General features: G+C 43.8%; 5 protein-coding genes and 1 long non-coding RNA gene across 30 annotated transcripts; 3 read left to right on the top strand and 3 right to left on the bottom strand.

The window, feature by feature from the left end:
* The first annotated feature begins 28,161 nt into the window (after positions 1-28,161).
* Positions 28,162-78,733, top strand: DNAAF4 (dynein axonemal assembly factor 4). Of its 6 annotated transcripts, none has more exons than XM_006112495.3 (10): positions 28,186-28,887; positions 34,601-34,686; positions 59,945-60,092; positions 63,834-63,967; positions 66,066-66,309; positions 67,143-67,288; positions 71,901-72,010; positions 73,602-73,755; positions 76,379-76,484; positions 78,120-78,733. In XM_006112495.3, exons 1-10 carry the CDS (start codon positions 28,839-28,841, stop codon positions 78,227-78,229), a joined length of 1,287 nt encoding a protein of 428 aa, XP_006112557.1. In that variant the 5' UTR covers positions 28,186-28,838; the 3' UTR covers positions 78,230-78,733. The 6 variants fall into 6 exon arrangements, 5 of the variants coding, with proteins under 5 accessions (XP_006112557.1, XP_075753408.1, XP_075753409.1 ...); XM_075897293.1 differs by lacking the exon at positions 28,186-28,887 and adding an exon at positions 59,821-59,852 and having other exon boundaries at positions 34,615-34,686; XM_006112497.4 differs by lacking the exons at positions 28,186-28,887; positions 34,601-34,686 and adding exons at positions 58,387-58,503; positions 59,821-59,852.
* Positions 78,734-88,000: 9,267 nt separating this feature from the next.
* Positions 88,001-93,124, bottom strand: PIERCE2 (piercer of microtubule wall 2). 3 transcript variants are annotated; one of them, XM_075897291.1, is made up of 2 exons: positions 92,989-93,124; positions 88,001-88,506 (listed from the first exon to the last, which is right to left on the bottom strand). In XM_075897291.1, exon 2 carries the CDS (start codon positions 88,495-88,497, stop codon positions 88,144-88,146), a length of 354 nt encoding a protein of 117 aa, XP_075753406.1. In that variant the 5' UTR covers positions 88,498-88,506; positions 92,989-93,124; the 3' UTR covers positions 88,001-88,143. The 3 variants fall into 3 exon arrangements, with proteins under 3 accessions (XP_075753406.1, XP_075753404.1, XP_075753405.1); XM_075897289.1 differs by lacking the exon at positions 92,989-93,124 and adding an exon at positions 92,817-92,969; XM_075897290.1 differs by lacking the exon at positions 92,989-93,124 and adding an exon at positions 92,758-92,956.
* On the top strand, positions 93,109-191,677 carry CCPG1 (cell cycle progression 1). Of its 11 annotated transcripts, none has more exons than XM_075897278.1 (12): positions 93,109-93,243; positions 126,342-126,412; positions 139,118-139,235; positions 141,879-141,958; positions 142,160-142,367; positions 146,212-146,307; positions 163,130-163,384; positions 165,091-165,102; positions 168,623-168,744; positions 170,165-171,570; positions 173,287-173,378; positions 191,431-191,677. In XM_075897278.1, the coding sequence occupies exons 2-12, from the start codon at positions 126,353-126,355 to the stop codon at positions 191,523-191,525; spliced, it is 2,544 nt and encodes an 847-aa protein (XP_075753393.1). In that variant the 5' UTR covers positions 93,109-93,243; positions 126,342-126,352; the 3' UTR covers positions 191,526-191,677. The 11 variants fall into 11 exon arrangements, with proteins under 11 accessions (XP_075753393.1, XP_075753389.1, XP_075753397.1 ...); XM_075897274.1 differs by having other exon boundaries at positions 168,623-168,750; XM_075897282.1 differs by lacking the exon at positions 191,431-191,677 and adding an exon at positions 173,914-174,036 and having other exon boundaries at positions 168,623-168,750.
* On the bottom strand, positions 174,025-190,129 carry PIGB (phosphatidylinositol glycan anchor biosynthesis class B). Its single transcript, XM_075897286.1, has 12 exons — positions 189,947-190,129; positions 188,346-188,479; positions 187,266-187,385; positions 186,276-186,380; positions 185,947-186,077; positions 184,030-184,170; positions 183,803-183,854; positions 182,281-182,492; positions 178,805-178,869; positions 176,106-176,316; positions 175,177-175,354; positions 174,025-174,576 (listed from the first exon to the last, which is right to left on the bottom strand). The coding sequence occupies exons 1-12, from the start codon at positions 190,071-190,073 to the stop codon at positions 174,457-174,459; spliced, it is 1,596 nt and encodes a 531-aa protein (XP_075753401.1). The 5' UTR covers positions 190,074-190,129; the 3' UTR covers positions 174,025-174,456.
* Positions 191,678-194,366: 2,689 nt separating the features above from the next.
* On the top strand, positions 194,367-285,675 carry RAB27A (RAB27A, member RAS oncogene family). 7 transcript variants are annotated; one of them, XM_025178258.2, is made up of 8 exons: positions 194,373-194,599; positions 233,771-233,891; positions 263,459-263,632; positions 266,700-266,785; positions 267,992-268,095; positions 274,264-274,387; positions 283,997-284,089; positions 285,158-285,675. In XM_025178258.2, exons 3-8 carry the CDS (start codon positions 263,480-263,482, stop codon positions 285,213-285,215), a joined length of 618 nt encoding a protein of 205 aa, XP_025034043.1. In that variant the 5' UTR covers positions 194,373-194,599; positions 233,771-233,891; positions 263,459-263,479; the 3' UTR covers positions 285,216-285,675. The 7 variants fall into 7 exon arrangements, with proteins under 7 accessions (XP_006112826.1, XP_006112827.1, XP_025034043.1 ...); XM_006112762.4 differs by adding an exon at positions 195,182-195,413 and having other exon boundaries at positions 194,405-194,599; positions 283,997-285,675; XM_006112764.4 differs by lacking the exon at positions 233,771-233,891 and adding an exon at positions 195,182-195,413 and having other exon boundaries at positions 194,367-194,599; positions 283,997-285,675.
* LOC112543662 (uncharacterized) lies at positions 195,903-230,758 on the bottom strand. 2 transcript variants are annotated; one of them, XR_012895784.1, is made up of 6 exons: positions 230,635-230,758; positions 230,316-230,391; positions 204,248-204,302; positions 200,162-200,253; positions 196,431-196,611; positions 195,903-196,034 (listed from the first exon to the last, which is right to left on the bottom strand). It is a non-coding gene; the product is annotated as an uncharacterized LOC112543662 (long non-coding RNA). The 2 variants fall into 2 exon arrangements; XR_003086875.2 differs by lacking the exon at positions 204,248-204,302.
* Positions 285,676-288,358: the final 2,683 nt, after the last annotated feature.

Here is a 288,358-nt window from a genome sequence, read left to right as displayed (position 1 = left end):
TATGAGACAGATGGGAGCTGGGGTGCCATGGAGGGGATACTCGGGAGGGGGCACAGGGAGCTAAAGAGGGGACCCGGGGAGGCTAGGGGAAGACTATGGGAGGAAGAGCAGCCTGGCTGGGGAAGGGAGACAGACAGGGAAGGGGCTGTACAAAAGAAGATGGGGGAGATACAATGGCAGCTCCCCCACCTAATGGGGCAGGAGGAGGATGGGGATGGATGACTGGTGTTAGCATTTGGGGCCCTAGCTCCTATGCCCTGACAAAATTTCAAAGGTTGCTAAATAGGATGCCCCACATGCCCCCTGCCCTTGTGGGTGCCCTTCCCTGCGCCCCTCCCTCTGCAGGTCCCAGTCGCCACTAAGAGAGGGGCTGCCCACCCAGCAGCCAGAGGGAAATTCTTTCTGTGAATTTTTTTTAGTTTTGTAGATATCTGCAAACTGCGATCCATTACGGACTGGTATTTTATTTGCATATTCACTATTTGTATAATGAACATGTCAATATGTAAATACAATGCAAATGCAAATGCAAATACAAGTACTGGTCCGACAAAAGTGTGTGAATGGGTTTGTTGGTCCGCGGTATAAAAAAGGTTGGGAACCACTGTCTTCGGTGGATCAGTGGAACACTTGCATCTCTAGGGCTTTCCATCAAGCTACTTTCACCAACACTAATATTTTAATGTACTAGAAGACAAAAGGGATTCTTTGTCTGTACGTATAGTTTGTAAGGGCTCAGGCTATGAGAAAAATAAGGTGCAAAATCTCCTTTTGTTGTCCACAATAAAACTGTGTAAGTACAGAAGTCTGGCTTCTTGTTGGCCTTTTTTTTTTCAGACTGAGCACAGTTGTGTGCTATGTGTGCCATAACATTTCATTCTTCTTCAAGTGATGTCACCGTGTTGGTGTCGGGCTCATCCTGGCACCACGGATTGGGGACTTGTGAAGCAGTCATTGGGCGGGCTGTGCATGCACGAGTGGAGGGGCATTCCTCCCTTTGAAGTAGTGCACGCCACCCACTTTCCCCTCAGTTCCTTCTTCGCTACCCTCAGCTACAGACGGAGCTCAAGCCTCTTCTCAGTGCGCTCTGCATAACAAACAAGAAGATGGGATTAGATAGCTCTTAACTACTCAGGGCTTCTTCCTCTCTTTCTTTATACATAAACGAAAGAAAAAGGCCACTGGTGGTGTTTACCTCTGTTCAGTGGCAAGCTGCATCAGCCACAGCAAACCAGAACAACAACAACAAAAGACGAACAAACCAGCTGACAAAAACAACGAGCCAGCTTGGTCCACACAATTTGTGAGACATAGTCACTCTTGCAGAGTCATGCCAGGCTCTCCTCAGGACAAGAGATGTGGAAAATGCCAGAATTCTATGCCAGCCTCTGATGCCCACAGCAAATGCATATGTTGTTTGGGGGACACACATGTACCACAAAAATGTGTCCATTGCCGCAGCTTGACAGCGAGAGCTCACAAGGAAAGAGAGGCTGCAGTCCACACTCTGTCTATTGACAAAGCCCTTGATTCCTCGCCCCCCCCCCCCCCCCCCCAAGCTATAAAGGCGGCAATAAGGGCTTGAGCACAAAATCTCCTCAGGGCAACCCCTCCAGCCCTTTACCTCAGAAAGCACGGTCAGAAATCAGACCTTCAGCAGCCCACTCTCTTCCCCCAAGAATCAGTAAAGGGAATGAACCGGGCACCTCGGGCATGGGGAAATCGCAAGCCTCCTCTTTGACAGGTTCAAAAGCATGCTCCAAGCAGGCAGTGAAACCAGCTGCCCAGTCATCAAAAAGGGCACCTGCTAAGGGCCCCAGTGTAACAGAGGCACCAATGATATTAATGGCACTTGAAGTGCTGCGAGTGCACTCAGTATCCCTGGCACAGAGGAAAAATGAGGAAGAACGTCTCTTGCACAAAAGGGTTTTTTTGTGCAAAAAGGCCCCATCTACATAACGCTTTACACAAGGCTCATACACAGGACAAAGACCACAAACACCTTGATGTCTTTGGGAGGAAGATGTACTCCTCCTCAACCCTGCAGCTTCGCATAGCCAACTACATGGCACTACTTGAGAATCACAATTTCGATAAGTATGCCAAATTAACAGAGCTCATGCATAATATTGCAGAGGACAAACGACCTATCCTCAAAGCAATCATTAAAGAGGGATATACTATATCCCACAAAGCGTTACAGATGGCCCTTGATGCCACAGATATGGCAGCAAGAGCTACTGTGACATCAATAGTAATGAGACGTGCCTAGTGGCTGCAAGCAGCAGGAGTCCCTAAGGACCTCCATGCCAAAGTAGAGGACCTGCCATTCAATAAGGTCAAACTATTTGCAGCAGGTACCAACAAGGCCTTGCACTCTAGCAAAGACCCGTGCACTATCATGCGCACATTGGGGATGTACACTCCACCCTATTGTAGGAAGCGATATACACCTTATTAGAGGCATAGAGATAGACAACAACAGTATCGACCTTTTGAACAGAACCACTTCCGACCAAAAAACCAACATAGAAGAGCCCCAAACAACTGCTCTTCTATGACTCAGGCCTCTAGGCAGCACATGTAAGAATTTGGTCGAGGGTCTGCCCGACCTCCCTTCCACTCCGGTACCTGGCGAGTCCAACATATTTCACCCCTTGTGTCCCTATTATAATCAATGGGCAGCAATCACCACACATCACTGGGTCCTAGAAATCATCACCAGCAGATATTCTATCCCCTTCATGGCAATTCCCCCAACCTCCCCGCCCTCTTTGTCCCTCCTCAGTGACCCCTCTCATTGCTCTGCCAAGAGGTTCAACACCTCAACATAGGAGCTGTAGAACGAGCCCCGGAAAAATTCAAAGGGAGAGGTTTTTATTCAAATTATTTTCTCACTAAGAAGAGATCGGGGGTTGGAGGCCTATCTTGGACCTGAGACACTCTGCCACAGTGGTCTTTGAAAGCTGAGGTGAGATTCTTCCCCTCACTAGCCTATACAGCTCTGCACACGGTTTTGGTGTCAGCTCAATATTCCTGTTTTAATAGTCTCCACCCTTCATTACTTTTCAATGGCTGTCCTCCTTTGTTCACCTAATTTGTCTGTCTCCTTACATACATTTTAGTCTCTTAGGGTACATCTACACTGCAATGTTGTTTTGGAATAACTAGCGTTCTGAAATAACCATGTGAGCATATACACAGCAATTCCGTGATTTTGAAATAATATCGAAATAACGGGCAGCTTATTCTGACTTCTGTAAACCTCATTCCACGAGGAATAACTCCTCTTCTGAAATTGCTATTTTGAAATAGCTGGAGTGTAAACGCTCCCCTGATGCTTTTTCGAAATAGCTCCTCACCAGGGCCATTCTAAGTAATTTCTCCCCAGTGCTTCCTGGGGCTCTTAATCGAGATAGCATGTCTGTGACGGGGCAGGCAGACCACCCGCCCTACCCCGCACTGGGATGGCCTCCGCGGAGAGGGGCGAAGGCCCGGAGGGGGAATTAAGCGGCTGGGGGTGCGCCGCCGAGAGCCGAAAGGGGTGCGCGACCGATAGTCAGCAGCCCGGTCCGGCGCCTCTTGGTGACGTCAGCGGGGGCGCCGGCCGGGACGCTAAAGAGGGTGGGGGCCCAGGCACAGATGTGACATCAGTCCAAGGCGCTGATGAGCGGGAAATCCAAAAGGGCCGCAGCCGCGGCCAGAGGGAGGAGAGTGTTTGGCCCTGGGAGGAACCCCAGGACCTGCCAAGGAGCCCAGACCCCGAGAAGTACAGGCGGCCAGGAAGTCCCCGAGGTGAGGAACAGAGGGTAAGCTTATCCCCACGCTGGGGGAACCAGTAAAGGACCGACCGGGAAGAAGGGACCCAGGGCAGGGCCGCGAACCCCGCGAGTGGAGGGTTTGGGGGATCTTGACCCCCTCCACTGACAGGGGACGCACGTCCCCTTCTTAGGGCCCTGGGTCGGGGCTTGGAGAGAGGGAGGGCCCGAGCCCCCTTCCCGGTCCCCCTGGGATCCGCATAGGCTCGGATTGCGCCTAAGGTACGGGCGATACGCTAGGGCCAGGAGGCCAGCCGTGGAGTAAAGCTCCCAAATAAGACGGTGGTCCACCCGATCTCGGGGTGGCCTTTAAGGGGGACGGTTACAGTGTCCACATTAGGGGAGACTGCCTTGGACTAATTTTGAAGCTTTGCTGTAGTGTGGATGCTCTATTTCAAAATAAACTATTTCAGAATATATCTTCCAGAATAGCTTATTCTGAAATAAGCGTGCAGTGTAAACCTACTCTAAGGCTACGTCTACACTGGCATGAATTTCCGAAAATGCTTTTAACAGAAAAGTTTTCCGTTAAAAGCATTTTCGGAAAAGCACGTCTAGATTGGTAGGATGCTTTTCCGCAAAAGCACTTTTTGCGGAAAAGCGTCCGTGGCCAATCTAGACGCAGTTTTCCACAAAAAAGCCCCAATTGCCTTTTTCGCGATCGGGGCTTTTTTGCGGAAAACAGTACTATGCTGTCTACACTGGCCCTTTTGCGCAAAAGTCTTTCGGAAAAAGACTTTTGCTCAAACGGGAGCAGCATAGTTTTTCCGGAAAAGCACTGATGATTTTACATGAGATCATCAGTGCTTTTCCAGAAATTCAAGCGGCCAGTGTAGACAGCTGGCAAGTTTTTCCGCAAAAGCAGATGATTTTGCGGAAAAGCTTGCCAGTCTAGACACAGCCTAAGTGTATGGAAGGGTGTTACTCCATAACTTTGGTTTGTGCTCTACAGAGGCCCTGGTAAGATCCACACCAATGTTTTCCTCTTGTAATCCTTCCAGGGTTCCCAAGCTGTGATACATGTACTCATGGGTATGTGAAACATCTCTAAGGGGGTTGATTTTATTTACAAATTATTTCATTTCATTTCATGTGAAACTTTAAAACTCCGTGGGAAATTGTTATATACAATACAGTAATTTAGTTCAAGATGTACCTGTGAAAACACAGACACACTGATATACAGAGCCCTCACCTCCAGTCACCATACAGCAGTGGTTCACTTGCCCAGCAACTGTCCAGTTTAACTGAGCTTAGAACTTAGCAAGATTTTTTCAGTTGTATATGTTGCACTACACATCTGTACATAACACTGACATATATGGGCAGATGGCTAAAGAAAAGTTGTGGTAAGAAGAACATGAGCGACTTGGGCAGCTGGTAGGTTTGGAAGAGGGTACATAGGTAGCTGGGAAACCGGGAATAAGAAAATGCATTAAGAGAAGTTTGGTAACCTCTGCTCTATAATCCCACTAGACTCCACTTCACATCCTTTGTCTGCACCTATGGAGCACTCAATGCTGTGAGTCCCTTTGACATAGCTGTTGAGCTCCTGGAGTTATCCAGCAATTATCAGAGCGTGAAGCTTTCAGAAAGAGAGGCTGACATCTCTAATATCCTACTTACTCGGCAGAACACAGGTAAGTGCAAAGGAAGTTTCATCTAGGTCTAGTGTTCAAAGGCAGATCGAGCATGTGCTTAAAATAACTGGTTTAATGTTTAATAGTGATAGAAATGTAGCCGTGTTAGTCTGGGGTAGCTGAAGCAAAATGCAGGACAATGTAGCACTTTAAAGACTAACAAGATGGTTTATTAGATGATGAGCTTTCGTGGGCCAGACCCACTTCCTCAGATCAAATAGTGGAAGAAAATAGTCACAACCATATATATCAAAGGATACAATTAAAAAAATGAACACATATGAAAAGGACAAATCACATTTCAGAACAGGAGGGAGATGCGGGGGGGGGGAAGGAAGGAAGGTAAGTGTCTGTGAATTGATGATATTAGAGGTGGGGAGAGTGGGATGTTTGTGAGCTAATGGTATTAGAGGTGATAATTGGGGAAGCTATCTTGGTAATGGGTAAGATAGTTTGAGTGTTTGTTCATTCCTTCTTGGAGAGTGTCGAATTTTAACATGAATGACAGTTCAGAGGATTCCCTTTCAAGTGCAGATGTAAAAGGTCTTTGTAGCAGAATGCAGGTGGTTAAGTCGTTGAGACAGTGTCCTTTCTGGTTAAAATGGCAAGAAACTGTTTTTTCTTTGTGATCTTGTCTGATATCTGTTTTGTGGGCATTAATCCTTTGGCGAAGTGTCTGAGATGTTTGTTCAGTGTACATAGCAGACGGACACTTTCGGCACATGATAGCATAGATTATATTTCTGGATGCGCAGGAATATGTGTTCTTGATGTAGTTAATTGTTCTGCTTCGGCTCCCCTCAGCGGAGGGCATGGGGGGGGGGGGCTTTAAGCCCTGCAGTCGGTGCTCCAAGCCCATGCCATGCAGGGATCCGCACAAGGACTGCCTCAAGTGCCTTGGAGAAGGCCACCTGACAGATTCCTGCAAAATCTGTAAGTCATTCAAGCCTCAGACCAAGCGAGAGAGAGACTCTAGGCTGAAGTTAATCTTAATAGAGTCCACATTTTGCCCTGCAGCACCGGAGTTGGAGCCGTTGGTGAGGAGTGCTCCTGAGTGGATAGGGGGCTTCGACCATCCAGCAGCACCGAGGCACCGGTCCCAGTCTCTGATGCCAGCAACTTTGAAAAAGTTGAGGAAAGGGAGATCGCCTGCCAGGCATGAACAGGCAGAGCGCCATGGGGCCTTCCCTTCCTCACGCAGATGGCAAAGTCCAACAAGGGCCGGCACCCTAGAGGCCCAAGAACTGCCTGGGGAGGAGGTCATGCAGCCAACTACCCCAGACACTTTTTACGCAGCCCAGGAGTTGATAGAGTTGACAGCCTTGCCGGCTCCGGCACCGCGGGGTACCGTAGAGCGCGAGACCAGAGAGATCGTCAGGACCAGGCTGCTCCCTCCCTCATCCCAGGTACCAATGCACCAGCCTCACGGATCTCTGGCACCAGGGTAGTCGGCACTGGTGCGGGCACACCTGGCACCAGAGGCTACATGCAGCACCGAGTCTTCTAGTACTGGGAACACCAGACATGCCTCCGTCGGCACCCATGATTCACAGGGGTAAACCATCGGCAGCAGGGAAGGGAGGTGGAACAGGCCTCTTTCACGGCACTGCCCTGGTCGGCTTCCGAACGATCACCGGAGTCGGATGGAGAGTCCCAGGCATCCTCCCGCCGTACCGTGGACTCCAGAAGGTCACAGTCCTCAAGGGCCTCGGAGCATCGGCACTGCTCCTGTTCTGGGCACAGGTCCCTCTCACGGCACCGTCAGGGTCACCATGATCAGACTCTGGTGCAATCTTGGCCTCCACAGTGGCAACCTCCACCTCAGTGGCCCTTTTGGACACTGTGAGCCTACCACCAAGCCCAAGGCCCAGACCCCTCCAGCCTGAGGTTGTGGTAACATCGGTGTACTCGACCTGTAGGATGGCTCCCTCAGCAACTCCGCTTACTGGGGGCTTGGGGTCAGAGCCCCGACACAACCCCCCAGGTTCGGTGGGGACTTCGGCTCACCCACCTCCTCGCCCACCTTAGGAAAGGTCCTCAGGTGGCCAGGATGCTAGACCCACTCCTAGAATGGAGGTGGGGGACCACCCAGACCAGGGAGAGTCATCGTCCTCTCCACTGGATGAGGCCTTATCTGACCCCTCCCCAGGCATGCCCACAATGGACATGCGCGCCCACTAGGAGCTACTCAACCGTCTGCCGCAAAACTTAGGGGTTCAGGCTGAGGAGGCCGACCCAATGGTGGATGTCCTTACGACGGATGCCCCAGCTAAAATTGTGCTGCCTCTTAATAAGACGGTAGCAAGGATTACAAAGAATCTGTGGCAAACACCAGCCTCGATACCCCCTACCCAGAAAGTGGTGGAGAGACGGTATTTCATACCTCAAACGGGTCACGAGAATTTGTTCTCTCACCCACCCTCTGGCTCGGCAGTGGTTCAGGTGGCCTGTCAGAGGGAGAGACAAGGGCAGCCTGGCCCCACCCCAAAGAGCAAAGAGCACAAAAAGTTGGACTTGCTGGGGAGGAAAGCGTATGCCACAGCAGGACTGCAGTTGAGGATTACGAATCAGCAGGCAATGCTCAGCAGATACACTTACGACTCCTGGGAGGCGATGGAGAAGTTTAAGGCCCAGCTCCCCCTGAGTTCCCAGCAAGAGTTCGCTGCGCTTAATGAGGAGGGCAAAATAGTGTTAAGGACAGCCCTTCAGGCGGTCCTCGAAGCTGCAGACTCGGTGGCACGGTCGATAGCAACTGGGTTTGTCATGAGGAGGTGTTGGTGGCTGCAGGTCTCGAGCCTCCCACAGGAGGTGCAAGTGACGCTCCAAGACTTGCCCTTTGAAGGTTCAGGGCTCTTTTCAGAGCAGACCGATAGCAGGCTTCATAGTCTGAAGGACTCTAGAGCTACTTTGAAATCACTGGGGATACATACGCCTGTCCCTCAGCACTGCACCCAATTCCAGAGACCTCGGAGAGGCCAACAGCAGGGGCCCCAATAGGACAGCAGGAGGCGACATAGGTCCAATAGGAACAGAGGTTCTAGAAGGTGTCCGCGGCCTAATGCAGATCAGGGCCAGGGTCCCTCTAACAGACCCCAAGGCCCAAGGTCAGGCTTTTGAAGGTGTGCCCAGGGACGGATTACCAGTGCCAGAGTCAGTTAGCCCTTTCTCCTCCAGACTGTCCCTTTTCTACCGTGCTTGGCTCTCCATCACTTCGGACCGGTGGGCCCTGAACACGGTCCAAAGGGGATACTCTATTCCTTTCCTTACCTCCCCACCTTCCCCCAGTCCCTTTTCAGGGACCCTTCTCACGAGATCCTGCTCAGGCAAGAGGTCTCCTCCCTCCTGTCTTTGGGAGCAATAGAAGATGTTCCATTACTGTTCAGGGGCAAGGGTTTCTACTCCTGTTACTTTCTAATCCCAAAGTCAAAAGAGGGCCTTCGTCCCATCCTCGACCTCCAAGGGCTCAATGCCCACAGAAGGAAGTCAAAGTTCAGGATGGTCACGTTAGCTGCCATCATCCCCTCCTTCGAACTCAGAGACTGGTACGTCGCCCTCGACTTCAAGGATGCGTACTTCCACATTTCGATTGCCCCGCACCACAGGAAATTCCTGCGCTTTACGGTGGGCAAGGAACACTTCCACTTTGTAGTCCTTCCATTAGGCCTATCCACAGCCCCCAGGATATTCACCAAGTGCATGGCGGTGGTGGCTGCCTTCTTGAGGTGCAAGGGCCTGCATATACACCTGTACCTAGACAACTGGTTGATCAGGGGCAGGCTGAGGGAAGAGGTTCTTTCTCACATCGGGCTGGCCAGGGACACCTTCTCCAACCTAGGCCTGATCCTTAACGAGGAAAAATCTACTCTCACCCCCACCCAGGTGATAGAGTTTGTGGGGGGGCGAGGCTGGATGCCACCTTGGGCCATGCTTCCCTACCGAGGGATAGATTTCTTGCCATGCAGACCATCATACAGCAGCTCCAGTTGTCCCCAATGACTACAGTGAGGAACTGCCTGAGGCTGCTAGGCCACATGGTGGAGTGTACCTTTGTAGTACAGCACGCCAGGTTGTGCCTATGGCCCTTCCAATCTTGGCTGACCTCAGTGTTCAGACCAGCCCGAGACCACTTGGACAAGGTGCTCTCAATCCCGCAACAGGTTCTGTTGTCCCTGAACTGGTGGCTCTCAGAGGACAGCGTGAGAGGCGGCATCCCATTCACCCAGCCTCCTCCCTCGATTCAGCTGGTGACGGACGCTTCCAACACTGGTTGGGGTGCTCACCTGGGAAGCCTGCAGACACAAGCATGTGGTTGGCGGTGGAGAGAGCACTCCACATAAATGTCAGGGAACTAAGGGCAGCAGCTCTGATGTGCAAGACCTTCATGCCCCATCTGAAGGGACCACATGACGGCGATGCATTACATCAACCGTTGGAGAGGGGGGCTCGTTCCTCTCTCCTGTGCCAAGAGGCTGTAGCCCTATGGGAGATGTGCATCGCACAGGGGGTACATCTGCAAGCGGCTTACCTCCCGGGGCCCTCCAATACCCTGGTGGATCACCTCATCAGAGATTTCCCACCACACGAGTGGTCCCTTGAGGAGGAAGCCCTTTCCCTCTTCCGGAGGTGGGGAACTCCCCAATTGGACCGGTTCATGTCTTGCACAAACAGGAAATGCCCCAAGTTCTGTTTGTATAGGTGTCTGGGTGAGGGTTCACTAGGGGATGCCCTGGTAAGGAGGTGGCCAGCAGGTCTTCTCTACGCCTTCCCTCCCTTCCCTGTGCTGCACGATGTGCTTATGAGGGTCAAGCTGTTCAGGGCATCGCTGATACTGATAGCCATGGCGTGGCCCCGTCAGCACTGGTACACAACCCTAGTGTCCCTATTAGTGGAGGACCCCCTTCCCCTCCCGTTGGACCTGCTGACACAGAAGTTCAATCAGGGTTGGCTCTGCCACCCAAATCTGCAGGCCCTCCACCTGTCAGCCTGGAGAATCAGTGGCTGAGGGGTGGGGAGCTCCTTTGTTCAGACTCGGTCAAACGAGTACTAGTGGAAAGCAAAAAGCCCTCAACCAGGGCATCTTATCAGGCCAAATGGAAGAGGTTTTCTATATGAGCCTCTGGCAAGGGAACGGATCCTGCCAGAGCCCCAATCCCACTCATTCTGGACTTACTTGAGCTCAGGCAACAGGGGTTGTTTACCTCATCTCTCAAAGTGCACCTGGCCGCCATTGCGGCCTTCCATGAGGGGGAAGGGGACAGGTTGGCTTTCGCCCATGATATGGTGAAACGATTCTTAAAGGGGGTAGATAGGTTGTACCCCAGTGGGACTTAAACCTGGTCCTCCAAGGGCTCACTAGACCCCCTTTTGAGCCACTAGTCACGTGCTCTCTATCTCACCTGTTTTGGAAGGTAGCCTTCCTGATCCCCATCACTTCAGCAAGAAGGATGTCTGAATTGAGAGCTCTGTCCTCGGAACCATCATGCCTGCTGATGTCTAGAGACAAGGTGACACTGAGACTGCACCCGGCTTTTCTCCCCAATGTAGTTTCTCCATTTCATATGTCTCAGGAAATTTTTCTCCTGGTGTTTTACCCAAAACCACAAGAAAACGAGACAGAGAGAGCACTCCACACTTCAGATGTCAAGAGAGCTCTAGCATTTTATTTAGAACAAAATGGAACAAAACAGTTTTGTAAGTCCACTCAGCTCTTCGTCTCGGTGGCAGACAGAATGAAGGGTAGTCCAGTGTCAGCACAGTGCCTCTCATCTTGGATTACATCATGTATTAGAACCTGCTATGAGGTCGGGGCACTACAGTCCCACCACTCAAAGCTCATTCTACATGAGCACAGGCCTCTTCGCCAGCCTTCTTAACACGGGTTCCAGTTGCGGATATCTGCAGGGTGGTGACCTGGTCCCCGGTCCACACGTTCACCAACCACTATGCCATTACACAGCAGGCTAGACAGGATGCGGTGGTCACCATGACAGTGCTGCAGTCGGTTTCTTCTAGGGTTTCCCACCCCACCTCTGGAGGAGATTTAGCTTGGAATCACCTTGGAATGGACATAAGCAAGCACTCGAAGAAGAAAAAACGGTTGCTAACCTGTAACTGTTGTTCTTCGAGATGTGTTGCACATGTCCATTCTGAATCCACCCACCCTCCTCTCGTCAGAAGTAGAATGTGAGAAGGAACTGAAGGGGGAGAGGGGCAAAAGGAGTTATATGCGTGGATATATCAGTGCCACTCCAGGGGGCTCTATGGTTGGCCCAACGGGTGCTGCTAAGGGCAAAAAGCTTTTGGAATTTGTGCACGGGGCGCGCACACACCTAGACGGAATGGACATAAGCAACACATCTTGAAGAACAACAGTTACATGTAAGCAACCGTTTTTTATATGCTGCTTTGGTTCCTGCAATACTGATTGAAGAATGGTATGGGAGAGTATTGTACCATGGGTGCAGAGTGTGAGGGACATGGCTGTACTGCCATGGAATCTGTGAAAGAAAATCAATAAATACCTCGGTTAAAGTTTCCAGAGCATCTCTCTGCATGATTCAATTTACCTCTCGGTGTGCATCAGCACCCTTCTTGGACAAAATGTCTTGCTATGCAGGGCTAAGTCAGCTCACAGAAAGTCACCCACCTTTTGTTTGCGTCACTTCTCCTTTCCCACCCCCACTGCACTCCCCAAGCCAGAGTCACTTATCTTGTGTCTCTTCCTGCTCCGCATTGAGTGACTTGAGAACAGTTCCTGGCTGCCTGCCACACTGGGTAACCCTGTTGTGAGCCCCACATCCTTCTCCAGCTCTACCACTTAACCTGGAGGATGAAATTATAGATTAAATCTTTCTGCTGACTCAATGCCTTTGGAAGTATTCACAGGGCTCTTGGCTTTGGAGGTGGGGTCCCCACCCAGAACTGTGTCCTGCTCTTTATAAAAACAACATCTCTCTGGTACAGCACCAGAATGACTGTTTGTCTCCCTCCTGTTTCTGGTATGACTGCCTCAGCTCCTTTACCTTTGCTCTGTACTGCAGTGTGTCCCGATCATACCCCTTCTCACACAAGGATTGAGAATTGTGGCCGTACGTGTCCCAGTTTCTACTGGTCACTCACAGCTGGGACTGCACAGACTCCTCGCACACTGATAAGATCCCAAAACTGGGAATTTTTTGACTTTTGTTCCATTGCAGTGTCAACTCTATCTGGGGCTGTGTCCAGACTCAGGGGTTTTTTCGAAAAAAGTAGTCTTTTTTCGAAAAAACTTCACCTGCGTCCAGACTCAAGCCACGTTCTTTCGAAATTAAATCAAAAGAACGCGGCTTTTCTTTCGATGGCGGTAAACCTCAATTTACGAGGAAGAACGCCTTCTTTCGAAAGTTCCTCTTTCGAAAGAAGGCGTTCTTGAATGTAAATAGGGCTTCTTCGAAAGAGAGCATCCAGACTCACTGGATGCTTTCTTTCGAAAAAGCAAGCCGCTTTTTCGAAAGTTCAACGTGCAGTCTAGACGCTCTCTTTCGAAAGAGGCTTGCAGTCTAGACATAGCCTAGGTTATATTGCCTAAAAGGTGACAAAATTTGTCAGTATACACATGCCCTCAGAGTGAATTCCTTTTCCAAAATAGACTCACTGCAAGATGCTTACTAGCATATACACTGAAATATTATCCTAAATAATTAAAAGTGAACGACGTTTATCAAAACAAATTAACAAAGTACAATTTTAGAGCAGTCGCTTTTTTAACAAATCCTGTTTCTTATCCTTGTTTGCTAGTAAGTGTTGAATAGATCTCTGTGTGATTAATGCAAATGAGTTTGGTTCTATCATAATAATACTCATACCATAAAATTACATTTTGATACTAAGGTTTTGGCCTCAGTTGCTGTTTGTTTGTGGAGCTGCTTCAATTTCACCAACTTTTTTCCCCTCAAAAACATACTAAATGCCAGGCAAATCATATCACTCCTTTGCTGTGGCTACAAAGTTTTTCAGTGCAAAGTAGATACCCTCTTTAAAATCCAGTTGCTGTTCTGGAGTCCTCTATTGGAGTGTGCATGTGACATGCTTGAGGGACCATTCTGTTCTGAAACATGAGATGGGAAACAACTCAAGCTTATTACTTAGTCTTAGGTGATACCAATGAGGAACCATAATAGCTGCTTCAAGCAAAGGGGCACAGGTAGACTTTGAATCCGGAACTCTGGGTTAGGCTGTCTGTGTTGGGGATGTTTGCTTGCTTGTTTTTTATTTTGCTTTGTTTTTTTGCTACACTTACTAGTTTATTCTTTACCAAATGTGTTATGTTCTCTCAGAGGAAGTGAAATGACATGCAGATCCTGGGGGTCTTTGGCTAAGTTGCTTTCCCAGTGCACTCAGCCTGGATTCTTCATCTAGAAGCACTACACTATGTTCATTTACTGGGCATTACATAAATAGAAAAGCCATTTTCTATTTTTGCTTTAATTTGATTGAATTTACTCATCTTTTTGATGAGTATAGTACAGGCAGTCCCCGACTTACGCGGATCCGATTTATGTCGGATCCGCACTTACGAACGGGGCTTTCTCGCCCCGGAGGTCGAGGTGGCGGATTGCTGCCTGCGAGCTCCGGGGCGAGAAAGCCCCGTTCGTAAGCTGTTCCCGGTGCCCCTGGTCTGCTGGAGACTGTCTCCAGCAGACCAGGGGCACCGGGACTGAAGCCGCAGCAGCGCGGGAACCCGCGGCTGCTGCGGCTTCAGTCCCGGTGCCTGTGGTCTGCTGGGGACCGTCCCCAGCAGACCACAGGCACCGGGACTGAAGCCGCAGCCGTGGCGGGGTCCCTCGCCTCTGAGACTTTGCCAGAGACTGTGCCCCCCCCCCCCCCCAGCAGACCAAGCTTTTGTTGTGGACCCTGGGGCAGAGCAGCTGGGGCGCTGCTGATTGGTCCTGCAGCGCTGCTCTGGGCACTACTGGACCAACCCGGCAGCACCCCAGCTGCTCTGCCCCAGGTCCTGATTCAGCCGCTGCTGGTCAGTTTCAGTAGTGGCTGAATCAGGACGCCTGGGGCAGAGCAGCTGGGGTGCTGCTGGGTTGGTCCAGTAGCGCCGAGGAGCGGAGCTACTGGAGCAACCCAGCAGCACCCCAGCTGCTCTGCCCCAGGCGTCCCCAAGTCAGCTGCTGCTGAAACTGACCAGCGCTGACTACAGGAAGCCCGAGGCAGAGTTGCTCTGCCCCAGGCTTCCTGGAATCAGCTGCTGATCAGTTTCAGCAGCAGCTGACTTGGGGTTCTTAAGTTGAATCTGTATGTAAGTCAGAACTGGCGGTCAGTTTCAGCAGTGTCTGAATCTGGACGCCAGTTCCGACTTACATACAGATTCAACTTAAGAACAAACCTACAGTCCCTATCTTGTACGTAACCCGGGGACTGCCTGTATCCCTGTTACCAAGTGCATCCCATGTTCTCAACCCTGGAGCAAAGCCATCAACCAAGACATGAATTTTTGGGGGGGCTATGGTTGCTTGCCCTCTGAATTTTCAGTTTGAGAGCTTGCTCATGTCCATTCAACATAGATGTGTGTGTGCCTGACACGTGCACCGGTGCCAGAAATTATGCAGGCACACACACCCATGTTAAATGGACAGGAGCAACATGTCTTGAAGAACACCAATTACAGAACAGATAACTCTCTTTTCTGTACAGATCCTGCCAGTTGATTTCAGTAACGTAAGTTGGATCACCATCTGACCCTCATTCCTTTGTCAGCAACCTCAACGCCAGATGATTGTCAGCTAGCACAAAGCGCACACACAAGGGATAAGGAGAGCCCCATGTCCAGCCTTTCTTCCAATCCTCATCTGTCCAGTGACACTCCTGGACTTTAAGTAATAGAGGGCCTAGAAAATTGAGAACATGCTCTAAGGGAAAAAAATGGAAAGTTATGTCTACAACAGTGACTGCTGGCTGAATTTAGCATAACTATCCCTTTGGCTTCATAGCAGTGAATTCTCTTTGGCATTGCCCCAGTTCAAGTCCCAGTGGTGTCATTTCCCCACAATAAATTAATTATGTGTGCATTGAAGCATAAAGCAGCTCTGAACAGGATTTATTATTTTATAACTCTTAACAAGGGCATTTGGAACGTCGGAGCTTCAAAAGCACGTGCCTAACTAATTATTAGAAAAATCAGACCCGCCTTTGGAAAAGCCCACAGAGCACTCTTGAGAATACGGACTGAATTAAATAGAAGCCACCTCCTTCTTCATGATAAATGGGAAAAATGGAAAATCTTAAAGAAGATGACAGTTCATTTAGGCTAGGAAAGTATATTTCTTCTATTTCCCCCACCAAGTGTTGCTTGTATGCTATTCATTGCTTTGCTGCAAAACATTTTTTGAGTAGAGAAATTATCAACTATAATAGCTGGCTTCAAAGATTAGAATGATCAGATTTGGGATTAAACACTTGCTAATACTGCTATCATTGTATCATTGGGATTAAACACTGCTAATACTGCTATCATTGTATCGTCTTGATAAACTTAACAACAAATTAAAAATTGCATTTTTCTTTAGACCATCCTTGATGGAGAGATGAAAGGAACATTATGTACTTTGATGACTAGAGAATCTAATTCGGGAATTCATTCACCTATAACTTCTGTGATTCTGGAGGATTTTTAGATGTGGGTGCCTAAAATGTGGCTAATTATTCCATGGCTTGTCTCTTCAATAAGTGGAACCTGACTTTTAGCAGTCCTTGTTTAGTTAGTTTATGTTCATTTAATTTTATGCTATATATTAGATATATTATTTTTTGCTGTTTTAACACTATCAGACAAATTTGCAGCTTGGGATTGTGTGCCTCAACTTGTACTCCTAAGTGTTGGCATTTTAGGCCATGTCTAAACTACAAAGTTTAGTGGATGCAAGTTATGTTGGCATAAACCACCTACAGTTGGTATACCACTTGTACATGTATGTATTTGGCTTTTTGCATCTGTGCAACATGTACTTATCAGGAATGCTTCTGTCAATGCATAGTGAGTTGCACCACAGAAGTGGAGATGTAAAACAAAAGGTTCCCACCCTGGAGGAAAGACTATTTAACCAATGGGAAGCTATCAACCGTTTGTCTTCAGCTGGTCTGGAAAACCCTAAAAGAATACAAAGAGCTAGGGACCCAGGTCAGGATAAAAGAGTCTCTAACCTGAAGATTAGGCCTAGAACAAGAACACTCATTAGGATAAGAATCTGCTTGCAATACGTTTTTAGTGAATTAGCATTAGCTATGTATTTTCTTTTCATTTTAACTTAGTAATTTATTTTGATCTGTCTGTTTTCACTTGCAACCACTTAAATCCAATGGTTTGTGCTTAATACAAACACTTTTGTTTATTACCAGAGCCAGTGTAAATAATTGTTACTAGGAAGGAATAACCAGTGTGCATATCTCTTTTTCTTTGTGTGAGGGAGTGAAGAGAGGAGGGCCTGACATCACATGGGTTAAACAAAGCCATTTGGCCCAGCTAGCCCCACCCTGCTTTACCTGTAGCCAATGCCAGGCCTGGAGGGAGGATAAAAAGAAGGAGCCTGACTCAGTTAGCTGCTGACCAGCAAGGAGACAAGAGTGTGGTTCTGCTGTCTGCTTGACAGGAACCAAAGCCTATCTACTTGGCCAGCCACGGAGCAAGTAAGTCTCCAACCCCACCCTATCCCTCTGGGACAAAGGAGAAAACCTGCTAGACCCCTAGCTAAGGGGAAAAATCTAGATTTTTGGAACCACGCCCCACACTCAAGGACTATACTTCTATAGTGCACCCAGCTAATTCTGTGACCTAACCACTAGGCCACCCCGCTGCCAGGGAGACCCAGCCACACATTAATAGAGGGAAAATATCCTCATGAGCTTTTACATATAGAAAGATGGATTTATTTGAGGTCTTGATCTCTTTGGGGGGTTGGTTTCCTGGGTGCTGTGCCCTACAACTGCATTCTCCCAGAGCTGAAATGGTTCAGTATCTTGTCTGGCTCTGGGGGAGACCAGAGGATCTGGCTCAGCTGGACAGGATGGTGCTGGGGCCCCAGAGAGCAAGAAGGAAGGTGGATGTTAGTGGCATGAGCAGGACACTGGGAAACAATCTCAATACATCTTCCATGACCGCACCCCATCACACTGTTTCGGTACTAGTCAGTGGTAAATAATTTTGAAGCTGGAAAAGAAACAGGGGAGCCTCTTGTCATCCAGTTGTGCAGGGCTGTTGTCCTGTCCATTCTTTACTTCTCCTTTTGCTCACAGTCTGATCCAGCACCAGCTTGGTAGGCTGAATAATCAGAAAAATGCATTTCAAGCATTCTGTAATGTTTGAAATAATGTAATGTTGGTAGGAGCAAGGAGGCATTCTGCTCTCTGCGACCTATGGGCAGTGGAGTTCAGAATTATGACCAGAGCAGTCAGTGTGCTCTGAATATAAATTATTTTATTCCTACATCAATACAGCTTTAATATGCCCCGAACATGAATTTATGGACCATTTTTTGCTTTTTATGCTATTAATTTGTCTCATGTTACAGGTTGTCTAGAAAAATGCATTAAACAATTGGTGATAATTTTTGCCTTGTGAATTGAAATAGGGATGATCACTTCTAAATTATCTTACTAGATTTCAAGACACATGTTGCTTCTGGTTTGTATGTTTACTTATTTGGAGGGCATATCATAGGAATGAAAATGAATGCTTCACACTACACACAATTTTTTTTTCAATGACGAGTGGGAAAGGCAATCTGCTTTTCACTTCTATTCCCTACATATTTAAGCACAGTTTTGTATTAATTGTATATGAATGTTGAAACATAAATGGATGATGTCAGGTTTATGGATTTCTTATTTTTTTAACTTTGTGTTACATAGTTGGTTACTTGAAGTGAAGGATTTTCACAGTTATTTATTTTAATCAGCAGAAATTAATATACATTAAACAGTACTGTAAGCAAAGCATGGAAGCCCTGATTTGTACTACCCATATATAGACCATTCGCCAGAAAATGAGCAAACTGATCTCTGGTAAATACCAGGACTGACTTCCACTTGAAACAAATTGAGCATAGCTTCTATAGGCTTGACAGCAGACACTTCCTGTCAGATAGAACAGGAGAGCGCCTAACTGAACTTCTGTTTCCAATAAGATACAGGATGTAATAGAGCAAGACCAAATCTCCATTGGCGGATGTAAAGCAGTACAAGTTACAGCGCCACTCACAAAGCATAGCAGCGGAAACACTGTTGACTGTCCACACTGTCAGCCACCAGTGCAGTAGCATGGCCACACTTGCAACACTTGCAGCAGCTTCCAGAGTGGTGCACTCTGGACACGCAACACCTCATCCTCTTCTGCTGCTGAGGTTTGTGGGAAGGCAGAGCAGAGACACAGGGCATCCTGGGTGCATTGCTTCATGTCCTAGCAACCGGTGTGCTTCCATCTACATTTGGCATAATCTTTCAACAGCTTTTTGCTGCGCACTCTGCCTCTTCAGTCTGCAGGTCTAGATCCCCAGCTGTTGATGAAAATACTGATAGGTCTCACTAACATGTCCCGAATGGCAGTTGAGTTATTCCAGAATTTGCAAAGTGACAATGAGTCGTCTATGCAGCATACATACAACATGAGATTTCTTGTGGCCTTCACAGAGGAATGCTGCTTTTGGACTCAGGAAACAAGCAGTGAGTGGTGGGTTCACACTATCATGCAAGCCTGGGATGATGAGCAATGTTGCAGAACTTTCAGATGAGGCAAGCCATTCTCATGAGACCGTGTGCTGACCTGGTCCCAACCATGTGGCACAAGGACCCCTGAATGAGAGCTGTCCTGCCGGTGAAGAAGTGTGTAGCGATTGCACTGTGGAAGCTGGCTACTCCAGACAGCTTTCACTCAGTTGCCAGTCAGTTCAGAGTGGAAAGTTGATCGTTGGACTCGTGCTGATGGAAGTGAGCAGGGACATCTATTGTATCCTGCACCAAAGACTATGACTCTGGGCAACGTGTGTGAAATTGTGCAGGACTTTGCATGGATGGGCTTCCCAAACTGCGGTGGGGCGATAGTTGGCATGCAGATTCTGATTCTGGCACCTGACCATCTAGCTCTGAATAACTGATTGTGAGGGGTATTTCTCCATGGTTCTGATGAGTGCTTGTGTTCTTATGGGCACTAATGCAGGGTGGTCGAGAAAGAAGTATGATGGATGCATCTTTCAAAACACAGGCATGTTCAGGAAGCTGCAAAGGGCAACTTTATTCCCAAACCAGAAGAATACTGTGGGGAAAGTGGAAATGCTGATCCGTGGTGATCCTGCCTACCTCTTAAACCATACACAAAGAGCCTTGATAGCAGCAAGGAGTGGTTCAATAACAGGCTGAGCTGAATGACTGTGGAGTGTGCTTTTGGCCATTAGAAAGCCCATTGGTGGTGTTTGTATAGAAAGCTGGACCTCGCTGATAACATCCTTATGGTTATTGCCATGTGCTGTACCCTCCATAATATTTGCAAAGGAAGGTGGTGAAAGTTTAATTCAGGACTGGAGCACTGAGGCCCAGCATGGGGCTATAAAGGTCAGGGATGCCTTGAGGCAGCAATGTGATGCTGAAAGTCAGTAATACATGTTGCCATGCGGGAGGGGGGGAGGTGCAGTGGCTATCTTACTAGGGGGTTACTCTGATTGCTCTACCTACTCTGATTGTAGGTAAGGTCCCATGGGAAGCAAGACTGAAGGGGCTCGTCTACACTGGCCCCTTTTCCGGAAGGGGCATGTTAATTTCACCTATCGTAGTAGGGAAATCCGCGGGGGATTTAAATATCCCCCGCGGCATTTAAATAAAAATGTCCGCCGCTTTTTTCCGGCTTTTAAAAAAGCCGGAAAAGAGCGTCTACACTGGCCCCGATCCTCCGGAAAAAGCGCCCTTTTCCGGAGGCTCTTATTCCTACTTTGAATTCAAAGTAGGAATAAGAGCCTCCGGAAAAGGGCGCTTTTTCCGGAGGATCGGGGCCAGTGAAGACGCTCTTTTCCGGCTTTTTTAAAAGCCGGAAAAAAGCGGCGGACATTTTTATTTAAATGCCGCGGGGGATATTTAAATCCCCCGCGGATTTCCCTACTACGATAGGTGAAATTAACATGCCCCTTCCGGAAAAGGGGCCAGTGTAGACGTAGCCAAGGGGAAAACAACTGAGGAGAGTTGGAAGTATTTCAAAGGGACATTGTTAAAGGCCCAAAAGCAAACAATTCCGCTGTGTAGGAAAGATAGAAAATATGGCAAAAGACCAGCTTGGCTTAACAAGGAGATCTTGCATGATCTCAAAATAAAAAAGGAGTCCTATAAAAAATGGAAACTAGGACAAATAACAAAGGATGAATATAGGCAAGCAACACGGGAATGCAGGGGCAAGATTAGAAAGGCAAAGGCACAAAATGAGATCAAACTAGCTACAGGCATAAAGGGAAACAAGAAGACCTTTTATAAATACATTAGAAGCAAGAGGAAGACCAAGGACAGAGTAGGCCCACTGCTTAGTGAGGAGGGAGAAGCAGTAACAGGAAACTTGGAAATGGCAGAGATGCTCAATGACTTCTTTGTTTCGGTCTTCACCGAGAAGTCTGGAGGTGTGCCTAACGTAGTGAATACAAGCCGAGAGAGGGTAAGTTTAGAAGATAGGATACACAAAGAACAAGTTAAAAATCACTTAGGAAAGTTAGATGTCAGCAAGTCACCAGGTCCTGATGAAATGCATCCCAGGATACTCAAGGAGCTGATAGAGGAGGTATCTGAGCCTTTAGCTATGATTTTTGAAAAATCATGGAAGACAGGGGAGATTCCAGAAGACTGGAAAAGGGCAAATATTGTGCAAATATCTATAAAAAGGGGAATAAGAACAACCCAGGAAACTACAGACTGGTCAGTTTAACGTCTGTCCAAGGGAAGATAATGGAGCAGGTAATTAAGGAAATCATATGCAAACACTTGGAAGGTAATAAAGTGAGAGGGAATAGCCAGCATGGGTTTGTGAAGAACAAGTCATGCCAAACTAATCTGATAGCTTTCTTTGATAGGATAACGAGCCTTGTGGATAAGGAAGAAGCGGTGGATGTCATATACCTAGACTTTAGTAAGGCATTTGATACGGTCTCGCATGATAGTCTTATTGATAAACTAGGCAAATATAACTTAGATAGGGCCACAATAAGGTGGGTGCATAATTGTCTGGATAACCGTAGTCTGCTAAATCCTGCTGGAAAGGGATAACAAGTGGAGTTCCGCAAGGGTCTGTTTTGGGACCCGTACTGTTCAATATTTTCATCAATGATGTAGATATTGGTATAGAGAGTACGCTTATTAAGTTTACAGATGATACCAAACTGGGTGGGGTTGCAACTTCTTTGGAGGATAGGGACATAATTCAAAATGACCTTAGCAAGTTAGAGAAATGGTCAGAGGTAAACAGGATGAGGTTTAATAAAGAGAAATGCAAAGTGCTCCACTTAGGAAGGAACAATCAGTTCCATACATACAAGATGGGAAGCGACTGTCTAGGAAGGAGCATGGCGGAAAGGGATCTAGGGGTCATAGTCCACCACAAGTTGAATATGAGTCAACAGTGTGATGCTGTTGCAAAAAAAGCAAGTATGATTCTAGGTTGTATCAACAGGTGTGTTGTAAGCAAAACTCGTGAAGTCATTCTGCCGCTCTACTCTGCACTAGTTAGGCCTCAGCTGGAGTACTGTGTCCAGTTCTGGGTGCCACATTTCAAGAAAGATGTGGAGAAATTGGAAAGGGTACAGAGAAGAGCGACAAGAATGATTAAAGGTCTAGAGAACATGACCTATGAAGCCAAGCTTCATGAACTGGGCTTGTTTAGTTTGGAAAAAAGAAGATTAAGGGGGGACATGATAGCGGTTTTCAAATATCTAAAAGGGTGTCAGAAGGAGGAAGGAGAAAATTTGTTCCTCTTGGTTTCTGAGGACAGGACAAGGAGTAATGGGCTTAAAGTGCAGCAGAGGAGGTTTAGATTGGACATTAGGAAAAAATTCCTAACTGTCAGGGTGGTCAAATATTGGAATAAATTGCCAAGGGAGGTGGTGGAATCTCCCTCTCTGGAGATATTTAAGAACAGGTTAGATAGACATCTGTCAGGGATGGTGTAGACGGAGCTTGGTCCTGCCTTGAGGGCGGAGGGCTGGACTCGATGACCTCTCGAGGTCCCTTCCAGTCCTATGATTCTATGATTCTATAATGCACTTAGCGCTTTGTTGACCGTAGCTTTGTTGGGTATGCTTGCTTGCTTGCTTTGATATCATGGAATAAAGATTGTTTTAAAACGCGAATTTAATCTATTAAACTCAGAAAACGTAGGACACATGTGAAGCATGAAACATCTGCACTTGGTGGGAGATGGGTGGCTGGGGGAGAGAAGGAGGAGTATGTCATCCAACTCTGAGTAGAATTGACAAGTCGGTGCAGCTCCAGAGCAGCAGCTTGCTTGCTGCACGTTTTGGTTTTTCATCTCCTTCGCTTTACCCCTGCACTGTGGTGCATCCTGGTCATGGCCCCTTTTGGTCATGCATCTTGAGATCTGCCCATAGGTATAATAATTCCTACGATTGGAGCTCAGACAGGACTGGACAGCCTCCTCTTCCCCACATGTTGATGAGGTCCAGCCACCCTGGCATAGCTCCTAGCAGGGGATCTCATGGTGCACGGAGCAGGCATGCTAGCTGGAGTGATGCACTGAGAACACACCACAAGTTGCTGAGCAAACAGGAAGGGGACTTTGAAATTTTAAAAAGAAGGCAAAGGCCAGGTCTGAGGTTTGGTCACCTGGGAGCAGGGCCATTGAGTTCAAATATGAACAGGCATTGTGGGAAGGGTGCCAGAGACAAATCACAATGTTGTACTACACCATGGTTTCCGTTCTAGCGCCCCAGCACTGTATCCAGAGCGCAGCAAGCCCTACGCTTCTTGTTGAGGTGGTTCACCTGGTGTGCAGCAACTGCAGAGTGAGTACGTTCTAAATGCCTTGCCAGTGTGGACACCTTAAAAGTGAAAGAGCTGGAAGCTGCTTTATAGCACAGTAACTTGCCAGTGTAGACTTGGCCCACAACACAAAACTGATGTATCTAGATAATCTGATAGACTCCGATGCAGTTAAGACTGACACACACGATTAAATTTAGTATTGTTCAATGGTAACATTCAGTGGAACTACTCATAACAGTCAAGTTAAATATATGCATGTTTGCAGGACTGGAATTGGAACCTTAATTTATAAAACTATTTTGACTAAAAATAGCCTTGATATAAGAAAAAAAATCTGATTATTTTTCCCAAAGAAACAAACTATTGTGTTTCTCTTCCTCACTTGTTTTCCTGCTTCTTACTCCCCCATTTTCTTTCAATTTTGCCACTGAAAAGGGGGTAATGGTGAGAAAACAACACCCTCCCCAAAACAAATAAAAAACCCACACTTGGTTTTTTGCTTTATCAAAAATCAGAAAACTTCAAACATTTTGACAGTTTTTAATGAAACATTCTTACCATTTTGACTAATTCTGCTCATTTGTCTACTCTAGCATTTTGCCACCTGACAGATGTGATGTATTCATGGTCGTCATTTTCATAAAGGTAATATCCAAGATTTATTCAGAATACTTGGGGGCACCGCTTGGATATAGCTAGCAAAGAGCCTGTAAAAATTAATTGAGCAGTGCTTATACTCAGCAATAATTGAGATGTTTCTAGCAGTTCTCTGCTTAATGTTTGTTAGATCATTTCAAGTGTACTTTAAGCCAAAGAATGGTTCTTGTAAGGCAAGAGAGCCTTGAAGATTCAGAATGTTTGCTTAGTTTATGTGACAGCTCTGTAGCTGGTTGGTAAGTACAAAAATTTATAACGCTGTACTATTTGGTGCATTCTGAGTTCTACAGTAGGCTTAATTTTCAATGTTGTTAGCAAAGAAACTTCTAATCACACTAATAAATATTCTGCATTGGTGGTATTATGAGAGAAAAGTTACTATATAAATCATGGAATTCAAAAGTACAAACATTAAAAGATTGAAGTCATAAAGAAAGAGGTTTTTTTTGTAAGGAGCTGTTATGTCAATAGAATAATGATCTTATAGAATATGGATGACATACTTACTTTTAAATCAAATTTATGTGCACCAAAAATATAAGAGTGGTCATAACTGAATAGGAGTGCTATAAGCATCCATTTATATTTTCTTTTCTTCTTTGTCTCCCCCTGCCCCTTTCTTTTTCAAATGTATGAATGAAATCTTGGCTCTACTGGTCTGTCAGGGTATGTCTACACTGCATTCCTCTTTTGAGAGAGGAATGCAAATGCAGCCGAGCGAAATTGCAAATGAAGCGTGGATTTGAATTTCCCGCGCTTCATTTGCATAATCGCTTCCGGCTGCTATTTCGAAATACCCTATTTTGAGATAAAAAACGCTGTGTAGATGCGGTTATTTTGAAAGAAACCCCTTCTTTTGAAATACTGTAACCCTAAACTCCTTCTTTTGAAATAACCCTTAAGTAAGGGTTATTTCAAAGGAAGGGGTTTCCTTCAAAATAACTGCATCTACACAGCGTTTTTTATCTCAAAATAGGGTATTTCGAAATAGCAGCCGGACGCGATTATGCGAATGAAGCGCGGGAAATTCAAATCCGCGCTTCATTTGCAATTTCGCTTGGCTGCATTTGCTTTCCTCTCTCGAAAGAGGAATACAGTGTAGACATACCCACAGTGACTTCAGTAGAGCCAAGATTTCACCCTTTTCCTTTTCTTTTCTTTTTCTTTTTTTGCATTCCTTTAAATTTCAATAGATTTCTGATTGTATGTATTTTTTCCACTGTGTTTCTACTGTCTTCTTCTTATTCCCTGTTTTTGATGTGAGCCAGGTAGTCAAAGCTCAGGACCCTGGATGGTCTGTGGGAAGTAGAAATGGCTCGAGTCTGGTATTTTCTTTGATTCGGTCTTGTTTGTTTACAAATAATGCACAAAGTCCTGTTTCTCTGAATGCAGAGGAGGAAGCAAGAACCAAAAAAGAAATTTCCTAGATTAGCTTCCCAAGCCTCCTTAGCCAATACCAAACTCAAATCTCTCTAGCTTTTACCAGGGTCAGACTGTGCTTTCTAGCTCAGTGACTCTCTCTTTTCTGTCTGTTCCTGTGCATGCTGCCCACCTATGCGCACACAAACTGTCACGCAGTCTGAACTCTTGACTAGGTTCATTATCTCCTTTAGTCTTCAGTGAGTGGCTTCTGATTAACTAATTCTGACAGTTCTGATAATTGAAGTGAGCATTCACATCCATTCTCAAAAAGGTTTGTGATCATAACAGTCACCAGTACCTCCCTGCATCATACTCTACACCAGGGCTACTCAACTTTGGAAGCCCCGGGGGACACAATGATATTCACAGCACGCGCTGAGGGCTGCAACTTAAGTATGGTTGCATATGCATGCAAATATATGCAACGTCAACACCCTGTACCCCTCTGTTCCAGCCAGCCCATCCGCTTGTGTCTTTCAGTGCTCATCCCACCTGGGAGATGCCTCGCTGTTGGGGAGCGTGTTCCAGTGGAGGCCATGTTCAAAGAATCCCACCCATGGGCCACGTGTTGAGCCCTACATAAACCCAAACAGCACCGCGGGCCACAAATGGGCCATGGGCCAAGTAGTTCTGCTTTACACTCTCAATTTAGCTCCACCCCTTGTCCTGATGGTGCCTAAAACAGTCATACCCAGTATAACTTACACCAAGCAGAAAAAAAGAAACAGTCTGGCAAATTAAAAATAATACAAGATTAACTATATTACATATATGCACTAAGGATGTTAAGTGGCGGGTAATTTGGCTAATCATGTAGTCAATACAATTTGTATTAACTACATGATTAGTCGATAAGGGAAGGCTCTCAGTCCTGATTGGACCGGTTTGGGAGCTTCCTCCGCTGTGGCTCTGCATTTTAAATGTAGTAAGAGCCAGGTTGGCTCTTTTTCCTCTTTTCCTCTTTGCTATTTGTCAGAAACATTCAGCAAACCAATAGGGATCAGTTCTTGCTTCAGATCTGCATGAACTCTAGCAGCTAAGGTCATATCTACATTGCAAAATTACTTCAGTATAAGTAGGTTGTTCAGTGGTAAATAAATGACAAAACTATACAAAACTCAGGAGCAAAATATATCCTCAAGTGTTGAAATGTAATTGCATTTGAAGCCAGGGAACAACAGGTAGCATAGTCAGAAATTTCTAGACAGGAGATCAGTTGGGGTAGTTTATGGTCTGCAATAAACAAAACACTGAGGCTATGTCTACATTGGCAAGATTTTGCGGAAATACTTTTAACGCAAGAGTTTTTGCGTTAAAGTATTTGCGCAAGAGAGCATCTACACTGGCATGTGCTTTTGCGCAAAAGCATCCATGCCAGTGTAGATGCTCTCTTGCGCAAGAAAGCTCCGATGGCCATTTTAGCCATCGGGCTTTCTTGTGCAAGAAATTCATGTTGCCTGTCTACACTGGCCTCTTGCGCAAGAACAGTTGCTCTAGAGGGCTTATTCCTGAGCAGGAGCATCATAATTCTTGCGCAAGAAGCACTGATTTCACACATTAGAACATCAGTGTTCTTGTGCAAGAACTCCCTGCCAGTGTAGACAGGCAGCATGTTTTTGCGCAAAAGTGGCTGCTTTTGCACAAAATCATGCCAATGTAGACACAGCCAAAAAGTGTAACTATCTGTACTAATCTTTGAGCTAGCCATCACTCTGAATCCTTGGATTGTGTGTTTTATCACTTTTTTTCCCTTTTCTTTCAGATTCTAACCTCTTAAAAATGTGACTACACCTGAGGTATTTTTGGAAAGTGCCTAGCACTTTATGGGCATTACTGCAATCCACATAAATAAGATTGTGAGATACAGCACTCTTTATGGCTGGAGTATATAGTGGGTTGTGATATACTGTAGTGAGTGGCTTGTATTGTTGTGTCCTGGCTGTTATTAGATGGAACCAGAATTCTCCTCAGCTATGTAGCACTGGCTGGGACCTATGTTGCTAATTATAAAGGGAGATTTCCCTGAAGTGTACTGTGGACTACGTAATTCTGAGTTTTATCTCTGTTGCTGCAGCAGAATGTGCTACTGTGAAGTCTTAGACCTTGTTTATACTTGAAATGCTACTAGCAGCACAATGCACTGCTGTAGCACTTCAACATGGGTGCTGCCTATGCTAAGAGGGGCAGTTTCTTTATAGGTTAGCCACCTTCCAGAAAGGTTGTAGGTAGGTTTATGAAAAAATTATGTCTATTTAGCACTGTCTATAGTGGGGCTTGTGGATTTTTCCTACACTTTCTGCTGGGTGTTGTAGTTGACTTAATTATCGAGTGTTCCTTTGTTAGGGGGACTTATAGCTGCCCAGCCCTCCAGTTACACACCTGTATTGCTAGTGTGGATGCTTTCTACACCAGTAACCAAGGGATTTTTCCATTGCTTAGTTAACCTCCAGATTTTTCCATCAACCTGCTTACCTCTACTCTGGGAGGTGAAGTTTCCATAGCTGTGGGATGAATTTTTGACACCCCTGGGCCCTCTAGTTATAGCCACCTTTTAAGTGTAGCTCACACCTTCAACCCTATCCTGCAATTGGACTGTGCTGGCTGACCTCAATGTCCACATGGCGGCAGTTTGCCTGCAGCCCGGATTTAAGTGGCTGTGCATTTGCTACAGACGGGTAATGCAAACCACCGGGAAAACTACAGCGGAGTAGCCAGGGCAAAACACTCTCCCGGGCGCTAGAGCCCGTTTAGAAACTGGGTCTCGGAGGGGAGGGAGCGTTTCCCGGACTTCTCCCCAGTCGATCATGGCAGGCCACCGGAGCGGGGGGAGGCCATGGCAGTTCCCGGCCCCACTGCAGGGCTTTGGGCAGGCGTGGGGCTTGTCTCCGCAGAGGGCGCTGTACGCAGCGAAGGGGACGCGCTAGCCTGACAGCCCGGCGGCAGTGGGCGCCGAGCCAGGCAAGGCACATGCCTGCGATATGCAGGGGGCTCGCCCAGCTGCGCGCTCCCAGCCCCCTCGAGCAGCCCCTCGGCCGCCTTGCTCGCAGAAGCAGCCCCCGGGCCGCTGCTGAGCGAAGCGCGCCCCGCGCCTCGCCGATCGGAGGCGGCTCCGGCACCCTCCCGCTCCCAAACTTTGCAAAGTCTGGCAGCTCCCCGTGGCCGGCCCGGCTTGCGGCGGCCGCGGCAGCCGAAGCAGCAGCAGGCGGAGGAGGAGGAGGCGGGGTGCGGGCCAGCCGCCGCCGCAACATCAAAGCGCCTCGATTCCTGCTGCCGTGGGAGCCATGCGCCGCCGTCTGTAATGTCAGCGGAACAGGAGAAGGATCCCATCGCGCTGAAGAGATCCCGAGGTACAGCGGGCCTGGGGGGCGGGAGCTGGGCTGCCCCCCTGGGGGCACTGGAGGGACAGCCGGGGGTCCTGGGCCTAACTCCGCCGAGGAGACATTGCATCCTCCCGCTCGCAGTCAGCCAGAGCGTCCCCCCCCCCGCCGCCGCCCTCTGCCTGCCGCGGGGAGCCGGAGGCAGCGCCTGCATTCCAGGCGTCTGGACTGCCCCTGCTGCATGCGGGCGGGCAGGGCGCTGCTCCAGGCGCGGGGTGGACGCTTGCCCCAGCTCGTGCTACGCCCCCTGGGGCTGGAGTGTCATCTCTGTGGCTGTGGACTTGGTGGGCCGCTTGACGCGTGATGTTGCGATCTGTTTTGTGCGTTGCTCTGGCGCGTTGGTCCGCCTCGGATAGCAGCTCTGCTCATCTGCATTTCCTTGAGCGCCGAGGGAAGGCTGCACGATTAGGCCCCGATCCCGAGAACTGATCTGCAACGGTGGACCCTGCAGTGGATCGGTTTACAGGAACGGAGCCTCAAAGTACAAAAGTTAAGGGGAAAGGATACGGGAGCGTTGTTAACTAGCCCATGTGACACACGTAGTATTTCTAGTCATTTTCTGGATGTGCAATATATTAGTATGCATTGTTAAGTGTGTATAGTACAGCGCATAGGCTGCTCCATGTGCCCGTGGTCAGGCCCCTGCACAGAGAATACATTGTATTTCCAAACTTTGCGTGTTCACTTTCTCACCGTTACTACTAAACTAATCTTTGTTGTGTTTTTTTAAAAATTTGTTGGAAAAGAGAAGAAATATTACCTTATGCTAATAATGGAAGAATTTGTATGGATCTGGTGACGTTTTTGAAGCTCACAGCTCATTGAAATAACTTAAAAAACAACAAATAGTCCTGCAGCACCTTAGAGACTAACAAAAATTGTAAATGGTATGAGCTTTTGTGGGCACAATCCACTTGCTCATATCATTTCTATTTTTTGTTAGTCTCTAAGGTTCTGCAGGACTGTTTGTTATTTTTAAAGGTTTTTTTTTCGTTACAGACTTAACATCACTACCCCTCTAAAACTTCATTGAAATGTATTGGGAAAGTACATCCATCCACTTCTGCCTAATTGCTGCTGCTGCTGCTGTTTGGTTGGAGATCATTTCTTGCTTACCAGAGCAGCAACACATCTTTTTGCATAGTTATGGATGTATCTTTACAATGGCAAAAGACAGACATTTGTTCTGGAATGAAATACTGGAATGTTCAGCATGTCCCTGAAAGGACTGAAAATTGTGGTGAAATAAGGTCAGGAATTCATTGCTTCTTTTCCCTTTACCTCTGGAATTTTTCTAGTGTTCTTGATGTTAGCCTTTTTGGGAGGTGGGGGGAGGACAAGGATTTTGCTGTGTGTATTTCACACACACTTTTACAATTCACTTTTTTCAGTTCTAGCAACACCAGAAGAGCAGTAGATTATGTCACAGAAAGATTGGGATTCCTTAAACTAATTTAAATAATAGGTTCTAATCCTGCAAACCCTGAAGTACACATATAGCTTTATACATATGAGTAGCTAATTGACTTCAGTAGGATACTGCTGAAGGGCATAAAGTTACATAGTTGCATAAATCATTGCCAGATTCGGGCCACGGCAGATGCTCATTGAACCAGTACCATTTCACCCCTGTTTATATTCTTCTGGTTGGTTATTTCTTAATACAAAAAACCCACACCCATACCTAGCTAAGGTACATCTTACCCATCAAGGGGTTTGTCCCCAAAGACTTATTTGTGCTTTAATTCACACAGTGTAAAACACTTGACTGTGCTTACTATGTAAAGCACAAGCAGTAAAATCTTTGTAGAATCAAAGCTTATTTATTTACATACAGAGTTTTAAGCTTCACCTGCCTTGACAAATGGGTGAACTCATTTTTTTTTTCAAAATGTTGAGAGGAGGAGGTAGCTTTCACATGTAACAAGCATATAAAGTCTAAGCCTTTTTTGGGGCGGGTGGGAATAGAAAACTGTGAGTGTCTTTGAACAGAGGATTGTGTTGAAACCATTTTGCAACCTTAACTCCAGTATGTTGCAAAATATCAAAATGGTCAGTGTATTGTTTAATGAAAAGACTGGGTGGTAGATACAAAATGTGATTTTTCTGGTTAGTTTATTATGACTAATTGATAATGACCCTTGTTCACTTTCCTTAGTGGTACATTAGGATTAACATTAATTTTCCTTTTATATATACATTAAATTATTTATAAAATCCAAGAGGAAAAACACATACATTCATAGGCCTAACTTTCATTATTGGCCTCACACAGAGAAAGGTGAGAGCTGTATCAAGCAATCTTGCAAATTAATAAGCATGCAAGTAGCTTTACTTATGTGAGTAGCTCCATTGACTTCTTTGGGACTGCTCACATGAGAGAGGTTGCTCATGTACATGTGTGTCTGTGAGATCAGATCTTTGAGCATGAGTTTTTATTTAACAAACCTCACAGAGCTTTATGAAGTATTTTTGAACTGCTACAGTAAGCTGAGCATTCTCTGGTCACATACTTAACACTCTTCTCTCCTTGTTTTCAGCTGCTGAATTTCAGTAAAAGAGCTAAAATACATTAAATGCTTTCCAGATATTTTTCCATATCCACATTTGCTCTTGTTGACACGAGAATGGGATGTGAACGTGAATGGGAGAATTGTTAGCGTAATTGTGAATGGAAGAGAAGGTGTCAGAGACAGTTTCTGTTAAATTGGGATATATTGGTAAAAATGTTTGAGAACACCTGCTTGACGGAAAACGGAAAAGTTTGAGGAGATAGCTTTATAGTTTATCAAGCTATGATATTTTTGTCTGGAATATTTCTAATTATCCTTTCTTCCTGCAGAATTTGTATTGGAATATTTGGTATTTATAATCTATAGGTGGCTATACTTTATATAGCACCATAAGGGGACAGGGCATTTTACATTATAAACTGTGAAAATTGGACTTCTCCCTGAGTCCCAAAGAATTCTTCTCACTACAAATTTGTTGTGATCTGATGTGGTATGTTAACACTTGAACAAGATAAAAGTTTTCTCCAGCCTGATATTTAATAGGATTTTAATTTACCAGTTTACTTCCAGTTAAAAGGATTTGAGGCAGTCTTCCTCATGTGTAGTAGAACACTTGTCTTCCTTGTGTGTAGTGAAATATTTTACAAATTGTAAATTATATATAATACACACGCAATATGAAATATGAGATGGGATTTTAACTTTGACAGCCAGAGCCAAGAGGAAGTTATTAAAGCAGATACAGAACAGGATTCCTCCATGAGCTGGAAGCAATTTTCCTGAAATCCGTGTTCTAAAGCAGTATGAGTTATCTGAATGGAAATTGTCCCAATGGTGCTTGCTGCCCTCCTAGTGAGGAGACTAAGATGAATTCCCTACTGACTGGCAAAATAGTAACTTTGAAGCTAAGGAATATATTACAAAATTGAAATAACTGGGTGTATTTTAACTTGTATTCACTGGGCCCTAGTCTCCTTTGTGTGGAAACAGCTTTCTGATACTGTGTGTGCAAAGCAGCTGTAAAGCTGGTTCAGCTGCTTGCTGGAGAATTCTGAGTGACAGAGTTGTTGTAATGGTTCCTACAGTGTACCTCTTCCTGGCATAGGGAGCATGTGTGGGGAGAAAGGTGTATTCATATGCCCCAGTAAAACACAATTACCTTCAGATTACTCTTCTAATTTGTGCTAGAGACCTGAATTGGCATGAGAACAGACCATGACTGAGATGGGTGAGGCACAATTTGGACTAAGTCCTCCTTAGCTGGGCTCAAGGATCAGAGCCTTTATTGCTATGGATCAGATTTTCAAATACTTTTAAATCCTTCAGTGGCAGATGAGCAGCTAGTGGGACTTTCAAAAGCACCTAAACAGAAGACAATGGGAATTAGGCAGTTAAGCAGCACTACAGCCTATCTGTAGATACCTAATTGTCTTTTAAAATTTGACCCTGTGTACCTAGAGTAGTTTTTCATTCAGTAATAACATTTTTTTCAGTGCAGCAAAATATTTGTATTTTGCTGGAGTTTACATTTATATCATGGTAAAGTTTTAATGTGAATTTTAAATACAGGGCAACATCATACTTTTCTAAACAAAAATCAAATGATAGTACAAATCTGAGTTCAATTTACATATATTCCATTGTAGGTAGCAGCAAAGAATCATTGCTTATCATAGTGTTTTAGAAAAAATGTAGACGGGTTAGTATCAGAATGATCAAAGATTGGTAGTGTATCTGTTCTGTATGAACGGACTGTATGGCTATGTCTAGACTGGCATGATTTTCCGCAAATGCTTTTAAAGGAAAAGTTTTTCTGTTAAAAGCATTTGTGGAAAAGAGCATCTAGATTAGCACGTATGCTTTTGCGCAAAAGCACTTTTTGCAGAAAAGCGTCTTTGCCAATCTAGATGCGCTTTTGCGCAAGAAAGCCCCGATTGCTATTTTCACGATCGGGGCTTTTTTGAGCAAAACAAATCTGAGCTGTCTACACTGGCCCTTTTGCCCGAACAGGAGCAGCATAGCATTTCTGCAAGAAGCACTGATATCTTACATGAGATCATCAGTGTTCTTGCGGAAATTCAAGCTGCCAGTGTGGACAGCTGGCAAGACTTTCCACAAAAGCAGCTGCTTTTGCAGAAAAACTTCACAGTCTAGACACAGCCTATCTGTATTGATGATTCTACCAGGTTAAAATCTGTCACCTTTGTACTGTCAGTCCATAGCTTTTCAAAGACTCAGAGTTTGGCTTAAGGATTCTTTTCATCCCCAAAATAAATTAAAAATTTCTACCTCTACTATAATGGGGCATTTATCACTCAGATCTCCTCTATCCATCTACAGCTTTACAAGAGATTTAAAAAAAAAGTCATTTACAGGATCCTTTGGAACTTCAGGTGTCTGTCACTTTCTGATGAAAGGTATAGCAGAACTTCAAATGAAGCATTGGATTTTCTTTCTGTTAGTTCAAGTGAAATAAGTGGCTCAAGAAGATAACCATCCCTTGGAAACTGTGATTGTACCAAAATACCTTTTTCTTAAACTGCTACATAAGGCGATATGGCCCTTGCAAAGAATCTCCTCGTGTGGCTCATTGATTATAATGGGATTTTTCTGGGGATGACCTTTTGCATAATTAAGACTTAAATTTATGGGAATTTGGAACTGGCAAGCTGAGAGCCTTGTCTCAACTGCATGCCAGGTTTCCAGGGATTTACATTAATAGAATGCCAGATTTTCATTCATAGACTTGTTTCTGCTTGCCCTTTCCTTAACCACAGACTCTAAATGCATTGGGAGTCCCAGGTTGATGAACATCAAATCTATGTATGTTAAGTGGGAGATGAATCTTAGACAGTTTCTTTTTGATGAGAAAAGAAATCTTAAGCACCAAGTTCTTGATTCAAAACCTAATTAAATTAATGGAAATCTTTCCACTGACTTTAATGGGCTTTGAATCAGGCCTCAGTGTTTTAATGGAAATGGACTCCTGTGGTTGTGTTACAGTGCTCTGTCCCTCCAGGTGTGTTCATTGTGTAGCCTCTGTAATTTCAAGCTAGAATTAGTGATACTTCAATGTTTCTCATTGGCTTTTCTTGGCATGACAAAGGCACACATGAATATAAAATCTTTTTAGAAACAAATGCAGAATTATATTTATTGAAATTTTGTAGGTGGTGACAGTGGATTGGATGGGTTAGGAGGACCAGGAGTTCAACTTGGAAGCCCAGATAAGAAAAAGCGCAAGTCAAATACACAGGTAAATTGCTTCTGGTGTTCTCGATTTTTTTTTTTAATAAATAATGCATTCAGATGTTGCTGACTAATATGACTATTTTTTTCATCTAGAAATATCAATTCTTTATCATGGACATAGATTAGTAGCTTTATAATTAAGTGCTTAGGTGAAATCTTAGATCACAGTCCATTATCTATACTGGTTACTAGTAATTCCTATTCAAGTTCTTTTAATATCAGGAGATTCCCCTTGCAGGATACAAATGGAATATAAAGTCTCTGGTAAAGATGCATAGAATGAACAAGCCGTTCATGCAGTCATGTGGACATGGTTCAGAGGAACAGAATTTAAATCCCAGCCTTCATCTGTTTGGTGTGAATCTTCAGGGTATGAGTGCTAGCTGCTGCCTTCCCTATATATGAAGATTTTTGGAGTAATGGATCCATGCAGTTCATGAACCCATTAGCCACACCTTTAGTGCTTTCCTGTGCAGGGAGCCATGAGGCACACTCAGTACGTTGAATTTACACTGTCTGGCTCTTCTGTCCACTTGAAATGTATGGTTTGTTTCCTGAAATGGGACTTGGAGAGAGTGTGTGGGAAGACTTAGAATTTGGATGCTAATGTAAAACAGCAATATTGTTCATCACTTATAAAATAGAATTGTCCTCTTCTGTGTCCTCTTAGCTGTGTATCTCCAAATATCTGTTCTTAGCTACTTAATGGCAAATAATTAAAATAATCTTATTGATATAGGACCAGTTACCACATTATGATGTGCATGCCCAATTCCCATTGACTTATGTGTCTGTTACTTTTTCTTGTTCACCAACTAGTGGTGAAAACTGCTATTGTAGGCATATACAGTTATTTTCAGGCTTTTGGATCTCTTGGTTGTCTCTACTAATGAAGCTTTCCTTTCATAGCAGAATGACAATTACTATAATGGTGCTGAAGATCAGATTCCTTCCCTTTTGTTACCTTTAATGAGGATGGCAGGGCAACAGAAATCTGGAAAATCATTTTCCCTAGCTTTGGCTACTAAATAGTTAGGGTCAAATTCTGTGCAAACTCTGCATAAGGCAGCTTTCTGGGGGCGAGCAGGCCAGAACTCTTGCTCCCAAACTAGACCAGAACAGGAGTGAATTACAAAGTCACCTTCCACAGTCATTTATGCAGCCTCCCTGTATCTGCTAAACCCACCATTGCTGTGGGGATTTAGATTGTAATTTGTGGGCCTGGTGGCCTTGTTCTCAGCTCATCCACCGTCCTATAAAGTGCTGTTGTGGAGCAGATCTCCCCGGTTTACAGAAAATCGAGAATCCCTCTGAGCAGACTGTCTCCTACCTGTACACCTTGTAGCACAGATACAATAATATTGCTGTAGCCTCCTCAAAAATAGGATGGGGCAAAAGAAAGATTTGCCCTTTCATTTAGCAGATTTAACCTGAGATGAAACTAAGAAAAATTTAAATGGTATTTAAACATGAGCTTTTATGTTTAAATTATGTAATTATTGGGGGAATCCTGCTTTTCTTAAGTAAAAGAAGGAAACAAAACCACACAGTGAACCTTTATAGCAATATGTTGTACTATGTGCAGTTCTTAAAAATAGGGAAATTAGTCTAAATCACTTTAATAGCATCATGAATTTTATTAAATAGCTCTTAAGACAAACTCAGAAAAATACTTTATTATAGCCACAGACCTCAGATGGTTTCACTACAAGATCTGTATACGAGACAGTGGCAGGATTAAACTCCTAATAAAAAGGTGAAAAAAAACAAAGGCAACATTAGGCCTATATACCTGCAAAGGGATCTACTTTTCTGGGGGCTGCCACATCACAAAAACCACTACCATAACTGGTGCTCATATTGGCAGTCATGCAAGAAAGGCCAAGGAGGAATGAACCTGGAGCCTGAACTGTTTTTTTTTTGTTTTTTGTTGGTTTTTTTTCCCTTTCTTTCTGATGAGATTTAAGGCTCACTGGCAGGGTAATGTGGGGAAGCTTTCACTAATTGCTGCTGCCCATGTGGCACCTGATGGAATAAACAAGACTTTGGTGCTACCAATCCAGCTTCTTTATGGTTGAAAGCCCATGTGTATTTGTAAAGTTTACAATAATGCTAATTTAAATGTTATATTCTAAATATTTTCAGGGATCTTCCTTTCCTCCTCCATCTGAATATGCTCCACCGTCAAATCCAAGCTCAGACCACCTTGTAGCTGCTAATCCATTTGATGATAACTATAATACTGTTTCTTATAAACCCCTGCCTTCAGGAAATCCTTATTTTAGCAGTCCTGGTTATCCTGGTTTTGGAGGCTATAACACTTTCAGAATGCCACCTCACATGCTGCCCAGAATGTCCTCTCCATATGGTGGTTCTTACACCCTCAGAAACCAACCACATCCACTTCCTCAGAACCCTGTGGGAATGGGTTTTAATCGACCTCATGCTTTCAACTTTGGTCCACACGATAACACAGGTTTTGGGAATCACCCATCTTATAATAGTGGTCAAATGAGTCAAAATGTCAATATACCCAGTCAGCACTTCAGACCAAATCCTGGTGAGAACTTTGGTCACATTCCTCCACAAAATACTAATCAAATACCGCACCCTGACATGCCTTCTAATTTTGGACCTGGAAGCAATCCAAATTTTAATTCCCAGTTAGAGTCAAACCACTCTTTTGTTCCACCACCAAACACCTACAATCAAACAAAGCCATCAGCACAGAAGCAAGACTTCGGACAAGGTGCAAGCAAAACTTCCAACCAGAATACCACAACACATCAGCATCACCACAGAACAGATGACATCATGAACCAAGGTAGTGCCGACTTAAAAAGTGTTAATCGAAACAGTGTAGTAAATCAAGAGAGCAACCATTCTAATAATGCAGATAACACTAACAGTCATGCTAATGGGACTCAGAACAAGTCCCGTCAGCCTAGAGGTACAGCTGAAGGATGCAGCTCTGAAAAGAGTAGCAAACCATCTCTCCATCCCAGTCGTCATGGTCATTCATCCTCTGAGCCAGTCTATCCGTGTGGAATTTGTACACATGAAGTTAATGATGACCAGGATGCCATCTTGTGTGAAGCTTCTTGTCAAAAATGGTTTCATCGGATCTGTACAGGTATGACTGAGTCTGCTTATGGTCTCCTCACTGCAGAAGCATCTGCAGTATGGGGATGTGATACTTGCATGGCTGAAAAGGATGTCCAGTTGATGCGTACTAGGGAGACAGCAGGGCCACCTGCATTGAATACTGATGGATAATAACATCTATTGATGCAGTATTGAAATGCATACTACAGAAGTGTAGCTGTTAATGGTGTACTTCATTTTCTATAGACAATCAAGTTTTTTCTTTTTTTCTTTTCTTTTGGTACTTTATCTTCACTAATGAAATTCCATATGTTTTTCTTTGGTTTATCTCTGTGAGTATTTAAACTTTGATCAGAAACACAGTGTTTGATAATCCAAAACATGACTGGTACTTGTTTGATAACAAGCAAGTTTTGCATTCAAATTAATTTCTGGCATCAATAATTCCAGAACATATGCCTTGATGAATACAGGCTGCAGCTAGTGCTGAACCTTGATGGTACTATACATTGGAAGCATTAGTTATTGTAATGTTCTATGAATGTCCATTTTTATTTTGAGGGAGATGGAGGAAGTGGCATAGAAAGAGGAGTACTAATGAACTTTATTTTAAGATGAACACTAAGGATTTAGATATTTTTTCTTTTTCATATGAAACATCATTGTGTTTAATTGTTTTAGTATTTGTGATGTTTACACATCAAAATACGGAGGCAAATATTTAAAAGCCGAGAACTGTAGTTTTGTGTTATTAAAATTCAGTATTTTAATAAAATATGTCATAGCATTACATTTAAAAACATTAAAATGACATCAAGCACTCAGATGTTAGAAAATGCTAGAATTTGGTTCTTATCTCATGTTTCCTCCTAGGTGTCAGGGCACCATGGGCGGCTGGTGCAGCTCCCAAACCCCACCTACAGCCCCACCTCCTCTGCTGAGGTCCCACCCCCCACCATAGGGAGGGGAGGAAGCAGAGCAGCGTGCCGAGCATGTGCCTCCCCACCACGAGGAGGGGGAGAGAGGAGAGGAGGCGAGTGCATGTACCTCTGTCTCCCCAGTCTGCAGAGCACCGGGGAGGGAGGAGGCTGTGCATGCCCCAGCTTTCCTGACCCCCGGAGCACTGGGGAGGTAAGAGGCCATGCAGCCCTTGTCCCTGAAGCACTGGGGAAGATGAGTGCTGGGGGCAGCAACACTATGGGTATGTCTACACTACCCCGCTAGTTCGAACTAGCAGGGGTAATGTAGTCACCCGCAGTTGCAAATGAAGCCCGGGATTTGAATTTCCCGGGCTTCATTTGCATGAAGCCGGCCGGCGCCATTTTTAAATGCCGGCTAGTTCGGACTCCGTGCCGCGTGTAGCCGCGCGGCACGGAGTCCGAACTAGCTGGCATTTAAAAATGGCGCCGGCCGGCTTCATGCAAATGAAGCCCGGGAAATTCAAATCCCGGGCTTCATTTGCAACTGCGGGTGACTACATTACCCCCGCTAGTTCGAACTAGCGGGGTAGTGTAGACATACCCTAAGTGCCCATGCCTACAACAGGTGTTCTTGGGGGTGAGGTGTAAGCAGGGCCATGCCTGGTGATCTGGGAAGGCAGAGCCTTCCCCCACATAGACTACTGGATGCTCATACAGGGCACCAGATGGCAGAGCATTAACAGCACTAGAGAAACTATATCCCTGCCCTCAGATTTACTGAACTTGTGTGAACTCTGACTTTTTTTTCCTGTGTATTGTAATTTGGCCAAACTTGGGTGAATTTTTATAGGGCTTGGAAAAATGTTGATCCACCTACCAAATTTCAAGTATCTGCTCCAAAGCATGGGACATGCTAGAGCTTCTTAACTTAAATATATAGAGAGAGTATCTTGAGCTTTCATGGGTAAAACCCACTTTCTCCCATGAGCTTCAGTCTAAGGAAGTGGGTTTTGCCCATAAAAGCTTATGATCATTCATTCATTCATTATCTCTCTCTCTCTCTCTCTTTCTTATATATATAATTTGTTAATCTCTAAGGTGCCTCTGAGACTTTGAAATGTTTGTCCTAATCTTGTTCTTGGAAACAGTTAAACTGAATTTTCCAGACACCCGGCATGAAAAATACAGTTAAAGTTTGGCAAAGTTACAACTGAAAATGAGACTTTATAATGAAAAGTGTTGGGCAGCCTTAATAAGAAGTTGGGCTACTAGATCTGCTTATTATATTTACCCTTATGTTAATGAGTTATATTAATAAATCATTAAAACCAAACCGCACTTATTAAACATGATAGAATAGATGCTAGTCATTTTGCTTAATGCACTACTTGACGACTCTCATACTGTATTGATAAGGATGTCATAAGAATCTAAATAGAATAGAAACATAAAAGTCACTTTGTGACACATCATCATTCTATTAATTAATTTTGAATTGTTTATTAATTCATTAGGTTACAAGGTTTCCCTACTGAGTGTGTATTATTGAGGTTCTACTGTAATTGTGCTTCTAAACATTATTTGGAAATGTGTTTTTCTTTTGGTGTACGTGTACAGCTCCACTTCAATGTTATAGGTTATGTATGAGAATAAAGGGTTAGCTATAGCTTGCTTACATTATTAAAGGACTTTCTGCAGTCTGGGGAATGGTGCCTAGAGATGATGGTACTCTCTCACACATTTTGCATCTCTTCCCTAGCAATTTATTAGTGGCGCAAAGCAGAATTTGGGCCTGTTTTTTCAACATTACTAGTTCAATACTAAGGCCAAACTTCAGTTTTGCTTTTGCTGGTTTGGTGACTTACTATAGTAATCTCTGCTAAAGTAATGTCTTCAAGAATTTTATTTGTGACTTACACCTTTTCTGTAGTATTGAGGTAGAATTAAAAACAAAACCTTGTTCAGATAGCATAGGTTCTTCTTTGAGTGCTTGCTCATGTCCATTCCACTTAGGTGTGTGTGCACTGATTGTCGGAGAGTTTTCCCTTAGCGGTACCCATCGGGGCAGCTGGGGAGCCCCCTAGACTGGCACCGCTATATTGGTGCATATACCCCCACTGGCCCTCCACCCCCTCAGTTCCTTCTTACCGCTCATGATGGTTGTTAGAGCTCCTTGCTTGCTTGCAAGAGTGATCTCAAAGGTATCCACAAGCCTTTAGAGTAGGTAATGGGTCCTCCTTTTGAGCCATTGGCAATGCGATCCCTTCTGCATCTTTCCTGGAAGGTGTCCTTCCTGGTGGCTATTACTTCTGCCAGGTGAGTGCTGGAACTGATGGGCCTATCGGTGTACTCCCTGTACATGGTCTTTTTTAAAGATAGGATCAGGTTGCGCTCCCACCCTGTTTTTTTGTCTAAGGTGATTTCTTCCATGTTCACCAGGACATTTTTCTTCCTGTTTTTTACTCTAAGCCCCACAGCTCTGGGCCAGAACAGGCTTTACACATGCTTGATGTGAGATGTGCTCTAGCTTTTTATTTAGAGAGGACCAGGCCCTTGCGTAAATCCCTTCTATTGTTTGTGTCTGTAGCAGACACACTGGGCTGGCCCTTTATTCTATTTCATCCTGGATCACAGCTTGTATCAAAGCATGCTATGAGCCGGTGCAGGTTCTGGCTCATTCCACGAGAGCCCAGGCATCTTCCACAGCCTTTGCAGCCCAGGTGCCTGTCATAGAGATTTGCAGGGAAGCTACCTGGTTTTTGGTGCACACCTTTGCAAACCATTATGCCATTACGCAGCATGCTAGGGAGGATGCTTCCGTGAGCAGGGCTCCTGGGATTTTAGCTTTGGTGTCACCTAAGTGGAATGGACATGAGAAGCACTCGAAGAAAAATGGTTACTTACTTTCATAAATGTTGTTCAAGATGTGTTGTTCATGTCTGTTCCACATCCCACCCGCCTCCTCTGCGTCAGAGCATTCCGGCAAGAAGGAAGTGAGGGGGTGGAGCGCCAGTGGGGATAGATATGCACCAATATAGCGGTGCCACTCCAGGGGGCTCCCCTCCTGGCCTGATGGGTACCACTAAGGGAAAACTCTCCAACAATCCATGCACACGGTGCGCGCGCGCACCTAAGTGGAGTAGACATGAGCAACACATCTCAAAGAACAACCGTTACAAAAGTAAGTAACCGTTTTTTCCTGTGGGCCATGTTCTGTTCTCTGTTGCACCAGTGCAAATTGGGATTTACACTGATGTAACTGAAATCAGAGTTCCGTCCAGTGACCGAGAAATCCACCAGAGGCCTAGGGATGTTGTTTTCATTGCTAGTTTGTAATGATGTGGGTTCTTCTAGATTCCTAATATGGATAAAAGATTGCACTGTTTGTCCTTACAAATCCACTGAATATTTTACAGTCTGGTGCAGAATAGGGATGTGAACGAGTAACTGGTTACACAGTAAGTATCAGCCTTACTGGGTGAGGCATACCAGATACTGGTTAATTGGTACAAGTTGGACCTCCCTGGTCCGGAATTCTCAGGATGTAACTGCTCCCGGATGAGAGATTTTTCTGGACTAGGGGAGGTCAATTCAGGCCTCCTGCTGCTGACCACCCAACCCCCGCTGGTCTCTCCCCGCAGGCCAGCTGAACCATGCGCCAGCTCCTGGCCGCCCCCCCCCCCTTGCAGCCCAGCTGAGCTGCATGCTGGCTCCCAGGCCCCCACACCCTTGCAGGGTGCAGGGACACTCTGATCCTGGAACATCCATGGTCATGCCAGACCACAAATGTTGCCGAACCAGAAAGTCCTGGATTTTAGAGGTGCAACCTGTATCCTGGAGCACCCCCTGCTTGCTGTGTGAGGAGGGCTGCTCCAGCCTCACTGGGGTCAGGAGCTACCCTCCCCCCCATGTGGGGAGGAGCTGGGAGCAGCAGCTGGACCCCCTCCGCCCCCCCAATGCACAGGTTGGCTGGCTCCTGCTGCCGCCCTTTCCCTGGGGCTGGGAGTGAGTGGGAGTGAGACGGTTTGCAATTGGTTAACTGGCTAAACTAGGAATGGACAATTTTTTTTTAGCACTAGGAGCTGCTGAGCAACAAAAAAAAAAGCAGTTGGGGGCTGCATGTAAGTGAGAAGCAACAACAACAAAAAACCCCTTGCTGATGTGGCCCCTGGCTGAAAAGGAGAAAGAGAGTCCCCACATTCCCCTCACACACCAGAGCCTGGGGGGCAGACTGGTAAACCTTGTGTGCTCCAGCCCCACAGTGGAGGAGCTGGAGTGCCAGCATGGGTTCCGCAATGCTGGTGGTGGAGCTCTGAGCCTAAAGGTCTGGATCCAGGCAAGCCGGGGCCACATCCAGGTCCCGGGTGGGCATTGGGTTCCCCACCCTGGTTAAATCTTAACATCCCTAGTCCAAAAGTCAGATACTATGTTTAAAACTGCCATATAGTTTCTTGCAACCTGTGTTCCCTCTCTACCAATTCCAGTATTCAGATTAGCTACAGGCTTACAACATCAGTTGTCAAAATTTTTCAATAGGAATGTAACCAAATGTGTTAACTCATTAGCATATGGAGTGGGTGGGCATGGGGTGAAAAATGTTTAATCCTACAATAAACTTCAAATGCCTTCAAAGTACCAGAATTGAATAGCTTTCATAGCATTGATATTGATATGGTCTCAGTATTTCTGAACTCTGTTTACAGAGAGCAGTTTTTGTGTGGACTGTGTTAGCTAATAGTATTTCAAGTATGTATGAGAAAAAGAACAATCATGTTTATTAGTAGGGTAGTAGGAATGACATCTGCTTAAAATTAGAACCATGCTAGTTATGGGATTAGGAGGGTTGATTTGTATATCTGATTGCTGTAATACTCTACATGAAACTTGTATTGAGCTATCATGTTATTCTTTCAATGTTAGTGTTTTAGGTTGTACGGGTGCTTCACACCAAAATATTGTAAGGATTTTGTAAATCTACAAACCTGAGATTTATGGAGAAGCAGATCAATCCCATTTGCTTTATAAAAAGACTCAGAATGCTGCTTCTTGATTGATTTCTTAGTAGTATGGCTGCCCAAGTTTTCAATTTTTAATCCCAGATGAAATAATTGGAAACTTAATTAAATAGTAATGCTGACAAACTTATTTTTACATTAGATCATTTTAAATCTGCAACTATTTTATGTACCTATTTAATATTTTAATAGTGAGTTGTAATTAGTGGTGGAATAAGAGGCACTGCTGTTTATTGGTTAGAGAGCTATGAGTGTCTAAAATCCTATCTCTTATTCCTACCATGCACTACTTGCCCCTTTTCTAATTATCTTTGTAACCTTAGACAAATCAGTTAAGTAAACTGAGGCACAGGTTATTATCTTTTTGGGATTAATACTGACTTCATAGGGTATTGAGAGGCTCAATATTTGCAATCTTCAGAAGTGCCAAGTATTATAAAATATTTAGTGTGTTTAAAACAAAAGTGTATTTTTAACAGCTGTTCAAAGAATGTACTTTGCTGTCTGTATAAATTTCTGCTTGTGCCCCAATCCTGCAAACACTTTTACACATGTACTTCATTTTAAGCAGATGAATAGCCTTAATGAAGTCAGTGAAATTCTGTGCATAAAGTTAGGAATACTTCAGAAGACTGATTGCATAATTATGGCCTTCATTTGGACTTAACTAGATATTCTTAAATGTATTTTCTTGGTTTGGGATGTTTACAAAATCAGTGGTGTTGAAATGTAGCACCTTTTTCATTTTCTTTATTCCAACTTAATAGAAATTAATAACTTCTGAATAAAATAGCTGTATTTCCCATTTATATATAATATTGCCTGCCTACAAGTATCTGTGACATTTTATAAAAATGCTTCTTATGTTGTATGTGACTTAAAATGACTGTTTCATATTAAAACTAGTCTTTCCTTATGTACTGCTTATATATACCTGTTTTGGGATATCAGTTCAGTACTTTTATACAATCTTGAATGTGTTCCACATTGGTGACATGTATTTTTGCAGCAACTTTTTTGTTTTGATTATAAATTAAAGCATGTCTGAAGTAATACATGCATTAGTTCTGTGTTGTGTGGCAAAGTTAATGTATGTAATTCAAATTGGAAAAAAGTGTCCAAACTTTGTCCAACATTAACCCTATAGCAAGGGATTAAATTACTATGTAATAAAAATTATTTCATATCATGATGTGTTTTAAATTACTCTATGAAGTTTGTGAAATATTACAGTTTGGATTGGTAGCTGGCCTGGTATTCTTGAATAGAATGAGATAGGATAGATGATAGCAATTCATGATAACTAATACAATACATTTCCAGACACAACATTTATGTACAATGTGTCTGATCTTTATATTTGTTTCTATAAGTGGTTTTGCTTAGTTTCACAGTATATCACCAACAAATGAGTACACATTTGATTGCCTATAACTATCTGAAAATTATATTACATTTTTCTATATGGTTAAAAATAATTTCATTGATTTCCCTTTGGACATGGATATGCAAATGCAGGATATTGCAGACATCAGTGCATTTTAAATTTATTTTTATAATGGTCAAATTCCACTTTGTGTTTGAGGATTGGCTATCTTGTACTAGATTTCCTCTTTAAAATCAGAGTGAATTAAGCATACTGAAAAGCAGAACTCTAAAATAAGGCAATATAATACCATGTACTACATTTAGCTTATGATTGTTTTCTCATTTGCACAAACTAGTATATTTTTCTCAAAGGCTCATGTTTTTATGTGAAAATAAAGGTTTGATTTTGGGCTTTTAGAGTCTGATCTTATCAAGTGCCAGGTATCATCATTTCTTATTAACTTAATATTAAATTAAGGGAGTTCAGCATCTCTCTTCCCTTAGCATAGAAGTATTAATGTGGGTCCAGATACACAGCCCTGCACAGACACCTGCAGAAATGACTAATCCACACAGCATAAGAATTACTTCTTTTCACATGTTTGAGGGTACGGGACATTATAGATTTCTATTACTTATTGACACATGCTGTAAGTCTTTGAATGATTATGGATTCAACTCCATATTCTCCTCCTTCAAAGGAGTGTTCTGTGCACTCTGATTCATGAATTGCTGTGCCCAAGATAACTGAGGGGAAAATGTTGTTAGAGGGGAGAGAAAGATAATGCTGTGACTTAAGTTCCACTGAGAGAATTTTTACATTCCTTTTGCATTTTTTGTCACCAAACTAGATTATTTTGGTTTAGGAGAAATATAATTTAAGCATATGTGTATGTTGTCTTAAATTTATGAAGAATGAAAGAAAAAATCAACTATGCCTTTTATATTCCCAACCATTCACCTTCTCTGGTATACCTTGAGTGTCAGACAAAGATCATTTTCAAACCTGTTTAATAGGCAGAGGGCAATTGTACTTCTCATCCCTTTTGTGTTTAATCTTTATCTTTCATAGGATTGGACTCTTCAGGTTCTAAAATATAAATTATAGCTGTGGATTTTTCAAATGTTCTATATAATCCCTTCTTGTTATTTGCATGTCTAGAATTCATAGTGGGTACTGCATTTCATCATGGCCTTTTGATTTTTTTTTTTTTGTCCATTCACATTTTTTCTGTAGTATAAAGTTGATGTAACATAAGGAAGTTATTTTACTGCTGCTATCTAGACAATACATAATATGAAATGATTAATAATTAACATTTTTTGTTTAAAAATGTCATAACTCTGCCATTGTCTAGTGGTAGGTATATTGTGTTTTATGAGTTTATAGGTCTAGCGTTGGTAGAAATTGTATATGGCAGGTTTTCACATCCTGCATGTAACATTGTTGCATTTCTGGTGTTCAGTTTCAGTTTATTTCAAGATAAAGCTAATTTCTGAGATGGAAATGCCTGTTTTAATGCAGAGAATGCATCTTGTCTTGCAATTATATTAAGATGAATTTAGTTAAAACTCAAGCAGGGAACAGAATGAAATTTCACTGTTCTGAGAAGGAACTCTGGTACAGTGTCTGCTGTGGGTGTTCGGCTAATGTGACAACCTATAGAGTGTGCAGTATGTCCTCTGCAGTCAGGCCCCTCCCTATCCTTGCTTCTTTAGGAGAGCCTACTCTTCTATTGGGGCAAAAGCCCAAAGTAGCCCTGGAGCAGAAGCTGCAATACTGGAAGGCTTCTTGCAATCTTGCCCTTTTTGCCTGCCGCATAGGAGTCAGATATTTGTGGAGCTCTGTGAACATGTGAAGTGCTAACAGTTATTATTTAATTTATAAAGTTCTTTTATACTCTTTGGGTCATTATATAATATAAAGGAATAAAAACATAGTAAGTATATGATTTAATTATGTTCAAAAGTTCAGTGCTATGGACCCATATTTAAAGCCAAGAAAGCATTATTTACAATAGAGATCTATTCTGGAAAATAGATCCCATGAGAGAAGCAGAGGTGAATCTCTGAAAGACGGGGGCATCCAGTGAAATTTAGAGACCAAATTTAAAATCAGTATTTTTCCCCATTAGATATTGAGGCTAAGAAATTAAATATGTTCAGAAAATGATGGATGTTTATATTAATAACTACCAGAAGATCGCAGAATTGCTTAAAAATATACTACAGGTTCCACCTCTAAAATCTGGGATTCTCTGGTCTGTGGTCATGCCAGATGTTCCAGGATCAGAGAGTCCAGGCACTTTGCAGGGGATGGGGACCAGAAGCTGGCACACGGTTCAGCTGGGCTGCAAGGGGGATCCAGGAACCGGAGCATGGTTCAGTTGGACTGTGCATGGGCGGAGAGAAGGTGGGGTACCAAGAGCTGGCACATGACTCAATTGGGCTGTGTGGGGAGCCGGGGAGCCTGGTGGGGAGGATGGCACAGAGAGGAGAGTGGCAGCAGGGGGCCTGAAATGACCTCCCCAGGTTCAAAAGAATCCTTCATCTGGGGCCAGTCAGGTCCTGAGGGTGCTGAACCAGGGAGGTCCAACCTGTATAAGAATTTTGGAAAGGATATAAACACTCATACTTCAGAGCAAAAGCTAGTCTGTTTGGAGATAAATTTTCCTTTTGGGTACAGTATACCTTGACTGTACTTCAGTTTCTTTTTCATTCTTCTGAAGCTGCTAGCAAACACCATTATCAGAAACAAAATACTAGACTAGATGGACCACTAGGTTGGTACCATATGGTAAGTTTTGTAAGGTTTTGTTTCCTATATAAATCATCATAGCAACAGCTCGATCATCTGCAGAATTAAGCCAGAGATGTGGAACGGCTAAACAAAAGGCAGTATCCATGTACGTGTGCCAGTACGTGGCTCATGAAAGAGGTGTGAAATACAGCCCATTTCCACTCTCTGTTAAAGAGCCTACAAATGAGAATTAGCATGCCTTAAAAAAAATCAATATTTACTTGGATACTAGTATAAATAATACAGTTTAGTTTTTGCTTAAATTAAGAGTCCTAGCTCACAAGTAAACATCAGAATTTTAGATATTTTTCTTAAGTAATACATGGAACTGATTGGTGTAACAAAAGAAGTAGATGTAACTATATTTATAGCTTGCTCTAGATCAGTGGTCACCAACCAGTAGATCAGGATCTACCGGTAAATCTTGGAGCCTCTGTCAGGTGATCCTAACTGGTTTGGCCAGGAAGCTATCAAGCGCTGGCACTTCAGTTGCCCCTTCCCCCACTGTCATGCTGCTCCTGCTCTGAGCCTTGGAGCTGCCTCCCTGGGAGTCTCTTGCTTCCTGTGCTGGGAGAAGAGGAGGGCGCTGATGTCAGGTGTCCATTCTCTCCACACTTCTGGACCCTAACTTCGCACAGAGAGAAGGGGATGGTGGGAGCTTGGCAATGCTAATCTGTCTCACTCACATGCTGTGTGCATGTTTGTCACTCTCACAAACACACAGACTGCGTCTACACTGGCATGATTTTGCGCAAATACTTTTAACGGAAAAGTTTTTCCGTTAAAAGTATTTGCGCAAGAGAGCGTCTATACTGGCATGTGCCTTTTCGCAAAAGATTTGCTTTTGCGCAAAAGCATCCATGCCACTGTAGACTCTCTCTTGCGTAAGAAATTGATGTTACCTGTCCACATTGACCTCTTGCGCAAGAAAACTTGTGCAAGAGGACTTATCCCTGAGCGGGAGTGTCAGAGTATTTGCGCAAGAAGCACAGATTTCATACAGTAGAACATCAGTGTTCCTGCGCAAATTCTCGCGGCCAGTGTAGACAGGCGGCAAGATTTTGCACAAAAGCGGCCGCTTTTGCGCAAAATCTTGCCAGTGTAGACACAGCCACAGTGTCCTTCACTCTCATCTCCCGACCCAACACATACATGGGTTGTGGTTGTTACTATTATTGCTTGCAAAGTGCCTTATTTTTGGGCTTTGACTAGTCTGTGCATTTCATAATTTTCATTTCTCTCTTATGCTGAAATGTAATTCTTTGAGTAGTGAGTTCGAAAATGCCTAACCTGTTGTGGCTGGAGTAATTATCCCTGTGGTAATTGCTGCTCCTGGAAGTGGCTGGCATTTTGCTGCGGGCCCTGAGAGAAGCAGAGCCGGGGGTCCTTGACTGCAAACTGCTCCTGAAGCTCCCATTGATACATAATGGGGAACTGTGGCCAGTAGAAGCTGTGGGCTCAGTGCCTGTAGATGACGGGCCACCACATGGTACCATGGAGCCATTGCTGTGTAAGCCAGATGCTTTGAGAAGTGGTGCAGGGCCAGGGCAGGAGTAAGCCTTCCTCAACTCCATTGCTCCACCACCCGGAAGCTGTCTCAGTTAAATAATACTCAGCCAGAGCCTGCTTCCTGAACCTGTCCCAGCCCTGAACCACCTTCTACACCCAACTTCCTGCCCCAGATGTGAGTCCCCCAGCACCCAAACTCCTTCCCAGAGCTTGCACCCAAACCCCTTTTGGACCCCAATTTCCCTGCCGTGGGCTAAGCCCGGAGCCCCTCCCACACTCCTTGGCCCAAGACCAGAGCCTACACCCCTACCCCAGCCTGGTGAAAGTGAGGATGGGAGAGGAAGGGGAATGGAGTGAGCAGGGGAGTCCTTGGAAAAGAATTGGAGTAGGGGCAGGGCCTCAAAGAAGGGGTGGGAAGGAAGTGGGGCAAGGATAGTTGGATTTGAGGTACCTCTTACATTGCACTTAAATTGAAAAAGTGATCTTGTGGTTAAAAAGGTTGGAGACCACTTACCTAGAAATTGTAGTTCCAGCATATTCTTTGTAGGTGAAGAATAAATAACGAGCAGTTTGTCAGTATTACAATCAAAATGAAAGTATCATTTAATTTTTTTTAAACCAAAGAAAACGTCTTAACCTAAGCAGAAAACCAGGGCTTAGCATAGGTTTAGGACTAATTTCCTCCATGAGTGAACCCTCCAACTTCATGGGAAAAGTGAATACAGCTTGGTTCTGGATAGGTATGTTTTATTTTTTTATATATATTTAAATGTAATAAAAAGACTCCTGATCCCTAGCATTTAATTAGTAGTACAGGCAGGCCCCCCCCCCCCCCCAGCAGACCAGGGAGATGCGCAGCAAAGCCGTGGAGGACCCGGGTGGCGGCACCGCGGCATGTCTCAGTCCCGCCACCCACGTCTCCATGGTCTGCTGGGGTGGGGTGGCGCAGCTAGTGCACTCCCCCCCTCCCCCCCCAGCAGACCAGGCTTTTCTCGAGGACGCCTGTGATAGAGCAGCTGGGGCGCTGCCGGTTGGTCCCCAGCTGCTCTGCCCCAGGTGTCGTCAAGTCAGCCGCTGCTGAAACTGACCAGCGGCTGACTACAGGACACCTGGGGTAGAGCAGCTGGGGCGCTGCCGGGTAGGTCCCCGCAGCACCGCACCTCGGCGCTGCGGGGACCTACCCGGCAGCGCCCCAGCTGCTCTGTTCCAGGTGTCCAGATTCAGCTGCTGTTGAAACTGATCAGCGGCTGATTCCAGGAAGCCAGGGGCAGAGAAACTCTGCCTCGGGCTTCCTGTAGTCAGCCGCTGGTCAGTTTCAGCAGCAGCTGAATCTGGACGCCAGTTCCGACTTAAGTACGAACCTACAGTCACTATCTTGTAAGTAACCCGGGGACTGCCTGTACATCAAAAATCCCAGAAGCATTAAAACAATCATTTAAACAGGAATTCTACCAGCTAATCACGTTAAGGAAAAGGTGAAAAGATTTTTAAGTTATCTGCAGATTTATTTATCGTATACTTCTGTAGCATCTGAACCTCAAATTAATGCATTATATTCACTATACTCCTGTGTGGTTGGGAAATATTTTCATTCCCTTTTAAAAAGATGGGGAACTGAGGCACAGAAATATTCAAGATCCAGACCACCTCCCACTGAAGTCAATGGCAAAACTCACATTTAATTACTGCATGTTCATGCCTAAGTCACTTCTCGAAGATTATACGGGATACAGTTTTTCAAGTGCCTAAATCCTGTTTTTCAAAAGTGATTTTGGAGAGTAAGTTATATTGACCTTTCAGCGAAGATTTTTCCTTGGACATTTTAAGAGCCAGAAAATTTAACTCTGATCCCAGTCCCCTGCTTTTTCCATATAAGCAACTGCTTATGTAGCCAGAGGTGAATGAGAGGGACCACAGAAAAATCTCTATTCATATATGGTTTATGATCTGAAGAAGTTTTAGAATCCCTGCTATTCCTAATTATATATGGATAAATAAAGTACTTAACTCTCATACACCACTTATTCTTTGAACAATTCTTTGAAAATGTAAATTACATGACTGATAACTGAAAACAAAATCTGGTGTCCTTCATGAACACTAAATTAACTTTTTAAAAAAAATCTGTGTGTGTAAGGTTGAACTCAATTTCTCTAGGTCACATTCGAACAGGTAAGTCAAAGTAAGACTTCTTGGTTCTTTTGGATTTTTGCAACTAGCCCCAGTGAACTATATATTTCTGAACAACTAAAAACTCTTTTGGATTGTAGAAAATTTATATTGTGTGAGCTTCACCCTAATATGTTTGGCCTGACTTTCAAGGGAGATGGATCAGAAGCAGGTTCTATTTAGTTATTCTGCTTTTTAGACTTTGTGAGCATATAGATCTATTATTGTTTGTCTGATGGAGGAGGTCAAACAGAAATCCTCAAACAATCTCCTGAGTTTGAGAGTGAATCCACATAGACTATACTTCTCATTCCGGATACTGGCTTAAATAGTTTGTCTAACTACTCTTTAGATTAGTGATAGAAATGTAGCCGTGTTAGTCTGGGGTAGTTGAAGCAAAATGCAGGACAATGTAGCACTTTAAAGACTAACAAGATGGTTTATTAGATGATGAGCTTTCGTGGGCCAGACCCACTTCCTCAGATCAAATAGTGGAAGAAAGTAGTCACTACTTTCTTCCACTATTTGATCTGAGGAAGTGGGTCTGGCCCATGAAAGCTCATCATCTAATAAACCATCTTGTTAGTCTTTAAAGTGCTACATTGTCCTGCATTTTACTCTTTAGATGACATCTGGACTTTCCAGTGTATCCCTATTAAACCTATGAGCAGCCTTACCAGGTTTTTTTCCCCCCAGAATTTCTAAAACTACTAGCAGTTTGTTATGGAAATGTAAGTTGGATAACAAGAGCTGCATTCCTTTCTCTGCTGCTTTAAGTGTGAGTGATGAAAAGCAGAACTGTGTGCCTGACCTTAGATCTTGGTAAGTAAATGAACCAATATTTGCAGTAGGATTTTATGTCAGTTAACCTTTGCTATAGCAGTATAAAAATACCTAAAAATAGTACTTAAAATTGCATTTATTTCCCATACAATAATATTTTGAGGATCAGGGAAAGTAAATTTTCATTATTTAATATAATTATTTACAGACCATATAATAGAGTGGGCCCATTCCCCAAACTTTTTTATAATCTAACAGCTACGGTCTAGATCTTGCAATTTCTTATACAGTGGAAATTTGTTAAGAACAACACAAGAGTTGTAAACTTAGTGATCAACCACACACCTCATTTGAAATTGCTGCAATCAGACAGCAGCATAGGAAAAAAATGCAAATTCAGTGCAAGATTGTGCGAAACATGAACTACTAAAATATTAAAGGTTTTAATTTTTTTGACAAGGCAAAGTTTTGTTTGTTTTTCATTTAAAGATGGATAAAAGCATTTTTGTTTTTCAGTAGTAAAGTTTCAAATTTGTATTAAGTCAATATTCAGTTTTAAACTTTTAAAAACAACCATAAGTGTTCAGAGTTATGCATATGGCCCTACCAAATTCACAGTCCATTTTGGTCAATTACATGATCACAGAGTTTTTAATATTGTAAATGTCACAATTTTAGCTATTTAAATCTGAAATTCTCAGTGTAGAAATTATAGGGGTCCTGATCCAAAAAGGAATTTTGTGTGGGGTAGTCACTATGTTATTGTGTATGAGGGATTGCAGTACTGCTACGCTTACTTTTGCACTGCTTCTGGGGTGGTGCTGCCTTGAGAGCGGTGGCTGATGGACAGGAGCTCAGCTCCAAACATAGTGCAGAAGTAAGGATGGTTTAGTATGGTATTCTGTGCTGCTGCTGCCTTCGGAGCTGAGCACTTGGCCAACAGCTCCCTCCTCTTGGCTGCCCAACTGTGAAGACCGTGCAGAAGTAAGGATGGCAGTACCATGAGTCCTCTAAATTAATCTTGCGAGACCCTACAACTCCCTTTTGGGTCCAGACCCCCACTTTGAGCAACACCAATTTCCCCCAGGAAATCTGTATAGGTCACACAAAAGACCAGACTATTACAAGGAGAGACCAGATTTCATGGTCCATGACATGTTTTTCATAACAGTGAATTTGGTAGGGCCCTATTATGAACAACCTCCATTCCGAAGTGTGTTTAATACTCTTATACTATACTTAGATGCATCTCTGCATCAACTCAGAGCTCAAATGCAGTTAAAAGAACTCTGCCCCGCAAAATCAGTTGCAGTATAAGAGTCTTTGAAAGGCCTTAGTCTTGCAACAGGCTTTCACAGGCATGGGAACCTCTAGGGAGCCCATTGCAGGATTCACAAAGTTAGCAGGAGCACGATTCACTTAATTTAAGCTCTGATTCTGGAAACAGTTTTTCATTATACACTCATGATTGGTTTTGAAAAGCTACTAATATCACTTAATTGCATCTTAGCAGTTTGCCTCAAGTTAAAATGTATACAAATCCTGGAAAATACACAATTTTTAACTAGTAATTCAAAATTATTTACTCCAGTTTTTGAGTGTGAGTGTGAGACAGACAGACAGACCAAAACCACAAAGTAATAGTGGCCCTGATTCTCTGTTCCTGAATTTTTTGGGGCTCCTTTGTGCGTCATGGCTGGTTTAACTGGTTTATTCTTAGACTCCCTATGGTTGCTTATGGGCCTTGCTCAGCTGAAAATAGTCAGAGCACTGTGTGCTCATCTCAGCCACCCCCCCCCATTCTCCAGCATGTTGGAAAATGCAAAGGGGAGGAGGTAATACAGTGGTGCTGTCTAGGCTTTGTGCCGAGCTGGAAATTGAAAATGAGGGAATTCCTTGTGGGCCAGTCTCACCAACAGTAGTGCAGAGGGGCCCTCAGCAGAGCAGAGCAGAGCATCTGGTCCTCCGCTTTTCACATTTTTTCCAAGGCTGCCTCTTAGGTGCACATCTGGCTGAGATGAGACAGGACTTTAAGGTTTCGTCAACTTCCATGTGACAATAGTTGGTCTGAACTTTTTTGAAATACTGTGGGTCCAAACTAGGGATGCAGGTGACTACTTAAGTAATTGACTACTTGATAAGCCTAGGCTTACTGGGAAGTTGAGTCACTACTTGACTATTTGCTCCCCCCCTTGCCGCCTCTGTATCAGAGGCAGCGGGGAGAAGCAAGAGCCCGTGCTAAGGGAGCCAGATAAAAAACCCTTTCCCTCCAGCACCGTCTTCATGGTGGCAGGTGGACGGGTGACAGGAGACAGAGGCGAAGTGGTCCAGGACCAGGTGCAAGCCAGAACTGCTCAGAGATGGCTTGAACCTGGTCCGGGACCTACCCCTGCTGCTGCTCTGCACTTTAAATGTAGTAAGAGCTGGGCGGCTCTTACTACATTTAAAATGCAGAGGCGCAGCGGTCTGAGACCTAGCACAAGGTGGGACTGGGACCTACCCGAGCTGCAGCTCTACAGTTTAAATGTAATAAGAGCTAGGCTGCCTGCATGCCTCGCTTCTACTACATTTAAACTGCAGAGCTGCAGTGAGGTCCCTTGTTGACTAATTGTGTATTCTATACAAATTGTGGTTACTTGCTTCTTACATCCTTAGTCCAAAAGCCACTTCCAGTTGCTGTCTCCGAAGGAGAATGAAGGGATGGGCTTTCTGCAGTCATCTGTGACTTTTCAGAGCATGAGAGAAGGTCTGTCCCCAGTTTGAAAGAGAAGGGGTCTCCTACAGCAGCAGGTGAGAGGCCTGCTGGGAATGGCCTGGAACACTATCCAGGAGGTTTGAGGACAGGTATATTCCCAGAGGTCATATCTGTGGGCAGTCAAGCCAGCCTGCACAGGGTTTCTGCCCTGATGCTGGATTGGAGTTGAGGTGCTGAAGTAGTAAGGTTGCCAGGCATCCATTTTTTTTAACAAGAACACCTGGTTGAAAAGGGACCTTAGTGGCTCTGGTCAGCATCACTGACTGGGCTGTTAAAAGTCTGACAGCAATGCTGTTGGCTAAGGCAAACTACTCCCTACCTCGTCAATCACAGCATCCTTTAGGGTTGATCCCTGCAGCCAGCTGGCAGGGTGGATTGCCCCTCTTTGATCCAGCCCAGCTGGAGTGCGGTGCAGCTTTGCGAGCAGCAGCTTTCAGCCTTCTGAGGCTGTGCCACAAAGGGCAGCCACCCGGTCAGCTGGCCACAGCTTTCAACCCAGGTGGCTGCCCCTTGTTTGCTCCAGCCCAGCTGGCTATGGCATTCAGCCAGCTGAGGCTGTGCCACGTTCCAGCTGGGCTTGATCAAAGAGGGGCAGCTGCGCAGGCGGCTCTTTATTAACTTGCCTGGTTGGGAGAGGCACGCGTGCATATCTGCTCTTGCCTCCTGCTCTGGGAGGGGGCTGGGTGGCTGGAACATGTGCAAACTGGGGATAGGCCTAGGCTGTGTTATTCCAGCAGGCTGTGTGTGGGTTCAGAGAGCCCTTTCCCCAGTGCCCCACTGCTGGCCCAGCTGAAACCTATTCTGGGCAGCTCCAGGCTCTGCCTGCCCCAGCCCCCTGCCCTGCAGCTGCTGCCTATAGGCAAAGAGCTGGGTTGGGCAGGGAAGAGACTGCCCCCTCCCCCTCTTCATCCCAGTGCTGCTCCTCAGAGGCTGAGAGTTCCAGCGCTGCTGTCCTGCCAGTGAGTGCGTTGGGGGCACAGGAATGTGTGTGTGTGTGTGTGTGTGTGTGTGTGTGTGTGTGTGTGTGTGTGTGTGTGTGTGTGTGAGAGAAGGAGGATGCTGGGGAAGGATAGGATGGGGCCTGGGGCGATTTAGGGGATCAGGCTATGGCAGGATGGGATAGGACAGGTTGCAGTGAGGGTCATGAGGTGATGCAGGGGATCGGGCTGAGAGGAGGGAGGCTGGAGCAAAGGGAAGATTTGAAGGGGGATATAATTTTTGCTTTGCAGAAGCTGCACTTTCCTTTACTCCCCAGTTCCTTGCCTCCTTCCCCAACTAGCTATTTGGCTGCACTCTCACCCTTTCACTTTTTCTGTGTTACTGCCCCCAACCCCCTGCTGCCCCCAACTCCCTCTTGTACCCCCATCCCATACCTCTCCTGCTGCTAATCTCCCTTCCAGACCCTGCATCCCACCTTCTGCCAAGATCCTGCATCCCTATCCCACTCAATGGCAGGCCTGTCCCACACACTGAGCCCTTCATTTTTGTTCCTACTCGATAGCCTAAGGGGGTCCACAAAATCCACTAACTCGGGAATCCCAGAAAAGTAAATCTGACCTAGGGGAAGCCATGAACCTCAATCCTTCTTATTCCTTCCCCTCCCCCTGTGCGGGCTGAAGTACCAGCAGAGTGAAGAGTCTCTGTTGGGGTCCACATCCGTGAGGGTTGGGAGGTTTTGGGAGTGTCTTGTTTCTCACCTTGGCCCCTGACCCCAAAAAAGTTCCCCTCACCTGCCACAAACAAAATATTGAAACCTTTTGTGTTACACATAGGCTATGTCTACACTCTCAGCTTCTTGCAGAGTAATATGCAAATGAGGCTAAACAAGGAATATCGCCAAGCCTCATTTGCATACCTAATGAGCCACCATTTTTTTTCAGAAGAGGCTCTTGCACAAGGAGGAGAATCTACACTGCCCCTTCTTGCGCAAGAAAAACCCTTTTGCTCAATGCGTTCTTCCTGAAAAGTAATAGGTGTAATGGCATTGCGCAAGAAAAACCCTCTTGCGCAAGAAGGGGCAGTGTAGGTATGCAAATGAGGCTTGGCACTATTCCACACTTAGCCTTATTTGCATATTATTTGGGCAAGAAGCTGTGAGTGTAGACATAGCCTATGCCTAACACAAAGGCTACGTCTACACTGGCCCCTTTTCCGGAAGGGGCATGTAAATTTCACTAGTCGTCGTAGGGAAATCCGCGGGGGATTTAAATATCCCCCGCGGCATTTAAATAAAAATGTCCGCCGCTTTTTTCCGGCTTTTAAAAAAGCCGGAAAAGAGCGTCTAGACTGGCCCCGATCCTCCGGAAAAAGTGCCCTTTTCCGGAGGCTCTTATTCCTACTTCAAACTTTGAAGTAGGAATAAGAGCCTCCGGAAAAGGGCACTTTTTCCGGAGGATCGGGGCCAGTCTAGACGCTCTTTTCCGGCTTTTTTAAAAGCCGGAAAAAAGCGGCGGACATTTTTATTTAAATGCCGCGGGGGATATTTAAATCCCCCGCGGATTTCCCTACGACGACTGCTGAAATTTACATGCCCCTTCCGGAAAAGGGGCCAGTGTAGACGTAGCCAAAAGGTTTCAATATTTTGTTTGTGGCAGGTGAGGGGAACTTTTTTGGGGTCAGGGGCCAAGGTGAGAAACAAAACAACTCCTCAACCCTCAGGATGTGGACCCCAACAGAGCACTAGCAAAGTGCTCAGGTGTAATTATGTAATTAATGGTGTGTTTCCATTAGCAATGGGTATCGGTGGAGAGGGTGGGACCTCCGGAAAGGAAGAGAGTCTCAGGGAAGGGATGGGGTAGAGCCTGGCTTGCTCTGATATTTAAAAAGTGATCTTAGGTGTAAAAAGGTTGGAGACCACTGACTTCAGGTCTCTTCCAAACCTAATTTTTTTATGAGGTGTTTCTGCCCCCAGCCCTTCAGACGTCCCGTGATGGCTCTCGGCTCCTTCCACGGTCCCCTGAGGTGGATGCGTGAGCACTCTCACTGCTAGCCGTAGGGGATTCCCCACAGACTACGAATCCCAGCATTCAATGTTTCTCTACGGGCGGGATAGCCTAAAGTCCCAGCATGCAATGCTTCCCTGCCTAGGCTGCGCTCCTGCGCCGCGCGCTCCTCCCGTTTTACGAAGCAGCCCACCCCCCCACCCCCACGTAGACAGGCGAGTGGGGGCCGCGCCGCCTGGCTCCAGACCCGGAAGTGCTAGGGGGAGGGCAGTGGGAAATCTAAGCCCTCCCCTAGCAACCGCTACAGTGCGCCCTTCGCGACGGCAGCGGCCATGCCGGTCTGGGTGCGGGATTACAGCTGGCGGCAGACGGACTCTGCTGTTTTCCTCTCCCTGCCGATGCGGGGCGTCCGGGTCACCCAGGCAAACATCTTTTGCACTGACCAGTATCTGAAGGTGGGGCGGCCTCTGTCCATCTCCCCCGCTCCCAGCCTGAGCAGAGCCCTACGCTGTCTTCCCTGCTCTCCTCGCCTGGGGGCGGTGCTAAAGGGGTCCCTAGCTCCTGCGGACCTCCCTGTGGGTCATTTTGTGCAAGAGGCAGCGCCCCTGCCGCTTCCCCTCCTCCACCCGCTAGAAATCCTTCTTCCCGTGTCCTTTTCATGCTCGTCCGTGTCCGTTTTCCGTTTGCGGCTTTGAGGGTGGCAGCAAGTTTCTTTTCCCGTGACAAGAAAATAAAATACAACACATTTTAATCAATGCAGTCATTATAGGGGACGTGCACATCCAAACTAAAATTGTATTAAACTAGATCTTTGTCTAAAAATAATTGGCAGTGCCTTGTGTGAGACGCTGCAGAGTGGTTTTTGCACAGTTACACTTTTTGTAAGCACGGTAAATGTAATGGAAATTGTAAAGCTGCAACTAGTGTTGCAAAGTAACATATTTTATTGCTACTTTGGGGGGTTGGTTAATCCCATAAGTAATTTGCATTATCACTGCAGCTCTATGTCTCAATGTTTGGCATTTTACACTGTATGAACTTTTATAAATGTTAATTTTATTTTGTTTTTAATGAGAGTCCAAGATGTTGTAAATTATATATTTTACAGCATATTACAATACAATTAGTAGAGTCTCTTACTAGCTGTTAAGATTTTCATGGTTTATTTTGATAAAGCAAAAAACAAGAAAAGGTTTGGTAGCACTTTATAGACTAACAAAACATGTAGATTATATTATGAGCTTTCATGGGCACAGTCCTCTTCTTCAGATGACCGGAGTTCTGAGTTTAGGATTTGCAGACCCAAAATTAATAGGGAAGAAGGGAGCAGGGGGGAGGAAAAAGAGAAGGGGGAAGGAAACAAGGAGCAGAAGGAATAAAAATATCAAAGGGAAAAACAAGTAGGCAGAGCTGGTGCCATAAGCACCTGGAAAATTGGATATTGAAAAGGAAGCAGATTAGTATCAAAGGGAATTAACACAAGAATCCACATTGAGAGCTGTTGGCACCTTCATTGAATGTTAGGTTGGTAATGTCCCAGCCATCCATTGTCCTGATTGAGGAGATGATGATCACAGTGAGAACTGAATTTGTAGATGAATTGTAATTCCAATGCCTCACTGTGTATTTGACTAATAGAACTGGTTTGTGACAAGACAGCCACCTGGAGATCTTTTAAAGAGTGATTAGGTAGATTGAAGTGTTCCCAAATAGGTTTCTGTGTGTTCCTTTTACAGATATCTGATTTGTTGTCCATTGATTCTTTCCCGTAGGGACTGTCCGGTTTGTCCAATATATATAGTAGGTGGGGATTTATTATTTAGTCACAATCTTATTAAACATTTTATTTAACAAAACACTTTTAAAATTAGTATATTTTCTATTTATATTTTATAGGTAAATGCTCCTCCATTTTTATTTGAAGCTATTCTGTATGCGCCTGTTGATGACACTAGTAGTACAGCAAAGATCAGAAATGAGACCATTTTCTTCACTTTATATAAAAAAGAAATGGCTATGTGGGACTCCCTGGTTATGGAAAATGGTAAGTTGTCTACTGTGGAACATAGACTGACTATTTAAAAAGCAAGCAAAAACATATCAAACCCTTTTCCCACAAGAATTCTTGGGCACACAGAATCATAGAGCTGTAAGAGACCTCAGGAGGTCATCAGGTACAGCCTCCTGCCCAAGGCAGGACCAATCCCAAGTAAATCAACCCAGCCAGAGCTTTGTCAAGCTGAGACTTAAAAGCCTTGAGGGATGGAGATTCTACCACCTCTCTAGGTAACCCATTCCAGTGCTTCACCACCCTCCTAGTGAAATAGTTTTTCTTAATATCTAACCTAGACCTCTCCCAGTGCAACTTGAGATCATTGCTCCTTGTTTTGCCATCCGTCACTATTGTGAACAGCCTTTCTCCGGCCTCTTTGGAACCTCCCTTTTGGAAGTTGAAGGCTGTTATCAAATCCCCCCTCACTCTTCTCTTCTGCAGACTAAACAAACCCAAATCCCTCAATCTCTCCTCCTAGGTCATGCACTCCAGCCCCCTAATGATTTTAGTCACCCTTCTCTGGACCCTCTCCAATGCATCCACATCCTTTCTATAGTGGGGGGCCCAGAACTGGATACAATACTCCAGATGTGGCCTCATCAGAGCCGAATAAAGGGGAATAGTCACTTCTCTAGATCTGCTGGCAATCTCCTCCTAATGTAACCTAATATGCCATTAGCCTCCTTGGCTACAAGGGCACACTGTTGACTCATATCCAGCTTCTCATCCACTGTAATCCCCAGGTCCTGTTCTGCAGAACTGCTACTTAGCCATTCAGTCCCCTGCCTGTAACAATGCTTGGGATTCTTCACTTGTCCTTGTTGAACCTCATCAGATTTCTTTTGGCCCAATCCTCTAATCTGTTTAGGTCACTCTGGACCTTATCTCTGCCTTCCAGCATATCTGCCTCTCCCCCTAGTTTAGTGTAATCTGTGAACTTGCTGAGGGTGCAATTCATCCCTTCATCCATGTCATTAATAAAGATGTTGAACAAAACCGGTCCTAGAACAGATTCTTGGGGCACTCCACTAGAAACTGACCTCCAACCTGACATTGAGCCGTTGATCACTACTTGTTGGGCTCAATAGTCTAGCCAGCTTTCTATCCATTTTACAGTCCATTTATCCACTTGATACTCCCTTAACTTGCTGGCAAGAATATTGTGGGAGACCATATCAAAAGCTTTGCAAAAGTCAAGGTATATCACATCCATTGACTTTCCCACATACACAGAGCCAGTACGTCATCATAGATGCTAATCAGATTTGTCAGGCATGACATGAAGTAGAACATTGTAGTTTTTTCTTTGTGACAAAGCTCATGTATTTCTTTCCTCTCCAACATCAATCCCAATTTGAACAGAGTAAAATCAAAAACACACACCAACGAGTATTAACCTAGAAAAATCAAAATTCAAAGAACTTTAGCTCTGCCCCACTAGCACTGCCTTGAGAAGAACCAGAAACTTAAGGTTACTTCCAAATGTAATGACATATTTTATTGGATTGATTTATTGTTAATGCTAGAGACTGATTCCTCACTGACATTTCAGCGAAAGTGCACCTTTCATTTTTATCACAAATTCTAATAGCTTTGGGCTTATTCAGAACCATTTGAACTCCACAGAAGTATATAAACTTGTTTGCTTTTGGAACAAAGAAAAGAGGACTTTCTGCACTGATCTCCAAATATTTGTGTCCAAGTAGTAAAAGTATTGTTGGATATTTCTGCTTTACTGTATTTGTAATTGCCATAAATAGTCCATATCTACACATGCAAAGACCAGGAATGACAGTGGCATGCATATGGGCCTTGGGAAGGCAAAGGATCACATTTGGTGTTTGAAATACAGGCAGTCCCCGGGTTACGTACAAGATAGGGACTGTAGGTTTGTTCTTAAGTTGAATTTGTACGTAAGTCGGAACTGGCGTCCAGATTCAGCCGCTGCTGAAGCTGACCAGCGGCTGACTACAGGAAGCCCAAGGCAGAGCTTCTCTGCCCCGGGCTTCCTGGAATCAGCCGCTGATCAGTTTCAAGAGCAGCTGAATCTGGACGCCTGGGACAGAGCAGCTGGGGTGCTGCTGGGTAGGTCCCCGCAGTGCCGCACCTCGGCACTGCGGGGACCAACCCGGCAGTACCCCAGCTGCTCTACCCCAGGTGCCCCCAAGTCAGCTGCTCCTGAAACTGATCAGCGGCTGATTCCAGGAAGCCTGGGGCAGAGCAACTCTGCCTTGGGCTTCCTGTAGTCAGCCGCTGGTCAGTTTCAGCAGCGGCTGACTTGGAGACGCCTGGGGCAGAGCAGCTGGGGTGCTGCTGGGTTGGACCAGTAGCGCCGCTCCTCAGCACTACTGGACCAACCCAGCAGCACCCCAGCTGCTCTGCCCCAGGTGTCCTGATTCAGCCGCTGCTGAAACTGACCAGCAGTGGCTGAATCAGGACGCCTGGGGCAGAGCAGCTGGGGTGCTGCCGGGTTGGTCCAGTAGCGCCGAGGAGCAGCGCTGCGGGACCAACCAGCAGCGCCCCAGCTGCTCTACCACAGGCGTCCGTGAGAAAAGCCTGGTCTGCTGGGGGGTGGGGTGGGGCACACTAGCTGCGCCCCTCTCCCCCCCCCCCAGCAGACCAGGGAGACGCGGGCAGTGGGACCGAGACACGCCGTGGATTTGACCGCCGGCGTCCTCCGCGGCTTTGCTCCGTGTCTCCCTGGTCTGCTGGGGGGGAGCCCCCAGCAGACCAGGGAGACGCGGAGCAAAGCCGCAGAGGACCCGGGCGGCGGGACCGCGGTGCGTCTGGGCGGTCCTGCCGCCCGGGTCCTCCGCGGCTTTGCTCCGCGTCTCCCAGGGAGGCGTGGAGCAGCTTTTCTCGCCCCGGAGGACGCGGGCGGCGGGACCACGGCGTGTCTGGGTGGTCCCGCCGCCCGCGTCCTCCGGGGCAAGAAAAGCCCCGTTCGTAACCCGGGGACTGCCTGTACACGTATAAAGCTAATATTCTAGGGTATGTCTACGCTGCCACCCTAGTTCGAACTAGGGTGGCTAATGTAGGCATTCAAACTTGCAAATGAAGTCCGGAATTAAAATATCCCAGGCTTCGTTTGCATGTTTCCGGGTATTTTTAAATGCCCGTAGTTCGAACTACCTGCCTGTGCCTACACGCGGCATGGACTAGATAGTTTGAATTAAAGCTCTTAATTCGAACTACCGTTAAACCTCCCTGCAGGAGGAATAATGGTAGTTCGAATTAGGAGCTTTAATTTGAACTACCTAGTCCATGCCGCGTATATTGTGGGCAGGTAGTTCGAAGTACGGGCATTTAAAAATGGCACCCGCCCAGGAATATGCAAGTGAACCCCAGGATATTTTAATCCCGGGCTTCATTTGCCAGTTCAAATGCCTACGTTAGCCACCCTAGTTCGAACTAGGGTGGCAGTGTAGACATATCGCTAGAGATAACTTTAGACTTAATGAAAGTAACTCTGAGTTTGCATTACAATTATGTATGACAATGAAAATAAATTAAATTTTGTTATACAGTAGTTGCTTTCGGTGTCCTTATACTGTGCAATGTTTTTGTTAGCAAGCTCTGTTGCTAACAAGAAAAAGGAAAAAAAAAACCCAGATCTAAGGATTATAGGTCTTGTAAAACCTTGTTCAGATACAATGAGAGAATTTTTGTTTCCCTCTACACAAAATAACACATGTACCTCAGTCTTAAATTTCTCAAATGATGATCTTTCAGCTGACAAGGAGAAAATGCAGAGAATAAGAGAGAATGCTGTCATAAAAGCCCAAGAGAAGGCAAATGAGGAGGAAAAATCAAAAGCGGTTACAAAACAAGAACATAAAAAATATGCTCTGGAGGCTACAATGAAGGTAAATTTATATGCAACTCTACAGAAATTAAATACAAGAAATATAATATCTTAAACAGTAGCCAATCAGTCTGACAGGATACATTTAAAAACAACAAATGGTCTGGTAGCTCTTTATAGTCTAACAAAACAAGTAGATGGTGTCATGAGCTTTCGTGGGCACAGCCCACTTCTTCAGATCTCTGGTCATCTGAAGAAGTGGGCTATGCCCTCGAAAGCTTGTGATACCATCTACATGTTTTGCTAGCACTTTATAGGCTATCAGACCATTTGTTATTGTTTAAGTGTATCCTGTACTGACTAACTTGACTACCTGAAGCAATCTGACAGGCTTAGGGTTAAATATTCTGTTCAATAATAAAAAATACTACTTTAGAAAAGATATTGTTAAAGTGAGGAGAGTTTGTATAACTGTTGATTCCTCCTTTACTAGTTCTTTGGGTATATACATTGCTAGGTCTGGAACAACATGGAGGAAAAAACTTGTGTACAGAAAAATTAGGACTGTCAGCATATTAATTATAAATTGATTTTTTATGAGATCAGGCAGATGTTGGTATCTAAAAGGAGATTAGGATTGCAATTACTTGTCACAAACGAGAAGGATTATGTAATGTAGAATTTTATAAATATTTTATTCACATTCATTCTGGAATAGCAAATTTGTGGTATACAGGTTTCGCATTAACGCTCCTCTTTAGTCATCTATGTCTGTCCTACAATGTTTCTGCTCACAAAAATGGCAACTTATATGTGTGTGTTTGTATCAAATCGCTCTTTGGCATACCATGACCATGTTAAATTTTAGTGTTGCTTATTCATAAAATGAAATAGGACTGTGTTATTGGCTTTCCCTCTACAGAATAATCCCATATAAATATTTTAAGCAAGTAGATGGTGTCATGGATTCACAGGCCAGAAGGATCCATTCTGATAATCTGTTCTGAGATCCTGTATAACTTGGGGTATAGAAGTTCTCTAAAATAATTCCTAGAACAAATTAGAAAAACATCTAATCTTGATTTTAAATGATGGAGAATCCACCCTGATCCTTGGTAAATTGTTTCAATGGTTACTTACCCTCACTATCAAAACTTTATAGCTTTTAAAAGTACAATACACAAATCTTAGAGCTTTCCAGATTGCATATGCAGGAATCACTTTCAGTGTTGAGAAAACGGAGCCATTTCTTGAGTAAATTGTGGCAGGTACTCTATGGGCAGCTAAATTTAAAGAGAAATGGGAAATGAATAATATATTCAAATAAAACTATATCTTTTTGTAGCTCAAAATTTCCCTGAGATACTGAGCTGAACTATGGTAGGATATAGGAGCTAAAGAATCCCTTTCTCTTTTGAATAGTAACAAAGGATCTTTTGTAACCAGAAGTGGATCAGAGATTACATCAAAAGGATGAACCAGCTCTAGTAGCAATGTATTCCTAAATATCCAGTTGCAGGAGTGGTCCATTACTGAATCAGAGAAAAGAGTGTTACATGCTAAGCTTCTATATGTTCTTTGGTAGTTTTCTACCAAGTACTATAAAGCAGTGCAAAGAAAAATTTAGTTTCTTCAGAATAAGAATATGCAAAGAGCACCACGCTTTCCTATGTTTTCTAAGCCTACCCTGCTGGTAGTGATATTAAAATAGATTCAAACATTTATTTTTCTAGCTCTTGAGTTATTTTAAATGCTAATATAGAAGCCCTTTTCCAAAAATTTTTCTAGAATCCCTCAACTCAATATATAATGTCATATTAATAATGCTGTTGTATAGAATTGAGAAGGTCTGTATGAACTGTTATGTAGCACTTTAAAGACTATCAAGATGGTTTATTAGGTGATGAGCTTTAGTGGGCCAGACCCACTTCCTCAGATCAATTCGCGGAAGATCTGAGAAAGTGGGTCTGGCTCACGAAAGCTCATCACCTAATAAACCATCTTATTAGTCTTTAAAGTGCTACATAGTTCTGTCTTTTGTTTCAGCGAGACCAGACTAACATGGCTGCATCTCTATCACTATTTTATATGAACTGTTGTTCCTCTTTTACTCATTTTCACCAAACATCACATGTTCTGATAGTTCTGCATTCAAACAGCTAGAAGAAACAGAGAGAAAAAGAATTGAAAATTTGAAAGAAGAGGAGCGAAAGAAGGTCACTGAGGAGTTAGAGATATGGAAAGAAAAGCAGAGGAATGTGGAGAAGCAAAGAAGGATACAAAGAAAAGAGGAAATATGTCAAGAAAGGAAACACATAGAGGAGAAGAAAAAGCAAGAAATAAATAAAACAAAAATTCTAAATGTGGGAATTTCCAAGACTAGAAGTACATCTACAAGAAGTGGTATTTCTGGAATAAAGTTTTTACCTTTTCTTTATCATCTAGATCCTATATTGTTAATTAAAAATTCAATTCTTAAACCTTTTTAGGCATTTCTGATATCTTCTACTTCCATATATAGGTACTGTTCTGAATTGGTTACTCTGCTTTTAGACTCCAGTTGGTTTAGTCTCTTGTTTACTTGCTGTCAAGGTGCTAAGTTACACATAAGGGCAGATTTTGGTTCTTAGCTCTTTTTTACCCTTTTCTTTTCTTTCGAGGCCTTCAACAGAATGCTGTCTTTCTGATGAGAGGAGTAGGAGGTGGCATGATTCTTCATTACAAATAATATATTTTATTAGTGATTCTATGCACGCCTAAACTGCACAAGTATTGGATTAAAACAAACTTCTTTCTCATGGAATATAGCTATAAAGTTCCTAACACAAACTGAAGTGCCCCAAAACATTACATGATATTCAGTGTAAAAATAAAGTGATGTGGTGATTCTGCATGTTATACCATTCAGTGTAACCCTATTTTCCAAACCCCAAATCTATAACTGTATCTGAAATTCACGTGAAAACCAAAGCTGACTTACATGAAACTCAGATTTTACAAAGTGCCATCCTTTGTACATCCTACAGGAATTTTACATACTGTGAGTTTACTTGTGTATGACAATATAACCAGCTTTCATGAATCAGTATATTTAAATCTTTTTAGAGCTGTTTCTTCAGAATATAAAACTTGCAATGTATTTCTACTTTATAAATTCTAAATTTACTTGAAAGTATGGTAAAAGAAAAAATGAAAAATAAATTTACTTTTTTTGTTATTTAATTTTATCTTTGCAGCTGGTAGGTCTGGAAATATATTTTCTGAGAAGTTAGAAGAAGAATGTGTCCCTGCTCCTCGAACTGCTGGAACTATTAAAATTAATTTCACATCTCGGATGTTTCCTACAGCTCTCAGAGAATCCCGAGTAGCTGAAGAGGAAGAGGTAAGGATAGTTTCTCATTTTGCAGGGTACTGTTACTATACTTAGAGGTGCTTGTTGTGCTATTCATTCATGTGACTAACTGTAGTCTATGGGATTGAATCTTCTATTGCTTTACTAAATTAAGCAGGGAAGCTCATATTTTGCTAGTCATATTGTTGGAAATAGAAGTTACAATGTGGTGGTCTTATTTCTGATATGAGACAGATGCAACATTATCAAAGTTCCTATTTCATGAAGTTGGATGTACAGGCAGTCCCCGAGTTACGCGGATCCGACTTATGTCGGATCCGCAGTTACGAACGGGGCACTTCCTCTCCCTGGTCTCGAGCAGACCAGGGAGAGGAAGCAAAGCGGCGGCGGAACGCACAGCCAGCTGACAGCCCAGACGCGTCTGGGCTGTCAGCTGGCCGCGCGTTCTGCCGCTCTGCTCTGCTCCGCTCTGCTCCCCCTCCCCCTGGTCTGCAAACCATGGGGGGGGGGAAGCAGAGCGGAGCACGCGGCCAGCTGACAGCCCAGACGTGTCTGGGCTGTCAGCTGGCCGCGCGTTCCGCCGCTCTGCTCTACTCTGCTCCCCCTCCCCCTGGTCTGCAGACCTGGGGGACGGGGAGCAGAGCAGAGCAAAGCCGCGGAGCCCGAGGGCAGCAGGATAGCCACGGTGCGTCTGGGCTGTCCTGCTGCCCGCGTGTTCCGCCGCTTTGCTCCCCGTCCCCCTGGTCTGAAGACCAGGGGGACGGGGAGCAAAGCAGAGCAAAGCCACGGAGCCCGAGGGCAGCAGGATAGCCACGGCGCGTCTGGGCTGTCCCGCTGCCCCCGTGCTCCGCGGCTTTGCTCCGGACGCCTGTGGTACAGCAGCTGGGGCGCTGCCGGTTGGTCCCGTAGCGCCGCTCTGGGTGCCACTGGACCAACCCAGCAGCACCCCAGCTGCTCTGCCCCAGGTGTCCCCTAGTCAGCAGCTGCTGAAAATGACCAGTGGCTGACTACAGGAAGCCCCTGCCCCGGGCTTCCTGGAATCAGCCGCTGATCAGTTTCAGCAGCAGCTGACTTGGGGATGCCTGGGGTTCTTAAGTTGAATCTGTATGTAAGTCAGAACTGGCGTCCAGATTCAGCCACTGTTGAAACTGATCAGTTTCAGCAGCGGCTGAATCTGGACGCCAGTTCCGACTTACATACAGATTCAACTTAAGAACAAACCTACAGTCCCTATCTTGTATGTAACCCGGGGACTGCCTGTACTTCTAATTTATTTTCCTTTATTGAAATTAGTTTAAACTAGAGATATTGTGAATAATTGAATTAGTCACTTCTAATTTAAAGGAGATATAAGTATATTCTCTTCTTTGCTTGTGTAGTTATGGTAATTCAACTTTAACTTAAGATAGCTATATTCCTTATTATCCATTTCCTGTGGTTGTAGAATGCTGAGAGTTGCTTTGTTCCTTCCTGACATCCTTCGTACATGTCAGGAATAGGGGAACCTTTTTTGGGTTGGGGGCTGTTGACCCACAGAAAATTCAGTCTGAGGCTAGGGGCTGCAGAGAGCTGGCAGGGGTATGTTTGTTTGGAATGCCAGTGTGGGCTCCCCAATGCTGGGGGAGGCTGTAAGCCTCAGGGACCAGATTCAGGCAACCCAGGGGCCGCATCTGGCCCTCGGGCCTTAGGTTCATCACTCCTAGTATGTGTTTTGAAACTTGTTGTATAAATGCTAGGTTTGTATTTCCTATGGATTTCCTGGTGAATAAGTACAGCTTGCTAAGTTAATTTGAAAAGTAAACTATTCTACATCACTGGCCAATTTTCCCCATCACCTCTGCAAATTAAAACTTTGGTTGTATTTCATAATATGAGCATTATGGCAGGGAAGGCAGGACTATAAATTGAAGTGAGTGATTGAAATAATTGATATTACATTTTGGTCTGAAAAACAGTCACATCACAGGCTATCCAATAAGTTTCTGGACTGCATTGGAGACAAGTTTCTGTTTCAGAAGGTTGAAAAAGCTACCAGAGGAGAAGCTGTTCTGGATTTGATTTTAACAAATAGGGAGGAACTAGTTGAGAACTTGAAAGTGGAAGACAGTATGGGGGACAGTGATCATGAAATAATAGAGTTCATGATCTTAAGGAAAGGTAGAAGGGAGACCAGCACAATTGAGGTAATGGATTTCAGGAAGGCAGATTTTGATAAGCTCAGAGAACTTGTACGTAAGGTCCCATGGGAAGCAAGACTGAAGGGAAAAACAACTGAGGAGAGTTGGAAGTATTTCAAAGGGACGTTGTTAAGGGCCCAAAAGCAAACAATTCCGCTGTGTAGGAAAGATAGAAAATACGGCAAAAGACCAGCTTGGCTTAACAAGGAGATCTTGCATGATCTCAAAATAAAAAAGGAGTCCTATAAAAAATGGAAACTAGGACAAATAATAAAGGATGAATATAGGCAAGCAACACGGGAATGCAGAGGCAAGATTAGAAAGGCAAAGGCACAAAATGAGATCAAACTAGCTACAGGCATAAAGGGAAACAAGAAGACCTTTTATAAATACATTAGAAGCAAGAGGAAGACCAAGGACAGGGTAGGCCCACTGCTCAGTGAGGAGGGAGAAGCAGTAACAGGAAACTTGGAAATGGCAGAGACGCTCAATGACTTCTTTGTTTCGGTCTTCACCGAGAAGTCTGGAGGTGTGCCTAACGTAGTGAATACAAGCAGAGAGAGGGTAAGTTTAGAAGATAGGATACACAAAGAACAAGTTAAAAATCACTTAGGAAAGTTAGATGTCAGCAAGTCACCAGGTCCTGATGAAATGCATCCCAGGATACTCAAGGAGCTGATAGAGGAGGTATCTGAGCCTTTAGCTATGAACTTTGAAAAATCATGGAAGACAGGAAAGATTCCGGAAGACTGGAAAAGGGCAAATATTGTGCAAATATCTATAAAAAGGGGAATAAGAACAGCCCAGGAAACTACAGACGGGTCAGTTTAACGTCTGTCCCAGGGAAGATAATGGAGCAGGTAATTAAGGAAATCATATGCAAACACTTGGAAGGTAATAAAGTGATAGGGAATAGCCAGCATGGGTTTGTGAAGAACAAGTCATGCCAAACTAATCTGATAGCTTTCTTTGATAGGATAACAAGCCTTGTGGATAAGGGAGAAGCGGTGGATGTCATATACTAAAGTCTTTTAGTAAGGCATTTGATACGGTCTCGCATGATATTTTTATTGATAAACTAGGCAAATATAACTTAGATAGGGCCAAGATAAGGTGAGTGCATAATTGGCTGGATAACCGTAGTCAGAAAGTTGTTGTTAACGGTGCTAAATCCTGCTGGAAAGGGATAACAAGTGGAGTTCCGCAAGGGTCTGTTTTGGGACCCGTACTGTTCAATATCTTCATCAATGATGTAGATATTGGGATAGAGAGTACACTTATTAAGTTTGCAGATGATACCAAACTGGGTGGGGTTGCAACTTCTTTGGAGGATAGGGACATAATTCAAAACGACCTTAACAAGTTAGAGAAATGGTCAGAGGTAAACAGGATGAGGTTTAATAAAGAGAAATGCAAAGTACTCCACTTAGGAAGGAACAATCAGTTCCATACATACAAGATGGGAAGCGACTGTCTAGGAAGGAGCATGGCGGAAAGGGATCTAAGGGTCATAGTGGACCACAAGTTGAATATGAGTCAACAGTGTGATGCTGTTGCAAAAAAAGCAAATATGATTCTAGGTTGTATCAACAGGTGTGTTGTAAGCAAAACTCGTGAAGTCATTCTGCCGCTCTACTCCGCACTAGTTAGGCCTCAGCTGGAGTACTGTGTCCAGTTCTGGGCGCCACATTTCAAGAAAGATGTGGAGAAATTGGAAAGGGTACAGAGAAGAGCGACAAGAATGATTAAAGGTCTAGAGAACATGACCTATGAAGCCAGGCTTCATGAACTGGGCTTGTTTAGTTTGGAAAAAAGAAGATTAAGGGGGGACATGATAGCAGTTTTCAAATATCTAAAAGGGTGTCACAAGGAGGAAGGAGAAAATTTGTTCCTCTTGGTTTCTGAGGACAGGACAAGGAGTAATGGGCTTAAAGTGCAGCAGGGGAGGTTTAGATTGGACATTAGGAAAAAATTCCTAACTGTCAGGGTGGTCAAATATTGGAATAAATTGCCAAGGGAGGTGGTGGAATCTCCCTCTCTGGAGATATTTAAGAACAGGTTAGATAGACATCTGTCAGGGATGGTGTAGATGGAGCTTGGTCCTGCTTTGAGGGCGGGGGGCTGGACTCGATGATCTCTCGAGGTCCCTTCCAGTCCTATGATTCTATGATTACTTGAAATTATATTTTGAAAAGAAACATATAACTGTACCACGTTATTGTAGCCACCTATGAACTATAATGATAGCCCTATTAAATTCATGGTATTGCAGAAATTGTGGCTCTAATGGTATTTGTCTTCCACCACTGTTTTGGCACCAGGAGCCCCACTATACACTAGGGATGTTAAAGATTGTGTAATATGGTGACTGTGTAACTGCTAAAAATCTGAGTTACGCAGGCTGTGGGCTCTGTAGTATAAAGCTTTGAAAAATGCTAACATTTTGCACATGTATCTTATCACAGTGGCTGCATAAGCAAGCAGAGGCTCGTAGAGCAATGAATGCTAATTTTTCTGAGCTGAAGGATTTAAATGAGGAGGAGAAGAATCCAGACTGGTTGAAGGACAAAGGAAAGTGAGTGAGACTCATTTCAACATATGCTTATAACCATATATCAGAAACATAATTCGTGAATGCATTAATTTTAGGATATTAAATGCTGATTCTGTTTTTTAGTGTAGAAAACTTTGTTTGTATTTTACCCTTTCGGGCAGAATTTTATTTTCTGTATTTGTTTTACCTGGATAATTTACAAATAATGAATACACTCCATCTTTGAGTTCTAGGAAAAAATGGCTCAAAGTGAAAGTATGGCCGAAGGGATAAGTGTATTTGGCTGGACTTGGAAGAATGTCCTGCCACTGGCCTGTGAGGTCACTGTCTTGCTTAGGCAAATCGCTTCCTTCCCTGCGTCAAATCAGAATAACAGTGCTGTCTTCCTTTGTAAAATTCTGTGATCTAGGGATAAAATGTGCTATATAACAAGTAGGTGGTATATTAACATTATTATGAGAAGCTCAGTCTACTTTATTCAAGAGAAGGTTAAGAATAGGGATGTCAATGTGTAGATGGCTACAGAATTAACTGATAAGCCTGGGCTTATTGGTGAATCCTGTTGACTACTCATACTTCCCATACACTGCTGCTGTATCAGAGGCAGCAAGGGGAGGGCAGGAGCCAGTGCCCAAGAGGAGCTGGTACACATGGGGAGCCAGCTTTCAAGCTGGCTCCCCACACATATCGGCTCCTGCAGAGCTGCCTCCCCACACTCCTGCTGTCTTCCCCAGAGGCAGCAGAGGAGGACAGGCAGGAGCCGGCTTAAAAGCGGCTCCCCTTGAGCACCAGTTCTGTTTGTCCTCCTCCCCCCCCCCCCAATCTCCAGCTCTGCTGCCTTGCAGGGGAGGCTGCTAAGGAGCAGCCTTTGTCTATGGTGGGCCCAGGCTTGCCACAGGCAGAGGCTGCTCCATGAGATGCCAATGCAGCCTTTGTCCATGGGGAGCTCGGGCCCCACGCTGCTGCCTCTGTACAAGAGGCAGCAGTGCAGGGTGGCAAAGGTCTCCTTCCTGGCATCCTTTATATATGCCAGCCTCACCCCAGGGGCTATTAAATAGTAATGTAACTATTACAATACGATGAGATTACACAACTATTCAATTACATGCTATTTAAAGTCTACTAGAACCTACATGGGGAAAGGGATTCTTAATAGCAAATGGCTCTTCAATCATGCCAAAAAAAATCCAGTGGTTAGAAGCTGAAGCAGACAGACTTTGACTAGAGGTAAACTGCAAATTTTAACAGAGGGTAATTAATTATTGGAACAATATACTTAGTGGTGTGTTGGGTTGTCCGTAAGTTGAAGTCTTTAAATCAAGACTGGGTATCTCTGTAAAAGATATGATAAAGCTCAAATATAAGTTATCAGCTTGATGCATGAATTATTGGGAGTTTATGGCCTCTGTTTTTCAGGAGTTTATACTTAGTAATCATTATTTCTTAGAAGTGTGACATTAAATTGTCTGCACTATGTCTTTGGAAATATCTTGTTTTTCAGTACTAAAGTCTTAAATTTCTCAACTTGTTTGAAATTGTTAGTTTAGTGCAAGTTGTTTATAATAGGCATGTTTCCCCTTGTTTTAAAATGTACTTTTTGTTATGTTTTCAGCAAAATGTTTGCAACAGGAAACTATCTTGCAGCTATAAATGCCTATAACCTGGCAATTCTGTTAAATAATAAGATTCCAGTTTTATATCTTAATCGTGCTGCTTGCCACCTTAAATTGAGAAATTTGCACAAGACCATTGAAGATTCATCTAAGGTAAAAATATATTACTCATAAAGTAGATTATTGTAACCATCTCCTTAAAACATGGATTTGATATTAAATCAGCATATAGCTAACTTTTCTGTCAAGCAATGTATGTAAATAGTTATGCGCACACTAATTTAAATACTTGGACAATGATATGTCAATATTTTGGATTGTTCAACCCCTATGATAGATAAAAATGACTATTAAATGGTTGGATTAAAGGAGGAATGATTGGCTAATGATGGTTTCAAAATTTTATGTTTATTCAGTATAATCACACAAGTTGGGACTTGATCGATACAGTAACTCTATTTTTAATAAAAGAATAGTGCCTTTCAAGAAAAGAACATAAACAGTTATACAGTAAAGCCTCACATAATGTTCTCCCACTTAGCATTCTTCTGATGTTACATCCCTACTCCATTAGAGAATATGCTTCATTTGAAGTTTAAATAAGGAAAAGTTTTATTTAATTGTTCCCATAGCACAAGAACTAGGGGTTACCAAAGGAAATTAATAGGTAGCAGGCTTAAAACAAACAAAAGGAAGCATTTCTTCACCCAGTGCACAGTCAGCCTGTGGAACTTCTTGCCACAGGATGTTGTGAAGACCAGGACTTTAATAGGATTCAAAAAAGAACTAGATAAATTCATGGAGGTTAGGTCCATCAATGCTTATTAGCCAGGATGGGTTGGAATGGTGTCCCTAGCCTCTGTTTGTCAGAGGCTGGGAATGGGGTGACAGGGGAGGGAACACTTGATGATTTCCTGTTCTGTTCATTCCCTTTGAGGCACCTGGCACTGGCCACTGTCGCAAGACTAGATACTTGGCTAGATGGACCTTTGGTCTGACCCAGTATGGCTGTTCTTATGTTCCTAAATTCTTCAATTATGCAATGCTCCCTTATAATTGTATTGTCCACTGCTTGTAGACTTCTCCAGAATAGCAGGGACTTGGTACGGGAGCATTGCACAGTTTGTAACAGAGGGGTGCTAGTAACCCACCCCCATCAGCTCCACTATAGCCCGAATGAATACTGGCTGCCAGCGGACCCTCATAGATCAGCGCCTTCCACTTCCCTCCTTCCCCGACTCTTGCTGCAGCCATAGCGACATGAGGGTGCATGTGCCCCAAATGCCATGGGTAGGAGGGGCAAGGGGCCAGACAGGGGAACTAGCAGGAGCCCACCTCCCCTCCTGACACTCAAAGGTAGAGGCAGGGTGAGCAGAGCAACAGTCCCACCTTGCTGTGCTCCTCCCAGCTTGCTGTGCTCCTCGAGGTGTCACTCAGTGGAGGAGTGGGACAACATGGCTTATCTAGTACAGTGAACTGGGGGCCGGGTTGCTCTGCTTGCTGTACTGGTAAGTGTGGGGGTGGACCCCTGATGCTGGCCTCCCAGTCCCATTATTCCCCATGGTTGCATTGCTTGGAGGAGGGAGAAGGGGCAGGCAGAGGTAGAGTCTGGAGTGGGTTGTCCCGGTCTTTCCTCCCCTCCCCTTTACCAGTTGCTCCTAGTTGCAGTAATTAATAGTTACACAGAGTTCAGGAGGCTGGGAAGGGAGGACACAAGTGCTCTGGGAAAGAGGTGGAGTAGGGGTGGGATGAGGCAAGCCTGGGATGGAGTAGGGACAGGGGTTGAGCATTCCATGGTAAAGTCAACAGCAGAGCCTGTTTTTGTGAGGGAATCTGTTGATAACTTCCTAGCCTTGCCTGCTTCGGTTATCTGCAGTGGGCTGTGTCTGTGGCTACATCTAGACTGCAAACTTCTTTCGGAAGAAGCTTTTCCGGAAGAGATGTTCCAGAAAAGCTTATTTCGAAAGAACGCGTCCACACAGCAAAAGTGCAATGAAAAAGGGTCAGAGGGTGGAAGGCTGGGGTTGGCTATGGCTGGGGAGAGGTTGGGGTGTGTGGAGAGGCTGGGGCTGGCTGCAGCCTGGTGCGGGGGAGGTCAGGCGGTGGAGAGGCTGGGGTTGGCTGCGGCCGGGGGGAGGTTGGGATGTGTGGAGAGGCGGGGCTGGCTGCGGCCAGGGGGGAGGGTGGTTGGGCTGAGAGTCCAGGGCTGGCTGCGGCTGGGGGCATGGAAATAGGGAGGCTGAGAGGCTGGGGCTGGTGTGGCCCTGGCCCTTCTCTCCTTGGTGGCCAGGGCGCGGGGGAAAAGTTGGGCCTGCCTTCCCCGAGAGACAAGGTGGCTGGCAAGAGTAGCCAACATGTATGGATATTTTAGAAAAAATGAGCCATAAAAATCACTGTTTTGAGTTAAGTACTCCATGAGGTTCCAAATGTTTTTCCTAATGCCTGTAATAATCAGAGAAATATTTTGTGTGTAGCATAATTAGTAATCTTGGCTTATGATAATGGAATATATTTGCTGCTTGCAAACTATCATTAATGCATTATATACCACTCTAAGATCCAGACTCCCTATTGTGGTATAATTTGCATTTCTAAAACTACGCTTAAATTTTCACACCTGCAAACAAATTATGTATGTAAATCTTAGTGGTTATACCACAAACCAGGAAATTAAATGAGAATGAAATTTTTTTGTGGGTGCAGTTGTACCTGTAAATGGGAAGTTGTGCCACAGAAAATCTGACCCTAAATATTTTGGGTATATTTATTTGTAAAGGCGCTAGAATTACTGATACCACCTGTTCCAGACAATGCTGATGCTAGAGTGAAAGCTTACGTGAGGCGTGGGACAGCATTTTGTCAGCTGGAATTGTATACTGAAGGTAAGAATTTAGATTTTTGAATCTGCAAATGTTTTTCAGTTTTGGGGCCATGTTTACAGAAATTGTTTTTATTGTTGAAATCTCTCTCTCTCAATTTTTTGTCCCTGCAGGACAATAGAGTGATGTCATCACATCACTCTGTGGCCCACGGCCCCCTCAACTGCCCTGCCTCCAGCCTCCCCCCTTTCACCAGTGCCATGGAGTGGGAGCTGCGGGGCCTCCCACCCTGGAACTCCATCAGGGTAGGAGCTGTGATGCTTCTCCTTCCCCCTTTGCGGGGGCGGGGGAGCTACAAGGCCTCCCCCCCCTCTGGGGGGGAGTGGAGCCATGAGGCCTTCCTCCCTCCTACGGGGGTGGGGCCAGGAACCATGCAACTTCCTCCCTCCTCCTGGGGTAGCTGGTGATGTGAGGCTTGCCCCTTCCCTGGTGCTGCGGAGAAGGAGGAGGAGCTGTGTGCCCTCTCTCCTTCTCCCTCCCAAGGGGGCTGGGAGCCACACAGCCTCCCCCCTCCTTGCATCTCCAGCCCTGTCACGCACCCCCTCGGCCGAGAACCCTCACTCCCCAGCCTGCTCACTCATACCCCCCAAACCTGAGATCCCACACTCCCAGCCCCCTCATTCACCCCTTCCACTGAGACCCTGACTTCCAACCTGCTCCTGCATCCTCCCCTAGTCTTACATCCACCCCGTCCAGACACCTATTCCCACCCTGCTCCTGGCCAGACACCCTGCTCCCACCTTGCTCTTGTACCCTCCCACTGGCCAGACACCTACCCCCAGAGAGAGGGGGGTTGGCGAGCATAGCAAGCAGGGGGCACAGCACCCTAGTATATGTGTAATATGAAAAGCCATTACAATTATATATCCCCAAAAGTGAAAAATCTTAAACTCTCAAAGTTTTTCAAAGATAAAAAATTTTCACTGTTTTTTCATGAAGTCATCAACAAGATGTCTTTTTAAAACATTATTTTTATTCTGAAATGTGTAAATTTTTGACAGGTGAAATATTTTTTCCTGTATTTTTTAGAACATCTATAATGACTGTTCACCCACCAACCAGTATAATATACCATACTTCTCTCACAAGGCAAAGTTAAAAATGAGAGAGAAGCTATGAGGCAAAATTTTTAAAATGCTGCTATTTAAACTCTTATTCTTTCTCCTCTACTCTGGCCATGTCATCTCCTTTTGAATTGCTTAGTGACTTTTCTCATATAGTTATATATCCAGTTTTAGATTATATAAACCTTTTTATCACTTACATCTGTTTTATAATTTCCTCATTCCCCTTTGCATTCATTATATCTTTTCAAACTACTCTATTCACAGGTCGTAGCTTTTTCCACGTTAGCAATTCTGTCCTTAAAACTTTTTTCAGAGTGTGTGAAAATAACACACCTCGGCCAGCATATGTTTCACTGACAAAAGTGCTGGTCTAGACATTGCTATGTTGGCAGTAGAGCCTTTCCTGCAGACATAGCTAATGCTTCTTTTTGAGGATGCTTTAATTATGCTGGAAAATAACTCTCTCCCACCAGCAAAGAGCAGCTGCACAAGAAACCTTACAGCAGCACAGTATGTAAAGTAACTATTATTGTATATAGGATTAATAATCTTCTTGCTGTATTAATATTAGGTCTCCAGGATTATGAAGCTGCTCTCAAGATTGATCCTACAAATAAAACTTTAGAACAAGATGCTGAGAAGATTCAGCATATAATTCATGGAACTGAACAAGCTTCTTAACAAAGGCTAGAATCAGCCTGGTGGTGTATTTCTTAGGCTGGAATCAGGAATTTCAAATTCTGCCTGAGCCACTAGACATTTTGTTGCTGCACTCATCCCAACAATTGGGTAAAAGAGAAGATATTCCTCATAACTACTATAACTTGAGTAAAAAGATGAGAGAAAGAGAAGTAAATAATATTCATTTTATTTTCTTACCTGTTTTCCAAAATTGTCATTTGTTTTCTTCGTGTAACTAAACAAATGTAGTCTCAAGGATTTTTAAAACACTCTGTGGTTGTGCTTTGTCAACATTATTAATCGCGTTCATAGTTCTGCTACTCAGGTTAAAGTACTAATGTAGAAAGAAATAGCTGTCAGAACTGTTGTGAAATCAGAAAACATCCAGTTAGAACTATTTCACACAGGACTACAAATTACATAGTGTTCACATTGTATATGAATGTACCAGATAATCTTAAAACATTTTCTTAAAAAACGGGGACTAAAACATTTATATATGAATTCTGTGGCCTTGATTTTTTTTCAGTTACTCAGCATTAGCAGCTCCTATCTAAGTCAAAGTTTTCAGAGCTTGGTGCCTCTCAAAATCAGGTTAGGTATTTAAATATTTAACCTTGATATACAACGAGTGGTGCTATGGCACCTAAGAACTAACCACAATTCATATATTTTGGTTAGTCCCTAAGGTGCCACAGGACCACACGTTTCTAAAGTTACAGACTAACATGAGATTTTTTAACTTTTATATAGGGGCTTAATATCAGGCACACAACTTGGGAAATCTTGGTCTGAGAGGGTTATATAATTTTTATAAAATGCAGTAAAATATGAGTATTAAGTAATGTATATTAAATGTTTGTAACCCATTCAAAAAGATTTGACACACATTGATTGAACTGACCAAACAGTTATGATGCAATTGTTATTTTGTCGGCAGTAATGCTTTTTAAATGGAAAAAATCAAGCCTGCTGTTGGCTAAACACATCTGTATAACTTGTATTTCATAATGACACTGAATTTTGTCAAAGTGTCCAATTAGTAGTGTTGCCAGGTGTCCGGTATTGAACTGGACAGCTCGGTATTTGTGCCTTCTGTCCGGTAAAAAAATTCAGAAATTTTTCTGGTTTTCCTGAGGCTTGGCTCGGGCACCCGATAGAAGGTTGCTTGGGATATCCAGGGATGGAAGGAAGGGGGAGGGAGCGGCCTGGAAATTAAAGTGGTCTTTTTCCTTTTTCCTTTTTCCTTTTTCCTTTTCTTTTCTCTTTTCTCTTTTCTCTTTTCTTTTCTTTTCTTTTCTTTTCTTTTCTTTTCTTTTCTTTTCTTTTCTTTTCTTTTCTTTTCTTTTCTTTTCTTTTCTTTTCTTTTCTTTTCTTTTCTTTTCTTTTTTTCCTCAACAGAAATTTCTGGTGAGTTTTTTTGGGTTCAGTATTTTTTGTGAACCATCTTGCATCCCTACCAATTAATGGATCACTTAAACCTGCCAGAATCTTTAAATACATCTACACAGCAATTAAGCACCTCTGGCTGGCTTGGATCAGCTGATTTGGGCTTGCAGGGCTTAAGCTACATGGCTCTAAATTGCTGTTTAGACATTTGGGCATGAGTTGGAGCTTGGATTTTGGGAGGAGATGAGTACATGTAGATGTGTTGGGGAGAGCAGGATAGGAGCTTGACTAGCCCTGTTTGAAACTAGAGTGCACCCACAAAATATGACTACCTCCCCCAACAAAGCTAAGTTGGGCAGTCCTAAAAATGAGGAAAAGAGGAGAAACTGAGAATCAGGAACCAGTTGTGGATCCCTGATTCTTCTTCAGCCCCAGAGCAGGCAAGTGCAGCATGCAGGCTGCCTCAGTTCGTGCCAACTGGCTATGGTTCCTATGGACTACACCTTAGCTGGATATAGTGACAGTACATTGTGCTCCAGTTACTTTCTCCCTGCTCCTGAGATGCTCCTTCCCACTCCAGCATGCTGCTGCAAGGGAAGCACTGAAGCAGGTTACATTTATTCTATGCCTCTTAGGGACTCTCCACTGCCTGGAGAATCCCTAGAGGATATGTGAATGGTTTTTGCTCCCTTTATGGCAGTGGTGGGCAATCTGCAGCCCATGGGATGCATGCTGCTCATCAGGATTCTTTGTGTGGCCCATGAGGCTTTTGGTTTATCATTGCCCATGCAGGGTTGCCAGATTCTGCTGTTTTCCATCTGCATAGGTTTTTTTTCCTACCAGTGTTACTAAAGTGACACGTATAAAGTGAAGTGTGCTGATCGTACATATAATTGATTGTAAGAGCCGTGCACTGACTCTGCATCTAATCAAAGCACTCCTACGGTTCAATTGGCACACCTAGGAAATTGAAGGTATGAAAAGTGTGGTTAGCAAAACTATCCTATTCCAGGAGCCTGTCTTGGTTACAACAATCTTGCGGCCCACTGAGATGGAGGGCCATTCATGTGGCCCACTCACACTAGCTTAGGTTGCCCATCACTGCTTTATGCCATATGTATTGCTCAAATGGAATGGGACATGGCGGAGACTTTGCCCCCAAAGTACTGATCGTGGCCCTAGACGTTTTTAGAAATAAAGGTTGGCCCTTATGCTGAAAAAAACTGGACCTCACTAGATTAATTAATGAGAAATGGGATATGGTTACACTTCTCTTAAACTTTTTATAGTTCTTTCTGAGTTTGTTTGGCATTGAGGGTGAACAGCTATGATGCAACACTTGATCTCATTCTGAATTTCTTTATTTGATTACAAATTTGTTCCTGATGTGACAATTTGTAAATAATTACTAAAACAGGGAACTTCTAGAGATGTTATGTCTTTGTATTCATGGTTGCTAAGCATGTAGCAAAAACCTTTTTATTATTATTATTATTATTTTTAGTATTTTAATGCTCAGTCAGCTTTGCAGCTGTAGTTTGCATTTGTGCACTGAATGAATGTAGAGAGCAAGCACTGTGGGAATTTTACACTAAAGGGCCCTGTACTTATTACCAGTCAGTAGACACTATACCATAATCTCTTTAAGTCTGATGAGGCACCTGTGCATGCTGTGACGTAGTGGGGGTATTTGCTGGGCTGTGGTGACCTCTGCTGTCCGGAGCAAGACCCATCAGGGAAAACCTTATTATGCAAAGGTACCATACCGGTTGAACCAGCTACCCCCCCTGGGGAGAAACAAAGGGAGGTGGAATGCTGCCCTGGCTGGGGGCAGGGCTGGGAGAGGTAGAGTTAGTTCCTGTCTGGAAAGCAGGGGAGAAGGAGCTGGGGAGGGTGGCTGGGACTCCCCTATCTCAAGGGGGGCACTGAGGCCTCTTAGCCCCAGTTCCTGTAACCAGATTACATCTGTGCTATGCTGTATCCTGGAGGAGCAATAAACCACCCTCAATTCCACTGGCTGGTGGAGTCTGTTTGTGCCATTTCGGGGTGCAGGAGATGGGGGGACCCCCAACGCGCCGTCACACATGCTTCCAAGTATTCCATCTGTTTGTCATCCCTAATGCAGGGATCTGAGTAGGGATGTAATAGTGAAGTTGATTAACCGATAAACAAAAGCTTATAGGTTAATAGTATATATTAGATGCCTTTCTCCCTTTCCCCCAGCAGTAAATTTTTAAGCAGGCTGGCCAGCAGCCTGGCTTAGTGCTGGCTTGCGACGGGTCCGGGACCTACGTCTGCTGTGGCTCTGCATTTAAAGTGTATTAGGAGCCGGACAGGCAAACAGTTTTAGGAGTGGGCAATAATTTTTGATTGGGGGGGGGCACTCCAAGAATTTGGTAAGTAGTTGAGGGCCACATTCTTCCATTATATTAATGGAGGACGTGTGGAGGTCTGGGAGGGAGGTTGGGTGCAGAAGGGCACTTGAGGTATGGGATCTGGGAAGGAGTTTGGATGAAGTAGGGGATCATGACCTAGGGCAATGGACTGGGGTGAAGAGGGGGTGCAGGGCCTGGGAGGGGGTTGTGACCTGGGGCAGGAGTGCAGGAGGGGGTGCAGGGATTTGGGCTGTGACCAGGGATAGTGGATTGGGGTGCAAAGTCTGAGAGGGGGTTGTAGGAGGGGATGCGGTGTCTGGAAAGGTGTATGGCGGCTGGAGCAGAAGGTTTGGATTACAGTGGGTAGGGGGCAAAGGGTTGGAGAAGGGAGGAGAGGGGCTGGAGTGCCAGAGGTAGTCTCCCAGCTAGAGCCTATCTGGCTCCCAGCCAGCAGCCCAGCAGTTTTCTTAGCCAGGGTCCCTGCCTTCCAGCACCTGTATGTGCTCAGGAGAGCTGCATAAGCCATGTTTATTGTTCTGAACTGAACTCTGGGAGCTCAGGGAAGGAGAGAGGAGGGGCACTTCACATGCTGCCTATCCTGAAAACATGCAACCGCTATTGGTGGAAACCAGCGAATGGGAGCTACTGGTGGTGAAGGCAGCATGAGACGCCTGTCTCCCCTCTTTCCAGGCTCTCAATGTTCAGAAACACACACATAGCCCTGCATCTGGCTTTCCTGAGTGCTGAACAGGGGCAGGGCAGGCAGAGAGCTGACTGAGGCTCTTGCAACCAGATCTGGCCCACAGAGCATCTTTTGCCCAGTCCTGGAGTAGAGGCTGGAGCCGGCTTCTCCATTTATAGCAGCAGCAGTAGCTGCTGCTTCTGCTCCTTTGAGAGGGCAAGTGCCCCTCCCCCACTTCCCTAGCCAATCAGCTGAGCTCCCTGCCTGCGTGGGGAAGTCTGAACCACTGCACGCCCATGTGGACACACAGCTCACAGGGAACCTTAGAGAACTCCCCCTTAAAATGGTAATACTTGAAAAAGCACAGCACTCTGCCTCTAACCCGGGCACCCAACTGCCTGAAAAATAGAAATCTGATAAAGGGAAAACATCCCCAAAGAAGTGTGCTTTCTTTCTACCTCATAAATCATAGTCCTTAAGCAGCGCATTACTGTGAAGTCAGCACTGAGAGTTGAGGCTGCGCTGCATCTCAGCATGTATGTCGTGCCAGGCGTCTCTGGCACCCAGTGTGGTACCACGAAACAGAGTTTGCAGAATCCCCGTACTGAAACTACAGGCCTTAATGTGTCTGCTTTGAGACGCTGAGTACCCATTATGGCACCGGACAAACAAAAGGCCAAGTCAGCAGCACCGAGAATATATCTCTTGGCACCACAACCTTCAGTAGCACTGGACCGTGGTACCGTCAACCCAGCTGCCACTGCCACAACCATAACTGCACCACAACAGTTAGCGGAATTGATGGATTTGCAGACATAGGCGCCACCTTTGGACATGAGCAAAACATCTCAAGAAAATAAGAGTTATGAAAGGTAAGTAGTCATTTTTTCAAAAAATATTATCTGCCTGAAGTTTTATTCTATGTGGTTTTTCTCTGAGCTTTCTGTATTATGCAGTGAATTCTTTATTCCAAACCATGCCCACTGCGGGCAGACGCTGCTTCGCAGTAGTCTCTCCTTCCCTCCCACCACTATCTCTGATAGATGCAGCAAGGGGGCAGAGGAGCGAGTAATCAGGTATTCCTCTCGACTATCCAATAAGTTTAGGATTGTCGGATAGTTGAGTAGTTGATTACTCGCTTATGTCCCTAGTACCTATAGATTAAAACTTTTGTCTCACATGCAGATCTCAATTGTTTTGAACGTTCATCTCAAAGATGCGTCCTTTCAGGCCAATTTCTGTTGCATTTAGATCTTTAATGCACAAGAAGTGTTGTTTAACACTGTGATGGATAGGTAGAGTGCTGGCCCGCACTTGGTGACTAAAACATTAAACTTGACGAACCAGGAGGCTCGAAAGATTGTCTAGGGGTGGCATTTGTGGCAAGGGACTGGGGCCGCGAAGGAGGAAAGCCTGAACTTAAATGTACTTAACCAATTCCAAACTTTATTGACTACAATCTGTTGATATTAAATCATTATCTCTGATTTGTTTAAGACAATGTAGCATGCAAATAAAGAAAACATTAAAGAAAGTCAATACAACAATAATAAAAACTCTTCCTACAGCCAATCCCTCTATGGTTATCTTGGAACAGTCGATAGAATTAGTTATTAGTCTGCCTATTCACTTAACAACCCCTCAATTCTACTCCTACTTCTTATTTAGACCGAGGTGTGGTGCCATTATACAATATGGTTAATACAATACAACTAACTATTGCTAAGCTGATAAATAATATATGAAGCAATACTTACAAACCCAGTGACAATTATGATACACAGACAAAAAACAACGTGTAGCATGCTCTGGATTTGTACACCCCTTTCGTGATTCAGTGGGTGGGAGGTGGCCTTGGATGATCAACCCCTTAGCCAGGCTGGATGATACGTGCCTTGTATATTGATACGGAACCTCTCCAAGCTTAGGGCTTAGGGTGTTTTATACTATAATTTGATATCCAGTATCATATTAGGGTTCATTCCTTTGACATGACATCTGCCTCAGGGCCTTGTGATCAGTGCCTGATGCAGACATGACTGTCACACGTGAAAGCTAGCTATGTTTTTTCTTTCCCTGTTCCAGGTGCTTGTTAACTGGTGTATATGACAGCTCATTTCCCTATTCCTATCTTGTCCTGTTGTTAGTGCTCGTGTACGTGACAGCTCGTTTTCCTACTCTTATCTTCCTGGCCTGGGTGCTTGCCAAGTTAAGTTCCGTTTGCTGAGAACTGTGCCGAGCACCCATGGGACGTTAAGTTCTGTCTCTGGGTCTGCCTCAGTGGCCTATGTTTTCTTTTGAGGGGGCCTTAGTGTGGCAGTATGGGCAATACGCGTGAGGCCATGGTCAAAAGGACCTGCTCCATGAGAAAACTCAGGTAGGGGATGTTGGCAGGAAGCAAGGAAAGCCCAAGAGAAAAATGGTTGAAATTTAAATTGAATAGATATACCTGCCTACTGTTCCTTTGTGTGAGTTTTAAGCCAGGAGCAGGGGGAAGCAAGATGAATTAAATCAAGCAGTTACCATGCCTACAAGGAATACTGGACATGGAAATGGACTGGGCCTGGAAGTACGGAACAGTACGGATCGTGAGTAAATAGAGAAATGTATATTTAGTCACGATCGGGGTATTTTTGTTTGTTGTTTGGTTAAACTTCTGTGTGCTAAGTCCATGTGCCTCCCCCCATTCATTAGATCTAAGCTGCACCCAGAGATATTGTTTCTCTGTATTTTACTTTTGTTTTTTACTCAGTTGCTCTGTAACACCTTGCAACCAAGTATTCTTTATTAAGTACTAGCTGGACTTACCCGGCATTGCTCGGGAAACCAGAGGAACAAAATTTAGAAAATTTAGGAAAGGAGGAGACCGTGGGGGCTGATGGCTCCTGGCCCACACCTGACCTTCTGAGAGCAGCAGGACCCTTTTCCCCCCAGGACCGAGCAGCCAGCCCCCAGGAGAACAGTACACAGTCATGCGGCCAGTAGCAAAGGGACTTCTCCTTGCAAGGTTGGCTCAGGGATCCACCTGCCTGCCTTGGCAAGCAAAAGCTCAGAGCTCACATCTAACCCCGATGGCTGGAACCAGACACAGAAGAGCCCCACTCACAGTACGAGCGACGAAGAGTCCTGTGGCACCTTATAGACTAACTGAAGTGTAGGAGCATAAGCTTTCGTGGGCAAAGATCCACTTCGTCAGATGCAAACATCTACAGTACGCACAGCAGCCTGCTGGCTTCACAGCAGTGTAACGCATTGAGGGTTTAACCCGGCCCCTGCGCTGCAGCAGACACACGGATTCCTTCTGCTTGGATAAGCCCAGCGAGCTGAGCAGAAAGGTTGGCTGGCTTTGGTTTTGGTTTCCGGAGGGGAGGGAGGTGGCAGGTGGGGCGTGACCCTGGGTGGAGGGGAGGTTACACGTGGGAGGGGCACCTCAGCTCGCGCCCGGGGCTGCAAGTGCTGCGGGGGGCAGGGTGGGTGCCCGAGCCGTTGTGCGCATGTGGATGGGGGCACTGCATGCTGGCGAGGGGAGTGGTATGGGTAAAGAGGGTCAGTTATGTAAACTCGCAGGTGGGAGGGGGCAGATCCCAGGAGGCCACACGTGGGAGGGGCACCCCAGCTTGCACCTGGGACCGCAGGTGCCATGGGGGGCAGGGCAGGACCCTGATCGGGTCCAAAAGTACCTTAAAACCTTCTCCGAGAGGAAAGGTTATCCCATGCAAAGTTTGGTTGCAGTAGCTCTTATAGGGTATGTCTAGACTACATGGCTCCGTCAGAAGAGTCGTGTAGATGATTTTACTAGACATAGGGAAATGAAGCCTATTTCACGAGGCATACCAGGGCAGTGGACAAAGGCTTCCCTAGTTGACCACGGCACGTCCAAACTACCGCGCTGTGCTGCCAAACAGCTGATCAGCATAGCGCGGTGGCCATTTTGATGTAAATGAAGTGGCGATTATTTAAATCGCTGCTTCATTTCTCTGTCTAATAAACTCATCTACAAGTCTCTGTCGACGGAGCCATGTAGTTTAGACATAACCATAGTGTCCAAGTTATTAGCGCACAAACTTACATTCTCTTTTATATATTAGACTAGCCAATTAGCCCGTCATAAGATGGGATTTTCAGGTCTCTCCTCCACGTCGGTCTTCTCTCCTGAACTTCCGGTCTCTCACTCACTCTCTCTCTCCTCCTCCTGCCTCCTTCCCCCCAGTTCTCCTACTGCCTCTCTCTCTGTCTCTCTCTTTCTCTTCTCCCCATCCTGCCTCTTACTCGGGACCGTGGAGCCCAAACGGCTGTTTTGGGCTCCACGCTTCCCATGCTGCATGGGGAGCACGGAGCCCAAACAGTCGCTTGCGCCACTTGCTCCCACGCGGCTGCCTGGCTGAGTGGCACAGAAGTCAGCCGAGCACCACGGCGAGAGGCGAAGGGGGGCAGGGCGGTGATGTTCACGACCAGGGGGCGGGGCCTGGAGCCGCTGTCATGCCACATGTCACCGTCCTGCCCTCCTTCGCCTCCCACCGTGATGCTCTGCTGACTTCTGCACCACTCAGCTGGGCTGCCGCGGGGCAGCAAGCGGCTGATTGGGCTCCCCCGTGGCGGCCCGGGTGAGCGGCGCAGAAGTCAGCCGAGCACCACAGTGGGAGCCAAAAGGGGGTGGGGCAGTGATGTACACGGCTGGGCCCTGCCCCCTGGCCATGTACATCACCACCCTGCCCCCCTTCGCTTCCTGGCGTGGCGCTCGGCTGACTTCTGCGCCACTCAGCCGGGCTGCCACGGGTGATTAAGCGGCCGTTTGGGCCCTGCGCTCCCCATGCAGCACCTCTGTGCTGCATGGGGACCGCGGCGCCCAAACGGCTGCTTGCACTGCTTGCTCCCCCGCGGCAGCCTGGCTGAGCGGCGCAGAAGTCAGCCGAGCGCCACGGCAGGAGGTGAAGGAGTGACTCTATGTATGCGTGACTAAGACGTCAGCTATCAGAGATTGCAGTTTGTTTTACTTTTCTTAAGCTCTCTTCTGGTGTGTGTGGGGGGAGTACCCCTTTGGAAGAAGTTCAAGTGCTTTTTCCTGGGTTTCAGAAGGGGTTTTGTTTTTACACTTGATGATGGCAGCTACCTCCGAAGGACATGAAATCTGTGACCTTGGGGAGTTTTGTATGCAGAGCCTAGAGGCAAGGTATTTAAGGTCTCTTGCAGCCCCCACCTTCTGCACTTGGGAGTGGCAGAGTGGAGAACAGCCTTGACAAACACGTTCATTTCAAGAGATGTATTCTATTGTATAGGTAGATGCACAAAATGTATTAACAAATACTCAAAATCCTGTTTGATCCCTGTAGTAAAAAAAGTCTTTTACTTTTACTGTATTGATATTTTGCTCAGAAAATGGATGATAACCACAAGCCCGCATTTTGTTTTCTTAAAGCTAAAATGACTAGTCTTTCAGCAAATATGAGAGAGAGTACGATGGTACAATTTTACAGAGTATGTTGCATATTTGGGTAGTCATATACCCTACTTCTGTCAATGGCAGTGTTTATATAATTATGTTGTGACAAACCACAAATTAACAAAGGTTTTGTAAATGTGTCATCCTTTGGATGGTAAGTACATGGTACCATTTGAGAGGTAGGTGGTATAGCACCATAATCACTTGAAGTTGTTTTAAACAGTAAAAGCTGAGGATTTGTCAAGAGATTATTGGTAGTGAGTGTCTTCGGGTCCAACACACAGGAAAATACAGGATTGCCAAGATTTGGATAGGAAGGCAGTTGAACAGATTCAGTTTTCTCTGTGTTGGTACTTGATGGTAGCATCTCACCAGAAGTCATTTTCTTTTCCTAATTAAGAGATAATTTAATGAGTTTCTTTTCTTTATAAATAAAAGGGAGAGCAATTTTTCAGTTTATTTAATAAAACAATGGTTTAATATCAATCTGAATGGTATATAGGTATATTATTAATTGTGTATGGAAAGTAATATGTTCCCTGCAAGAGAAAGTTGCAAAGGAGGGAAAAAAAAACCATGAAATTTGGAAGAATTTTTTCCCGCTTTCATAGAATTTTGTTGCATTCTTCTACAGGGCCTTATGTGGGTCCCTTACATATTATTCAGCTACTTATCTGAATCCAGTTACTTGGTGGTGTGCTATTTTAAAGATGGTAAGAAGGGTAAGAAGGTAAGCTCTAGGAAAAAGTACAGGACTGCGCAATAATTTTTGCTAGAGGGGCTATTTAATGAATTTTGGTACATGATCTTGGGCTGGCTCCATCCCCCAGAAGGGGTGGGTCTTCGCAGAAGAGGTAGGGCTCGACTAGCTTCCCCCCAGAGTTGTCTAAGGCCAGAGGCTTTGAATTAAAAACACAGTAAAGAGCTCAGAGCTCCTGGCCCCACTGGTACCTCGTTGCCTGGCAGCCACCCAGAGTTGCTGCAGCTATTTAAAGAGCTCAATTCTCCAGCCCCTGCTGGGGTAGCTCTGTGACTGAGAGCCATTTAAATAGGATCCTGCTGTCTGAGGGACGGCCTGGAAATTTGGTGGCACAGGCAGCAGAATATAAATAGAAAGTTGCCAGATGCAGTCCACAGGCTGAATCAATGTGTTAGACGGGCTGGATCTGGCCCCCAGACCGCATCTTGCCCAGCCCTGAAAAAGTAGCATAGGCAAATGAGGGTTATGTAGCACGTGAAATCCATGCTTAAGGTTTAGCATCCTCCTTTCACTCAAATCTATAATACCTTTTCTCAGTGGGTTAGATTTTTGGGTAGAAAGAAGAATAATGCTAACACTTATAGTTTATTATGGCTTCAGTATAGTAATACAGAAAGATTAATTTGCACAGGGAAAGGGCTAAATAAGCATATTTTAATTCTTATATTTGGAGAGAAAGAGGGCATTTTGCATAGTTGTAAAATTTGTCCTAAGGTTTTACATTTATTTTTAAATGCCTTGATTCCAAGTAAGTATAATTTTAGAGTAGTCTAGTAGCTTATCAATGATACAATTCTCTGTATGCACTGAAGTGAAGGAGGGATTAATTCACATATTTGTTTTTACTGTTTTAACTTTTCTGCCAGTTTACAAGATAGCATTTATGGTATATATTGTGGAGGGCCTATATTGGCAAGGAGATAGATTTTTTTTTTTTTTAATGAAATTTTAGAATGCATGGAAAATTGCAGATACCTGAAAATCCAGGATTTTTTTTAATATCATGCCTTTATCAGCTTTCTGGACATAAGTTTATATGTGAAGACTCCATTCCACAGAAGAGAGTACTCCACAGAATTAAATAATCAGTAACAGTTCGTTATTAACAATTATCGGATGTGCCATGCAGGCTATTTTCCCAGGCAGCCATTTGCTTGAATTACAGTATTCACTAAGGCAGTGGTTTTCAAACTATGGATCATGACCCCAGTACTCATTTGGTCATGGAATGTCAGCCATCCGGTTTCATTGATGCAAGGTGATCAGGTGACTAGTAGGGGTGCTAAAGTAGGCTACCTGCCTGTCCTGGCACCATAGACTGTGCTGCGTCCCAGAAGCAGCTGGCAGTAATCCTGGCTCGTAGGTGGGTGGTGGGAAGGAGAGTGCACAGAGCTCTGCATACTGTCCCTGCCCTGAGCACCAGCTCCACACTTCCAGTAGCTGGGAACCTGCTGCTGGCTGCTTCTGGGGAACATGTTCTGCGGTGTCAGGAGAGCTAGGAAGCCTGCCTTAGCAACCCCACTGAACAGCCTACTGTAAGCCACTCAAGGTAAGCCCCTCCTGCACCAGCCTGACCCCTCCCCCAAAGCTGGAGTCCCCTCCTAATGCACCAAAGTTCTCCTCTTCAGCCCCATTTTGGAGAATACACTCGAGTCAAATTATGTTGGATTACAAGCATCAACAATTTTCTTCAACTGGATCATGAGAAAAAAAGTTTGGCAGTGGTTTTCATAGACCTTTTGTTTAATACTATACTGATTCTATAGTTTGGGACTAAGGATGTTAAGAAGTGGGTAACTGACTAATTGTGTACTCAATATAATTTGTATTGAGTAAACAATTAATCCATAAGGGGCCCTGCTGCGGCTCTGCAGTTTAAATATAGTATGAGCCAGGAGCACAGGCAGCCTAGCTCCTATTACATTTAAACTGCAGAGCGGCAGTAGGGATAGGTCTGGGACCTGGCACAAGCTGGGACTCGGCAGTCCCGGCTTGGGCTGGGTTCTGGACCGCTGCGCCTCTGTTTTTTTAACTGTAGTAAGAGCCTAGCAGTTCATCTTTAAAAGGCAGAGCTGCAGCATGGGGACCCGTTGCAAACTGTGACTCAGCAGTCCCGGCTTGTGCCAGGTCCCGGACCACTGCACCTCTGCTTTTTAAATGTAGTGCCCCAGGTGGCTCTTACTACATTTAGAAAGCAGAAGTGCAGTGGCCTGGGACCTGGTGTGAGCCGGATTTCCCCTGTGGCTTTGCCTTTTAAATGTAGTCAGAGCTAGTGGCTCTTACCACTTTTAAAAGGCAGAACTGCAGTGAGAGGAAGGATGAGGGGCTTAAGCTGGGACTCAGCAGTCCCAGCTTGCGTGGGCTCCCAGACTGCTGCACCTCTTCCTCCTCTGCCCTCTTCCCCGCTTCACGGAGATAGTCCTGAGGGGAATTGACACTTTAGCGAGTTCCCCCCAGCACCGACTCCTGCTCCCCGCCATTGCTGCTTCTCACACAGAGGCAACAAGGGTGTGTGGAGAGTGGAGTAGTGACTTGACTACCCGATAAGCCTAGCCTAGGCTTATCGGGTAGTCGACTACTTGACTAGTCGCTTACATCCCTGTTTGGGACTAGACATCTGCTACAAGTGTCAGTCCTTAGATGAGCTATTCTAACCATGATCTCATGTTGCTCTCAAAAGGTAGAAGATAAAGATCCCAGTGCTACACCTGAAAACTACATTCTGAAATATGTAACTTATTTATTTACCCCTGACTACAATCCATGAAGGGAAAAAAAAGCCTTCAAGCCCTATCAAAACAAAACATAGTACTGTACCTTTCTCCCCCTAGGGAGAGGATGAGAGAATAAGTAATGTGTAAAAGCGACAAGGAGTCCTGTGGCACCTTATAGACTAACAGATGTATTGGAACATATACTTTCGAGGGCAAAGACCCGCTTCGTCAGATGCATGCGAGGTCTTTGCCCTCGAAAGGTTATGCTCCAATAGATCGGTTAGTCTATAAGATGCCACAGGACTCCTTGTCACTTTTGCAGATCCAGACTAACATGGCTACCCCTCTGATAAGTAATGTGTGACACATATTAGTCATGTGGTAGAAGGCATGACTGGATGGTATGCTGATACTAAGGTGATAAGTATGATTTCAGAATGGACCCAGAGTTGTATTCATTCATTTTGAAGTCATTCTAACCTGGTTAGGGGTTCCGCTGACCTGAAGGAAAGCACTGGGTAATCTCACAAGTTTGTCTTTTACTAACAGACATTGATCCAATACAAGTTTATTTCCTCACCTTGTTGCTCTAGTTTATACGTTGACTGGTTTAGATTAAACTTTCGGTGCAAGTGAGATATTGTTTAAAAAAAACTACAAACAAACCATTTATATACCTCTGCTGATACTAATACGATATTTGATTAAAATTGACAACCCTTTTAAATACCCAGTTTACTTATCCCCAGCTTTCCTTTTTGCGTTTCTTTTAGATGAGCCAATAAACTGGACTGAAGCAGAAGTCTGTAGTTTACGCAGATACTTTCACTGTCAAGTTCTCAGAGCTGCACTAGATGTTTAAAAATACCTATGCCCACTGTCTGGCATTACAGGTAAGTGCGTGGGAGCCTCTCGTCTCCAGATCCCACGCCATAAATGTTTGCTTTACATCACGTAACGGGGCTGTGTTTGTTTATCCCTTTCTTCCCGACTTCTAAAATGCCCTTGGGGAGCCCAGCAGGGACTTGGTGAAACAGCCAGGAACTCTGCGGTTAACAAGGACTTTACCCCCCCGGACAGCTGAGAAAAGCGGCCAGGGCAGCTGGCTGCGCAGCCGGGCACGGAGGAACAGTGACTTGCAGCGTTGGGAGAGAGGCCGCGGCCTTACCCCGCCTTTCGCTCTATGACCAGCAGACCGGCCCGGGCGCGCGCTCCGCTGCTGCTTACCGCGCTCCGCCTGAGCCTGGCAGCCGCTGCAGCCCTGGGGTCTGGGCTGCTGCAGCCCCGGCTCTGCAAGGCCCCGGCGTCTGCGGGGGCGTGCGGCGTTGCCATGGCAGCAGCCCCTCCAGAAGCCGGTGACGGTTCCTTTGTTGACAAGCCCCGCTGCCCTTTGACCTACCTGCGCCGCCGGCCCGCTGCTGCCTGGGATCCGTAGTCCCCCTCGGGCTCCGGCCGCAGTGAGCGCGCGGGGCGCGGACTACGCTTGCCAGGGTGCTCGGCCACAGCAGCGATGCGCAGGCGCCGCTCCCCCTGCCGCTGCTTGTTTGTTGTTTTGCAAAGGCGTCAGTAGCCAGCAGCGCGAGCCCGCGGCGCCCCCGCCCCCTGTCCTCGGCTGGCTGCGGCGGGGGTCGCCGCGCCGGGCCCGATACCTCAGGTACGAGTGGCCGCTGGGTCGGGTGGGAGGCAGACGGACCCCTCCGCTCGGGGAACGAATCTCGCCTTGTCCCGCAGCGACTGCGCCACCCGCTCCCCGCTGGGCTCCCTAAGGCTCGCGCTCCTCGGGGCAGCCCCTCAGCTTCCTGGCTGGGGGAGCGCACCTGTAGCCGCTTCCCTCTTCTCCTCGCTCAGGCCCCCCCGGCTGCGCCCGCTCCAGCGAGAGCGGGGGGCAGAGAACGGGCGCGGCGCTGGTGTCTGTGCCCAAGCGAGTGAGGCCCCTGCTGGTCTCAGGCTGCCACTGGGTCGGAATATGCGCACCTGGTTCGGTATTTAATCACCCGTATTTTATATGGTAAGTGCGTGGCACTACGGGGAACGTATTCACTTGATATAGCCCATTCTCTTGTCGCTTGCTGTGGCGTTGCAAAGGTAAAGGTCTCCTGTTGGGAAGGGGATTCCTGGATGATGACAGCTAAGCTTTGCTGCTGCCATTAGAGAGAATCCCATGGGTTTATGCTTACTGGGGTTGGGTGTTTGGCACTTTTCCTGCATCTCTTCTGCCATGTCTGCCAAATGGTGCTGATTTTAATTTAGCTTGCTTCAGCTCGATAATGTTTTAGAGATGTGGCTAATTGACAAATCCACTACCCGGTAAGCATATGCTTATCAAGTAGTGACTCAACTAGTCACTTCCTCCTTTCCCCACTGCCTCTATCACGGGGGTGAGGGGGCAGGAGCCAGTGCTGGGGAGAGACCACTTAAAAGCTGGTTCTTCCCAGCACCCTCTCTGCAGGGGGCAGGGGAGGCAGAGGCTAGCAGGGGACCAGGCGGGAGCTGGGAATCAGCTGATTCCCGGCTGTGCCCATTCCCAGAACTGCACCTCTGCTTGTTAAATGTATTAAGAGCCGCCATCAGGCTCTTAGTACATTTAAAAGACAGAGGTGCAATGGAGGTCTCTTAATACATTTTAAAAACAGAGGTGTAGCATTTGGGACCAGGCAGCAAGCCAGGAGTCAGCTGTCCCAGCTCTTGCCCAGTTCCTCCCATTGTGCCTCTGTCTTTTAAATGTATTAAGAACCCCATGGCTCTGAATGTATTTAAAAAGCAGAGGTGCAGCATCTGAGATCTGCAGCTCTTAATACATTTAAGGGGCAGAGCTGCAGTAGGCTAACCCCACTGCTGCTCTGCAGTTTCCCTCCTTATTGACTAATCAAGTAGTCAATGGAAATTCTGTTGACTCCTCGATTAACTGATTAAACACAATTTAACATCCCTAGTTTTAGTAAGAAATGGAATAGCTGTCCATTCCTCGTGGTTAATGGTATATTCTTAGTGGTAACATTTACAGCTGAGTGCAAAAAGAACTCGAATTGCTCACTATATTGGTCAATAAAATTACCACTGTTTATTACTTAAATATAATAAGTAATAAACAGTCAAATGAAAAATTGATTCTTAGATCTTGGATATTATGTATTATGATTTCCTAACTTTCATCTGTTTCATCATCGCCATACATGCTTGTGACCAATGCAATGTATTATGTTTCATAAATGATGTGATAGTTTACACTGTTGAATGTTACTTAAGCTGTTTTGGCACCATGCTACTTTATCTGTAGCCCAAACATAATACCCATGAGAGAAAAAGCAATAATAAATTTGTAGAGCACAAAGTCTAATATAAAGGTTGCTGTATTTTTGGATTGATTGGTTTTAGTAAAGCAGAGTAGGTGCACAGAACTGTATGTTCACATCATGCCCTGGAAATTCAAACACTGGTATATCACAGCATTAAAAATAGTGAGTTATCAGAAATCTTTTCATAAAAATGTTGATCTGAGGAAGCAGAAAATAATTGCTATTATACTTGAAGATTGAGAGTTCTAGAAGTAATTTAAATTTGCATGAAGATTGTGCAGTAGCATATTTATTTACTTATAATTTGTTCTGAGAATTTTTTTGATAAAACCGAAATAAAATATTCCCGTAGAAAAGAATACTTGGTTTCCTAGTTAAAAGTGGAATAACTAGCTGAAATAAATTAGTTCACTTTCACAGTTAAGTCATTTAATTCTTCTTTGTCAACATTGCTTAGGTCTTTCTGTTTTGACAGATCTTGTTTCAAGATGGAAGAATTTTGGCGTTATATGTAGTATGTAATTATTATTAAGCTATTTGAAGTTGGATATCCATTTTATTCCAGCACTCGTTTTGGTGAATTGGACATAGTATTTTATATTTCTGTAGTATTACCAATAAGAGACATAGGCTAATAGTTACTAAAATCTTTATTTTGTATTCTGAATATTTATTCTTTAGTAAACTGTAATAGGAGCTGCCACATTTGTGTACAGTGATATGAATAAACTGTTTTTAAAAGGTACTGTCAAATTTGGCTACAGCAGTCAAGATGCTCTCAAATTCAGAAAATACATATACAGGCAGCCCCCGGGTTACGTACAAGATAGGGACTGTAGGTTTGTTCTTAAGTTGAATCTGTATGTAAGTTGGAACTGGCGTCCAGATTCAGCCGCTGCTGAAACTGACCGCCAGTTCCGACTTACATACAGAATCAACTTAAGAACCCCAAGTGTCCCCAAGTCAGCTGCTGCTGAAACTGATCAGCAGCTGATTCCAGGAAGCCCGGGGCAGAGCAACTCTGCCTCGGGCTTCCTGTAGTCAGCACTGGTCAGTTTCAGCAGAAGCTGACTTGGGGACGCCTGGGGCAGAGCAGCTGGGGTGCTGCTGGGTTGCTCCAGTAGCGCGCTCCTGGGTGCTACTGGACCAACCCAGCAGCACCCCATCTGCTCTGCCCCTGGCGTCCTGATTCAGCCGCTGCTGAAACTGACCAGCAGCGGCTGAATCAGGACGCCTGGGGCAGAGCAGCTGGGGTGCTGCCGGGTTGGTCCAGTAGCGCCCAGAGCGGCGCTGCAGGACCAACCGGCAGCGCCCCAGCTGCTCTGCCACAGGCGTCCGGAGAAAAGCCTAGTCTGCTGGGGGGAGAGGGGGCGTACTAGCTGCGTCTCCCCCCCCACCCCAGCAGACCAGGAAGACGCGGGCGGCGGACCGAGACGCACCGCGGTCCCACCGCCTGGGTCCTCCGTGGCTTTGCTCCCCGTCTCCCTGGTCTGCTGGAGACCAGCAGACCAGGGAGACGGGGAGCAAAGCCTCTGAGGACGCCAGCAGCGGGACAGCCGCGGGGCGTCTGGACTGTCCCGCTGCCGGCTTCCCCCGAGGCTTTGCAAAGCCGCAAAGGGGCTAGGGCAGCCTAGGCGTGCCTGGGCTGCCCCGCTACCCAAGCCCCCCCGCGGCTTTGCTCCACGTCTTCCTGGCCTGCAGACCAGGGAGACGCGGAGAAAGCCCCAGAGTACACGGGTGGCAGGACCGCGAGGTCCCGCAGTCCGTGTCCTCTGGGGCGAGCCCCGTTCGTAACTGCGGAGCCGGCGTAAGTCGGGGACTGCCTGTATTTGATACAATGCAAAAGCTAGGTTTGAAATTCATTAGATTTCAAGTTGACTGTGTCTCTAAGTCTTTTAGTAGCAAACAGGATATCTTGGTGGATAGTAATGGCTGGATGACGAACTTCTCCAATCCCTTTTGGTTTTATACATTAATACTTTTAAAATATATATTTCTCTTTGAACAACTATTCCATGGATGATAATCATAAAACTGCATTCGATTATTTATGTGGGCTATTTAGTATTAGGCTGTATATGTAAGATGATAGTTATTTTGAAAAAAAAAAGCAGATTCAGTAAACAAGAGGACAGCGGCCTTGCTTTTCATGTTCTAAAATATGATTAATAGCTTTATGCTTCCTATATTTTCTAAAGAGCACATCTAAAATAGAAATAAATGGCTATGAAATGTAGTACATTCACTTGGTTCTATAACTCCTCTATAAGACTGCCTCTATGGAATCCACAAAGAGAGGTTCTTCCAATTACAGAATATGAGGTGGGTGTTGGGAAGCTCCCCTCTCCCTCCAAAAATACCTACACGAAGTGTTGATTTCCTGGAAACTGTGTGAGGTCAATCTCATGTTTTTCCTGGTTTCTCTGCTATGATTTGGTTGCCAATAGGGAATGATTGAGCACAGAATTCCTCGACAGCGAAACTTTGAATGAAAGCTAACATATGTAAATATTATTAGAGAGGCTAGATTGTTTGGGGGCATTGTAATCCTAATGATTTATAATTTTGCTGAATAGATTTTTAATATTTAATTTAATATTATAAGAAGGCATGTAATTGTTGCATGGGAAATGCAATCAAGAAACCTTTTAAAGTCAATATAAAATATAAAGTTGGATGCAATATTATATATGGATCTTTTCTGGGGTCTTCTGAAACAGATTGTGTGTAGATCTTTTGAGGATTTTTTGTAATTGAAAAGTGGTATTTCATACAATTGATTAAAGTCCTGCTACACAGCACGCTTTGGGCACTACATGAATAATATTTCAGAAAATGAGATGTTTTCAGAAGTCCAACCACATTGTAGATGTAACACTCTTCCCCCTTTCCCTGACATTTTGGCATGTAGGTTTGATGACTATTTGGAAGGGAATTTGATTATTTTATGTAATGTAAGCAGTGCAGTGAAAATGTGTTACCTTTCATTTTAGCAGTTTTTAGAAAGCTTTAAATTATTGCTCAAAATGAATTTTATTTGGTCTAGTGCAAAGGAAGACTTGTTAATCCTACTATTTGGTGCCAATAGGCTGGAATGTATCACATAAGTGGAGCGAGCTTCTATGTAAGCCAAAGCCCCAAGATGATCAGTCTTTCAGGACTAGAACCAACTTTCTGTGCTGGGCAGCTTTTTCAATCCAGGCTCCAACACCAGCTTTAGTCCCAAACTGAGCAGGCCTCTGTCTAAGCCAAGACTCGGACAAAACTGACTATGAAAGCTGAGAAGTTTTAAATCTCATTAATCCTGCAGTCACCCACAGGGCCCTCACCAGCAGCCTCGCAGGTCCTCTCTCAGGCCAAGGCCCCTGTAGAGATGGGGCTGAAGGGTTCCTCATCTTCCTCTCCTGATGAAGCCCTGGGTGACACTCTCCCTTCCATGCCCTCCATGGACTTGAAGGCACACTAGGACCTACTTTGGCGCCTGGCTCAGAGCCTGGGGGTCCAGGCCGAGAGGGTGTCTGAGGACTCCGACCTGACTGTTGACATCTTGTAGTCAGATACCCCTACTAGAATGGCCCTCCTCATTAACAAAACGGTGGCCAAACTGTCTAAGTCCCTTTGGTAAATCCCAGCCTTTATCCTGCTGACAGACAAGAGGGCCAAGTGTCGGTACTTGGTGTTCCAGGAAGGGAATGAGTATCTTTTTTCCCACCCACCGGCAGGGTCCCTGGTCATCCATGTGGTGAATCAAAGGGAGAGACAGGTTCAACGGGGCACTACCCCTAAAAATAGGGATGCCAAGAAAATTGACTTATTAGGCAGGAAGGCCTGTGTGTCGGGAGGCCTACAATTTTGCATAGGGAACCAGCAGGTTCTGCTGCCTCGCTATGCCTATACACCTGGGCCTTCATGGATAAGTTCACCGAGCTACTCCTTAGGGACTCTTGGCCCAAGCTTAGAGCCCTCTCGGAGAAAGGCAGGGCGATCTCTAGGGCTGTGCTCCAGGCTGCCCTCGATGCTGCTGATGCCGCTGCACATAGCATGGCTATGGGGTTAGTTATGCGCCGCAGCTCCTGATTGCAGGAGCCTGGGGTGCCCCCTGAACTGCAGAACACCATTCAGGACCTCCCCTTTGAGGGCCTCTCCTTATTTCCTAGCAGATGGACCAACATCTGCACAGCCTCGAAGATACCTGGGCCACCCTAAAGTCTTTGGGTATTCACACCCCGGCTACCCAATGGTGCTCCTTCTCAGGCAGGAATGTCCCTTGATCCTCCAGCAGGGTGCACATCCTGACTTCTGTCACCGTAACAGGAACGGTAACAGGAGAAATGGCAGGCGCCGTCCTCAGCCGCCCCAGGACCAGAGTCAGGGTCTTCCCAGTAAATCCTTGGGACCTCGCCATGGGTTTTGAGGGTACGCGCGGGGACAGCTTACCAGCCTCGCCTATCCCCCTTTGGGACTGCCTATTCCCTTTCCACCGGGCCTGGGAACCTATTACCTCGGATTGTTGGGTCCTAGAAATGGTGGGAAGAGGGTATGTTATCCTCTTCCGTTCTCCCCTCCCCTCTCATTCTCCATGCCCCGTCCCTCTTCAGGGACCCCTCTCATGAGCTTCTCCTGCTGGAAGAGGTGCTTCAGCTCCTCACCGTGAGGGCCACAGAGGTAGTTCCCCTGGCAGTGTCGGGCAGGGGCTTCTATTTCTGGTTTTTCCTGGTCCCCAAAGCCAAAGGGTGGATTCCGTCCCATCCTGGACTTCCGAGACCTCAACACTTTCGTCATCAAGAAGAAATTCAAGATGGTGACTCTGGCATCCATCATTCCATCCCTAGCCCCCAGAGACTGGTATGCTGCCCTCAACCTAAAAGACACATACTTTCATATTCCTATTGTACCCCACCATCGTGTTCCTCCGTTGTATGATGGGCAGGGACCACTATCAGTTTATGGCCCTCCCCTTTGGGCTTTCCATGCCCCCTGCCCCCCAGGACTTCACAAAGTGTACGGCTGTTGTTGCTGCTGCCCTCAGAAAATGAGGTGTCCATGTGTTCCCAGACCTGGATGATTGGCTTCTAGGGGGATGCTCCACCAACCAGGTATGAGCCCACATCATCCTGGCACAGAAATGCTTTCAGGAACTGGGCCTGCTTCTGAATATGCCCAAATCAACTCTGGTGCCTATCCCAGTAAAATAGTTTATGGGTGCCACCCTGGACTCGATGGGGGCCAAGGCCTCTCTTCTCAGATCCCGCTCCCTGGTAATCAGGTCAGCAGTCCGGGACATGCGGACGTTCTGATAACCATGGCCAGAGCCTGCATGCACCTTTTGGGCCTAAGGGCCATGTGCACCCATGTAATACAGCATGCCAGGCTCCACATGCGCCCACTACAGATGTGGCTGGCACGAACTCACAAAGCATCCTTTCATGCGTGGGACAGAGTGGTGACAGTTCCCCCCCCCCCACACACTTCCCTGCCCGCCCGCCCGACATCCTTCACTCTCTGGACTGGTGGACCTGGAAAGAGGAGGTCTGTGTCAGAATCCCATTCTCCAGGCTGCTATCGACCCTCCGGCTTGTGACAGATGTGTCAGACACTGTTTGGGGGGGGCCCATCTCGGAAACATGCGGATGCAAGGTATGTGGTCGAGGGACGATTTTTCCCTGCACATCAATATCAGGGAGCTGCGAGCGGTATGCATCGCCTGTGTGGCCGCCTTCCCCCAGCTCAGGGGCAAATTGGTCCTCATCCTGTCCTACAACATGTCAGCAGTTTTGTACATGAATGGGCAGGACAGGGCCCGCTCTTCTCACCTGTGTCTGGAGGCCCTTCCCCTGTGGGATCTCTGCATCAGGGCGGGTATCCACTCGATTGCCTCCTATCTCCTGGTCTCCGAGAACACTCTGGCAGACTGACTGAGCAGGTCCTTCTCCAGGCATGAGTGGACCCTCAGGGCGGATGTAGCCCTGGACATTTTCCACAGGTGGGGATTTCCCTGTCTGGACCTGTTTGCCACTCGCTGGAACAGGAAGTGCTCAGGGTTCTGTTCCCTCATGGATCTGGGAAGGGGGTCTCTGGGAGATACGCTGCTAATTTCCTGGCCCGGAGGTCTGTTGTACGCATTACCGCTGATCCACCGTGTGGTCCTGGAGGTCTGGGAATTCATGGCATCCTTGATCCTCATTGCACCCGCATGGCCTAGGTAGCACTGGTTTTCCACCCTCCTGAGTCTGTTGTGTGACAGGCCGGTTGCACTCCTACTAGGCTGGTTGCACTCCTACTAGTCCCCGATCATGCAGGACTCGACAGGCTTCACCATTCAGACCTGTGGTTCCTGCACCTGATGGCATGGAAGTTCCATAGCTGACAGTGGTGGAACTTCAGTGTTTGGCCCATGTGCAGGAGGTGTTGCTCAGGAACAGGAAACCTCCACTAGGGTTACTTATCTGGCTAAGTGGAAGAGGTTTTATATTTGGTCTCCCTGGGTGGGGTGTTGGTGCCCCCAATGGATGCTCTGGTTCCCGTGGTTCTGGACTACCTTCTGGATCTCAGGCTTCAGAGATTATCCTTCTCCTTGATTAAGGTCCACCTAGCGCCTATCTCCGTTTTTCACCTGGGTGCCAGGGGTAAGACCCTTTTTGCGGACCTGATGGTAAACGGGTTTTTGAAGGGCTTGGACAGGCTTTATCCGCATGTTTGGCAGCCTGTCCCCCAGTGGGATCTTAACTTGGTCCTGTCTAAACTCGTGGGACCTCCATTTTGAACCCCTGCCAACATGTTAGTTACTACACCTGGCCTACAAGATATCTCTGCTGGTGGCCATCACGTCAGCCAGGCCTGTATCCGAACTGAGGGCTCTCACTTTGAACCCTCCTAAACAGTTTTCTTTAAGAACAAAGTCAGGTTACGCCCCCCACCCTACCTTGCCTAAGGTGGTGTTGAACTTCCATGTGTCTCAGGACATTTTCTTGCCAGTCTTTTACCCCAAATCCCATGCATTGGGTAAAGAACAGGCACTGTACATTTTGGATGTTAGGAGGGCCTTAGCATTTTATTTGGAGAGAACAAAGCCCTTCCGCAAGCTTCCTCAGCTCTTCATTGCCATTGTAGAGTGGCTGAAGGGTCAGCTGGTTTCCGTGCAAAGGATCTCATCTGGGATTATGGCATGCATTAGGGAATGCTATGGGTTGGCAGGGGTCCCAGCTCCTCCCCTTACGGCCACTCTACGAGAGCGCAAGCCTATGCAGCTTTTGTGTCTCAGGTGCTGATCCTGGACATCTGCAGGGCCTCCATGTGGTCTCTGTCCACACCTTTGCCAATCATTATGCGCTGACACAGGCCAGGGAGGATGCTGCCCTGGTAGGGCTGTCCTCCATTCGGTGGAAGGTTAGAACTCTGATCTTGCCTCCTGGGGTTTCTGCTTTGGAGTCACTTACATGGAATGGACATGAGCAAGCACTCGAAGAAAGAATGGTTACTTACCTCACCTCCCTTTCCTCGGAGTAGTCCTGTAAGAAGGAACTGAGGGGGTGAAGGGCCAGCAGTGGCATATATTGGCCAGTATACCAGCACCACTCCAGGAGGGCTGTCCTGCTGGCCCAACGGTTATTGCTAATGAAAAATGTCCAATGATGCATGCATGCTGCGTCAAAGAATGGACATGAGCAACACATCTTGAAGAACAACAGTTATGAGGTAAGTAACTATTCTTTCAGCTTCTTTTGCCACTTGTTTCTCGCTTGGAAGTCTTAATACTCTGACATCACTATTGGTACTGATTATAATGTTTCAGACAGGGTTATGGCTTGTGAAGTGGAGCTATCCAATCCCAAAGCTCTCATAATGAAAATGTATGTACTCACTGTATTGAAAGAATTGCAGTTTGTTTATGTTAAAACAGGGTAACAGTGGGGAAAAATAATGCATAAACCATGTCAGAGCCATATGTCCCTTTTCCCCCACCCTCATCTAGACCTTAGGTATGCTTAGTTCATCCTTTATCTGAGTATCTTCAAATGATGTCAGATTTTTACTCAGGAAAAAAAATTGTCTTCTGTTACAGGGTGCTTGCTCCTTGTTTTAGAGTTCATTTATATTTCCTCCCTTTAAATATCACTTTAGAAGAAGAAATAAAACAAAACTGATGTACATTGGACAGACAATACTCCACTCAGGCTCATCTGAAGAACCAGAACCGTGTGGCTGGCGAGTGGGGCTCGCCACTGTAACAGAGGGATACAATGAAAAAGTAAACAAAATATACAGTAATGAATCAGATACTTCCCCTCCCCCCACCTTCTATGCTGTGTAACAAGGAAGGAGGAAATTGCTTATTGTAAGCATCAATTAAGTAGCGTATCTGGAATTACTATGAATATCAAAGGATGGGGAGGCTGTCTTTGTAATGTGTAAAGTAATTATCAGCTAAATTAAGGCCTATTTGCAACGTGTCGAATTTTAGCATATAAAAGAGTTCTGAAGTCTTTCTGTAATCTGGTGTTAAGTCTCTTTGTAGTAAGACACACAATGGTAGGCCTTTAAGGGAATGGCCAGTTTGATTAAAATATAGACTAACAGGTTTGTCTGTGTGGAGATGTCTTGATCTTCTGTGTGGAATGTATGATTTGTGAGCATTAATTCTCTGGCGAAGTGACTGACCAGTTTGTCCAATATACATCGCAGAGGGACATGGTTGTCACATGATGGCATATATCACATTGCTGGATGTACAGGAATATGAGCCTTTGATCATATAACTGACATGATTAGGTCCAGTGATGGTGTCTCATGAGGGTGGGCCCACTGCTTAGTGAGGAGGGAGAAACAGTAACAGGAAACTTGGAAATGGCAGAGATGCTAAATGACTTATTTGTTTTGGTCTTCACCGAGAAGTCTGAAAGAATGCCTAACATAGTGAATGCTAGTGGGAAGGGGGTAGGTTTAGAGGATAAAATTAAAAAATAGAACAAGTTAAAAATCACTTAGAAAAGTTAGATGTCTGCAAGTCACCATGGCCTGATGAAATACATCCTAGAATACTCAAGGAGCTGATAGCTAACGTGTCAGATACCCCCTCTATCATCTTTGGTAAATCATAGAAGACAGGAAAGATTCCGGAAGACTGGAGAAGGACAAATCTAGTGCCCATCTATAAAAAGGGAAATAAGAACAACCCAGGAAACTACAGACCAGTCAGTTTAACTTCTGTGCCAGGAAAGATAATGGAGCAAGTAATTAAGGAAATCTGCAAATACCTAGAAGATAATAAGGTGATAGGGAACAGCCCGGATGGATTTGTAAAGGACAAATCATGTCAAACCAATCTGATAGCTTTCTTTGATAGGCTAACGAGCCTTATGGGTAAGGGAGAAGTGGTGGATGTGGAATACCTAGACTTTAGTAAGGCATTTGATAAGGTCTCGCATGATATTCTTATCAATAAACTAAGCAAATACAACTTATATGGGGTTATTGTAAGGTTGGTGCATAACTGGCTGGATAACCATTCTCAGAGAATAGTTATTAATAGTTCACAATCCTTCTGGAAAGGTATAACAAGTGGAGTACTGCTGGGGTCTGTTTTGGGACCGGTTCTGTTCAATATCTTAATCAACAATTTAGATATTGGCATAGAGAGTACGCTTATTAAGTTTGCAGAAGATACCAAGCTGGGAGGGGTTGCAGCTGCTTTGGAGGATAGGGTCATAATTCAAAATTATCTGGACAAATTGGAGAAATGGTCTGAGGTAAACAGGATGAAGTTTAATAAGGACAAATGCAATGCACTCCACTTAGGAAGGAACAATGAATGAGTTTCACACATAAGAATAGGAAGCGACTGTTTAGGAAGGACTATGGCAGAAAGGAATCTAGGGGTTATAGTGGACCACAAGCTAAATATGAGTCAGCAGTGTGATGCTGTTGCAAAGAAAGCAAGCATGATTCTAGGATGCATTAACAGGTGTGTTGCGAGCAAGATACGAGAAGTCATTTTTCTGCTGCACTGGTTAGGCCTCAGTTGGAGTATTGTGTCAAGTTCTGGGCACCATATTTCAAGAAAGATGTGGAAAAATTGGAGAAGGTCCAGAGAGGAGCAACAAGAATGATTAAAGTTCTAGAGAACATGTCCTATGAAGGAAGACTGAAAGAATTGGGCTTGTTTAGTTTGGAAAAGAGAAGATTGGGAGGGGACATGATATCTAAAAGGGTGTCACAAGGAGGAGAGAGAAAAATTGTTCTCCTTGGCCTCTGAGGATAGAACAAGAAGCAATGGACTCAAACTGCAGCAAGAGAGGTTTAGGTAGGAACTTTTTCCTAATGTCCAAACTGTCAGGGTGGTTAAACACTGGAATAAGTTGCCTAAGGAGGTTGTGGACTCTCCATCTCCGGGGATATTTAAGAGCAGATTAGATAAATGTCTATCAGGGATGGTTGAGACTGTACTGGGCCCTGCCGTGAGGGCAGGGGACTGGACTCGATGACATCTCGAGGTCCCTTCCAGTCCTAGTGTTCTATGATTTTAATAAACCATCTTGTTAGTCTTCAAGGTGCTACATGACTCTTTTTTTGTTTGTTTTACCAAGATCAGATTAACATGGCTCTTTCTCTGTTACTTTTCAGTATTTTTTCCTGTTCCAGAGTGGCTTTGAAGCTTATTTACGCACTGCCTCTTTTTCTCCTTCCCCCTCCAATTTTTCCTCCCTCCCTCTTTCTTCCCCCATTTATTCTTGGTTCTGGACATCCAACACTCCAGTCATCTGAAGAAGTGGGTTGTGCCCACAAAAGCTCATGATACCGTCTACATGTTTTGTTAGTCTTTAAAGTGCTACCAGACTATTTGTTGTTAAATTCTTACACTTATTTTTAAAAAAACATGGTCCAAACCATATAATTTCCCCTAATCTAGGCCTGAGCAAGGGCTGACCTCTTTTTGCTGAAATTTGAGAGAGAGAGAGAGAGAGAGAGAGAGAGAGAGAGAGAGAGAGAGAGAGAGAGACAGACTTGCTATAGAAATGTTAGACAGACAGACACTGACTTGCTATAGAAATGTTAGACAGACAGACACTGACTTGCTATAGAAATGTTAGACAGACAGACACTGACTTGCTATAGAAATGTTAGTCCATATAGTTAAAATATGCTGAAGTTACAAACCTTTGAAAACCAAGGTTTTACAGTGATAAATGTAGGGCAACCTTAACAGTAGTTGTTTCTACCTGTAATACACATGTACACACACTATGTATACATACCTAGTATGTGTGTATGGGATGGCTGTGCATGTATATACGCATGTATACTTTTGCATGCTGAATAATATAAATAAGTAGAGCTCTTAATGATTTTCACAATCTTAGCCTTCTAAATGTATTACTTGGGGGTTTTGTTTTTGTTTTTATCATGATGTACATTGTTGTAGCATACAAATGTATCTATTTGCTGAATACTTTCAACAGTAACTGGAAAACGTTGCAGTATATTAGAAATAGCAAAACTGTAAGGTTGTAACTTTATCCAATTTTTTTTATTAGTAGCAAATATGACAGTACAGTAGATTACCCAAGGTCACAATCTGAATTTCAGTTACTTCCCTTATAAAAGCTATTAGTACACAACTTCAGTTGTTTACTTAACATCTTACAAGAAGCTTACTAAAGTTAACATGACCTGAGGCATATATATATATATATATGAGAGAAGACTAGCAGTTCTTCCTGTGCTAGCTTCCAGTTTTTGTCTTTTTCTTTTTTAATATTCAGAGATCTTGTGTCAAGTTAAAGAATATTTTCTATGACCTCATATTTGCATATAGTTTCTGGATGTTTTTATTAAACTTGTTCTTGCAGTAGTGTGCCTTAAAGTCACTTCTGCTGATCAAGTAATTTATAATTCAGTGATATGAGTAACTGGTTGGTTGTGTGCTGTGGATATGTTTTAATTTGAAAAATAAATGATTTGTGTGTAGGTTTCAATATGTATATCCGATTTACATTCTGATACCATTCCTGTGTAAAGATTTTTTTTTCAGATATCTTTTTAAATTGCTACAATATTTTACTAATTTAGAAGGTATTGTAAATATGCATGTTCTCAGAATCTGTTGATTTAGCAATCTAGATTATTTTAGTTTGAGAATATAAAAATGATTTGACCAATTATAGCATTTGCAAAGTTTGCTGCTTTTAAAATTAGATTTAGAAGACATCATTAATTGTATGATATTAGAAAATAATTTGATTAAAAATTATATCTGTGGCTTTTTACCTTTACCACTTGTAATTTTACTCAGGCTAACCAACAGTGACAGAGTAATGTCTATTTGATCTGAATAAAATGAGTTGTTTCAATTTGCTTTGAATGCATTGGCTATTCACTTCACAGTTGGTTATTGGAACTATTGTTGGTAGTCCCAGCAGGGAAATCAAATGTTTAATAGTCTGTGTGGACTAAATGTACTCTTTCACCCTTACATGGTCCATCTAGGTCAGATCATTTGTACTATGACTGCCCTTATTATTCATCTTTTGTGGACTTAATTTTCTAAGTATGTAAATTTGGTACCTCTTATTGCATTGACTACACTGTAATGAAAGAGAAGTGAATGAGCAATAATCATTATAACTTGTATTGTCCAAAAGAGTATGATGGAACAGAATTTAAAAAAAATAAAAATATCTTATTTCCATAACATTTCTTGATATACTTAAGCAAGATTTTTAATGGTTTCAGTATGTATTATGAGTCTTATTCTTCTTTTACTTTTGTTCTTTTAAGCTCAGGGCTGTACAGAGATCCAAGGCAAAATCTGAAATGATGCTTCCCTCTTCCAAAAAAAACTACTGCTGAAGAAAGGCTTTTGAGTGGGGGAGTTCAAGAATGAATCTATCGCAGTGGTTCCTGTCTCAAGAGGCTTGGTCCATCTCTCTACTCAGGGTGTTGCAGCTTAGCACAAGGGATTGCAGTGCAACTCATGGTTGCCTGGGGACAGCTAGCCAAACTTGAATGGTGTGCATCCAGTCACAGTGCGACTGGATTAACCCAGTCCCTAGGAGGCTCTATTGCTGCTTTGAGAGGATGATAATATGGCAGACAAATTAATATGTAAATGTTTTTTATTGTGCATGTCTGATAGCAGCTTTTTCTTGGTGTCCCTGAACTCTTGAATGATGGGGGAAACTTTTGGCACAGGGAAAACAGCAACCATGGGTCCTTTAAGGGTTCTCTTCCCCCCCCCCCCCCAAGGTGGCGAGACAGGATGATATATCCTGAGCTGAGGGCTGATTGGAAAGGGCTTAAGTAGACCTTGTGCGCCTGGGAATGGTGAAATCTCTATATACCTGTTCCTTCTGTCAGAGCCCTTCTGCACTGCAATCATCAGCACAGGTGTCAAGAGCAGTTTATTTGTCTCATAGATGGCATTGTTCTCTGATAAACTGGAGTAGGAAGGCAATTTAGTGGAATGTATTTCCTAAATAAGTGAAGGAATGGAGGTTGGGGCACCTAATTTGTAGTGCAGCTAAGAGAGAGTCCCTTTTCCGTAGTCCCCTTAAATGTATATGGTGGTGTATGGGGGTGTATGGGGTGTTCAGGGAGGGGTAGCACCTCTGATGTACGGGCATGTCGTGTCCTTTTAGGGCAGCTCGTCCACCTTTGGTCCCCACTTGTCACTCAACTCTCACCTGTGGCTCCTAGTAACTGTAGCATGTGCAGCGGCCACACCCCGGGCAACAGCTTCGACAGGCTGGCTAAACCAGGTTGAGAGTAGCCGTCGGGTCATCGACCTTCGGTGAGATAGGGACTTGTCTATCCCGAGCATGTGAAGACAGACTGGCGGATCGAGCGGATGAGACCTACTAGAATAGGACCAAAGGTCATGAAGGTGGTTTCTGCAAGCGATGTGGTACGCTAAGAGCACGGCAAGACATGAAAGATGCCCTGGTCAACCACTGCGCCCAGCCCATCTCCAACCGTCTCGACATTAGTCCTGCCATTGGAGTAAGATGGAATCTGGGAAGAGAGAGTGAGGCTGACTATGCGCACCTCTCCCTCACTTTAATCCAATTCACGCGCAAGTCTTGACATCTCGACATCTCCTAAGTCCTGTGGCGACGGGCAAGCGACAAAGCAGCAGGTGTGGATACACTGGGAGCTGTAGCCGCGGACCTGCACACAGGCGGCTCAGGTCTAATGGTCGTCTTCTTGCTGGTGGAAGCAACAGCTGGATTCGGCGTCTACCTGAGTGACTGAGCAGCCCTCTTTAGGATTGCACTGCTCACCTCCGTAGTAAGAGGAAGGGGCTAGAAAAGGTGCCCTAAACATTGTTTGCTTCATAGAACCCTGGCCAGCTTACCGCGGCTGGAGGGGATCCCATCTCATGCGGTCGAACAATAAAATTTCGAACAAAATGCAAGGTGACACCACTCACTATTGGCACATGGAACGTACGCACGCTTCAGGACAACCCTTCAGCAGACCGACCAGGAAGAAGAACAGCCCTGGTCGCCAGAGAGCTCACAAGATTTAACATCAATATTGCGGCACTGTGTGAAACTCGTCTAGCAAATGAAGGTCAGCTCATGGAAACAGGAGGTGGTTACACATTCTTCTGGCGTGGACGCAGCAGTGACGAATGTCGTGAATCTGGAGTTGGCTTTGCGGTTAAGAATCATCTTGTCCACAAACTTGCCAGTCTTCCCAAGGGCGTGAATGACCGACTCATGACACTGCATCTTCCACTACCGAGAGGAAAGCAAGCCACACTGATCAGTGCTTATGCGCCCACAATGACGAATCCGGATGAAGTAAAGGACAAGTTTTATGAAGATCTTGATGCCCTACTCTCATCCGTGAAGCGCACTGACAGGCTGATTCTACTTGGCGATTTCAACGTGAGAGTAGGATCTGATCACACTGCCTGGGATGGCGTCATTGGAAAAAATGGAATTGGTAAATGTAACAGCAATGGCCTACTATTACTGAAGACATGTGCGGCTCATGATTTGATCATCACCAATACCATCTTCCGCCTGCCCACTCGCAAAAAGACGTCCTGGATGCACCCACGCTCTAAGCACTGGCATCTCATTGATTATGTCATTGTGCGGAGGAAAGACAGACAGGATGTAAGGGTGACCAAGGCCATGCCGAGTGCTGACTGTTGGACTGACCACAGACTTATCGTCTCCAAATTAAGCTTTCACATCAAGCCAAAGAGACGTCCGCAGGGAAACAAAGCTGTGATGAAAAAGATCAATGTCAGTAGACTGAGGAACCCCAACACAGCAACTTTACTAGCAGAAGATCTTGGCAACCAACTTTTAGAGCTGCAATTAGAGGAAAATGCTGAGAAGGACTGGGAACGCTTCCGGGATACTGTGCACTCTTCTGCACTAAAGGTTCTTGGACCCTCACACAGGAAACAGCAGGACTGGTTTGATGAAAACGATGAAGAGATCAAGGCCATACTTGCTGAAAAGCATCGCCTTCACCGTGCTCACCAGAATGACCCATCGTCAACAGCTAAGAAAAATGCCTTCAACAACATTCGCAGGATCGTACAGAACAAGCTTCGTAAGATGCAGGACTCCTGGTTGAGTGCCAAAGCAGATGAAATCCAGAAGTTTTCTGATAGAAACGATGCCAAACGGTTCTACGAAGCCCTTAGATCCTTGTATGGACCTCAGCCCTCAGGGAGTTCCCCTCTACTGGACTCAGATGGTGCAACTCTCATTACTGAGAAGGCTCTGATTTTACAGCGTTGGGCTGAGCACTTCCAATCCGTACTGAACCGCCCATCTTCCATCAATAACGAGGCGATTGATAGAATGCCCCAGGCGGATATCAACCACATCCTGGATGTCTCACCATCAGAGACTGAAACCTTACAGGCCATCAGCCAGCTGTCCAGTGGCAAGGCCCCAGGATCTGATGCGATTCCAGCGGAAGTCTATAAGGGTGGTGGTGCAGTGCTTGTCAACAAACTCACTCAGCTGTTCCAGTCCTTCTGGAATCAAGGATCTATTCCTCAGGAACTGAAAGACGCGTCTATCGTACACCTCTACAAGAGGAAAGGAAATCGACAAGTTTGCGATAATCATAGAGGAATATCACTGCTTTCCATCGCAGGTAAGATCCTTGCACGAGTGTTGCTGAATCGTCTGATTAACCACCTGGAACAGGGTTTATTACCCGAGACACAGTGCGGCTTCCGCAAAGAGCGTGGCACGGTGGATATGATCTTCGCAGCCCGACAGCTTCAAGAGAAGTGTCAAAAACAGAATCGTGAACTGTACACCACCTTCGTGGATCTCACCAAGGCTTTTGACACTGTCAGTCGCGAAGGTCTGTGGCGCATCATGTCGAAGTTTGGGTGCCCTGACAGATTCATCTTGATGGTACGTCAGTTACACGACGGCATGACGGCTCGTGTTTTGGATGATGGAGAAGCTTCAGAGGCCTTTCCCGTCACAAACGGCGTCAAGCAAGGGTGTGTGCTGGCACCGACCCTGTTCAGCATAATGTTTTCAGCCATGCTGTCAGACGCCTTTCAGAACAGTTCCCTGGGAATCAGACTGAGATACAGGACCGATGGGAAACTGTATAACCTGCGAAGACTCCAGGCTGTCACCAAGATAAAGGAGACTGTGTTACGAGATCTCCTTTTTGCTGATGACTGCAACCTGAATGCTGGATCAGAGCAGGAAATGCAAGCCAGCATGGACAAATTTGCAGCAGCATGCGACAACTTCGGCCTTCTCATCAACACAAAGAAAACCGAAGTGATGCAGCAGCCAGCTCCAAAAGCTCAGCATCAAGTGCCCACCATCACAGTGAAGGGACAAAAGCTGCAAGCAGTGGACCAATTTACATATCTTGGCAGCACCCTCTCCCGCTCAGTGACAATTGACATCGAGGTCAACTGCAGAGTCGCCAAGGCAAGCTCTGCATTCGGCAGACTGTTGACCAAAGTGTGGGACCGCCGTGGAATAAGCCTTGCTACAAAGCTTAAAGTCTATCGAGCAGTAGTGTTAACTACCCTGATGTACGCCAGTGAGACTTGGACTGTATACAGGAGGCACGCTAGGCAACTGAACCACTTCCACACGATTTGCCTCCGCAGACTTCTGAGGATCCGGTGGCAGGATAAGGTGCCAGACACAGAAGTCCTTTCTAGAGCAGGTCTGCCGTCAGTTTACACCCTGCTGATGAAAGCTCAGACACGCTGGGCAGGCCATGTTGCAAGGATGCCAGATCATCGCATCCCTAAACAGCTCTTCTATGGTGAGCTGTTTCAAGGGAAGGGATCGCACGGGGGACAAAAGAAGCGATACAAAGATACGCTTAAAGCCTCTCTCAAGTCCCTGGATATTGACACCACCTCCTGGGAGACCCTGGCACAAGACCGATCAACATGGCACACGCTGATCTACCAAGGCTGTCAAACATCTGAAGCCAGAAGGACAACCATAGCACAAGAGAAGCGAGCACTCCGTAAAGCCAGAGTTGCAAAAGCTGCAAAAGTGGTGCCCACACATGTCTGCCCAATCACTCAGTTTGGTGAGATCTTCTTGGAGTCCCTCACAGTCTGCTTCTGTCTTGACTATCCTAAACAGTTTGGTATCATCTGCAAACTTTACTACGTCACTGCTTACCCCTTTCTCCAGATCATTTATGAATAAGTTGAAAAGGATTGGTCCCAGGACTGACTCTTGGGGTACACCACTAGTTACCCCTCTCCAATCTGAAAATTTACCATTTATTCCTACCCTTTGTTTCCTGTCTTTTAACTAGTTCTCAGTCCATGAAAGCATCGTCCCTCTTATCCCATGACAACTTAATTTATGTAAGAGCCTTTGGTGAAGGACCTTGTCAAAGGCTTTCTGAAAATCTAAGTACACTATATCTACTGGATCCCCCTTGTCCTCACGTTTGTTGACCCCTTCAAAGAACTCAGAGGGTATGTCTACACTACCCCGCTAGTTCAAACTAGCGGGGTAATATATGCATACCGAATGTGCTAATGAAGCCCGGGATTTGAATTTCCCGGGCTTCATTAGCATAAAGCCGGCTCCGCCATTTTTAAAAGCCGGCTTGTTCAAACCCCGTGCCGCGAGGCTACACGCGGCACGGGCTAGATAGTTCGAACTACGTAGTTGTTCCGAACTATCTAGCCCGTGCCGCGTGTAGCCGCGCGGCACGGGGTTCGAACAAGACGGCTTTTAAAAATGGCGGAGCCGGCTTTATGCTAATGAAGCCCGGGAAATTCAAATCCCGGGCTTCATTAGCATGTTCGGTATGCATACATTACCGCGCTAGTTCGAACTAGCGGGGTAGTGTAGACATACCCTAATAGATTAGTAAGACATGATTTCCCTTTACAGAAACCATGTTGACTTTCCCTCAACAAATTATGTTCTTCTATGTGTCTGACGATTCTATTCTTTACTATTGTTTTGACTAATTTGCCCGGTACTGACGTTAAACTTACCAGTCTGTAATTGGCAGGATCACCTCTAAAGCCCTTTTTAAATATTGGCATTACATTAGCTATCTTCCAGTCATTGGGTACAAAAGCTGATTTAAAGGATAGGTTACAAACCATAGTTAATAGTTCTGCAATTTCACATTTGAGTTCTTTCAGAACTCTTGAGTGAATGCCATCTGGTCCCCGGTGACATGTTACTGTTAAGTTTATCAATTAATTCCAAAACCTCCTCTAATGTCACTTCAATCTGTGACAAGTCCTCAGATTTGTCACCTACAAAGGATGGGTCAGGTTTAGGGATAACATCCTCAGTTGTGAAGACTGAAGCAAAGAATTCATTTAGTTTCTCCACAATGACTTTATCGTCTTTAAGTGCTCCTTTTGTATCTCCATCGTCCCGTGGCCCCTCTGGTTGTTTAGCAGGCTTCCTGCTTCTGATGTACGTAAAAACATTTTGTTATTACCTTTTGAGTTTTTGGCTAGCTGTTCTTCAGACTCCTTTTTGGCTTTTCTTATTACATTTTTACACTTAATTTGGCAGTGTTTATGCTCCTTTCTTTTTACCTCACTAGGATTTGACTTCCACTTTTTAAAAGATGCCTTTTTTTCCTCTCACTGCTTCTTTTACATGATTGGTAAGCCACGGTGGCTCTTTTTTAGTTCTTCTATGTTTTTTAATTTGGGGTATACATTTAAGTTGAGCATCTATTATGGTGTCTTTGAAAAGTGTCCATGCAGCTTGCAGGGGTTTTACTTTAGTCACTGTACCTTTTAATTTCTGTTTAACTAACCTCCTCATTTTTGCATAGTTCCCCTTTTTGAAATTAAATGCCACAGTGTTGGGCTGCTGAGGTGTTCTTCCCACCACTGGAATGTTAAATGTTGTTATATTATGGTCACTATTTCCAAGCGGTCCTGTTATAGTTACCTCTTTGACCAGATCCTGCACGCCACTCAGGACTAAATTGAAAATTGCCTCTCCCCTTGTGGGTTCGTGTACCAGCTGCTCTAAGAAGCAATAGTAATACTAATACAAATATATATTTTCTTCTGTCATTGATTTTGGCATCTGAAATCACCAGTGTTGTTTCATGGATTTTTAGCCAAGAAAATTGTCAGATATGCAAGTGAACTTTAAATGCCAGTGTTGATGGTCACCTTTGCCCAAAAGATGGACTGTTAATTTTATATAATTCTGTCTAAATGACATAATACACATTTTATGATCTCCTCAGAATCCTGAATAGAAATTGTTGCTATGCAGTCATGCATTGTTTTGTGTATTACCACATTACACAGTGTGTAAAAGACAAGTGATTCCTGCCTGGCCGCTCAAAGAGGAAAAAGATTATTGTGGAGGGAGATGGTTAGGAGACTACCAACTACGTTCAGAAGACATGGTGTCATAGCATAGGATCTCACTATTGACTGAAGTTTATTTGTCCAGGCTCATAAAGGCTCATATGTACCATGAAGTTAATCTGCAGCTTTTTGATAATAAAAGCTCATAACTCATAATATGCAAGACAAAGTAACAGCATGCATACATATAGTCTGTACTGATTTTTAGTTCTTACTGGGTGTACTCATGGCAGCTGGCTGTGTACTAAACATGTAGAGTTCTTGGTGGGCATCCCAGGGTCTGTTGTTTTGCTGTTAAGTAGTGTGCATCTTGGGTTTTTGTTTCTGTTAATTGTTGGATCCATAATAGAAATCAGATGGGTTCAAATTTTTAAAAATCCTATTTTTCCACTGCCTCTGATCCATTTTTCCTGTCTGCCATTTTTTACTAGTGCCCGAATGAACCTGACAGTGCTCCATGTTGCTGCCCTGGCAACTGCAAATATGCAGAGGTTACTTGGGCTGTATTTGATCTCTCAAAGAAATGAATTTGGCTTTGAGTCTGTCCGCCACACCGTTAGACAGGTGATATGACAGCAGTAGCTCCTCCCTCCATTAGTAGGTTCAGTGTGGGAGAAAGTGGGATGTGGACAAGGGGAAAAAGAGGAACAACTGATAGTAGATGAATGGGTCATGGAGCAGCTTTACATTGTAAAGTGTCATTTTGAGGTTTGGAAAAGGATCATTCTGCAGATCTTGGATGATCAACAGTGGTGAGATATTACAGGATGCATGAGACAATCTTTTTTTATATGCTGAACTAACCCTGGAATATACAGCTGGTGATCATTCTATGGACAAGTGAGCTGCCATTTCCATCTGAAAGCTGGTCACACCCAAATGTTACCACTCCATAGTCAACCAGTTCAGCATGGCAAGATCAACAGCTGGAACCATTGTCATAGAGGTGTGAGATCTCAAGAAAACAGCATTGTTGCACTAGGATATACAATTTGGTAATGCTCTGATAGAAATTTCACTCATGGGTTCCCAAAGTGTATTGTAGCAACTGATAGGATCGATGTACCTGTTATTCCCATATGCACACCAGGGTCTGAATTTGTAAACAGATTTATTTTTCCATGGTATTCTAAGGACTGGTTGTTCACCATGGCAGGTTTACATACATAAATGTGGGATGATGTAATGGCCCTTTCAGAACTCAATTTGTTTTATCTTAATGGAAAAAGGACTGTTTACCTAGTATGGGTATTAACTGTGTGGAGATCCTAGGAGATCCAGTTTATCCTCTGTTTCCCTGGTTAAAGAAGCTATCCTTCACAAGTTGCTTGGGCAAAAAGAAGGAATTGTTTAACAATTCAGTAATTGCAGAATGACAGTGAAACTTGCATTTGACCATTTAAAAGGAAGATGGGTGCTTTTTTTGGAATAGGTTGGGAGTTGTAGAAAAAAAAATTGTTTAAGGCTATAACCGTAGGACGCACATTTCCTTATTTGTGAGAATAAGGAAAAAGCTTTACTGGTGTATGTGAGGTTAAAGTGCAGAGACTTGCTCAGAAGTTTAAGAGGTCAATAAGTTATTCAGTAGAAAATGGAAACAGCCAAGACAATATTGTCAGGGAAGCCTATTGATTTTATTTTATTCTGTGATCTGAAAATGGGCAACTGTATATCAAGCTGTTATCCTGTGAATAGGAGTAGGCTAACTGATGAGAGGTTTAGACTCAGGGGGTAGCCATGTTAGTCTGTAACTTTCAAAACAATGAGTAGTCCTGTGGCACCTTGGAGACTAACAAAAATATGTATAGTATCATGAGTTTCATGGACAAAACCCACTTCAGCATGAAAACTCCATGATACTATATACAGTGAAACCTTTGTTATCTGGCACTCTGTTAACCAGAAAACGTTATTAATTGGCATTGCCCCTAGCCGCACAGGCCTGGCTTGGTTTACCCTGATTGGCTTAACAATGTTTTATTTAAGAAGTACTAATCATCTTTAACTCAAAATAGAAATGTGAGACCATAGATTCATAGACTTTAAGGTCATAAGGAACCATTATGATCATCTAGTCTGACCCCCTGCACAATGCAGGCCACAGAATCTCACCCACCCGCTCCTGGAATAATCCTCACACCTATATCTCAGATATTGAAGTCCTCAAATGGTTTTAAAGCCCCAAGATGCAGAGAATCCTCCAGCAAGTGATCCATGCCCCATGCTGCACAGGAAGGCAAAAAACCTCCAGGGCCTCTGCCAATCTACCCTGGAGGAAAATTCCTTCCCAATCCCAAACATGACGATCAGCTGAACCCTGAGCATGTGAGCAAGACTCACCAGCCAGACCCCATGAAAAAGTTCTCTATAGTAACTCCTATCATCCCTCCATTGGCCTATTTACCACTGATAGTGAAAGGTCAATTAGTTACCAAGATCATGTTATCTCGTCAAACCATCTCCTTCATAAACCCATCTAACTTAGGGTATGTCTAGACTACAGGGTTTTGTCGACAGAAGTTTTGTCGACAGATAATGTCGACAAAACTTCTGTCGACATAGAGCGTCTAGACTACATTGAGTTCTGTCGACAAAGATGCTTTGTCGACAAAACCCTGTAGTCTAGACACAACCCTACATGCAATAACACCTTCTGTCGACAGAACTCTGTCGACTTTTGTCGACAAAACCCTGTAGTCTAGACGTACCCTAAATCTTGAAGCTAGATAGGTCTTCTGCCCCCACTACTTCCCTTGGAAGGCTGTTCCAGAACTTCACTCCTCTAATGGTTAGAAACCTTCGCCTAATTTCAAGTCTAAACTTCCTAATAGCTAGCTTATATCCATTTGTTCTTGTGTCCACATTGGTATTAAGCTTAAATAATTCTTCTCCCTCTCTGGTATTTATCCCTCTAATATATTTAAAGAGAGCAATCATGTCTCCCCTCAGCCTTCTTTTGGTTAAGGTAAACAAGCCAAGCTCCTTGAGTCTCCTTTCATAAGACAGGTTTTCCATTCCTCAGATCATCCTAGTTGCCCTTCTTTGTTCCAGTTTGAATTCATCCTTCTTAAACATGGGAGACCAGAACTGCACACAGTATTCCAAATGAGGTCTCATCAGTGCCTTGTATAATGGCATTAACACCACCTTATCCCTACTGGAAATACCTCGCCTAATGCATCCCAAGACCGTATTAGCCTTTTTCACGGCCATGTCACAATGACGGCTCTTAGTCATCCTGTGATCAACCAGGACTCCGAGGTCTTTCCATTACTTCCAACTGATGTGTACCCAGCTTATAACTAAAATTCTTGTTATTAATCCCTAAATGCATAACCTTACACTTCTCATTATTAAATTTCATCCTATTGCTATCACTCCAATTTACAAGGTCATCCAGATTTTCCTATATAATATCCCGATCCTTTTCTGAATTGGCAATACCTCCCAACTTTGTGTCATCTGCAAACTTTATAAGGACATTCCCACTTTTGGTGCCAAGGTCAGTAATAAAAAGATTCGTCCCAAAACTGATCCCTGAGGAACTCCGCTAGTAACCTCCCTCCAACCTGACAGCTCACCTTTCAGTATGATCCGTTGTTGTCTCCCCTTTAACCAGTTGCTTATCCACCTCTCAATTTTCATATTGATCCCCATCTTTTCCAATTTAACCAATAATTCTCCATGTGGTACTATATCAAATGCCTTACTGAAATCGAGGTAGATAAGATCCACTAAATTTCCATTATCTAAAAAATCTGTTACTTTCTCAAAAAAGGAGATCAGGTTGGTTTGGCACGATCTACCTTTTGTAAAACCATGTTGTAATTTATCCCAATTGCCATTAACCTCAATGTCCCTAACTACTTTCTCCTTCAAAATTTTTTCCAAGACCTTGCATACTACAGATGTTAAACTAACAGGCCTATAGTTACCCGGGTCACTTTTTTTCCCTTACTTAAAAATAGGAACTGTATTAGCAATTATCCAGTCAAATGGTACAACCCCTGAGTTTAGAGATTTAGTAAACATTTTTGCTAATGGACTTGCAATTTCATGTGCCAGTTCCTTTAATATTCTTGGATAAAAATGATCTGGGCCCCCCGATTTACTCCCATTAAGCTGCCCACCAACTGCCTCATGCTACAAAACTACCAATACAGGCAGTCCCCCGGTTACGTACAAGATAGGGACTGTAGGTTTGTTCTTAAATTGAATCTGTATGTAAGTCGGAACTAGCGTCCAGATTCAGCCGCTGCTGAAACTGATCAGTTTCAACAGCGGCTGAATCTGGATGCCAGTTCTGACTTACATACAGATTCAACTTAAGAACCCCAGGCATCCCCAAGTCAGCTGCTGCTGAAACTGATCAGCAGCTGATTCCAGGAAGCCCGGGGTAGGGGCTTCCTGTAGTCAGCCACTGGTCAGTTTCAGCAGCGGCTGACTTGGGGATGCCTGGGGCAGAGCAGCTGGAGTGCTGCTCGGTTGGTCCAGTAGTGCCGCCGCTCCTCGGCGCTACTGGACCAACCCAGCAGCACCCAAGCTGCTCTGCCCCAGACGTCTTGATTCAGCCGCTGCTGAAACTGACCAGCAGTGGCTGAATCAGGACGCCTGGGGCAGAGCAGCTAGGGTGCTGCCGGGTTGGTCCAGTAGTGCCCAGAGCGGCGCTACAGGACCAACCGGCAGCACCCCAGCTGCTGTACCACAGGCGTCTGGAGCAAAGCCGCGGAGCACAGGGGCAGTGGGACAGCCCAGACGCGAGGCTTAGCTCCGAGGCTTTGCTCTGCTCCGAGCCTTTGCTTTGCTCCCCAGGGCTCCGAGGCTTTGCTCTGCTTTGCTCCCCGTCCCCCTGGTCTGCAGACCAGAAGGACGGGGAGCAAAGCGGCGGAACACGCGGGCAGCAGACAGCCCAGACGCGCGTCTGGGCTGTCCTCTGCCCGCGTGTTCCGCCGCTTTGCTCTGCTTTGCTCCCCGTCCCCCTGGTCTGCAGACCAGAAGGACGGGGAGCAAAGCAGCGGAACATGCGGGCAAAATGTAAGGGTTGTCTGTGTAAAATATATTGATGACTCCATATGAATGAATTTGTATATGCTTTTTTAATTTAATAATCAATTGTGTAACACAGATAAACCTTTAACTGAAAAAAATGGATTGTTCTTATTAAACAATATATTAAACCGCAATCTGTCATCTACAAAAGCGACGAGGAGTCATGTGGCCTTTTAGATTTATTGGAGCTTTCATGGGCAAAGACCCGCTTTGTCACATGCATGTATACCTACCTCTGGAATTTCCACTACATGCATCTGTAGTGGGTCTTTCCCCATGAAAGCTTATGCTCCAATAAATCTTTTGGCCTATAAGGTACCACATGACTCCTCATCGCTTTTGTAGATAACAGATTGCGGTTTAATGTATTGTTTAATAAGAACAACCCATTTTTTTTTTTCAGTCAGTTTTAAACTGGCTCCCATCATGGACCAGCTCCTGCTTGGCACCCAGCACTGCTGTCTCTGATACAGAGGCAGCAGTGCAGAGTGGCAGGGGGCTCTCAGGGAATGAGGCCGGAGTGCATTGTCTGCCGGCCCCACCCCTAGGGACTATAGAATAGTTGACTAACTGATAAGAATTCATAAGGTTACTCGACTATTCCATTAACCAGTATTTAATATTTCTAGACACAACATCCCCTGACAATGAGTTCCACAGGTTCACTGTGCATTGTGTGAAGTAGTACTTCCTTTATTTCTGGAGTTGCCATCCTTTAGGGGACAGTGGGGTCTGGGACAGCTTCCCCCTCCACCTCAGGCCCTGCCCCTGCTCTGCCCTCCTTTGTCCCCACTCCACTGCTTCCTTCAAGCCACGTCCCGAGTGACAGAACCTCAGCTATTATTTGGAGGGTGTTGGTAGGGTTGCCAGATGGCTGAAACAAAAATACTGAACACTTCCCCTTCCCCCCACCCAAAAAAAACCCACCGTGAAAAAATTTTGTTGAAGGGGGAGGGGAAAAAAAAAGGATGGGGGGGGGACCAAAGTTGTTGAGCAAAAAAAAAAAAAAAAATCTGACTCCAAGAACCTGGACCACTGCTAGGGGTTACCAGGTAGTCAATTAAAAAAAACCCCAAAAAACGGACACGCTTCATGGGGGGAGAGGACCGGCCAGAAAGGAAACGGTGCTAGCCAGGAAGGGGGGGGGATGAACAGGGCTGGCCAGGGGAGATGAGGGGGACAATGGGAAGCAGGACTAGTCCTGAGCGGGGGTCGGGCAGAATGGGGCTGGACGCAGGATATTGGGGGAGGGGGAGGGGCGGGGCTGGCCGGGAGTAAGGGGGGGAGGGAAGCATAGCTGGGAGGATCAGGGGCTGTGAGGGTAGCCAGGAGGAAGGGGGGGTGCAGTGGCGCTGGCTAGGGGAGATCAGGAAGAGGAATGGGCCGGCGGGAAGCAGAGCTGGGGGGAGTGCAGAGGGGCTGGCTGGAGAAGATCAGGAGGGGAAGTGGGGGAGAACTGGCCAGCCAGCCGGGAAGGGGGCGGGGTGAGCAAATCAGCCGGCAGGAAGCGGGACTGACCTGGGCACTTGCTGCTTCTCCAGTGCAGGCTCCTGGCGCCGCACGAGCGAGGAGGAGGCTTCCCCTCCTCCTCACACTCAACCGACTGAGGGCTCCTGGTGGCAGTTGTGGTCCCGCCTCCCAGCTCGGACTCCCAGCCACTCCCCCCGCCCACGCCAGGCTTCTGTCCTGTGCACAGCCAGAAAGATCAGAAAATACCAGATATTGCACATATCCGGTATTTTCTGAATTATTTTTTTTACTGGACAGAGCGCACAAATACCGGACTGTCTGGTACAATACCGTACACCTGGCAGCCCTAGGTGTAGGCCCTTCAGCAGGGGTTGGCCTCCCTCTGCACTCACCGGAGAGGCAGGAAGTGGAATGATCCATGCCCAGCCCACTGTGCTTCCTTGAGCCCAACTCCCAGCCATCTCCCAGGGGAGGGTTGTGGGCTGAGGCCAAGTTGCTCTGCTGCCCATTGCTATGGTGAAGTGAAGTTATCTGGCTGGGAAATGGTGGAGCGGAGCGGAGCAGGATGCTTGGTGGTTCTGCTTCTGTAGCTCCTGCTCCCACTGATGAGTGCAGGTATGGGCTTGGCCCTTACTGCCAGGGCAGGCATGGTAATCCCTTGAGGCTGAGGGGCTCCCAAAGTTCTCGGCCCAGGATAGCTCCTTGAACCATTCAATGGACAGAATGACTGTGCAGAAGCATTAGGGGGCCCACAAGAGATGAAATCTCAGCGGCAACTGTTTTCACTGCCCTGAATTTTGGTTTATGAAGGAAATGGTCTCTGGAAGCAATTCTGCATGGATACAGCAGGGAGGAGTTACTTGTTCCTAATAGCCTGTTTTGTCCAGGGGTTGCATAACGTGGCTGGGTCCTGATTTGCATTTTGCATTGCCTGCTGACCTAACAGCAACACTGGCTTTGTCTTGCCTCTGTATCTCCCTGTACTTTCCACTCTTGTCTTTTGGCATGACAACACTGTCCCTGCAACTGCCACACTATCTTGCTCCATTCCATAATCTCTCTGGACAGCTCCCTGTCATTTTCCCTCTATTTGCTATTTTTGTTTTTCTTCGTGGCTGTGCAGTGTGCTCTGCAAATATTGCATCCTGAATTTTCCCCATTCAGTTTATCCGTCCACTAAGATGTTGATGTACTTAAGGCCTTGTCCTTGAGAATCTAGCCATTGTAGGTCCTATGATTGTGGGAATAGGAAAAACCCACAGTGGATTATTGTTTATATTGCAGAGAGACTACGATAGCATTTTTTTCCTATGTATTTCTGATTTTCCTTCTCTAAGATTCTTCACATCTAGTACAATGAAGAGGACTGTATTGAAATTTTTGTCCAGAAGCTTTTGACCACAAGCTAATAGGAGTCAACAGTGTGACACTATTGGGGAAAAAAAAGGCAAACATGATTCTGGGATGCATTAACAGGAGTGTTGTGAGCAAGACATGAGAAGTCATTCTTCTACTCTACTCTGCATTGATTAGGCCTAAGTTGGAGTATTGTATCCAGTTCTGAGCACCACAGTTGAAGAAAGATATGGGAAAATTGGAGAAGAGCAACACAAATGATTACAGGTCTAGAAAACATGACCTATGAGGGAAGACTAAAAGAATTGGGCTTGTTTAGTTTAGAAAAGAGAAGACTGAGAGGGGACACAATAGCAGTTTTCAAGTATCTAAAAGGGCATTAAGAAAGAGGGAGAAAAATAGTTCTCTTTGTTCTCTGATGATAGGACAAGAAGGAATGGGTTTAAATTATAGCAGGGGAGATTTAGATTGGACATTAGGAAAAACTTCATAACTGTCAGGATGGTTAAACACTGGAATAAACTGCCTAGGGGGATTGTGGAATCTCTATCACTGGAGATATTTAAGAGCTGGTTAGATAAATATCTGTCAGAGATGATATAGATGGTGCTTGGTCCTGCCATGAGGGCAGGGAACTAGACTTGATGTCTCAAGGTCTCTTACAGTTCTAGTATTCTATGCTGTTTGGCTTTGTTGTTGTGGCTTGAAGGCTCTATGTGCTGGATGGTAGTGGTGGTATTTGGGAATAATGTTCCCAGCCTGGCTTCGCAGTTTTGCTGTGCTTTGGTTGCACTTATATGGTGTCAGAAAAATTAGTGGGGGGCGCCTGGGGAAGAGCAGATACTAATACCCTCTCCATCCTCTTTAGGCTGTCCTGACTCTACATTACAGTGTGTAGATGATGAGAAGAGTAGGGGTGGGAGCTGGAGGTTTGTTAAGATCCTAGCACTCATCTGCCTACAATGGCTGCATCTACTGAAGAGCTTGGAGAAAAGCTAGCACAGAAGTATAGCACGGCAATAATAATTGTAAAGATAGGAACTTACATGCCAAAGGTATCTTGAAAGAATTTACCCTCTCAGTCCTGGCCTTAGTTTCTGTTAAGAATTGAATTGGGTACCTGCGTAGCCAGTGTCAGGGTTCTGAGTACTGAAGAGATCCCGGCTTTCAGGGGACAGCTCTTCACAGATCTCCTAGTGTTCATTCTCCAGTGACCTCCTGCTGGTCCTCCTTGGGAGCGTGGAGGAGAGCAATCTGCAACTTTCACAACCTTGCTGATTGGGTGGTTGTGTAATAGTGCAAAATACTGTCTCTCTCCTCAAATATTCCTAGACCAGGGATGTTAGGGAGTGAATAATTAGCTAATCGTGTAGTTGATAGAATTTCTATCAACTACCTGATTAGTCGATAAAGGAGGAAGCCTCAGTCTTGGCTTGTGCCGGGTCCAGGAGCTACCCGCTGCTGCAGCTTTGCAGTTTAAATGTAGTTGGAGCTGGGCTGCCTGCATGCTCAGCTCTTACTACATTTAAATTGCAGAGCTGCAGTGGTGATAAGTTCTGGACCTGGTTTGAGCCGGGACTGAGTCGGGCTTGCTCAGTCCCAGCTCGCACCAGTTCCAGTAGCCCACATCTGTGTGGGGTTCCAGCGGGGAGTTGGAGTTCCACCTCCTCCCGTGGACAGGGGCTGCTGCTAGAGCAGCAGAGCTGTGAGCAGGGGCTACTCTGGCAGCAGCGCAGACAGGGAGCAGCCTGGGCCTACCACGGGCAGAGGCTGCTTCATGGCAGCCTCCCTTGTCCTCCTCTGCCCCCCATGCTGCTGCCTTTGATAGAGGCACCAGCACAGGTGGTGGGGGCAGGCAGCACCAGCTCCTGCTCCCCCTCTTCCCCCTTGCTGCCTCAGATACAGATAAGCCTAGGCTTAGTTAGTTGACTACTCGACTACTCCCTTACATCCTTATCCTGGACCATTTCCTCAAATTCCTGATTATAACCTATATTCACATGAACTGTTGTTCATTCTTGTTCTTGTATTGTTTGGCACCCTGGTTGTGGATCCTATGGTCATCTCTTTAGCTATGTCTACAAAAGATTTTTATTCCCATGGCTGACCACTAGAACTTTCAGCAGCAACTGTTCTTCACATTTGGTGATGAGATCTAGGGTGTTTGCATGTTTCCATGCTACTGCACAAATCATGTTGTAGGATTTCTTGATTAACATTGCCACAGTTCAGTGACCAAAACCTGATGCCTCTCCAGTTTTTAAATGGGGGAGGGCAGCCAGCCACCTTTATACCAGAGCAAGGAAGGGCATAGAATTAAGCAGGTCCGTGATGGTTACCCACAGAACAGTGGGATTACTAGTAGAGTCCTGACAAAGTAATCAGAGTAATGTACAGCACCATTATGTGCATACGAACAATAAACCAAACTCAATTTTGCAGCAAACTTGCTTCTAGAAAGAGAATTCTAGGTTTTACAGTAAATGTGGAGTTAGTGCACCGTAATTAGTGCTGTTTGTGTGTTCATAGTGGTTGATTTTTTTTTTAAACAGACTAGTGATTTAATCCAGTTTAAAACCTCCATGTAGAGAAGCCCTCAAAACCTATCTGGTAGCCTTCTTGCACTTGAACCAAATATTATTCATTTTAATGAGACACTTTCCATTGGTTTTAATTTTTTTTAAATAAGGCCTATGGGTGATCCAAATATGTTAGCAAAGCATTGGCTAATATTTTTCTGAATATATATTTAAATCATGAAGGTTGTGATAGGTAAATTTCCTTTCTTTAAAATGGACCAAAATTTAGGGTTTTTTTTTTTGGTATTCTAAATTGATATCTGAATTGTTAATTGTAAAGAATTTTTAATCCTCTGTATTTGAAGTGACTTTGACATTTATCTTTGAAAAGAGTTCTGTTTCATGTTGAGTTCATATCTTGTAAATATGGTTAAATATATAGAAAGGGATACATGCAGCATGGTTATAATTGAAGTAAATGTGTTTACATGAGTTATTACTTTTGCACTCAGGAACATTTTGAACTAGCAAATAATGTGTATTTATGAAACAAAGTGTAATAACTCATTTCTTGAGCTATCTATTTAATCATCACTTTGTAAATGTTTTATTTAATCTTGGTAACCTGTAAGTTCACTCATCCATTCTGCTGGATGGTTAATATAATTTTCTGATTCATGTGAAATATTTTAAAAGTTTGTAAAAGTGTACATTGTTTATAAAGTAGATTAGATCTTTCTAAATGAAGAACTGATGACAGTTTTCATTTTTCAGTCTTTTGGGTGCTTAGAAACTTAGACTGTAGTTTAGCAACGTTAAAAATTGTCTGTTACAAATATTCATGGTGTATATTACATAATTGCAGTTTGTTTTCATCATATTTTGAGCATTTTAGATGGATAATAGGAGTGTGTAGCCAGGAGGTCCAAATTCATTGCAAGGAGGAAAACATTGCCCATCTTGTAAAATCCAAGTAAAAAGTCCATAAGCTTAATATTTTTTTAACTTTACAAGAATTATAGCTTTAAATATTTAAATATAAAAATATACTCTTTTCTTCAAACAGACCTCTTTTTATTTCAATTTATTCCAACTCTGTAAATTGTAAAGCCTTGTGATCCGTGCTTTTCTAACCTGGATACTTTTTATTGTTCTTTTTAGAAATAAAACATAATGATGTATATTGCACGCTAACATGATTTACTTTCCCTTGCAGCTACTTTGAAAATGTCTGAAAATTCTAGTGACAGTGATTCATCTGGTGGCTGGACTGTCATCAATCATGAGGTACTGTTTCAAGTAATATTAAACAGACGTGATTAACTTAAGTCACATTTGTCTTCTAGTTTATGTTGTTCTGTATACTCCATTACACCTTTTTCCCTTTTTGTTAGTACATTTCCATTTATGTGGCTATTTCACACAGACGTAGAGGAGAAAGGAACATTTTTAAAATAGGAAGCTGTGACTGCAAAGCTATAGAAGTTGACACACACAGTTGGAGGTTGGCACAGTATCTGATATGACTTTTAACCTTTAAAACAACAACACAACATGACACACACACAAAAACACCCAACCAAACAAAAAGTTGATTAGATTTTAAGGTGATGTCCCTTTAAGAAATTTAGAGAGTTTTGGCCACTTTTTCGCCTTTGGTACATTTCTCCCCCTCCCCTACCTACCCTCAAAATTGATATGGTATGTCATCTGCACTTTTGTTATCATTGCTAGTATATTTCCACTTCTCTTCCCAAACCTAATGTGGGAAGAGGACAGTGCAGTAGTTCTTCCATATTACTACCACCAAGCCTCACCAACTGTGGCTTTTGATCACACCTTCAGCCTTTTGACTGCACCACCAGCTTTGTGTTTCTTCCCTCTTCTTGTCCAAAACCATGGCAAGATGCCAGTGTTCCAGTGCACAACAATGTTGTGGTAAAGGGCCTTTGAGTCCAATCTTCACAAGCAACCTACAACCAGTGTCTTTTAGTCAAATGCTCCTCTTTGTGGGGACTTGCTAATTAGTCCTCTGTATTTTGGAATTCAAGATATACTGGGTAGGAGTTGATTTAGGACTTGAGTCAGCTCCACTGAAGGTTTATTAACAGAATGCTAGTGTAGATAGGGTTCTGGTTCCTACTGTTGTTTTCAGCCATTGTATTTTCTAACACTCTTCAGAATATATCTAGATGACATGATGAAAAAAGACAAGCAGACACAGACACTTTTTCTGCATCAGCACTTCCAATATTACTACTGTCATATGAGCTGAATCACTAGTAGCATAACCCATTAGTCAGTGTGTGTTAGGCATCCCCATCTGTGTCTAATTCACAGATCATGGGAGTTATCTGTTACAGCCCCCAGGTACAACTGTTGTCATCACAATAGCAATGGTGGGAGATTTGAGGCGGGGAAAAGGCTGTTGCTGGTAAATCCTGTATGTTCTGATAAGGGGATCAAACAAGGAACAATTCTATGGGAGTAAACAAAGTTCATGTCCAACAAGCAGACCAATAGTCCTGGTTCTCAATGGTAATTCCTTAGTTACTTTTGTCTCCATCTCAGGATTTGAAAAATCTGCTTGCTCACAGTGAATAAGAATATTGCACAAGTGAACAGCATCAATTTCTGCAGAATTCAAGTTTTCATTTAAAAAATGAATTAGTCTAGCTTGTATGATTGCTATGATAATCTTCCAAAGATGTATTGAGAATAAATGAATGCACCAAGTTGTTCCAAATTCTTCAAAGAAAGAGGTTCAATGTTAAGTGATCGGAAATGAGACAGTATTTTCTCTGTGGTTTATAATTGGTTCATTATAGTCCTCTATACATCACTTAGCAAAAACAAGGCTCTGAAGTTGGTGGGCTAATATTTCATTAGTGTCAGGAACAATCAAGTGAATAGATTCATGCCTGAGGAGTTACAAGGTAGCTTCAGGTGTAGTAAGGACTTTTATACCAGCCTCCCACCTCATTTCAGTGATTTTTGGCATGGAAATACTTGTCAAGTCTCTTCGTTTAGAAAGTTAAAAATAATTTTCAGAGGTTGAAAGCAAGCTTTCAGAAAGTTCCCTGGTTGCATTATTTAACTGAGATGTCTCTTTAAATCTCTTTAATTTCTCTGCTATGGCTAGCAACACAGACATAGATTGTTGTTCATAGAAACTTGACACCAAAACAAAGCAGTTCCTAGCAGCATCGAAATGTCAAGGAAGGAAACTTTGTTTGAACTAATGGACAAAGCAGCATAAAAGGGAATTCAAACCATACTGAAGGTCACATAGTCCTTCAGAGGCCATTCTGTTGGAAACAAGAATAAGAGGACTAATACAATAGAGTAAAATGGAAAAGAGGGAGAAGAAATGACTCCAGGGAAGACTTCTACTGTATAAGAAAAGTAGCCCCACCACATAACATTCCACATGATCTATAGTATAATCAGTTGGAAGAAGAGGGGTGAACTCTTCTCTTCTCAGACAAATGAATATATCAATTGAACTAATCAGTATTGGACATAATAAAAATGTTAATAGGCAATCTCCATTAATTTTAGATCCTTCTATCTCCTAGAACTGGAAGGGACCTTGAAAGGTCAAATCCAGTCCCCTGCCTTCACAGCAGGACCAAGTACCATCCCTGACAAATTTTTGCCCCAATTCCCTAAATGGCCTCCATAAGTATTGAACTCACAACCTAGGGTTTAGTAGGCCAATGCTCAAACCACTGAGCTATCCCTCCTACCATCTAGAATGTCCAAGCTCAGATTTCTTTAGTACCAAAATGGACCAGCAAAGTTAATAAATTTTAAAATTTAAGAATGACATAAGAAACAGATGTGTCTACTACAGACTACCAAATAAGGAGAAGGTGGTGGTCGAAGTGTTTCTATGAAAAAATAACAGAAATTACCACCAGTATTGGGGATATGGGGGACTTCAACTACCTCAACATCTGTTTGGAAAACGTAATATGGAAAAATACAACATATCCAATAAGTTCCATGAATGTACTGGAAACAACTTTTTGTTCCAGAAGGTTGAGGACAGGCTGTTTTAGGCTTGATTCTAGCCAATCAGGATGAGTTGGTAGCAAATTTGAAAGTACCAGGCAATTTGGGTGAAAGTAATCATGAAATATGATGGATTTTATTATTCCAAGGCAAGGAGGGAATGAGAGCAGCAGAATAAGGACAACAGACTGCAAAAAACCAGATTTTAACAAAGGTTCCATGGGAAGAAAATGCGAGAGAAAAAGTGCTGGCAGTTTTTTAGGAAGATATTGTTATTAAAGCACAACTGCAAACTGTACCACTGCAAAACAAGGATAGGAAGAATAGTAAGACAATATGTATACATGAGGAGCTCTTTTGATGATCTGAAAATAAAAAAGGAGTCTTACAAAAAGTGGAAATATGAACAAATTGCTAAGAAGAATACAAGGATACCACAAGCATGTAGGAACAGAATCAGAAATGCTAAAGCTCAATATGAGTTACTCCTAACAAAGAGCATAAAAGGCAATAGGTTCCTTAAAGACATGAATAGCAAGAAAAAGACAAAGGAAATTGTAGATCCTGTACTTTGTGTGGAAGAAAAGTTAATAACTGATGTCATCAAGACAGAGGAGGTATTCAATACTTACTTTGCTTCAGTGCTCACTAAGTAGGTTTGTGGTGGCCAGATACTGAACACAAGTAATATTAACAAGTGGGAAGAAATGCAAGCCAAAATAACGAAAGAACAGGTTAAATAATATTTAGATAAGGATGGGGCTCTATATCTGGTTGAACAGAAGGGTATAGCACCGTGGTCCCCAAAACGGTGCCCGCGGGGGCATTTCCATGCGCCCGCCAGGTGCTCGGGGCTGGCCTGGCACGAGGCGCATGGCGGGGGGGAGCGCCGGCCCTGGGCGCGCGGCGCTGGGCGGGGGGAGCGCCGGCCCCGGGCGCGCGGCGCTGGGCGGGGGGAGCGCCGGCCCCGGGCGCGCGGCGCTGGGCGGGGGGAGCGCCGGCCCCGGGCGCGCGGCGCTGGGCGGGGGGAGCGCTGGCCCCGGGTGCGCGGCACATGGCGGGGGGAGTGCCGGCCCCGGGCGCGCGGCGCATGGCGGGGGGAGCGCCAGCCCCGGGCATGCAGCTATGGGGGGGGGGCCGCCCCCGGGCATGCGGCTATGGGGGGGAGCCGCCCCCGGGGCGCAAGTGTCCCCACCCCCTGGCGCGCGAATGGCCCCGCCCCCTGGCGCCCGGTGGGCGAACGGCCCCGCCCCCTGGCGCCCGGCAACCTTGAAAGGTTGGGGACCACTGGTATAGCACAAGCCTGGGCTCCCTTACAGTAGGAAGCAGAGCCTTTGTGGAAGGGTGACACGAATTCTGCTCGCCCCAGACAAAAGTAAAGTAGGTGTTTCCCCTGGCAGAGATATCTTTCCCCTGGCAGAGATATCTTCTTGGCTGAGGGGTGAGTCCCCTAGTGGAGCGGGGTAGTTGATAGCCTGATGAAGCTCTTCCTTTCACTTGCCCAGCTGGGTGGAGGAGAGGGAAGGATTTTCCCATTGGCTAAAATCTCTTACTGTGGAGTGGCCAGAAGGTCATTTCCCAGAGGACTTGGGGATGACCCAAAGCTATGGAGCAGATGGTGATCAGGATTGGATGGCTTTTCATTTTCCCTGGATTTTTCAGGGGCTGGCAGAGCGGTAGCCAATCTAAACCTAAACAGTGGAACTTCAGTAGGAGTTGGTAGGTGGAACTTTGGGGGGGGGGGATTTCTTCCTTTCCCTTTCTATTTTTATGGGATTAGGATCTAGGAAGCGAAGACAGCAGTGGCTACTGTGACAGCAGTAAAAGTGACCCGAGAAAGAGAAGAGACAAGGAAGATGGTTGGATACAGAAGCTGTTGGATGTTCTTCCATGTTGGGGGAGCATCTGATGGAGCTATTTATGTTTGAAATGTTGCTAAATAGAGCTCATGGCAGAGAAATATTAGACAGTCAACTCAAAACTATAGTGGAATTCATATGGGCATTTGAAGGTATATGATGTAAGAGTAGGGTTGCCAGGTAGACCCTGCCAAAAAAACGGACACACTTGATCATGGGCTGGGGGGGGGGGGGGGGAGGGAGTCCGGGGGCCGCCGGGCTAGCCGGGAGGAAGGTGGGGACAGGGCGTGGGGCTGGCCAGGAGGAATGGGGGAGGAAGGGGGGCCGGGAAGCAGAGCTGGGGAGGGTCTGGGGCACAGGGCTGGACAGGAGGAAGGGTGGGAAGTGGAGCTTGCCGGGGGGGAAGGGTGCAGCCACTGGCCACAGCCAGAGTCTAAGGGGCCGCGCCCCTGGCAGGCACTCCCTTGAGTTGCTCATAGAAGCTGGGTGGGGGCGGGGCGAGGGGCTGGGAGTCACTCCCCCCACCTAGCTTCTGCACATAGCCAGAGGCTCCCAGCTGGGAGGCAGGGCTGCGATTGATGCTGGGAGCCTCTGGTTGTGTGCAAAAGTCGGGCGGGAGGAGTGGCTGGGAGTCCCAGTCCCCGGCTTTTGCACATGACCAGAGGCTTCTAGTGCCAGTCGTAGCCCCGCCTCCCAGTCACGCCCCCGCCAGGATTCTGTCCGGCACCCAGCTGGGAATTCAGAAAATACCGAACATTGCACATGTCCGGTATTTTCTGAATTTTTCTACCGGACAGATGGTGCAAATACCGGACTGTCCAGTAGAAAACCGGACACCTGGCAACACTACGTATTTTGATCTGTGGAAGAATGTGATCATGAGGACAAAACAAAGGAAGAAAACTAGTTGGATAACAGGTTTGCTATACAGGGGAAAGAGGAGAAGAAACAGGTACAAGATGAGATGGTGAGGAAAAAAAGATGGGAAGACAGTGCTGGCAGAAGAGAGGAAGAGATGGGAGGTTAAGTAGGAAATATGGATGATGAACAGGGGACTGCGAGAGAGAACATAAGACAGATTCATACCAGCACCAGCAGGGGACTTTGTGCTCAGAAGAATTGACCAGCCTGTCTACAGACTAAGTCCAGAGAACAGAGGAGTTGACTTCTTTCCAGAGGACTAATTACTGTATCAGAAAATGCTTAGTATTGTCTCCTCTCTATATTATCTGTTTTCTTAAGTTAGAGGGCTACTTAGAGGTCTATTGTTTTCTCCTGAATGGTCATTTGGCTTTTAATAAATTGAATGAGTGGCATGTATCTGCGAAACCTTTGAGATTAGAACAAGTGATTTATTTTTAGACAACAGAAAAAAGAAAAAACCCACAAAACAGTTGCTAAACTACAAAAATAGATTACTTAGTTTTAAGAAGGCTTCAAAATTTGTACTAACCTTATAACTGAATTGTACAGATTTATTCTTTATTCAAAAAGTATTTAATGTGAATGGGGTATTTTTAGACATCTAATCTCCTTAAAGCTCGTGATTAATATAAGCACTCTTTAAAAATAAAAACAAACCTGTTTGCTTAACTCTTGGAGGAGGGAGTAGTGGGGGAATGATCATAGAGTATTACTGTTGCTGTAATCTCACACCTGTTGGTGCAAATATAGCCAACTCTGTCTGTTTACAAAATGGGAGTTGGTCTTGATCCAGGATGAGTTAGTGTTTTCAGTTAGGCTCTATTTTTCCAACAATCTTACATGAGTTTGCTCAATATGTTGTTGTTGTTTTTCTTTCATTATGAAGATCCACTGCCAACACAGTTTGATTAATTAAACAAGATTGTCAACCATATTGCAGACTTCTATTCCTAGCAATTTTCTGGCCTTCTATATCATCTTCTCCATTTAGCTGTAAAATAGTCAGAGACATGCAGCCAAGGCATCTTTGTTTTTCTGGATTAAAGAGAGAAATCCAAGTTAGTTTTTAAAAGCTACTCTGCAGTCCAGTATTGTTGATTTGTTCTGTGTTATACATCGTGATGTCTGTGTAGAAAGCCACTAAAATATTCCAAGGAAAAAAATCAGTTTGCAGTAGCACTGTAAACACTTGTTAGAAGTCGGCAGCTACACTCTCTGAAGATTTCAATGAACATAAAATATGCTTCATCCCTTACAGCTCCTACCTATCAATTGGGCTAAAGATTCGATCCTTCTGTAGCAATATAAGGCACTGGTGGCCTATGTAGAGGTCAATATGGGTGTGTCTAGACTACAGGGTTTTGTCGACAAAAGTGGACTTTTGTCGACAACGCTATACCTGCGTCCACACTGCCTTTGAGTTATGTCGACAAAACTCAGCAGTTTTGTCGACGTATGTAAACCTCATTCTGCGAGGAATAACGCCTTCTGTCGACAGAGTTCTGTCGATAGAAGGCATTATTGTATCTACACTGTCCTTTGCATCCGCACTGTTATGTCGACAAAGTGGCTTGCTTTGTCGACAGAACTGGATGTAGTCTAGACCAGTGGTCCCCAACGCAGTGCCCGCGGGCGCCATGGCGCCCGCTGGGGCATTTGTGCGTGCCCACCGACAACCTGTGCCACCCCCAGCGTGCGGCGCACGGGAGGCCCCGGCCCCAGGTGCGCGACACGCACCGGTGCACGGCGCTCGGGCGGCCCCAGCCCCGGGGCACATGCGGGTGCTAGGGCGCTCGGCGCTCGAGTGGCGCCGGCCCCGGTGCAGCAGCACAAAGTGCTCAGGCGGCCTCAGACCCGGCCATGGGACACATGCCAGCGCTGGCGCCGGGTGCAAGGGCATCCCCGTCCCCTGGCATGCCCCTGGATGCGCGGCCCCGCCCCTGGGTGCCCGGCGCGTGAGTGGCCCCACCACCCGGGTGCCCGGGAGCCTCTAAAGGTTGGGGACCACTGGTCTAGACGCTCTTTGTCGACAAAACTTCTGTCGACAAAACCCTGTAGTCTAGACATACCCAATGGTTCCAAATGATGGGCTTTTTTAAATTTGTATTTTAAAAATCATAACATTTAAAAAATCATAATTTAGCCTGTTGTACATATGGATTATGATGCAGGAGTGTGCAGAGGATTTGGATTGTGACCTGGGGAGGGAGTTGGGGTGTGGCAGGGTCAGGGGCGCTAGAGGCAGCCTTTGGCTGAGAGGCACTTACCTAAGCATCTCCTGGCCAGCAGCTCTACAGCACCCCAAGGCAGGCTGTGCTCCCTGACTGCTCCAGCCCCAGATTAAGGATGTTAAAATGTGGTTAATTTTAGTTGAGGCACTTCCCCATTCCAGCTGACTCGGGGCTCAACGACAGCTGCCCCTTTGAATTGTGTGCAGGCAGCGTTTGAACGGGGCAGCCCGCTGCACAACTGACCCTGGGCTTCCCTGCCTCCCTTCTGAATCACGCAAAGGCTGCAGTTTCAAAGGGGCAGCTGCTGCACAGCTGATTCCAGGATCAGCTGTGTGGTGGGCTGCCCCTTTAAAACGCCGGCTCCGCATGATTCAGAGAGCAGCTGTGGAGCCCGGGCTCCCCGTGGCATTTCCCCAGGACTCGGAATCAGCTGGGGAGTCCGTGTGGAACCCAGGGTCAGCTGGAGACTCTGCGGCTGATCCCGGGTTCTGGGGAAATGCCACAGGGAGCCCGGGATCAGCTGGGAGTTCCCAGCTGACCCAAGGCTCCAGGGCTGCCCCTCTGAATACCCGCAGAGGCAGCGTTTTAAAGGGGCAGCCCACCGCACAGCTGATCCCAGGATCAGCTGTACAGCTGCCACTTTGAAGTACCCCTCCGCCCTTGCTGCCTCAATTTCATAGTTGACTAGTCGACATTACTATCCGACTAGTCTTTAACATCCTACTCCAGATCATGTAAAACTGCAGGCTACTCACTCTGTGTGGCTCTCAGCTATGGGAGGGCGAGAGGCTTGCGCTGCCTCTGTTAGTTAGGCCAATCTCTCAGCTCCTATTGGCTGTTTCCAGCCAATAGGCACTCAGAGATTGGCTGGAGTCAGTTCCTATTGGTTGGTTATTTCTAGCCAATAGGAGCTGAAGATTGGGCTGGGAACAGGGAGATCGCACAACGTCACAGCTGTGTGCCTGAGGGTACTGGCAGGGTGGTCTGCGACCGGATCCAGTGGCTTATCGGGCTGGATCCACCCCGCAATATGTATCTTGCCCATTCCTGAGATACCCATTAGTTTTCATTATCAGATATCATAGGGAATATTCCTAGATAAGAAACTGATCATCCTTTTAGGGTAAAAATATATTTTAAACATTTTGATATATGCCTGCAAGTGTTCATTGTGAAATATAAGAGAGCCTTATGGTACAGTACTAATAAGTTATGCTTTTTGAAATACTGTTAAGTTATTAACATCATCAAGTTTTTGAAAATGTTGCTTTCATTATATACATTTTCTGAGTGTTAATGTGTGTAGCTTGACTTACTGTTGGGCCTTTAAAGTTTTAAGCATACCGCACCCCTCAACCTCATTTTGTTGGAAGCAAAAGGGATCCAGAATAAGATACCTACATTAATGAAGACTATATATTTAATCTCTCTACAACTGTTTTATTTTGGAAAATAAGGTTGATATGTTAAAAGTCTCAGGGGGTAGCCATGTTAGTCTGTAACTTAAAAAAATGAGCTTTTGTGGGCAAAATCCACGTCTTCAAATGAGACTCATCTCAAAAAAAGATCTATTGGCATTGGTTAGGGATTTGGGACAGGTGCCATATGAAAAGAGATTAAAAAGACTAGGACTATTCAGCTTAGAAAAGAGGAGACTAAGGGTGGATATGATTGAGGTCTATACAATTGGCAGGTATGGAGAAAGTGAATAAAAAATGTTATTTGTTCCTCTAACATAAGAACTAGGGGATCGCAAGATGAAATTAATAGGTAGCAGGTTTAAAACAAACAAAAGAAAGTTATTTTAATGCTGCCCATAGTCAGCCTGTGGAACTCCTTGCCAGAAGATGTTGTGAAGATCAAGACTTTTAACAGGGTTCGAAAAAGAACTAGATATATTCATGGAGGTTAGGTCCATTAGTACTTATTAGCCAGAATGGGTAAGACTGGTGTCCTTAGCCCACGGTTGGGCAATAATTTTTGATGCGGGAGGGGGGGGACACTCCAAGATTTTAGAAAGTGGTCAAGGGCTGCACTCTTCCATGGCATTAATGGAGTAGGTGCGGAGTCTGGGATGGAGGTTGGGTGCAGAAGGGAGCTTGGGGTAAGGGATTGGGGAGCAGGAGGGAGAATGGAGTCTGGGTGAAGGAAGCATTTGTGACCTAGGGCAGGGAACTAGGGTGTAGGGTTTTAAGATGTGACCTAGGATAAGAGGGGTTATGTGATCTTGGGCAGGAGAGTGGGGTGCCAGATCTGGGAGGGGGTATGGGTGAATGTGTAGTAGCGGGGCAGGAGTGGGAGACAGAGGGTTGGGGAAGGGAGGAGTTAGTGTGCCAGAGGCAGGTTCTGGACAGGAGACTTACCAGCCTGCCTGTATAAAGGACAGGAGGAGTGCTGACCAGCACCCTGTGACTAAGGGGTTAAACTCAGGTAGCCAGAAGTACCAATGGGCATGCAGTGCTGAAATTTGAATTGTATAAGATTCCTTGCCTGCTTTCTTTGTGGGGAGAGAAAAAGCAGGAGTTGAGAGAGAGAGAATGATTTGAACCCAGGCAGGACTACCATGCCTCCAGTATTCTGGGGGCATAGAAGTGGACTGAACCTGGAAAAGATTGGAAGTAAGTAAAGGGAAAAAAGTGAATCTAGTCGCGATCAAGGTACTGTCTTTATTTTGTGGTTTGGTTTGAACTGCTCTGTGTGGAGCTGTGCCTCCCCGTCCCATGTACCATCTAAGCATTTTCTCTGTGTTTTTAATTTGTTTTCCTTAGGTGCTCTGTAACATCTAGCAACCAGGTATGCTTTATCAAGTATACCTTTTGTTTTGTAATAAAAATCACTATTTTTAAGGTGGTGATTTGATTCTTGTGTTCTGGAAGGTACAGGAGGTCTGTTTGGCTACATCTAGACTGCAGAGTTAAATAAAAAAGATACTCAGTTTTTTCTGTGGTGGAACTGCAAATGAGGTTTTGGGGGGGCAGGAGGTTGGAGTGGGGTGCAGATCTGGGTGGGAGTTAGAGTATGGGAGGGAACTCAGGGCGGAGGCAGTGGCTTGGAGTGTAGGAGGTTGGGGTGGGTTTGACCCAGAACGGTGTGTTAGTCTCTAAGGTGCTACAGTACTCGTTTGTTTGTTTTTAAAGTTGGATATTTTGACTGGCTCCAGAAAACTAAAGGGTACAGTTACAGTATGCAAATTGCATATTGTTTTCTTATGGTTTTTTTGAAAGAGGCTTTTCTGAAATTTGGCGCATCTACACAAGCTGGTGGACGATCAGATGAACTGGTGTGACAGTGCCATCGAGGGACTTGGCTCTGGGGCACCACCACCGCACATACAGACCCTCCCAGCGCCCCCTGCCCTCAGGAGTGAGACCGGAAGAGAGCCGACACCCCATTCTCCACCTCCTGAGCCTGCTGGTCCCTGCCCTGAGGCCAGGTGGGAGCCATCATCCCCTAGAGGGGGACAGGCTCTTGCCCCATTCCCCACCTCCTGAGCACATCTACACAGTGCCAAATTTCAGAAAAACCTGCTTTTTCGACACATCCCTTATGCCTCATAGAATTAAGTTTACAGGGATGGCAAAAGAGTATGTCCGTTTTCCCGATAATTCTTCTGGAAAAGCAGATGCGTTCCTTGGACACAGCATTGCTTTTCCGGGATACGTCTGGTATCCCGGTAAAGCACTGCAGTCTAGACATAGCCTCAGTGTGTAGCTGCATGCCTTAGATTGAGAGGTCAGCTACTGGAGACTGCAGCTTGTTTTTCTCTTTTCTTTTTTCAAGCTCTCTTGTAGCAGAAGAGCTTGTGGTAAGCTGGGGGTGGGTTCAAGTATTCGCCCCCTGTTTTAGGGATAAAAATCACTTGATGGTGGCAGCACCTCCCCAAAATCTGTGTATTGTGATTCTGGGGAGAGTTTTTATAACCAGTATCTGTAGTCACAAAGTATATTTAAAGTGTTTGTGGGCCCCCTCCTTCTGCACTCGCCGTGCCAGAGTGGGGAATGGCCATGACATTGCAGAGCTAAAGGCTTGCAGAGCTTAAAATGTTTCTGCCTGCTCGTCCATGTGCTTGAGTAACTGAGCAGGAGGGTTGAGCTTTGTGGCTGCCTGTTGTTCAAATAGGCAGCCCTCATTGTCCAGTTTCTGTCTAGAAACCAGCCGATGGGATTGTGCTGGGCGTGGGAGCGGCATCTGCATCTTCCCTCCTCCCCTCCGGATTCAAAGAGAAAGTGCTGGACAGCCACATTCCTGAGCAGCGTATGGGGTTGCGGGGCAAGTTGGGGAGCCTGCCATGGGCTCCCCACTGTCTCTGTGAGCTGGATCGGGTGGCTTGGAGGGCTTGATCTGGTCTGCAGGCCGTATTTTGCCCAGGCCTGCCTTAGCCTCTGTTTGTTAGGGGCTGGAAATGGGTTACAGGAGTGGGGTCACTTGATGATTACCTGTTTTTGTACACTCCCCTCTGGCATTTGCCACTGTTGGAAGACAGGATACTGAACTAGATGGTAGATGGACCTTTGGTTTGACCCAGAATGGTGTGTTAGTCTCTGAGGTGCTACAGTACTTGTTTATTTTTTAAGGTTGGATATTTTGACTGGCTGCAGAAAACTAAAGGGTACAGTTATCTGTTCTGAACAGCTAGGTGATAAGACCAATTGTTGATATTTATAAGCATCATGGTTTCTTTTTCTGCATTTCTTTTGCTTCTCTTATTCATAGTTATTTTAAGTCTCATCCTTTAACATAATTTCCTTTTGGTAATTAGTACATTTTCTAGTGCTTTTACATTTTTTTTCTTTCACCCTCTGTACTGTAACACTTTGTTCAGTATTAGAGATTATCAGTTTGGTCAGTTGTTTTTGTTCATTATTGTTGTTCATGTTGTTTTCTCTGTAATGCTTTTCAAGTCCTTTAAAATTAAAAGGCTGTTACATCAGTAAATATAATGTAAGCTTTCTGTTCTTCAGGGTTCTGATATAGAGACAGTGATCTCTGAAAATGGAGAAACAAATAATAATCTTGAGTTTGCTTCAGAAGAATATGCTACCTTGGTGGAAGAAGAAGAGCAACCCTTTGATCAGAGAGGTAAGATATTAAAACCATAACTACTCTACAAAATATGCAAGATTTCAGTTGTAGTGATTAGTTTTGTCCAAGATGCTCTCTATATACATAATAATAAAGACAAGTACATTGTATAGGCCTCTGTTACATTACTACATTATCAGTGTTTTAGACAGCTTTCAGTAAATACTATTACAAATGTATTCCTTCTTAACTTGAGTATGGGAGTGAAGTAATTAGCATGGTGTATATCACTAAAACATTACTTTTGGCTGTTCTACCTGCCTCCCTCTCGCCAAGCTTCTGCAAGCACTGGAAACTCCATCCATGCACTTGCAGGCTCCGTCCCCACAGCTGCCATTGGCTAGGAATTGTGGCTAGTGGGGAGTTGTGGGGGACGGTGCCTGCTGGGCAGTGTGAAGAGCCACCTGCCATCTCCCTTCTTCCTTGGACCCTTCACCACCAAAGTAGAGCTGCCCCTAGTAAGTGCCCTGCACCCCAATCCACTGCCTCCTCCCTGAGTTCCCTTCCATACTCTAACTCCCACCCAGACCCACAACCCACCCCAGCCTCCTGCCCTGAATTCCCTCCTGCCCCCCAAAACCTCATTTCCAGCCCCAGAGTCTGAACCCCAGTCTGAGTCCTAATCCTCATCCCTGCACCAAACCCCTTGCATGAACACACAGCCTTCTCCCACACTCTGAATCATTCACTTTTGGACTCATCTAGGAGGCTCCAGAAAATCTAATAGCCCCAGACCCCCAGAAAAGTTGAACTGGCCCTGGAAACAGAAACACAGAAAGGTGAAGTGACTTACTTAAGGTCACACAGCAGACCAGTGCAGAACTGGGAATAAAACACAGATCTGCTAAGTTCCAGTTCAGTGCTTTGTCCCCTGGACCCCTCTGCCTCTCAGTGGAAACTGTTAGAGATAATGGAGCAAATCTTCCAAAATGCGTATTTGTGACTACTCAGTTTTAAATACCCTGTCCTAATTTATCAACTTTGGCAGGGTTTCCACATAGATAAAGTAGGGATGCAAAATTTTGTTTGTTTAGTTAACTGGTTAAACATTAACTGGTTTAACGGGCGGGGGGGGGGGGGGGGAGGAAGGGGCCCCCGGCTCACCAGGGCTGGGCAGGTGCTGTTTCAGCCCAGCTGCTGTCCCCCTCTCATTGCTCTTCCGTCCCCACCCATGCAAAGCTGCTGCTGAATTGGGCCCCTCTCCCCACCTCCTACATGAGGCTGCCAGCTGGCTGTGTGGAGGGGGCAGTCTGTTCCCAGTTATTGGTTAATCATTACCTGGTAAGCATCACCTGTTAAGGATGATGCTTATCAGGTAACCAGTTAACTGTTCACATCTCTTAATATAAAGTACTAGTTTACCTGGTGTTGTTCGGGACCTTAACTCATATAAGTTTTGTTTTTCTTCATTTAAATCATTGCTCTGGGGTGAGGCTGGGGATAAGAGGTTCAGTATGCAGGCTGTGCCCAGGAAAGAGGACAATCCCAGCCATCTCTAACCACAGCAGCTTGGGCCCAGGTGCAAAGTACCTGTCCATGGCCACTGCAGAGGGCACAGCCAGGCGAAGACTGCATGTCCCCCAGCTGGGGGGACAGACAGACATAGTCTCTGAAATTATATAGTAGATAACTGTCCCTTTCTCCATACCTGCCCCTTGTTGGCCCAATGGCATTGTAGCTTTTCCAGTCCCCAGGTCTGGCCCCTTGCTGCTGTGGTCATTATACAGTATAACTGTCCCTCCTGCCAGACCCCTCCCTTTCCATGTTATGAGAAACAGTCAAATTCTAGCCACATTCCATTGTCTTAGTGCAACAAAACACTTACCTTTCTTTAAATTTCAGTGAGAGGAAACTGAATACCAAATTTGGTGGTCCTAGCTTTTACTGTTTAGGAGTTCTTGAACAAACAGACTCACAGATGGAGAGACAGCCAGATGCACATTTCTAAAATTTATAGTAAGATGATGTGAAAACCTCAACATGTGTGCATGTATTATTGAGTGCATAAATTTGGGCATGCACATTTTTTTGAAGTTAGCTTCATAATATAAGTTGGAAAAATGATATTTACCCTATTTAAACTTTTTAGAAAAAATAGATTGAATAGGAGACATATTTTTTTCTGATATCAATTGTGAAGCAAAAAATGGTCATGGTAAGTTTTATGAAACGGGTTTAATGGTAAGATGATTCACTCAGTTAATGCAAAATCCCTGATGGTAAAGTACAATACATTTTTGACTTAATGTTCAGGAATATATTATTCAAAGCATGGTCACATCCTCAACATTTTGAAAAGTCCTTGGATTATACAGATTTGCCAGTGTTCCATCATTATGCCTGGATAACTGAGGGCATACTGTTGAAATTAATCTTACGTGTATATTTAGGGTGTTGGTTGTTTCTACTATGATCAATGCAATTAATTTCTAAATAAAAGCATCCTCACGTCATCATATGCCAGTGAGGAAGTATTTGGATTCTGCTATTTTTTGGGAAAGTATTGAATAATTAAGTTTAATACATTTGAATAATGTTTATTTAGGAATCATTTGACTTTTAAATTGCTTAATGTTACTGAAGAAAAGTGGAGTCCATGTTCTTACTCCCACATTAATTGCATTTTTCTTTGTACTACAGCTGTATGCAGCAAAGATGATGTGGTCTCAATGGTAGAAACTACTCATGCTGCCTTGGAGGAAACCCAGGCAGTCCCTGAGGTATATTATATATATATATTGTACAGCTCAAAGACCTATTTGAACTCCAATTGACAATGCCAAGTAACATTTTTAAGACACAAAATTAAATATGTTATTGTTAATGCTTTAGAGACAAAAGAGGAACTACTTTCTGGTTTTAAAATGCTCTATTTTCTGTATGTCTGTTGAAATAACATTTTTATATTACTGACTTTTTAGGCAAAGAATGAAAAATTGCCTGATCACAGTTCCTGTATTGGGGCTATTAGTGATGATTCTGACATTGTTACCCTTGAAACACCTAAAGTAGAAGAAATTGGAATGCAGGAGGAAGTTGCAGTTGTTGATGAAGAAGCTCAAGTTTCAGATGATTTTAACATGGGTTCCTCTTCCAGCAGCCAATACACATTCTGTCAACCAGAAACTGGTAAGAGGAGTTAACTACTAAGAAGCTATGTACAAATGATACAAAAAAGGAGGCAGGGCTGGGATCTCCTTTTGTAACTAAATTATGGGAGCCTTATTTCCTGCCTACATAGTTCTCTTCGGGAAACCTCTCACTCTATTCGAAAACATATCTCAAATGTCTGCAGATTTCACACTCTTGATAATGTATTTCTCAAACTTTGCGCTACCTTAAGCTTTATGGTACTTTTCTGAGGTTGTGGTAAATTGGAACCATTTATCAGACTGTGAAATCATGCTGCCTGACATACAAAATATATTACTGATGTGTTTCAGAGGATGTATGTGATTTTTTTTTTAACTTTCACGTTTCAGATACTTCTTTTTGGAAATGTGTTGATTTGCCAAAGAGCTGAAATAGATGGAATTAGATCACAGTAGCCAATTAAGTATCATATATTGATGTTTGGGCTAAAGAAGACTAACAACGTCATCCACAAATGGACTCTCTTGCCCCCTCATACTACATTATAAATAATATCTAGCAGAATAGTTGAAGCTCTTACAAGTTTGTACAGACATCACAGAGTATGATATATAGGAAGAGGGGTAGGAAATACAGCAAAGTTTGGAGCTTTTACATTTATCTTCTCACTTATTACCTTTCTCTCTAGTTTTATGTGCTTCCTCCTCCTCCTTATTCCATTATTCTACTTGCTTTTATTCCATTCTCTTATTTCCTCTTCTCTTACTCATTCCCTTTCAGACCACTCATTTATACTGCTTCTAAGCTAGGGTTGCCACCTTTCTAATCACACACAAAAGCAAACATCCTTGCCCTTCCTGTACCCCAAGGTCCCACTCCCTGCCCTGTTCTTTCTCTAAGGTTCCACCCTTACTCACTCCTTCCTCCCCACCTCCACTGCTTATTCTCTCCCACGTTCACTCACTTTCACCATGCTGGGGCAGGAGGTTGGGTGCAGGAGGGGCTGAGGGCTCTAGGGTAGGGCTGAGCATGGGGAGTTTGAGATACAGGAAGGGGCTCCAGGCTGGAACTGTGGGGCCAGTGCTTGGGGTGGGAACAGCATGTGGAGCTCAGGTGGCAAACCCTGCGCCTAGAAGCCAGACATACCAACTGCTTCTGGGAGCAGAGGTGTAGCGAGGGTGTTATGCGCCCAGGGGCAAAGGAAAAATTTGCACGCCTCCCCCCCTCCTGCCATATGGCACGGCCCTGAACTTGGTGCACAGCTGAGGGGAACTTATATTACATCTTCCCCCATCCCTTACAGTTTGGGGCTGGGCTCCCACATGCACTAACTCTTCAGAGGAGATGGAGGAGGGTCAAGCTCGGAGCAGAGAGGAAGGGAGGAGACTCCAGCTGCCGGTGGCAGGCGGAGTAGGAGCATGTGAGCTGAAGGGATAACTGGGGGAGCAGAATGGGATTAAATTGGAGCCTCCCTAGCATAGTGCCATGGGGCAACTGACCCCTCTGGCCCCCTCGCTACGCCATTGCCACCCCTCCTGCAGATCTATCGTCTTATGTGTGTGCAAGATCTGTGAGAGCCGTCCCATGAATCTGCAGTTAGTGTCTGTGGCACCAGCTTCTAGGTGGTGTCTCAATGCTGCCACATTCACCTCCAAAGAGGGGGCTTCCTTTCAATGGGCCCATTTCCCAGGGCTCTTTGATCTTTGGTCTGGCTTCCATCCCCTCTCCAATCTTTGCAACTGCCCAGAAGTGCTCACCTTCCGCCTTATCCATTCCCACCTCATTCACCCTACAGGGACAGTCTCTGCCTCACTTGTCCTACAGACTATTCTACCAAGACTTAATACAAAGTTTCCATGTAAAAGGACTCAATACAAAGCTAAAAATTTAAATGAGAGAATGATTAATACAGAGACGTGTTTATATCTGCTGCAGGGAGACACCTCTGCCTGCCTCCATCCCTCTCCCCCCAGAGTCTACAGCCCCATTGCAAAGCGGGGGAGGGAAAGAAAAGAGGCTGAGACCCATCCAATGGGACTGAAGCAGTCATGCGCAAGCCATGCCCGGGAGCCATTCTCCTGTCCATTGCTGGTGCTATGTTGCTTCAGGCAAGCTGAAATGCAATCACTTCTAGGGTGGGCTGGACAGCTGTTTAAAAGCCTGCACAAGGTTTCAGGCAGGGAGCAGAGCGGGATGCCTTCCTGCAGAGCCCCCATCAGAACTACTGTGCCCTCCTGGCTTAGGAAAAGAATAAACAGGAGGATTGGAAATTAACCTGCCCAGTTTCACGTCCCCTACACAGGGGACTGAGCCATCTACATTAGGCCCCAGCTGGAGTATCATGTTCAGTTCTGGGCGCCACATTTCAGGAAACATGGAGAAACTGGAGACAGGCCAGAGAAGATCAACAAAAATGATGAACGTTCTAGAGAACATGAGATATGAGGCAAGGCTGAAGGAATTGGCCTTGTTTACCTTGGAAAAGAGAAGACCGAAAAGGGACATGAGACCAGCTTTCAAGTATCTAAAAGAGTATCAGAAGGAGGAGAAAGAAAAATTGTTCTCCTTGGCCTCTGAGGTTAGGATGAGAAGCAATGGGCTTAAATTGCAGCAAGGGAGGTTTAGGTTGGACATTAGGAAAAACTTCCTGCCTGTCAGGGTGGTTAAACACTGGAATAAATTGCCTAGGGAGATTGTAGAATCTCCATCACTGGAGATATTTAAGACCAGGTTAGATAGACACCTGTCAGGGATGAACTAGGGTAACTCAACTTTGGAAGCCCCAGGGGCCATGCTGATGCTTACAGAACATGTTGAGGGCCTCAACTTAAGTGTGGTTGCATATGCAAGCAAATACATACAAATAGTTTCTCTCACACTGACAGGCATGAATACAAAGATTAAGGTAAGACTACACAACACACACACCCCATTTAAGTCAGCTCTGCTGATATTAATAAAATGCAACATTTACCTGATTTCTACCCATGTGACAGCACTTTTCATGAGCAATGACAGTCCAAGAATTTAACTACTAAAATGCATATCAACAGAAGATCGTTACACTGACTACTTTTTTGTTTTGGCTCCCACTCGCTGGCCGCGTGTTGATCCCCACATAAACCCAAACTGCACTGCGGGGTGCAAACAAACTGGCCGTGGGCAGCATACCAAGTTATTAATAAATACTTGTAAACCTTTACCTTTTCTCTCTGCTGCCATGTCTCCTCTCCTTGCTCCATCATCTCCCCTCATGCCTGCTGCCCCCCAACTACTCACCCTCCTCTGCTATTCTGACTCCTGCCCTTCTCACTGCCCTCAGCCCTCCTGCGACCTGCCCCCATCCACCAGCCCTTCTCTGCCTCCTTCACTACGCCTGTGTCTGGGAGCCATGTGGAGCCGGTGCAGAGCCTGCCTTAGCCTCTGTGATCTGCTGTCTGTGATCTGCTGACTGGACTTTTAGTGACCTGATCAGTGGTGCTGATGAAACCACTAGGTTCCCTTTTTGACCAGGTGTTCCAGTCTAGAAATGGATGTCTGGTAACCTTATTCCAAGTATAGCCCTATTTTAGTAGGAAGATGTAATTTGGTAAGTAATATATGAGAAGGAACAATTTTCAAAAGCACTTATTTTAACTTGGGAGCAGAGTGTGTGTAATGAGTAAGTACATTCATACCGTATTTTTGTGTTTATAAAAGTGTATGAATCACAAGATTGACAAACGGCCCAGTGTCAAAATCTGACTCATTCGTGACTGTCAATAAAAGTGTCATCAAATTTTTAAAATCTTCCACATGATCTGATTTTATTTTCTGTTACCTTGATTTTTTCTTTCATGGATAAGTTCTAAAATGTTTCTTCTGTTTTGATATACAAAAGAAGCTTGGTGGGAGAAGCTGAGGAAGATTCCAGAATGTGTAAGGGGATGGGGTGATGACCTGAAACAGCATGTGTCTGGCAGCCTCTATTTCCAAGGTGGTGTGACTAAATTTGATTAGTTTGTATAAAGTTGACTGCTTGTGCCTAGCATGGAGTGCTTTTATAGTATTAATGCAACTGGATTCGCTCTTACAGTAGCAATGTTCCAAATAGGTGCTCAAAACCTATCTCTTACAAACATTGGCTAAACTATTAGGCTCCTTTAAAAAACAGACTGTACCATAATTTGTAATGAGCATCAATAAAATTTAAAAACAACATTTTAATATATTTGCATAAGCAGTTTGAGTGGCTGCTGTTGGGAGTCCAAATATATCTGTAGCTGCAGAGAGATTTTCTTCCACGTTTATTTTAAATTATTTCAAACAGGACTTCAGTACAGTGCATTAAATTGATTGTGCACCATAGTAAAGTGTATTGAGCATGTTTGCTTTGTTTGGAAAGCCATTTGTAATTCATTAGTTGTTATGAAGAAATTCTACTTTTCTTTATGCCAGTGTTAACACCCAGCATCCAAAGCATTTGCTTGCCTAAACTCTGGTTGAAGTTTTTTGCTGAGAGCAGTCGGGGCATCTAGCTTCTGTAAGTCAGGGACTTAGTGCAAGTATATTTTCGAAGATGCCTTCCAGTATGTGTATATCAGCAAACCTTCCTAATGCAGATGCAGCTTATAGTGGCAAAAAAGGGCTTTTGTCAGTATAGTTTATATTGATTTCCTGTATGAAATAAGGCATAGCCACAAAAGCATTTGTATGGTGGTATAAAACACTAGAGCTTTATCCAGTACAGTACAGAATTGTCACCAAAATCGACTTGTCTTGACGTTACTGCACTGTAAAAAATTTCTAATATAGATCTGGCCTTTATGATTATAACCAGAAGGTGTTATTTAGGATTGTCTCTAAGGATCACGCTTTTTCTTTCATATCCACTATCTTTATGTGGGTATTTTTCAAAATGGCATTATAATGAATCCTTACAACTTTTGTAGGAAGGTGTCATTCTTATTGAGTGTAGTGCTATTGAAAATTTGTAATTAAGTGCTTTTGTTGGCAGGTCAAATACTTTCAAGTCTTACAGCTGTTTCTCCTTTCTTTCTGATTTTTTTTCACACCCTTTTTCTGTAGTGTATGAGAGAACTTCCCTGTGTTGGTTAAGAGTATGTCTACATACAACTAGATACCTGCATTTGTCCTATGCCAGCGGACTTGGGTTTACATAAGAACAGCCATGCTGGGTCAGACCAAAGGTCCATCTAGCCCAGTATCCTGTTTTTCGACAGTGGCCAATACCAGATGCCCCAGAGGGAGGGAACACAACAGGTAATCATCACGTGATCCCTCTCCTGGCATCCATTTCCAGACAAACAGAGGCAAGGGACACCATTCGTACTCATCCTGACTAATAGCCATTGATGGATCTAACCTCCATGAATCTATCTAGCTCTTTTTTGAACCCTGTTAAAGTCCTATCCTTCACCACGTTCTCTGGCAAGCAGTTCCACAGGCCATCCATGCACTGTGTGGAAAAAAACCTTCCTTTTGTTTTTAAACCTGCTACCTATTACTTTCATTTGGTGAGCCCTAATTCTTATGTTAAAGTACATAGCTTTACCTTACTCACTTTTTCCACACCAGTCATGATTTTATAGACCTCTATCTTATTCCCCCTTATTCTCCTCTTTTCTAAGATGAAAAGTCCCAGTCTCTTTAATCTTTCTTCATATGGGAACCCTTTTCAACCCCCCCTTAATTTTTGTTGCCCTTTTCTGAAACTTTTCCAATGCCAGTTTTTTGAGATGAGGTGACCACATCTTTATGCAGTAAGAAAGATGTGGACGTACTATGATTTTATATAGAGGCAATAAGATATATTCTGTCGTATTTTTTATCCCTCTTTTAATGATTCCTAACGTTCTATTTGTTTTTTTGACTGCAACAGCACACTGAGTGGATGTTTTCAGAGAACTATCCACAGTGACTCCAAGATCTCTCTCTTGAATAGTTGTTGCTAAATTAGTTCCCATCATATTGTATGTATAGCTGGGATTATTTTTTCCAATTTGCATTATTTTATATTTATCAACATTAAATTTCATTTGCCATTTTGTTGCCCAATCACTTAGTTTGGTGAGATCTTTTCGAAGCTCTTCACAATCTGCTTTGGTGTTAACCATCTTGAGCCGTTTGGTATCATTTGCAAATTTTGCCAGCTTACTGTTTGTTTGTTTCTCTAGATCATTTATAAATAAGTTGAATAGGATTGATCCCAGGACAGACCTTTGTGGGACCCCACAAGTTACCTCTTTCCACTCTGAAAACTGACCATTTATTCCTGCCCTTTATTTCCTCTTTTAACGAGTTATCAATCCATGAAAGGAACTTCCCTTTTATCCCATGACAATTTACTTAAGAGCCTTTGGTGAGGGACCTTGTCAAAGGCTTTCTGGAAATCTAAGTATACTATATCTACTGCATCCCCCTTGTCCACATGTTTGTTGACACTCTCAAAGACCTCTAGTAAATTAGTAAGGCATGATTTCCCTTCACAGAAATCATGTTGACTTTCCCTCAACAAATTATGTTCATCTATGTGGCTGACAATTTTATTCTTTACTATAGTTTCAACTAATTTGCCCAGTACATAAGAACATAAGAACGGCCGTACTGGGTCAGACCAAAGGTCCATCTAGCCCAGTATCCTGTCTGCCGACAGTGGCCAGCACCAGGTGCCCCAGAGAGGATGGACCGAAGACAATGATCAAGCAATTTGTCTCCTGCCATCCCTCTCCAGCCTCTGACAAACAGAGGCCAAGGACACCATTTTATCCCCTGGCTAATAGCCTTTTATGGACCTAACCTCCATGAATTTATCCAGCTTCTCTTTAAACTCTATTATAGTCCTAGCCTTCACCGCCTCCACTGGCAAGGAGTTCCACAGGTTGACAACACGCTGTGTGAAGAAGAACTTTCTTTTATTAGCTTTAAACCTGCTACCCATTAATTTCATTTGGTGTCCTCTAGTTCTTCTATTATGGGAACTAATAAATAACTTTTCTTTATCAGCCCTCTCCACACCACTCATGATTTTATAGACCTCTATCATATCCCCCCTCAGTCTCCTCTTTTCTAAACTGAAAAGTCCCAGTCTCTTTAGCCTCTCCTCATATGGGACCCGTTCCAAACCCCTAATCATTTTAGTTGCCCTTTTCTGAACCCTTTCCAAGGCCAAAATATCTTTTTTGAGGTGAGACCACATCTGTACACAGTATTCAAGATGTGGGCGTACCATAGTTTTATACAGGGGCAGTAAGATATTCTGGGTCTTATTTTCTATCCCTTTCCTAATAATTCCTAGCATCCTATTTGCCTTTTTGACCACCGCTGCACACTGTGTAGAAGTTTTCAGAGAACTGTCCACGATAACTCCAAGATCTCTTTCCTGATTTGTCATAGACAAATTAGCCCCCATCATACTGTACGTATAGTTGGGGTTATTTTTCCCGATGTGCATTACTTTACACTTATCCACATTAAATTTCATTTGCCATTTTGTTGCCCCATCACTCAGTTTGGTGAGATCTTCTTGGAGTCCCTCACAGTCTGCTTCTGTCTTGACTATCCTAAACAGTTTGGTATCATCTGCAAACTTTACTACGTCACTGCTTACCCCTTTCTCCAGATCATTTATGAATAAGTTGAAAAGGATTGGTCCCAGGACTGACTCTTGGGGTACACCACTAGTTACCCCTCTCCAATCTGAAAATTTACCATTTATTCCTACCCTTTGTTTCCTGTCTTTTAACCAGTTCTCAATCCAAGAAAGGACCTTCCCTCTTATCCCATGGCCTTACACAAGAGCCTTTGGTGAGGGACCTTGTCAAAGGCTTTCTGAAAATCCAAGTATACTATATCTACTGGATCCCCCTTGTCTGCATGCTTGTTAACCCCTTCAAAGAACTCTAATAGATTAGTAAGACCGGATTTCCCTTTACAGAAACCATGTTGACTTTTGTCCAACAAATTATGTTCTTCTGCATGCTTCACAATTTTATTCTTTACTATTGTTTTGACTAATTTGCCCGGTACTGAAGTTAGACTTACCAGTCTGTAATTGCCAGGATCGCCTCTAGAGCCCTTTTTAAATAGTGGTGTCACATTGGCTACCTTCCAGTCATTAGGTACGGAAGCCGATTTAAAGGATAGGTTACAAACCACAGATAATAGCTCAGCAATTTCCCATTTAAGTTCTTTTAGAACCCTTGGATGAATGCCATCCGGTCCCGGAGATTTGTTAACATTAAGTTTTTCTATTTGTTCCAAAACCTCCTCTAATGACACTTTAATCCGGGACAGTTCCTCAGATTCATCACCCACAAAGGACAGTGCAGATTCAGGAATCTCTCCAACGTCCTCAGCCGTGAAGACTGAAGCAAAGAAATCATTTAGTTTCTCCGCAATGGCTTTATCGTCCTTGATTGCTCCTTTTATAGCTCAATCATCTAGGGGACCCACAGGTTTTTTAGCAGGCTTCCTGCTTCTAATGTACTTAAAAAACATTTTGTTATTTTTTTGAGTTTTTGGCTAGCTGTTCCTCAAAATCTTTTTTTGCTTTTCTTATTACATGTTTACACTTGATTTGACAGTGTTTATGTTCCTTTCTATTTATCTCACTAGGATTGGACTTCCACTTCTTAAAAGATACCTTTTTGTCCCTCACTGCTTCTTTTACATGGTGGTTCAGCCACGGTGACACTTTTTAGGTCTCTTGCTATGTTTTTTAATTTGGGGTATACATTTAAGTTGGGCCTCTATTATGGTGTCTTTAAAAAGTTTCCATGCAGCTTTCAGGGATTTGGCTCTAGTCACTGTGCCTTTTAATTTCTGTTTAACTAACCTCCTCATTTTTGTGTAATTCCCCTTTTTGAAATTGAATGCCAGGGTGCTGGACTGCTGAGGTGTTCTTCCCACCACAGGAATGTTGAATGTTATTATATTATGGTCACTATTCCCAAGCGGTCCTGTAACGGTTATATCCTGGACCTGATCCTGCACTCCACTCAGGACCAAATCGAGAATTGCCTCTCCCCTTGTGGGTTCCTGCACTAGCTGCTCCAAGAAGCAGTCATTTAAGCCATTGAGAAATTTTATCTCTGCTTCTCTTCCTGAGGTGACATGTATCCAGTCAATATGGGGGTAATTAAAATCCCCCATTATTATAGAGTTCTTTATTTTGGTAGCCTCTCTAATCTCCCTCAGCATTTCTATGTCAGTATCGCTGTCCTGGTCAGGTGGTCGGTAATATATCCCTACTGCTAATTTCTTATTATTGGAGCATGGAATTTCTTTCCATAGCGATTCTATGGAACATGTTGATTCACTTAATATTTTTATTTCATTTGATTCTACATTATCTTTCACATACATTGCCACTCCGCCACCCACCCGGCCTGCTCTGTCCTTTCTATATATTTTATATCCCGGTATGATTGTGTCCCACAGATTTTCCTCATTCCACCAGGTTTCAGTGATGCCTATTATGTCAATCTCCTCATTTAATACTAGGTACTCTAGTTCACCCATCTTATTAGTCAGACTCCTAGCATTTGTGTACAAGCACTTTAAAAATTTGCCACTGGTTATTTGTCTGCCCTTCCCTGATGCATTGGATTCCTTTGTATGCGGTTGTTTGTCAGCTCTGGCCCATGGTTTGCCCTCTCCGCTCCTCTTTCCGACTACAGCTTAGAGAACCTCTATCAACGGATTCTCATCTAAGAGAAGTCTCTCTCCGATTTACGTGCATCTCCGCACCAATCGGCTTTCCCCCATCTCTTAGTTTAAAAACTGCTCTACAGCCTTATTTATGTTTAGTGCCAGCAGTCTGGTTCCACCCTGGTTTAGGTGGAGCCCATCCTTCCTGTATAGGCTCCCCCTCTCCCAAAAGTGTCCCCAGTTCCTAATAAATCTAAACCCCTCTTCCCTACACCATCGTCTCATCCACACATTGAGACTCTGAAGCTCAGCCTGCCTACCTGGCCCTGCGCGTGGAACTGGAAGCATTTCCGAGAACGCCACCATAGAGGTCCTGGATTTCAGTCTCTTTCCTAGCAGCCTAAATTTGGCCTCCAGCCTAAATTTGGCCTCCAGGACATCTCTCCTACCCTTCCCTACGTCATTGGTACCTACATGTACCACGACCACCGGCTCCTCCCCAGCACTACACATAAGTCTATCTAGATGCCTCGAGAGATCCGCAACCTTCGCACCAGGCAGGCAAGTGACCATACGGTTCTCCCGGTCATCACAAATCCAACTATCTATGTTTCTAATGATCGAATCACCCACTACTAACTCCTGCCTCTTCCTAACTGGCATTCCCTCCCCATCAGAGGTATCCTCAGTGCGAGATGTTAGACTTACTGGTCTGTAATTTCCAGGATCACCTCTACAGCCGTTTTTTAAATATTGGGATCATGTTATCTATCTTCCAGTTATTAGGTACAGGAGTTGATTTAAACGATAGGTTACAAACCACTGTTAATAGTTCCGCAATTTCACATTTTAGTTCTTTCAGAGCTCTTGGATGAATGCCATCGGGTCCCGGTGACTCGTTAGTATTAAGTTTATCAGTTTGTTCCAAAACCTTGTCTAATGACACCTCAATCTCGGACAGTTCTTCTTGCGGGGATCAGGTTGTGGGCTGTTTCAGTGCTATGTAGACTTTCTGTTTCAGGTTGGAATATGAGCACTAGGTTCTTCTTCGAGCAGTGTCCCATGGATGCTCCACTGTAGGTGTCGGGCTTGTCCCGGCACCGCAGATCGGAGATCTTTTCTAGCCGTAGTCTGCCAGACCACGCATGCACGAAGCCTGGCTCATGGCTTTTCGCGCTGTTTGAGCGTTGATGGTCCGGTTCCCGCCAGTTCCTCCTGACTGTCCTCGGCCATGGACGGATTAACGTCTCTCCTGTGAACCCTGTTCACTAACACAGAGAGAGATCACCAATAATTATTATATACATAGTTTAAAAGTTATAGTTATAATTCTTCCTATAGTTAATAGTTCTAGTTGTTTTAAAAAAAAAAAATCTCTCTCTTCAGTAGTTAGTTTATTCTTCTCAAATGCCGGGATTCAAGAAGTGCGGCGAATGCTGTGAGGCAATGCCTGCCTCTGATGGCCATTCCCTGTGCATTAGGTGCCTTGGGGAAGGCCACACATACCCCAAAAATGTCCCCATTGCTCCAAGCTGACAGCCAGAGCAAGACGGGACAGGGACATGCGCCTAAAGATTCTCTTATTTGACAAAGCTCTACAACCCGAGGCCAAACAATCTAAGGGGCACGCAGAGCAAACTAAAAAAATGAAGAGGAAACCATCTCCAGCGCGATCCCTTCCACCCTCAAGATCGGGTGCAGGTGACAAGCCAGGGACATCAACGGCACCGCCCGTAAGCGTTGCGGTGGCGCCTAAAGACAGCTGGAGTAAGTCGGCTCCGAGCCCTTCTATATCGGGCTCCACTGTCTCAGCCGTTCCCTCAGTCTCCAAACCACTTCCAGGGACTTCCACGGCTTCGAGAACCGCTGCCGGCGCGGAACGTTCCCCGGCACCAAGCTGCTCCCCAGCACCGAGTTGCAGCCGCTCCCCGGCACCGAGACGCTCCCCGGCACCGAGACGCTCCCCGGCACCGAGACGCTCCCCGGCACCGAGACACTCCCCGGCACAGAGATGCATGTCCAAGCTGCCTGCGGAGCTGAGCCATTCCTCAGTGCAGGAGCGTACTTCGGCACCAGCTCATTCTAGACGATCACCAAAACAAATGCCGAAACCTTCGACAAGGCGACGCTCAGTAACTCCTGAACATCCTCATTCTACATGGTCGGCACCGAATTGATCATCGCCTCCCATGAAGCAACAAAAGCTTAAACGTTCCCCGTCATCGAGCGTACCGGCACCGAGCCATCCTTCGGCACCAGAAGGATCGTCACATCACAGACTTCCCTTAGAAGGACGTCCACCGGCACCGTGGTGGCCTTCTCTTTTGAGACGATCCCCGGAACTGAGACAATCGTCGGTGCTGAGACAATCAACTGTGACGACGCGGACCACCTCGGCACGGACTTCTCCAATACCAGTGGAGATAATTCCTCACTCTGTGCTTTCCACTCCAACTTCCTCTCCTCTGGAACAGTTGCTGGCACCACCTGCCCATACATCTCGGAGATTATCTTCTTTCTCACCAAGCCCTGAGTTCTCTCCTGAAGTACGTTCACCATCTCCGGCGTACTCTGAATACTCTCGTACTGGACAAATCTCGCCACGATCCGGTCATTCCTACCACCATGATCATCATTCACCCAGTCGCAGCACATATTACAGAGGAAGGTCACGATCACCAAGATCGCCCGCGGTTTCAACCCATTCGGGATATTCCAGGAGATCCCGTCGTTCCCCGTCGCCCTACTATCACCATAGGTCATCCTCTCATCAGCACCGGTCCCCTCAAACCTCTCTCATTCAAAAGCACCACGCTCCCCCTGCCCCTTCAAGGCCACCAACTCCCTCCGGGTCTCCTTCTCACACGAGACAACCTCTTCCTGTTCGGGATCCCGAACCTGATCAATCACCCATGCATCATTCTTCATCGTCACCAGACAATGCAGTTTTTCAAGGAGACACCTCACCATCGGACGACCTACGCCAGTTTCAGGAGCTGTTTAAGAGAGTGGCGGAGAGTCAAACGTGCAGCTGGGGAACGTGGAACAAAAACAACACCATCTCCTCCGTAATATCAAACACACTCACCAGCCCAAGATTTCGTTGCCACTGGACGCGGCCATTCTTGAAATTGCGGACGATATTTGGCAGCTGCTGGCATCCGCCCCGCCGACGAATAAGAAGGCGGATAAAAAGTATTTCGTCCCCGCAAAGGGGATGGAATTTCTCTTTACCCATCCACAGCCTAACTCCTTGGTTGTGAATGCAGTACAGCAAAAGGCAAAGATGCCACAACACAAACCTACTGCCGCAGACAGAGACAGTAAGCGTCTCGATTTATTCGGACGTAAAGTTTACTCCTCGGCAACACTCACTTTACGAATGGCCAATTATTCCGCATTGTTGGCGAATCACAACTTCGACAACTACGCCAAGCTTGTACCGCTGCATCAACATCTTCCAGAGGCGAAACGAGACATTTTAAAGGCTGTAATACAAGAGGGCTACGCAGCCTCTGGAACGGCCTTACATATTGCCCTGGATACAGCTGACGCTGCAGCACGCACGACTGCTACATCGGTCGTTATGCGCAGAGCATCCTGGCTGCAACAGTCCTCTGCTCCCAAAGACCTCTTCTCGAATGTCGAGGACCTACCCTTTGACAGGCAGAATCTCTTTTCTGATATGACTGACCAACTTCTGCACTCGGGGAAGGACTCCAGAACCACTTTAAAAACACTGGGCATGTACACTCCTCCATGTTGTAGAAAACGATATGCCCCCTACCAAAGGCAGAGGCCCCCCCTACAACAATCTCCTCAGTATAGGCCTCAAGACCAACAAAGAGGTAGACAGCAGCAACAGCGGAGACGCCTGCCGCCCAAAGCAACTTCCCAACAGGGTACCATACAGCAAGTTTGACGCGTCACTCGAGGGGTTGAGAACCATTCCCATTATTACCATTCTGAGTGCTACGAAGGTGATATTTCACCACCGTCTGAGGCCGTACCTCCATCGATGGGCCTACATCACCACCGACAAATGGGTCCTTCAGACAATTCGCCTCAGTTACACCATCCCATTCACGTCGCTACCCCACCCATCCCCCCCTGCCCTGTCCCTTTTCAGGGACCCATCTCACGAGCTCTTGCTCAGGCAAGAAGTTATCAGTCTACTTGCTGTCGGAGCAATAGAGCCTGTTCCGGACGAGTTCAAGGGCAGAGGTTTTTATTCCCGGTACTTTGTAATGGAAAAGAAATCAGGGGGATGGAGACCTATACTAGATCTTCGCGACCTCAACCGTTTCTTACGAAAACAATGGTTTCGAATGGTTACCTTAGCTACAATCATCCCAGCACTTCAGAATGGGGATTGGTTCACATCCCTCGATCTTCAGGATGCATACTTTCACATTGCGATTCATCCGGCACACAGACGATTCCTACACTTCCAAATTGGTACAGACCATTTCCAATACAAGGTCCCGCCGTTCGGTCTCTCATCAGCTCCACGGGTTTTCTCCAAGACCCTGGCTGTAGTGACCGCATAGCTTCGTCATCTACACATAATGATCTTTCCATACCTCGACGATTCTGGGTCTCATTCTCAATGTTCCAAAGTCATAATTGGAACCGCACCAAACAATACAGTTCATAGGCGCTCGTCTAGACTCTATGACCGAGCGTGCATCATTACCGATGGAAAGGTTCCAGACGATGCAGGATTTGATCCAGATTTTGCTCATCAGTCCAACGGTTCCCATACTACGGTGCCTACAGCTTATGGGACACATGGCCTCCACAACATATGTGGTCAAACACGCAAGGTTACATTTTTGATGCCTTCAACATTGGATGGTACGAATCTGTCCCTCCAATGTACGCGATGTCCACAGGACAATAACAGTTCCCACCCAGGTCAAGAAATCACTAGCTTGGTGGACAAGTCCAGACAATCTATTGTCGGGCGTACCCTTTCATCGCCCTCAGCCGTCGGCGCAGTTGACAACAGATGCGTTGCTCATCGGATGGGGCGCACATCTCGGCCCCGAACAAGTGCAAGGCCTATGGTCGCCAGACGAATCGTTGATGCACATCAACTTCCTGGAGCTCAGGGCAGTGTACAAAGCATGTCAACACTTCCTTCCCATCATTTGGGGACAAGTCCTACGAGTCCTTACGGACAATATGACAACTGTTTATTACGTAAACAAACAGGGTGGGGCCAGGTCCCACTCCTTGTGCGCAGAAGCGGTACGTCTATGGAACATGTGCAATCGCCACAACGTCTTTTTAATCGCAGAATATCTCCTGGGCCACCACAATGTAACGGCTGACGCCCTCAGCAGGCATTTTTCTCTCAATCACGAATGGGAGTTACATCCCACAGTGCTCTCGGCGATATTTCAACGATGGGGATTTCCGCTTTGCCACTTCTCACAATGCGAAATGTCCTCAGTATTGCTCGAGAGCAGGAATTGGGCGAAATTCAAAAGGTGACACTTTCCTATACAACTGGGGACGTCACCTACTTTACGCATTTCCACCCACACCCCTGATTCCCAGGGTAGTGGAGAAAATTATTCGAGAAAGGGCCACAGTAATCCTAATAGCCCCCTCCTGGCCCAGGCAAACGTGGTATCCATATCTCCATCGCATGTCGCTACATCCTCCGTGTCCTCTACCAATTTGGCACGATCTGCTCTCGCAAAATCACCGCTCCCTTCTCCATCTGCAGGTGGACCATCTCGCACTCACGGCATGGTACCTAGTTGGTTCCGACAGTCAGAAGTATTATGCTCACAATCTGTCAAGCACATTTTACTAAACAGTAGAAAATTATCTACGCGAACTACTTACCTCTCAAAATGGTCACGCTTCTCATCATGGTTTTTCCAAAAGGATCTGAATCCAGTCTCTACACCTCTGCAGTGTATCCTGGACTACCTTGTACACCTCAAAAATTCGGGCCTTACCTGTGCTTCTATTAGAGTCCATGTCGCTGCAATAGCAGTCTTTCATTAGCCTGTCGACGGATGTTCCGTTTTTTCCCATCCGACAATGAAAAGGTTTTTCAAGGGAATGTCCAACTTGTATCCACATTATACTCAACCAGTGGATCCTTGGGACCTCGAAATGGTCCTGAATTCCCTGACGGGCAAACCCTTCGAACCGCTAGCAACATGCAATCTATATGACCTGTCCATGAAGGTCATTTTCTTGTTGGCAGTTACTTCCGTGAGGAGAGTGAGTGAGCTAGCTGCACTATCAGTCTCTCCTCCCTATACGGTTTTTACACACCAAGCGGTGATATTGCGAACGCAACCATGTTTTCGTCCCAAAGTGATCTCTCGTTTTCACATCAACGAACCTATAATTCTTCCTATTTTCCATCCCAAACCACATGCTTCACCAGAACATGCGCGCTTGCACGCTTTGGATGTCAGACGTGCTCTCGCCTTCTATATTGAGAGAACCAGACCCTTTCGAGTGGTGAACTTGCTACTAATATCAATGGCGGACCGTTCTAAAGGTCGCTCATTGTCCGCTCAATGCATCTCCTCCACTATTGTACAATGCATAAGAACTTGTTATAAACTGCAAAAGAAACCACTGCCTTCGACCCTGAGGGCCCATTCGACTCGGGCGGTCGCTACGTCCACTGCATTCCTCAAGGGAGTTCCCTTGATAGATATCTGTAGAGCTGCTACGTGGTCTTCCAACCTAACCTTCGCTACACATTATGCCATCCCTAATCTCTTAATACCTGATTCGGCGGTGGCAACAGCGGTGTTATCCTCAGCTACGGCATGCTAGCTCCAAACCCTCCTCCATTCGTGAGCTACTGCTGTACATTCACCTACAGTGGAGCACCCATGGGACACTGCTCGAAGAAGAAAAAGAAGTTACTCACCTTGTGCAGTAACGATTGTTCTTCGAGATGCATGTCCCGTGGGTGCTCCACAACCTGCCCTCCTCCCCTCTTCGGAGTTTTCTATACTTTGTATCTTTCAGAGCAAGAGGCAGGAGGAACTGGCGGGAGCCAGACCATCAACGCTCAAACAGCGCGAAAAGCCACGAGCCGTACTTCGCGCATGCGTGGTCCGGCCAGACTACAGCTAGAAAAGATCTCCGATCTGCGGCGCCGGGACAAGCCCGACACCTACAGTGGAGCACCCACGGGACACGCATCTCGAAGAACAATCGTTACTGCACAAGGTAACTTCTTTTTCCTGCAGGGTGGGAGGGTTCCAAAGCTTGGGCGTTAGTCCAGGTCAGAAAGTCTGTACAGCAATGAAATAATCCTGTAGGCTGATCCCCTGCAAGCCCAAGTCGGCTGGCATGGGCCAATCACGGAAGTCTAGTTGCTAGATAGATAGATCTTTTGAACAGTTTCTTTTCTGCTAACTGAAAACCAATCTGGACAATACCATGTGTTACAGGTTGGACTTGCATGATCCAGCATCCTTGCGATCTGACTGATCCTATTGATGGATTTTGCCAGACCAAGGGAGGTCTTCCTGCCCGTCCCCTCTCCGCTTCTGCCACTGGCCCATCCCAGTCCTGGTTTTGCTACAGACTGGAGGCTGGCTTCCTCCCTGCTGCCAGCACCGCGGCCTCGTGCTGGGCTTCCCGGCTCATAGGACTCCCTGTCCCCAACCCTACATCGGGATTCTCTAGCTATGTCTAAACTGTAGGCGTCTTTTGGAAGAAGCTTTTCTGGAAGAGATCTTCCAGAAAAACTTCCAAAAGAGAGTGTCCACATTGCAAAAGCGCATTGAAAAAGCAATCTGCTTTTTAGAGAGATAGCATCCATTTAGTGTGGACATGAGCTCAAATTGCAGCTATGTTTACTAGGGGTGGAATGGTCACAAAGGCACCTGTGCTTTTTTCTTTTTCCTCTTCTTTTGAAAGAACTCCCTCTTCCCCATCCATACATGCCTTTTTCTTAAAGAGCTCTTTCGGAAAAAGGCTTCTTCGTCGTAGAATGAGGATTACCAATGTCGAAAAAACCTCTCTGTTCTTTTAGTTTTCTTTTAGAAGAACAATTGAAGTTTTCCAAAAAAACTCTGTAGTGTAAACATACCCTCTGATCATGAAACATCATGGACCCAGCGAGTCTCAGTTAATAGAGGATCAACTGTAATCTGTCAAGCCATTTATTATCTTGTGAAATATTTTGTTTCTAAGTATGTATCAACAGAACATGTGCATTTGTGTCTGAGCACCACACTGAATTCTCACCTGATTGAACCATTTCGGAATGTTTGCTTTCCTCCTCCTCCATTGTTGAAGTGCATATCTACTTAAATTATTCTATAAAAGATCTTCTTTGTTAAATTTAAATTGATTGAAAATGGTTGAACTCGGTTCGTTTTTCCTTTGAATGCATATAAATATTGCTTAATTAGGGATACAAATTGAAATGTATGATCTAATGAGCAGAAAATTCACTTTCACAATCTAACATGCTACTTTTCCATGGAAGCCCCAAACAGTGTATCTTTGCATTCTAGGTGTTACTGTTTGGTAATCTCTTTCAGCATGGTCCTGATTAGCCCTGCTGTTATGTCTGGAAAAATTAGAATTTGGGTATTATTTTCATTGAGGAAACTTAAATTATAATGCTTGGTCTGATAATTGCTGTCATTGCTTGGCATTTTTATCTATCCAGTGTGATTTGCATGTTTTTGCAATTAAGCATGTTTTTGCTTAATTGTGTGGCTGTTACAGTAATGAAATTGTATGTTGACTCATTTTAGCCCCGCAAAGATATTTTTAATTAGATCTTTGTTTGTGGCCTTACTGGTGTTTCTTTGAACTAGGAGAAGAACCACAGAGATACTTGCATCCTGTTTATTTGCTAGTGATACCTTGTCAAGAAACAGTAAATGTTTGATTATGCATATGTAGTAGGGATGTAATATGGTATCCAGTTAAATGATTAACCGATAAGCGCAAGTGGTTACACCCAACCCCTCCCCCCTTGCAGTTCTGTGAGTAAATTTTTTAGCAGGCTGGCAAATCCCAGCAGCTATCCCTACTGCAGCTCTGCACTGAAACTAAACTACTTAGGAGCTGGTAGGTAGGCTAGCTCAGTCCTGCCTTGTAACAAGTCCTGGTAGCTACCTCCATTGCAGCTCTGCATTATAAAAGTATTTTAGGAGCTGGTTAAAAGTAGTGCAGTGTCACAGAGGGGGCAGCTGCCGGGACCCAGTGCGAGCTGGTACTGAACCTGCCTGCCTGCTGGCTCCTAAACTACTTTCAGTGCAGAGTCGCAGCAGGGGTAACTGCCAGGACATGGAACAAGATTGAGCCAGTCTGCCTGTGGACCAGCTCCCAAGCTATTTCAGTGCAGAGCCACAGTGGCTAACGTGCAACTGAAAAAATATTTGTGAGCTATCTGGTTACAGGATTACATGCATTTTAACATTCCATATATATATAGTAAACAAATGATAAAATCTAGTACTGTATACATGCTAAGAACATAAAAATGGCCATACTGGGACACACCAAACCAACCTAGTATCCTGTATGCTGACAGTGGCTAATCCCGGGTGCCACAGAGGGAGTGAACTGAACAGGTAATGATCAAACATTCTCTTTCCTGCCATCCATCTCCCCCTAGTTTTTATATTATGGGAACAAGTAAATAGCTTTACCTTATTCGCTTTTTCCACACCAGTCATGATTTTATAGAGTTCTATCATATCCCCACTTAGTCTCCTCTTTTCTAAGATGAAAAGTCCTAGTCTCTTTAATATCTCTTCACATGGGACCCCTTCTAAATAGGGTTGCCAGGTAGACCCCACTAAAAAACCGGACACGCTTGTCCAGGAGAGGGAGGGGGGGCGGCCAGGAGGGGGGCGGGAAGCAGAGGCCTCTGGTGCCATGCAAAAGCTGGGCTGGGGGGGGGTGGTGGCGGCTGGGAGTGGCCCCCACCCCACCCGGATTTTGCATGTGACCACAGGGTTCCCAAAGCCAACTGTGCTCCGTCTCCCAGTCGCTCCCCTGCCCCGCTTCCCTCCGGCGTCCAGCTGGAAATTCACAAAATACGGGACACTGCACATGTCCAGTATTTTCTGAATTTTTCTGCTGGACAGACGGTGCAAATATCGGACTGTCTGGTAGAAAACCAGACACTGGTAACCCTAGTTCCAAAACCCTAATCATTTTAGTTGCTCTTTTCTGAAGACTTAATGGCAAAATGTATGATTGGTAGCAAGAGTTTTAGTTCCATGGTGCTGAATAGAAGGATCTTAGTGGGGCTCTTTGTGGCTTTTATGTCCTTAGAACTGTGGGGTTCTTTCAGTTGCTGCCTCTGATCTGTGATTATTCAGATCCATTTGCTGAGTCTTCTCCTTTCCTATGTAATAGTGGTTGAAAAGTGGCTTTTAGGGTAGGTGTGAAAAGATTGTGGTAGGGAACTATTCAAGATAGGGAAAAAAGTTGCTATAATAGAGAGCTATTTGTATTAATGATTACTTTATAATCTGCACGTATTTTATATACTAAATGTCCACTCCTATGTCTGCAAATGCTTCCATGAAATGTTTCTTTTGGTTTAGAAAGACAACTGCCACTTCTTTAGAGAATATAATAAAACCGTATTTACTAGAGTGTGTTTTAGTTAGGCTTCTGTTCTAGCAGCTGCTGTACCACCTTTGGCATTAAGCTGTTTTTATATATGAGTGGGGGAAGTTTGACAATTCAGCTCTTCATATATTACAAGAATATGCAATGGGAATAGAAATGAAATTTATCATGAACTTTTATAATTATATTCCATTGTTTTATTTTAAAATCTACAGTTGGCCAAGGAATTGAAAAAACTTTCTAATAAATGGAATTCTCAGGCTTGGGAACTGTCAGGCTGTAGGATGAAACAGAGCTTAATTTTAATCATAAGTGTGTCTTTTCTAAAATGGTATTTGAGGGGAATGAGCAAAATATCAAACACAGCATTCTGAATAAAAAGGAGCTTTTTTCCTCTCACAGTTTGTGCAGTAAATGATGTATTATGTTCTTCAACAGTAAGTGTTAAAATACATTTTTAGTGGGTATGGTATATAGATTTTTAATTAATTTCAATATAGTTTTGATGTAACAAATTCTTTTGTTATAGAGTTGTGTTCACTTTTCAGTTTTCCCACCTCAGCACAGTGATGATGAATCAAGTAGTGATGAAACCAGCAATCGATCCAGTCCCACACTGAGAAGACGGCGTGCAAAGAAGAGGCTAGTTTCTAACTCTGAATCTGAGAGTGGGGCACCTAATGAACAGGAAGCTGAACCTCCTGAAGAGCAGCGACAAAAACGCCAATTTAGTAGCGGCCTTAACAGGTGCATTATATTAGCTTTGGTGATAGCAATCAGCATGGGATTTGGACACTTCTATGGTAAGTACATTAAATTTGAATTTAATTACAAAATTGACAATGGTGTACAAAATGTACATTTGACATACCAGTATGTTGTGATTCAGGTTTTTCATTCAACATATTTATTCATGCCATAGGCTTCATGGGTCACAATGGGTGCTTTTTATTATTCTTTCAGGAGTACAGATTGTACTAACAAGTAACTTTGATTTCTAAATGTTTTGTCCAATACTTTCTTAACTCATATGGTACCAAACTTATGGCACTGTTAACCTAAATATAAATTGTATTAGTATTACTTTGAAAGTCTATATCTTATCCTTACATTAGCCGTTTTTCTTTTATATTTTAAGTTCTTGCAGAAAGGAAATGTTTTGCTCTATTCATAAAGAACCAATTACATTTACTTTACTAAATTATTTACAGTTTGCCAGAGAAAAATGTGGAGTTGGCATTTTTATAGAGAATCTTTAGTTTTTACATTTTGTAAAAAATAAAAACATATACCATGGAATCCCATTTTGCTGATCTAATTGGGACCTGGGCCATATCAGATAATCAGAAATTTGGAAAATAAAGAAGATGGGCTAGCCTCAACTCAGTCTTTCAGCCCCAGGAAGCAGTGGGGCTCCATCTGTAATCTTAAAAATGGTAAATATATCAATAAAACATTGTGTTCAACAGATACCTATATATGTGGTTAGGGAAACTAAAGTTCAGCTCTTCATTTTAATCATAGAAAACTATGGATTTTATGGGGTTTTTAAATCATAGAACACTAGGATCCCTACTTAGTAGTAGTAGTAGTAGGAGGAGTTGTAGTAGTATAAGCCTTTCTTTTCCTATTATTGGTCTTGTGGTAACCCTAATAGTTGCTGACAAAAGTACATGAAGACATTTCTAGCTTCCATCCAGTGATTCATCAATGATGAATGAGAGAACTAGTCATACTTTTATCAAACAATTTGGTGTGTGTCTCACTTTTTATCTTTTGTTTGGAGGGCAAAATATTAAGTAGCACTTGAAAATGTACATAATTCTTAGTGCAGTGTCTCAGTGAATTGACTTCTCCCTGACTTCTTAGCATGGTGTCTAATATTGGTTCTTGTCTGTCCGATTTCAAGCCTGAGTCATAGAGGAACAACAGAATATATGGTTACTACCTGTGTTATTAAAAGAGCTAAATGCAGAGCTCAGCAGCTTTCAATATCTGCCTGATAGTGAAACAAAATACAGGACTATGTAGCACTTTAAAGACTAACAAGATGGTTTATTAGATGATGAGCTTTCGTGGGCCAGACCCACTTCCTCAGATCAAATAATGGAAGAAAATAGTCACAACCATATATACCAAAGGATACAATTAAAAAAAAAAATGAACACACATGAAAAGGACAAATCACATTACAGAACAGAAGGGGGATGTAGCGGGGGGGGGGGAAGGTGAATGCCAGTGAGTTAATGCCTGATAGTGGAGCGCCAATCCTGGTCATGGTCTTTTAATATAAATATTAAAATCGTAATGGGGCTTTTCATTGTGTGATATTTATAATCTGCTGTGAAAACAAGATGCTGTCCTAAAGTAACCTATTTATTCAATTTCAATATGGAAATGTGCATGATCTCTTTTATTAGATTTGATTTTGATTAGAAGTAAATTTTAACTTTCAGTACAAACCTTTCAAATTAATTTACTCTTGAACATGTATTTTTTTTGTTCTCAGGTAAACCTGAAGGTAAGAAATAGTGAGTGCCATGTAAAGGATGCTGTGCTTGCAATTAGATTGATTTAAAAAAAATATAGTTGTATAATCAAAGCTTCACTACTATTATGCTATGCTAGTAACTCAGCCATATAAAATACTTTGGTCTAGATCTTTGCAGGCCTTTCAGCTATAATCATTTAATAGGAAAACAAATTGATAGTCTCTTGGTATGGTTGAGGCAATGTGGTCCAGTGAAAGCCTGGGTTCCTTTTCTGTGTGTGTCAGCCTACTGCTTTCAAAGCTTGGGAAAGTCACTTCTTACCTTTCTTCTTCAGTTTCTTAAGACATAAATTGGGAATTATGATATCTGCTTACCTTTTATAAAACACTTTGAGATGTATGGATAAAAAGCACCAAAGATGATGATTATGCATATAGTGTAAACCATATTTTCAGATGTGTCTACTTCCCTCATTAAGTCCATTGATTTAGATAGAAGTCCTGTTGAGGTATTTTTCACTAATCCAGCCTATATTTTCCAGAATTTAAGCATTTTTAAGCATTTGGTGTGGATAGCAGCATTTCACAATTTGATGTCAAATTGTCATTTAAGACAGTTACTTTTCTTAAACGACACTTTACTGTTTCTAGCCAAATATTTACTTCTGTTTGAAGCTCTTGTTTTGTGCTTGTTCATTGTGGCTTGTGATCATCACTATTTACTCCACTTTAATTACCACTTTTAGAGAATTGGAGCCAACCACAAGACAGTGGCAAAATTAGTTTTCTAAAATGAAATAGTTGTTCTGAACTGAACTCTGAAATTCCTATGTGAGAAGAATATTCTTCACTAGTAGAGTGACTGGGTGTTGCCTGCCTTAACAAGGCAGGCTGGTGGATGTGTGGGTGGATGTAGGAGGCTGGGGGCCAGAGGTGTGTCTTCTCCCACCCACTCGGCCTATTCCCCCTCGCCCCAAGACCCGTCCAGCCCCAGTTGTCTGTTCTCTCCTTCTCACCCCTCCGGCACTGTGGCCAAGGGCGGGGAGGGGGAGGGTTAGGGTTTGGAACATAGGAGCTATTTACCAGTGTGCTGGCAAGCAAGATGGTCGAGTTCTAGCGTTGCTGGCCACTCCCTTGGTGGTACACCTGGCCCAGTGGACACGCTTCAGAATAGCTCTCCTTTGTGGGCTTGCTGCCCTATTGGCCACTCTCACATTGCTTCTCTTGGAACAGCAGCCCGTCCCTTTGCATGTTATGGAAAACTCTCCCTTTCCCAACACTTCTGGCACAACCAAGCCCCGACCTTGCTTTTAAGTTAGGAGAAAAGAAAACTGCATACCAAATTTGGTGACCCTAGCTCTTACCATTTAGGAAGAATTCTTGAACAAATGGATTTGCAGACAGAGTCTAAAATATAGATAGATGGGATTTCCTTCAAGTTGGGACATGGATAAATGTTGTGAGGCTAAAATGTCACAACACTTCTCTCAATAGTTCTTTATTCCCATTTAAATTGTAGTAATAATAAAACATGAAAGTAGGAGGAGCTTTGTAACAAAAAAGGAACTCTGCATGCATTCCACTGGATTGGACAGAAATACCCCTCCATCATTATTACTTAAATGAAGAACAGTTGATCCAATGCAGAAGAAATTAAAATTAGAGATTCAAACCCCCTTAATATTGTCCTTTGGACTTATTTATTAACTAAGCTAACATAATTTGTACATCACCACGTACAAATTCTATACTTTGTACGTTCATTGAGACTTTCACGGTAAAAGGGGAGTACAGGAGAATACTGATTACTGAAGAAAAATAATAGTGAATATGTAGCTAGCAGAGTGAAGACATAATTCGAAAAACATGGGAGGAAAAAGCAAAATGTTTGTTACTTGAAAGATCGGAACGTGGATATTTATCGAGCATGAACTCAATTCTGTTGTCTTTGCTTTTGCACGTAAGGACTGCAAGACTGGGCCCAATGTCAAGCTATTCAGTTTGCTTTATAACCTCTGTTTAATAACTGTGTGTATACAGTGGTGTTTGGTTTTCTTTTTTGCTGTTTCCATTTTGCATGAATGTTAATATAGTATTCAGATATCCAGGTAATTATTAGTATATTGTTACTTGATAATGCAAAGCTATAATTTAAAAACATTCAATGTAGATTTGCTTAATTTCTTTTATAATGGCTCTTCTCCATTTTATGAAAAACACTAAATTTACCGGTAACATTTCTTATGCTGATGGTTGATATTTAAATGTAGATATTTTCTATTTAACATTAAAAAAGTCTGTTTGCTTTTATCCAAAAACACATAATACAGGTTGAACCTCTCTAGTCAAGCACTCTCTGGTCTAGCAACATCCATAATCTAGCATTATTTTACTTAGGTCAGTTGTCTGCTTATCATGGATGTAGCCAGGTTTCTCATGGTCCTGTAAAGTTTGTTTACAACCACCAGTCCTGGATTTGTGTCCTCTGCTGTTATTTAGCTCTAAAATATCCCTAAATATTTTCTAAGAAACCAGGGTATGTCTACACTACCCCACTAGTTCGAACTAGCGGGGTAATGTAGGCATACCGCACTTGCAAATGAAGCCCGGGATTTGAATTTCCCGGGCTTCATTTGCATAAGCGGGGAGCCGCCATTTTTAAAACCCCGCTCGTTCGAACCCCGTGCAGCGCGGCTAAACGGGGCACGAACTAGGTAGTTCGAACTAGGCTTCCTAGTTCGAACTACTGTTACTCCTCGTGGAATGAGGATTAACGGTAGTTCGAACTAGGAAGCCTAGTTCGAACTACCTAGTTTGTGCCCCGTGTAGCACGGGGTTCGAACGAGCGGGGTTTTAAAAATGGCGGCTCCCCGCTTATGCAAATGAAGCCCGGGAAATTCAAATCCCGGGCTTCATTTGCAAGTGCAGTATGCTTACATTATACTCCTAGTTCGAACTAGGAGGGTAGTGTAGACATACCCCCGGAAAGCAGTAGAAGTGCTGTTAATGCTCCTAAGTGTGCTCATTTTTTATGCTTTATCTATTTGTGCCAATACAATAAAATTGTGTAACAACACTAACACATTATAAAGAGAGTTAATAAGCCTTAGCCAGGCATAGGCTTCCATAGGATATATCAGTACAGTCATACATAATTAAGCAGCATTGCAAGCATTGTTCCATTTATTTGTCTCAATGAAATAAAAATAGAGACCCATTTGCTACAATATTGATCTCCTGTGGATGAACCAGAGAATTTGGGACCAGTCAGGTCCCAAAGCTGCTGGACTACAGAGGTTCAGCCATTCAACATTGCAAAACAACTTGTATGGATATGTTTAAAATTGTTTCTGCAAACAGACTCTGTATATAACTATTATGAGACTATGCAATTATAAAACTAGACAGAACAGTAATAAGTCTCTACCATACAGTGAAAACAACATGAGAATTTTCCTTCTTTTGCAAGGAAATAAATACATTATTTGATAGGTCATTTCCATATCTAACTACTTTGTCAAACTAACAGATGAAAGTTTTGTCTTTATAGGTACAATTCAGATCCAGAAACGACAACAACTGGTAGAAAGGACACATGAAGATGAAATAAATGGTATGAAAGATGACCTTTACCAGTGCCAACGAGAGCAAGGAGTTAAAGCAAACTATAAGGTGGGGGTAAGTGTGGACTTTTAATTGCAGTTCATTGGGGAATATGATCTCCTCAATAGAGGTTGTAGCTTATAGTATTGAATCTGTTATTTGTATATGTTGAGGGAATACTTTATCCCTAAGTAACAGTGGAAGTCACTCTTTTCTATAGATACGTCAGCTACATTGTATTGGACCTTTATTTGCCTTTTAATTTACCCCTCAAGAGGATAGATGCACAATAAATATATATACTAAGTTTTTGTAAAGTTAGCATCCCTACATTTGTAAACTGAGTAAAATTGAAATGGAATCACGGAGACACAATAAACATGGTGTCATATAGTGTCATTTTTAATTCCTCATCCTGTTTTGGGTAAAGGGAGAACAGGGTTTGATTTACTTATTCTCCACTCTAGCAGCTCTTTACCAGGTGGATGAAGAAAGTGATTAGAAGATGTGGTCGGAATAATATTGGTCCCTTTGAGCCAACAGCATTTACATCCTGGGGATCTGGTTGGACTCCCCACATTTATTAGAAGAGCATATAGGAACAACTAGACTGACTTTTTTCATCTTCATCATCACAGTCAGAAAATTATAAGCACTTTTTGGATCTAGGCCTTGAAGTTATTTATTTCCTTGTCATTCTGTTCTCAGAGTGTGGTCCATGGACCACTAGTGGTCCACAATTGTCTTGCAGGTGGGCCGCGGGCTTGGGGCTCCACCCCCCGCAGCAGGGAGCCTGGGCTAGCACTCCAGCCCCATGGCTCTCCACAAGGCTGCAGCACTATCACTGGCTTCCACTGCAGGGGAGGAGGGTAGACTTTGTGGTCTGGATCTGGCTTGCAGGGGAAGGAAGTAGTTCCACCTGCTGCCACTCCTCCTCTCTCCAGCTCGGGGAACGGCAGTGCAGGAAATCGCTTACCTGGATACTTTTCTCATTGATTCCATTGGCCAGAATCATGGCCCATGGGAGCAGTGCAGGGTGGCTCCTGGGAGTGGCAGGAGACACAAAGCTAGGTTAAGTGCCCTCCCCCCCTCCCCACCATTCTCTGAACTCCCATCAGCTGGGACCCTGCAGTTCCCAGCTGCTGCGGATGGTATCAGAACTGCAGTAGCAGTGGGTGTAGAACAACCCTCCTTCCCCATTTTGTCAGTTACTTTTAGTAAAAGTCAGGGACAAATCACAGGCTTTTATGAATTTTTGTTTATTGCCAGTGACCTGTCAGTTACTTTTACTAAAAAATAACCATGACAAAATCTTAGCCATAAGCATAGGCCATTCCTAGAATTAGGATACCAGTCTTGATGGACCAGTTGTACATCAAGTGTTTTAATACTGTTGTTTAATGTAATGTATGTGCTAGAGTCACAGTTATGCTTCGTTTAAATTGTATGAATTCTAAGATTAATATATTTGCTTTTTTGTTTGCGTTAGTCACTAAAAGAAGACCTTGCAACATGTCTGATTTCTACAGAGGTAGAAAAGAAATCATTTGAATCTCAGAAAAAAAGTCTTACTGCAGAAAACCAACACTTAAGGGAATCTCTGGAGAGGGAAGAAAAAGCCTTGGACATGCTGCAGGAAGAGTTAAGGAAGTTGAGAGAACAAATTAGAAACGTAGAAGATAAAGGTACTAGTACAGAGTCAGTTGCCATGGAAAATAAAAAACTTAAGGTATATTTGGAAGAGGAAAAGCAAAAAATACATAATTTTCTTAGGCAAAAGGAGACACTTTTTGCAGAAGCACAAATGTTGAGGAGAGAACTAGACAAAGAGCGTCATATAACCGAAGCTCTAAGAGAAGAGTTGGAGCAGTTAAGTTCTCATCAGACACCCGACCACAGAGACACTGAAAATACATTGAGGGAGAACGAAGAAATAGAAATTTTGCGAGGAAGACTAACAGAGCTGGAAAAGAAGCTAAACTTTGAACAACAACGTTCTGATTTGTGGGAAAAACTGTATGTTGAAGTGAAAGACCAAACTGAAAAGCAGGAAACGAATGAAAAAGGACAAAAGAAAGATAGTAGAGGAACAAGACAAACCAAAAAGAAAGCCAAAGAATCATTTTTTGGCTCGGTTAAAGAAACTTTTGATGCCATGAAGAATTCCACAAAGGAGTTTGTAAGACACCACAAAGAAAAGATTAAACAGGCTAAAGAAGCAGTGAAAGAAAACTTGAAAAAATTCTCTGATTCTGTGAAGTCCACATTCAGACACTTCAAAGACACAACTAAAAACATCTTTGATGAAAAGAAGTCTGATAAAAAATATGAAGCAAACAAAAAAGGTAAAGCTGTCTATCGGGAATATAATACTCATGAGAATCCTTCTAAGTATACACATCACAGCGGGCCTAGCATGAAAAAAGAATTCAGAGAAGGAAGAAAACAAAGATCAACTCACTTCACATTTGAAAAAGACACTAATTCACAGAAATGCACCAATAACCCAGAATGTAATAGAAAACATCACTCTGTCCTAAAGGGCTGTTCTGGTATTTTTGAATGCGCTCATCAGGAATTTATTAGCCTGTTTAACAAAGTACTGGACCCTATTAGGGCTGAAGAATTTAATCAATTAATGCAAAAATATTTGCAGCAAGAAGTAGACAGTTTTCATCACTGGAGAGAATTAGAGAATTTCATTAATAAGTTTTTCCATAATGGGGTCTTTATTCATGACCAGATGCTGTTCACTGACTTTGTTAGTGACGTTAAGGATTATCTTGAAGACATGAAGGAGTACAAAAGTGACAATGAAGGGATGTTTGAAGATTTGGATAAATACATCTATAGATACTACTTTCATTATGATAATTCACCTCAATACGGACCAAGGTTGGTTTTTATAAAGTATTTCCTAAATTCATATATTCATTTTATGGACACCAAAGGCCTTAGTGTCATTGTTGCCCTTTTTAATCCTATGAACATGATTGACTGTCTCATGGGGACAGATTTTATTGGCTGTTGGGGCAAGTGATATTAGCATAGATTCCATTGTATGTTTTTCAGGTTTAACAGGTGGGATTTCTTTAGAAAATAGTTGTAGATTAAGTATTGCTGCTGGGAACAACCGTTGCCTGCAACAGTATGTCTGCATACTGGCCAGAGCATCTGTGGTAATATTTTTTAACCTACACACTGCATCCATTTTTAATAAAGGCTACTGATAACGTTTCAATTAACTTTTAAACAACCTCCCACCATCATTATTTCTTAAATCCTTTCTTGGGGAGGGACAGGTATATTTGATAACTCGTCAGTAAGTTCTGTCCTAGTACCTATGACTCTACCAGCTTTAGAGGTTTTCACCATTTCTCTGGAGCTTGGCATGTGGCTGAACTTTGCTGTAGTTGTCCTTGAGTGTGGAAATTGATATTTTACAGAGGGGTAACCACTTTCTTCCTCTGCATAAGTACCTTCTTATTATGTATTTTGCTTGTATTTTTAATAATTTAACTGAGTTATTCCACTTATTTTAAGTATTTGTTCTCATCCTCTTGGGAGAAATAAGTCCACTTTGATCTGATGAGAGGAAGTTATGTTAATTTTTTTTTTTTAAAAGTTGCATTCTCTCCCCCAGTATACAGTGGGGCAGTAATACTTTTTCTTGCTCTCTTCTCAATAAAGCATATTTAATTTTTTGGTCAAGAGCAGTTAGTGTTAAATGTAATGTCTGTCTTCTAGGCTACTGTGCTGCAGCTTTTCTCACTCTTCTCTTTACCGGTTTTGTTGTTTATGAAATAATTTGCAGTATTTTTCATCTTATTGCAGTTTAGCTTTTAGAGAACAAATTAGCTAGTGCTTTATTGGTATTAATCAAGGGGTAGTTTCTAATTCCTAGCTTTGGAAAATGTACACCTCAACTAACTAGCTGTTTTTTATTTATATAGATTTTAACTTGCCTATCATTTGATTATTAAAACATGAGATCTAATACTTAAATTTCTCAGAACTTACTCTATTATTGGGGCTTTTGTTTTAATATGGTCTGAGTTCTGAATGAGATTAAAACATCTGTGTGAGGTATTAAATTCTTAAACATATTTTGTGACTATCACTACTGGTAAGAATATTAACCAAAGTAAGACAGTGTTACCTTGTACTTCACAAGTGTGGGATGTGAGACAATAAGTTCTGTTAATATAAAAAACATGAAAGATGAGCTACTATTATTTAACAGTACTCCCTGGGCTTCCATACAAGTTCTTGTACGCACACACACAAACACACAAGCTCAAAGGTTTCTGTTTGGAACTTGGTTTGCGTATTTTCAAAGTCTTCAGGTAAGACTAAAGCTGTGTTCCCTTTAAGGCAAGTCTAGTGGTGTACTATGGAAACTTGCACTGGAGTTTACTTACTCTGACCCTAACTAGGACTTTAGGTTATCAATTCAGTACATTGTGAGTACATACATACTTTTAAATGAAACTTATCTTTACACCAACTTTAGCTCTTTGAGCACTGGTAGTGAAATAATAAAAATGTAAGTAATTGCTTTTATTAAGATATTTTCAGCAGCGCTAACCGAATGTTGTTTACTCCTTGCAGTCGACCTGCTAAGAGGCCTACTTTCACACAAACTGAAAGTTCCAGACATGAAAAACAAACTCAGAAGCACCATCAACGTAATAAGAGAGAAGGTAAATGGCATAAACACGGTCGCACTAATGGAAGACATATGGCAAATCTTGAAATTGAATTGGGGCAGTTACCCTTTGATCCCAAATACTAAATTTGTGTATGGTAAAAATCAGGAAGATAGAAGTAGATAATTTCTAGTGAATCCTCAATGGAAACTAATTGTTTTTCAACAAAGCTGCAACGTGCAAGTTTTTTTCCCCTTTATTCAGATTGATTTTTACCTTGTTATTCAAAAGCATCAAACTTCATAACTTGCATTTTCTCTAGTGTTGCTGTACTGTTCTTTGGAACTGATTTGATTGTAGTTGTATTGTTATAGTAATTAGGTATGTTGTGACTTGTGTGTGAAAAATAGGCTTAATTGCATTCCATTAGTATAATTCATACTCGAATCATACATAATGTACATGTAATTAACACCGTTTGGTGTACTAACTTCATCTCATCCTTCAGAAAGTAGGTCTAAATTATGGCAATGCATCTGTTAATGTTTTATAATCTTATACTTGCTTCTTGTCTTTTTGGGGGTTCAAGAACCTGTTGACTTATGAAGAATTTGCTGTGCTGCAATCTAATGAGCTAGCTGACATATGCACTTGAAATTTCTTGCACATCTGCATATTGTGGAAGAAAAATAAAGAGGAGTTGTGGGTAAAAGTCTTTATTTATAAGCAAATCTAGTATAGATGTACAAGTCCCATAGAGGATACGAAGCCACCTCTAAATCACAATATGTCATGTGGTAGTTGTTGCTGGTGTTCGCTGTTAAGTGATTTACTCTATTGCATTTCCTAAGACAGATGAACCCTGTTTTTCCTGCTTCCTAACACCAAGACATAAGACTGAGAATATTGCCACTGAAATACCACTTTTTCACCAATGAAGTATCAACTAAAAAGGTTACATCCAGTAGAATCCTTAGCCTACTAGCTATAAATTGAGCCAGACTTGCTTGCTTACCTACTTTCCTGTGTCACTGCCCTCTGTTCTGTACTAGAAGGCTATTTAACCAAGGCACCACCATACAATACTGACTTCATTTGGTCCCAGTTCAGAAACTGATCTTGAAGGCATGCTTCATTTCACTCTTCTTTTGTACACATAGATGTGGCTTCCAATTCGTCCTTGAGGCATATGGGTGTGAAAGATAGTAGCAGTTTTCTCATAACCATTTAGAACAAGAAACGATGATATTTCCTGTAAATAAATACACTTTTGTTTCCAAACAGTCTGGCATTTTATAGTAGTAGGGTAGTGCACCGTGTTCCTAAATTTCTTTGAAACTAACCCCCTCAGTTACCTATGGAGGTTAGTAAGGAGAAATACCAGTAGTGTCATGTCATAGTAAGAAACCCTTTGTTAGTGAAATCTTGCCTGTCTCCACCCCCCAAAAAATCCACCCCAAACCCTTAATAAAATAGACTCTGTAGAAGAGTTGAAGGGGAAGGAATTCTGTTTGTTGGCTGCTCTGGTCACTGCATGCCCATAAAGTCATTCAGAGCAAATGGTGTAGGTTATGTCCATACATCTCAAACTTGCTTTTGAAGATAGTTGCCTTACAGCAGTACTTCATGGCATGAAGGATTTGCAAGGTTCCCATGCATCCCCTATCTAGGATCTGTCCCTTCACTACAATGACAGATTAGTAAGTGCTGTGTTTTTGGGAAAATGTTCAAGTCATATATATATTTAAAGACTAAAATAATTTTCAATGCTGTAATTACAATTCATTTCTATTTCTTGTGTAAATTTGGACTCTTAGCTTGATCTAGATAAAGTTATTTACAATTAACATACCTGTTCTAGCACACTGAAGACCACCAAATGAGAAGGTAATGTACCATTGTAAAATTCCTCATTAAGCCACTTGAGTGGATTCGAGTAAAATATATCTGCTTCATCAAGATAACTCACATTTCCAGTTAGGTCTGGAGGACATTGAAGGAATCTCATCGGTAGAGAACAGTGAACATGGCTAGGAGGAAAAACAAGACAAATGGTAGAGATCCAGTGATCAATTTAGATCTTAATTTCAATTTAGGATGCTATGTAGCCCATAAAATTTCTTGTTCTCTTATTTTCCCATTATCTGTAGGATTTTTGTCTGTGTTAAATACATATTGCTTTTCTTACCTCTATTTCAAATAAGCATACAAAAAGTAAAATGAAGTGCTAATAGTGAGTGAGGCTGTAATCTGAGAGATTCATAAGAAGTGATTTGATTTATTTTACATTTTAATGGCAAAGAGACCATCCTGAGTGACCTCAGTCCTTTGGAGCAGCGCACACTTTGAAAATACTATATAAATCCTTTAATTTTTAAATATGTAATCAAAATATTACATAGTTATGTAAAAGTTAAGTCCTACATAACAGTTCTGGCTACGCATAGCAGAAGTCAAGGAAATGAACATTAAATTTGGACTCAAAGTTTTTCACTCCTGCTCCAATATTTAACAAAATGAAACAATGTAAACATATGGGACCATCACATACGTTCCACATTAAGCTGTTTTGGTAAAATAGGAAAAAATGTAGGTGCTGGATGGTATAAACAATATAAAAAAAAATCACTTTTCTAATTTTTATTTCATATAGAATTAATACAGACTGAACAGTGTGGCAATAGATGCACATTATCCCTCAAATAATTAAATCTATTTGAGGGGAAAAATTGTATGCTTGACTAGATTTAGCATTACATATTCTATTAGCTACGTTATTACCTGTAAAAAGGAGTAGAGTGGCATGGCATCATTATAAAGACAGAAGTCTGTGACTGATTAGAATAGTTACAGAGCTGCTGCATGTGAATCATTACATCAAGAGTGCCACGTTGGTGAATCAATCCAGTGTATAGGGCTGGGAGTAAATTTGATACAAGCAGGAAGGTTATTGCTGATTTCTTCCATGTTTTCAGTTGTTTAAGAGAATATCCTAAAATGAGAAATTTAAAATGATTAAGCAGATAGGTAAGTGTTGGGTTGCAACTGCCTTTTGATAGGCAGAGCTTACTGAAAATGGATTAGGCATGGTTAATTTAGAAGCAAAACAGTTCGTGATTGAAAGTCATTGTCCACCAGGGTTTCCTCATTTTTATGTCCATGTGCAGAATGTTTTGTTATGAGCATCACTATGGAGATGATGCAAGACATCCCTCCATATTAGTGCACATAAAATTCATTCTGAACATGGATAATCTGTGGTGGGGGTGGGTTTAGGATTGGGGATAATATGGAGCCCCAAGGCTAGGGCAAGGGTTGGACGGCTGTGGCTGGGAATGTGGGGTTTTGGGTACAGATTGTCCACAGAGAAGGCTCCCGTAGTCCTCTCACTGCAGCAGCTATGGGCCAAGTGAGAGGGGGCCTCTCTGCTGGTCCATGGCAGCTCCAGTGATGCTGGTGTAGCAGAGGAGCACACCTCCTCCCCCGCAACCTCCTGAAGAGGCATGCTTCTCTCACTGCAGTAATTCCCCAGTAGGCCCCCTGAAAAGGCCGTGCTTCTCTGGCCCCAGCAGAGAGCTGCTGTGGCTGGGGGAGAAGCCCTTCACCTGCCTGCAGCAGCTCTGTGCATAGCAGCTCAAGCACCTGCATGGCCATGCAGCTTGGAGGAAACTCTCTACTGCCTCCTCCAGTTTGGATAAAAAGGGGCATGTTTCCTATGGATTCCATACTCTAAAGTTAGAGAGGTGCAACATCAAGTCCTTGAACCTGGTTTGGTTCAGAGCTGCAATTAGGGCAGATTTATCTCAGCAGTGCTTAATTTTTCCAGACCTATATTGAATTCCATGGTGTGGGAAGAGGACAGTGAATCAGTCTGAAAAGACTGTCACTGAAGTGTCTGATTTAGGAGTCCCGAGTTGGACCAGAGTACATGATACTTTCTAGTGTCAGTAATATGGCACTCTGGTATTGCCAACCCATTAGAAGGCCTGAAGCACAGAACTGTATTCTAAATAAATTCCTGCAGTAGCAAGGAAAATGGGGTCAGGTGCTAAGCAATACTTCAGCAGCTGTGGGATGAAGGGAAAGCAGCAACCACCTTCAAAATTATAATGATGGGTGTTGCCTTTATTAAAGGCTACCTTTCTTGAAAAGGTTAATCACTGAAGTTAAGTTGGTTGTGAAGTTTTATACCATCTTGCTTTTTTTGCTGACTAAAATTTTGTCTACAAGCAGAAGTTGATCTCGTTCATCTTAAATCATTTTTAAAAATTGATTTAGTTTAAACCAGGGCAGCTCCAGTGTGGACACTCTTATTTAAGCTTAAATCAGGTTTGTTTTAGTGACAATTGTTTCTAGTTAACGTAAACTAAACCAAAATAAGCCTGGTTTAAGCTGAAGTAAGACTTTCCCTACATGGAGCCTGGTCCAGATACAAAATTGGTATCCGTGTCTGTAAAAAATGAGTTGTAGATATCAAGTGGATATCTGTAGATTTGCACGACTATCCATATGGGGTTGCCCAGGTTTAAATAATGCTGTTTAAATTAAACTGGTGCAGCTTTGTGTGTTGTTAAGCCACAAACATCTGTTCTCTGTATTTTAGCTTAGTTTTCATGGCTTCTGTCATGTCATATTTCATTAGTGTCCTATTGTCATTCTTCCAGCCTAGGCAAAACCACAAGTGTAAGAGGTTTTTAAAATAATATCCAATCAAGCCTCCTTTTTACAGCATAAAGCACTTAAAAAGGACAAGTATAATTTTTCATTTGCAGATCACCTTTAAATGTAAATGTGAATACAATAAATTCTGTACAAGTAAGAGGGCAGGAACAGGCTAGGTTTATGCTCAGTTTCTTTTTAAAGGATACCACCTTAAGGGCATTTCTCTCCCAGTATTTTTGAGGAACCAGGGATGAATGGAAAATAAAGTACAAATTCTTCTGAAAGGTAGTGCTGTTGAAAATCCAAGTGTTAGAGTCACTATTTTTTATGGCTTTAGACATAACACTTAATGGTCCATCTCGACAGCAGCTGTTCCTGACCCTATGATTCAATCTGTTTTGGTGGGGCTGTAAGGGTATGTCTACACAGCAATATTATTTTGAAATAACTCGTGTTATTTCAAAATAATTTAGTCAGTGTCTACACAGCAAGCAGTTATTTCGAAATGTCAAAATACTGTCAAGCAGGAAGACTTCTTATTCCAACTCCTGTAACCCTCATTGTACAAGGAGTAAAGTCAGAAGAAGAGTGCTCTATTTTGAAATAAGTGCTGTGTAGATGCTCCCAATTTCAAAATAACCTATCGTGAAATAACTCGAAATAAGCTACACAAATTGAGCTAAGCCCTTCTGTGTAGACACACCCTAAGTGAACAGAAAGCTAATTCTAAAAAGTTGGTGACTAGCAAGCCTATATTTCATGTAAACAATTTTCTGCAGAAGGATAATCACACACAATTTTAAAATCCAAATGCTTACCACAAAACACCATGCAAAATGGCAGTACTGGATATATAAACCTGAATTCTTTGTGGCTCAATGTGCTGTAACAAAAGAGGGATGGTACTACTGAAATAAAGTTACATGAATCAGAGTTTGACAAGTCATTGTTTTACAGCATGTAGGAATAGAAAAGACAGCTTTAACAGATTTTTAAAAAACTGAGTAATAATCCTCTTCCTTGTAATTCTTGTGTGGGGTTTCTTCTCAAACCACTGCATTATCTGAATCTCTTCCTTGCCCCCAGCATGAAATATATGGTGGATGAAAAAGAGATTCAGATAATGTGGATGTTCAAATAATAGAGTTTTAGAAAACAGCAGTGTGCTGAAGATGCAAACAAACAACCATTTTCCAAGAATTTCACTAACATGCCAATTGCCTCCAACAGAGAGATTAAAGAAGAGCAGTTAGTCCCTGTACTTCCATGAAGATAGTAGTACAATAAATACCATACCTGACTACTATTGTGACATGAATCAAATGTTACCTATAGATAGGTGATTTGATGCTCCGGTAATGGTCATATTAAAATGTAGACCATGATTAGTACTTTGATACTTTTGTGACTGGACAACAATATGGCAGATGAAATTCAGTGCTGATAAATGCAAAGTAATGCACATAGGAAAGCAATCCCAACTCTACCTGCAAAGTGAGGAAATCTAAGTGAGTTGTTACCACTCAAGAAAGGTCATGGAGTCATTGAGAATAGTTCTCTGAAAACATCTGCTCAATGTGCAGCAATGGTCCAGAAAAGCTACTAATGCTAGGAACCATTAGGAAAGGAATAAATTAGACAGAAAAATATCACAATTCCACTATATAAATCCATGATCTTCCTACACCTTGAATGCTGTGTGCAGTTCTAGTCTCACCACCTCAAAGATATTATAAGTGGTAAAGTACAGACAAGGACAACAGCAATGGTTAGGAGTATGGAACAACTTCCCTATCAAGAAAGATTACAAAGGTGGGGGATATGATACAGATCTATGAAATCATGCATGGTATAGAGAAAGTAAATAAGGAAATGTTATGTATCTCTTCACATGACACTAGAACCAGGTGTCACTCAATTAAATTAATAAGCAGCAAGTTTAAAACAAAAGGAAGTCCTACTTAACACAATGCACAGTCAATCTATAGAACTCTTTGTCAAGGGATGTTGTGAAGGCCAAATCTATAACTGGGTTCAAAAAGGAATTGGGTAAGTTCAAGAAGGGTAGATCCATCAATGGCTTTTGACTGACATATGGTCAGGGATGCCACCTTTAAGGAGAGACTGTTACCTTGTCATAAGCTGTTGTTCATATTACCAAGTGAGGAAAAGTACTCAGTGAATCAAAGCTTAGTTTTTTTTTTTTTAAGTTGGGCCCAACACAAGTATGGAACAAGATTCATCTAAGCTCGGACAGCTGCGTACCATTTTGCTACCCCATACAGTGCTATAACTTGCGTAGTCAGTCACAGGAGGCTCAGCCCATTATACCCAATCCCCAAGTTATGTATAATTTTGGCTCCTATGCCAGTAGTGCAGGGAGCATGACCAGGGCATTAGACGAAATTGTTTCAAGGGACTGGAGATATACAGGATTGGGAGAGTGCAAGGTAGTTGAAAACAATCTTTGCATCTCTGAGTTTTGACTTGGACTGACAACTGATGTCACAACTGTGACCCATTTACATTTTTTTATATTTCATAGCATGTTCTTAAATAAGGGAAGGGTCCTGAATAGGGATGTGAACAACTAGTCCACTATCCAATAAGCAAATGCTTATTGGATAATCGACATTCTAGTCAACTCATCAGAATGAGACAGCAAGAGGGTGGAGAGAGAGAAGGGGGCACTTCAAAGCGACAGGGTGGCGTGTAGCTCGGGGACAGATGCTGGTCTCCACACAGCGCTGCTGCTTTGAAATGCTGCATGCAGCCCAATGCACGCAGCGTTTCAAAGAGTGAGAGCCACATGGAGCCTGGGATCAGCTGGAGATTGAGTCCCCAGCTGACCCTGGGCTCCATGTGGCACTGCTGCTTTGAAACACTGTGGGGAGCATGGGGCCGGTGAGGAACTACTTGAGTTCTCTGCTGGCCCGATGCTCCCTGCAGCACTTTTGCCCTAGGGCTGTTGCTATACTTTAAAGGTGGAGGCATGCTTATCAACCAATCGTATAGTCCATGCAAACTGCATCAACTATTCAATTAGCAAGTTAATCTAAATTTAACATCCCTAATCGTGAATGCTGTTTGATATTTAAATAATCAGAGTCGCCCGTTTCACCTTTTTATGGAAGTGAGTTGTGTGTGCAGAGTCTGAACAAATGAATCCCCTGCAAACCACTACCTTAATCTCTGGCTGTTGTCAACATGACAAAAACACTGACATAGCATTAGCAAAATGCAGGACAATGTAGCACTTTAAAGACTAATAAGATGGTTTATTAGATGATGAGCTTTCGTAGGCCAGACCCACTGCCTCAGATCAAATAGTGGAAGAAAGTAGTCACAACCATATATGGTTGTGACTACTTTCTTCCACTATTTGATCTGAGGCAGTGGGTCTGGCCTACGAAAGCTCATCATCTAATAAACCATCTTATTAGTCTTTAAAGTGCTACATTGTCCTGCATTTTGCTTCAACTACCCCAGACTAACACGGCTACATTTCTATCACTATTTGACATAGCACTGACTTTTATACTGTAGTAATCTTTGAATTGCTTCCCGTGCAATTCTTTACAGATGATTTCAGGAATTTTGTGTGAAATTAAACAAAGGAATGTAATTTTTTTAAGAGGCCTGAGGTAAACAAAGCTCATTCTGCTGCTGAAAGCAAACACCTTTTAGTAATTTAAAGAAGTTTTTAATTGTGCTGCAGTGTCCCATCTGTTCTCTAATCACTTAGGCTATGTCTACACAGCGGAGCTATTTCGGGATAACTCCAGTATCCCAAAATAGCTATTCCACTTCTTTAAATGTGCCCATTATTTCAAAATAATGGGTGCACTATTCCGGCATCCCTGTTACCTTCATTTCACAAAGGTTAAGGGATTCGTTGAAATAGCGCTTTTTAAAAAATGTGGTGCTGTGTAAACAGTGCCAAATTTTGAAACAAATTATTTTGAAAACCTTGAAATAAGCTATGCAATTTGTGTAGATCAAATTGTGTAGCTTATTTTGAGGTAAAGGTGTTGGGTTAATGCACCCTTACTGTGCCGTAAGCATCAGTTTAGAATTATTTCATTAAGCCACTGGACCAAGGTTAAATAGTTGTCATGCCACTGACTAATTTCTTGCAAAATATTTGAATATTTTTTGTAATTCATTGGACACTGCAAATTTGAATTAATTTCTCTCCATTAATCTCAAAACTTTCTCCTAAGAGAGTTAAACGCATAACTTTGTCTATCAAAATGTGACTGGTTCAAAGTTAATTACGTTTAAGGGAACTTACCTATATACAAGTACTGTCCAAACCACCACCACCAGAAAGATCCGATACCTCTTTGGGGCCTGAATGCAGCCATGAATCAAGAAAGGTAGATGGGTGCTCAAAATAACGGGCAATCCCTGAGTCAAGTACCAATGCCAAGGATGAGAACCATAAAATGTTCCCAAATTCTGTAGCACATTAAACTTCAAGAAGTTCAGCTGAACCATTATCCACTGCAAATTACAAAAAAAATAATTAGTGGTAAGTATGAAAATATTAGATAGCAGCAGGCATACTTAGTTATGCAGCACCAACATTAAAGGATTTTTATATTCTAAAGAAAAAAGTTGCTTGTAAAAGCAATTCAGTTACTTTCAGCAGTTAAATTAGAAAGATTTTTACATTTGTCATTCAGAACAGGCCTCATATTGAACAAGACTAAAATGTGAAATGTTTTTAAAATCTGCACACAGTCTCAAGTGGTCACTGGCTTCCATAAAAAGTACAGGCTCACCTTTTACAGTTAGTGAATCCTTTAAATAAGACCTAGGTTATCCACAGAGGGTTTTTTTTTTTTAAACCAGGGTCAGGATATTCAAAATTGTTCAGAATTGGCCTAATTTGCTCCGATTTAAATTACTGTTTACTTCAATGAGCACTTCTGAAAATCCTACCCTAAATATTTTATACATCCTTTTAAACCCTTCAGAATTCTCTTCTGCACTCTAGACTACTGCTCTAACACTTCTCAGTTATATCTGTAGTGGCTCTAGCTTGGGAAAAAAATCTTTTCTATATATTGCATGACATTGGGTTAGATGGGTAACATCAAGTTTGCCAAGTGTGTCCGTCTTAAATGTATGGATAATTGTTGCCCATATTACTGTAAAACTTCCTACACAAAGCTGTGCATTTTTATCAGCATGAAAACTGAACACAGTCAGAATATAACTTAGAGCTTTTACTAATCTTTGTTTTACATAATTGAAAATGTACAAAAGCTGCTTTTATAGATGGTAAGTGCTACACTGCTGAATACTTCATGCTAACAAGTGTCAGAAATGAGAAATTTCACCAACAGCTTTAACTAGGATCTGTAAATACCTAGGCAGCAAATACCAAACACACTACAAATGAGCCATCCTAATAGAAATTAATGCTGAGCTAACTAACATTACAACTCTCCCACAACACAAGATATGCTGCAGTGAATACTAATGTAGTTACTGTGTGCATCATTAAATTAACATGCAAATATCTCTGAACATTGACACTTAAGTATAAGTGAATTAGTACCAACACTACAGTGGCTTCCTATTTGAAGTGGTATTCTAGTGAATTAAAATCAGAGATATTAATGGCTAAAATTATACTCATATGATTGTAGGGTATAAAACATTAGAGGTGATGCCAAAAGCAGAATATACAGATATCAAATCAGACAGTGATAACTCTTGAATAAGGAAAGTGTGGAATCATCTGTCCAAGTAAAAATGTGTTTAAAATGCTTAAATTTAGTTCAAGACGTTATATGACAACTTACCTCACCAAAAAATACACGGTCAATTATTAAAGAAAGCACTAGAGTGACCAATCTGGAAAAAAAAAAATCAAGAAAAAGCTATTTGATTATTAACATAGTCAATGCTTAGATTAGAAATTACACTTTTCTTTAGCTTGCATCTGCAATTGTGTATGTCACTGTCCCCTAAACTAGATACTATTTATTATGCAGAGTGTCATAATTTACTGAATTAATAAAATACATACCCTACAGGAATATAGCCGTATAGAACAAGATCTACCTTCTTCTGTTCTTGCCAGAAATGCCAAAGTACCAAAGGTATCCATGGAATTATAGCAGTTGGACGAATAATAAATGCAAGTGCTACCCAAGTTAAATATTTGCAACTGGAAACGAAAAAAAGTGTTATTGAAACACTCAGAGTACAGTAATTGCTCTTTCATTATATTATACTATGTTTATCCAGTGTTGCTCAGTTCCTTAACACAAGTAAGTTTTATTTTTCTTCATTTCAATCGCCATCCTGGGGTGGTACTGAGGATGAGGGGGTCAGCATGCAGGCTGCCCTGGGGAAAGAGGACACCACCAGCCCTCTCTCACCACCGCACCTTGGGACCAAGTGAGAAGCACCTGTACATGGCTGCTGCAGTGGGCATAGCTGGGAGAATGATGCATATTGCCCAGCTAATGAACAGACATACAAACAGACAAACTCTCAAATACATATTACATTACCTGTCCCTTTTTCCACTCTGGCCATCCCAATGCGGTTATAGTTGCTTAGTCCCCATTTCTGGTCCCTAGCTGCTCCCCTGTGGTCATTCTACAGTATAATGTCCTTAACAGACTTCCCTCCCCCCTTTCCATTTTATGAGAAACAATTGAATTCTAGACACATCCTATTATCGTGGTACAATCAATCCCTTACTTTGCTTTGTTATGATAAGAAGAAGCTTCATACCAAATTTGGTGGTCCTAGCTCTTACAGCTTAAAAGGAATTCCTGAGGAAATGAACTCATACACAGAAAAATAAAGTTTCTAAAATATATAGTAGATATTAGTCCCATGTGACAAAAGTACCACATTTTTCATGTTACTAGGTTTCTGGGCAGTGACTTATGGCAGGTCAACACTATGGACCAGATCTCCAGGGCAGCAATTGATCCAGCAGGGATTGATTTATTGCATCTAGCACAGATGCGGTAAGTTGACCACTGATTGCTTTCCTGTCAACTCTAGGACTTCACCTCAATGAGAAGCATAAGGGTAGTTGACAGGAGATAATCTCCTGTCCACACATTGCTATGAAGTCACTATGGTAAGCTGATTTAACATCAACTTGAAGCGTATAATGCAGACAAGCTTTTGGGCAAGTACAGCATGCAGACTTCCATACACAGCTCTTGCCTATAACCTTGAATCTTTAGGTGCAAACACTTCCTTATTGGCTTGCTTTATGAAAAAGCTGTAGTAAATTAAACAAAGCAAGACTACATATCTTGTTAGAAAGTATGTGTAGGCTTTTTAAAGAGTATTACTCAGTTCGAAATTAGTTAATATGTTGATTCTGAATATTTTGTTTGAGTGACCAGCTTTTCTGTCCTTCCTAAAGTCTCACAAATTCAGCACCTCTACACTGTCCTAAAGATGAAATTAATGTCCCCCATAGGTAATAATTTGGGTTTGATATGAGGAACAGCAGAGTAGTAATTTTACATACCCACCACTGTCTCCTGCTTCCACGTGCAGCTATAACCACCGTTATTATTCCACTAGGCAATTGAAACAGCTGCAGTTTGGTCACAGATTAACCCTTAGTTGACCCAACAACCCAAAACTCTGTTTCATATGGTCCCATCCCCAACAACTTCTTTGGAACCAATATAAAACCTCTTGGCAGATGAAAAACTGTGTTCCATCTGTACAGTCTTGCCATGAGCATTAACTGGACTTGTGCCTTTGCATGAGGAATAGTTATCATCCACATTAGCTTTCTAAATTCAGAAGTCTGTGCATTTGTGCAGATAAAAGTAAAACATGAGGGAGAACAACAAAAGGCAGAAGTTCATATATGAACAGAAAGTAGTATATTAACAGCTGCATTTATTCTGATGATTCCAGTCAAAGGTTACAAAACTTATTAATGTGTACATTTTCTCACCTTCTCCTCGTCTTTGAGCCTTCCAGTGGATAGTAGAAAAGAGCAAAGATGGTGAGAACAGTTTCCATGGTGTTTGTTAGAGTTCTGGTACAGCAATACCATGTAAACCAAGAGCACAACTGGCAAAGATACTAAAAACAATTATGAACAACAGGATGGGAGGGAAGTGTTAATATGGTATTTTTATAGCTTTTAATGAAAGTGGCGATAGCACTTATGTTTAAAACCTTTCAGACATTGAATAATACCATTTAACCATTTCTTAAGTACTGCAATACACTGCTAAAATACTACAAAACACGTAAGATATACTTAAGGCTGAGACTCACCACCCACTTTGCTGTTTCTGCATTTTCTAGGTGTCTCACAAATGAGTAAAGCTTCACATCTGCTAGAGCGGATAGAAGTGCTTGCACAAGTCTAGGGATCCAAATCTATATTAAAAAAACAAAAAAAGTCCTTATTTGTCTTACCTTTATTTCTGGAACCCCAATTAACTCACAAGTTTAACTACACTATGTAACATTAGATTTTTAAAACATCAATCCATTGAGGAAATGAAAGACATGATGAAATATTACTGTTTCTGCATGTTTTGATGAAAAGCTCTTACTATTTTAAATACCATAGTCCTAGAGAAAGAGGAGTCCAGAGTTTCTACTAAAACCAAAGAAAGCCAGTCTGACATTCAATTGAAAGTTTCCAGAAACTCCAAGTAGCTCTTTTAAAACTGTTCCAAAATGATGTAAATTGACCTTCTAATGACATCAATGGCAGTTTAATTCACTGTCTTCAAATAAAGTAGTTATGTCAGTACAGAGTGCTTTTGAAAAAACCTACTCTCAGATTCTGTTCAGCTGTTAGTTATTTTTTTGTAGTACCTGGTACTAGAGTATGTAGCCAGAATAAGCTTTTAATTAAAGAGCTACTAAGCAAGTAGTGTTGTGATTCTAATGGCTAAGGATAAGATTTAATCACGCAGGTCATGGATTCCATGCCTTTATGGTACTTCTGTAACTGCATCCCTTACCTCAACAGCTTTGGTTTGGACTGGCGCTGTCAGCCATCCTCCCCTCCCCAAGCTTTAGTCCCCTCATTTTATTTGCAATAGAAATCATGGGCAGGTTGTGGTTTTCCATGATATTTTGGTGATCTGTCTGACTTTTACTAAAAATAACCATGACAAAAATTATACTACTGGCACAAAACTATCTTCTTTGGCATTTGAAGAAGTTTGATAGAGATCAAGAATTACTACCTACAGTCTTCACCCTCAAAGTAGCCGCTGAACTTTTAAAAAATACTTCCTTTATACTCACCAGCAGCTGCACATCATCCTTTGCCAATAGCTGTAAAACTCTGTAGATAGTTGCAAAGAATAGTGGGTAGGAATAACCCCTTAAACCTTCTGCCCATTCCCAAGTCAAGAAGCCATAATTAGTAATATTAAGGATATATAAAGAACTCAGTGTTTTCCTGTTAGTGCTCCACTTATTCTCAGGATTTCCTGATTCTGTGTTAAAAATCTACTCTGAGACTATTTTCTATTAGTGATTTCTGCCAATGATCCTATTAATATCTCACTGCCTGGGACATCCCTAGCTTAACACTCCTTCTACCCAACAAGGACAGTGGTACAGGTTACATCTCTCTGATGTTCCTGGACCAGAGAGCCCCAGCAGCTCGGAGCCCTGCAAGTGGCGGGGGGGGAGGGGGGCCGAGGCCAGCAGTTGGGAATCTGGCCAGGCTGACAGCATCAGGGCTGGCAGACGGAGAGCCTAGCCAGGCTGTGAGCAGAAGGGCCAGTGGCCAGGAGCCTGGCTGAACCTGTGTGCAGCCAGGCTGGTGGCAGTGGTGTCAGGGGTCAGCACCTGTCGGTGCTGGACTAGGTGGTCAAACCTATAGTGACAGAGCTCCAGGAAAGTTACTAATAGTTAAAGATTACGTTTAACGGGTTAACTGATTAAACAGGGCTGGGTGGAGGGGGTCATTCTAGCCCACTAGGCTGGAGTGGTCCCTGCACCATGGGCAGGGGCTGCTCCAGCCTGGCTGCTTCCGATTCCGTGCAGGCTGAGAGCCAGCAGCCTCGCAGGGCCAGAGTGAGAGGCTGCTCCCAGGTAACATTTAACCATTACCCAGTAAGGATCATCTATTAAGGGTGATGCTCACCGTGTAACTGGTTACCCATTCACATCTCTAGTTACTAAGATAAGTAAAAGCATGGAAATAGAGAGAGAGAGCCGAGTGAATGTGAGCATATTACTGGGGCAAAAAAGTCATCACAAACTGATGTAATTATTGTCCTGAGAACACTATTACAAAATGAAAGAAAGTGAGCACACATAGTTCAGTTTTAGAAAGATGACACTAATTTTAACTTCAAAAAGCAAAGGATATTTGAAAACCATATGATGTGCAACTTCAAGCGACTGCCAGTATTCATCTGGAACAAAGCTTGTCTGGACTAAAAAGCAGTTAAGTACTCGCAGAGTTATGGTAAATAAGACCAAATAAATGTTTTCACCAATAAGATCTGAGAGAGAAAAATATTAAATTGAAGAAAGTCCCTATTAAGTCACTGAAATAATAATATGGCTGTTGATCATCACTGAACAAAGGCATTCTCTTTAAAATTATAGCAAATTATACTGTATATGGTAGCACTTTTGAACAATTTTCATTATAAGAAAAATACATCATACTTAAAATGACTGCAGTTTTGACAAAGGATTATGACCCATTTGCAGTTTGCTTTTTAATAGCATCATTTCTCTGTCTCTAGTTTGATCCTGTGTTGAAGCCTTAAATGATTACAAACTATCTCACCAAATCAACAATGACTGAAGGACAGAAAGCTAGATTAAAACTGAATTTAGTGAGAACTTCAAACAAGTACTGTAGACAGTTATTAATTAGAAGAAAAAGCTAATGGCTTTGGATTTATTTGTCCCACAGCCAGCTTCTAACTTAAAAAATAAAAGTTGCTGTCTTGTTCTCTTGAATCTGACTTTAAAACAAATTAAAAGTAAGTCACTAGCTCAAGTTTGTAAACATGAACTGAATGTAATTGCTATAGTGGTGTCTGATTTTTCAGAACCTGAAAAATTGGTTGAGAAGTATTCATTTCACTGGTTAGTCTCTCATGTGCAGTCATTTAAGTTTCAAGAATAAGTATTTCACAGTTGATCAAAGCATGTAAGAATGGTGAGGAAAGAATGGATGACACCTGGAGCAACCAAAAAACAAGTGGTAAACAATAGGGGTGGTAAACAATGTTCTTCAGAGTCCTCTGCTTCAAGTCAGCTGTGGTAGCCTCTTTCTTCCCAGTAATTAGGAAGACACCAGTAAGGGACTAATATGCTCTGGTGGTGACTAGGGGTTCAGGCTACTCCCTTTCAATGCCATTAGCTGCAACTTCTCCAGTTTTTCTTTATAAATGCGAGCTAGAAACTTTTAAAAATAAAATATTAGGTTTTAATAGCAGCTGACTTGATAAACATGCCACTTTTCTTAATGCGATAACATGGTGCACCCTATCAGAAACAATGAAGTCCAGTGGAGTATATCTATGCGAAATTTTGAAGTACACAATCTCCTGCAAATGGTGTATCTCACGTTGGAGCCTTAAGGAGTTGGGGGTGCGGGCAGTGTTTCGGAAAGTACTGCTTCCCGCGATCCGATCCGCCCCTTGAAGGAACCACCTGCTGCCGACTCAACTTGGAGTAACTAAGAAATCTCTTGGGTTCCTCCCACCCGCCGAATTAATAAGAGCTTGGTGGAGTGGGCACGGAGCCCCTTCCCCCGCGCCATGCACAACCCTCCAAGCAGCCGCCGGGGTGCAGCCTGCCCTGTGCAGCGGTGCTTTGCTAAGCGGCGGAGTTCCCTCCTCGATCGCCTCTCGGTGTCAGAGGGCTTAGCGAGATGCAGCTCGATTCCTACAGCTCCGCGTGCCCAGCCTCAGCCCGCCCCCCGAGCTTCTCATGTCTCGACCTCCCCTCACCTGGGCCCCGCTCCCCGCCGGGCCCCGGGGCAGCGCTGTACAGCACAGATTTCCTCTTGCGAAGCCGCACAGTGTCGGCACGGCGGGTCCGACCGCGGGCGAAGAACCCGCCTCCCGCCGCCTCCATGTCGGACTTCGCTCCAAGGCCGGTGGCACCGCTGGGCAGGACCGCTCTCACTTCCGCATTGGGAGGAGCCAGAGCTCCGGGGCCCGGCTGAGCGCATGTGCAGAAGACTATTGGGGCGGACGCTGGGGATAAAAGTCAATGGCAGTGAGCGACAGAATGTCTCTCAGGGTGGGGCGAGGTTATGTACTTCCGGCAGCTTGTCTAGTCTCGTTGGACGTCTCAACTCTCTGGTTTAATCGGTTCGTAAGGGGCGGTCAAGGCGGCGCGCTGCTCCACGGTAGGAGGGGTTGGCTGGGCTGGGCTGGGCTGGGCGCGGAGAGACGGGGGCGGATGTCCCCGAAGTTTTTCCTGTCGCTTCCTACCTTCGGGCCCCTGCCTGGCGATCTGGGGCCTAGGGGTGTCTGTTCGCTGTTCGCTATGCCTTGCCCTCCCCGCCCCCATGAGCGCTGCGGGGTGGCGGGACTGGGAAGCTGCTGGGCTCAGACCTGGGGGCGGGGCGCACCCAAGTTCTCCCTTGTTCCCGTTCCCGAAGCTTCTCCTGGCGGGAAGCTCCTCGTTCTGCGCGCGGCCTCCCTCCGGCAGCTGGGCGTTCTCGGTGACCGCGGAGTTCCGGAGCACGGCTCTCTGCTGCCTGCCCTGCCTGGGTAGCGGCCCGCAGCTTAAACCCGCCGCGGGGCTACTAACGGCTTTCAAGTAGCACGTGGGAGGCACTATCGGGGCTCAGAGCAGCGGCGCTGCTTTACAGAATGGACAGCCCCAGTATCGCTGCTGAAAAGCTTCACGGGGTAGCTAACTTAGTCTGTACAGGATAAACTTACAAAACTACAAATAGACTTTACAGACTAACAAAACCTGTAGATGGTATTATGAGCTTTCGTGGGCACAGGCCACTTCTTCAGATGACTGGAGTTTTGAGGTTAGGCTGTCCAGACTCAAAATAAATAGGGGAGAAGGGAGAGAGGGGAAGGAAAAAATGGAAGGGGGCAGGAAACAAAAAGCAGAGGGTATGTAAATATCAAAGGGAAAAGCTTCCAGGCAAATGTGCTCTACAGGGTCATATTGGAACTAGTTCTCATAAAACTTTGCATCTTGTACTGGAGAGAAAGGAAAAAGACCTCCAAAATCCTGAACCTTGTTTTATACAGTACAGAGTATGTACTCCACTTCTTCCATGTAACCAAACCAATGCAAAGCATTTTGTTTACAAGATAACTGGACTTCTATCTTGCCATCAGTAACTGAGCATCAACTGTTAATCATGGTTACTGGGCTGTGATAGCTACTTGCCCATACTAAATTCTTTTTGCACTATAACAAATATTAGTAACATTTTACATTTACTTTCATTTATATACAGATCTGAAGATTTTGTTTGGCTACTCAGATGTCTTTAGAATTTCTTTGAAGACAAGTTTGTCAAGTTACAGCTTTAGCTGTCAACATGTATGGTAAAACGCCTTATATCTTTCTGGGGGCTCTTCTTGGAGTTGCCGGAGGAGTCTACATCTATAAACCAATATTTGAACAATATAACAGAAACCAGAATAAATTAAAAGACAACCCACAAGCACCAGAACTAGGAGAGAAGAAAGAATTGCAGGAATTACGTGGAGCTTCTCGGTAATACTGGCTTGGACACTACTTCCATTCTGAGATAAAATTATAGCATTCTATTCCAAATGGAATTGGTTTGTTTCGGTGAAGAATAAATACTATGCTTTTTAATTAATGTAAACAAGCAGTGTTTTTTAAAGTGGCTAATTGTACACACATTCACCTAACTGCATTTGATTCCACTGACACTTTTTTTCCTCTTAAAATGATAGGTTTCTAGTTGTATGCATATTCAGAATTAGGTTTGTCACTCTGACCTTAGCCCCAACCCATAGGGATTAAAGAGCATACCTGTAGCATGAGATCTGAGAATGGATTGTGTGATCTAAAAGTGAATAAACTCCATACTGTTAAACAAGATGAGTGCCTTGTAGGGAGAGATGCTGTCTAACTGTGCAAGTAGAAGGCTGAAAGGGTCAGTGATTGTTAAGTTCTATTGTCAAATCTAACCTTAACTTTCAATGTATTTTTGGGATGAGGGGTGCAAGTATCTTCTCTGTATCTCAGTTTCATTGTTACTAAAGTGGGGATGATGCCTACCTAACTTCTCACAGGGAATGGTGAAGATTAGATAGTAAATGTTAAGTGATTTGGTTGTAGTTAGTGTGCTTAGTCTGGCCCTTGCCTTCAATACAAGATTGGTCCCTACCATCTATTTCTTAATGTCTTGTCCACTTTTGATTCTAAATGTTCTATTTGATGGGGATCTTAGAGTCAATGTTGCAGTCCAATAGGTCACTCTTTGGAAACTACTTAAGCACAAAATTTAAGAGATGTGGTGTTAGCCTTAGTTAGGTGGAGTGTGTTACAGGTGAACGAGCCAGAAATGGAACTGAGATTGAATCACTTAGTTTAGTAGGCCATGCCATAGCAACTTTCCAAATCAATTTTGTTTCAATGTATGCATGCTTTCATATATATGAGTGAAAAAGCAGCAGCATATCATGCTTTCAAGTTGGAAGAGTGAGAGGGGGCACAACAGGACTGGGGATAAAGCAAGTTTGCTGGCTGCTGCTGGGAGTGGTGCAGGGCCAGGGCAGGGGTGAGCCTGTGTTAGCCCCACTGTGCCATTACCCAGGAGCCACCTGAGGTAAGCAGTGCCCAGCTGGAGTCCACATCCTGAACCCCTACCCAAGTCATGAATCCCCTCTTGCCCTAGCCCTGAGCCCCTTGCATCCAAACACCCTACCAGAGCCTGCACCTAGAACTCCCTCTGGCACCCCAACTGCCTGCCCCAAGCTCAGCTCAGAGCCCCTTTCACACTCCAAATCCCTTAATCCAAGACCAGAGCCTGCACCCCAATCCACTGCCCTGCCTGATGAAAGTGAGTGTTGGGAGGGAGGAGGATGGAGTGAGCAGGGGCTGGGCCTCAGAGAGAAGTGGGAGAAGGAGCACAAAGGAAAGGGGGGCAAGGATATTTGGGTTTGAGGTAGATCTTAGATTGCACTTAAATTCAAAAAGTGTTCTTGTGTGTAAAAAGGTTGGAAGCCACTGGTGTAGCGAGAAGGGGGGGGAGGGAGGGGTGTTTTAAAAAAGGAAAACAGCCACCAGGGGGTAGCAAAAATTCAGAATGCTGGCAGTTATCACTTCTTGCCCATAATTCATTTGGTATTTGCCCCTGGCAACCCACTTTCTCTTTGTAATGAGCATTCTACCTCACACTCAAGTAAGTTGCTTTCAAAAAGAGCTAAACAGGTAGGTAGAAAAGAGAAATTGTGGGGGAGGAGTTCAACTTGATGCAGGGATGCTACAACAATTTTTATAATGGGTGGAGGTGTGGAAAGTTGTGAGCAAACAGAACCCCCTGCACATAATGGAATCTGCTTGGAGGCAGGAACAGTGGCAGCACTTATGATGTCTTTCCTATAAATGTGCTTTGGGGAAGGAGCTGTAGCCATCTTAGCTGAGAGGTAGGGCAAGCCCTGCCGCTTCGCACCCGCTGCCCCTAGTGCAGTGTTTCCCAAATGGTGTTCTGTGGAACCTCAGGGTTCCGTGACATGAAAATAAGGATTCCATAAGAAAATTTTATGATTAAAATAATATTTAAGCATTTATGAATTTTATTGAAAACAATTTTCATTTGTTTGCCCCGATAAGTGTCCCTGTGTAATGCCAGCTTAACCAGAGATTGGGGACGATAATGTCACTACTCAGTGCTGCACGTGTAGCCAGTCAGTGGTGCAATCACCTGCTATATACCACCATAAATCCCAGTATTCACTCTCAGGGAGCGTGGATCATGTGGGTAACTGAGTACAAAAATACTAGCACCGCATCTGACAAAGTGGAAGCTTCAGCTTTCAAACCAGTTGCTTGTATGGGAGTGCAGGCAGTGCGAGCGTGAATACTTTACTTCAGTATAGTGCTTGATTTCTTGTTTTTAAAAATTTAACCATGACCAATATAAATTGAGTATGATAGATTAGTCTACATGTCGTAAGATTGTTTAGCATTTGTTTATTATCCTTACTTCTTTGTGATCTACTTTTTCAGCTCCATATATGACTGTTATTAGGGGTTCTGCAAAAAAATTTCAAGTTTAAAAGGCCAAATAAAATAGATAATCGCTGCCCTAGTGTAACCAGCCCCGACGCTGAGCCCTTACTGTGCAGGGGCCGCTTAGGCTGGCGCTCTCCTCCGCCCCCTCACCCTTCCAGGGCCTGGCTGCGCCTCTGAGGAGCTTGCCTCAGCGCTCACCGGCCACGCGTGACTAGCGCTCCCCCCTCCCCCGCCAGGGATGCCCGGGGCGGCCCGGCAGCGAAGGGAGGGGCAGTGACCGCCCCTCGCTCGGGCTTACGGGAAGTGATGTCGCCTTGACGGAAAACATACGCTGGCTGTCCAAAAAAGTGCAGGGGCCAGAGGGACTCGGTGCTGGCGAGAGCCTGCTGTGGAGAGCGGGGAGCGGCCGCCAGGTAGGGGGGCTCCGAGCCCGCAGTTCTCACCGCACCTCAGAGCGAGCGCGCGGTCCCGGGCTGTGCGGGGCCAGGCTTGAGGAGCGCCCTGTGGGGCGCAAGGGGCACCGGACGGGGCAGCAGCATCCCGGAGGGGGCCGGGTCGGAGCCTAGGAGGGAAGGCTGGAGCTGGGGCAGCGGGGAGCGGGCTGGCGGGCTCAGCTTTGCCCAGCCTCTTCTTTCCCGTGAGCCCCAGAAGCGCTGCCGGGCCCCGGAGCCCCCCCGACTGGCGGGGGCAGAGGGGCGAAGGGTGGCGCTGCGGCTCGGCGGGAGATAAGCTGCTCCCTGTGGTGTCGGGAAGGGGCCCCTGCGCAGGTGTGAGGGGACCGAATGGTTCATTTTGGTATAAGTCTCTACGGGTCCTCCGGGGCCAGGATCTCAAGTTCCAACCCCCCCTCCGGGAAAGGGTTTGACACTGGAGGATAAACCCTGCCTGCCTCCAAGCCCCCCCGGAGCCTGTCTCGCCCGCTGTGCTGTGCCCCTGGAGCCGTCTCCCTGCGAAGGGCTGGCTGAGACTTGACTGAGCTTTTTCTCTCCCGTGAGTGCTGGAAGACTTTCCTGTGCGTTTTTCACCGAGCCGGTTCAAATCTCCCTCTGACGAGAGATTGGCAGCTCGCACGAAGCAGCGTGGGGAGAGAACTTTTTCCAGCGGGAGGATAGAGCGGTGCACTAAAGCCAAGCCCAGGGCAGACTCTCCAGACGGCGCCGGGGCGCTGGGAAGAAGTGCGTTTGTTCTTGTTTGCTGTCACGCCGCGGCTGGACCGGGGTTCTCCAGGTGGGAAAACAAGGGACCGATGTTACCTCTTCAGTTTGTGTAACCTGCTAATCTGGAGTTCAGCTAGAGCAGTGGTGGAGAACCTTTTTGGGGTCACACACAACAATCCGGGCCGCACAAAGTGAGAAGCCCTGCCCCAGTGCCTTAAATAAACATGTATAAGTGTGTTCAGGATCAGGGCCTAGTTCATATGCCTGGAGGGAATAGCTTTAAGCCCTGATCTTGCAATAATTTATGCATTTGCTTAACTTTATTGTGGCAAATATTCCAGCTTGCAGGATCAAGGCCTTAGCACACAGCCACTAAAGAAACCACCTCACTTTCCAGCACTGATGGCTAAAACTTAATGGGATTATTTAATTTAAAAAAATACTTTTGAGGTGGATCAGTGATCGATGAGGGGGAAATATAAATGTATTTCAACAAGTTATATGCATACTATTAATAAAAACAACTGAAATCTCACCATTATCTAATGATAGCCCCGCCATCACTTCCATCCATGAGGTCCCAGAAGGCAGCTTTATAAGAGTAAACTAGTTCAAATGATTCGGTAATCTTGATCACACTGACTTGCAACACAACTCCTCGCTCTGAACCAAGACTTTGATCATGATAGTACTAAGGAATAGCAAAAGAACAAATAAGCAAGATAACTTTGCTTTTGCCTATCTGTTTCAAACTTTCATAACAGATAGTGGTATTCTTGACTCCATTTTAATGTAAATTCTAAAGGGCATGTCTTTTCTGTGTGAAATTTCCTACTTTAATTTCAGTCTCTGTTTTGAGCTACATTATCATATCTAAATTTGAAGATTTTGATTGCATGAATGATCAGATGCATACTCCTAACTACAGATCCTAGATAGGAGCAAAAGGCATGCCAGATAATATTGGAAAGATAATTTTCTGTAGAATTGCAGTATGATGTCAGGATTGTTTGTGACCTATTACAAATGCTTCAATGTATGAGTAAAGTCAATTAGCAGAACCTATTAATTTCTAAAATATGCATACCTTAAGTATCTTGTGTCTTGGAGATGTATTGTCAATTGTGTTGTAGCTCCTCTTCCCTGCATTTTCAAAACTCTTTTTCCTTATTTTTTATTATTTCTATTAATTTTGTGCACAGGATCCCTAGTCATGTGCCAGAATCCCATTGGGCTAGGTGCTTGACAGGACTTCTGTCACTGTTTTCCTGGATGGCACAAAAGAGCACAATCTGTAATTCAAATACTGAAAAACATCTATAGTGGTGAAATTCATGATACTGAAAGATTACCGTAGAAGTATAATAAAAATAAATAACATTATTTTAATATACTATGGTGTCTAGCCATTGATTCAAATTTGTTAAAGATCTAATTTCAGAGTCTGTGAAATAGTTCTTCATTGGTGGTACAGGCAGTCCCCGAGTTACGTGGATCCGACTTATGTCGGATCCGCAGATACGAACGGGGATTTTCTCACCCGGAGGACTGGAGCGGAGGGACGCCTGGTGCCGCCGCCCGCCTCCTCCGGGGCGAGAAAAGCTGCTCCCCGTCTCCCTGGTCTGCTGCAGGAGCCAGCAGACCAGGGAGACGCTGAGCAAAGCCGCGGAGGACCCGGCCGGACCCGGCGCTTCCAGCTGATCTGGAAGCGCCGCGGGTCTGGCCCGGGTCCTCCGCCGCTTTGCTCTGCGTCTCTCTGGTCTGCTGGGGGGGACGCAGCTAGTGCCCCCCTCAGCAGACCAGGGAGATGTGGAGCAAAGCCCGGGGCCTGTGGTAGAGCAGGTGGGGCGCTGCCGGTTGGTCCCACAGCACCGCTCCTTGGCGCTACTGGACCAACCTGGCAGCACCCCAGCTACTCTGCCCCAGGAGTCCTGATTCAGCCGCTGCTGATCAGTTTCAGCAGTGGCTGAATCAGGACGCCTGGGGCAGAGCAGCTGGGGTGCTGCTGGGTTGGTCCAGTAGCGCCGAGGAGCGGCCGCGCTACTGGACCAACCCAGCAGCACCCGAGCTGCTCTGCCCCAGGCGTCCCCAAGTTAGCCGCTGCTGAAACTGACCAGCAGCTGACTACAGGAAGCCCGAGGCAGAGTTGCTCTGCTCCGGGCTTCCTGGAATCAGCTGCTGATCAGTTTCAGCAGCAGCTGACTTGGGGACGCCTCGGGTTCTTAAGTTGAATCTGTATGTAAGTCAGAACTGGTGTCCAGATTCAGCGGCTGAATCTGGATGCCAGTTCCGACTTACATACAGATTCAACTTAAGAACAAACCTACAGTCCCTATCTTGTACGTAACCCGGGGACTGCCTGTATATAACTTAGAACTTGTCTATTAATCATTTTAAAATGACATAACATATTAACAGACTAGAAATTTAAAGCCTCTAGTCTAATGAGCCTTTTGTTTTAATTATTTTCTACTGTTTTAAAAAGCTTTTTCTTCATCATATGAGGCAGAAACATATGAGTTTATTAGTTTATTTTTCTTCCAAAAACAAGAATGTTGAGCTAAAAGGATTTTTAATTGGATTTTGGTATACAGAGACACGTTTTTGTAGCGATCAGTGACTTTTCTGTAGGTGTTGTTTTTGGAGAATTGTGTCTGGCACCCTGGCTGTTAATTAAACTGGCATTCCATCACACATCTCCATACTCACATAGAAAAGGAGTTAATAAGAACAAAATACCTTTTGCAAGGTCTAGAAAATGAGCGTTTTATTTAGGAGCAGTTGTAATGGGCATTGGAGATGGCATAACAAATTAGTTACTGTTGCTTATGTCCTCTATTATTTTTAAGTGTTCACTGGGCTAGTGAGTAGGTGCACCTAAAAAAACTATATAAAATTGTTAGGCCTTTGATTTAAAAAAATTCAAGAGAAATTCTTAAGTAAATGTTCTGCTTCACACTAAATTTTCCACCTTTTTGTTCAGCTTGTTGCATGAACAGGCCCTGATTATGCAGAGCTAAAAGCTTCTGCTTAACTCATTTAGCTCAGTGGAGCTAGTTATATTCTTTAAACTAAACAAATAATAACATAAACAATAAATCTTTGCAGGATTGGGATTATGTTGGTTCCAGAGTATGTTTCTCCTCTTTGTCTTGAAGAGACAAAGAGGGGAAACATACACCTAATCATGATGGAAATGAAAAATTGTGTTCACACAACTGACTTAAACCCGGCGAAAACTGGTTCAAGCAAACAACACGTTTTAAACATGGGGGGGCAGATTGAGAATGTACTGATGTTCATTCAGTAGTGAAAGTGAAATTAATTTCTTCCTGATATGGGGGGCCAGGTGACTTCTTCACAAGACCCTACATAGTTCTGTCTAACCTGGGTCCGCATGCTCTTTCCTTCCCCTCCCCATCCTTTGGTGTCTGGGTGGAGAGGGGGCTGGGAGCAGTGCAACAGTGTTCTTCTCCTTTCTCCGCTGGCCCTTACAGACGGCGAAGGAGCAGAACTCCCAGTCCTGCTCACTACGCTTCCACAGAGTTATGTCTTTTCCGGCTCCATACAGCAGCAGCCTGGCCAGAGGACAGTCTAGGGTTCTGCTTCTTTCCCCAATGGGAGGGGAAGCAGCATGCAGGTAAAGGAACAGAATTTTGGCAGCTCCTCCAGCTGTCATACTACTCCCACGTCCCCTCCACCCCCACAGATACTACTTCAATTTTGTTATCTAGAATTCTTTTAAAACCAAGGTAGTTCGTTGGGTATCCAAATTATGAATAATGCACATAATATGTAACAGTATTTCTCAAGCTAAGCAGACCTCTGGGGGCCACAAGGGTACCTCTGGGGGGCTGCCAGCCCCACTGATCAACTTCTTTCCCTGCTTTCTTGCAGCTCCTCTGCCTCCCTCCCTATGCCTCCTGCCAGGGGTGGATATAGGGCAGGGTGAGCGGGGCAGCCACGCTGGGCCCTGCGCATGCGCCGTGACAAAGGGGGCCCCCGCGAAATAGTTCTTCCCTGGGCCCGGCAAAATGGTCATCTGCCCCTGCCTCCTGCATACAAGAGAACTGTTCTGCGGTGTGCAGGAAGCTCTGAGAAGGAGGGGGAAGATCATGGTTGGGGCATGCTTGGGGGAGGAGGCAGGAAAAGGAGAGGCTATGTAGGAAGAACTGGGGTTAGGGTGAAGCCTTTAGGGAAGAGGTGGAATGGAGGCAGTCTTGTGGCTGAACGGGAGGGGGATTTGGGTTTTCATGAAAATTTTTAAATCAAAATGCAGGTCCTCAGGGTGCTAAAGTTTGAGAATTGCTTTTGGTAAAAGAAAAATGTGTGAAGTACACAGTATACGTGTGACTTTCTCACCAATAATTGAGCCAGTAGGTTGGTGGATGGGTGTTTTATGTTTGTTTGTTTGTTTGCTTGCTTTTTTTGCATATGTTAAAATAGTTAATGTTTTGCGGGCCAGCTGTTTGCAAAATGTTCTTTTTAAATTCAGCAAACTTAATTTTGGAAAATTCAAGGAACAAATATGTTAAAAATGCCAAAATACTACATTAGTGAATTGCTTAACAATGGCTTCTAGCTTTTCACCCACACCAGCCTTTCCTTGACTTGGGAAAAATGAGTGAGGAGGCAAGATGGAGGCCAATGAGTAGCATCCTAGGTTGGTGGAAGAAGAGGGGACTAATGGGTAGCATTGAAGATTGTGGTTCTGCAGATCTGTGCTTATGTTTACACGTGTGTGAGTAGTCCCTGTAAAATGAATTGGAGCTTTAATAGGAATATTCAGGACAACATTGCAGAAGGCAGGCAGCTAACCTAGTCATTCAAAAGATGAAGCCAGGTAGTTCCTTATCAAAACTGATATGAATCTTAAAGGTGATGATTCAGTCTGGGAATTTTCTTACATTCTGTGAAATAGATCAACTATCAGTAATTATGAACTACTAGAAGACTTATCTGGCATTGCCTGTGTTTCACCAGCGGCAGGTGACGGGGTACACAGGACACCTGCTGGTTGCTCTCTGGGGCAGAAAGGGCAAACTGCTGGCGAGTGGCTGTTTACTAGGGCTGGGGCTCTTGCTATCCCCCCATGGTTACTTGTGAGTATAACAGTCCCTGATATCATTTCCCTTCCCTTCCATTTGATGTGAAACAAGAGTATTTCATGCATATCCCATTGTTCTGGCACAACCAAACCCTGAGCTTGCTTTAAGTTATGATAAGAAGAAGCTGCATACAAAATTTGGTGGTCCTAGCTTTTATCATTTAGGAGGCGTTCTTGAACAAATGGACTCACAGAAGGATGGAGAGGGACACAGACAGATGCACAAACTCTCTAAAATGTATAGTAGATGAGAATGAACAGCTTATGTCTATAAATAAATTCTGCAATTGTTTCATCACAGCCCCAGAAGTCTGTGAACACCTAGATGGCTTTTCTAATTCTGTTAGAAAAATACTGAAATTGTTATAAAAATGTAATTGTTAATGCAGCATGCTAGGCTGCCTTAGTCATTGCTTGACAAAATCTCACCCACTATGCTTATCTTGAATTGTCATAAATAAGAGCTGCTAAGGAGAGTCTGACTTTCCTGGAGAGTGAGGAAAGGATTAAGCAACTGGAGATGCACCTGAGGAAGGGGACTTCGGGCAGTCAGCCAATAAAAATGCAGTTAGGAATTTCAAACCAAGAGAGGGGGAATTTTCTTTCCCTCTTCTTTGTTTGAGATCAGAGCAGTTTCTTTCAGGTAACAAGGGAGTCAGGCTCTCCTAGGAATGGGTTCCCATGTCTACCAGGAATGGAAATGTGTAAGTAGGGAAAAGTTTAGATAGTTCGTCAGGTTTTACTGTTTTCCTTGTTTGCGGGTTTGGAAAACATTTCTGAGCCGGTTAATTGTTTTTTTTTTTTGTAACTAAGGATTACAGCCCAGGGATTTTTTACCTGAGTCTGTCACTTCATGGCTATTTAACACCTAGTCATTTACTATGCTTGCAGCAGTTGTTTTGTTTTAATAATAAATGTGTTTTCCTTTTTTGTTTTGATTAATTGGTATTGGTTGATTGATGTGTCCTTAGTTTACATGCCTAGATACCTGGGAAGAGTCTATTGTTCTCAGCAGATTCCCTCTGTTTGTTTTCCCAATTCCAAGCAAAATGGAGGTTGGAGCAGGGAGGAGAGCTTTGCCTTTGGAAGGGGATTCCCAAGTGATCTCTTTCCTGGAAAAGGGTTTATTTTATATTTTCTTTTATTCATTTGGGTGGTGGCAGCAAGAGATCAGTCTTTGTCTTTTTTTTTTATCTCAGTCTCTGGGAGTCAGAGACATGTTTTACAGAGTTTATTCTACTCGCTGGTTCCCCATCTCTGCACTCAGTGTGTCAGGTTGGGGAATTTAGCTGTGACGAGAACATTGGAATTAAATGTCCTTAGGACAAAGAATCTTGGTGTTTGAGGCTGAGCTTTTTTTAGTAGGAGCTCACCTATGTAATTTTTTTAAGCAGATGCCAGCTCCCTTTTAAGTCAGGTCTAAACTACAAAGTTTTGTCAGCATAACTTTTGTGAACAAAATACCTCTTCAGCTAACACAGTTATTTCAGAAAACACCGGGCTATGTCTATACTACAACCTTTTTTTTCGGAAAAAGGTACGCAAAATACGCAGGAGAGGCCCGAGGCTGGCTGCAGCAGCTGGCGCCCCCAGGCAGAACATGTGATCGGTGCCCCTGCCTGCAGGGCTGTCAATGGACTGACGTCATCGGTGGGTGCCCCGAGCGCCCCCATGACATCATCATTGGGCTCTCCAGCTCCATCATTCGGCTGCCCCTGAAAATACACTCCGCAATTTGTGTACCTATTTCCACGGGTTTTTTTTTGGAAGAGGCTTTTCTGAAATTTGGCCCGTCTACACTGGGTCAAAATTCGGGGAAAAAAAACCCTTTCAGAAAATCTCTTCTTCCTTGTGCATCTGCTCTTCTACAAAAAAAGCAGGATGTGGCGGAGTTTTTTGGGATACCTCTGATATCCCGAAAACCCCCTGCAGTCTAGAAGTACCCCTAGATAGGACAGCAGAAAAGGGCTTCTGTCAGCATAGCTACTGTTATTTGGAGAGGTGGTTTTACTAGCTGGCTAAATTTCTCCTGTTAGCATATTCTGCGTTTATGCCAGGGGCTCTGCCAATACATCCATACTGGCATAGTGCAGACTACAGACAGGATGCACCTCTTTGCCAACACCTAGTCAACTAATTTAAATCAAGTTTCATAGGAGACCGATAAAAGTTGCAGGCAGCAGTAGTGAGTGTGATGTCTGTTCCCTCAAACCTTGTAAGGTGCCCGGATACCATGGTAATGGGTACAAAATATTATTTTAAGGCAAAATATAGCCAATAATTTGTATTCATCTTGGGTTTACTTGATACCAGTGGGATCAACAGCCACTGCAGGCCCTAGGGCAAGGTGTGTGATGGGGCTGGCTCTGCACCCTCCGCCCCTCTGAAGAGGCAGGACCTTGGGTGGAAGGGGTGGGGCTGGGGGCATCCAGTGCCGAGCACTGCCTGGAATGCAGTATGCCCCCTGCTCAGCTTTCAGAGCTATGCAGAGTGGTGTTCTGGCTCTGGCCACCACCGCTGCTGTAGTAGCACTGGTTGGAAGCTCCATGCCCCTTTGAATCGCTGGGTCCAGATAGCTACTACCTTTGCCCCTTGTCAGTGGGCCTGATTGGTACACAGCACAGGTAATGCAAAGTCTGCCAGGACAAAGGGGTGGCTGGTTCAGAAAGTGGCTGCAATCTTCCAGTGATGAAGACAGAACTAAGCACATATATGATGGTGGTTGAGGACTAAGCATACCAAGAGAGGGTCCTTATAGCATATTAAAAACTAAATGTCTGTGCTTCGTGTATCTTCCCTGCCCCCTGCAAACTTCAAGCACTTAGGAAGGACTATGAGGAACCAGTATCAGAGACAACCCTTTGTGCTGCATTTCTTTCCAAGGACACATGATTTGTTATCAGGTAATAAATGTGTGGGATCCATGAATTGTTTAGAATGCTAGAACAGTTTATGCCTATATTTCCAGACTTGTGCACATCTTTACTATGATTTTGCACATGTATCAGACACACAGGTATACATGTTGCCAAGACCGCATCTTGAAAGTGCAAATAAACTGCCTACTCGGTGCATAGAGTTTTGGTAATTGGGTATGTATGTAAATCAAGTAAATAATTCTATGCCTGCTGTTCTGAAATTCAGGCCCTTTTATTGGTGAATCAAGTTGTGGGTGATGGAAAAAGCTACCTGTAGCAATGGCAGCACATAGCAATAAGTATCATACTCCTGATTGTTGCAGTGTCCTTCCCAGAGCTATTGCTTTGGTTAAGAGCATGGACAAAGTTGGCAGTACAAGAAGCTACCTGAAGGACAGATGCTGATGACTGTTTTGCAGACCTACTTTAATTTAAATTTCTTTCCCCCTACTTCCCTATTTTGAAGTGTCTAGACTGGCATGACAGCTGCTATACAGCTTTGAAAATGAACAGCATGTGTCCACCAAGGTCAGCCTGGAGACAGCTATCTTGTTGCTTTCGTATCTGTTGGTTATTTTGTTTAGTCTTCCTAGCTGCTCAGTCAAAGAGGTATAATGTAATTGGTTGCTATGAGCACCAAAGAGGAAGAAAACAACCCTTTCAAACAGGGAGGAGGTTAGCATGATGAAGACTAGTAACAGGCTGAAACTCCTCTGCCTTCCTGGCAATAGATGTGCCAATAACATTTGATGGTTTTTGTTAGCTAGTAATTGATCTAAATCAAACTATTCTTGTATGTAGCATATTTTTATTAGTTAATTTGCTTTAATGTCTATGAAAAGTGAATACAGTACTTGGTTTTTTGTTCTTATCTCTCACCTGTCTTTAAAGCATGATGTTTCAAATTAATATAAGGGACATCTGTAGATTCTTGCTGTAAAACACATGGTGATGATGGCATCATAAATACTTAAATTTAGATTGCATTGTGAAAACTTCAGGGATTCATTTAAAATTAACATGCATAGCACCAGTCTTAATTGTGTAACTTTTTGCTGTTTTGTGGGAGGGCTAATGTTGTAACCTTAACATGAGAAGTGCATAGTAACTGTGGTTATCAGCAGTACTTAGTGTTTTCCTTTAGCAAATATTCATGCTTTTTTTAAAAAATATAACTCACTCATGTCTAAAGTGTGGATGATGGTGTAAGATTAGTATCTTTTTTTTTCCCCCCAGGTTTTAGAGCAGATCACTTATTTATTTTCTGGCTTCAAACCAGACTTCATAAGCTGTTATGAAGGGCACAGTTAACATTTTAGATTTAATTCCCTTTGGTTTTTCTGTGAGTTGTTTGTACTTTTATTTCAGGTCGGATTAAAGTATTTTAAATTGCCACTGGTGCATAATATCAACATATCTAGGAACCTTCACTGTTCATTTTTATTTTATTTTTTCTTTGAATGTATTCATGTTTAGTACCATAATAACAAAACCGGCTGTAAACAAGTGCAAAAACTATTTCCTACCACTTTGAAGTATCTCCCCCTCTTTCCCACCCTTGCTGCCTCTTTCTGATAGAGGCTGCAAATGCGGGGGAAGCAACTAGTCGACTAGTGTGTTGACTATCCGATAAATATTTGCTTATCGAATAGTCGACAAGCTGACTAGTTGTTCACATCCCTGTCTTCAGTTAAAGACGTGAGCAACACTGGGTACATCTGCCAGCTAGGGCTTTGTCAAGCCGAGACTTAAACACCTCTAGGGATGGAGACTCCACCACCTCCCTTGGTAATCCATTCCAGTGCTTCACCACCCTCCTAGTGAAATCGTTTTTCCTAATATCTAATCTGGACCTGTCCCACCACAACTTGAGACCATTGCTCCTTGTTCTGCCATCTGTCACTACTGAGAACAGCCGCTCTCCAGCCTCTTTGGAACCTCCCTTCAGGCTGCTATCAAATGGCCCTTCACTCTTCTCTTCCACAGACTAAATAAGTCTAAATCCCTCTGCCTCTTCTTGTAGGTCATTGGGGTGTGCTTCAATTTATTTTAGATCCAAGGGAAACCAGTACACTTCAGGGTTACTTAACCACTTCCTTATTTATTGCAGGCTTTAAGCAGTTAATACAGTTTAAGTTTTACAAGCCTTAAGAACAATTACTATACAATTTAAACCTTAAATACTATAAATTGTAAAGCAATTAATACAGCACAAAACAATGCAAAAGCAATTACTAAAAGATCTACTATATACAATAATAAAGCCTAGTTCACTTACACTTCCTCTGTATGCTACCTACAGTGCCAGGCAGGAGGTCATGGTTCCCTCTTTTCCCATGTATAGGAACGTCACCACTGATGTAGCTGGTGTGAAGGGCCTAATCACTTCTAATTACATTGAGCAGGACATGTGGGTCATTCCTGCTCATTCCCTCCCATCGATTGTTCTTACTAAGCCCAATTTATAGCAAAGTGAGACTTGATCGTTCTAATAATATTTATCAGTTGATTATGTATTGTGTAGGATATGTAAAAATGCCCAAGTTAGGGTACATCCTGCTGCTTAGGATGTGCACAGTTGACAGTTTCATGGCTGCATCTATACTTTTTGCTTATCAGAAACAAGTACCAGTACAAGGTTGCTTGTTCTGTGTTCTCTTGACGTGGTCTTGCATACCATGCTTAATCTGCATTATTATGCAAAACAATTCATGACTCTTGGGCCCTGCCTGCGTGCTTTGTTGCACCAGACTTGAAACAGGCCAGAAATCCACACTTTGGAGAAGGAAGATGTCGTCATTTATTGCCAAGGCAGGGTAGTGCAGGCTCCCCTACAGTCATGTGCTCCAGCCCCCTCATAATTTTGGTTGCTCTCCGCTGGACCCTCTCCAGTGCGTCCACATCCTTTCCATCATGGGGAGCCCAGAATTAGCCACAATACTCCAGGTGTGGCCTTACCAGTGCTGAATAAAGGGGAATAATAACTTCACTAGATCTGCTGGAAATGCTCCTCCTTATGCACCCCAATGTACCATTAGCCTTCTTGGCTACAAGGACACACTGTTGACTCATTTCCATCTTCTCATCCACTGTAATCCCCAGGTCCTTTTCTGCTGAACTGACACTTAGCCAGTCAGTCCCCAGCCTGTAACAATGCTTGGGATTCTGCACTTGTCCTTGTTGAACCTCATCAGATTTCTTTTGGCCCAATCCTCTAATATGTCTAGGTCACTCTGGACCCTATCCCTCCCTTCCAACGTATCTACCTCTCCCCCTAGCTTAGTGTCATCCGCAAACTTGCTGAGGGTGCAGTCTATCCCCTCATCCAGGTCATTAATAAAGATGTTGAACAAAACTGGCCCTGGAACCAGGCACTCCACTTGAAACTGACTGCCAACCAGACTTCGAGCTGTTGATCACTACCCGTTGGCCTGACAATCTAGCCAGCTTTATATCTACCTTACAGTCCACTTATCCAATCCATACTTCCTTAACTTGCTGGTAGGAATATTGCGGGAGACCGCGATGGGGAGCCCCAGCCCCGCATTGAAGCCAAGGGAATGGCCTGGCCCAGCTGGCCAAGAAGGCCCCACCCCCACAGCCCTACGGGGCATGCTCCCACTGGAGACAAGCTATAAAAGCTCTGGAGCATCTCAGTTGGGGCGGATTGCCAGAGGGGAAGGAGCTCAGGCGAAAGCCCCAGAACAGGCCCTGCTGCAGCCTCAGCAGCAGCCTAAGCTTCAGCAGCAGACTGAGCCGCAGCAGCGCCCCAGTAGCAGTAACCTCGGCCACAACAGCAGCAGCCCCAATGACAGCCTTGGCCAGTGAGGCTATCTGGGAGGGCCTGCCCCGCTGAGCAATGCCACGGGAACCATGCAGCACCCCAGAAATGGTAGGAATAAGCCCAAGGCGGAGGCTTGTCCTCTGGGAGCTCAGCGTGTTTCAGTAGGCATCCCCGCCAAGCGGGCAGCGGTATGCTCCACTGCCAACAGGGCCCTGGGCTGGGACCTGGTGGAGTGGGAGGGCCCAAGTCCCTGTACTCTGCCCCCACACTCTGCTTGTGGTGACTATGTTTTTGGACTAGGCCAGAAGGCCATATATACCCTAATAGAGGGGACTGTTTTTGGACCAGGTCAGAAGGCTGTATATGCCCTAATAGAGGGACATTAACTGCAAACAGAGTTTACGGGCCAGGTTGGCCCCGCAAAAAGGGAACGCTAACCCAGGTGTTGGGGGCTTCTGGACCGTTGAGGGGGGCTGGCCTCTTGACAGAGACCATATCGAAAGTTTTGCTAAAGTCAAGATATATCACATCCACTGACTTCCCCATGTCCACAGAGCCAGTTACTTCATCATAGAAGCTTATTCAGATTGGTCAAGCATGACTTGCCCTTGGTGAATCCATGTTGACTATTCCTGATCTCTTTCCTCTCTTCCAAGTGCTTCAAAATGGATTCCTTGAGGATCCCCTCCATGATTTTTCTGGGAACTGAGTAAGTCTGACTGATCTGTAGATCCCTGGATTGTCCTTCCCTTTTAAAAAGATGGGTACTACATTTCCCTTTTTTTCAATCATTTGGGACTTCTCCCAGTTTCCACAAATTTTCAAAGATAATGGCCAAAGGCTCTGCAATGACGTTTGGCAACACCCTCAGATGCATTAAATCCGGACCCATGGATTTGTGTATGTCTAGCTTTTCTAAATAGTTCTTAACCTGTTCTTTCTCCACTGAGGGCTGCCCAGCTCCTTTTTGTACTGCAGGGGTTCCCAAACTTTTTGACACGGGGACCAGTAAATCCATTCATGAGCTTTTGGAGGACCAGTAACATTCATTTGCATATTCATTAAGCAAATAATGATATTCAAATAAGTTGTTTCTGGTCCTCCCAATGTCCCCGGTGCCAGCTTTAGCAAAGCTTTTGTTACGGTCACCCACAATATTCTTGCCAGCAAGTTAAGGGAATATGGATTTGATAAATGGACTGTAAGATGGATAGAAAGCTGGCTAGACCAGGGTTTTCCAAACTTTTTACTTTAGTTGGAACCTGTTTTGTTTTTTTTCAGTACTGTTTTTTGCAGCCCAAATATATAAACACATATAAAAAAAAGAATTAAAAATGAATAAATTTTCAGTGTTTCACCTGGCTGCATTCCCCCCCCACCCCGCTTCTCCTCCCGATCTCTCTCATCCTGCCCTGCTTCTGGCAGCTGGTTCCCCCCCACTCCCCACTGATCTCCCTCGACCACTCCCGCTCCCCCCATCCCCTCCCAGCCAGCTGATTCTCCCCTGCTACTACTCCTGATCTCCTCTGGCCAGCCCCTCTTCCAGCAGCTGTTTCCAGCGTCTCCCTCCCCCCGCCCCCGCCAGCCCTGCTTTCGCCAGCTGGTGCCCCCCGCCATCTCCCCCTCTCAGCCAGCTGATTCTCCCTCGCTTCTCCTTCTGATCTCCCCTTGCCAGCCCCACTGCCCCCGTCCAGCTCTGCTTCCGGAGGCTGGTTCTCCCGTCCTTCTCCTCTTGATCTCCCCCAGCCAGAACTCCCTCATCCCTGTCCCCACCTCCCAGCCAGCCCTGCTTCTGCTGCCTCCCCCCCCACCCGCATATTTCTGCCAGACAGCCCTGCTGCCCCCAACCCTGCTTCCTGGCGGCTGGTTTCCTCCACACACACCCCTCCTCCCAGCCCACTCCGCTCCCCTCCCAGCAGCCATGCTGAGGCCCGGTATTTTTTGAATCCCCTCCTACACCTCTCCTCAAGTCACACTCCCCTCCTAGGCCCTGCATCCCCTCCGTACTCCAGTCTGTTGCCCCAGGTCACGATCCCCTACTTCACGCAAACTCCCTACCAGATCCCACACCCAGTCTCCTATCCCAAGATCTCTTCTGCACCCAACTTCCATCCCAGACCCCCATACCTCCTCCATTAATATAATGGAAGAATGTGGCCCTCAACCAAATTCTTGAAGTGGCCCCCATGAAAAATTATTGCCCACTCCTGTGTTAATGGCTTAAGGTAAGAAAGGAAAAGATTCTTTTAACAGATTTTTTTTTTGAGTTTTGCAGCTATCTAAAACTCTGATCTTAATGATTTTTAAAAATCTTGTGTTACTAATTAATACATGGTAAACTGTATTGTATTAAGGCCAGGTCTTTACTATCTGGTAGAGTTCTGACTCTTATGAGTCAAAAGTAGCAAGTATTAGGTGTGGTGCTGGCTGTTTTGTAGGATGAAACCTTATTTTCAAGATCTTTGAAACATGCACCTGTCTGTTAGAAAGAATGATGATACATGTATTTCAAGTCATGTTAGTCTGTAACTAAAAAACTTAAACAACAATGGTCCTGTAGCACCCTAGACTAACAAAAATATAAAAATAGTATCATGAGCTTTCATGGGCACAACCCACTTCTTCAACCAAGACTAGTGTTAATTTTCTTTTTATTTGATTTCATATTAAATAATCATAAGCATTGCTGATTGTTAATTATCCCTTGTTTTAATATATTTTCTTCCACACCTATGGACTATTTAAAATATATATTTAGATCTATGGTTTTTGTTTGTACCAGTGAGTGCATATCCACGCAATACCTCAGTATTGGTGTTGCACATAAGAAATTTCAACCCACCCTCTAAGATTGAAAATCTTAGAGGGAACACTGGACACAAGCACCTCTTTTTATTTCTCCCTGCCGGTTTCACTGGTGGTTCAGGTGGTGAACCACAGAGGGAGGCAAGGTCAACTGACTCCTACCCCCAAAAATAGGGAGGCAAAAAAATGGACTGCTAGGGCAGGAAGGCCTAAGCCTCTAGGGGTCTGCAGCGCTGCATAGTGAACCAGCATGTGCTCCTCAGCCACTATGTTTACAACAGCTGGGCTGCTACGGACATGTTCTCTGCCTTATTCCCCAGGACTCTTGCTCTGAATTCAAGGTGCTTCCGGAGGACAGAGTTTCTTCCAGGGCTACCCTGCAAGCAGCTGTAAACTCTGCTGATGCAGCGGTGTGCACTGTCGCAATGGGCCTGGTACTTTGCTGCAGCTCCTAGTTACAGGTCTCTGGAATGCCCTCCGAGCTCCAGACCATGATCCAGGACCTGCCTTTTGAGGGTCCTGAGCTTTTCTCTGAGGTGACAGACCATCATCTGCATGGACTCAGACTCAAGGGCTACCCTTAAGTCCCTCGGGATTCATACTCTTGCCTCCAGAGGCATTCCTTTATTAATAGAAACCCCCCTCAGTCCTCCCAGCAGGGCCCCCATCTTGACTTTTCCAGGCATTGGGGTAAGAAAGCAGGGGGCAGAAACAATAGGTGCCATTCCTGTTCCTCACCTTATCGAGGGTGGGCCCCTCGAATAAATTCCAGGGCCCCCGCCAGGAGTTTTGAAGGTACACCCAAGGACAGCCTACCAACCAACACATGGCGCTTTCTGAACCGCCTCGCCTGTCTGCTTTCCGTTGTGCCTGGGCATCCATAAATTCAGTTCGCTGGGTTCCCGAAATGGTGGAGAGCAGATATGCCATCCCATTCTCTTTCCCTCCTCCTTCCGCATCCCTTCCCTGTCCCTCTTCAGGGACCCCTCCCACAAGCATCTCTTGTGCAGAGGTGCAGCAGCTCCTTGATCTAAGAGCAGTGGAAGTGGTTTCTTCAGAGTTCAGGGGCAAAGGTTTTTACTCTTGATATTTCCTAGCTCCCACTGTCAAAGAGGGTTTCTGCCCCATCCTGGACCTCAGGGACCTCAACACCTTCATCACTAAAGCCAGGCTCAAAATGGTGACATTGGCATCCATCATTTCCTCCCTCTGTCTCAGAGACTTGTACACTGCCCTTGACTTAAAGGATGCCTGTTTCCATATCTCCATTACCCCATACCACAGGAGATTCTTGCGCTTTACTATGGGCCAGGATGATTACCAGTTTACAGCCCTTCCCTTCAGCCTTTCCATGGCACCACAAGTCTTCACAAAGTGCATGGCCATAGTGGCCGCCTTCCTTCAGAAACGTGGGGTAGGGATGTAAGGACTAGTCAACGAATCGACTATCTGATAAGAAAATGCTTATCAGACAGTCAACATGCTAGTTGACTAGTCGCTTCCCCTTCCCCCCCTCCCCCACCCTGCCTCTATCAAAAAGAGGCAGCTAGTGGGGCGGGGGAGAGGAGAAAGGGGTGCTTCAAAGTGGCAGCACCTAAGCTCCACACATCATTTCAAAGTGGCAGCACCACGTGAAGCACAGCGTCTGCTGCTTTGAAACGCCGCGTGCAGCCCGAACCCAGCTGGGAACTGGGTTCCCTGCTGGCCCAGGCTGCACACAGTGTTTCAAAGCAGCAGCGCCATGTGGAGCCCAGGGTCAGCGCTGACCCCAGGCTCCATGTGGCATTGCTGCTTTGAACCGTCATGTAGAGCCTGATGCTGGGCTTCTCCCCCGCACTGTAGCATTTCAAAGCAGCAGTGCCACATGGAGCCCAGGGCTAGCTGGGGATTCTGAGTCCCCAGCTGACCCTGGTCTCCATTGCAGTGCTGCAGTTTTGAAGCACCACAGGGAGCATGGGGCCAGTAGACTGGGGCAGTTGCAACACTTCAAAGGTGGAGGCTTATCAAATAGTTGATGCTAATTGAATAGTCGATGCAATCTGCTAGTTTAAACTAAATTTAACATCCCTAGCACGGGGTCCAGGTCTGTCCCTACCTGGATGATTGGCTAGTTCAAGGCTCGTCCCCAGTTCAGGCACTGTCCCATATTTCCCTAGTTCAGGAGCTATTTTTACATCTGGGTCTCCTCCTAAACATGGCCAAGTCCACCTTCGTGCCCACACAGATAATAATAGAGTTTATGGTCACCGGCCTCTCTGCCCCGGACCAGACTTCTGACCATGAGGGGCACTATCCTAACCCTGCGGGAATTCCCCATGACCTCAGCCAGAAGCTGCATGAGGCTCCTCAGGCTCATGGCCATCTGTACGTATGTGGTGCTGCACGCCAGGGTTCGCCTTCACTTGCTACAGCTATGCTGGCTTGGTTACATGTCCTCCCATACATGGGACAGGGTGGTAATGGTCCCTGCAAGTGTCCTAAAGTCCCTGTACTGGTACTCCAGGAGGAAGTAGTCTGTGCAGGAGTTCTGTTGTCCCAGCCCCTGCTGTCACTTTGGCTCACATTGAATGTGTCCAACACTGGATGCGAAGTCCATATCAGGTACACGAGGACGCCAAGTATGTGGGCCCAGGAGGAACTGTCCCTCCACATAAATGTCCAGGAGCCGCAGGTGGGCCGCTTCATGTGTCAGGTGTTCCTTCCCCGTCTGAGGGGCAGGCCTGTCCTCATCCTGTCCAACAATATGACAGCGATTTAAAATAAATAAATAAGTAAACAAGCAGGGTGATGTTCATTTTTCTCCTCTGTGTCTAGAAGCCCTTCGGCTCTGGGAACTCTGTATCAGAGGGTATGTCTACACTACCCTCCTAATCCGAAATAGGAGGGTAATGTAGTCATACCGCAATTGCAAATGAAGCCCGGGATTTGAATTTCCCGGGCTTCATTTGCATAAAGCCGGCCGGCGCCATTTTTAAATGCCGGCAGTTCGAACCCCGTGCCGCGCGGCTACACGCGGCAAGGAGTAGCTAGTTCGGATTAGGCTTCCTAATCCGAACTAGCTGTACTCCTCATTCCACGAGGAGTACAGCTAGTTCGGATTAGGAAGCCTAATCCGAACTAGCTACTCCGTGCCGCGTGTAGCCGCGCGGCACGGGGTTCGAACTGCCGGCATTTAAAAATGGCGCCGGCCGGCTTTATGCAAATGAAGCCCGGGAAATTCAAATCCCGGGCTTCATTTGCAATTGCGGTATGACTACATTACCCTCCTATTTCGGATTAGGAGGGTAGTGTAGACATACCCAGAGAGAGTATTCACCTGGTAGCTTCCTGTCTCCCAGGATCTCAAAACACCCTTGCAGAACAGCTAAGCAGGTCCTTTGCAAGTCACAAGTTATCCCTTGGGGCAAATGTGGCCCTTCACATCTTCTGCAGGTGTGGAATCTCCCCACCTGGATCTATTTGTGACCCTCCAGAACAGAAAGTGTCACTGGATGTGTTTGGCCGGAGAACTCTGGAGGCTGCCCTCCTCACCCATTGGTTCAAGGGTCTGCTGTGCACGTTCCCCCCATTCTCTCTGGTGCACAATGTGATCTTGAGTACCCGGGAGTTCAGGTCCTCCCTCGTTCTCATAGTGCCAGCGTGGCCAAGGCAGCATTGGTTCACATCACTGCTCAGTCTCTCTGTGGAGAGGCTGATATCTCTCCCCATGTATCTAGACCTGATAATGCAGGATTTGGGGTCTCTACAGCTCATGGCCTGGAAGCTTCATGGTTGACAGCGTTGCAGCTGTAGTGCTCTGAGTGCGTGCAGGAGGTCTTTTTGGGGAGTAGGAAGCCCTCCACTAAATCCATGTGCTTGGCCAATTGAAATACTTTTCTGTCTGGGCTGCTCAGAGGGGCATTTCCTCTATTGACGTCCCAGTTCCTTTACTCCTGGACTACTTCCTCAACCTCAGGATTCAAGGGCTGTCTTCCTCTTCCATCAGCGTCCACCTGGTGGCTATCTCTGCTTTTCATTTGGGTTCCAGGGTAATGCGCTTTTTGTGGATCCCATGGTTCATTGGTTTCTAAAAAGTCTGGACAGGTTCTATTCACATGTCCTCCAGACCATCCTTCCCTGGGACCTTAACTTGGTCCTGACCAAGCTTACTGGTCCCCACTTTGAGCCCTGGGCCACGTGTTCATTGCTTGGAAGGTGTCCTTTTTGGTAGCCATCACATAGGTTAGGTGGGTGTCAGAGCATAGGGCCCTTACCTCTGACCCACCATATACGGTCTTTTTCAAATATAAGGTCAGGCTTGGCCCACATCTGGCCTTTCTGCCTAAAGTAATGTCCCAGTTTCACGTTTCCCAGGACATTTTCCTTCCAGTGTTTTACCTCACACATGTGGTAAAGAACAGGCCTTACACACATTGGATGTTAGGAGGGCATTAGCCTTTTATTTAGATAGGACAAGAGCCTTCCATAAGTCCCCCCCAACTGTTCATTGCAATTGCCAAGAGAGTGAAAGGTCACCCAGTCTCGGCTCACGGGATCGCTTCATGGATCACTTCCTGAATCAGAGTATTAAGACCTGATGGGGTGCCAGCCACTAGTGCATGGCACACTCCACTAGGGCCTAGGCCTCTTCCACAGCCTTTGTTGCTCAGATGCCTATCCTGGACATCTGCAGGGCAGCCACCTGGTTCTCATTCCACACCTTTGCCAACCATTACGCGTTGGCTCACCAGGCCAGGGAAGATGCAGCTCTTGGCAGGGCAGTTCTCCGTTCTGTGCAGGGTTAGGACTCTGACCTTTTCTCTTCCGTTTTTGCTTTGGAGTCACCTATATGGACTGCACATGAGCAATCACTCGAAGAAGAAGAAATGGTTACTTACCTCTTGTAACTGTTGTTCGTCAAGATGTGTTGCTCATGTCCATTCCAAATCCCACCCACCACCCCTTTGTTGAAGAATTCCTGTAAAAAGGAACTGAGGGAGTGGAGGGCCAGCAGGGGTATATATGAGCTGATATACCAGTGCCACTCCAGGGGTTTCCCCTGCTGGCCCAATGGGTACCACTAAGGGAAAAACCTTTTGATGATTCGTGCACGCAGTGCATGCGCACCTGCATGTAAGGGACATGAGTAATATATCTCAAAGAACAACAGTTACAAGAGGTAAGTAACCGTTTTTTCCTCAGATGAGCTTGAGTCGAGAAAATAGGAGGACCCTCAGAACATATAACCAAAAAAAAAAGAGTAGAAATTAAAAAATACCTGTCAATTGTAGTGCTGGTGCTAATGAGACTAATTGAGAGGGCTGGAAGTGTCTCATACTTATCTTTTGATGTCATTGGGATATTGAATGTAAGGAAAGCTGGTTTTATAATGGGCCATGCACTTCAAGTCTTTGTTCAGGACATGGAAAACAGTATGAAATTTGCATATGAAGGTCAATTCCACACTCTCTCTCTGTAGTTGGCTTGTGAAATTCTTTTGTAGAAGAATAGCTACTTTTAAATCCATTAATGAGTTCCCAGACAGGTTAAAATGTTACCATTTCTAATATCTGATTTGTGTCCATCAATCTTTTGTCGAGGAGACTGTCCAGTTTGGCCAATATGCATGGCGGAGGGGCATTGCTGGCACTTTATGGCATATATTACATTAGAAGATGTGCAGCTGTATGAACCACTGATATTGTGGCTTATGTGGTTAGATCCTGTGATGGTGTTTCTAGTATAGATGTGTGAGGAGTTGCCAACAGCATTTATTGCAAGGTAGGTTCCTGGGTGCCTGTGTCTGAGGAGTGACGTGTGACTGCTTGTACAGCCAATACATACTGAACCATCCTGTCAACATAATTGCAACAGAAATGCTGTAATCAAACACAATCTCTTCATAAACTTCATGGAACAAGTTTTTGTTTTACTTGAATGCTTGAAACTTGTTCTAGCAGCTACTACAGAGTTTTTCAAATCAACCATTTGGGAACACCTGTTACATGAGAGACAGTGAACTGGGCAAGACAAAACAAAGCAATTCAGGTTTTTCGTTCAGCTTTACATTTTGTGTGAAATTCAAACAGTAAGAAACTGAGTCAGAATTCTTTGTTGCCAGATCCATCTTTGGTGTACATTCACCTAAAGCTTAACTTACACAATCTGATTTTACAAATTTCAAATCTACCAAAATTATTATAGGCTTCTCCACAAAAATATAAAAAATGAAATCAAAATCACCAATGTAGAGCAGTTGAGAACATCTGGCAATTTGTCAAATCAAAGAATCTAATATATAAAGGAGAATGTTTGTATGTTTGTGCGCTAATAACTTGGACACTACAAGACCTACTGTAACCAAACTTTGCATGGGATAACCTTTCCTCCAGGAGAAGGTTTTAAGGTACTTTTGGACCTGATTGGGCCCGATCTCAACCTGTTAAAAAAAAAAAAAAAGCCCGCCATGCTGCATTGCAGGGTAGCCCCACCTACCTTAAGTCACGTGCCCGCTGCCTGTAGCCCCAAAGTGCTGTCAGGGACTCGCCCCACCCCGACGCGCGCAACGGCTCGGGCATCTGCCCTGCCCCCCGTGGCTACAGTTACCAGGTAGTCTTAAAAAAAAAAACAGCCACACTTGATGGGGGTGGAGGGGGCAGGAACCGGCCGTGAGGGGAGCAGGGCTGGCCGGGAGGAAGGGGGGCGACCAGGAAGCAGGGCTGGTGGCGGTCAGGGGGGAGGGAAGACTGGGGCAGCAGGACTGGCTGGAGGAGATTTGGAGAGGGGTGGCCGGTGGGAAGCAGAGCTGGTCGGGGAGATCGGGGGGGTGGCCGGCGGGAAGCAGAGCTGGGCAGGGGGGAGGGCAGCAGGGCTGGCTGGGGGAGATCGAGAGGAGGAGAACCGGCCAGCAGGAAGCAGGGCTGGCGGGGGCGGGAAGGAATGTGAATTGGTCAGCGGGGAGCGGGACTGGGTAACTCCAGGTAGTGTAATATATAAAGGAGAATGTTTATATGTTTGTGCACTAATAACTTGGACACTATAAGAGCTACCGCAACCAGACTTTGCATGGGATAGAGAAGATTTCAAGGTACTGTGGGAGGGAAGAGATGAGAGATAGACGCCTCTCCCCAGGGCTGCACGGAGCTTGGCAGTGCAGGGAGAAGTGGCTTCCCAGGGGAAGCAGCGGGGACAGTCATTAAGGCCCGTGGAGGGACAAGGAAGCAGAGGGTGGGCTCGTGCGCTGGCAGCAGGCACGCAGCTCCTTTCTCCCTCCCTCTCCTCAGGCTCCTCACCTCAGTTATGTCAACTGTCCCGAGCAACGCCGGGTAACTCCAGCTAGTTAACTCTATTTCCAGCTAATCTCTTTAATTTTGTTGGTCAGAGCAACATCATTCTCCAAATATTTCTTGGTCAAATTGATTGTATTTGGAAAGGATTTTGAAGTTGTACTGAAATTTTATTTAAAGTCCTCCAACAGACCATCAGCAAGGCCTACTGTCTGCCCTGAAAAACAGAGGGCACCTACAAATTCACTTACTACATTGTGTTGACCTAGCTCTTTCTGCTGTGCTTTAATGAATGCTGATTCCAGTGTATTCTTGTTTCTATTTTTACCTTGTTTTAGTCATAAGTGGTGTTTGTTCTGCAAATGTTCTTTAATCTGGTTATTCTGAATGTCAGCATTGGTGCTACACCATTTCCAGTACATATATTCAACATCACCCGTTTCTGTTTTTTTTTAACTTTCAAATACTTCACCATGTTCTAAAATGTATCCTTATACAGATTTGTTTCTTCCCATTTTAGTGTGTAAAATCTTTAAAGCAAAAAAGTAAAATCTGCTAGCAGCTTGAAATGTGTACATGATGGGTGTGAGATTCAACAATATGTTCAGACGTATGTACAGGAGGCCTCCGACTTGTGACATGATTGGTTCCGGGGGAAGCGTCGCAAGTCGGGGGCATTGTAACTTGAACCCTTATTTACGATAAGCGCCATCTCAAATGCAGGCTGAGGACATAAGTCAGGGGTTTTCGGCCCCTTCCACGCTTACAAAAATTCTTGTAAGTGCGGGGGGGGTCGTAATTTGGGCAGTCGCAAGTCAGGGGCCTTCTATACTTCAGAGTTTGAGTGCATATCTGTTTATATTGTGTGTATTTTCTAGACTAATACATAGTCTTACTTTAATAGTGGCTTTGCACAGACACACAGACTAATCTGTTATAATACATATCTCATGCATTTTTCTAGTAAAAAATATTTTTAAATGATACAAAATAATCACAATTGGAAAAAATGAAAAGCACTTTTTTAAAACCTGGATTTTTTTCCAGTAAAAATCAGCTTAAACCGAAAATGAAAGGGCTTGCATATCCTTACTGACATGCTTTTGTAGCAGTGCTCAGATTTGGTGGTTTGCTAATGCAGGGCTTGAATTGTGGGCCTATATTTGGTTACCATACTTGAACTAGCATTGGAGCCAGAATGGAAAAGAAGAGGGACATAAGGGGAGAATGTCATCACTCTCCTAGTTTAAACACTACATGTTAAGAGCCTGATTCTACTCCTTTTGAAGTTGATAGCCAGACATCCCCTGACTTCAATGGTAACAGGAACTAGACTAAAGTTGGTGAGTGAGCCACATTGCTTTTGAAGTGTTCCTTGGCTACTAAACATCATTACAGGTTGGACGTTCCTGGTGCAGCACTCTTGGAACCTGAGTGGTCCCAAATGTGGGATTTTGCCTGAACAACAGAGGTCATTTCTGGCCCTCCTGCAACCAGCCTCCCAGCTCAGCTCTGTTCCTGGCCTAGCCTCCCAGCTGACTCTCCCACCTGCCACCAGCCCCACTGCCTGTGGAACTCCCAACTTTGCTGTGGCAGACCACTGCCCTGCTGCCCTGCCAACGGGGCTCCTGGCCCCACCACAGCAGGCTGCTGTGAAGTTAATTGACCTACCCGTGCAACAGAAAACTAATTATAATTAGTTCTTAAAATACATTGTGTTTTTCAACCTGGACAGTTTGCACAGAAGGTTTGGAGCCTGATTCCATAGAGTGCTGAACACATTCAACCTCCAGTGATTCTGAAAGTATTCAGTGTCTTGCAGCTTTGACTTAGGGAATTCTGTCCTATTATGTGTAACTGTAAAGAAGCTTAATATGTGTGCCCTTTGAATTGGGAACTTTTTATTTAATTTTTTTGGTCTTTGAATCTTAAGATCATTTAAAAAAGGCAATATATCTGTTCTTTTACAGTGCTAGACCAGATCAGCCAGAGCAAAGAAGAATCATGTGACTTGTTGAGCTTAAATCCAGAGAAAAATATCCAAGCAACTTTAGAAACAGCATTGTAGTTTTTCACGGTATCATACAATATATCAAAATTCTTCTTCCTAAGGAAACTGTGATATAGTTAGTTATTCTTTCTTTTCATTACTATCACAGTTTCCTGTAAACTGTGGTCTCTGAGATTAAAAATGCACTTACTCATCAGTCCATTTTGCCATACTGATAAGGATCTCAGATCTCTTTAAAATAGTGGATTTCTAACTCTTCTGATATTGAAAGCAGAGGCATCAGATAAAGTTGTTGGTTTAGTTGTTTTTAAAGCCTCTTTCAAGAACTTGGGGGGCTTGCTATCTTTAAACCTTACTAGCTTAAATATTTGGATAAAAATGGGCCCAAAATGTGTGCTCAGAAAAAGCGAAACCAACAGATGTCCCACTCACAGCACAGTTATAGCCTGCACATTACCATTCATTTCATCTTATCTGTTGTGTTCCATCTTGCATTTTTCACAACTAGTTTCTTTCTTTTGAATGGCATTGAAAGTGCAGAAAAATAAACATCAGTTTTGTGATTGCCAGGGTGCAGACCTACATGAGTCAAACTGGTATATGTAAACACTAGTCTTATCCTCTTTCATGTTGATTAGTCTTCATGCTTGGTTTGACATATTTTCAGCTCATGATTGATTTGGTAAAATAACAATCATTTATTTATTTTAGTGACCATGTCTTGCGTTTAAAAGAACCCCACAATCTCCCTCCCACCCACACACTCTTGCAATTAATGTTCTAGTCATTCTGGATTCTAATCTCTGACTACACTTTGTTTTCATTCTATTGTAGAATTTTTAATAAAATATTTTTCTACTGCTACGCTACAAAGAGCTGGAACCCACTTCAACCTTTTTTTAACATCCCCCTCCCACACCTCTTCCTGCATCAGATTACGTGGCATGCTGCTGGATGTTATCTAGAAAAAGTTCAAGATAAAAAACTGAACAGCCTATACATTGAAAGTTATTTAACACTTGACTGAGCAGATATAGGCCTTCCATGAATTATAATGTGTGACTCACCATGACTTTAATTTTTTCCCTTTCATGTGGATATGACATTTGCCACCCCACCCCCGACTCCTGCCCCGCAAGAAATGGGGGAAGGGAATCAGTGAGAGAACCCAGGAGTCTTAACTCCCAGTCCCTCCCCTGTTCTAACCTCTAGGCCCTACAACCTTTCGACAGATGGAGAAAGTGAGGGCAAGGGGGCAAAATATTGGGAGTAAGGCCACATTGCAAGTCAATAAGACTACATCTAGACAGCGGCACTATTTCATGATACCAGAAGTATCCTGAAATAGCTATCCTGCATCTTTAAACATGCCTGTTATTTCAAAATAGATTTAGAAATAATGGACGTGCTATTCCAGCATTCCTGTAACCCTTGTTCCATGAGGGTTAGGGGACTTGTCGGAATAGTGCTTTATTTTGAAATTAGATCAAAATAAGATGTGCAATTTGCAGAACTAAAATTGCGAATCTTATTTCAACCTACGGGTACAGTGTAGATGTACCTTAACAGAGTTGTGATGAGAACTCTGGAGTCCTGGGCAAAATATTTTGGTCAAAACCTTTTTTCCGGAAAAGATGCAGATTTATCAACACAATATTTCATGAAGTTTAATAAGGACAAATGCAAAATACTGCATGTAGGAAGGAACAGTCAGGGTGTGTCTAGACTACTGAGTGTTGTCGACATAAGTGGACTTTTGTCGACAAAACTATACCAGCGTCTACACTACCGCTGAGTTCTGTCGACATAATGTCGACAGAACTCAGCAGTTTTGTCGACGCTGGTAAACCTCATTTTACGAGGCATAACACCTTCTGTCGAGAGAGTTCTGTCGCCAGAAGGTGTTATTGCCTGTAGGGTTGCGTCTAGACTACAGGGTTCTGTCGACAAAGCAGCTTGCTTTGTCGACAGAACTCAATGTGTCTGGACTCTCTTTGTCGACAGAAGTTTTGTCGACAGATACTGTCGACAAAACTTCTGTCGACAAAACCCGGTAGTCTAGACGTACCCTCAGTTTCACACATACAGAATGGGAAGCTACTATCTAGGAAGGAGTACTGCAGAAAGGGATCTAGGGGTCATAGTGGACCACATGCTAAATATGAGTCTATAGTGTGACACTGTTGCAAAAAAAGCAAACATGATTCTGGAGTGCATTAACAGGAGTGTTGTGATCAATACATGAGGAAATAATTCAGCCCTACTCTGCACTTACTAAGCCTCAGTTAGAGTACTGTGTCCATTTCTGGGCACCACATTTCAAGAAAGAAGTAGAAAAATTGGAGAAGGTCCAGAGAAGAGCAACAAAACTGATTAAAGGTCTAGAAAACATGACCTAAAAGGGAAGACTGAAAGAATTAGGTTTGTTTAATTTAGAAAAGAGAAGACCGAGAGGGGACATGATAGCAGTTTTCAAGTACCTAAAGGGTGTTACAAGAAGGAGGGAGAAAAGATATTCTTCTTAACATCTGAGGATAGGAGAAGAAGCAATGGGCTTAAATTGCAGCAAAGGAGGTTTATTTTGAACATTAGGAAAAACTTTCTAACTGGCAGGATGGTTAAACACTGGAATAAATTGCCTAGGGAGGTTGTGGAATCTCCATCACTAGAGATATTTAAGAGCAGGTTGGATAGACTCTTATCAGAGATGATAAGGTGGTTGGTCCTGCCATGACGGCAGGGGTCTGGACTTGATGACCTCTCAAGGTCCCTTCCAGTTCTAGTATTCTGGTATCCAAATAGTTTGTTTCAACCCTCTTTCACCATCTTCCTGGTACTTGGGTTTAAGAATGCTTCAAGCAGAGAAAGTGTCCTTTGGACTTCTCCAACTCACCTTGTAAATTCCTAGGGCTGTGCAAAGTAGAAAAATAATTCTTGGCTCCTTATTAAAGTTATTAACAGCTTTCCAGTGAGTTCAGCTGAGATCACAAATTACAAGTACTAAGATTATCTTGTCAAAAGAGCTTGATTCAAATAGTAGGAAAATGTAGTAAGAATTTGGCTGTAGAATTGTCGCTTCAAATTCCTCTCAATAAATTCCTCTCCATAAAAACCTTTCAGACTACTGCAGTACAATTCGATTCTTAGTTTTTGACTTTCCAGTATATTTCGACAGTTTCAGGTTCTTATTAATTGCTTTTCTTGTTTCATTGGACTGCATGCTGCTTTTTCCCCCAATACTTTCAATACTTTGACCATTTGCCTTTAAGTTGGTTTTAGTTCTCTGTAACTTAATGTGAAAACAGAATTCCCTAATTCTAATTGTACCCTTTTTATAGCAAAGTCTTTCTATTTTTTTATAGATTTGGCTCTGGAAAAACAGTAGAGATGCTTGGCTGGTAGCAGAAAAGTTAGGAAGTAATTTATTACCTGAAGTAAACTACTAGAAGGAAGTCTCAGACGGGTAGCCATGTTAGTCTGTATCTTTTTAAAAACTGCTTCTTGTTTTTACTGGAAGGAAAGAAAATTTTTAACTATTCCTATTGCCCTGCCTTTTTTTAAAGGGAAAACATATTAGAGCGCTGTAGAGGTTGAAATCCTTCTACATCTTTTATTGAGACTAATGTTCCCTCTAATCTTTTCCATCTATGTACAGAATACATTTTGTTATATATACCAATATACGTGAAAATGTGCACCAAAAGTAGAAACACAAACCTAGCTGTGGGCACTCTGCTAATCAGCTTTGTGGCATTCAGATTTCTCCTGAACAGTTGCATAAGTGCAAGCTGACAAGGAACAGTGATTGAGACCCTTTCAGACAAATAGATTGAACATAATCATTGTGAGTAACCACCACAGAGAGCTAATTTCAGCATACCAAAGAGGTTATTGCTTGTTCTTTTACTATCTCTTAGTTCCTCTAGCAACATTTACAGAAGCAGAGCTTCAATAAATCCTCTAGCTTACTCTGGTGTTAAATTGTCCCCAAGCAGTCTAATTGTGTTGGCATTAGGGATGTTAAATATTGGTTAACTGAATAGTTGATTAACCTCATGAATTCTTATCAGTTACTCGACTATTCTATAGTCTGCAGGCACGGGGCTGGTAGCCAGTGCGCTCCAGTGCCATTCCTGAGGAGCCCCCTGCCACACTGTGCTGCTGCTTCTTTATCAGAGGCAGCAGCATGTGGTGCCAGGCAGGAGCTGGTCTGCGAGGGGAACCAGTTTAAAAACCAGCTCTCCTCATGGATCAGCAGGGGGGTGACAGCAGCCCCTATCCAGGGGCAAGTCTGAGCTCCTGGACTTGGTGTGAGCCAAAACTGAGCTGGGCTGCCTGCCTGCCTTGGCTCCTAATATACTTTAAATGCAGAGCTGCAGTGAGGGCAGGTCCTGGACCCAATGCAAGCCAGGATTGAGCAAGGCTGCTAGCCAGCATGCTAAAAAATGTACTGGCAGGAGGAGGGGGGAAATGCATGTGTTCTATAGCATTAACCTATAAGCTTTTGCTTATCTGTTAATTGGTTAATTGACTACCATATTACATCCTCGGTTGGCATTGCTGAAGGAGCCAGTGGAGGTCTGCACGAGCTCCCCTCACAAAACCGAAAGGAGATCCTAAGATTAAAAAAAATCCAGAGTGAATTTAATAAACATTATTAACCAATTGGCCTGTCTTATATTAGGTAGTTGAGTCACAGAATAAAATATTTTCAATGGCTGTTTTGGAAGGGCCAAACCCTGATCAGGGACAAGATGTTTTTAAAAAAAGAGACAGAGGAAGTATGATCTAATTTGAGGCTGCAAAGCCTTGGTCTTATTACTGACTCAGGGTACGTCTACACTACAGCGCTAGTTCGAACTAACTTAGTTCGAATTAGTTAATTCGAACTAAGCTAGTTCGAACTAACGCATCTAGAACTAAAAACTAGTTCGAACTAGCGTTTTGCTAGTTCGAACTAGTAAGTCCACATTGAGTGGACTCTGAAGAGGGCTTAATGATGGCCGGAAGCAGTGCCGGCAGGGCATAAAAGGAGGACTTAGAGCGTGGAGATACTGTCTCAGGCTAGCCGAGGGCTGCGCTTAAAGGGTCCCGACCCCCACCCCGGACACACAGTTCTAAGGGGTGCCCCGCTTGCAAAGAAGTTCTGGCTTGGAGTGCCCTGAGTGCCCACACTGGGCACATCACACCACTCGGCCATCAGCCCGGCTGCACTTGCCGCAGGCTGCCATCTGGGGAGAGGGAGTAATTGGGGGGCTGCAGGAGAGCTTCCACCCCCAGAAGCCCGCAGAGCCAGCCCAGTCCTCCCCATCGGGGGCTCGTGCCCCATTCCTCCCTCACCTTCTTCCACTTGCCCTTCCCTAGCCCCCCTTCTTATTGATGTACAAAATAAAGCTAATGTTTCTTCCAACATTGACTCTGTCTTTATTGAAAAAAACTGGGGGAGACTGGGAAAAGGAGGTGGGAGAGGGGAAGAGAAAGGCTGGGAGAGGGGAGGGCAACTAACATGATCAGGGGTTGGGAACAGGTCCCAGATGAAGAGAGGCTACAGAGACTGGGACTGTTCAGCTTAGAAAAGAGGAGACGGAGGGGGGACAGGATAGAGGTCTCTAAAAGCAGGGGTTGGGTGGAGAGGGTGCATTCAGAAAAGTTCTTCATGAGTTCCCATAAAGAAGGACTAGAGGACACCAAAGGAAAGGAATGGGTAGCAGGCTTGAAACTAGTAAGAGAAAGTTGTTCTTCTTCCCAAAGCAAATAGTTAACCTGTGGAACTCCTTGCTGCAGGAGGCTGTGAAGGCTAGAACTAGAACAGAGTTTAAAGGGAAGTGAGATCAAGTGATGGAGGTTGGGTCCATGGAGTCCTATTAGCCAGAGGGTAGGAGTGGTGTCCCTGCCCAAAGTTTGTGGAAGGCTGGAGAGGGATGGCACGAGACAAATGGCTTGGTCATTGTCTTCGGTCCATCCCCTCCAGGGTCCCTAGGGTTGGCCGCTGTTGGCAGAGAGGCTACTGGGCTAGATGGACCTTTGGTCTGACCCAGGACGGCCATTGTAAGCTCAGGGCTCAGGGTCGGGGGTCTCAGTGGACCCCCTTGATTTTCATGCACACCTGCTCCTGGGTGGCCAGGCTGGCAGCTCTCCTGCCCTAGACGGCCACTTTCCTGTGCCTAGTGCGGAGATCGTGGACGAGGTCCACGATGTCCGCACTAGCCCAGGAAGGTGCCCGCCTCTTGCGGTCCCGGGCAAGCTCCCGGGAGCCGCCAGCCTGGTCCCGGCAAGAGGGGGTGGGCTGGGAGGCATCGGGTGGGTGGCTCTGTGCCGTGCCAGGTGCAGGGTCTGCTAGCTGGGTGCTGGCAGGCTTGCACCTGGCACGGGCACCGTAGCCAGCCCGTGCCCCTTTAAGGGGTCCGGGGCCGGGAGGGGGGCATAGAGTTTCCCTGGTGTTGGCCAGAGTGGCCACCAGGGAAACCTGGGGAGGGCTAGCCTCCCACTAGTTCGAACTAAAGGGCTACACAGCCCTTAGTTCGAACTAGCTAGTTCGAACTAGGCGTTAGTCCTCGTAAAATGAGGTTTTCCTAGTTCGAACTAAGCGCTCCGCTAGTTCGATTCAAATTCGAACTAGCGGAGCGCTAGTGTAGCGCATAGGAAAGTTAGTTCGAACTAACGTCCGTTAGTTCGAACTAACTTTCTAGTGTAGACATACCCTCACTGAAAGACTTTGGGCAAGTTGTTTGACCTCCCTGTGCCTGTCATATGTAAGTGGCTGCAGGTGGGTTGCTTATCTGCCAGTTTAACCCCCAGATAATATAATGAGCACATCTGGACCTCCAACTGAGTTGTCTGTTTGGTTACACACCCTCTTTCCCCAAGTTGGCTAAACAAATCAGCACGCCTGCTCTGCAGGGCAACAGCAGGGCACTGCCTGCTCAAAGCATTTGATTGTGGCTGCATTAATCTCTGTCCCTCCCATGTTTCAATTCCACTTTTGTAGGGCTGCCAATAGTACCTCATTATAAGAGTTGTCCCTTATTTCTTCATTCTGTACAACAAAATGAGGAGTTGCTGAGTTCTGCAACAAACAGCAAAAATACCCTGGCCTGGGTAAATGTAGGTGAGTTCTGCTTATTTATTAATGATAATTCCAGGAGGAGAGGTGGGATGCTAAGAAAGCAGTCTCTTTTTGAAATATAGCATTGGAAATCCTACTTCTCTGCCATACTTCAGTCTCAGTAGTCCCTTATTTCAGCCCTGTCCTATCCTCATTCTTGTCTCATACCCAGCCCTGCTACTGTTTTCCTTGACTCCAGGTAATACAGTTCTGACCTGTGGCTTGGATTCCTGGCTCTAACTCTGTCTTGACACTTGACTTGGTGATTTTTAGAGCCTCTGATTCTGGTTCTGACCCTCTGTGACATTCCCAATGGGACAATCTGGACTGTTGAATAGCTTTACCCCCTTAATTTTGTAATCCAGGGAGCCTTTTATACTGCTTTGCTGTTAACAGTCCTTGCTCCCAGTCCTGCTTATATATAGCCACTAGCATGTAAAATCACTCCCAGCTATGTTATATGAATGCTTTCCCAGCCATTAATGAATTACATTCTTGGCAATACCCACATATTCTTCAGTCTCAGCCATGTTCCCCAGAAATGTGCATTTTGCTTGCTCAGTACCTCCTGGATGGTTTAAGATCTTAGTAAATCCTTCATTCCAGCACTGGGTAATGATTATGAATCAGTCTTGTCATCCTACATAGTGTGCCTCAAACACTTTAATCCAAATACACTAAATAATACAAGTTTATTAACTACAGATGGATTTTAAGTGATTACAAGTGATAATGAATAGAAGTCAGAATTGGTTACAGAAGAAATAAAAACACAAATTAATACCTAAATGAATGTAAAAGCAAAATGTCTCTCTCTCCGTAAGCTGCAACTGACTGGATTTCATTTCAGCCAGGATCCATTCCCCCATTTTAGAGACCTGCAGGTGTTCATCTATGTTATAAACAGAGAGATGGGAGGAAAAGTGGGGAGATGTGGAGGTCACGGTCTCTTATCAAGATATTTTGGCCTTGGAAGGGGTTCAGAAAAGGGCAACAAAAATGATTAGGGTTTTGGAACGGGTCCCATATGAAGAGAGGTTAAAACGACTGGGACTTTTCAGTTTAGAAAAGAGGAGACTGAGGGGGGATATGATAGCGGTTTATAAAATCATGAGTGGTGTGGAGAGGGCGGATAAAGACAAATTATTTATTAGTTCCCATAATAGAAGACCTAGAGGACACCAAATGAAATTAATGTGTAGCAGGTTTAAAAGTAATAAAAGGAAGTTCTTCTTCACACAGCATGTAGTCAGCCTGTGGAACTCCTTGCCAGAGGAGGCTGTGAAGGCTAGGACTATAACAGAGTTTAAAGAGAAGCTAGATAATTTCACGGAGATTGGGTCCATAAAAGGCTATTAGCCAGAGGATAGAAGTGGTGTCCCTGGCCTCTGTCTGTCAGAGGCTGGAGAAGGATGTCAGGAGACAAATTGCTTGATCATTGTCTTCGGTCCACCCTCTCTGGGGCACCTGGTGCTGGCCACTGTCGGCAGACAGGCTACTGGGCTAGATGAACCTTTGGTCTGACCCAGTACGGCCATTCTTATGTTCTTGTCTTATATCCTCCTCCTTTTCTCTTTCAGGATTACCCCCTGCTGAGATGTATAACAGTCCCCTGTGTACATGAGATTTTAATAGTCTCTGGGATAAAATGTAAATTTCTTTTTCTCCTTGGAGAATGGCTGGTTAAGCAGCTAATAGTTTAATACCTGTGGTCAGCTCTTTATGTCTGAACAGTAAGTCTGTGGGCATGCTCTAGCACCAGAACATAGTTTAGTAACATTTGTATAGCAACATCTCATAATTTGCATCCATTGTTGTGTCACATATTTTAACAGGATAATAATATCCAGAAGACTGAATATTCAAATGATAGTTCACAAGTCATACTTTACAAAATATATAGTGGCTTTTAAAGTTGGATCGCGGGACAACCCAGGGAAGCCACTGGTGGGCCCACAGTGCTTTGTTTATCTACTTACAGTGGTGAGTAGATGGCAGATTCACTCCCTTCAACTCTACTTAATCTTCTCAGTGTGGTGGAGTACCAGGATCAACAGGAAAGTGTCCAGTAGTCAGTTTATCGCATGTATACAAGACACAATGAATTGACCCTTGCTGGATTGTTTGATGCCCATTGATCCGGTGGGTAGTGTTAGATAGGCCCTGTGTTTCCCCATTTTTACAATGTAGATAATATTGTTTACCCACTTTTAGAAGGCTCTTTGTGGGCCTCTGTAAAGTGCTGTAAAAAGTTTGGCTGTGTAATTTTTGTTTTATTTTTTGTCTTCTTTAGGATGGGCCTATAGTTAATATCTAGTCCTGTTTGTGATGCCCAAGACTTCATTAGATTAACCATTTTATCAGACTGTTCACTTCCTCCTGGAATTAGTGATTTCTTACTGTTTAGTTCTGAAATTATAAAATCTACAGAAGTAAATTCTGTGAAACCATGAGAAGAAGCCAATAAGACTGTGTGGTTTGAGCTACTTTGTACAAGTGCATTTCTTGATACATCTGCACCAAAGTAGTAAGGAAGAAGACAGTAACAGTTTTGGGCCAGAAATTATTAGCTATAAAAGATATTCAAATCCTGATTGATCTGTAATTCCTTGGTTTGTCTTTATTTCCCTTTTTTTTTATAGATGGACATTATATTTGCTCTTTTCCATTCTTCTGGAATCTTGCTCCTCTTCCATGACTTTTCAAAGCTAATACAGGTTGAACCTCTCTGGTCCAGGTCTCTGGTCTAGAAACATCTGTGGTCAGACAGGACCATGGGATGTTGCTGGACCAGAAATCCCCTGTACCAGAGAGCCCTGGGAGCAGCAGAGAGTGGATCTGGGAATCCAGTGGCCCATGCTGGCCATGGAGTTGGGAGCCCAGTAGCCTAGAAGTGGTGGAGCCCTGCGAGGCCTGGCAGCCCAGGGCAGGTGTGACGGGGTGGAGCAACCCCGTCACCAGCCGCGGGCAGAAGGATCGTCCGCGGCTGCAGGAGCTGCGGGTTCAGCCCCGGCGACCCAGGGGGACCCACCTCCGGACAGCCCCCAGGAAGGGGGGGACTGGGGAGGGCTGCGGCCGGCCGGCCCGAGAGCAGGGAAGACGCCGCGCAGTGGCGCTCGGTGATGACATTACCGGTGCGCCGGGGAAGTGGGATACCGGGCACACGGAAGCAAGGGAAGATGGCTAGGGGCAGGATAAAAGGGGCTGGATGAGCAAGGGGGAGGAGGACGCGGAAGGCAAGGACAAGCAGGTACCTGAGGGCGAGGGGGAGCCAGAGGGCGGAGAGCCCAGGCCGATCCTGCCGGGGTAGAGGAGGAATTGAGCCCGTCACCGATGGGGTCACCAGGCCCAGGGAGGGTCATGGAGCCCATGAGCAGGCGAGTTTAGGGGCAAGCCCCCACCTGCTTCCACCGGGAGTTGTACTCCTGGTGTTAAGGCCATGGGCCGGGGTCTGGGAGTGAGGGAGGGCCCGGACCCCACCCTGCCGGCAGCGGTCAGCGCATCGCCCCGAATCGTTTCGGAGCAACACGGACTAGACCCACGCGGGTGAGGCGTAACAGCAGGCTTCCTCCTTCAGAGCTGGTCAGGCCTCCAGGGTGCGGGACTAGGGGTGTCAAGCCTGTAGCTAATACCTCAGACATCTCTTCAGTCAGTTCCTAGTTCTTTGTATCTTAAAAATATTGTACAAATGGAGACTTATGATGCCAACCATAATGCTTTTTTTATTTGCTAGAAGCCATCCTACCTTAAATAAGTCTCTGCTCTATTTATTCAAAGAGTTAAAACTACTGGATCTCTGTAATTGTGGCTCCACAGTATGCTGACCTAACCTGCCTCCATGCTGATCTATTTGGGGATGGAAGGAATGGGGAAATCTTATTGCCTGGCTGCTCCATCTGGAATGGATATGAATAAATGGTGCAGAAGACCATAAATAGTGCAGGTCGGCCCTCTACACCATGGGATGTTTTACTCACCCTGCTTTAAGTAATGAAGTCAGAGAACAAACTTGGAAGTCTTCTATAGCTGAAAAATGAGCGCGCCTCGAAGAAACTGAAGAAAGGGAGTGAAGATAAAGATAATCAGGCATCTGTTGGAGAAGATGTGGTTTAAGTGTCTAATCAGTTAGGACCTTTTAAAAAAAATCACTTCAATATATGCCTGTTAGTGATTCTGAGGATCCTATAGAGCTGTGGAAAATTTTGATGATTTCAGTTCGCATAAATTCATGGGAATCTCTTCTTGGGTCTTGATCCCCTCTAGGTTTATATCCGAAAGCAGGGGTGAGCAAGATACCTCTCTCAGGCCAGATCTGGCCCACCAAGCCACCAGATTCGGTCCACAGACCCCTCTGCCAGGATCCTCAGGCATGCAGCAGCTACTGTTTCAAGTACAGGGCTTATCTGCTGCCTCTCTGCTGTGAAGGAGGGGGAGACTTTGTGACATCTCCACTTCCTCAGCCCAATCCTCAGCTCCTATTGGCTGGAAACAACTGACCAATAGGAACTGACACCAACCAATTGCTCCATTCCGATTGGCTGGAAACAACCAGCCAGTAGGAGCTGACAGATTGTTCTCAGGGATGGGGCAGTGCAAGCCTCTCCCTGCTCCTGCAGCTGAGCCACATGGAGGGAGCAGCCTGAATTTTCATGCAGTCTGGGGCTGCAGCAATAAGGGAGACCAGCCTGCCTTGGGGGTGCTGCAGGGCTGCTGACTGGGAGACACTTAGGTAAGCACCTCCCAGCCAAAGCCTGCCTCTGACACCCCTGCCCCTCCCACACCCCAACTCCTTCCCCCACGTCACCATACAAACCCTCTGCACTTCCCTGCCCCAGGTCACAACTCCCTCCCAGACCCTGTACCTCCCATCCCTCCCGCATCTCCCAGGCAGAATCCTCTCCTGTACCCATACTCCCTCCCAACCCTATACCCCATTCCCCTGCCCCAGGTCACCGCCCAAACCCTCTGCAGTCTGCACCCTGATTTTCCCCTTCTCCTAGGTCACAATTCCCTCCCAGACTTTGCACTCTCTCCTAGAGCCCCTCTCCCAGGCCAGAATCCTCTCCTGCAACCCCCTCCTTCTCCCAAACTCCCTCTCAGACCTCACACTATCTCCTGCACCCTTACCCCGTGCGCCTTTCTGCACAGAACCTCCATCCTAGATCCCGCACCTCTTCCACAGGAAAGTGTGGCCATTGACCACTTTCCAAAATCTTGGAGTGGCCCCCCACCAAAACTTATTGCCCACCCCTGCCCTATAGCTTTGTCTTAATTTTCCTGTTTAGCTTCCCACTGTTCACAGGCTTGCTGAAGGGTATATGTGGGGCCAAATGGTGCAGTTGCCCTGGGGCCCAGCAATTCTAAAGGGTCCAGGGATCCTGGAGTGACAGCAGCCAGCACCTCTGGCCCTTTAAATCACTGGCAAATGGCTTTTAGAGCTGACTGGGCTGGCCAGTGCAGTGTGCTCTAGGCAGGGCTGAGGGCTGGCTGCCTCCAACCATGCCCCTTCCACCAGAGGCCTCGCCCCTTCCAAGAACGCAAAGATGCCTCCCCCCTACCTTACTCAGAGGCCTGGCAAGCCTGTCGGCTCCCTTGCTTGCAATAAAAAATTGCAGTGCTACCACTACCCTGCTACTTTTAAACTTGTCATTCTGACTGAGCTAATGTAAAGGGACAGTATAGGTGGGGTTTTGGCAATCGCTGTATACTAATTTGCCAGTGACACAATGCTGCAGGCATGTGTACAATGATGCCAGCACTGAGCATGGAATTTATGTGTGAGGGTATGTCTACACTACTACCCTAGTTCGAACTAGGGTGGTAATGTAGGCAACCAGAGTTGCAAATGAAGCTCGGGATTTGAATTTCCCGGGCTTCATTTGCATCTCGCCGGGCGCCACCATTTTTAAATGTCCGCTAGTGCGGACTAGGCTTCCTATTCCGAACTACCATTACTCCTCGTGAAACCCAACCTAAAGCTCCCACACTGGAACTTGAGACCATTGCTCCTTGTTCTGCCATCTGTGGCTACCGAGAACCTCCCTTCCTCTTCGGAAATTCCCTTCAGGAAGTTGAAGGCTGCTATAAAGTCTCCCCTCACTCTTCTCTTCCGTAGACTAAATAAGCCCAAATCCCTCAGCCTCTCCTCATAGGCCATGTGCTTCAGCTCCCTGATCATTTTGGTTGCCCTCCGCTGGACCCTTTCCCATGTGTCCACATCCTTTCCACCCTGGGGGACCCAGAACTGGACGCAATACTCCAGTTGTGGCCTCACCAGTGCTGAATAAAAGGGGAATAATAACTTCTCTAGATCTGCTGGAAATGCTCCTCCTTATGCACCCCAAAATGCCATTCGCCTTCTTGGCTGCAAGGGCACACTGTTGACTCATACCCAGCTTCATCCACTGTAATCCTCAGTTCCTTTTCCCATAGAAGAGGTTACATCTATAATAGAACTGCAACACTGCTAACTAAAGTTTTTAGTTTTAAGTCAGAAAACTGTAGTAAAATGGGACTACAGAGTATAGTTCTCTATGTAATCTGCAACATTATTTTGTGAGGAGGAAACATCTGTATGTACTAGGCTATCATGCTTAGTATTATGTGTTTTGTATGGGAAGAATGGAAGTAAATCATGGACACTCTGCAAATTTTCAATACTGATGAAATGCTTCTAATCCCATTTTAACTATAAAAAGATTATAAGAAAAATATTTAGTTAATGGTTAATACCCCAGTCGTGCAACAACTCTAGGTACGTAAATTCCTGTACCCATGCAGAAATGATTGCAGTGGTACTCTGTGAGGGGAGGGGCCTGTCCATCTGATGCTCATTGTTGGATTGGTTAAACACTTATTAAAGTTCTCTTAACCTGAAAATTTCCCTGTCTCTCTTTAACGAAGTTGTTTGTTTTTGTTATGATCAGTTGTAAAGAAAGATGTAGACTCAGCATGCTTGAAACTGATGTTGCTCATTACATTTGAGGAGCTTTTGCTTGATGCTGCCTGATGACATTTATAAATATTTGTAAAAATACAAAAAATAAAAAGACCAAACTTCACAGTAATAGGCAACCAATCTTTTGTAGCTTGTTTTATTTAAAAAAAATAAAATGAAAAACAGTCTGTTAGCTACACACATTCAGACTTTCTCCCTGGTTTAAGCAAACGTTTGGTACATTCGTACTTGGTAAAGGATGGGCTAGTTAACTGGATTGCTAGACTTGTGAAAGGAGGGAAAGAAGTCACTTGATCAGTCAGCAAGACCACATGACGAACAGCTGAAAGTAATTAGGTAGATTGTGATGTTATATGTTACTGTACAGGCAGCATATCCTCTGAGTGCAAATGGTGATTTTTAGAGTTGTATTTCTAAACCAGCTTTTTTAAATTACGTGTTCACTCTTCCCACCCTCTTTGATATCTGTTATAGATGAAAACTGACTTTTTTTGCCTGGATGTGGTGTTCAAGAAATTCAAACTGTATCAGCACTGGGAAACTTGTAATTAAAGTAGATCTGGAAAACTACAGATATATTTTGTGTTAATCTCAGGTATGTGAACTCCTTTTCTTGCTTAATGAACATACATATTTTACTGTGTTGCTTTCTGGTGCTGATGTGAATCTAAATGCTATGTTTTTTAAATGTCTTTCCTTGTTAAAATACAAGCTGATTTAAACAATTTTATTTCATCTTTGATATAGACTTAATCAGTAGTACTAAATCCTCATGTTCTTGAGGTGAAAGTGCAGTATATGGTCTTATGTAGAATGTGTTGCTCTATCTTTTGTTAGTAGTTAAAGAAAAGGTGACTCTTTTGTCTTGCTGAGTAAAGTGGCTTTTTTGTTTCAGTGATAATCGTATTTGGTGATTGTAAATGTTTGTGTCAAAAACAAACAAACAAAAAAAAACCCCTGACAGGTAAATTTTAGAAACAGGTTGTGTAGTTCATCAGTGTTGCAGACTGTAGAGAGTTTCTCTGAAAGCAGTATTAAAATCTTTTTAGAGGTAGGAAAGCTTATTTTATATAAGAGTATGCTTTCTCCTGAAAAACATTTCTCAAATTGCTGAAATAGGGTGATATTCTGTATTACAACTGGGTCAGTCATTGGATAAATACAGATTAAGTATTTATTCAGTGTAATTGAGTAGAATTTTTGGCCAATAGACAGACTATAATTTCCTAAATCTCTATGTAAAAATACATTAGCAAATATTATGCAAATAATTACTGACCTATACATATAAAACAAATCTGAAATAACTATTTTTAAAGATCATCTAGTATACATTTCCATTATAATGGTAAAACTATATTTGTGCTGTATATTTAATTGACGTTTTTATAGCTAAATTGCATTATGCAGGATAAAACAATTTACAGCAAGAAGAAATCTAGTTTTGGGCCCTGAACCTGAATCAAGAGCCACGGGGCTAAACTTTTGTACCTATGTAGAGCAATGCACATCAATGAAATTCCATGCCCACAAGAGTCTGTTAGCAGCTCCTAATGCAGGATCTTTGTGTATGAAATAGTCTATTTAGAAAGACTAATGGTCTCTTTCTATCATCTCTGCTGGTAAGAGTGTAGTTTTACATTTAAAACGTCATATAAAACAAATCTGAAATAACTATTTTTAAAGATCATCTAGTATACATTTCCATTATAATGGTAAAACTATATTTGTGCTGTATATTTAATTGACGTTTTTATAGCTAAATTGCATTATGCAGGATAAAACAATTTACAGCAAGAAGAAATCTAGTTTTGGGCCCTGAACCTGAATCAAGAGCCACGGGGCTAAACTTTTGTACCTATGTAGAGCAATGCACATCAATGAAATTCCATGCCCACAAGAGTCTGTTAGCAGCTCCTAATGCAGGATCTTTGTGTATGAAATAGTCTATTTAGAAAGACTAATGGTCTCTTTCTATCATCTCTGCTGGTAAGAGTGTAGTTTTACATTTAAAACGTCATAAGCTGCTTCTCTTTGTGGGTTGATTTTTAAACTATGCATCCTACAAAGTTGTCATCTCTTGCACGTAATTAAAATGCAAGTGATCAAAAGAACAAGGATGGTAAATTGTATAACATGCAACTGGATTTTAAGACAGTTTTATGATGGCGAATATATCTGTGTTGGAGTCATCATATGGGATTTTGTACCTTGCCGTAATAGACCTCAGCCCAAAGGATAACCCCAGGTTTTGAAAAAAAAATTGGATAGTTTAAATTTCAGTGCAGTATATCTATTGCAAATGTAATTGTCTAAAATATTAAGTTCTGTACATTTTTGCCTTGGATGAACCATCTCCCTGGCTCATTACCCTTCTGTTCTGTCCCTTTCTTAGTTTATTACACTTACAAGAATGAGGCCCAAACCTCATTAGCAGATACATGAACAGTTTTTTCTTTGTTGGCATTTGTATATTGTTGTCTTATAAAAAACTACCTTGTTCAAAACAGTATTAGGTAAAATATCCTGGAACCAAACTCCCTGTAAACACCATTTCTCAGTCAGACTCCTTATAATCATTTTCCCTGTATAGATTTTGCTGTTATCATTTCAAGTGCTGATTGTCTTTTTGATGTAATGTCTGAATAATTTTAAAGTGGGTGCTAAATAGTCTGTTTGAAAATCAGTTTTGTAGCCCATTCTAGTTAGCTTAAATTATTTTTAAAAATTCTTTAACTCATTTTGGGATTTATTTCCTTCTCCCGGCCCTCCTTGTATTTCAGTACTATCATACTAGCTATTCCCCCCTCCCACACACACACTTTGTTACTACTTCAATATGGTATTGGTGAACTTGCCCATTTTCCAACATGTATTCAGTTTATCATTCTCTGAGTTTCTCAGAGCACTTTAACTAATCAAACTTTTATACAATTCTGCTGAGAACAAATAACTTTTAAAAACTCCAGAACAGGGGTGTGGAATCTCAGGCTTGGGGGCTGGATGTGATCCCCAGCTTGTTTGGATCTAGGCTTGCCAGATGGTTTAACCAAAAATACCAAACACCCCTCCTCCCCCCCCCCAAAAAGGGGGGGGGGAATTCTGTTGGGGGGGGGAAGGGGGAGACCAAAGTTGTTGAGCAAAAAATAAAATAAAATAAAATAGAGGACAGCAGTTAAGCAAAAAAAAAAAAAAAAAAAAAAATCAGCATGGCCCCTTTCAGTAGAGGCTTTTTGCCGGTGGCCATTTTATTTTTCTATTCAGCCGTAAGACAAGCCCCGGTGGGGAGTCTGGGCCTGGTTGCTGATTGTGTGTAGGTTTGCCAGATGTCCTGTATTTTCGCCTCCTGGCAGAGGGAAAAACCCCAGAAGATACCAGACATTTTAGGTGTCTGGTATTTTCCGGATATTTTTACCGGACAGGAGGCGAAAATACTGGACTGTCGGGGTCAATACTGGACATCTGGCAACCATATTTGGATCTGGCCCCTAGGCTTGGGGTTCCACCCCCCCAGTATTGTGGACCCCATGATGGTGCTCCAGGCCCACGGGGGGCTGCAGCACACAAAATCTACTAGCCTGGACCCCCCAAGGCTCTACTATGTGAGGAGTATTTTTCTCCTTTGTTAGGGGCCACGTCAGTGAGGACTTATTTTGGTGTTTTTTTTGTTTGTTATTGCTTTTCACTTGTGTGCCCCCCCCTCCCACTGATTTTTCTGTGGGTCAGCAGCCCCTCCCAACCCAAAAAAGGTTCCCCACCCCTACTGTAGAAAATTACTCAAGATAAGTAGTTAATGGTGTCATTAGGAAGGGAATCAAGCTGTAAATGATTTAGTGATCCAATTTTCTAATCCATTAAAATGGGCAACCAACAAAAGTTAAGGAAGTTTCCTCCCAGTTAAAAAACCTTAAATAAACTCTTCTCTAGCATTTGATTGATTTTTTTCTTTATTTTTCTAAGACAAATCAAGGAAATGAATTCAAGTGAAAAAAACAGAACTAGTCTCTTAAAGAAAAGAGAGAATTCTGCAGAAAGAATTTCTATGTCACATTTACTTGAAGTAAAACTACTGACTTCATCACCAATAGTGTATTTCAAAAAGTGTCATAGGAATAATGCACTCTTCTCAAATAACTTGACTCCTACTAATAAAACATGGGCCAGCTATTGACCTTAAATAGGAGCAGGATTGGATACCAAATGGCTGTTTTAAGAATTGAGCAAAATATATTTGAAATTCTCTGGCTTGATTCTCAGCTGGCATATATTGGCATAGTTCCATTACTGGCAGTGGAGCTGTGCTGAAGTAGCTTTCATTAAATGCTTAATAAAACTTTTATATTTTGAAACTTCAGAAATAGGAACAATGATTCTGCACTGCTTATAGACCTGTTTAAGAATTTTATGAATTATTAGATTTAAATATAGCCTGCATGTGTATATTAGTACACATATAAAAGAGAGGGAGAGATAAGTATGTTTATTGCCATACATTTTCCCTGACTTCAGTCCCAGTTGCACAATTGGTTCCACATGCATAGACTTTTCTGTCCATCAGAAGCTGCTGATGTCCCTGGGACTTTGCATGTGCTTATATGGATCAGTCTACTTACATCAAGTACAGGTCTGGGGCCTAGGCTTTAATATGTAGTTTTTGTGACTGCTTTATACAGGCTATGAAAGACAGCATTTATTTTAATGGTCTGATGAAGGAGACAAAATCCATTTGTTGAAGAATATTCTATATACTGTTTCTCTCGTGATTTGTGGGTAGACCTCCATATCTAAATGGCTTCTTTCATATCTATTTGCATTTTGTAACACAAGTTCCATTTAATTGATGTTAATACCTTACTATTAAAGTTATGGTAATAAGAAATTAAGTTCTGATTTTTATTAATGTGGACTTTGCTAATCTTGATTGTACAGTAATGATCTGAATTTTTCTTGAGTTGAACATTGCCTTTGAGATGCTTTAATGTAGATTCACTAAATTAAGATATCTTAGTTACATTACTTTAATCATTGGCAACTATTTTTTTATAAGTAATTTAGTACATTTTCTCTTGAAAGTGGTGAGGCTGTACATGTGCACATTACCAAACTTCTGAATTAGACAGCACTTAGGTATGTCTAAAAGAGAAGAAGCGGTGAGGAGTCCTATGGCACCTTATAGACTAACCGAAGTGTTGGAGCATAAGCTTTCGTGGGCATGCATCTGACGAAGTGGGTCTTTGCGTTCAAGAAAGTTGCTCTGCTCTTTTATCAGAGGGGTAACTGTGTTAATCTGAATCTGCAAAAGCGGCGAGGAGTCCTGTGGCACCTTATAGACTAACCGAAGTGTTAGAGCATAAGCTTTTGTGGGCAAAGACCCACTTCGTCAGATGCATGCCCACGAATGCTTATGCTCTAACACTTCGGTTAGTCTATAAGGTGCCACAGGACTCCTCGCCGCTTTTGCAGATTCAGATTAACACAGTTACCCCTCTGATAAAAGAGCAGAGCAACTTTCTTGAACGCAATGTAGGTAAATTCTGAATAAAAGATATTAGTGGGAAATTAATCTTTGGGACGGGGTGGGGCAGCGCAGGAAGTCTGTTTGGCATGTAATGTTCTGAATGTAGGAAAAGATAAACAGCCTCTGTAATGCCTCCATGCAGTTTTTTCAAAATCAAGAAAGAACTCTTTATGAAAAGTGACCATCACATGACAAGCAATGGCATCTGTTCTATCAGCTTATAGCTAGGGAGATGTATGTTAACTAAAGACCAAACTGCCTGAGATAACTGGTACTGGAAAAACCATAAGCAATACACTAAAGGAAAATCAATCGCCATTTTTCTTTTCAGTCCACATTTTTCATCCTGCTTTCTTGAACAACACCATCCTGAGAGATGGGGCAGGGAGGAAGTATATTCTAGACAAATACTAGATAAATTACTAATTTGCCAGTTAGATAATGGAATAATCTAATAGGAGAAGTTGCTTAGGCTACCTCACTAGGTAGATTTAACAAGAGAATAAAATATTGAAGCGTGGAGTACCAGAACTTCTATTCAAGTGTGATCAGTCCCTTCAGTAAAGGATAGTTCACATCAGAATATAGGATCCTGCCCAAAGGAGGGGTAAAATGAAATTAACCATTAGAAGAGGCTGGTATGAATGGAAGACTTCTACAGGATAGCTCAGCCAACTTAACCAATGTCTCCATTACAGTCCTATCAATATCTTTTTCATGGCTTTAGAAAACTGACTATACCAGAATAATCATTCAAATATTCTTTTTGCTAGGGAATAATCCAAAAGTTTTGGCAGAGTTCACTCCTATAATAAAGTGTATAGCAAATGCTAATGCACCATTTAAATGTGGAGTTAAACAGAAGATGCAGTGACTCTCTAGAGAGGCAAACCAATTTAAATTCTTGCACAAGAGCACACTGATGTTCTTGCTGTGATCCCTTTAAAAGGATTAGAAAGTATTCTTTGCTCTTCTGTTACAGGCTGATAACCTATTGAAGAAAACAAGTTACTGACCATTACCTACAGACTGACTCTTGTCTAGAGTGAATAAGTATGTCCTGTTTCATACTAGATGTGTTAAACATCCCAGAAAAATGTTTCTGAATTTAACATAATACTTAGCAGGAATTCTGATTATTTCCAGGTTTAAGTTCCAGATATATAGTACTAACAGAAACCTGCCCTGCCCTTTCATTCCCTGAATGGCTTCTTTTAACTCACTAGTACTCCTTTGCTTAGGCTGGGGTTCTGTAATACTTTAATTTTCGCCTTTGAGTTTAGGCTTAGCAAGAGTAAACCACTCTTAGCATGAATGGGGGAATAGTCCCTATAATCAACTTCCCCATTATTCCATCAAGGACTCTTATCTATGTGATTTGATTTTGTCTTTTTTGCTTGCTCTAGCAACCCCTTTTGATTTAACTCCATAGCAAGTAAGCCATTTATAAGGAAACATATAAAGGCATGTGCATTATTCATAAAAATAATAAAAAATATTTCCCAGTTTGTCACAATGACCTTGATTGCATGCTCAATAACTTGGGTGTTTGATAAATCTCAGGGCAAAATATTATCAACATGACACAGGATACTTTTGTTTTCCAAAACTGTGTCTTAGCTCATCAACTCATACCCCACAGTTTTAAGGATCTCTCAATTAGCAGTTTTTGTTTTGTTTGTAATAGATGAAACTGACATAGGAGCATAACTAGAAGGGATAAAGGAGCATAACTAGAAGGGATAAAGCAAAATCAAGTATGAAAACCTGACATTAAGGCACACATCTTGTATCAAAAACAAGAGAGCTGCTGGGGGCATTCAATATCCTGTAGAAGCAGGTCCATGCTAGCAAATAATGCACCTAATGAGCAGTTTGTTTTTTGCGGGGGAGTGAGGGGTGGGTAATATTCTAACAAAAACCCACTGTAACCACTAAGGAACAGATTTTTATGCTGCTGAAAAAATAGGCAACTATCAAAAATGCAAGGAAAAGAGGTGGATCAAATAAAACGAAATGTCCATATTCCCCAACTGTTTTGCATGTTTATCCTTTGTCCTGGTCATGAGTGTGTCAAATACATCTGATAGCTTTATTTATAGTCACATTTTGTATTCTAATTCATGGTATCTTTATGGACTACCGTATTTTCCGGTGTATAAGGCTACTGGGCGTATAAGACGACCCCCTAATTTTTTAGTTAAGATAGGGTTTAGTCTTATACCCCAGCGCCCCTCCGCCTCCCCGGCTTTGCTCCCGGTGTCCCTGGTCTGCTGGAGACGGTCCCCAGCAGACCAGAGGCACCGGGAGCAAAGCTGCAGCAGCGGCGGGGTCCCGCGCCTCTGAGGCTTTGCCAGAGCAAAGCCTCAGAAGCGCGGCACCCCGCCGCCGCTTCAGCTTTGCTCCCGGTGCCTCTGGTCTGCTGGGGACCGTCTCCAGCAGACCAGAGACACCAGGAGCAAAGCCTCTGAGGACGCCCCGGCAGCGGGACAGCCCCAGCACGCCTGGGCTGCCCCGCCGCCGGAGCCCCTCCACGGCTTTGCAAAGCCTCGGGGGAAGCCACGGAGGGGCTCCGGTGGCGGGGCAGCCCAGGCACGCCTGGGATGCCCCGCCGCCGGCTTCCCCCGAGGCTTTGCAAAGCCGCAAAGCTGTCTACCCGGCGTATAAGGCGACCCCCGATTTTTGGGGGATGTTTTTTAACATCAAAAGTCGTCTTATATGCCGGAAAATACGGTAAATAATAATTTCTGTATGGAGAAATTGCCAGAGTGATCTGCTAGGTATCTTCTAAGAGACAGATAGCTAATCTGCCTGTTTGACACCTGATATACTATTGATGGCCATAGTCTTTGTTGTCATTGGCTCTGCCAGATCTCTTCTAATGCAGCGTATATATTGATTTTTTTTTTCACTTCTAGGATCATACTAACACTCCCTAAAAAAAAGTTTAATTCCTATAAATATCTAAAGCACTGGTTATCTATTTACCCACTCCTTTTGTTTTTTGCAGTGGCTTTTGTGGCATAAGGAAATGAGAGGGCTTTTTTTTTTTTCTCCCTTCCTTTTCTCTTAGCTCCTTAGGGAGTGAACTATGTTGGTGTGAGAGGGGTCAGGCTTCAGTTTTTCTTCCTTTGGCAAGGGTCTGTGTCTGTTAGGGAAACCTTGGAGGCTCCTAAGATGACAGTCCATGTACTTGGTGCTCTGTAGATGGTCATGTGGGTATTTTTCTTTTCAATTTGAACAGGAAGCTCATCAGGATTGGGTCTGGGAATATTCTAGACAGAAATTCTGTAGTGAAGCTGACACACACAGCTGCAGTTTTAGGGAATAATATTTTTGCCTTCTCCTAATCCTGTGAGTTGGTGTTATGAGACAGTGTCTTTCTGTACTTGTCACATGATAGCCAATGTTTCCCTGTGTGTGTTTGGAAAAACTCCTGAGGCCTGTGCTCAGAGCTGTCCCATCCATAGGACAGATTGGGGCAGCTGCTGCAGGCCCCACAGTTGAATGGTCTGGGGCAGTATTTCTCAACCTTTTTTTTTTTATAAAGTACCCCTTTAAAAAAGTTATAAGTACCCCCAGGACCTACAATTTTCAGACACACACATTTTTTTTTCTACCATAGCAACACATTTGTTTAAACAACTTAATCGTAGCTGGGCAGGTAACGAAATTTTGGGGTGTAAAAAGTACAAAAATAATAAAATGCTGTAAAAGTTAAACCAAAAATTCAGTTCTCCAAATTTCAGTTGTGTTGACATACCCCCCAGACTTCTCTCCAGTACCCCTAAGGGTACTGGTACTACTGGTTGAGAAACACTGGTCTGGGGCATTGCCAGCATCAGGGTTTGGACCTCCCCCCACACTCACCACCAGCAGCAGGAATCATGGGAAGCAGAGCAACATAAGCCCAGCCTGCTCCAGTCTGCCATCTCCCAGCAGAGTTGCTCCACTGCACTGCAGCAACGGGAAACAGTGTGACTTGGCCATTGCCTGCTCTGCTGAATGATGCAGCTGGGAGCTGAAGGAGCAGAGCAGGGTGGAGCACGTTGTTTTGCTTTCCACTGCCTGAGGTCTGCTGCTGGCACCAAGTGCCCTGGTGATCCCCTGGGGGCGAGGCTTTGAGAAAGGGATGCAATGGCAATAGGAGGAAACAGAGCAGGGGTAAGAAGAGGCAGGCTGCTGAGGAGAGGCCTTATTTGCAACTGGAGTGAGATGAAATTATTTTTAAAAATAAAGGTATACTTACTGTAAGTCATACCATACTGCCTCATCACTGCTGCATTATCTTATGTATCTGACATCTACAGGAGAATGTAGGGCAGTTTATTGTTTGGGGTACAAAATGCGTAGTTTTACTAGAAGTTTTATCATTCATCTCTGACAATATCCTCTACACAGTATGTACATACAGACAGTTTGGCGTCAATGAAAGGAAGACATATACCAAGACATGTTTAGAAATGCTCAAAGCCTTTAGAAGCACAAACTTCATTGAAAAGGACTGCTATTTTTCCTGTGCTACAGTTTATTCTGTTGTATCTAGGGTTGCCAGGTGTCCAGTATTCTACCGGACAGTCTGGTATTTGTGCTCTTTGTCCGGTTTAAAAAAAAAATCAGAGAATACAGAACATGTGCAATGTCTGGTATTCTCTGATTTTTCCGGCTGCGCACTGGACGGAAGCCTGGTGTGGGCAGGGGGAGTGGCTGGAAAGCAGGGTCATGATCGGCGCTAGGAGCCTGTGATTGCGCAGAAGCCTGGTTGGGGCGGAGGGAGTGTCTGGGACTCCGCCCCCACCAGGCTTCTGCGCAATCACAGGCTCCCAGTGCAAATCACGGCCCCGCCTCCCAGCTGGGACTCATGTTTTTTTTTTTCCTTGACCAAAATACTGCGTGTCCATCTGGCAACCCTACTTGTATCTATATTAAAGTGGATCTGAACTGTTGATAAAATATATTAAAGCTGAAACATTTCACAGAGACCTAGTGATAATTTTACTGATAAGGTTTTGACAGGAAGGTTTCAGAGGTTCATGGGGAGCACTCTAGCAACTTTTGGAGGGGAAGGGACCTACATTGAAAACCTTCCCTTTAAAAAAAAAAAGACATTTTGACCCAAACCTGTTTAATGAAGTCAGGAAAATGAATGTCAACAACTTGGAAGTTGTCATGAGATGAATTGTTGATCTCCAATCAGCTCTAATTCACATTCATGCAAAATTTCATGAAGACTGAACCACTAGCTTTGGGTTCTGCTTCATAGATTGCTCCATTAATAAGCAATGGACCTTAATGGAGCAATCTATGAAGTATAAAATATTAGTACTTTGTTGCATCAAAACACAATCAGAATTTCAGTCTAGTAGAGCTGGAAAAGGAGCAGTTTTCACTAACTTTGCTCACATCATTGCCATGGTATTGGCACTTCAGTAATAAAGAGGGCAGAAAGGTGCGTACTATCCCATATGTGGCCTCATTTGTTATACTTTGCTTTTTCCAGGTAGGGTTCAAAGGGCCTTCTCCACATGTCTTATTCACACAGTGGCAGTGTACAACTGCAGTCCTTGCATTCCTCTGCTGTGCTGAATTCAAAGTGGAAACCAGGAAGTGAAAGTTGCCAATCCTGTGAGATATTTACTCTACCTATTGCAGAAGAGTGTTAACTGTTTTTGCCACCATTATCCATGAATCCTTATTTCTTTAGGGTTTGTTTCATTGATACACATTCATGCATTTAATTTACAATAGTATTTAAAAGGACTTCAGAGCTGAGGAGGCTGGAGGTGTTGTACTGTGTTTGAGCACAAAGGGCTATTGAAGATGCCTGATATTCTAATAGGTTTTTCTCTTCTATTACTGTCACATGTGACAAGCTCAAACCCTGACACTGTTACTCTGAACTTTTTCATTTTCCTCTTACTTTTGTGCCCTCCTGTTTTGTTCCTACAAACTTCTCTATGCTTTGTTCTGATGAAATTCAACTTCTTACTTTTCCTTGGTTTGGGCTTCCTTTAATGTGAGTTATGAAACTAACTGTTATCCTTGGCCTCTTTCCCTGGTCTCTAAATTTCTGATGTGTCTTGGCTTTTTCAAAATGATATGAAGGACTTCTGGTTTTCCCTCTTATCCTGTTATGTAAGGTTGAAGTCATATACCACATCCGCAAAGCTGTTGCTTAACTTACTGCTTCCATGCCCTTTTCTGGGAAGATTGGGGGGAGGAGGACAGAGTTTTAAGGCAGCTGATTTCTCTCACAATAATGAGCTCTTCTGTGAAGTTTTTGGATGCCTGTAATTTTTCCTGGTCTTTTTTACCACTCTGTTGGAAAATTCTGCAGTTTAGGCCAAAATAAGCTGACCAGTGATGCAGATGCCACAGTATATATATCCAGGTGGGATATGTGTGGTATCACTGCCTGCAAATTGAAGCCCTGAAACTGGCTTGATGGGGACAAACCACTGAAACCAGTGGGTCTCTGTAGGGGCACAGTGTCAGACTGCATGCAGCTAGTTGGGGGCTCAGAGCCTAAGATTTCCCTTGTTTCTTGAAGAATCTGATTCCTTATATTGCCTCAAGAGTGGGAACTGAAAATGTGCATAGGGCAATCCAATGACAAATAAGGGATGCAAATACTGAAAGCATCCAGGTCTCTGTAATATAAATAAGGTTAGAAGGAATTGGAAATAGTGAAGAAAAATATTCTCCTTGCGATGGGTTTGGTCACAGAGACCCCCTTGAAACTGTCACTTGACACCAAACCAAGCTTCCTGCCCTCCTGGGCACTTCTCAACTCTGTTGAGCCAGGCCCTATAGCTGTCTCCAGCACTGATGCAGATATGGGGTCACAGCCCTTCGCAGTATAATACAGACTCTGAGCTCAACCTAGTATTGGGAAGGCTCAGCCAAAGGGACTTGCATGGCCTCAGTGGGACCTGAACCCCAGATAAATCCAAATTACTCTATAGAAAGTCTTATACAAGGTAAGCTCCTGTTCACCCTGTTTCTCAGAGCACAGGGAGATATGTACAGACTTCTTGTCCCCACCAGGTAACAATTACTTACTGGGTTTATTCATAAACAAGTGATTTAATTAAGCATAAAAGGTAGGATTTAAATGTTTATAAGAGATTGTAGATAGAACAATGCAGTCACCAAACAAAATAAAACAGAACATGCACACTAAGCTTAATGCACTAAGGGTATGTCTACACTGCATGCTTATTTTGGAATAAGCTGTTTCGAAAGAGGGCATCTACACAGCAAATGCCTGTTGAAATAGTGCTGAGCTATTTCAAAATAGAGTGTCTACATTCATGGACACTGAATCACATTTAAGGCCACCTGGATGGGCATCAGGACAGCACTCACTTCCCATAGCTGCTGCCTGAGGTTATCTGAGGCTTGTGCTTAAAGGGACCCCATAAAGTTATGTCTCAGGCTCTTCTTTTTTTGCCTACCTCCTTAAGGGACAGCAAAGCCTTTTCTCTGTGTGCTCTGGTTGCCCTTGCAGACACCAGAGCACTCTTGCCATTTTTCCGGACCTACCTCCGAGCAGTCAACGGCTCTTGCATCTCATGCTGCACCTCCTGGTACAGTTTCTGCAGGCTGACTCATGGCTTTGCAGGAGGAGGGATCCCAGCCCACCGCAGGGCACCTCCTTTCCTCTCTCCATGTGCTGCTCATGTATCTCGACCCCACCTGCCCTCTCCTGCATATTGTGCACTGCCACTTCTGGCAACTGGACACCAGTTCTGACTAGTGGGACTGGATCATCATGGAGTGGTGGGACAACCAGCAGCGGCTCCAGAATTTCCACATGTGAAAGGACACTTTCCTGGAGCTGTGTGAATGGCTCACCCATGCCTTCATGCAGCAGAACATCCACATGTGACCTTCCATCGCCATCCAAAAGTGGGTCACTATATGGAAGCTCGCCACGCTGGACAGCTACCACTCTGTGGAGAACCAGTTTGGTGTGCGGAGATCGACCATCGGGGCTGTGCTCATGCAAGTATGGTGCGCTCGTGCTATTGTCCCGGGGGGAGGGGAGAGCGGTGAACTGCTGGAATGGGGTACCCTAGGGAAGGGAGTGGTAGTGGGGGAAGTCCCCTCCACAAGAGATTTTTCAGTCCCACACTAACAAAGCCCTGCCAGGGGATTGGGGAAAGTTGGGGTTGCTCTTGGTGTGTATGGGGGGGGAGGGGTAGGGCTTGGCAACCCTTTGATGCTCTATCTCCTTCTTCAGGTGGTGAGGGCCATTAATACCATCCTGCTGTGCAGGGTCATCAACCTGGGTGATGTGGATCCCATCGTTGCCAGCTTTGCCGCCATCATCTTCCCCAACTGCGGGGGGGGGGGGGAGAGGGGCTATTGATGGCATCCATATCCCCATCCAGGCCCCCGACCACTGGGCATCTGAATACATCAACCACAAGGAGTTCTTTTTGATGGTCCTGCAGGCCCTTGTGGACCACCGTGGGCAGCTGACGGACATAAATATCAGATGGTTGGGGAAGGCACATGACACCCACGTCTTCCACAACTCCAGGCTGATCCAGAATCTGCATGCTGGCACTTTTTTCTCAACCCTGATGGTGCAGTCGGGGGATGTGGACATGCCCATGTGCATTGCAGGGGACACAGCCCACCCTCTGTTCCCCTGGCTAATGAAGCCCTATACCAGACACCTTGACCAAAGCAAGGAATGCTTCAATGGCAGGCTCAGTAGGCACCTTTAGTCTTCTGAAAGGGAGGTTTCATTGCCTCCTCACCCGGCTGGAGCTCTGTGACCGGAACGTCCCTCAAGTGGTGTCTATGTGCTGTGTCCTCCAGAACCTTTGTCAATATAAGGGGGAGATGTTTCTTCCAGAGTGGGGGGGCAGAGGCTGAGCAGCTATGCCCGGCTGCCATCCTCAGGCCCATGGGGGTTGTGTGCATCTGGGAGGCCCTGAGGGAGAGTTTCAGCCAGAGCCAGCTGCGAGCCTCTCCTCACCCACAAAGGGTGTCTGCAGAGGCCCAATATGCCTTTCCTCCCCCACCTTTTCCTTCCCCCTTTGCTGTCCCCTTCCCTGCAGACTGAAGAAGCCACACTTTTTTTGTTTTGAAAGAATAAACTGGTTTTGTTTAATTGGGGTAAATGTAACTGGGGAAAGAACCTGTGGGTCATGCAGGATCAGGAGGATGGCATGAGAGAGATGGCTTGTGTCCCACTCACAACTTATCCAGCTGTGGAGAACAAAGAGAAGGACAGTCATCCCAGGCGACACTGCACGAAGTCTAGCCCTCATCCCTGAGCCAACGCCGATATGTCTCGGGTCAGATGAAGGCAATGTGCTTCCAGCAAGGGTACCTGAGGCCAGGATAGTAGGTACTTTCCTACAAGGACACAGATGTCCTGGAGGGTGCCTCTCTACCCTATGCCCAGAGGACAAGCCAGGCATGGGTATGTGCCAGCCAGGCCAGGAGACTGTGGGCAGGGGCGGGAACGATGGGGCAGCTTGACTTCCCTCCATGCAGCACACACACTGGGTCTTGCAGTGGCAGCGTCCCATACAGAGGGAGAGAGAGGACTTGTATCCCTGCCTGCTGAAGGAGAGGAGGACAAGGTGTTGGGGGGAAGGTGTGTATGAGCAGCAGACGCCGCTTGCCAGTGAGAGTGCTCCTGGGGTCCCCTCCACTTCCTTCCCTTCCCAGTAGGCTTCCCTGGCAGGGGCTTGGTGTCTTCCACCTTGCCACTCTGTCTTGAGAATGTGGGCATGCCCGTGTGCATGTATCTCCATGTCCTCAGCCTCTTTATAGTGGTGGCTTGTGGAGGGAGGGTGTCCCACCATCTCACCCCAGTGTTGGGAGTAAGGTGGGCCTCTCCATATGCCCTGTGGGCAGGAGCACAAAGGACCTCTGTTGCGGCCTCCTGGAGCTGTGTGCACTGGACTGGTGCTCCAAGTGCACCCACGTGCACAGGCTGCTGTGCAATCCCCAGGCCAAGAAAGCCCAGCAAGGAATGCACAGCAGCCCCTCACCACCCGCTGCCTCCACCCATGTGTGTCTAGGGAAAGCAATGGCACTCACCTGATGGACCTTCCCCAGCTTTGGACAAAGCCTGGGAGATATCCTGGGACGAGGTTACCAGCTCCACGGTCAGCATGATCTGGCTGGCAGGCAGTGAGATATTGCTGGACTTGTCTGGCTCCTTCTCCTCCTCCTCCTCCTCCACACTGGCTCTGCCGGCCAAGAGGGCAGCAATCTCCAGCCCAAAGTCCACAATGGCGACAGGGAGGGACTTACTCTCCCCTCCCCCCCAGTGCAGTGGAGCTGGTCATAATAAGGGCAGGTCTGTGGTGCCACCTTGGAGTGGGAGCTACACTCCCTTGACAATGAGTAGAGGCATTCTAAAACTTTCACTGAGTTTCATTTTAACTGTGGTTTAGAGAGGAGACCCGGAAAAAGTGATATGATAGTAAAAGCACATGAGAGCATTTGTTTTATACATTTCTTTCTCCCTTGTCTTGCCTTAAAAGAGGTGGCCATGCAATGGAATTAAAAAGCTACACATTTTAAAGCTGTTCCTCTAGCACTTTCTCTAGCTGAAATAAGAAATTGAAAAGTGTTATTTCCTATTTCATGTTTCAGGAGATAGCTCATCACTAACTGTCAAGCTCTAGAAAGAAAATTTCTTAATCGTGTTAGTGAATTGTTAAGGAGTTTTTACGTCTGGCACTGGTTACTGTTGACACAGCTTCTGTGTCAATCAAAAATGGATGCACAGTAGTCTGCTTTTCAAGCTAACGTTAGCACTTCTGCTTTTATTCCTAAATCCCATTTTTTCAAAAGTTAAAGGCAATGTGTAGAGCCCTGTGTGGATACAAAATTTGTATCTGCAAAAATGAGCCGCAGATATCTGCATTGACATCCCTGAATGCAAATACCTGTGGATATAAAGCAGATAGCCACGAATTTAGAGGGCTCTAGCAATGTGCCTTAGTTTTTGCTAGCTTGAGAGTAAATTCTAACTCATGCTAGCAGTGTCTAACACATGCCAGTTGGTGTGCAACATACTGTTGCAGATTAGAAGTTTCCTAGTGGGTGTTAACATAGTACTTTTTGAAATGAGACTACATTAACACATAGTCACACACAAGGGAGTTTTTTGTGTACTCCAGTAGGGTCCACGCAGGCTAGTTAGTGCACATTGGTTACTAAGTTTATCTAGCTTATTAATAATTGCAGTAGTATGCATCAGCACAAGCTTCAGTATGGGCTATGCAAACTGACCCAGAATGCTGGGTACATAAAATTCTTGCCACAGTATGTGCTGCTATCTTTAGTCATGCTAAATAGAGTAAATCTAGTGCAGGTAGGGTCTTCCATGTACTGCATTATACTGCAATCAGAAGTGTAAGCATTTTTTTAAAAATTTTACCCTATATATATAAAAACAGCACAAATTCTTGTTTATGTCTATTGCCTAATAGATATAAAACATTTCTCACTGGGGAAAGTCTATCTTGTCCTTTCCCCATAATGCTTCATCACCACAAAGTAATTCAGAAAATGTTTAATATGGAGAAGTTCTGCTAGGACAACTTCATCTAATCCTCTCTTTCTCTCTCGATTACTTGGGTTAAGGAAAGATTGAATAGGTACTCATCTGACTCGATAGGCATGGTGGAGCTAGATCAATAGTCAGAAAAATCTCAGGTATTGCAAGTGTTAAGTGATTCAGTAGCTTGTACTGTTCTCATGAGTACTGAACCAGTGCCCCACCCTAGTTTTAAGAAACTATAAGTGACATGCCATCTTTCACGTGGACAATAAGTTTTTTCTCTCAGCTTCTTCTGATTATGAAAAATCACCAGGCAGTTTTGCAGTAATAACTCCAGGTTGCTGGATAAATTCTAGCTTGTACCTAATTTCCCCCCTGTAATTTCTGTTGGCTATACTATCTTTCACTTCCGCTCTTAAACTGTGTATCATTAATATTCTCTCTTTCACGCTGGAGAGATGTAGAGGATGAAGTGATTCCTATAGACTGTCTCTAAATAATTTAGTTGAGTAGCACTACTTTTGTACATCAATTTTAAGTATGTAAGTGTTTGCAGGATAGGAGGCTTAGTAAACAACAGTGCTTAAAGAACCAGAATGAGTGGTCACTCCGAATTTTTATGCAGGCTATGATAAAAGGTTGTTTTCAATCCACTACAACATCTAAGAATGAAGAGACTCTGTGATCTTCCAACTATATCAGTAGGTTAAATGTGCATTCTTGGGGATTCCCCTTCTATAAGGACATTTCCATCATAACAAACTGTCAGTTATAACTAATATGGCAGTTAATTAACTGTATACAACAACTTCAGCCTGATCTAACATTTTACTTTGGGCCTCAGAGGCTGCGGGGCATGACACCTTCAGGCAATTTTTCTTTTAAAGAAACAGAAATTCATTCTGGAAAGCGACTGTGAAATGTCAGTTTGGTTGAATAGTTTCCATCAACATTTTTCTTCAGAAAAAAAAACCTTTAAAAAACCTTAGAACTGTGTGGCATATTTTGTTTACAAAAAAAAAAATTGTCATTGGAAAGTATATTTATTGGGAGATCAGCTCTAATTGTCCGTGATTTGTATGTCAGATTTATGCAGCTTACAAGAAAAAGGATTATATTGATGGCTATTGTTCTTAGCTGCCGAACTCGAGCAGTTAGGGATCTGAGTCAGCCAGAGTTATTTCCTTTGTGATCCTCAACACTAGTAATACCAGTTCTAGAGCCAAATATTGCCCTCATAGTTACCTCTGTGCAATTCCATTTAAGGCCCCATTGATGTGCAGTGAGGTTGCACAAGTGTCAGGCGGCAAATTGAAGACAGTGGGGATGCACAGATGTCCCTGCAGGTCTAATTTGGACTGCAGAAGCTGCACTATTGATTGTGATGCCTGAAAGAACCCAGCTTGATTTTCAGATTCCAATAGTGACTTTGCAGGGCAGGTAGTTGGAGGGAGAAAAATCTTTCAGACAGTAAACTGAGCACATTCAGTATGGATTCAGCAAGAAACAAACACGGAAGCTCACATGGAGTTGCTTTTCAGAGCAGAGTGGGATTTCTTGGATATCAGCATTTTCTAGGACTTAAATATCAGTAGATTTGTGGCAGACTATATTTTTGGTAGTTTTGCTCAAATGAGTATTTGTCAGCAATAAATCTCTGTCATGTACCCATATGTCAGTGCCTTTTGATTATATTGCACTCTTTTCTCATTTTCTCATCTTGCTATGACATGCCAATGCCAATCGTACATGTTCTGAAAATATCTACTCCTTTTTCTTTCCCACAGTCACTTCTTCCTTCTCTGATTTGCTCTCTGCCCCCTGGATCAGAAAGAGAATATGCACATCTCACTGCTGCATGTCTCCCACCTCCTTGACCTAGTCCCTGATGAATTTACTCCCTTTGCTGCTAGAATTAATTTCTTGCTGAGTACTTAGCAAGGTTGAAAAGATGTGTCCCTGCTTGTCAGACATGGTTCCTTTTTTTTAATTGTAAACTCTACCGGAAAATGTTATGTTGCTTGCATAAACTTCCTCTGTATCTGACTCTAACCTGTGAAATAGCAAACAGAGGAACAGAATGGCTGAGTCACATGACCTTATTTAAGTTATAGGTACCATATAAATTAATTATATAGGCCTGTTCTCTGTTATCTGGCAAATTCTAATTAGTTTGGCTTTTTAAACATCTGTCTGTGCGTGTGGTAGATTATGCCCTGAAAATTAGTCCCTGCATTTATGGTTGGCCTGCACTTGCTAGCAGGGATATAGAGGTGATGACTGACATTTAGAAGAAAATAAAATTGTATATGTTAATGGGGGAGGAGGTGCAAGGTTCACTAACCATATTTTCCTGGAGGAAAAATTGTCTTTGCTTTGCTGTGAGAGCTGATGAGGAGAGGACGGAAAACTAGCCTCTGCCCTCAATCTTCAGTTCTAGATTACATATAGCTTCTCTTTGAAGTTTTAGGGTGGTATAATTGGCATTGGCATATGTTGTTTCAGCCAGAAATGTGCTTTTCAGATTTCAGCTGAGTCACTTCCATTATTACAAGACTTTGCTCACTTTCTTTATAAATAAATGGAAGATTTGATGCACCTGTAAGACCCACCCAAACCTCTACTGTTCATTCATCTTTATATGCAGGGGAGAATCACAGATGATATATGAAAACCAACAATAGAGATCAGAGATTGCAACTTTGCATCCTCTTATCTTAAAGAAGGCCAGCGTGACAGCAAAGCATATTGAGATCTTTATATCTTTTTAAAACATAATTTGATTGATCATTGATATAGTGATGTCAAATATTAAGATTTATTATACTGTGCACAAGAGGTCTGACCTGTTTTTATGTGCTCTCTTGTGTGATATTTACAGATCCCTTATTAAAGTGTTTCCACGTAGGAAAAAAATGGGACATGTTGTATGTGTGTAACTGCTCCCTGGTGCTGCTGCCAACCAGCACCCTCTCTCTACACATACAGACATGAGGCACACCTTTTTATCTATAAACAGCCACTGACAAATGCAAACAGGTGACACATAAACTGCTCTGCTGTGTGCTAAACAGGTGGAGCTAGAAAAATACTCCCGCTAGGTATAATAAATATCTCCATTTAGAACAGGACACTTCTTGAACCGAGTGCAGGTAAGTTATATACATTTTTGGTATAAAATTGTATTAACATAGTAGAGGACAGTCTGATTTAAGAGCAGGCATTCAGGTAGTAGTTTAAAATGCATGTGTCTGTGCTGTCATATATTTCAACTGGCAATTCAATGATTCATATGTTTTTTTTGTTTTGAGGGTCATTCTTATTGCTTGCTATAAGCTGTTCTGAGGCCCCATTCCCCCAACTGTGTTCCTCCAATCAATAGCTGCATGTTTTTTAGTGAAAACATGAAGTAACTGTTTGTGTATAGAGGGCATATTGCATTGTAAAGGGGAAAATCTTGTATGTCAAGCCTATTTCTTTTACTCATCTGTGACCAAAGTTTCCCTCCTCTTGAATGCTTTTGTCACACAGTAACCTTACAGTATTGTTTATGAGCAAATGTACCTAAGGTGAAATGTGACCATGTAAAGTAGATAGAAGCCTATTAATGTGAAACCACCTTAAACTAATGTGACTAGACTCCTTTATTAAGAGCTGTATTTGCCTCAAGATGCATATATAGCTTTTCCTATTGGCAGAGCAGTAAGTAATAGACTAGGCATAATTATTTGAAGAGGCCACAGACATGACCACATTAAAATAGATAATAATATGATCATATAGATCATGCCACTAGTGCAAACTGCCTTGTGGAGCTTCCTAGATTGTCAATATTCTCTGTCCATCCCAGTGCTTTACTATGAAGTATCAAATGTATCCAGAATACAAGAAATACATAAAAAGAGAAGAGCTGGCAAGAGTGCTGCTTGCCTTACAGTTCTCAGCAAAAGGGATTGCTTTTGGATTTTCTACTCTTAAAAATAACGTTCAGGAAGTCCCTATTTTGACCTCATTCTTAGTTCTAATTTTATTCCATTCCCCTCCTAGATTTCTTAGACCTTCCTTTAGGGCACGTGAATGTGAATGGAAGGCACTAAAATCCTGTTGCACTGCTGAAAGCTTGTTTACAAAACGATGAATGAAAAGCCATGAAGGAGTTATATATACCAAGAGGCACTCTGTTAGATTAAATATCTTGTTTTTGAATTATTTGAATATCTTCCCAAAAATGAACACAGGCTGAATTATTGTCTACAGTTTTCAGTTATATTGGACTTTTAACTTTGATAGATTTAAAAAAGTTTAACAATTTATATGCATACGGCACTACTGAAATGAGAGCATCTTTGGGATAGCAACTAATACTAGCAATGCATAACATACTGAAATGGGGGATGGGGAAGTGGATTTTGGCCAAAAATTCAGTAAACCCTAGTTTATGGCAGTTAATGTCGAGCCTGTTCAGGCAAGAGTTTTGTTTTGAAATTGATTTTATTTACTGGAATAATGAAGGACTGAACTCACCCATCTAGGGTCTGAGTGGGTAGTTATAGAGAGCGGGGTGAAATCCTGGCCCTACTGAAGCCTTTGGGAGTTTTGCCATTGAGTCACTGGGGGCAAAATTTCATCCTCTGTGTATTTTAAAGCTATGACTTGGACCACCAAACTATCATTTTCATTGGTCCCATCTCTACTTTTTTTCCAATAATGGTTAGAGGTTTTTATACATATATATTTTTAATAAATCAAAAAGACATTGCTAATTGTATATAAAAAAACCTCAATAAAAGTGTTTAAAATTATATTTGCTTTTTAACTCTTTGAAGGGTCTTGTTCACTGTGCCAATTTACATAGTAGAAACTTGAGTGTAAGTCTTGTAAGGCGGAAGGTGAAGAACACTTTTTAAATATTTGTAGAGGGAGGAGGACAGGGCTGGGACAGACTGAAATATCTTGCTTCTCTTCAGGGTTAGGTTCAGGCTTTCACAGTAAACACACCCTGAAAATATTTGAATACTGGGTTTATCTTGTAGGGTGAAGGCTGGGAGTGATATGCATTTCAACTTGATCGAAGAAGAACTTTTCCTTGTCAAAGATTGATTGGAATGTATTTTTCATTTATTTCCTGTTAAGGGCTCCTGACCCTATTTTCAGCCATTTGTAAACTGTTAATTACAAGCTGTACGGTTAATTAAAGCAGGGGTAAAAAGCAGTCTGTGTTGCATGGCAGCTTTTCCAAACAGGTATTCTGAAAGTTCCTGTATTGGAAGATGAATATTTTTAATCTTGTGGTAGCTCTGACCTTTGTTCCCTGGAGGGTGGTGACTATTTACAGTAAGTTTTAGCAAGACATGACATATAATAGTTTCCTACATTTCCAAACGCGCTGCTGCAGAAAATAATCCTTTGCACTTCTGTTACATCTGTTTTCTAGGTCCTTATACACACACACTTTTCTCAGAACACAGCAGTCTGTTAGCAATAAAAGGTAGCGTTATTACTAGTGTCTTACTTTAGTGCATGCCAGAAGGGTCCATATGAGCCAATTGATGCACAACACTCTGGTGTGTGATAAAATATACACCTCTCTAGTGTGGACTAAAGCACCATTTGGATAAGCTCACAGATGGGGATGATCTGTCTTCATAATGCATTAGTTCCAAATTGCACTTATTGAGTATCTAGGTTTTTAAAAACTACTAGTGACTTTAGAGATTTTTAAAAATATATATATTCTGTTGTGCGTAAGAGGGAAAAGTTTACATAGGATCGAGAGAGCGCTTGGCAGAAGATATGGAGACATTAATTTAATCACAAACTAAACATTAGGAAGGAGTCATAAATCAGTCTGAAGATTTTAAAACATGTTAGAGTTTAAAAAAAATACATTTCCCTTTCACCTAATACCTCTCAATAAAGACAATTCTGGTGAATTAATCACAGTTTGACACTTGCCCTCCCATCCTCAAAAGTATTTTACTCGTCTTTATTAGAATCTGGATGAAAGAGGACTTCCAATATCTAGGTATAGCCTCTTACGGCAATGTTTTCTCTTCTGCACTAGCTACTTGTAAGACTCTACACTCCTTTGTGTTACAGTATGAAGGGTAGGTGAATGTATTTCTGGAGTGTCAAGCCTGCACACCCAGCACAGAAATAATGCTGCTACTTCTGAATGTCTCATCTCCTCTCTGAGGCCTTAATGTCTTAACAGAATTTTATCATGTTTTAAATTCTAAGTGGGGAAATTTGATTTAGCTGGCCATAACTTCATGCTGACTGTAAATGTGGAGAATTTATATCAGTACTTCATAAACTCTGACCTCATGATTCCATCATGTGTAGCTGAAATGATGATGCAGAACAGGAGTAGTGCTTGGGGGAGATTGTCAGTGGCACAAATGACAGCTGGGCACCAAACTTCAGTTAAAGGTCAGTGGCCATGAAGCACGTGCTTGCCATTTGTGCCTTTGAAAAATCTTCCCTCTTGTCTGTACTAACCACAGAGTTACGGAGGTTGCACCAGGTTGGGTAACTAAATTCAACATCACTGTCATGTTTTATATACAAAATTAAATTTTGCAGTAAAGCTAAAGCTTCAGAGAGGGTTTCATTTCTACTTTGCTGTTGATTGAAGCCCACACACTGCAGCTTTGGAGTTTGTTCCAAACCTTGGCATAGACTAAGAACTGAGTTGCTGCTATGCTATTGAGGCAGTTGTACTGTTAAGAATGTAGTTGAAACGCTATGGACTTAATGAAGTGATTAGCTGTATATAGCTTAGTGTAGTTTCAGCATTATTTAGCATTATAGTTATCCTATTATTTGCTGTCCAAATTGCACATTTTTCAAGAAAAAACGTATTCCATTTCCTGGTATATATTTTTCATATTTTGATACCTTTTCTCCCCTGGTAATTTGTAATTTTTGGGCTAGATTTCTGTTGCTTTTGGAAGAGTTACTCAGATTTCTTTTTAGATGTTTTCTTTTAAAAGATGCATAATGCAGCAAGATGCTGGCTTTGGGGGAGGTGAGATCAGTAGCTACTCAAACAGGAAAATATTAGAGCACAATCCCCATATGTCTTTTTCATACACACTGAATTTCCCCTAGAGTTTGTGTGGTTGCTCTATGAATTGCTTTGTATAGTCTAGGCATTTTGAAACACCTAATCTTCACTCTAGATTTTAAATCTTACACTTTTTCTTTTAAAATCCCAAAAGGTGATAATTAGACATTTTAAATTCTCATGACTGATAAAGCAGTAGTGTATTCAAACACCTAGGTTTAGTGGTTGATAAGTGTTCAAATGATCATTAATAAATTACAAAAATACCTGAAAATTGTCTTCTATTTCATAACAAACTAAAAAATGGTCTTTTTGCATAAAAACTATTGCTCAGATATATCAAATAAAAAGCAGGCTGTTTTGGAGCAAAAAATAGCTTTGCATAAGAAACAGTCAGTCTCATTCATTTTCATGTTTTAAGTGTGAAGATGATAATTCTTGAAAATTTTGCCTGAAGTGAAATCTTGGGAAATAAAAGTTTTACTGATAGCCAATTCTAGTGTTTTGTTTTTGTTTAGTTGGCTATTTTCTGTGTTGTAATGGCCATATGTGCTTTTCAAAGAACACCATGTTTTTCCAGGAATCTCAAACTAGTTTCTATAATGTCATCAACGGGGTTTTTTTCATCCAACCATTTGTGCACACGTAAACCTAGATTTACCAGTTACACCATGACAGCCCAATGGTTTTGTACAAGAAGGTAGGTGTAGAGAATTTGAGGTTCAGTTTGAGGTGGCCCTTGAAAATTTGACCATACACATTCAATGTAATCCCTAAATTAGTTTTGAAGGCCTTGTGCAGATGCCATGTGTCTGTATATAGAAGGCAAGTTAAGTAGGTTGAATTCAACTATTTATTACCAGCATTGCTACCTTGGGTAACAGTGTTCCCACCATGCCTTATAAGAAGAGTAGTGAGGTCTCGTATTAATAGTGGACTTCTGTATTAAGAATATAGATGGAATGTGTTGGAGAGACTGTTTGGATAATTTACCTTCAATGACTAATGGGGTAAAAATCAACCTTTTAAGGAACACTTAGGTCAGTTTTCATAGATCATTCAGACTTTGGAGCATTTCCTGAAACTCCTGTCATATTCGTTTTGCACAAGACATGAAGCATTTATTGATAAGCTGTTTATAAAAGAGCTTGGTATGGTTGCATTCACACACAAAAAGTGCAATATAGATTGTTCATGACAGTACAATGTCTTTTATTGAATGTCTGCTTGTGGTGAGCGCTGTTGGGAGAATACAATAGATTCTTCATTTATTCCAAATCTCATAGACTCATAGACTTTAAGGTCAGAAGGGACCATTATGATCATCTAGTCTGACCCCCTGCACAGTGCAGGCCACAGAATCTCGCCCACCCCTCTTAGAATAATCCTCTCACCTATGTCTCAGATATTGAAGCCTTCCAATACTTTGAAGGCCCCAACATGCAGAGAGTCCTTCAGCTGTGATCTGTGCCCAATGCTACAGAGGAAGGCGAAAAACCTCCAGGGCCTCTGCCAATCTACCCTGGAGGAAAATTCCTTCCTGACCCCAAATATGGCGATCAGCTAAACCCTGAGCATGTGGGCAAGACTCACCAGCCAGACACCCAGAAAGTTCCCTATAGCAACTCCTATCATCCCTCCATTGACCTATTTCCAACTGGAAATGAATGGTCAATTAGTTACCAAGATCATGTTATTTCATCCAACCATCCCCTTATCATAGAATCAGAACTGGAAGAGACCTCAGAAGGTCGTCAAGTCCAGCCCTCCACTCTAGGCAGGACCAATCCCATCTAAATCAACCCGGCCAGGGCTTTGTCAAGCCGAGACTTAAACACCTCTAGGGATGGAGACTCCACTACTTCCCTAGGTAACCCATTCCAATGCTTCACTACCCTCCTAGTAAAATAGTTTTTCCTAATATCCAATCTGGACCTCTCCCACCACAACTTGAGACCATTGCTCCTTGTTCTGCCATCTGTCACTACTGAGAACAGCCTCTCTCCATCCTCTTTGGAACCTCCCTTCAGGAAGTTGAAGGCTGCTATCAAGTCCCCCCTCACTCTTCGCTTCTGCAGACTAAACAGACCCAAGTCCCTCAGCCTCTCCTCGTAGGTCATATGCTCCAGACCCCTAATCATTTTGGTTGCCCTCCGCTGGACCCTCTCCAATGCGTCCGCATCCTTTTTGTAGTGGGGGGCCCAGAACTGGACACAGTACTCCAGATGTGGCCTCACCAAAGCCGAATAAAGGGGGATAATGACATCTCTGGATCTGCTGGCAATGCTCCTCTTAATGCATCCTAATATGCCATTAGCCTTCTTGGCTACAAGGGCACACTATTGACTCATATCTAGCTTCTCATCCACTGTAACCCCCAGGTCCTTTTCTGCAGAACTACTACTTAACTGGTTGGTCCCCAGCCTGTAACTATGCTTGGGATTCTTCCGTCCCAAGTGCAGGACTCTACACTTGTCTTTGTTGAATCTCATGAGATTTCTAGTGGCCCAATCCTCCAATTTGTCTAAGTCACTCTGGACCCTATCTCTGCCCTTAAGCGTATCTACCTCTCCCCCTAGCTTAGTGTCATCTGCAAACTTGCTGAGGGTGCAATCTATCCCCTCATCCAGGTCATTAATAAAGATATTGAACAAAACCGGTCCTAGAACAGAACCTTGGGGCACTCCACTAGAAACCGACCGCCATCCTGACATCGAACCGTTGATCACTACCCGCTGGGCCCGGCCTTCTAGCCATCTTTCTATCCATCTTACCGTCCATTTATCCAATCCGCATTCCCTTAACTTGCTGGCAAGAATATCGTGGGAGACCGTATCAAAAGCCTTGCTAAAGTCAAGGTACACAACATCCACTGACTTTCCCATGTCCACTGAGCCAGTTACCTCATCATAGAAGCCAATCAGATTGGTCAAGCACGACTTGCCCTTTGTGAATCCATGCTGACTATTCCTGATCACTTTCCTCTCATTCAAGTGTCTCAAAATGGATTCCTTTAGGATCCCTTCCATGATTTTTCCAGGAACCGAGGTAAGACTGACCGGCCTATAGTTCCCTGGATCGTCCTTCTTCCCTTTTTTGAAGATGGGCACTACATTTGCCCTTTTCCAATCATCCGGGATTTCGCCCGATCTCCACGACTTTTCAAAGATAATGGCCAAAGGCTCCTCAATGACATTTGCCAACTCCTTCAGTACCCTTGGGTGCATTAAGTCTGGACCCATGGATTTGTGTACGTTTAGTTTTTCTAAATAGTTCCTAACCTGTTCTTTACCCACCAAGGGCTGTCCATCTTCTTCCCATCTTGCGTCGCTTAGCACAGAAGTCCAGGAGCCGACCTTGTCCGTGAATACAGAGGCAAAGAAAGCATTGAGTACTTCAGCTTTCCCTACATCCTCTGTCACTAGGTTACCTCCTTCATCCATTAGGGACTGCACACCCTCTCTAATCACCTTCTTTTTGTTGACATGCCTGTAGAAACCTTTCTTGTTATCCTTCACATCCTTAGCCAGTCGCAACTCCATTTGCGCTTTCGCCTTCCTGATAACCCCCCGGCATTCTCGAACTATACATTTAAGCTCCTCCCTAGTCATTTGTCCAAGTTTCCACTTTCTGTAAGCTTCCTTTTTGTGCTTAAGTACACCAAGGATTTCCCCTGTAAGCCAATCCGGTCTCCTACCAGGTTTGCCTCTCTTGCTATGTGTCGGGATGGTTTCTTTCTGTGCCTTCAATAAGGCTTCTTTAAAATACTGCCAGCTGTCCTGGACTCCTTTCCCCTTCATGTTAACATCCCAGGGGATTCTTTCCATCAGATCTCTGAGGGAGTCAAAATCTGCTTTTTTGAAGTCCAAGGTGTGTATTTTACTACTCTCTTTCCTTCCTTTGGTCAGGATCCTGAAATCTACCATCTCATGATCACTGCTTCCCAGGTTGTCACCCACCTCTACGTCCCCTATTAGTTCCTCCCTGTTTGTGAGGAGAAGGTCAAGCTGTGCACGGCCCCTGGTCGGATCCTTCAGCACTTGTACCAAGAAGTTATCCCCAACATTCTCCAAAAACTTCCTGGATTGCCTGTGTACTGCTGTATTGGTTTCCCAACAGATGTCAGGGTGATTAAAGTCCCCCATGAGAACCAGGGCCTGCGATCTGGAAGCTTCGCTCAGTTGTTCGAAGAAAGCCTCATCTACCTCATCCACCTGGTTCGGTGGCCTGTAGCAGACACCAACCACAACATCACTGCTGTTTGCTCCTTTAAACCTGACCCATAGACTTTCAACAAGTTTTTCTCCCTCTTTATACTGGAGTTCAGAGCAATCATAGTGCTCTCTTACATATAGTGCAACTCCTCCTCCTTTTCTCCCCTGCCTATTCTTCCTGAACAATCTATACCCTTCCATGACAGCGCTCCAGTCATGCGAGTCATCCCACCAAGTCTCTGTTATCCCAATTAAATCATATTTCTTGGCCTGGGCCAGGGCCTCCAGCTCTTCCTGCTTGTTGCCCAGGCTTCTCGCATTAGTGTACAAACACTTCAGGTAACCAGTTGATTGCACTATCTTCTCCATTCGAAACTGGGGTCCTCCTTTCTCGCTCCTTGCTCTATGCATTTCTTCCCGGTATCTGACTTTCCCACTCCCCTCAGGGTTTGCTAGTATGCTAATCTAGTATGCTCTGGTGAATACTAGTTCAGCAGGACACTGTGGATGCAGTTATAAAACTGCTACAACCCTTCAGGCACAAAATAGTTCTGTAACTAGTGCTCTGTACTTGGCTTTCCAGATTACTTTAATTCTATACTTCTATGTTGCTTTTTTGTAAAAAGTCAAAATTCTTCTTTCCTTCTTTGTTTCTAATAAATGATGATCTGTAGCAACTCTATCAGTGAGGACCATCCTTCATTCATCTTCCCCTTCCCCTTCCCTTGACTGACTAGCAGGTAGTTATATCCAGGACAGCCAATTTCTCTCCTTATCTAACAAATTTGAGTCTGATTTTTCTCTCACTCACATTGCTGTAGATGTTACACCTCACGCTTAAATTTCTTAGAGGTACTGTTGTATGGCCAATACCAACCCCTTCCCATACCTCCCCCAAAGGGGGAGAGGCAATAATAGAACAGTACCTGTAAGAAATTTAAGTTACTCCCCCCTCTCCCCCCCCCATGTATATCAAGAATAATTCAGTCAGGCTATGTCTAGACTGCAGGCTTCCTTCGGAAGAAGCTTTTCTGGAAGAGCTCTTCTGAAAAAAACTACTTCTGAAAGAGAGCATCTACATGCAAAAGCGCATCAAAAGCTATCTGCTTTTTCGAAAGACAGCGTCCATACTGAATGGATGCTATCTCGCATTTAAGCTGCGATTACTACGGATGGAGTGGCCACCAGGGCACCTGTACTTTTTCCTCTTTCCTCTTCCTTTGAAAAAACTCCCTCTTCCCTGTCCATACATACATTTTTCCAAAAGAGCTCTTTCGGAAAAAGGCTTCTTCCTCTTAGAAAGAGGTTTACCAATGTCAGACCTTGATTTTTTTTTTTTCAAAAGAACACGATTGCAGTAAGTGAAGTTTTTTCAGAAAAATGACTGTTTTTCCGAACCCCTCCCCCCTGCAATGTAGACATACCCTCAGAGTCATGGAGTTACACCTAGTGTAAAACTGGGGTGAGAGTTTGGCCCTTTGCTGCTTCTGAGATTACTGGACAGACTCAGTTCTGTTGTAGATAGGCACTGAGGTCAATAGACTTGTTTCCATCAATGCCAGAGCTGAATTTGGCATTGACCCTTCAAATGTTGACCCTGATCCTCTGCTCCATCAGTGATCTTCTGTGAGGTTACACCAGCATAAAGCCAGTGTAAAGGAGTGCAAACTCAGGCCTGCTGTTCTTATCTTTATTTTAAAGAAGTCAGTCTCCACTAAAGCTTATTTGCAATTTAAAATTAACAAATGTATATATTCTGAATACTTTCATTTTCTTTCTGTAATGAAATTAGGGGGTTTTTTTGTTTTGTTTTTTACAGGTGGGCTACAAAGATCTCAATATGTCTGAGGGAGACTACGATTACCTCATCAAATTCCTAGCACTCGGGGACTCTGGAGTAGGAAAGACCAGTCTTCTTTACCAGTACACAGATGGCAAATTTAATTCCAGATTTATCACAACAGTGGGCATTGATTTTCGGGAAAAGAGAGTGGTAAGTTGCAGCAACTCTGTGCACTACTTTGAAGGTACAATTATTAAGAAAACCTAGCCATCAACTGCATAAAATTACTCTTTTAAAATGGTCTGATTGGTTGAGGTATGTACTCCATAGTCACTTCATAGTGGAGTATATCTCATGGGCACAACGTAGGGTTGCCAGGTGTCCTGTATTGTACCGGACAGTCCGGTATTGGCGTGCTCTGTCCGGTAAAAAAAAAAATCAGAAAATATCGGATACTTCCCCTCCTGATCTTCCCCGGCCAGCCCCCCTGCACCCTCCCCAGCTCTACTTTCTGCCGGCCCGTTCCTCTTCCTGATCTCCCTCGGCCATCGCCGTTGCACCTCTCCCTGCCCCCGCTAGCTCTGCTTCCCGTCCACCCTTCCTTCCGGACAGCCCTGCCCCCTCCCGTCCGGTCCCTGTCCCCCCCCCCGATATCTCACAGCCAGCCCCGTTCCTCCCGATACTCCCTTCCCCCCACGACCAGCCCTGCTTCCTATTGCCCCCTCCCTTCCCCCATCTTGCCCGGCCAGCCCCGTTACCCCTTCTTGGCTGGTCTCTCCCACCCAATGATGCATGTTCTGTTTGTTTTGTTTTTTTTTTATAATTGACTACCTGGTAACCCTAGCAGTGAGCCAGGTCCTTTTTTTTTTTTGGAGGGGGTTTGGTGTGTGTGTGTGTGTGTTTGCTCAACAACTTTGGTGTCTCCCCCCCCCCTTTTTTTTTCCTTCAACAACATTTTTTCCCGGTAGTTTTTTTTTGGGGGGGAGGATCAGTATTTTTGTTTCAGCCATCTGGCAACCCTAGCACAAAGTATCTTCTTTTCTCTCTAGAAACTGCAAATAAAACAAAAAGGTCTTTTTTTTGACCCCACAGAAACAATTATTTTTTACTTCCTCCTGCAGAAGCAGTTAATTAATAAACCAAATTCAGTGAGCTGTATTCATAGCAATGGATGATGCTATGGCATTTGGACTATTCACTGTTAATTGAACTGCTAGTCACATCAGTGGACTTTCCATGTGGGAAGGCCTTCCGATCTGTGGCAGAACTATTAAACAAAAATAGCAATTTTAATTTTGGAATACAGGGGGATAGGACAGTAGAGAGTGAATAATACATTGTAAATGAAAGGGGCAGTGCTTGTAGGACTCCTAAGTTTCCTAAGAAGTTACCTATATTTTCTCAATTATTAAGCTTTGGAGGGCAAAATAAGAAAAGTGAAAGCTGCTGTAATACATTTTATTTAACAAGGATGCAATTTTAAATGTAACAAAGTTTTCATGGCTGTGTATATAATTTTTTCCTTTTAATCGCTTTTTAGAGAAAATCTCTGATCCCTGTTGAATATTTTAAAGCCAGTTTTTATAACATTGACAACTTTTCACAACTAAAAGTTATCTGAAGTGAGGATGTAGACAGTAAATATAATTAGTTCGTGCCACAATGCTGCTGTACCAACAGAGCATCCAGCACAGAAAATAATCTGGCATTAGAAGTTGGATCTGGGCCCTGGTTACCCGGAAAACCACTCTCCCATGTCTTAAGAGAGTCCAGAAGGTGGTTTCTGAATTATCTAAAATGTGTGACAAACATTATTTTTTATTTGAGGCAATGGAGAATTACATGGATTACCTTACCACTGCAATATTGCTCCTTGCTGCACTGGCACATTAATAAATTGGAACTAAACCTGTCTTGTAAGCATGCAGTGATTTCAGATGATTTTCAGCAGTCACTTTTACCTGATTTATTTGCCCTATCTCAAACATGCATGAATACCAAGGAGCTTTCATGGTGCAGAATGTTCTTGTGTAGGCTTACTACTGATGTGTGAGTGATTGTTCCAATGGAGTAACCAAAACTGAATTTTCAAAATAAATGTCTCACTTGGAAAATAAACTTAATTGTTTTGCTTTGATATGTCTATCTGATGCTGTGTCCCATCATCCTATGACAAAATTCTGTACCCATGATGTTGTCTGTATATCTATAACTTTCTTAAGCTTAGGATCCAGTAATACCAATAGAAAAAGGAGAGGACAATTCAAAGTGAGATGACACCTCGACAGTGCCTTGAAACACTATTTCTATTTCATTCTCTTCGTACTTCACAGATGTCTTTATTTATATTCACATGCTATATAAGCTCCTGAGCTTTTATTATTAGTATCCATTTCCTGTCCTTGTAAGCTATAATATTATAAGGCCTATACTAGATTCTTCTTAGCAACCTCGTGACTGTTAAACATAAGTCATTATCTCTATGGTCATATTTTGTTTGCTGATATTGTTCTGTTAATGGTAAAAATATATTGTTGTATTGAATTATATGATTGTACTTTTTTATTGCTTCAATTTGAACAGAGTGAAACGACAATAATAAAAAATAAAAACCTAAAAATAATCAATCCCGCCCAATGATAATCATAGCCACATTGAGCTTCTCTTTAGATCTCCGTAGTTTATTGGAAACATGTTCTCTTGTCTCATTTGATAATTTTTCTTTCTTAAAATATTTTATTAGAGGACAGAATCAAAGCGGGCACCTATAACTCAGCTTTATAAGGCAAAGAGGTTGTGTCTGTCAGTAGCTTTTGATTCTTAGATCAACAATGCATTGGATTGTTACTGGCATAAAGCAGGGGTAGGGAACCCCTGCTTGCCTGGATCCGGCCCCTAAGACTCAGGGCGTCTCTCCAGTGTAGGGGAGCACTGATGCTCCAGTCCTCTGCCCCATCACACCCCGCCATGAGGCTGGAGCACACAAAATCTACTAGGTGGGCCTCCCTAGCCTCTGGTGTGAGAGGGAAATGTGGGGTCTGTCTTTCTGCTTATCAGTCAGGGGCCATGTCATTGAAGGTTTTTTGTTTTGTTTTTTTTCCCTTTCATTTGTATGTGGCCCCTGACTCGTTTTTCTGTGGGTCAGTGGCTCCCAACCCAAAAAAGGCACCCCGGCATAAAGACTAATTACAGTATTACAATTTAAACCCCAATTATTTGCTGTGCTGTTGAGAGTGAATTGCTGACACTTCTATTTTTTGAAAATTGTCTGTTTTAGGTGTATAGATCCAATGGGCCAGATGGCACCAGCGGCAGAGGACAGAGGATACATCTGCAACTGTGGGACACTGCAGGGCAGGAAAGGTGTGGCTTTTATATGAAGCCAGTGTGAGCATGCTCACTAAACTGTTCATCTAATTCAAGTGCATGAATTCTCCTGTTGTCTGTTGCAATTATGAGTGACTCCAGATGAATCAAAATGTGGCCTTATTCTGACATTAACAGCAATGAGATCACAATTTCGTGTGTGTGTGTGTGTGTGTGTGTGTGTGTGGGTGTGTGTGTGTGTGTGTGTGTGTGTGTGTGTGTGTGTGTGTGTGTGTGTGTGTGTGTGTGTGTGTGCAGTGTTTCCTCTCTGTTTTTCTATATATTTTACAAGCATCCCTCTCTTCTCTATCTGGCTATGCAATCTATTTTCTTAATTTATCCTTTGTTTGTTAGTCCTGTTAGAAGACATTAAGACACAGAGGAAGCCATTTACATGAGGTCAGAATGAAGGGTCTGCCAGAGAGCTGCAGTGTATATTTGTGCTTTGTATTTCTAGGTTATAACTATCTGCACTTTATTTAGGCCTTCATTAGCTCTTGTAGCCAACTAGAAGTGGCTGTAATTTGTTTGAATAGTAGCTATTGAGGATGATATACATATTATAGTATTCTGGCAAATTCATATCTAGCAGTGTATCTCCAAAGCCAATACCTGCAGTCTTTACCAAATTCTTAGGCAGGCAAGCTCTGCATTGTCTTGATACAAGTTTCATCCTGTCCTTTGTAAAGATCAGGTGAATGTCAGGTAGAATCATTCTTTAATATTCTAACTGGCATGGAATCAAGTTTTTGTCCTGAATGTAGTAAGGAGTTTCTCTTCATATATAAATAAAAAGTTGTGCATATCCTTCATGTATCTGTTTGAGAGTGTTTTAAAATACTCTGTATTTAAAGTTTGACAATAACTAATTTCAATGTGATTTGAATTTCACTTTGAATTAGATGCTTTTTTAAAATTGATCAAACTGTGCTGTGTAATGTAACACTTGAGCCAAAGTTTGCTAAAATTGATGGGAGTCTTTCCACTAACTTCACTGGCCTTGGATTAGGCCTATAGTACCTTAATTGGTTCAGGTTCAGGTGTTTGTCAGCAGAAATCAGACGTGACTAGTAATGGTTCAAGTATAATTAAATTTTAAGTTACCTCACTCACTGCCTATTTTATAGCATCCTTTTTCAAAATAATTTACTCATCAGCTATACCTCATGAAAAGGGAGCTACAGCTGTGCTTTGTATTTCTAGATTTCGGAGTTTGACAACAGCTTTCTTCAGAGATGCCATGGGCTTTCTTCTCCTCTTCGATCTGACAAATGAGCAAAGCTTCCTCAATGTCAGAAACTGGATAAGTATGTCATGTCTTTACTTCCCATCACTTTTTTTCCTGTGCTACACTAAAAGGGTAGTGAAGCACTGGAATGGGTTACCTAGAGAGATGGTGGAATCTCCATCCTTAGAGGTTTTTAAGTCTCGGCTTGACAAAGCCCTAGCTGGGTTGATTTAGTTGGGATATTGGTCCTGCCTTGGGCAGGGGGCTGGACTTGATGACCTCCTGAGGTCTCTTCTAGCTCTATGATTCTGTGATTTAGAAATGTGGGACTTCACAGAGGAGATAAGATCAAAAATATTTGACTTAAAGCTTTCTTGAAAGGAACAAAATGGAAACCTGAATGTAAAAACTGTAAGTGAATCAGGTTTCTAAACCTTAGCTGAAGCCTTGGCTTTATTAGGCCATGTCTCCACTTTCCAGAGGATTGACACTCTGGTGATCCATCTTCTGGGGTTGGATTTAGTGGGTCCAGTAAAGATTTGCTAAATCAAACTCTGAGGGTGTTCTCATGAGCACTGGTACTCCTCACTATTTTGAGGAGTAAGGGAAGTCATTTGGAGCATTTCTTCCATTGTTCTCTCACTGTGGAGACAGCGCCAAGCTTGGCTTAAGGTATATGAATACCATTTATGTTATTTATATAGCTGGAGTTGCATACCTTAAGCCGACCTTCACATCCCGCAGTGTAAACTTGGCCTCAATGTACCTGCTATACTCACAGAATCTCAATCAGGCTGGTTTCTTGCCCCTGATGTTAGAAATGCAGTGTGAAATTGGGTGATTTTAATAATGAAATCCAAAATCAGCCAACTTGAAATTTGGTCCTGATTATATTGATTGAGAACTTGTCATGAACACCATGCAACACCTGTCAGTCTTGTTCTGGGGTTTGCTATGCAAGAGACATGAAAAACTTCTAACTGTTAATGCAACAGAAGGAAGTACAGGTTGTATGTCCAAAAACTGACATTCTCTGGTTCAGCAACATCCGTTGTCCGCAGGACCATGGGAGCCTAAAAACGGGAGGGCTAGCTAGGGCAGGGAAACAAGGTCTGCAGTCCAGCTTAGGGCAGCACAAGATTAGGACCAGAGCCGCATGGCAGCCTTCAGCAACCTGCAGCAGCACAGCGCCCAGCCAGAGTCCTTCAGCAGCATGGATTAGCGTGGGGCTGGAGCACTGCAGCAGCCCCTGGGAGCTTCGGGCTGAAGTCGAGCCCTGTGGCAGGATGCGATGGGAGTCTCCTGGAAACCCCGTGCTCCTGGGGTGAGGCACTGCAGCAGCCCCCAGGAGCATGGGGTTGGAGTTGGATCCCCACGGCAGTATGGTACCGGAGTTCCCCAGCAGCCCACTGGAGTGTGGGGCCAGAGCCAGAGCCCTGCAGCAGTCCCCAGGAGCACAGTGCCAGGTCTGAAGCCAGGGCCAGAGCCCCATAGTAGGAGCTGACGTCTGTGCTGCCCAAGGAGCTGGCAGCAGGTTGGGAGTAGAGGAGGGAGAAGCAGGGTGTCTGCCAGCAGCAGGCAATGGGCTTGGGGTCCAGTGGCAGGAGACCTCCCTTGCTCTGGCAAATTCTCTCCTTTGGGACCAGTTAGATCCGAATGGTGCTGGACCAGGGAGGTCCAACCTGTATTCACTTTCCCATTGCCAGCAGTTCATTAGAAAAGCTCAGAGGCAGATGTTCCTTAAACCTTAGATCAGGTGTGGGCAATTTTTGATTGGGGGGGGGACATTCCAAGAGATTGATAAGTGGTCAAGAGCTCCACTCTTCCATGATATTAAAGGAGGAGGAGCAGGGTGTGGTATTAAGGTTGGGTGCAGACGAGAGCTTGGGTAGGGTATTGGGGTGCAGGAGATGTGAGGTCTGGGAGGGGATATGGGTTATGGGCGCAGGAGAAGATTTTGACCTAGAGGAGGGGTCGGGGAGAAGGTTAACATCTCAGGTGAGGATTCAGGGGTTTGGGTTTTGACCTGGGGCAGAGGTGTGGGAGGAGGAGCAGAAGGTTAGTGGGAGAGAGGGGTGGGGTGCCAGGTGCAGGCTCTGGCCTGGCAGCACTTACCTAGGCAGCTCCCAGCCAGAAGCCCAGCAGGACCCTTAGTGAGCCTTCCTGCCTTCCATGCCCCACTCTGCTCAAAGTGGCCAACTTCAAGGGCTGTGTATTCTCGTAGGGTTGCGAGCTCCTGAGGCGCAGGTCTTGCATGCTACCTGCATCACAAGCACAGCCCAGGCAGCTCTCATTGTTTGAAATTGTATGGCAATGGGACAGCATGTAGAGCCTCCCCCCAGGGCATAACACATGGCTCCCCCTGGGCAGCATGTGGGGGCACTGACATCAGGGATCCTGCCAGGTGGGATGTGGGATGATGGCAGTGGACTGGATCTGGGAAGTTTGGCAGGCTGAATCCAGCTCACAAGCTGCACACCTGCCTTAGATGGTGGGTTCATTGGCTATGTCTGCACTACAAGGTTTTTGCACAAAAATGGCTGTTTTTGCGCAAAAACCGGCAGAGTGTCCACACTTCAAGCACGTTTTTGCACACTCAAAAAAATACAGTAAATCGACAGGACAGAGGGCTTTTGCCGGCAGAGTTATTCCTCTCCCCATGAGGAATAACTCCTTTTTGCGCTACAGCTCTAGCACATAAAAGGCATGTGTGGACGCTCCGCAGGAGTTTCTTGTGCAAAAAGAGCCTATCAGAAAAAGCACAGGTGCTCTGATGGCCATTCTGTAAACTGTTTTTCGACAGTGGCCAATGCCAGATGTCTCAGAGGGAGTGGACAGAACAGGGAATCATCATGTGATCCCTCTCCTGTCATCCAGTCTCAGTCTCTGACAGAGGCTAGGGATACCATTCCTACCCATCCTGGCTAATAACTATTGATTAACCTAACCTCCATGAATTTATCTAGTTCCTTTTTGAACCCTATTAAAGTTCTGGTCTTCACAACCTCTTCTGGCAAGGATTTCCACAGGCCGTCCGTGCACTGTGTGAAGAAAAACTTCCTTTTGTTTTTAAACCTGCTACCTATTACTTCCATTTAGTGATCCCTAGTTCTTATGTTATGGGAACAAGTAAATAACTTTTCCTTATTCACGTTTTCCACACCAGTTATGATTTTATAGACCTCTATCTTATTCCCTATTACTCTCCTCTCTTCTAAGCTGAAAAGTCCTAGTCTTTTTAATCTCTCATCATATGGGACCCTTTTCAAGCCCCTAATCATTTTTGTTGCTCTTCTCTGAACTTTTTCCAATGTTAATATGTATTTTTTGAGATGAGGTGACCACATATGTATGCAGTATTCAAGATGTGGCTGTACCATGGTTTTATATAGAGGCAATAAGATGTTCGCTGTCTTATTCTCTATCCCTTTTTAATGATTCCTAACATTGTTTGCTTTTTTGACTGCCGCTGCACATTGAGTGGTTGTCGTCAGAGAACTATCCCCAATGATTCCAAGATTGCTCTCTTGAGTAGCTGTAGGTAAATTAGTCCCCATCATATTGCATGCATAGTTGGGATTAATTTTTCCAATGTGCATTACTTTACATTAAATTTCATTTGCCATTTTGTTGCCCAATCACTTAGTTTTGTGAGATCTTTTGGAAGCTCTTCACAGTCTGCTTTGGTCTTAACCATCTTGAGCAGTTTAGAATCAGCTGCAAATTTTGCCAGCTCACTGTTTACATCTTTCCCCAGGTCATTTATAAATAGGTTGAATAGGATTGATCCTACTACAGACCCTTGGGGTACACCGCTAGTTATCTCTCTCCATTCTGAAAACTAACCATTTATTCCTACCCTTTGTTTCCTGTCTTTTAACCAGTTATCAATCCATGAGAGAACCTTCCCTCTTATCCCATGACAACATACTTTACTTAAGAGCCTTTGGTGAGGGACCTTGTCAAGGACTTTCTGGAAATCTAAGTACACTATTTCTACTGGATCCCCTTTGTCCACATGTTTGTTGACGCTCTCAAAGAACTCTAGTAGATTGGTAAGGCATGATTTCCCCAACAAATTATGTTAGTCTATGTCACTGACAATTTTTTAGTTTGCCTGGAACTGACATTAGATTTTCCGGTCTGTAATTGCCAGGATCACTTCTAAAGCCCTTTTTAAATATTGGTGTCACATTAGCTATCTTCCAGGCATTAGGTGCAGAAGCTGATTTAAAGGATAGGTTATAAACCACAGTTAATACAGGCAGAGCCCGGGGAAGCATTGCAAGTTGGGGACATCGTAACTCGAACCCTCGTTCATGATAGGTGCTGTGTGCCATCAGAAAAGTGGGCTGAGGATGTAAGTCGGGAGTTTTCGGCCTCTTCTACACCTACAAAAATGGTTGTAAGTGTAGGGGGTTGTAACTCACGCAGTCGGAAGTCAGGGGTTTCCTGTAGTTCCACAATTTCAAATTTGAGTTCTTTCAGAACTCTTGGTCCCAGTGACTTGTTACTGTTAAGTTTATCAATTTGTTCCAAAACCTCCTCTGACACCGCAATCTGGGACAATTCCTCAGATTTGTCACCTAAAAAGAATGGCTCAGGTTTGGGAATCTCCCTAACATCCTCAGCCATGAATCCTGAAACAAAGAATTAATTTAGTTCATCCGCAGTGACCTTATAATCTGTTAAGTGTCCCTTTGGCATCTCGATCACCCAGGGCCCCTACTTGTTGTTTAGCAGGCTTCCTGCTTCTGATGTACTTTAAAAACAATTTGCTATTACTTTTTTATTTGTTTGGCTAGCTGTTCTTCAGACTCCTTTTTGGCTCCTCTTGTTATATTTTTACACTTAATTTGACACAGTTTATGCTCGAACCAGGACTCGCCGAACTGCATGCGCAGATTGCCTGAACCCCTCTCTTCCGGGTTGCAATCTACTCGCCATAGGCGAGTAGATTGTAGTATTTGTCGAGCCCTGCTCCTTTCTATTTCCTTCACTAGGATTTAGCTTCCGTTTTTTTAAAATGATGCCTTTTTATCTCTCTGCTTCTTTTACTTGGTTGTTAAACCACAGTGGCACTTTTTCTGTTCTCTTACTGTGTTTTTTAATTTGGAGTATACATTTAAGTTGGGCCTCTATTATGGTGTCTTTGAAAAGTTTTCATGCAACTTGTAGGGATTTTACTTTTGTCGCTGTACCTTTCATTTTCTGTTTAACTAACCTCATTTTTGTGTAGTTCCCCTTGCTGAAATGAAATGCCACAGTATTGGGCTGCTGTGGTGTTTTTTCCGCCACAGGGATGTTACATTTTATTACATTATGGTCACTATTTCCAATTAGTTCAGTCATATTTACCCCTTGGACCAGATCCTGCTCTCCACTTAGGACTAAATCAAGAATTGCCTCTCCCTTTGTGGATTCCAGACCAGCTGCTCCAACCAGCTGCTTCAGTAATCAAAAACCTGAGAGTGTTATGGAATATCTCATCAAACATTGTACCCTTGATTTCACAGGAATTGCTGTTGAAAGAATTTGGCTCATTCTATATATTTTTTTTGTATTTCTGTTGTTATGCTTTTTAAATGTTAGGGATATTTGGACAGGAGTAGGAGTTTTGTTTGAGATAATCTGCTTGTTTTCCTTCACTAGATGTCTAAAACCCTCTGACATCAGAACTGGTTGTAGTGGAGATGATTTTCCCAAAGTAGAGTAATGACTTTGGGCGAAGAGAAGGATGGTGTAGTGTAGTGTACTAGTGCTCCAGATACTGGACTGAGTTCCCTGCTCTGCCACAGACTCCCTTTATGACCTTTGCATGTCACTGTATTAGAGTGTCCCATCTGTAAAATGAAGTATGATAACCCCCCTTACTTCACCAGGGGTTGGAAGTAAATACGTTAAGATTTTAAGCTCTCAAATGCTCTAGCAATGGGAGTCTTATAAGCATGTAAATGTAAGCAGCAGCACCAGATGAACTTTATAAGCAGTAAAAATCCCACTGGTGTGCAAATATCTATAGTGCGTTTAATAAAATAAAATATAAAATAAAATAAAATAAAATAAAAGATTGGGAAAAACAAGTAGGAAATTGACAGCAAATTAATTTTTCTCCTCTCCAAGAATTACTTCCCCTAGTTCTCCATTTTGTTTTTTAAAGGCACTCATGTTTTCAGTGAACTTTATATGTAACAGAATAAGATAAGCTCCCCCTTTCCTTTTTTTTTTTTTTTTTTTTTGCTGTTAGGCCAACTACAAATGCATGCGTATTGTGAAAACCCTGATATTATATTATGTGGAAACAAATGTGATCTGGAAGACCAGAGAATGGTGAAAGAAGAGGAGGCAAAGGAACTTGCAGAAAAACATGGGCAAGTATCTTCTGATGGTTAAAGTGAAATTAAATGTGTTTCTCTTGAAAGGTCTGTGATGTTGTTTTATGTATTGGAAGGGTCTTGTCATAATGGTCATCTTAGAACCCTGAGGGATGTTTCTGATTGCCATCTCTGACAGAGGCAATGCCATATGCTGTAGGCAAAGATATGCATCTTATTGTGAAATATTCCAGCATGGAGAGGTATCTTTGTGCCTGTCTGCCCTGGCAGTAGAAAACAAAGTAAATACCCCTCCATAATTTTATGACAAATACATTTCATTTATCAGGAACAAAGCTGCACATTACATCATAGAATCCTAGAAATGGCCAAAGGGATGGAAGGGATTTGAAGAGATCATTTAATCCTTTCTTCTCCCTCCCCTGACTCCTATGATTAAGTTTACCCTGACAGGCATAGTCTAACCTGTTCTTAAAAACCTCCAACATCTGTAGCTAACCTGTTCCAATACTTAATTATCCTTAGAGTTTGAAAATGTTTCTTAATATCTAATCTAAATCTCTCGCTGCATACTAAGCCAGTTAATTTTGTCATACTTTCAGTGAACATGAGGAACAGTTGATCACTATCCTATTCAGAACAATAGCATTTAACATGTTCTTATGTCTCCTCTCAACCTTCTCTTTTCTAAACATGCAGTTCTTTCAATCTTTCCTCATGGTTCCTTAACCTCTTCTAATTGCTTACTATGTTTTCTAAAGTCTAATTTGTGTTCTCTCCTCTGCACTTCCAGTTTTATCCACATCTTTCTTAAAAGTGCAGTGCCCAAGCTGAAGACTTACCAGTGCTGAGTAGAGCAGAACAATTAACTCCTGTTAGTACACCCCAGAATGACACTTGCCTATTTCATAAGAGCATCAATGACTCATATTCAATGGAACTCTCTCTTCAAAGTTCTTTTCTACTTTCCCTTACGGGTGATTCATTATAATGAATGGTAGGGGACTGGACTCGATGAGCTCTCAAGGTCCCTTCCAGTTCAGGTATTCTGTAATAATCCCTAGGTCCTTTCCTTCAGTACTGCTGCCTAGCCAGTTAGTTACCATTTTGTGATTGTGTATTTGATTGTTTCTTAAGTGCAGCTTTGTGCACTTGTCTTGATTTGAATTTCATTCTATTGATTTTAGTAATTCTCTGATTTATCAAGATTATTTTGAATCCTAATGCTGTTCTTCATAGTTTTTGCAACATAGCTCATCTTAATTTCATTTGAAATTTTGCAATTCTTTCCTCTCCATCATACGAGTCATCAACGAAAATATAGAATAGTTCTGAATGCAAGAAAGATCCCTGTGGGATCCCACTGGATGCATTCTGCCAGTTTGACTGTGAACCATTGATAACTTAACTCTTTCTGAGTGTTGTCTTTCAACCAGTTGTTGAACAATGCATTTATACTGTATTTTTCAAGTTTGTTTATGAGAACATCAGGTGGGACTGTATCGAAAACCAAAACCATGGTTAATCTTGTATAGCATGGCTATTTGCAGAGGACTAATTTCCTTGTGCAATGAAACTCAAGAGTTTACTGATCAATATTTTAAAGTCACAATTTGTGCATCACATAAAATTCTGGAAGAAATTGAAGGCAGTACTAAGCAGGGGCACTCTTTTAAATTAGCCTCACAAATTGTCAGCTCTGTTGTTAGGGAGAGAAAGAACAAGATAGGGTTTAGTGCAATAATGCTTCCTTCCTTTTTCTTCCTCCAACTTAAATGCTTATGTAATTCTATTTGTGGGGCACTAACCTCAAACCAGCACTGTTTTGTAACATGCACCTTCATAAAAAAATGGAAACGGTTGGAAATGCAAAGCAGTAGATGTGTGTTTTTTATATCTGAAATCTTTTGCACTTCATAGATTTCTATTGCTTGCATAAGGTAATATATCTGCTAATCTTCTCATCAAAATACCAAGTTGATCAATGTGGGAAACAATCTAGCAGGCTGATCCATAGATTGCTTTTCACTCAGTAAGTTGCTGTATGGGTATCAGCACTTGTAAGTGGATGAGAAAAGGTAACTATTAATAAAAATGTTCCTACATCTTCAAAAGATAGGATGAGGAAAGAGGAGCAACCCTACTTCACTGAGCTACTGCTGCTAACCATTCTGCGTAGTATGGAACATCTTCTTTCTGCCTACAATCAGTAAATGGTTCATTTAGAACAGTGTTTCTCAACCAATGGTATGCGTACCCTTAGGGTTATGTGAGAGAAGTCTATGGGGTACGTCAACAAAAGTGAAATTTGGCAAAAAATGTCCAGGATTTTGCCCTGCAAAGGGGATCGAGGAGGGCGCGGTGGCATGTACCTGTCAAATTGAATGTTTGGAGATGCGCGCCCAGACGTTAACAGCCACTTTGTGCACATGCCCCAGCGCCTGGCGGGAAAAGTGTGTGGCTGCGGCGGAGGCTCCAGTGAGACCCAGGGCAATTCCAAGTTGGGGGTTGGGTTTGCATGGGGAGAAAAAAAATCACTTCCACGGCCGCGCCTCCTAGTTCATTTCCTCTCCAGCAGCCTCCTTGGGGTGCTCCAGTGGGGAGGGTGGCTGAACCTGGAGACACGCATCCCCCTTGCCTCCTCCCTCCCCCCCACTAGCAGCTCAGTACAATGCATCCCCATCGCCCCTTCCCCATGGTGCTGCGGAGAGAAGCTCAAAGGCGGTGAAGTGGCATAATAACCTTTGCTACCAAGGACACCCCCTGCAGCATCAGTGGCGTAGCGAGGAGTGAGTGGGGGGGCAGTTGCCCCTGGGTGCCACACTAGGAGGGTGCCGGGCTGGGGTGGGAGCGCACAGCCCCATGTGGCAAGCCCGGTGCTGGTGGACTACTTGCTCCCTGCAGACAAGCTGCTGAGGCTGGGCTGGGTGGCATGAGTGGGCATTTCAAAGGTAGAGTTACCACATGTCCAGTGACTGTCTCTGGGGGAGAGATGGGGCATTGGGTTAGAGTGGAGGGGAAGGGGGGAGCTGGCAGTGCCTGCCTTTGGGGGAGGTGAGGGGCATTGGGTTAGAATGGAGGGGGCTGGGGGTGCCTGGCTCTGAGGGAGGGGGAGGGCATTGAGGTAGAGCTGGGGGCTGAGAGTGCCTAGCTCTGGGGTTACTTACAATTTTTTGTGTGTGAAAAAGGGGTACTTTATTAAAAAAAAAAAAAAAAAAAAGGTTGAGTAACACTAATTTCGAATATGGGTGTGGAGGAGACAGTCACTAGGGCTGTGTCTACACAGCAGTGTTATTTTGGAATAACTGATGTTATTCCATAATAACATAGTCCACGTCTACACAGCAAGCAGTTATTTCGACATAATGTCAAAATAATGTTGAGCTAGAAGACTTCTTACTACAACTCTTGTAACCGTCATTTTACAAGCAGTAAGTGAAGTTGGTGGAAGAGTGCTCTTACTTGGACTTCCTTTTATGTAGACAGCATCAAAAGCCGAAATAAGCAATTTCTACGTAAGCTATGCAATTGACGTAGCTCAAGTTACGTAGTTTATTTTGGCTTTAGCCCTGCTGTGTAGACATGCCCTCAGAGACTGATTAGTCCATTATTAAATATTTATTTTAATTATAATTTAACATTTATTATTTTCATAGCATTAACTAAATCTCACAAATTAAGAGAAAACAAGCAAGAATTATTTGCATTTTACAGATGGTGGTGACCTATTGGGAACAAGAGAGATTTTTAAAATCCCACCCAAAATTTATCCGTGTAAATTTGTGCCTAAATAAATAGCAATAAGGCTATCACTCTACTAATCCAACAGGTTTCTTTGCCCTATGATTGCCCAATTACCTTTGTGTGTCTCAGAAATTCAGGCTTCCCATTTCTCTTCAATTGTATAAACAGAATCATAATCGTATCAACTAAAGGATTCAGGTAAAAGTCATTTGAAGCATTTCCCTTTTGCAATCTCCACACCTGCATTCCTGACCTTTAGCTACTGTAGCTATTTCTTCACCTGGATGATATATGCAGAATGACAGAAGCATGTAGGTTGCTCAGTAGTGGACCCAATGGACAGAATGCCTTGAGGTTCTGAAATCTCTTATAACTAAAAGGATTTCCTCTATTATGAAATGTGTTGATAAAACTTTACCCTAATGGTTTGATCTGTAGTGGCTTAAAACTTTATGTGTATAAGAAAAGGAAGAAACACTTCTGTATTTACAGGAAGCTCTGGTAATTCTGCCATTTGCTTTCAGCTCCATGATAATTATTGAGTCATCCTTAATCATCCACAGAAGGATCCAGCATTTCCTCCAAACACTTTCACATTTAACACACAGTCAACCCTACTCTTTGCAGTGTGTATGTATGAAATAAACCTCTCTCCAGCTTCTTGAGTCTGCCACCAAAGTTACTGCTAAAATCCATTTTTGGAAAATAAGGGAGAAAGAGCGAGAGTGCTAGTTTGAAACGTAATTCCTCTAGTTATGATCAGCCCTCATCTACATTTAAAAATGGTATTGTGTTTGTTCATAAACACATTCATTCAAATTAGATTACATAAAACTGAATGCAATTGAGCAGACAGTTTGTAAACCAGGACGGACCATGTTCAAACTTCATCGGGAACAGCAGGAAGCTGCTGACTTTCTGCAAAAGGGGGATAGGAGAGAGAAGGGTGGATATTGGAGAAACTTGTGTACTATTCAGGCTCCTCTTGCTCCTTGCCCTGTGGGATAGCATGCTACTTTGGAGACACATGTCTTATATTAGGGGCTTTATAGGGCTAGGACAGATTTTGCAATTTTGTTTTAAAATATATTGCATAATAGAGGTGCTGTGATCTGGTAGGCCAAATCCTTTGCTTGACCAGCTCCTCTTCTATCCCCCTCTCAGTATATCTTTGAACTATATAGCTGGTTCACTCTCATGATTCACTCTCAGCCACCTCTTAGTGCACACATAATATTCCTATGTTTATTTCCGTTTGATCAGAAAAGGCATTTCTGGGAACAGAGGCAGTTTTTATCACCACCAACCACAGTGTTTGTGAATAGAGATCCACATGTTCTTTTCAGATCCAGATCTAAAAAGACATCTTGGGAAATAGCTGTTGGGAAAAACATTCTTTGCTTCTGAAATTGCATTTCATCTTGTCATTTCCTCTGCTGTGAATAATTAGCACCTAAATGCACTTGTCCTTATTTCCATTGATAAATGTCCAGTTTATTTATATAAAAGTACTAGAAGATTTACTTGGTGTTGCTTGGGTTCTTCAGAGCAAGGGGCTGCCAGTCTGAGGGGTGCAGGAGTCAGGGCAGAAGCTTGGGGCTGTGGAAGGCTTAGGGCAGGGAGTTGGGAGATGTGGGGAGTGCAGGAGTCAAGGGTGGTGTGAGAGGGGCTTGGCAGAGGGCTGAAGGTGCAGCAGTCACGGTTGGGGCTGAGGAGGGGCTCAGGGCCGAAGGCTAGCTGAAGAGCCTGCAGGAAGCTTATCTCCACGCCTGCCCCCTGCTGCCCCAAGCAGTTATAGCTGTCCTGGTCCCATCTCTTGCCCCTTGCTGTTCCCTGCGGTCATTACACAGTATAACTAGCCCTGCTAGCAGCTTTCCCTTTCCAACTCTCTCTTTCCATATTATGAAAAACAATCATATTCCAGGCAGATCCCATTGTCCTGGCACAACCAAACCCTTACCTTTCTTTAAGTTATGATAAGAGGAAGCTGCATAACACATTTGGTGGTGCTAGCTCTTACTGTGTAGGAAGAGTTCCTGAACAAACAGATGGATGGACAGACAGCCTTGTTTACTCATAACAAATAAACTTTCTCAAAATATATAGCAGATTTAGAAAAAGCAAGCTTGTCCAGTAAAAACAGACTCAGTCTGCTAAGATTAATTTTGTAGGTAGTATGTTAAAAATGTCCATAAATTAATAGTTTTTAAATTGTTCAGTGAATAGTATCCTCCGATCTCCTTTTGGTCTTGTGTATAGTGTTTAATTTATAATATGCTTTGTATTTCATTTCATATAAGCAGGAAATAACTGAATTTAAATGACACAAAATGGAAGTGTCATCCAACTCTTTCCTCCTATGCATTTCTGTCAGCACATTTATAAAAAAGTAAGTTGGCTTTAAAGTTCAACCACACCTCTATGGCATGTTGAAGCTGCCAAATTAGAAAGCAAACAGACAAGCTGGGTGAGGTAGTTTATTTTATTGAATTACCTTTTGTTGGTGAGAGAGACAAGCTTTCAAGCTTACACAGAGTCTGAAGAAGAGCAATAAACATATTATTTCATACTCTAATATCCTGGGACTAACATGGCTATATCAACATAGTATACAGTAGAAAGGAGTAACATATCGAGGGAGAAAAGAAAATGCTTTGTGTATTACAGCTTTTGAAGGGGAGTTGAAGTGGTGGTGTGATGTTGTCTAGAATAATCATTAAGCTCTCTGGACTTGGATGAAGGTGCCAGTTATGCTTACTGTATTAGACATGAATTGTTGGATTCTTCTGTTGGTAATAAGAATGGCTCAGTGATTCATTACATAATTGAAATGTAAATGACAGAATTACCTGCCCTTCCTGTAAGGCAACACCTGACATTTTTCATGATTGTTTGTCTATTTGCTTTAGGCTGAGAATTTCACATACCTGTGCTGAACAGTTTCCCTTGGGAATATGGCAGTACCTTACAAATAATTAAAAGGGTACATTTTCCCTTTCAATTGGCTGCATGAAAAAGTTTGAGATGACAGCAAATTAAGGCTGTGTCTAGACTACACCTCTCTGTCGACAGAGAGATGTAGATTAGTCATGTTGAAATTGCTAAATCCCGTGCTTCATTAGCATAAACATGGCTGCCGCTTTTTTTCAAAATGGAGCTTTTTGGAAAAAAAAACCCAGCAGTATAGACAGGGATCTGTCGAAAAATAAACCCTTTTCCGACAGATCCTGTATTCCTCAAAAAATGAGGTTTACAGGATCTGTCAAAAAGGGTTTTTTTTCTCGACAGATCCCTGTCTAGACTGCTGGGTTTTTTTCAAAAAAGCTCCATGTCGAAAAAAGCGATGGCCATGTTTATGCTAATGAAGCACGGGATATTTAAATCCCTGCTTCATTAGCAATTTCAACGTGACTAATCTACATCTCTCTGTTGACAGAGAGGTGTAGTTTAGAAGTACTCTAAGAGTTTGATGTCTGTGGAAACTTGCTTGTCTGCTCTTGAAATGGATTGACTTCTTTTAATTTCTCCACCTCATTCCTTTGCCAGTTGTGTGACATACATGCAGTCCCAAAAGATGATGATATTTTTCAGGGAATCCTCAGATTTATCAGTCTGTGGTTAATCAATAAACGTGTCTATACAGTGTACAATTTTGAGGCTGTTACTTAGTTCTCTTGAGTGCAGGTACCCTTGCAGAGTGACATGCTAACTCTAGATGGAGTTGTACATTTATGACAGAATGACTTTTAACCTGGGAAATTATACAATTGTAGGACTGGACGGGACCTTGAGAAGTTCTCTAGTCTAGTCCCCTGCACTCATGGCAGGATTAAACAGTATCTAGGCTTTTCCTTACAGGTGGTTGTTTAATCTTACAAATCTGGCGATTCCACAAGCTTTTAGGTAATTTATTCCATTAGTTAACCACCCCAACAAGAGGTTTTTCCTAATGTCCAACCTGAAGCTCTCTTGCTGCAATTTAAACTTATTGTTTCTTGTCCACTCATCAGAGGTCAAGAATAATTTTTCTCCCTCCTCCTAGTAACATCCTTTTGTGTATTTGAAAAAAATTATCATGTCCCCTCTGTCTTCTCTTTTCCAGACTTAACAAACCCAGTTCTTTCAATCTTCTCTAATGGATCATGTTTTCTAGATCCTTTAATCTTTTTTTGTTGCTCTTGCTTCAGTTTTCTCCAATTTGTCCACATCTTTGTTGAAATGTGGGTCCCAGAACTGGACACAATACTCTAGGGCTGTGTCTAGACTGGCCAGTTTTTCCGGAAAATCAGCTGCTTTTCTGGAAAAACTTGCCAGCTGTCTACACTGGCCGCTTGAATTTCCACAAAAGCTCTGACTTCCTACTGTAAGAAATCCTACTGTTCGGGCAAAAGTCCCTTTTGCGCAAAGCTTTTGCGCAAAAGGGCCAGTGTTGACCGCTCAGATTTGTTTTCCGCAAAAAAGCCCCGATCGCGAAAATGGCGATCGGGGCTTTTTTGCGGAAAAGCACGTCTAGATTGGCACAGACGCTTTTTTGCAAAAAGTGCTTTTGTGGAAAAGCGTCCGTGCCAATCTTGACGCTCTTTTCCGAAAATGCTTTTAACGGAAAACTTTTCCGTTAAAAGCATTTCCGGAAAATCATGCCAGTCTAGACGTAGCCTAGATGAGGAATAATCAGCACAGAGTAGAGTGGAAGAATTACTACTGCTGGCTTGCTTATGATTTACCTGTTAATACATGTCACAGTGTTCACTTTTTTTTAACAGTATCACACTGTTGAGTCATATTTAGTTTGTGGTCCACTATGACTCCTAGATCCTTTACTGTACTACTCCTTGATTACGAGAAGGTCAGGTGAGACAATATCAGAAGCCTTACCTAAATCAAGATATACCATTTCTGTTGCTTCCCCCTCTCCACAAAGCTTGTTACCCTGTCAAAGAAAGCTGCAAGTTTGGTTTAACATGATTTGTTTTTGACAAATCTATGCTGACTGTTACTTATCACTTTATGATCTTCCAGATGTTTGCAAATTGATTTCTTAATTATTTGCTCCATTATCTTTCCCAGTACAGAAGTTAAACTGACTGGTCTGTAATTCCCCAGGTTGTCCTTGTTTCCCTTTTTATAGTTTGGCATTGTATTTGCCCTTTTCCAGTCTTTTGAGCTCTTTCCCAACTTGCTTGACTCTTCAAAGATAATTGCTAATGGCTCAGCTATCTCCTCAGTCAGCTCCTTCAGTATTCAGCATATCATCAGAACATCAAGAGCAACATATAAAGAAATGATTAGGTCACCTTTCTTTTTTGTTTTTGTTTTTTAATTATTTTTTCTTTCTTTATTGTCCTGGGGCCATTCTCTCCCCAAGGATTTATTTCAGCCTGGAAAATCTAGGATTTCACTAACATACAGGCTCTTTATTGGATTCATCTTGCAAATTTTACTAGATTTGTAGGTGACTCATAACAAAGGGTTCAAAAGTATGTTCCCTCAGAGAATTTTTGCCCAGCAACAGATTCAGATAATAAGAGAACTAAGTATTTTTTTTACCTTTTTATTAAATGCATTTCCTTTATTTTAATCAAATGAATATTATTTCCTCTGTATTTACATCTTGTGTCAAAAGATTAATGGGTTATAAAAAAGGATAATTCCTTCTTTAGGCCTGGAACACAGCTTCAAGTGTTTAAACAAACTTTCAGAAAGTTCACTAAATATATAAGAAGTAGGCATGTCGGGGGGGAGAGAGTTCTCTGGACTACCAGGGAGGGAAAGGAGCATTTAAATGTAAGCTTTTGTTGAATTCTGTTGGCATTCTCTAAGGATAATGTTTTCATGCATATGGTGTTTGTTCCAGGAAAGGTCTCACTTGGTCTGTGATGGTGTTTTTTTTATCCTTTACAGAATACCATATTTTGAAACAAGTGCAGCTAGTGGAACTAATGTGAGCAAGGCAGTTGAAACTCTGCTTGACCTTATCATGAAGCGCATGGAACGGTGTGTGGACAAGTCATGGATACCCGAAGGGGTAGTACGGTCCAATGGACACAGCTCTACTGAGCAGCTAAATGAGGAGAAAGATAAAGGCAAATGTGGTTGTTGAGACACAAACTTTATTGCAATAATTAATTTAACATATATTTATGTTAAAGTATAGTTCAGTTGCAGCTTACTGGATTCATTTATGGATATTCGTTTATGTTATTATGGATATATAATAACAAATTTGTATTAATTATTGACATTTGCTTTCTAAAAACAATTAAACTTGTCACATGTTTAATTTATTTGCAGTTAGAAAGACATGTATGTTTAGGTTTGGTGCAACATTGGACATTCTCCGCTTTCAGTATCTTAGACTATTACAGTGGTAGACCAGTCAACAGAGGTCTTTAAGTCCTATTTGAATAGAAATGTTCCATCCTTACAGCAATAATGATAAACAGCAAATTGCATGTGCTTTGCAAAAGCAGGCAAATAATTGTTCTTTGTTTTTCATGAACTATTAGTTTTTAATGACAGGAGCAATATAGGGCTATTTTTATATGGAATAAAAAGCTGTCTAGAGAAATGCCAAGATGACGTTTACACAGCACTACTGCTATGCCATGCAGTCTTGAACTTGATCTTCTAAACTCCAATTGTACTATAGGAAAGATTCAATATATCATAATAGATCACCTAACATGTGAATTCCAAGAACATGCTAAGGCATATACATACCAAGGGCAAGCCTAAACTGAAAATGCTCCATTGATGCGACTGTGCCTCTGTACCATTTGAAGACACTCCTATGCCAAGATGTGAGAATTCTTCCATGGACATAGTTAATGCATCTCCATGAAAGGCGATAGTTATGTCAGCAGGAGAAGCTCTCCGATTGACATAGCACATCAACACAGGGATTAGGTCGATATAACTGCCTTACTCATGGCTGTGGATTTTCCATACCCCCAAGTGACACAATTATACCAATATATGTCTGTAGTGTAGATCAGACTGTAGATATGGGGTGTGTTTATGAATTCATACATTTTATATACAAATTCTTTTATGTTTTAACAGGAATTTAGGGCAAGCTAAGTGCCAGCAAAATTTCATCAGAGCTAGTGCTTTGCACTGAATTTATTTGTACCAAGCATGCATTTGGAACATTTCTTCTTCAAATATGGACTGAAAATTTTAATATTGGTCCTATTCTGGTGAGCTATAACTGCCTACGATATCAATGTTGTTTAAATTAGTACTTCTGTAAACGTATAAAGCTGGTTTTCTTCTGCTTACATTTAAGCCTTGTACATCTTGGGTTTTGTTCATTCCCTTTAAAGTCTCACTTAGAATTGGGGGAATATGTTTTGATTATGTAAAGGTATACTCTGTTTCTGGTGGATGAGCATTTTTATTTATCCTCAGATATGATATAAAGAATAATCAGTATTTTTTACATTTCTTTTTAGCCTGATTATGTGATAGGCCTAATAAACTGTTTTCTATCCTAGCAGGTTCATATAACTCTAAAATATTGTCAAGTAACATCTCAACATGCCAAATTCAGTCTTTTCTGTAAAAAAAACAAACAAAAACTGCTGCTGCTTTTAGAAATTAAATATTTATTTATTTAAAAGAGCTTGTTATTTGCCTACCACATGCTCAGGCAAATTCCTACAGTCAGATGGCAACATGAGATGTGATGTAATATATTTTTAATTAAAGAAAATTGAATATGTTAAAAGGACCAAAAGTGTATACCAGAAAGATAACTGAGAAGAAAATGTATCAGAGGGGTAGCTGTGTTAGTCTGGATCTGCAAAAGTGACAAGGAGTCCTGTGGCACCTTATAGACTAACAGATGTATTGGAGCATAAGCTTTCGTGGGCAAAGGCCCACTTCATCAGACGCATGAGACGTGCATCTGACGAAGTGGGTCTTTGCCCACGAAAGCTTATGCTCCAATACATCTATTAGTCTACAAGGTGCCACAGGACTCCTTGACGCTTTTGAGAAGAAAATGGTGTCTTCACTGAGTTTAATAGAAACTTTAATGTAACTTTTCATTTGCTTTTTAGAAATGTAGAAGGTGTTAAAACTCACTTCTACCCATGAAAAACTTTCTGCAAAGCAATGCGTTTGTACTTTAACAAACATAAAATGTAAATATTACATTTTTATCATAACCTACAGAAGACATTTAACCGTGTGCAACATAACTTGAATGTTAAGGCACTGTGGCAGAAGTCAAAGCATTCTATATTGTATACATTGCTGTATTTTCTACTGTACAGTACCAAGAATCAAATACCTGTGGACCAGAGTTACTATAGTCTAATTCATGTGTGCCTTTCGAAGTTGCCATTGCCTGTGTGGCCAATAGAGTAACAAGAATTCTACTGTGGAACACAACACATTTCAATGCACTTAAGTGTTTGGGTTTTAAATGTAGAAATGTAACCCCTCGCTTTTCAGAGGGTTCCAGTGGAATATTGTCACCTGTTAACTTTAATAGAAGTTGTGTGTCTAGAATAATTTCCATTTCCTGAAAAAAGTATGGATAAGTGCAGCCAACTACTGAGTTAAACTACTAATGAAGTTACTTAGCTATTTTCTCTTTGAAATGCACATGTTTAGATTTTATACTAAATACTGTAATTGCCATATTTTGTTCTACATTTGTATGTATCTATTTTACAGTTCTGTAAGAACAAAATCTATCTTCATGAAATTGGAATGCCATAAATATATATCTGTATTAAAAATCTCTTATATCTGGGTTCAGTTGTTTTGAGTTATTTATAGCACATCTTTGCACCTACTGCAACTTTCAGAAGAGATAAAGCCCAGTGATTTGAGTATCTTAACAGTCCTCCAATTGACACCATTATACCAATCTAGAGCTGGTCAAAAATCAGAATTTCCATAGCTTGGAAAATTCTGGTATTTTAAAATGTATTTTTGTGCTAACTTAGGAAAAAAGTTGAAAGACTGAATTTTATGCTATTGACATAAACATTGTGCTCACTGCCATCTCTTCTAGAGATCTCAGTAGAAACATAGTGTATTGTCCTGGTGGGGGTAGGAGGCGCTTTTCTTTAGAAGAATTAAAATCAAGCATATCTGTAAGGCTAAGTTTAATTCTGGACAGGCCACCTCATATATTCTGGCTTTTAAGTAGTATCTGCATCCAGATTTCTAAATGAAAAAGAGAAGGGTCTGTTTGGGGTGGAATGGCTGCACTGTGGGATTCTCAAATCTCATCACAGCGAGCACCTGAGGTGTGTTTAAAAGCTCTCTGCTTCCCCCATTGTGCGGCTGGTGCACATGACACAGGATAGCAGCGCTGTCTCGATCCTCTCCTCCTGCAGGGAACAATTGCTTTGAACTGGCTCAAACCTAGACAGCAAGTGAGAGCTGTGCAGAATATATTAGTCTCTTTCTTCACCCTGAGGGAATGTGCTGTGTGTGTCTGTGATTGAAGAGTGTATGTAGTCTGATAAGAGGAAACAGCAGACACACATTCACAATGAAGTTTTTTGGAAGGAGGCTGTGGAAGTGTCTACTAGGGCCGAACCCAACAAGGTAGCTGGGGGCTACTTTGCTATGGCGTCTCACATACTGTTACAATCCCTATTCCCCTTCACTTTGATTAGTTGGAACAGCCTGCCCTATGTGCCTAGGGTTACCAGATAGGCCCCCCCCAAAAAAAACAGACACACTTGATCGTGGGGGGGAGGGGCGGGAAGCAGAGCTGGCGGGGGTGGGGGTGCAGTGGCGCTGGCCAGGGGAGATCAGGAAGAGGACCGGGGCGGCGGGAAGCAGAGCTGGGGGGCGGTGCAGAGGGGCTGGCTGGGGAAGATCAGGAGGGGAAGTGGGGGAGAACCAGCTGGGAAGGGAGAGGGGGGTGAGCATATCGGCTGGTGCAGAGTGGGACTGACCTGGGCACTTGCAGATCCCGGGGCGCTGCCTGTCCTGCGCAGGCTCCCGGCGACGCACGAGCGAGGAGGAGGCTTCCCCTCCTCCTCACACTCAACCAACTGAGGGCTCTCAGTGGCAATGGCAGCCCTGCCTCCCAACTGGGACTCCCAGCTGGTCCCCCCGCCCATGCCAGGCTTCTGTCCAGTGTGCAGATGGAAAAATCAGAAAATACCGGACATTGCACATGTCTGGTATTGTCTGGTTTTTTTTATTGGACAGAGAGCGCAAATACCGACTGTCAGGTACAATACTGGACACCTGGCAACCCTATGTGCCTCCCCTGTTGGGCTGTACTTA

The sequence above is a fragment of the Pelodiscus sinensis genome, chromosome 14, assembly GCF_049634645.1.
Source record: "Pelodiscus sinensis isolate JC-2024 chromosome 14, ASM4963464v1, whole genome shotgun sequence".
Lineage (NCBI taxonomy): Eukaryota > Metazoa > Chordata > Testudines > Trionychidae > Pelodiscus > Pelodiscus sinensis.
Note: the sequence above shows the minus strand (reverse complement) of the source record. Positions and strands in the feature narration are given on the sequence as shown.

Bases quoted from the DNA above. Each gene is read 5' to 3' on its own strand.
- DNAAF4 (XM_006112495.3), top strand. From the start codon at position 28,839: ATGTCAGCGGAACAGGAGAAGGATCCCATCGCGCTGAAGAGATCCCGA. The intron at 34,687-59,944 runs GTAAATTGCTTC...TATATTTTATAG, and splicing joins AGCGCAAGTCAAATACACAG to GTAAATGCTCCTCCATTTTT. The intron at 72,011-73,601 runs GTGAGTGAGACT...TTATGTTTTCAG, and splicing joins TGGTTGAAGGACAAAGGAAA to CAAAATGTTTGCAACAGGAA.
- PIERCE2 (XM_075897289.1), bottom strand. From the start codon at position 92,921: ATGGCAACGCCGCACGCCCCCGCAGACGCCGGGGCCTTGCAGAGCCGG. The intron at 88,507-92,816 runs GTAAGCAGCAGC...TCTCTTAATTAG, and splicing joins CCAGGCTCAGGCGGAGCGCG to GAAAAGAAAATGACTTCTGG.
- CCPG1 (XM_075897274.1), top strand. From the start codon at position 126,353: ATGTCTGAAAATTCTAGTGACAGTGATTCATCTGGTGGCTGGACTGTC. The intron at 139,236-141,878 runs GTAAGATATTAA...TTTGTACTACAG, and splicing joins GCAACCCTTTGATCAGAGAG to CTGTATGCAGCAAAGATGAT. The intron at 142,368-146,211 runs GTAAGAGGAGTT...GATATACAAAAG, and splicing joins ATTCTGTCAACCAGAAACTG to AAGCTTGGTGGGAGAAGCTG.
- PIGB (XM_075897286.1), bottom strand. From the start codon at position 190,073: ATGGAGGCGGCGGGAGGCGGGTTCTTCGCCCGCGGTCGGACCCGCCGT. The intron at 183,855-184,029 runs GTATGTATTTTA...TTTTTTTTCCAG, and splicing joins TACGGCTATATTCCTGTAGG to ATTGGTCACTCTAGTGCTTT. The intron at 174,577-175,176 runs GTATGTTAATTG...ATTTATTTACAG, and splicing joins TCTTCAGTGTGCTAGAACAG to GAAATATCATCGTTTCTTGT.
- RAB27A (XM_006112764.4), top strand. From the start codon at position 263,480: ATGTCTGAGGGAGACTACGATTACCTCATCAAATTCCTAGCACTCGGG. The intron at 263,633-266,699 runs GTAAGTTGCAGC...TGTCTGTTTTAG, and splicing joins ATTTTCGGGAAAAGAGAGTG to GTGTATAGATCCAATGGGCC. The intron at 274,388-283,996 runs GCAAGTATCTTC...TATCCTTTACAG, and splicing joins GAACTTGCAGAAAAACATGG to AATACCATATTTTGAAACAA.